General features: G+C 36.4%; 1 protein-coding gene across 10 annotated transcripts; it reads right to left on the bottom strand.

Annotated features, from left to right (window-relative positions):
- Nucleotides 1-15,697: 15,697 nt before the first annotated feature.
- SH3PXD2A (SH3 and PX domains 2A) lies at nucleotides 15,698-240,142 on the bottom strand. 10 transcript variants are annotated; one of them, XM_026663907.2, is made up of 15 exons: nucleotides 239,251-239,624; nucleotides 211,391-211,471; nucleotides 179,055-179,130; nucleotides 153,858-153,934; nucleotides 149,822-149,913; nucleotides 111,823-111,851; nucleotides 97,844-97,888; nucleotides 82,305-82,436; nucleotides 42,073-42,186; nucleotides 39,649-39,732; nucleotides 30,128-30,245; nucleotides 24,573-24,907; nucleotides 21,358-21,407; nucleotides 20,260-20,379; nucleotides 15,698-20,125 (listed from the first exon to the last, which is right to left on the bottom strand). In XM_026663907.2, exons 1-15 carry the CDS (start codon nucleotides 239,320-239,322, stop codon nucleotides 18,233-18,235), a joined length of 3,318 nt encoding a protein of 1,105 aa, XP_026519692.2. In that variant the 5' UTR covers nucleotides 239,323-239,624; the 3' UTR covers nucleotides 15,698-18,232. The 10 variants fall into 10 exon arrangements, with proteins under 10 accessions (XP_026519692.2, XP_026519765.2, XP_087820731.1 ...); XM_026663980.2 differs by lacking the exon at nucleotides 97,844-97,888 and having other exon boundaries at nucleotides 239,251-240,142; XM_087964605.1 differs by lacking the exons at nucleotides 179,055-179,130; nucleotides 211,391-211,471; nucleotides 239,251-239,624 and adding an exon at nucleotides 171,152-171,231.
- Between the last annotated feature and the right edge of the window lie 1,858 nt (nucleotides 240,143-242,000).

The following is a 242,000-nucleotide window of genomic DNA, read 5'->3' as shown; positions in this document are numbered from 1 at the left end:
CCCACTCCATTTTATATGACAAATTGGACTTCAGGATTCAAGAAGCTGCATTCGCTGCACATTTGATATCTCAATAATTAGAGATACTGCCATTTGGTTGCTTTTCATCTACTATGATTGTGGAGGACTACCCAAATCCTCAATTAATTTTGTCTATCTTTGGGCTTCTTCAAATTACAATAGCCATGTGGTGTTTAACAGAAATTCTTCTAGTCCTATACCCCACTGTATGAAATTAATGCAAGTGCTGGACAGTTGTTACAAAAATCACCTTGAATGGTTACAAGCATCCAATTACTTAATATTGTAGTCTGGGAACCAGTAAGGATCTTGTAAATATCAATACCAATTAGAGCTAGATAATTGGTACTCTACAGATGTTTTAGATTTTGATTTTCATCAATTCTATCAAGAATGGCCCAAAACAAGCAGCTGTAGCAACTGCAGCCCCAAATATCTGGAGGAGATCAGCTTGCATCTTTGGCCATCCTTATAAAGGGAACTAATGTACAACCAAATAAGTTTCATGCTACAGTTCAAATACTGTGTAGATTGAAAACTGGTTCAATGATGTGAGAAATATGTGCCACCCCAGATATTACCAAACCACAATTACTAGCAGCCTTTGGCCAGCATGACTTATGGCATTGGGTGATGGAAGTTCTTAGTAGCTTGTTCAGGGTTCTAGGTTCTTCTCTCCTATGTTGCCATGCAAAAAACTTGTTGCTAGACTAGTTGCAATTCTAAAATGGAATAATTAGTTGTAAAGTGTTTGCTTGTTCTAGGAAATTCTGAAAGGATTGTGTGCCAGTTTTTTTTAAAATAATCTCAGAAAGCACTAATGTCAAGTGGACATTAAATTTATATCATTCATCTCAGGAACTCCACCTTGCTGTGATATTACAAAGTCATTTGAACCAGGAGTTTTTGTTCCAGTGATCTGAGTAATACAGCTGACAATATTGCTTTCAATGAAAAGGTCTAAATAAAGAATTCTAAGTTTAGATTGGAATCCACTTGAATTTGGCAGTGTTTCTGCTGAAAGCAGTGAGACTTAGTTCTACATTAATATTTTTAGGACTAGATTATATGTTTCCTGCAAAATTTATAAAGAAATCAATCATTTGAGTTGATAATTAGGTAATGAAATTTTTTTAAAAGACATAATCCATTTTCTGAGCTAGAGTTAAAAATGGCATAAGATTTCATGCAGAGCAAATTTGATCTACTGAAATTTCTTTAAAGGAACATGCCACATTACCACTCACAATATTTTCAGTTATGTTAATGGAGAAAGCAGATCTTCAGACTTTTGTCTGAAAAAGGCAGCAAAAAGGAATTTCTGGGCATCAATATTTATAGATTTTTGGATATAATTGTGGATTTGAGAGATGAGGCAACAAAGCAGCAAAGGCCAATCCAAGTAACATTTGGAGATTATACATAATGTCCATTTCATAGGTAAAACTCTTTTTTTGCCACAAAGATGTTTAGGCTAGCATGTTAACAACTTGTAACATTATTTACTTTTCTCTTTTTTATGGAATGCTGTTTTGATAGCGTATGTTTGGAGAAACTTAACAATAGGCTTTGTGCTTAGCAATTACTTAATATATTATGTATAGAGTAGCTGGTACTGTGCATGGGAAAATATTGGCTTCATTAAAAATGCTAGGAATTTACTAATTAGGACTGTACAGCATTTTTGATTCAAAGGAGGAAAGGATACTTAGAAGCACATTTAGGAAGTCAAATATCATGTGTGACCAAATCTTTAAAATAGCTGCCTCTTTAAGTAGAGCATGATCCCAGAAAAAGACATAGCTACTTTAATGATACTACTCTAAGGAGTGTTCTGCAATTGGTATGTGAGTGTCCCATGTGGCCAAACACCTTTTGAATCCAAAGTGCTGCAAGTCATGTCTTTTACACATTCCCCATACTTTACACACAGTTTTGGCTATTAAACATGTTGCAGACAAAAGCTAGGGAAAATGTGCAAGAAAGGTATTATCATCTGCTGGATTTCACATTTGCAGTCCAATTTATTTTGTTCTCCATTTGTTTGAATTACATTGATTTCTTTCTCCATCGAGTCTAATAGAATATTGAAGTAGTATTCTGACTCTTATAATGGTCATGGATATCAATTAAGTTATGAATATATGAGAGAGACCTCCCAGAATTAGGTCAAAATAATGGTCTTTGCTTTACATACTACAGTAATTTTTTTAAAAATGCACAAGCGCAGCCTGAATGACATCAAAATTAAAAATGCATCTTTGCACACTAACAATTTCTCTGCATTCTTTCTCATCATTTTATTTGATATTTCTATAAATTATGCACTACGTCATTCCTCCAACCCTTTTCTAAGTGCAAAAGTAATGCTTATCAAACTAAGCAGTTCAAAAAAGTTTAATATTTTTTTTTTGTTGGTGCACTTTCATTCATTCAAATTCCTATTTCTTCATATCACGGACATGAATGAATGGGGCATGTAGATAAGGTGGGTTGTTTTACATCTCTAAACGCCAAACAGCTAAATACATATTTTTTTCTGTAGCACAGAGTAACTTTAACCCTTAATTCAAAATTGTGCATGTGTAAGTAAAGTCTCTTTTGAGTTCATGTTGTCCCCTAGTGTCTTCATCGATCTTGCATACAGATTATTTTAGTTACAGTGTGGAAGTGGTTTTCTACTGCTGTCTTTCCAGATTTTTTAAAAAATAGTCTAGTTTACATCCTAATGCTATCTATTAACTTAGTATGCAAGTTTCTGAGCCCAGAAAAGATTGGTCAGATGCTGCCATCAGTAAGAATAACATACTTTTCAAACTGTTTGGTTACAAACAGTAACCAAAAATCAGAAATAATTAATCATGAAAAGTTTTTGCCTTATAATAAAATGTGTTAGTCTTAACAGATGTATCAAACTCTTTAATGATTTTTGCCCACTATTGCTTGTCTCTTTTTTAGAAAGTGGGATGTTAGTAACATAGGACTATCCAAATAATTTGACACCAAAGGAAAGAAAACTTGATTTAATTAATTTTGTTCTCTCAGTTCCCAAGACCTGCACTTGTCTACTAAGCTGCTTTTTCTCCACCTTCCCTTCAACAGCAGCATCATTTTTGCACATGGAAACCAAAATACATATTTTCATGGGAGAAAACTAGCTCAGGATGGTAACTTGGAAGTGAACAGAAAGAAGTACTAGAATTAAGGGACTCTTCTATCACTATTATAAGGGTAGAAGTTTATATACTGATGACCAAAGTTGGAACAGGCTAAGAAGAGCCAAAAAGGAAGATGAAGCAAAGGCTTTTCGTGCAGGAGGAGCATTACTCGAGAATAGCAGTAAGCTCGGAGTTTGATTTCTTTTTCTCTGTGTCCCCATGTAAAATCTAAAATAATTCCTTTGATTCAATGTCATTTGCAAGAACATTTCAACTTTTAAATGCTTTATTTATTTGTATGTATGCGTTTTCAAGACAGATATAGAAATCTGTTCTATTCAGTGTGACAACTGCATAGCTGTAAATAAAGTTGATTTAGATAATCTGTGGAATTGCAGATGTGGGCTGCTTGTGGTGTACAAGGTAAGTAAGTGTGATGGGATGAGTCTATGAGCACAGAGAGCTCCATGTAATCAGTTATCTGGTCATAGGTACAGGTATTTGCATGCATGGGTGTCACATCACACAATTTCAAGGAGCTGAAAATTATCCCTACTGTCTAGTCACTTCCTGATTCCATGCACCTGTATTTGCATTTTTTTCCTGAAAGGCCCATGAAGTATTGAACTAAAAACTGGTTGCTATGTCTATTGGGCACACACTTTCAGAAAAATAAGGCACACAGAGTAAATTGTGAAATGCTGGTGGAGTCTATGCTGCTTGGAGCCCTTGAATTGCCATTCATTGGATAAGGATTTTCAGGTGACAGTACAATATAGAGGCTTTTTTTAAAATGGGAATTTATTTTCAATTAATTTACTTCCAAGGCATAAAGAGCCTTATTTTTATTGTAAGTATTACATTTTTGGAGGTTTTGCTTCTTAACAAGATAATGCTTCTAGTAGAACAACATATATGTGGCGGCATTTTGATTATTTTCTACATATCTAAATTTCATCGACTAACACTTTTATCATCACTCTGACAAATCAGTGCAGGTATTTTAACCTGCACTGAGTTGTCTGATGTTCGGATTGTACTGATTTGCAGGTATGGTTTGGTAGAAATTGATATGATATTGATAAATAGTATCTATACATGAGGAAGTCTGTGTATAGATGTCTAGGGTAAAGTTTCCTTTTTATTTGTTTTATAAATGTATTTCCTTTCAGAACTAATCCTAGCTAAGTTGCTTTGAGGATCTGAACATCCTCTGGTTTGTGGCCTTCTGGAGCAAAACTAAGATATCCCACTGATATTCCCTTCCTCTATTATATAATGTAAGACAGCATGTTTTGAGCTCCTAGATGGTTTTCCAGCCATGCATGAACAAGATTAGCATTTCTTTTAACAAAGTTGCTGCAACATGCAGTTAGACATCATGCTGTTAAGAATTTCTCAGTATTGCTCTTCTCTAATACCTCATATCCAAGACCCTGTTGACTAATCTGATTGTGCACTTTACTTGAGATTACAATCAGTTGTGAGTTTTTGATATCCTCCCCATGCTTATCTGGTTTCTTTAAAATTCCTGCCACATATTTTTGCTTCATGCATAAAACATACAGAACAGACAAGAAATAACAATGCAAACATTAATGTTGAATCACTACCATCTAGTGGTTACTTTAATTATTGGCACGTGATATTCAGAATTACTGATAAAAATGTTTGAAAATGAAGGGACAAACTATTACATGTAGAATATGTGGCATTTATCTTGATTTTTTTCTCAAAGAAAAACATATGGAAGGAAATGATAAACTCTGTTGGTTCGTTTCTCCTAAAGGGATTCCCACTAAAACTGATATTGTCCCTTCTCTTTCCATAATATGCTAGTTTACTTCAAACATATCCAGTATTACAATTTTGGAGTAGTAGCTTGCACATTTTTAAAAATTATTACTATTACATTTTTATACCACAAATCATCAGAACTGCATGGCAGATTGCAATTAAACCAATTTAACCTAATTGAAAAAAATAGCTTTTGGGTGAAATCTGATGCATGATATGCAGTAGGTAATTTACTCTTAAATAATTGGGAATTACATTTGTGCTATTAACATTTTCATGTGTTAACTATCACTTACTGAACAAAGAAAATCTTTGTTGTTGCATATTTGTAACACATGAATAGGCTAGGTGAGAACTACAGAACGTTTCCATGAATAAAAACTTTTAGACAAATAGTTGATCTTCAAGATGCTACAACACTCTGAATTGAATCAGGCATTTAAATTAGTCATGTGTACATTATTTTTAGTGGATTTACCTAAGCATGACTAAACCTGGATGTACGATTTTATTTATTTGTTAAATTGTTTTTGTTTTGATAAAGATGTACTTTCGTGGACTAAGATTGCAGTATGCATCATCTGAAGTGAAGATTGCATCCAAAAAACCCTATGCCATAAAAAATCTATATGAATATTTAAGATGCCAGGAGAAAGCTGGTTTCCCACCATATGTGATCAGAAGTGAACTGACTTTTCTCAGACTTCACCAATGACTGACAATGCTAAAACTTTATTTTGGAAAATGTTTTGGGTTGTTGACAATGTATATGCAAAGAACACATCTGCTTTCATTGGTATACATAAATACCTTTTTGGTGGGATCTTAGACAATCCTTTTTAGTGAAAATACTTTACTCTCCATATGTCAGTATATAAATAATTGGCAGCACCAGAGGTGGTATTCATCAGGTTCTGACCAGTTCTGGAGAACCGGTAGTGGAAATTTTAAGTAGTATGGAGAACCGGCAAATACCACCTCTGACTGGAGATTTTACAGTATTCTTCCTCTGCTAAGCCCACCAAGCCACGCCCACAGAAGCAGTAGTATAAAAATGTTTTGAATCCCACCACTGGGCAGCACCATACAATGCATGCTTCAAAAATTAATTGGAAGCCATGTAAGCATATTCATTCATTGAATTCTATGGTATTCATTAAAGCAGTCTTATTTTTTTTTAAATAAAAATGCCAATAATGTATTTATTAAAAGCAATACAACTTTTACAGAAGTACTACTGATTTATATTTCTTTTAAACTGAAAAAATGTAGGGCTGCTTTAAACAATAATTCTCAGAATTTTGAAATGTGTACAGCCAATGAGCCACACTATAACACAAAACTTTGTGTAAGGAGTGAACCCTAAGTCTTATATTTTACTGTTCTACAATACCAAGTTTGTTCAAATAGATCAGGAATTAATTTGAGCCTGTGGATATTCTTGTTTCTAGTCGACCTCAATAGCATCCTGGGAGAGGCAGGTATAGCTAGAGATTAGCCATTAATCCTAACCCTAACCTGTGAAATGTAGGGAATAAATGTTTCACCCAGAGTGCCACAATCCTGTATTAAATTTCATGGGATTTAATATAATTACTTGAATTTTTCAGAACCGACATTGATCCCTAAACTTTAGAATGTACCCTTAGATACATCACACCTTGCAGATACAGGTGGTCATACTTTTATTTCTGCCTTTGGTGAGGGATAAGTTAAACCTTCAGAAACATACAAATTACACCTGCAAAGAAAAATAAGTTTCCCCAAATCTTCAGATGTGCTAGAAAAAATACCATGTTCATCAGTTAGATGAATCGTTAAAAGCGAAAAGGTAGCTTCCTATTTTCCTACCATTGCCTCATGTACAATGCCACTAAGAAAATAAAGAATTCTGAATTATTTTTAAAAATGTTGCTTTTGAAGATTTCTAAAAATCCTTTCCATGCACACTGCCTTCTTCAAGATTCCCCATGTCATGGTAATCCCACACAAAAGTTGTACCTGCTATGAATGACTTATGTAATATAGGGGAAATATTTTCAAGTCAAGCTTGATTCTTGGTGGCTTCATGAACTCAATAATGTGTTTTTTGGGAACAGATGAAAAATGACTCTTCTAGGAGGATTTTTAAAAATGTTTTATTCCCTCAAGTAACGCCTTTAAATACTCCCTGGTATTTGAATCTCAAATGCAAGTTTTCACTAGTACTAACCTTGTTTAGCTTCTGAGCCCAAAAGTTAGCTAGGTGTCATTTGAAGCATTTTAAAAAAGTTTTGTGAATTAACAATTTTAGGTGATGTTGATAATTCATTAAGAAATCACTTGATGTTAAAGTGAAGATATTAAGAAATTTTTGTAACAAGTTTATAGTTTTTTAATGCTAGAAGAAATGAGTTGACTAATAACCGGAACAGAGTTGAAAGAATAAAAACTTTAACCCTTCTGACACAGGAAACAATGTAAATAATTGGAAATAATAAAAATACAGTTTGCAATCATTTGAAGGATATGCTTTATTCCTCCCTTTTTTTTTAGAAAAAAAAAGTATGGCCAGTTAAAACACACAGTAATGTTTAAATTGCAAATAACTTTTATGGGTTTCAAAGAATCTTTTTCCAAGGGTAAAATCTTTTTTAGTTGAACAGGACATTATGTCTTTTATTTTAAAAACAAACAAATATACACACAGGTAAAAGTCAACAACAAAAAACATAAATATCAAAATTAAAGTTCATATTAGCACCACCTTTGGTCCAAGCAATGAGTAAACTGGGAGATCACTGTGAGGTATAGTTAGTTATCAAGTTTTGCCTTGTGAGACATTTAATATTGTACTGTGGTTTTATATTGCAAGAACCTGGGAATAAAACAAGAGAGGCTGCAGACTAGATTCTCTTGGCAGTGCCTTTAAATGATTAAATGTATGAATGTAAAAGCTGCAGTGTAATCACTGCATATGATCTGAGGGCTGGATAGTAAACTATGCTGGCTGCAGTTCAGTTTATCTTTAGCTGCATATGACCTGGTTAAGACATAGCAAGGGATCTTGAAAGCACATCTCTAACTTTACCTATTTCTCAAGTACCTCTAAGGGCTTTCCTGGATTCTTGTCCAGCTGGCACCTTACTTTTTTTTAAAAAAAAGTTGCATGTATGTAGTGTTTTTATTGTACAGAAGCTTGCATAACACAAATTTTATCCAGCTCAGATACCCTGATGGGCACAAGACTACATTTCATGCTTTGCAACATCATTTCCACAATTACTCTACCATGACATTCCTGCAAATTCCAATGGAACACCCTGAAAAGATGAAACATAAATCATTAAAAGAAAGTTGGGCCAAACATGTTCCCAAATGCCTAGTTTTCAATGACTAAAACTGACAAATCAACCCAATTGCCAAACAATATTAATGCCAGGTGTCTACTAGAAAAAAAATCTTTACATATTTCAATAATAATCAAGTATCTAGATGCCAATGAATATTGCAGCACAAAACTGTAAAAAGATGCAATGTTTTTGGTTGAAACTGCACTCCTATCCAAATTCCATCTTTGGAAATTAAAGACTGACACTGCTCTTAGAAAGGAGCATTTGACCTTTAGGTATGATTAATCTATATTCAAACTGACTAATACAATTTAGTCTTACACCTTTAATTCCAATTAGCAGTCTAAATATAGACATTATCTTTTGCTTCCAGTTTGTTTTATATAGGTTAGTATAATAAATTTATGGTTGACCAACATCTTTGTACAGAATTAATGACTAGTTTGCACTCATATAAATTGTTCCCCCAAATGGCTCTTACCAATGTGACCAACAGTTTTGCAGAAAAAAGTATAATATGTAAGGATCTAATATTCTTCATCTTAACAATCTATTTTCTTCCACTTTTGAAAACAGTGAATACCTTTGGGCTCTTTTTTTCTTGTTCACCAAGTGCACTCCAATTAGATTCCATTCTGTTTCCTTCCTTAATGCAAACAACTCAAAACACCTCAGCCTTCACTACAAACCAATATCTATTCTAACCTCAAGAAATGATCTTTCTTAGGAAATTAAACAAACAACATTAAACACATCCTCCACCATCCATCTCGATCACACAGCTCAAGGACCAGCCATACATCCTTCATCATCTCCTTGTCAACGTACTCTTCTCAAACTTCTATTAATTACATTCTCTTTATTCTAGGTAACAACAATCACAATAAGCCCATTAGAAATATAGCACAGGTCTGTATTAATTCATTGGAAGTCATATGCTGAACCATATGACAAGACAAATTCCAATGATTTACTTCATGCTAAAAAACAGCTTCAGTTCATTTTAGTATTTTATATTAAAGATAATAAAATTTGTTTTCTTCAAGCTTTTAGATCCTTACATATCTTACTATTCTCTTAATTTTAGAACTTTTTAAACAAGTAAGATGGTAATTGTTTTGCACGTTTTGACTTTATACAATTGAATATATAACTGCAGTTTTGCAAAGCAAGTTTTAAAATGCTACGAAATGTGAGGGCAACAGCTGGCTTTATCTTTCATGTTTAATTATTCACTTCTTTTGAACAATGCAATGTCCCTTAGTCTAAACACTAAGGTTATATGATCTTGCCATTTTCAAATCATTTCATTTTTTCCTCCAAACGTAAAAGACATTATTTCTTCCAATTATAGGCATTCATTAACTAATGTATCACGCCACAATATAGAAATATCACATTTGACAATACAGTTAGTCCTCAATTTACAACTATTCATTTATTGATCAAAGTTACAATGGCACTGAAAAGTGACATGAGCTTTTTCACTTAGGACTGTTGCAGCATCCCTTTAGTCATGTGATTAAAATTTATATGATTGGCATCTGGCAGGTCTTCATGACATCTGCAGTATGCCAGGGTCACGTGTTCACCTTTTGACAAGCAAAGATAACAGGGAAGCCAGAGGGACTTAATTACCGTTACTAACTTAACAACTGCAGTGTTTCACTTAACAACTGTGGCAAGAAAGGTTGTAAATAGGGTCAAAACTCACTTAACAAATGTCTCATGTAACAATGGACATTTTGGGTGCAATTGTAGTCATGTTGAGGAGTACCTGTATGGGGAAAAATAGCCTAACATACAGAAGTATCACACAAATACAGACGTAAGGAACTCTTGAAATCAAACATTTGGAGGCGGAGAAAATGATGTATATATGTATATTAACTCATTTTTGGATCTGTTTTTTTTCTTTATTCCAATCAGTCTTTCTTCAGTCACAATCCAGTTATTTCTGACCATTAAAGAAAACTACATCTATCCTCCAATTTGGTGTCATAATAAACAGGTGTCTCAACACAGGGCAGTAGTGGCTGTTGTGTTGGATGTGGAACATGTAGAAAAACACCTTCAACAGTGTGAAACTTTCTGTTCATTTTTTTCCTGACACAGTGCACTCTACAAACAACTTAAAACACTTCACGGGGCTAGCCAATCTAACAAATTTAAAGGCACAGATGTATTTCCTCTGTCCCTGCTAGGCCTAAATGATTTTATAACCTTGAAAACAGGGCTTTAAGTCAAATCTTTCTGCCCGCAAAGCGAGGATCTGATTTCAGTGAAACACTGAACTGACATTTTACTTAACACAATTTATACAAGCCCCTCGCAAAAACTGAGGGTTCTCTTATCTGGTGTCCTAAAAACCAAGTGGAGACTGAGGAATATCAATTAAAGGAACTGGACTAATTCATGGACTTCCAAGGATACTTGAAAAAGTCACTTGATTCCTAAGCCCTTGATTTAGCATTTACAATTAACTAAATAGATGAATGACATACCAGCAGTAATCTTACAAGTCTAGAAGGCAATTTTGGAACCTGATAAGTTTTTCATGTACTTTCCACTAATCTGTACACATTTATGAAAAACATAAAGACTATTTCTCCATAATCCTCCTGAAAAAAATATTTACAAAACTTATGCTCCACCAATTTGTACCTGTTAAAGATTTAAGATTATGTAAAGTACCCCTGATTTAGCCATAAAATATATGGCTGGTTTTTCTGATTTTGACAATTTAGTATCAAACTATGGTTGATATTAAAGGTATTGTTAAAGTCACAAATTTTCTTTGCATGTGCAGACTCTGTATTTTATCAGACTACAAAATACGACTCTTAACAAGAATATTCTAAAAGCAAACCTGACTGGAGTCTGTTGCACTCAAGTAATCAATGAGAATATAAAAACAAGAAAATAAGTGATGTTCCTTTTAGCAAGACACTGATAGCATGAAGAAAGGCATCCTTGCTATCACTTCCCTAATTTAGAAAAGCAATTCTAGAGAGGTTATTTTGTTAAGCTATGTATTCCCATGTTAAACTAAGATGTCCAGTACTGGCTAAATTGTAAGACTATTTTCTGCTTATTCATATTCCATTAAAAAGCTTGTGTTGTTTATAGACATGTATTTAAGAAAAGCATGTTTTATTAAAAACTTCAATAAAATTATTTATATATTAAAAAGTGATTTTTAAATGGGAAAAGGACATTCTTTGGAGAGAAAAAAATCACTGAGTAGTGAAATTCAGACTTGAGTTTGATTTTCTAATTTCAAGAAGTATAGATATGTCCCAGTTTCTGAAAACTACCGCTTCTAGAAAGGTTGACTTATAGTCCAGGTTCTGTATGCATATTTGACATTTCACTCAGTTCAGTGTGATGTATTAGGTAAATGGCTAAGATAATTTCCATGAAGTCAAGTAAGTGTCAAGCATCTGAACATAAGCATTTTACTTTACAATAAAGTCATAAATACTTTTCTCCAGACACTTTATTTATATGCTACTTTAGTGATGATGAGTTAATAAAGTTCTGAATCTTTTCTTTTAAGAAAGGAGAGATCAAACCGCAACTTCACAGAAGTTTCCGTTGTTAAACAGTCTAATTCTGGAACAGACTGAGTATTAAGATACCATTCAATACAGACTATTTCAAGCATTTACTTCTTGTGTTTCATGCAGACTTAAAGAGTAAGTGCCCTTTGTCAACATGCTTTCAGTGTGACAACTTCTGTTCCAGCCTCCAGGATCTATTTCATGCTTCTATAGCAGGGGTCTTCAAACTTGATAGCTTTAAGACTTGTGGACTTCAACTCCCAGAATTCCTCCAGTCATGTTAGCTCAGGGATTCTGAGAGTTGAAGTCCACAAGTCTTAAACTTGCCAAGTTTGAAGACCCTTGTTCTATAGCATGATAAATTCAGTCTATCTATATGTATAAATAAATACATATCTATTCAGTCTGACATCAATGCAAATCAAGATAAAAATTTGGAACTTCTGCTTAAGTTAAAGAGTGCACATGGCTACAAAAAAATATGGAACATGAACATTGCAAAGAAAGGGGACAGCTGAGTAGCCAGTGAACCATCAAGATGTCATACTATTTGAATGTGATAAACTTCTACTGCCAATTTCAAAGTTACACAGCCGTTTCCACCCCAAAACTTTTCTTCCTCCACTTCCTGCTTACTTCTGCTGTGATTCAACTTTCCTCAATCCTCATGTTTTTCCCCCCCCTTAAGAGTGCATGATAAAAAATGACAGAAGTTTAAAATCACACTGTGCATCCACTTCAAATCCTGGATGAGGGACCTGTTTTTGCCCTTCAATATTGCACTGATCCTCTATTTGGATACTATACTGAGAATGCAAATATTGGATAAAATATAACAATAATTAAGAAATATATAATGAACAAATTACTCAAGATGATCTAAACTTAAATATTACTATAGCTATAGTAATGCTAATAAATGCTAATAATGAAATAATTCTTTACCAGTTTCCCTTCCATTTTTTGATAAATGACAAAAAGCAGTAACAATTTTGTTTATAATTGGAGAGAAGCAATAAGCATAACTTTAAATTAAAATAAGCTATTCTAATATTCAAAAGTAGTTCTGAAAAGCACAATTCTATAATGCCATCGTCAAAATGTTCAGTGTTGCTTCTGAAAGGAAGACTTTGGAACCAGTTCATTGGAACAAATGTAGTTGCTACTGCAGTATAAATGCATGTGTAGTTGTTCATTTGTTTCAGCTTCTATCAATGGGACACAAATCTGTTAAAAAAATTAAAGAACCTATTTTTTCAGAAAGGTAGATTTCAGTAGGGGCCTAAATAACTAAAGCACCATTGTTCAAATATGGCAACTTTAAGAAGTGTGAATTTCAATTCCCAGAATTCCCCAATCAGTGCTGACTAGGGAATTTTGGGAGTTGAAATCCACGCAAATGTTAAAGTTGTCAATTTTCTAAAACACTGCTCTAGAAAGTCAAAGAATTGTGAAACTAATTCAGTGAACCCAAGGAATATTTAGACTGATTTTTCTCAGTCTAAACCTCTGTTCCCTTGCTGAATAAATGGATTCAGAAAAATAGAACCATTTCAAATTTGTAAAAAAACCTGTGGTTTATTACCACATCATTACAAGTCTAATTTATATTACTTGGGTATTAAAATATATGTACTTAAAAAGGAATAAGCTTTAAACTTAACTTACTAAAATGTAGAAATTAAGAAAAAAAAGCAAGAGTATTTTTTTCAGGCATTATATAAATCCGCAATAACAAATTCAGAAGTGCTCATTATTATTAAAGTTGCAGTATACAGCAGAAAAAAAGTTTTGTTTGGGTTTTGTCAAAATATCAACCTGCATTTTTAATTGTTCTTGTTGAAAACCAAGGCAATTTAAAGAACCCGGAAATGATCAGAATCCACTCTTCTCTAACTATAGCTAACTTTGGCTTAATATTCAATTAGAACCCAGAATATTTAAAAATTGAGATCTAGATCATTTTGAAAGTACTATATAGTTTTTTTTTTTTTAAATCAGGCTTATGATCAAAATAATTTTAGAATTGGCAGATATTTTGATGGGGAAAGCTACAGCCTCATGACCAGGATTTCAATGTATTTCTTTGTGCATTGGCTTAGCGCTGACATTTGAATTATCCAATCCCTAAAAATATACCTAATATTTACAAGGGCAAGTTATAGATTACATGTGAGAAACAGTGAAACTGACTAAATTAAGAAGGTGCTTGAAAGTGCCCTTTATTTATCCTTCTCCCTGTATTTGAACCTAGATATTACTTCCATATACTATAAAATCAGCTACGATTTCCCTTACATAAAGCTTCTAGAAATGTGACACATACATATATTTAAAATAACAAATGATAAATTGGTTTAGCCCAGAAAACTACCTATCCAACTATATTTATGTAATTTTTTATATTATTGGGGCAGTTTTATAGGACAAATCAAGGCTCACATTTATAATGCATAAAATGCAAATTGATAAGCAAATTGATTTATTGTCTGATAACTGTTCTAATCATAAAGAAACCAGTCCTTACATGTGCCAATTCAATACTGCTGATGTATAAAAAAATGCAGCTATGAAAGAGAACAGTATGGAAAGCTATTCTCCTTACTAAAAATATGGGCAATTCATATTTACATGAATTTTCTCTTAAGAATTTGCAGAACTTAATTTTTTCTTTAAAATTTCATTTTAGTCTCAAAATGAACTCAGTGACTTTCCTGGTCCGAAAAACAGCACTAAGCACTAAGAAATGTAATTAATAGAAAATTAATAAAATTTATTTTTAAAAAACCCTGTAGATGCAACAACAGGACTGGCTGAAGGCTGGGTAGTACTAAAGAGATAAATCACTAATGCCTTTTAGGAAATCTGTAAAAAATATTTTCAAAATCTCTTGATCCTTTTTGTATCAATTCTGTACACATAACTCCCCAGTGCTGAGATAATCAAAAACCAATTTGGAATATTACAAACCAATTTGCTTCTGTACAGCAAGGAATACTGATCCCTTCTTGGGCAAAAATTTGACTCTGGCTACCTGAATCTCCTGTATTTGAAAAGTCTTGATGGCTCAGTGCAGGATTTTTGGGAGCTGCACTTTTAGCTTTCCCAAGAGATGATGGCATCTTTGGAGCAAAACTGTATAGTACAAATTTTAAATAATCATAAATTATTTTAATAAATAGATGTTCTTAAAATGACAATTTATACTGCATCTTTAAATAATGCACTTGATTTTCCTGCATTTTGGTTGAAAATGGTTAAAGTGCATTAATTCAAAAATAATGAACCACTTCATCATCATTATTGTTTTTTTAAAAACATAAACATTAATATGTGTTGCTAAATCACTAATATTAGTACTGCAATCTAGCAGATTACTTGATGATTTTGCTCTATTTAATACTGTCCAGCAGAAGAAAATAATACTATTTTAAAAACAAGCAGCTTTGGAAGTCTCTTAAATTGCTGCTCACTTTATAACAAAACATAAATTTGAGGAAACACGTGAGATGTAAAACCTCATAGAAAGGAGCTTTGGGCAAAACTACACCATTTTCAAATGCACTGTGGTGTAGAAACCTGTTTTCTCCTAATGAATTTATTATTATTGATCTTACAGAGACCTGTTAGGTTTCCTCTTCATCTCCAGGCCTCTTCTTCCATGCTATTTCATTGTAGAAGCATGGAGAGTAGCAGTGATGATGCACTGTTAAAGATCAACTTGAAAGGCATCAATCACACAAGGCGTGGAAATCAATCCCTCAAGTTATTTTTATAATGTAATGTAATGTAACACACCACAAAAAAAGAAAAGAGGCAAGAATCAAGTGATAATTATGTAATTTTCAGAAAGCTAAAACATCTCAAAATATACTTAATTTTTAATTGTTCAGAAAAAGATGAGTTGGACCTTATTAAAAATCTTCCAATTCTTTCATCTTCTAGTGATAGAATGTAAGACCGTGGCTGGAGAATTATTTAACATTTTCTCCCTAAAAACCCCGTCTTTTCTTCATTTTCCATATAAAATATTGGGCTTCAAAATGGTGATAAATCTGTTGTCTGATTTCCATATTGTTTAAATAAAGGCCTTCTGGTGTGTTGTTGCTGTTGTTTACCAATTACAAAGTTCACTGAAAGGCTATAAATGAAAATGCATCAAAATATAAACACACTTTGTACCCAAAGCCTTTGCACAAACCCCAGTGGTTTTAATGTTTATGCTTTCCCACCAAATCTCATTTTTTTAAAAAAGCATCTGAAATCATAAATAAAAAGGCAAAAGAGGATACATGAGTACAGAATTCCTGCTTTTTAACATTCCCAGTCTAATGGTGCTCTGTTCAATCACCCTTTGACAATATCTATAGGTACAAAACTAATCTCCAACTGAGAAGAACAAAATAATTTGTATTGTTGTTCTTTAAAAAAGACTTGTTCAGAAGTCTGGTGTTTACTAATAAAAATCTCTCTTTTATTCTCATATATAAACTAAAGCGAAGTATGCAGTTGGTAACATCCATGGCTTTTGCTCATTTCCATTCTGACTTTGATAACATAGATGCTTCTCTGCCAGGTAAGGATCGGCATTGGCTGGACATGAAACGAAGAGAAACTTGATGAACCATCAACATTCAGATGTGCACACAAAGCACCTCTTTTGATACTCTTTTTATTGCAACATGAAACTAATTCTGGGTGGCCTACGTTCTTCTCAGTGAAGTACTCAAGGAAGAAAATAAATAATTTTTCACAAACATACAGCCTGCTGGATTGGGAAACTGCCTCCTTACATGAAGTGATTTTCATGTTCTTGCCTGTTCATACCCATTGGTGATATAAATGTTGAAAACATGCCAAACCCTTCCCTTCATAACAAAAGAAGCCAGACAATGGCCCGTGGTGTGGAAGCAAATTTTGTTTGTTGTTTTCAGTGTGGCATGCATAGTCAGCTCAACTCAGCTCTGCCCTTTTTATTTTTCTCTTTATGATGGTAATGCTAATTGCCATGATCTGTTCAGGAAAGTTCTATTGATTTGAACTGTCCTCTTTCACATAATGGACATGGTGAAGAGTCACACACAGACCCCGCAGAATTGGTTCTGACCATAGCACAGTGAGAGGAGAAGCATCACCTGCAGGGTTTCTCTGATGGATCCTCCTCCCTCTCCTCCCTCCAGGACTACAAAAGCAAGGAGTCCTGCAGGGCTTGAGATAAAGAGCAGCACAGCAAGACCAATGTCCTGGTGAAAGCAGGGTATGTGCAACCCAATGCAACTCTGTCACAGCTGAAAGGTCGAGCCTGAGAAGATGAGAAGAAGCAGATGTTTGAGAAAGGCGTTCCCCTCCCTTAGAAAGCTAGTCTAGCCAAGCCAAGCCATAACAGGCCATAACCCAACAAAAAGAGAAGCAGGTTGTATTACAGGTCTTCCTCTTTTCATCTTTGGATTTAGATGAAACTTGATTAATTCTTAGTTGATATCTGAAACTCTGAATAACTGAGTTGTCTGGCAAGTACTCTCAAAATAATTTTAGTACATAGTATTCAGAAGGCCACAAAAGGAAAATATTAAAGTTGAAACTAATGTGCAGAAAAGATTGTGTGCAACTCATAGTTTTAGCGTGTTTACAAACATTAGGGAACCACATAAAACTGGATTACACTTCAAAGTCCACTTATAACTTTTTAAAAAATACCCCTCCCCATTTCTGACCCAGCTGACAAGTAAGGGATATGAGAAAAGAAAAAACTAAGGTACTGGAGGAAGCAGAACAATAAGTGATTCAAATTCAGTACCAGAAATGGAAGAAAAAAAAACCGTTTCAGATCTTCAATCTAGAGACCAGAATGCAATAGTTGAGTGATGGTTTCTTGAAAATTTTCTCCACTTGCTCTTTTCCCCACACATCTTGGGTGAAGTGGGGATCAACCAAATACCATTTATGGCCACATCACATGGGAGAAAGCAGAGTTTTTTATAAAACACGTTTGGATTTGGCATCAAACTCCCAATCAATCCCAAATAAACCCATAATTCCAAACCAGAATGTGAAAGGCACACATTTGTTTCTGAGTATTAAAATCAGGAGAGAGGATAATGTACCCTGATGCACATCTTTGTGGGGAGGAAAAAGAAAATAAAAGGGCATTAATTCCAGCTGTATTTTCTTGATACTTGCAGAATGAGAGTATTCCTTCAAAACTTCCTAAAAGATGGCCGACTTTCTGGGCCACAAGCAAAACTGAATTGTCCTGTGTATGTACAATAGTGTAAAGGAAATAGATCTTTCTATCTTTTTCCTTCTTCCAAATGTACACCATAGGGTAGTATAAATTAGTGAATTTAAATACATGGCAAGACTATTTCTTTTTTTCCAAATAATTTGAGGGCACCCAGCCTTTAAATGGTTTCCCACTGTCCATGATCTGGCAGTACCACCAGCCATTTGGGTTTTTTTCCAATACCTCCATGCAGACACCTTCTTGAAACCCAGCAGTTTCTTCATCTCCCTCATAATCTGCAATGGAGATATAAATATCCTTAAGGTTATTATGAATGAACTGGGATTTTTCAATGGGCTTGGGCCTGACAGTGGACACTGGAATTCCATTGCGATCAGTTGGTATGTAGGAGGCATTATCTGACCCTTCAGAACCCAATCGACCATCATGTTTTACTTTAGACTCATTCATTTGGGATTGGGTAGCACTGAAAGATGAATTACGACGTACGGCCCTCAAATGATCTGTGGCAGAAAGAGACTCATTCCTACGAAGGGAACAAGGCAGATTATTATCCTTGGGTGGTGGAGAAACAAACACTGACTGTGGTCTCACTGCTAGCTGTCTAACTCCATTTCGCAATTTAACAGGTCCGGATGTTTTGGAGAAGCCACCAGGTGGCTTATTAGGAATAGGAGGTGTTCTTTTGTTCTGGTTGATAGTATTCAGTGCCTGGACCTTCTTCTCTATTTTCTCCAAGCTATTGGATTTGCTTTCATTTCTTCTGTTTCTTGCCTGTGAAATGTTGGATGTGGGATCTCCTCCACTGGAGGTGTTTTCTTGTTGCTGGTTATCAAAAGGTATCAGATAATGAGAAGGAGCCCACCCTTCTATTTCTCCGTATTTCAAATACCACCATCCACTTGACTGCTTTTCCAATACTTCCACTTCTATTCCAGCAGGGAAACTGATTTCAGAATCTTGAACTTTTTGATACGAATCAGTGGTTATATACAGACATTTTGAGGGATTGCTTTCATTCTCTGTTTTGGCTAGCTGGCTGGCGTAAAATAAGGTATGGGAAGGAGATGTAATGAATTCTGCAGAATTTCTTCTGAAAGACTCTTCAGAGTTTCCAGACATTGTCTGAGGTGGACTTTCAGACTCCTCACTTCTTGAACCTTTAAGTCCACCTCTGAGTTGCCTAGTTGGTCTCAGATGATTACGTAAAGTACTGATGTTCATAATTTCTTGACTCTGCGAATCTGCTTTGTTCAGAAATGGTTTTGGCCTCACCATTGGTTTTGCTCTGCTAGACATGAGCTCTCCAGTATCCCTTTTTGTGCTTGATTTGGGTATACTACTTAGGCCAGCATCTGAGGCTGATCTTGGCTTTGTCTCCTCATTGTGACTGTAATGAGACTTCCCAAAGTTTGTTTGAATACTTTTAGGTTTCAGAAGGGAGGATTTAGGAGAAAGTGAACGTGGAGAATTTCTTTGGATCAAAGATAGTGAGGAAGTTCTAGAATCAGAATCTCCACTAGATTCCTTGCTTGACAGTGCATCTTCTATGTAAGATCTAAAGCCTTCATTTTCATAGATTGTTTCCTCTTCATGAGTCACATCATCAGAAGACTCTCCAACTTGAAATTTTGCTCTTTGGAGAGATGATCCAGGGGAAGGTTTTGGAAGGGGGAAAGAGCTTCTCTCTGAGTTACCATCTTCTCCTTGGCTCAGTTCAGATTCTGAGTCATGACCAAAGGCAGGCACATCATACTCTGGTTCCTCATATCTCTGCTTGTATGGGGAATCTTGGCCATCTCCTGTAGCTGTGGTACTAGCAGCTGTTACTTCTTCAGAATCTTTTACTTTATTAGGAGGAGCAGGGGGAGGAACTTTGGGCCTGGTCAGAGTACTTGTTCGCCTATTTAAATTAGGTTTCTTCCTTTTATCAATATATGATGCTGGAGCCCAGCCTTCTTTTTCTCCAATCTGGACATACCACCAGCCCCCAGAATTCTTGTCAATAACCTAGAGAAGGATTAAATCATAAATTAATTATGGATGCAAAACACTAATACATTTTTTAATCCAAGCTTCTCTTTGATTTTTGCTCACTATATGACAACTATCCATCATTGACTCATTTCCTATTTTAATCTTACCTCTGCTTTTTGTCCTCCATGAAAGCTTATTCCATCAGCTATACAAGACTGGAATTCTGCAATAGTATAATATTCAACTTCCACTGATGGTGGCTCAGGAGGCTTAGGTAGTTGAAAGCCCTGTGGCAATAAATAGTGACATAGAGATTAATTAAACATGTCAAAGAACAAGGGAAGAGGACATCTAAAATCAAATTATTAGAAATCTAATAATGGATATAAATTGTGGCTGCTGAAACTCCCTAAGCAAGAAAATCAAAGTGATATCAGTAGTGGCATATCCAATCAAAACCAGAATTGGACCACTCACTGTGGCCAACTCACCCCGGCTGACTCACCCTGGCTGCTCTCTGCAGCCAACTCACTGTGGGACAACTTGCCATGGGACAATTCAATGTGGGATAACTCAAAGGACAAGTAGAATTGCAGCTCACCCCAGCCTTTGGAACCTCTAACCTGAGAAGGTTCAAACCTAAAGCTAGACAAGGCACACTGCAAATTAACTTGTCCCACTCTTGAGTTATTCTGTTGAATCGTCTCGTGGCAAGATGTCCCGTGGCAAGTTGGCCGGGGTGTCCTAGACCCATCTAAAAGTCCTATTGGTCAAAATACCAATATTGGTAGTTGTATAGAAAACACTGAAAAACACTGTATTGAGAAAGGCTATCTTAAATTCTCTTAACTCTGATATGTACTAAATTGCCATACTTTGAATAAAGAACACACAGTATAATCTCCACAAAATTTATGGCTATGAAGCTGGAGCTTCACTTTAGCACTTTGGCTGAAAGATTCAAAATAAGGTTGACTAATACTCTAATAATACTCTTATGTTCTCGTACACCTCATATAAAAACATTAGCAATACCTTAGTGATAAAACTTTATAGAGAACTACCTAACTACCATTATGAATGAATTCAGTCATCCAGATCATAATACTTTCTCTTACAATTTAAAAAAACCTTAACCTAGTGTTTCCCTAATTGCTCAGTGGAGAAACCAAGGGCTGGTTTCCTGTACTTAAGCTCTAAATATTAGGCAACATGTAATACTAAATATTTAGTGATTTAAATATAAAAACAAAATCACTACTCACCAAACTAGATTCTCTTCTTGGAGGAGGTTTCATACGCAGATTTGGAGAACCTTCACAAAAAAGGAATATTTCCAAATTATTGTCAGTAAAATTGTAAGTAAGAGTAAAAAGTGATTTACTAAGATGTTTATTAACTCTAAGTTCAGAGGGGTTTTTTTCCAATCAAAAATATTCTAATAGCCACAGTATTTAAAAAACCTGAGCAGATGAAAAGAATCTGCTCTACAGGACATTCCAGAACAGACCAGAATAATATATTTCTTGTACTGTTTTACTTGGACTTCTAGACCTGAAAAAACAGCTTTTTCAACAATTCTAATATTCTTACATGTTCCAGTAGTTACAGGCAATCCTCATATTTAAGCTTGAATCAGCATGTCAGTATTACTATTTCAAACTTGTAAAGCAAATATGGTTTCACCATTTTAAGTTATCAAACTAATTCTTATATTTTGCATCAAGGAAAATTTCAAAAAATAAATCTGTATGCAACATATTACTTTAATTTAAGAGGCTTATTATAAGAGAGGAATAATCATGATCAGGTTCTCTAACAAGAAGGGAATTACTACCAGATACACTACCAGACGGAAATAACCTTTCCATATGCTACTGGGGATGACAAAGATGGGTACAAAAATGTATAAAAATGTAGGTAGTCTTCAATTTACGACCACAATTGAACCAAAATTGCAGTTGCTAAGCAATGCCATTAAGAGAGTTATCATGTAACCAGGCTAAATTTTATGATCATTTTTACCATTGCTGTGGAAAAATTGCATGGCTTAACACAACTATTAAGTGAATCTGGCTTTCCTAATTGCTTATTGGAAGCTAGTAGAGAAGACTGCCAGTCATAATCACATGTCTGCAAGACACTGCAACCATCAAAATTGCAAGCTGGTTGCCAAATGCCTATATTGTGATCATCTGACCATGGGGCAGTTTTAACTTTGAGGATGGGTCAAACCCACTTTTCCTGAGACAGTCATATCTTTGAACTATCATTAAATGATCGTAATTCTGTACCTCAGGATTCAGATCTGTGGACAAATGTACAGTCTGTTCCAAAAAGACAAAACACTATATCCAAAATCAAATGAATAATGCCTTGTATCTATCTGGACTGAAGTTTGATTTAGTAGTCTCCATTCCATACATATAAAAAGGAAAATGTTTATTAATATAGTGATTACACCATACTTTATAGTTGTTCATGATCTTATGAGCTCCATGCAGCTGTAGAATAATGTCTCAAAATTTAACTTGTGTATCGAATACTGTAAAGTAATGGGTCACTAGTCTCCAAATATCATTTCCAGAATATGGTTATCAAAACAGAAGCAGAATGACTCAAATGCAGTGATTGCAGCTAACCTACCAGAAGTACACAAGCCCAGAAATATGATTGCCAAAATCTGATAATAGTTTTTAATAAATTAAAATGCTGGTATACTACTTCTCCTTGGACAAGCAATTGAAAACCATAAACTAGACTGAAATGGCTACAATAATTTCAATTATTTACTTACTAATTACATTTATATAGCCACCTAGGTCACCCAAGGCAACTCTGGGCAGCACACAACAATAGATAAAAATAATATTAAAATAGCAAATATAAATATAAAATACCATAATAATAATAAATATCCTAAAAATGAAAAAAATATACAGTCCTTTCAGCATACAAATAATCCCAAGACTACTAATATGGATTTCAGCTCTGTTTCAAGTTGTTTCCAATACTGTAGGTTTTGGGGGGATTAGGATTGGGTGGAGATAAAATCATATGGATTGTTTCTGATTTCAGTGTGTGTGTGTACGTGTGCATGCCCCCACATATGTGCAGATTATTCCTCACTGTGGAAAGATGTGCAAAAATCAATAGTCCTGGCAGATGAAAAAGTTGCAGCTTTTTTACTATAGACTTACAGATTACTCTGTTTAGACAACTTTTATATGGAATGGTGCTACCTATTACGTCCATTGTGTCCATTTATTCAAGGATTAGATTCATGGATTGACTATATGGTAAATCTATGTGCTTTGTGCTTATATATACACCTTACATAGAAACAGGCTAGGAAACTGGATATTAAGAAGCAGTATACTGGCTGATCAGAAGGGGCTATTATGAGCCTTTTCAAGAAACAATAATTACTCTTATATACTCAAACCCTTCAGTCTATCGTAGATCTTGGAGGTATTAGATGTAGGATGAATACTGAGGTAGACTGTAGGATGGCAACCTACAGTCCACAGTCTAGGCAGTTTCTTAGCAATAAATCACTTTAGCCTGAAATAACTAATATTTGTGTGTATGTGTATTTGTGTATGTGGTTTTTTTTCATTTGTGCATGGGTGGGTGTATGTGTAGAAGAAAGAGAGCAAAAGCATGCTAGAGAGAGCGAGAGAGCGAGAGAGAGAGCAAGAGAGAGAAAGAGAGAGAGAGAGAGAGAGAGCAAAAGCATGAGTAACTAGCAATTTTAAAGCTACTCTCAAATTCAAGTGTACACAGTTCTAGGGACAAAAAAAAAACGGGCAAAGACTAATGGCTGTTTAAGCATAGAATGAACAACTAATGGCTATTTAATTCATGTAACAGCGTAGGAAAAACAGTTTAGGAAGGTAATCAGTAGTTCTATCACACACTATTGCCAGTCACAGCGTGTAGCTTATTACTGTCTTATCTGAATGTTAAGAACTCTAGAATTTGGATTGTAGCTACAGAATGTTCCAAGGAATGATAAAAGAGAACATTATTGAAGAGCTATAGGATTAAAGCTACAATCTTGCATTAATTTAGCACAGAATTAAACAGGCCTTCTTCTGAGTAATTGCACATTCATATGCAGAACAATATGCATATCTCAGCTTCATATAAACTTGGGATGCAGATTCCCATATAAGGTATATGTAATCTTACACATGCCAAAAAATAATTGCATGCAAAGGACCAGTATTGCCCAAACTAACTCATTTTTGTGTAAATGTTTATAAGATTTTAAACTCATGAAGAAATGAAAAGAACTAAATTAAATTTGAAAAAAATTAACAGCTGAGAAATATCGAAATGGACAGATGTGTTCAGGAAGCAGCAAAATGTTTAAATCGTAAGCCCTCTAACTTCTCAATTTACAGTCCCATTTCATCTGTGTTTCTAAGTCAAGAGCTTTGGGAGCGGGAAAGTTAGAAGATCATTGTGGTCTTACTTATCTGAGCTCTTTGTGGGGCAATCCGTGCTATGGCAGGAGATCCCTGCACCTGCTTTGAAATCTGCTTGTCTTGGGTCATCATGAAATTGCCATTGGAGTCATTGCATAAGATGGGCAAGCTTATTTCTTTCTTGGCAACATGTGATTCCGTCGTTTCAATTTCTGACTGAGTTTCCTTGTCACTGGAAGATTTCTTGTTCAGCAAATTGCTGATCTCCATGATGTTTCCTATAATTTCCACTGGTCCTGTAAGATTCTTTTTCCGAGAGGGAAGCTCATCTTTTGCTTTCTTCAGATATGATGCTGGGGCCCAGCCTTCTTTGTCTAAATATCTGAAAATACCAAAAATGATTGCAGTTTAGCTACTTACACCATTATTACATGATGTGGTGCAGAAACTAAATTAGCATTAATTCATATAGCTATGCACTATAAAGCAGCCTGCTGCTCCTTCCATGTCAGCTCAGGAAATGGCTCTGCAAGTACTCTTCTGGTGGTCCTGTAGGCAACAGAATTCTTGTTAGGATCAAAGCACTCTAGCTGTGACAAAATCAAAGAGGAAGATCCAACCTAGAAACCCCAAACTTCAAGGTGCCATATCTTCCTTGTCTGCACAATTTAAAAACCTCCTGTAATCTGCAACTCTTACACTGCAAAAACATATGGACGACACAACTCGACCAGGGCAAAGCAATAGACGCAATCTACATAGACTTCTGTAAAGCCTTTGATTCAGTGGTACACGACAAACTACTCCTAAAAATAAAATCCTATGGTATCTCTGGACAACTGCATAACTGGATAGAAGCATTCCTGGCAAATAGACAACAAATGGTCAAAATTGGGAGCGTCCTATCAAATTCTGTACCTGTCAATAGTGGTGTTCCCCAAGGCAGTGTTCTAGGACCAACTCTCTTCATACTCTACATAAATGACCTCTGTGATCATATTAAGAGCAATTGCGTTCTTTTCGCTGATGATGTAAAGTTGTTCAATACCACAGACAATACTGCTACCCTACAAAAAGATCTTGACTATGTATCAGAATGGTCAAACAAATGGCAACTTCAAATCTCAACAAATAAATGCTCTGTCTTACATATTGGCAAAAAAAATCAGAAAATAAAATACAAGCTGAATAGTCAAGATCTTGTTGATGACCCAAGCTCTGTAAAGGACCTTGGAATACTCACCTCTAATGATCTAAGTGCTAGAGCACACTGCAACTACATAGCCAAAAAGGCATTAAGAGTTGTTAACCTAATCCTACGTAGCTTTTTCTCTGGTAATATCACACTACTAACCAGAGCATACAAAACATTTGCTAGACCAATACTCGAATACAGTTCATCAGTCTGGAACCCACATTACGTATCTGATATTAGCACAATTGAGAAAGTCCAGAAATATTTCACAAGAAGAGTTCTCCACTCCTCTACTCGTTGTAGAATACCTTATGCCACCAGACTTGAAATTCTAGAACTAGAAAACCTTGAATTATGCCATCTTCGGTCTGATTTAAGCATGGTATATAAAATCATACATTGCAATGTCCTACCTGTCAATGAATACTTCAGCTTCAACCATAACAACACAAGAGCACACAATAGATACAAACTCAAAGTTAACCGCACCAAACTTGATTGCAGGAAATACGACTTCAGCATTAGAGTGGTCAATGTCTGGAATACTCTACCCAACTCTGTAGTTTCTTCCCCAAACCCCAAAAACTTTAACCTTAGACTATCTACTATTGACCTCACCCCTTTCCTAAGAGGTCTGTAGGGGGCTTGCATAAGCGCACCAACGTGCCTACCGTCCCTGTCCTATTGTTTCTCTTATTCTTCTTTTATTTTTCTTATATGTACCCATTTCATGTATTCACAACTATGTATACACTTATACTTATTATCTTGTAAACAATTGGCAAATCAAATAAATAAAAATAAATAAATACATGATGGATGGTAGAGCAATGTCATGCAGTTACTCCCCCAAAGCAGCTTTCTTGATATCTTTCCAATAAATGGCATTGAACACAATCCACCTCCTTTATTAAACATGTGATCTTATTGGACAAATCAGTCATTAGTTTTCATAGCTCTCTTTTTATGGAAAACTTGTGGTATATGTTAATGCAACAATTATTAGCCAATTTTCTGAAAAAGTATAGAAAAGAAGAAAATGAGAGAAAAGAGGATTTTCTTGTTCTGAAAGTAGAATACCATCAAGACTGTAATAAGGTAGAGCAGCAAAAGGGGGATAATTAGGTTTCTATCCAAAAATCCACTGATGTTTTAATGCTCTTTGAAGGTAAAACTCAATATTTGAACTATAATACTAAAGGAAAAGGCGAATGGTCAAAATCGCCTCTGTTTGAGCATTTTCTTTCCCTTTTAAAACATCTGCTTTCCAGCTCCAGAACACTGGAATTATTTCAGAGGGAAGGAAACCAGGAAGGGAGTGGAAGGGGGAGAAAAATGAAAATCAGCATTTTGTATTTATATTTAAGGAGGAGAAGGTTAAGAGTTTAAGGTGGAACTTGCTACACCATTATTTATACTGGTTCCTCCTGTGACACCTAACTCACCATTATAAAAAACTTTCTTACAAGTACTGTTTATAGCAATTACCTACGTAGTTGGCACAAATTCTCCTACGGATCATCAGTTTTCAAAACTACTTACGATGCCACAATGTATGTCCTTTTCTGTGTTGTTTTTATCCCTAGCAACATTTCATGTAATCTTTTATGAATCTTTGTAATTATGTTTAATGGATGAAGGAAAGCACAGCAGATGATTGGAAGGAATACAGAGCCACAAGAAAAGAGAACTAAGAATGCAAGAATTTCAGTATTTCTGACTCTACCTGATGTAAGAAATGTATAATGGATATAATGAAATATTCATATCCTTTGTATTTACATTTGGGTATATCTGACATTTGTTGTTTTGGTACTACTTTTAGAAGGCATCACATTTATAATCTAAATAGAAAACTGCTATCCTTGATTAACCTACAAAAAAATTCTAATTAATACAATTATGACACTAGAGGAAGAAGAGAATAGGAATAATTTAAAGAATCAGTTCTCATTACTGAGCACTAACAAAATGTGAAGCAAAGCACATTCCTCTCAGCTGTTCACCAAGTTTATTATATTTGGGTAGCAATGAAGTCTGAGCTGCTGGTCATATCCATTGCCCTGGGGCAAGCCTCTTTAATTGGCTAACATTATGCAAAGGAAAGAGGTTGGATTAAGAAGACCCTATGGAAATCTAACTTCTACATAAATTAATTCTAGATAGGCTTTTTCTATCCTATTATTACAGTCCAAGACACAAAGTATACATCTTCAAGTCTCGAATAATATGAGCAGTTTCAACAAACCTTTCAAGTTTTGACAGCCAGGACCAATAACAGGTTAACTTAAATCTCAGAAATTGTGTGTGAATAAAAAAATATTTTTGTTATACTATTAAAGTAACTGAAGTGGACTTTAAGCCATAGCAGAGGCAACAAACTTTGGCAGGGTGTTATTTAGGGAATGGCTTATTTAGACTTTCTCCACCTTCCACCCTCAATTTAGTGATTATATAAACGTAACAATCTCTGTTGGAAAAAAGTCTGAATGTAAAATTACCAACATGATACCATTTCATTTCATCATGGGAGTTTTTAATAAAATAGAATAGCAGCAAAAATATTGGTGTTCTCTTTTTCTTTATCTTCTTTGTAAGAACAATATCCTCCTTTAATAACAGTTTCCCGTAAAGGCAACCTCTGCCCTCCACCCCTCAACCACCATACACACACACAAACACAAACACACCAATACACACAGACACACACACACACAGAGGTACCTTGATACTTGATTGCTTTAAAAGTTGTAAAATTTCTTTACTAAAAAAGATGGACAGGGCAAGCTAGAAATTTAATTCATTTTGTACATACAGGATATAGCATTGCAGCTATATTAGTAGCTAAGAGAGCAGGATACAAAATGACATTCTCAAGGTTGGTATAATAAAAAGACAAACATGGCTTATTTTTAGACTGCAATGTGAGCAGAGTGGATGATAATTCTGATTATAATATAGAAGTTCCTATAGTGTAGTCATCTTAAGTGAAAATGCTGAGTACTTTGAAGCTCTGTTAGGTTTAAGATAAAATAAAATTTGCTAGTTCAAAATCAATCTTTAAAAACAAAAAGGGAATTCAAAAGTAAAATCAGGGAGAGTTGGTGACATTGTTTTTCCTCCTGCAAATGCTCCTGCACCCTTGGCTTTGGATTAAAGTCCAGAGAATGATTTAAAGAGAGAAGAATGCAGAGCTGACACAAGGCCAACCATTCTCTGCTCACAGTGTTAAGAGTCTACTCCCACTCTATCAGCTTTCCTTTATTATTGATGGAAAAGTTAGTACTGAAGATGTTAGTGTCACTATGTTTATAGAATATATAGATCTCAGTATGTTTCCATTATTCAAACCATAGGTGTTGTAAGATAGTCAAACTACAAAAGCAAATGACAAACTATGAAACGTATCTATTTTATATACAAAGTAAAATGAACAGAAAATAATCCACAGAACCCGGGGTGGTGGTGAAATGGGTCACCCTGAAGAAAGTTCTGTAATAAAGGCAACCCTTTATTACAGGTCTACTTAAAGTCAGGTATTCAGGCTTCTTAATCAAGTACATTCTTTTTTCCATTTGAATTATAGTGATTTTACTTAATAGTTGAACTGCAAGGCTGCAATCTTTATCATTCTTTGGGAAAAGACCCAGCTAAATTCTGTAGGATACTTCTAAGAAAGGAAAGAAGCAAAAGTATTAGGATCAGTTTGAAACCTGGCTGTTATGGTTAACAATTTTATATTTTTGAGTGTTTTTGATCTTTATTGCATTACCCAGAAAAAGTGTATTGTGCTGAGCACAGCAAACGCCTACGTGGCATTTAATGTATCTAGAACTATGTCATTAAAAATAAGCCCTGGGTTTCTGCATGGAACTAATCATTTAAAGCTACCAGAAGGGAAGTGTTTGAATTACAGCCAAGATTACCTCTTCTTTGCAAAAATTCAACACATATGCTAGCAGATCATGCTGCTCTTTAAAAATCTTCTGTTATAGCTGAATGAAAATTACATACATGTATACACACAAACACAGAGTGCTAAAAGCTTCCCATAGTTTAAAATATTATATTACAAACCTATGGAACACTGCTTTAATTGAAAAAACTAGGAAAGTCCATAGAAATTTTTTTTTTGGAAAACCCACTTAACCACCCATCCTTCTTAAATGCAAGAACAGCTATACTTGGTTTTAATTTGTAAGACAGAAGTCTTCTATTCTCTCCCTAGTGGAAGAAATCTACAAACTGTAAATCTTATTTTACATACATTATCCAATCAGTTTAACTGGCTTTCATAACATTATTAGCATTTCTATATATTTGAAACATTTTTGGATCCTATCTTTGATAGAAATATATAGGATTTTGTTGGAAGCAAAAGGCTTGCACATGCCAAAATGATATTACCTTATGTACCACCATCCTTCCAGGTTCTTTTGAATGACGTCCACAATGACTCCCTTGTCGAAACTAATTTCATCCTTCCCCTGGCTGGTATATGACTGAATTGTGACATATTTCTCTTCTAGCAAAGAGAGAGAAGACAACATCAGTTAAGATCAAACAGCTGTTTTCTCTTCTCTCATTGTGATTTCAAATTATTTTGCAGGCAATTAAAATCCTTGAGCATTGCAGAGGTGGAGTCTTGCTTGTGAGATCACACACCTATTAATTATCATACTGTAAGCATGCCTGTGTCAGCACCATCACCACCGCCCAGCTCTTTTCATGCCAACAAATGAGACAGGGTGTCTAGAGAAGGGGCTCCCCTGCATTATACATATGGTATTAACAAAAATCAAACAAGCTGCCAAAGAAGCAAAGCAGTACTGAAGGAACCTTCTCCAGCTGGCTCCATTTAGCACACACATGATTATAGTAACCCTGCATTACTGGAATCTGTACAGTGAAGCTGGAGCATGACCAAAACTTCTTCAACCCAGAGGAACAGACGGAACTATCCTTTTCACACTCCGACAAACAATATCACGTTTCAGTACAAAGCAGCCACAGTTGGCTTTCGTTGATTAGATCATATTCTGCTTTCCAGGTCATCTCTACTCATAAAAGAAGAGCAAGTGTATCTTTTTAGCCTTTTTAAAAAATAAAAATTGCTAATTCATTGTTAACCGCCTGGATTACTCACTGCAGATAAACACTTGCACCATCAGGAAAACTCATCCCACACTTTAACCGGGTTCACAGGAACACTAATCCTTTTAAGCCAGCACTGGTTATATAGAGGGAAGGATTTTACATCGATAATAAGTTGTGGGCCTGAATTTGAACCTTCCATACAGAAGGCATGTACATTGTCTACCTCTGAGGTATAGTCCTGTTAACCTAGGAATCAACATTGTCTGGTATTTCTTACAGGCCCTGATTTTTAATAAAGTAAGACATGATCCTGTGAATCCAGAAACACTCCTTCTGATATTGTTTCTGGATTATCAGGACAATTTCTGTCCATACTTTAATACTTAAAGTGCAAGATCCTTATTTATTATTTGATACCCTGTTTTCTTCCCAAGGAACTTGAGAATAGCTACATAATATATTTTCCCAATTCTATTGTTCTTATAAGAATTGAGAGAAGAAGAATAAGCCAAGGCTATAGATAACCTGACTGTCTTTACAAATAAGATTTGAAGCAGAACTCTTTCACCTTAACTGGAGATGCACTTAGTTGGTCTGGCAGAAGTGGTTGTCCTTCCCTATTCCATAAACAGCTTTCAAGAGATGCTGCACAAATAGTGGAAAAGAGTAAAGGTGGTATTTAGCAGGTTCTGACCAGTTCTGGAGAACTGGTAGAGGAAATTTTGAGTAGTTTGGAGAACCAGCAAATACCACCTCTGACTGGAGATTTTACAGTATTCTTCCCATGCCATGCACACCAAGCCATGCCCACAGAACTGGTAGTAAAAAAAATGTGAATCCCACCACTGGAAGGGACTCTACTGTATATGATTATTTTTCTCCTAAGACCTCAAAGAGACACATTTGGAGGTCTCCTTTCTTGACAACAATTCTATAAGGAAAGTTGGCTAATCAGCCCAAAGTCGCCTAGCATGTTTTATGACTAAGTAAGGACTTGAACATAGGCATCCTTAGAAATAACTATATCTTGCATTTAAGACTATGTTAGAAGGGAGACCAAGTGACTCAAATCTCTTATCAGAAGAAGCCTAAATTGTGAAAATTGTATACTGGTTTGCTGTTGCCTATTTCTAGAACATGTGTCCTAAAAGAAGTTATAGAAACAAAATATCCCCACATTAATGTAAGTAATGCATCTGGATATGGTTGAACTTTGTCAATAAGGAAAAGTGTAATTGCAGTAGACAAAAGATTTCTTATGTAAAATATTTTTAAAGAAATGAGGGATATTGTTCCAGAGGAAAATAAAGAATTTTAATAGTAGATAGTATGATCTCAACTGGATTATTTGGAACTGCAGACATTTGCACACAACAAATTAAATAGGAGAATCACCCCAAGGGAAAGGGGTTTGCTATTAGAGCCAATAAAGGCGGATAAAAGCGATCTCATAAAAAAAGATCATAAATGGAAGGGATGGGGAAGATTATGAATATCTGGAGTAGATTAGTCTCAGTTGTCTTAAGATTGAAGGATGGTGTGTAGGACATAATTAGATATAGTGTAGTTTGCCAGGAGTCATGAGATTCCGGCCAATTCACATAACTTAAGGGTTTATTGTGGATGCTTAATCCACCAATACTGCTATAAGGATTTCTCATTTTCAGCCATGGAAGTGAAACTGGTTTAACTTCTTTTGTAACTTGCACATCAGCAAATCTGGACTATAGTCAGTAGAATTGGTTGAGCCTAGGTGCTTGGCATAGTTTGAAGAGTCTTGATATTCTTATTGACCAGCTGTGAGGTGTTACATACTGCTAATAAGAGGACAGGAGATAACAGCAATGCAGGCAGATTACTCTTGCTTTACAGACAGTTTTAACATGCTGTTTTCAGCATAGCTTGTGAATCAGCTATTTTCTGTTGCTGGTTAAAAACAAGGAAAACTTGAAAGCCTATGTGAACAGAATCAGTGTTAATTCTTTTCTTTCTGACAATGCTGGCAATGCATTTTAATGAACGGACAACCACGACCCATTAGAATGGCCACTTTTGATTTTATATTACAACGAAGGAACTATAGTTACAAGTCAAGGGTAGGATTCTCCTGGCTCCGAACTGGTTTACTCCAATGAGCATGTGAGTCCACCCACCTGCCCCTATTCTTTCCTGTGCTTACGTCGTTTTGTTAGAGCACAGCTGATTCGCGCAGCAGAACAGTTTGACACGCCTCAGCTGTTATCTTCAGCCGCAGTTGAAGGTAAGTATTAGCGTTTTTAAATGTGGTACATGTGCGCAGAGCATGCATTTGGCGCTCACTTGCTCACTCGCTCACTGAACCGGTTGTTACACTGTTTGAATCACACCCCTGTTACAAGTAGCAAAATAGATAGCATAGCTCTGCCTTTTCAAAATATGTACTGTAAACCTCTCATAAACCTTATAAACCTCTGGCTTTATAAAATTTAGTAAACACATAGGTCTTTCCCATATTTTATTTATTGAATTTAGAAATTACCCATCTCCCTCGCAGAGATGGTATACAAATAAACATAAAATCTATATGTAAATATTATGATAAAATAGTTAAAAACAACAAAACATAAAATAAAAAGGCAAAGCAGGGTTACAGGGCACTATCATCTCTAGATATATTTGGTATGATGATTGACCATACTAACTGGAGATGAAGAAGTGTTATATTCTAATATAATTCATAAGATTCCACTATAAGGGAAACCTGATAGATATTTCAAATGCAGCCAAGTGTTATAAAGATCATTCCTGTACTAGATCATTCCTCATGACACTAGTGCCCATAGTGGAGTAGTATCAATCTGATTTTCAGAAGCAAATGAGTTTATGCAACAAATATAATGATCATATAACTTATATATGTTCCATCCTCTTCAAATGAACTACTGGCATCAGGGCATTAATACTTCATACAGAGTAAACTGTTTTTCATTATACATCTTTTGGTGGAAAAAGGAAAGAAAAATTAATTCAAAACCACTCTTCATGCACAGCCGATTTTGAAAAGTGTGATATAAAACATAAGCACTGTTGATGAATAATGAGGTGTCAGCTTATCTGTCAAGTGCTCATTTAAATAAAAATAAATATAGTTTCCAACAAAGGATTCAGCAGCATTTTAGAGGAGCTACTACAGCTGTTTTAAAGTTCAGAGTAAACCAGTTAAATATTACAATGTTTTATGTGACTTGTGTATAATAACATTTTGCCTGCTTTCTAAGCCTCAGTACTTAAGCATAAGGAATTGTCTGATTTTGTAGAGGATATAGGGGTATATACATCATCTGTCTACTCTATGTTGACAGGGAAAGATTTGAAGAAACGCTTCTATGCTATTCAGCTAAATGGGATACAGTCAGGGATGGGATCCGAGTGGTATAACTACCGGTTCTGTCGCTCTGCGTCGCATGCACAAGTCGCGCGAGTCGTGCGAGTGCAATTTACGATCTGCTGAGCTGCCCAGACAGCTGAGCAGCACTGCGTGCAAGTGCGCAGCAGTTGGAAAAGCCCTTGTTTCCTGCTTTTTCAACTGCAACTGTGTCACGCAAAGCAGCTGCAGTTGAAAAAAGCAGGAAATAAGGGTCAGGTAAGAGCCTGGGCGGGTGGGCCAAAACAGCAGCAGATATAGAACCGGTTCTGTGTCTGCTGCTCTTCAGAACTACCAGTTCTAGAGAGGTGGACAGAACCGGTAGAACCCCACCCTTGGATACAGTGCTATATTAAGTATTCTACCAAACTTCTATTTTTGTAATGCACTATCACACTGAGAAGAGCTGAATGATCTGTGGTCTCTAGACTCAACCTGTGTATCTCCAGATTCTCATATTGTCTGATTATTAGCCTTGGAGATATGGACTTGGAATGTAAGATTTTGAGGGTTAATAAATTTCCCAACTTCTCTTGTCTTGTGCCTAATGGTGCATGTCAAAACTGCAATATTAAAAAAGAGGGAGATACCAGGACCAAAGAGAATAATTTTATATAATTCTTAGCAGACATATTGGAGTGGCCATTTACACCCTTAAATCCAATGTTCTGCTCATAGCAAGACTCCCAAATCAAAGCTTTCCAGCTGTATTGTCTCCACTTAAGCATGTCAGCTGAAGGAGAGACCATTGTCTCTCACTGTGGTTAGTTCCATTGTTCATCTACTGTTAAATGTTTGTTCCCTCTAAAAAACATAATCTACCTTTCTGCAACTTAAATCCATATTTATATGTATTGAACATTTGGACTAGAAAGCAAAAAGGTTCTGATTCTATGTGACATCCTTTCTGCATCTGAATAGTCCTTCCATATTCTTCAATTATCCTCCAGCTGAAATGTATCTTGCACTTTCAATGTCTCTTCCCAAGGCATGGTTTCTAGACATCCAACAGGGCTCTTTTCTGGATCTGTTCCAATTTCTCTACATCTGGTGGATAAAGTCTCTCTGGTTTGCTCTGAGCTGGACTCTATCTAGTCAATTCTATGCAGATGATTCCTACAGAGATGACTGAAATGAATTTTGGGATGAGTTCAAGCCTTTCAGTCCCAAGGAAGTATATAGTTTTTGGAGTTGTAAGTACAATCACTTGGATATTAGATATATTTTTATCAATCAAAAACTAGTATATATACACAGTAAGTTTTATGATAGATACACCCACAGTTGAAATAAATCATATTGCTACAAAAAGCTGACTAAGAGCAAACCTTGTTTTAGAAGAAGATTCAGAGAGTTCAAATAAGGTTTGGGCTTGAAATCAAATATGCAACTGCTAAACAGCTGAAATTTGCCCATCACCAAGTCTGGTTTCTAAAGATTCATTTTCTCTGGAAAAAAGCCATTCAAAATTGAATATGAATTCTGAAACATTTTCTTTGTTTATTTAAGAAAAGGAAAAGCAAGGCAGAAAAAGACTAAAGGATAAGAGGATGAAATGCTTATAAACTGGTGTAAAATATTAAATTTCTATAGATATTAGAGCTTCATTTATGCTATGGTTATGGTGGCTATGGTGTTTTATTTTTAAGCATTCTAATCTGGAACAGGAAGCTATCATTAAAGTTTCTATTTGCAAAATGATTTTGCAGCAAAATTCTATAACATTTCCCAAATTACATCTATTTGATTTCTTGCTGTGATGGAAAAGAAAAGCCCACAAACACACATATGAGATTTAGGCATTGAATTTTGACTATTGGTCTCCTTGTAAAACCTCAAAGCAAGTTGGGATAATCCTACCTCAAGGCTAATCATGAAAAATTATAATATCAAATATATGGAAGTTTGCATTATGGGAAAAAGCAACAAAATATCATTCAGAAGAATGACTGGTTTATTATTCAAAAGAACTAACCAAAGAAGTTTAAGCAATTCTGAATATGACAATGCTTAATTTAATATGTTTACTTTTTTTCCAAATAAAACTAAAGCCAACAATATGGTCTTCATTGTTCTTAGTTATGTGATCTATTTCTGAGAGATTGTGTGTATGTATATAAAATGCTTTTATGAATAATTAATCATATCTTATTTTAAGACAATTTATATTTAAAGGAACGGTGCTTTTAGCTTCTCCCAGGTAGTACTTTTTTCACTTATTTTCAGACATAACTAATTCCTTTTTTGTGTCTAACTTGCCTACTAATGTTTCAGACTATATTAACTATGTACTGTACAGACAGGGAGCTTGCTAAGATCCTCATTAGCTTCTGTGAATTCTCGAACTCTTCTGAATTCTTTGAAATATAAGATTTGCTAAAAACATAAAGATCCAAATAAATTGCTGAAAATCTAAGAAATGTTACTTTCTTTCTTCAAACAAACGTTGGATAAGGTTCCTCACTTCTCTCACTCACTTTTTAAGGTAAGTGAACATCATGTTGATACGCATATTACACTTCTATAATACAGTATTTAGCCTCTTTTAGATTTTCTGAATTTTTGCATATCTTTGCCACTAATGCTAGGTCCCCTTATCACAGTCAAGTTCTTACCAGGCTTCTCATAGGAGCCTGTCATACCCTGCTCACAATAACATTTTGAACTTCTGTGCTTAATTATAGATGCTAAACAGTGTAGAAAAGGTTACAAAACAATTTCTAACACTTTGGGGTTTTTTCACCCATTCACAAATCCTGAAATGGAGAAGGGGTATGACAATAGCGAGTGTCCTTCAAAATGACCATCATATCAAATTTGCTCAAATAGCACAGCATGACATCTCAAAGACAAGACAAGAATATAACTTGCCTTGGCCTCCCATCAGAAAAACACTGGCTCAGAATAGAAAAATAGTGAAGTGGAAGCAGAAGCTCATTAAGAAAACCTGATGCTCGCTTCAAATTTGCCCACAAGTAATTTTCTTCCTATACCACAAACAAACTAACCAATAAATAAATCTACCCTACAGATTGGATATAAGTGTTCAGCAAATCTAGCCATTTCATCTACTCTGATACTTCCTGTTTAAAAAAAGTAATGCTGGATATTGAAGAGCTGAAGCAAGGAAAAGTATCCACTTGTTTAATTTGTGATGCTGTATCAGTAATGGAACATCACTATAGGATCTGAGAATGTGTGGAAAGGTTGGAAGAAAAGGCATGCAGTTTAGAGAAGATCATCTAATTAAGGTTCCTAAGCAAAATGCAATAGTTCAAGTTCTGTTTTTCAAACCACAAAATAGTTCTCCTTAAACACATTTTCCTCTCGGTCAGCAGACTTTTCACTCTAATCATTCTTCTTTCTTTAAATCAGCTCATTTAGGCCAAGTTTCTGTATCTAAGAATTGTTCTTCAATAATGACGTTTTAGAACATTTATGGCCATAACAGATATTCCTCTAATGCAGGGGTGTCAAACTCGTGTCATCACAAACTCGTGTCATCACAGCGTCATCAGGTGATGTATCATGACTTTTCCCCCTTTGCTAAACCAGGCGTGGGTGTGGCCAATGCATGACCCATCTGGCCCATGGGCCATGAGTTTGACAACCCTGGTCAAATGGCATCTTTGTGGGGATGTGTCCTTTTAACAAACACATGTCTTCAAATGGCATTCAATCAGGCTTCAAATACATGCAGTAACTATCATGTCTCTTTCTTAAATGACTGTGGCACAACCAGGGACAACAAATTTAATGATTGTAAAACTTTAGGGATTTTTTTTAACATAAGTCATAATCTTTTCTCAAAAAAAAAGCAAAAGCATTATATGCGAGAAGTTTATTACTGTATTGTTCTAACCATTGCTGATAAATTATAAAAATATAAATTTCATACAATATGTTTACATGTAATGCTAAACATAGAAAGCTGATTTGATTTGTACTGATTCAAGTTATTTAGAAACATTTTGGAATCTAAGATTATTTGATGCAAAAGAGTTTAATCACATAGCATGCAAAAGCTGATTCCAAAGTTTATGTTCAAGACTTTATAGGTTATTTAAGAGACAATCTAAATATCTTTTTAAAATGTTTTTGACATTCTCTTATTCAATCTTTTTCAGGCACTTAAATCTGCCTACTGTCTTACAGGCAAATACAACTTAACTAAATACCAGCACTTCAGAAATTCACATTCAACAATATTTTTAATTTATTAAGTAAATTTTATATATTTATTAAACCAATTTAAATATCAGACAATGTGGAACTATTAGGGGAAATATTCAATAATGTTTGGGAACTCATGAGAGGAAAAAAAATAGCTTTTCTCTACCAGAAAAAGGAGAATTAATAAAAAATAAATCAGTTCTTGATGAACCTAGGGCATTGTTGAGATATAATGCTAAATTGTCACAGACTTTGTTTTTACAGTGTGACACATAGTTTGTTATATACTGTGACTTTTTTCTGTTTTGTGATAGGTTCACATGTTACAATAAGCCATTCTGTGGAGTATATGTGAACTACATTTTGTAGTTCACATATACTCACTTTACAATGTTGCTTTCCCTCTCTTCTCTGGAATTTTTTTAAAAAAGTTAATATAAACTATTAACTGAGGATTTGGAAACATTTTCTTTTTAATCCAAATGCCAAATGTGGTAGTTAACTCATTTTTAAAAACAATTTCAAAGTGAATTCTAGCTTTGTACAAATTTCAGTTCCAAATGGGGAAGAAGAAACTGACTTCCCCAATCAAATTTGTTTCCGTAATTTATCAGACAGGACTTTTCCTTATGAGTAACAGCAATGCTTCTAGGAACAAAACCTGAATTGGAAGAAGGAACTCTTGATGTCTTAGAATATCCCTAGGGAAGCAAGGAAGGTCAAGGAGGCTACAGATCACAGGAAAGATGATTCCTGTTCAGTAAAAGCCTGATCATTCAAACACACCTACATTTTATAATTGTAAAATTGCCTCATACCTCTTGAGAACGTTTCCAAAATGTACATTTAGAAGAAGTCTTAGTGTACTTTTTAACCAAATTTTTAAAAAGTAGAAAAAAGGTAAGTATATCTTTCTGCATGAAGCTAGAATAAACATGCCTTTGAATAAATACAGAAAAAGATTCTCAATGATCCCAGGTTTCACTACCGACTAGACTACCAGAAACAACTGTTTGTAAAACACAAGTGTCTCTAATATCTTTAATCGACTCCTATGTTGAAACGTTATCAGCAGATAACATTACAATACCCTCTATCTTCTCTGCAAACAGACTTCTTTCTGCTGCAGGAAAACAAGGCCCTATCAAAGCTTATGCAGCTGCCAGCCATTCTTAGCAGCATCAGGTAGCAAGAGAAGAAGCAGCAACCAAGCATGTGCATCTTTCAAGGGACCACATCCCAGAAAAATGTTCACCTCGACTCTGCTGCCTGTTGACCATCCCTCCCAGTGTCCATCGCCGGTCCAAGCGTCTCAGGTGAGCCTTGCGTCTCTTAGAAACTATTTTGGAAAAATGGATGAAAACATAAAACAAGGAAAGGAATATAAAATGTGATGGATGGAGAACACAAACTGAACAAAAAACAATGATCATTGCATAGCTTCACCTTGCATTAACAAGAATGTGATGTGATAAATAATGTAATGAGATTACTTTACAACATGTCATTAAGCAAGGACCTCACATGACCATAGCGTTTGACTTCCTGCTGGCTTCCTCATTGACTTTGTTTGTGGGAAGCCCAGAAGAGAATGTCACAAACTGCAATAATGTGACCCTGGAATGTTGCAACAGCTATCTTGTTGTAACTACCATTGTTAGTAGCTGAATGAAAGATTGCTGAATGAATGGTCATTACATGAGGACCTCCTGTAATTCTAAGAGGCTGAACATTTTTGGGTCTCTTGGAAGGAAATCAGCTTTTAAAACAATGAATATCCAAACCGGTTCTTTATTTAGGTTTGAAACGTTTTGAAAAATATTTTTTTAAACCTAGTAAATTGGAAGTTAGGTCCTGGAAACAGGTGACATCATGGGGGTGTGAGCAGGATGAGGAAGGAACACCCCTGATCTATTCCCAAGACAGATAACTAAATTATGTTAGGTAATTATGAAAGAATAGTGTAAATAATCTGAAGAAGACCTGAACCAAGCCAAAGTTTGGAAGAGTTAGCATACACAATTTCTATCTTGAGACCAACTTTCTGATTCTTTAAAAATGACATTTAGAGAGATCCAAGGCAATTATATGTGCTATCAGATATGACAATCTCATCTGTTCAATATGCAGAGACTCACTTGTGTATAAAAAGAAAGAATTCTTTGTGACAGTGTAATTGTTAAAATAGCTGAACACAGAGGACATTTCATTGTTGCTTTTTTTCCAGGAAGCAACATGTTTCTTGCATTTATAACTGAATATTTTGAACTTCAATGTACAAAGAGAAAGAAATAAATCTACCAGTTTTAGTCTTGAGTAAAAAAAATTAAAGAATTCCTGTGAGGAAAAATATGTAACCTGCATTAACAGCTCCAGCTAAATTTGATGTTTATTACTTTATTTTTAATTATTTTTTTTATCCAATTATGTTCCCCCTCCTATTTTCCCCACAACAGCAACCCTGTGAGGTGGGCTGAGTTGAGAGAGATTGATAGGCCCAAAGTCACCCAGATGGCTTCCATGGCAAGGTAGGACTTGAACTCACTGTCTCCCACTTTATAGCCTGGTGCCTTAACACTGGACCAAACTGGCTCTTTGTAGATTACCCATCTACAACTGATTCCTGAATTTCCTAGTCTACTAATCAAACATCATTTTGCCATACTATTGTCTACCATCCAGCATCCTCTAATACCACTGTGTCGGCTGAATCTTTCTACTTGCATAGATTTTTTCTTCAACTGGCCAAAGACCATTGTGCTCTGCTCTCCAAAAGACAAATGCTGATGAATTACAGAAAACTTGCTTTCTGCTCTCCACAACATTTTCACTTCCATTTAAACATAGCTGGCTTGAAATTGGAGTATGAAGTATGGACTATTAGCTACCTATACTCCATTATTTTGCTGTAGCAATATATTTTGGTTTTTTATCTCTAGGCATAGTTAAGTGGAATATAATCAGACTGTCACTGTACTGGGATCATTAATAAAACTTAATGACAAGTGTCCTCTGTACACAGTTATTCAGGATTTAAATGATGAACAACTTATATAGGAATGCAATAATGAGAAGAATATACGCTAAAATGGAGCAAATACATGGGAATAAGTGGATTCAGTTAGCACCATCCAAAGGAGGTTAGCTAAAAGCACTTTTGGGAGAATGGGTATTTGCCAGATCAGACAAAAATGCATGTGATATAGAACAAAAGTACAATAACCTTTACATGGCAATATCTGCATATGATTAAGCATCTATTTCATTTTTAAAATATTTTAAAATTGAGAATTTTAAAGACATTACACATAGACTCCCCCAACTACAAGAAATTAAAGAGAAAATTGGAATAAGAAGTTACTGTATCCTCTCTTGCCAATTAATAGGCATATATTACCAATATACATCACTGTTATAATTATTCCAGCTAACTGCTAGAAGTTTTGCATTATTATCATACAGAATATTTATGTTGAATACTTTTATTACACTTTCTAATTTTTCTGTATAATTGAAAAAAAGAATATTTCTTATATTCCTTATGGGTTCCATTCTTATAATCAAGAAGCTCTGGATCACAGGAATAATTTTTTTTTACACTTCCTTGGTTCTCCATTTTTTTCATCTGCACTATATTTGAATATAGAAAAGTACCTGTAAATGCATCAGGTTTTCTTACCTTCTCCTCTTTTGGACATGTTAATTTCAGAATCATCTCTAATTCCGCTTTGGGATTCCAAATAAGTTGCAGGGACCCAGCCTTGCTCTTCTGAAGTACTTACAAACCACCAACCTGTAAGGATACAGCAAAATTGTTGTTATAGACAAGCAAGTGCTTAGAAACCGTCATGGGCTAAAACTAATAATAGAGGAAAATATAGAAGCCAAATAGCTGTCATAGAGCCTGCTGCAAACTATTTTTGTGTATTCACTTTTAAGGATTTACAGAGAGATTTTTTTTTAAAAAGGTGGGTGGTGTTTGTTCCTCTCCAGAAGTATTGCTGGAAGCCTTCCTGAGATTCCTTGCTGGCATCACTTGAGACTTTCAAGAAGAGATTGGACTGCCATTTGTCAGAAATGGTGTAGGGTCTCCCACTTGGACTAGATGACCTACAAGGTCCAACTCTGATTATCTGTTATCTGTTATCATATGAAGGGTTGGAGAAATTGTGTTTGAGACAAACTGTTAATCTGGAATTCAAATATTTAATAGACATATGAGGAGGAGAAGGGAATCTGGAAAGTGACAGCTTGCCTTTAGCTATGTGACAAATTTATAATTGAATATTTTCTATAGCTCACATGCTGCAGCTGAGAAGGAGAGAGAATACGTTGCCAGGAATGAATATAGCAGAATCCATACACATTTTTCCATATTAAGCTGCTATATGCATGTTGAGAAATCAGTTTAGCCCAAATTAATTGTATCTGTGAATGTTTAAATACTGTTGAAGTGCTTGAAAGTTCAAATACATAGGTTCAAGTACATAAGGAAGGCTGAGCACCAAGGAATTGAGGCCTTTGAACTATGGTGCTGGAGAAGACCCCTGTGAGTCCCTTGGACTGTAAGGTGATCAAACCGGTCAGTCCTAGAGGAGATCAACCCTGCCTGCTCTTTAGAAGGCCAGATCCTGAAAATGAAACTCAAATACTTTGGCCACCTAATGAGAAGGAAGGACTCACTGGAGAAGAGCCTAATGCTGGGAAAGATTGAAGGCAAAAGAAGAACGGGACAGTATAGAATGAGGTGGCTGGATGGAGTCACTGAAGTAGTAGTCAGTGTGAGCTTAAATGGACTCCAGGGGATGGTTGAAGACAGGAAGGCCTGGAGGAATGTTGTCCATGGGGTCGTGATGGGTCAGACAGGACTTTGCGACTAACAACAACACATAAATAAAATGGAGATGAAGGTACTCTATACTATTTACTAAGTGTTATTTTGATATTCTGTATTTCATGGAATTCAGAACTACCAGGAGACTGTGAATTCTAGTCCCATCTTAGGCACAAAATCAGCTGGGTGACTTTGGGCTTGTCACAATCTCTCAACCTTAGGAAAAAGGCAATGACATTTCCGAAAATCTTGCAAAGAAAACTGCAGGGACTAGTCCAGTCAGTCGCTAGGAGTCAAGACTGATTCAAGACATATATGCACACACACACACACACACACACACACACGAGAGGTGGTATTCAGCAGGTTCTGACCAGTTCTGGAGAACCAGTAGCGGAAATTTTGAGTGGTTTGGAGAACCGGCAAATACCACCTCTGACTGAAAATTTTACAGTATCCTTCCCCTGCCACGCCCATCAACCCACGCCCACAGAACCAGTAGTAAAAAAAATTGAATCCCATCACTGACACACACATAAAACAAATTTTGTGGAATTAGATATTTTTCCATTCCTAAAAGTAGATGCTTATTCTCTAAAATGAACTAATATTTATCTAGGAAACTGATTTCCACTTTAGCTGACTAAAATCGATTCAAATGCAATTTATTCTTACACTCCAGTGTTAAAAGCAGTTTTTAACTTTTGGCAGATTCTTTCTGCTTCATTCACCATTAAATATAAAGAAAAGTGGTATTGAGAAGTAAAATATATCATTTCATTACTTTGTTTTATATATATATTGATCAGTAATTTGTGAACTGGGAATTGGACAGTATTTGCTGTTACAGTTATTCAGTTGAGAGATGAGGAATAATATGGACCTTCTCTTTTAAAATTCCCTCCTTTCACAAACACATCTCCCAATGGTAGCTCTTTATGATTATGGGCCAAGACCATCCAATTTCAAATTAAGTCTTAGAAATGAATGCAAAGATCTATTATTTATTATCTGATTTATCTTCCACCTTTTCGTCTAGGAATAGAAACAATTTGCCCATAAATGAAGAGAAGCAGTTGGGACATAGTTGGAAAACAAGGCCTGGATAATTGTGAGAAATACTTCATGTATCTTCTTTCATTGTATGTAGTGGTCCCTATAATAAATACATGGTGTGAGGAGGAGAAAAAGTTGGTTCTGCAGATAAACAGCAATGCTTATTCAAAAACATTTGGATATAGTCAGAAGCAAACAATTATTTAACTTAATAATTTCGCCTGTAGATTCACTACCTGACTGATTTTGGCACTACTGTGCTTTAGCATTCCTTCACTATGAAACTCAGAGAATAGTTTCCAGCTGGTACAAATAAAATGCAGAGCATAAGAATGCATGCCTTTAAATTTATAATAATTTGCTACATCTGTCTGATTATCAGCATTTTTAATCCATTTTTTCTGCTTGCAACACATTTGAGTTTGGACTGTTTTGGCTCTACACTGTATTCTATGCCCCACTGCTACACTGAGTGACTCCACCTTCACTCCTACTTATCAGCTCTATTCCTCCCCCCCCCCCCAGTTAGACAGATCCTACGGTTTTCCATTTTATTTCTAAGGCTTTCCATTTCTTTCCTCTCCCTAGAGATCAGCAGAATAAACTTTTTGTTAAGACAAAGAAAACTATTTGTATAAGGTGCCATCAATAAATGTCGGAGTAACATCAAGACTCTCTGACATTGCAGGTAAGGAAGTCATTGTTGAAATCGCAGGAGTAACAAAAAAACAGACTGTGGTCTCTTAAATCTAAGAGAGGCCTTGCACTCTGAGATTGTCTACCTCTAACCATTTTGAAAAGAACTGGATATATGAGATCTATCTTGGAGTTTAGCCAGAATGATTTCTGAAACTATTTCTAATATCCCTGTTATAAAAACACTGAAATAATGCATGTAGATATCTTTGTGTCCCCCTGCCTCTTCATTATTTTTCCATTGTTGCCATACTTTTTAAAATCATAAGCATAGTTATATTGGTTTTTATTTGTATTAGTCAAATGTACATCACTTTTTATCCTGCTACCCGTTATCATCTGCAGGCTAATTTTTCAAGTTCTTAAGTCCTCAAATTTGCAATTGTGAGAATATATGTGCCTCAATATTCAGCACTACGGGTTTCCAAATCACCTATAATATATGACATTATTATTAAATTCAATTTCACACTTCTCAATTGTTCAAAAAGAATAAAAACAAACACTACATATTATACCATAACCACTTCCCCAAGAAGCAAAGTTTTCCAAAACTTAATCTGTTTTTCTCAGTTGTAGAATTTAAATTTAATTAAATTGTTACACAATAGGGAAGAGATTCTGTCAATATGATATTCACCCATGGTAGCTGTCTATACAAAATAACACTAAGAAGGTAATTGACATAGCTACTTCATTTCAAAACAGTTTCACATAGTTTGCTGCTCAAAATGAGGATTTTTTTAGTGATACAAAAGGACAAGAGGTACAGTGAGTTGAACATACATTTGTAATTATAACACAGAAATAAATAGACCAGAAGCTGATGTACATCTGATCCTAATTAGATGGAAATGGTCCTATGAATTATTCTTCATAAGCAAATGTTGGATGAGTGAAGTCTGTGCTATAGTTAGCAACTGAAAACCCATAAACTTCAAGTCTTTAATTTTATTCCACATTTTGTTTTTTTATATATTTCTCAAATGCACTAAACGAAAAAAGCTAAAAGCCAGTTTCAACTCATATCAAAACCATACTGATTTTCAGAAAAGCAGAGCACTCTTGGGAGACAAAATATTTCTGACCTATAGGAAAAATCCTTTCCTTTCCACCCTATTGTAAGACTACTTTGGAAGTCCAGAGGAAAGGAAAGAGAAAAGAATTAGTAATCTTCATGATTTAGAACTCAGTAACAAAGTCAGTCTCTAACGATATGCAATTACACTGGGATTACATTCACATATAGCAGCAAGTTCTGTGCAATCTTGCTTTACTCCAACAGCTTTTTCTGTTGTGATGATACCCTTTGAATTTCTGCTTCTTGATATGACAACTGGACTGTGGGTCTTGGACTCATTCAGCCACACAACTGCAGATACAAACTTGCTAACAGACATATCAGTATTACTAAAATTTTCCTCATCCAAATTAGAATGATGTCAAGAAATAATCATGAGGCTGATTAAAAGAAAGCATAATTGGGATTTGGAATAAACCTTAGGATGAATTATCTTAGAACTTCATCAAGTGGTTGGCCATAGAAATCAAGGCAGAAAGATCTAATTTACATTAGTACAAGGAGAACATCTAGACACGCTTTTTAAAAGCAGCACATAATTAAAAGGATTAATGCTAAAGTGGGGAACTTGATAGGTCTATGTCCAAACAGAATATTATTAGCATTTACAACTTCAGGAAGTATATTGAAGTCAGATTTCTTATCAAATAAACTCAAAAGAATTACTTTTAAAAATAGTCAATTAAATATTCACATACTACAAAATACAAGATGCTTTTTTAAAAAATACAGAACTAATGTCTGGGATATGTTGAGAAGCACTTGTGTGTGTGCAACCGATTAAAGACAAAATCAATTGAAGCTAAACTCAAAACCAAATGCTGAACAGAGGGACAAATAATCTGAAATTTATGGTGATAATTTTATAAACCACTCAACATAAGTAAATTGATGGGAACCAAATTAATCCTATACATTTAACAGAGCACAAAAATCCAGCCTAAATGGATACATACTGCAAGCATCTGCCTTGCAGGTTGACTTCCAATTGCCCCAATAAATACACAAGTAGCCATCACATTTTCTTTGTTCAGGCTAAACAAAAGGCACTGTTATTGAAGCTCTGAAATGCTATTCATCATTTTTAACACTTTGAAATGAACTGCTTGCAACTGAAAACTTTTGAGACCAGAATTAGCTTTCTTGATAATGCTGAAATCTAACTCCAGCAGTACTAATATCTATATCACCTCAAAACCTTCTACAAGTTATACGTGCATCTCTGTTCTGAAGCTTTTTCCTCTTTCATAGTTATGTGAGATCTGTGGCCTTGCAGCCCTTACTAAAAGCCATAGTTCTTCCCACCAATGGCATGATGGCTAAGGCTGCTATGAATTGTAGTTCCGCAAGACTTTAATACTTTTATTTTTCCTATCCCCGAACTACTGAAGAACAATTAGGGGCATACATAAAAAGAAGTGTTGTTTAAATTACAGCTTCCCATACGCATGTTCTTATGTACCACAAATTCTTATTGCCTATGCCCTGATTGGAACCATATGCCACAATTAGCTACATACCACACAGTAGTTATGCTTGGACCATTTTGCTTGCCTACAACATTGCATCTCCCTCAGAGAAAAAGTTCTCAATAAATAAACATCAGGTCAACTGCCTGGTCCTTCCATCTTTCCCAAATTGTGTAGCCATTTAAGCAAAATTCTCTAGCTATGAAGCAAGGATTTAATTTGTCAGAAACCAAAATATTTTGTAGGCTAACTGTTCTTTTTCTCTCATTCTTTCTCCACCCTTTACATCTCCATGCAGGACCTGAGGGGAAAAAAAACCTCAGCTGCAGGGGATTATATAAACTTTTTTCTGCATAGATGAAATTAATTATGGAGCTCATTCCTGCTTCTCTGCTGATAAACAGCCACTGAAGATAAATATCATCAATAAGGTTAAGTACATATCTCTGCCATCGGTTCTATTTTCTTCTTTTAATTACAGAATTAGAAATTATAATTTAAAATTATAATGCAGGTCCGCATTCCAAATCCACACACATTCAAAATCAAATGGCTTCACAAATTGCTTAGCTAGTCTAGCAGCCTTCTACAGCTATTCAGCCAGATTGTCACTAGATTATACAAGAGTTTGGTGGGGAAAACATTCTTCTTAAAGAACAATGATAGACAATCAGTTCTTAAAAATACATCCATCTGTTGAGCCTTGTCCAAGAGAAAGTTCTTCTACTCCAAGTTCACCCTTCTTTCCCTTTTCCTTTCTGATGCAAGGGACACATTTTTCATTTTGGATGCATTCAGGAAACACACAAAATTTCAAACGACAGTAATTTCACATAATGGATCTATTTACATTTCAGAGTAATTCTTTTTGTCCGTCATTCAAAGAAAGTTTAATACTTGTCCAAAATTTAAGGGCTGACTAGAGAACATGTTATCTTTTTTAGAGGAAGGTTTAAACTGTTTCTTACATTTTGGGCAATAGATCAATAATCAAATCTAGCATAACAATTGGTCTTTTGGGGGATTTATGCCAGCCATTCTGTTATGTGTGCTTTAGGTCAAATACCTGTTACAAATGTTTCCATACTTCTATCAGTAATTGCTAAAACTTACTATAATAGTAATTGCTCTATTCCCTATACCGTGTTTCTCATAAAATAAGGCCGGGTCTTATTTTTTTTGAGCTCCCAAAAATGGCTCGGCCATCTTTTTTTGGGGTGACTTAATTATCTCCCTTGCATCCTTGCCTAGAGCGCCCCGCGGGCAGCCATACCTCGCCACCAGCCACTCCTAACGGGCAATCATGGCGGAGCACGGAGAGCCCCTTACTCCTGCCAAGCACCTTTGCTGCAGACCCGAGACCTTTGGCGCCCGCCGCTGCTGCTTCTTCCACCACCGTTGCTTTCCCTTCTACCCATGCTGCCGCGTTTGGAGCTGCCACTGCATTTGGAGTGCATTTGAAGCGGTGGTGGCAGTGCTCCAAATGCGGCGGCAGCCCCAAACGTGGAAGCGGCAGCTCCAAACGCAGCGGCAGCATGGGTAGAAGGGAAAGCAACAGCGGCGGAGGAAGCAGCGGCGGCAAGCACTGAAGGTCTCAGGTCTGCAGCAAAGGTGCTTGGCGGGAGTAGGGAGCTCTCCGTGCTGCGCCCTGATCACCCATTAGGAGCAGCTGGTGGCGAGGCATGGCTGCCCGCGGTGCACTCCTAACAGTAAGTCCCTCCCACCCTTCCCCCACATTTTGCATGTTTTAAAATAGGCCTAAATTTGGGGGGAGGGGCTTAATTTAATTTTATGCCTAGAAAACATGCTGGGTCTTCCTATTGGGGGGGTGTATCGTTGGAGAAACATGGTAGTTTAGAAAGAGAATAAGAGGAATGAAATAGAACAATATTGTAAGAATTTGGTATAGACTATTATTTCTAAATATTACTAGATATGTGTTTATTAACATATTTGCTCTCCTCTGCTTTTAACTTTTATATTTCAAAACAACACTGCACAAATAGTGTTTAGCTATCTGAACTTTTTCGAAGTATCTACTTGCATTTTATTGTAACACACATGGTGGATGATTCAGAAACTGCACCCTTGAAAAAATAACATTACACTGCACCTGAATGTTAAGTTCACATCAGATTTAACCCATTTTAAGCTATTAGTTCTCTTGCATGAGGAAAACATGCATGCTATGAAAACAAAGTTATTAATGTAAGATAATCATTTATTTCTAGCTAAGTAATTTTGGCAAATGGTCAGAACAGCTGCAAAGTGTATCACATTGCTGCTTTCTTTTTCTGAATAAAGTTTAATTCTCTGTAGCTATCAAATCAACACACTTAAGACAGCAAAACTTTATACTGTACTTATATAGCTGAGAGATAGAAAAAAGGATCAGTTGCTATTGTAACTATTAAATCCCACCTTTCTTCTAAAAGTAAAGGCCATGTACACTGTACAGCTAATTTCTTCCCAAAACAATAGTCCTGTTGCACAGCATCAGCTAAGAAAATACAAACTTTCATGGCTGAGAGAAACTGGCTCTTTCCAGTCCTTTTCTAACATCTTAACAGTGGTGGAATTCAAAATGTTTTTACTACCAGTTCTGTGGCGTGGCTTGGTGGGTGTGGCTAGGTGAGCATGGCCACGTGACTGGGTGGATGTGGCTTTTTTTGGAGCCACTCCCCACCCATTTTTGGGCCTTCTGGGCCTCAGAGGAGCCTCTGGGGGGTTTTTGCTCCCAGAAGGCTCCTCTGGGGCTCGGGAAGGAAAAAAAAAAAACAGAGCATGGGAGGGGCACACAGCACAGATAACAGATAATCAGAGTTGGAAGGGACCTTGTAGGTCATCTAGTCCAACCCCCTGCCCAAGCGGGAGACCCTACACCATTTCTGACAACTGGCAGCCCAATCTCTTCTTGAAAGTCTCAACTGATGGCGCTCCCACAACTTCCGAGGGCAAGCTGTTCCATTGGTTTATTGTTCTCACTGTCAGAAAGTTTCTCCTTATTTCCAGATTAAATCTCTCCTTGTTCAGTTCCCATCCATTTTGGGATCTTCCTGGCCTCAGAAGAGCCTCTAAGGGGAATATTTTTGCTCCCAGAAGGCTCCTCTGGGGCTAAGGAAAGCAAAAAATGGAGAGGGGGGGCTGAGCCCCCCTCCATTTTTGCCTTCCTGGAACTCAGCAAGGGGAATCCCGGCACAGCTGATTGTATAACAGCTGATTGTCAGGAGGAAAAAAAGAAATACCTTAAGGGGCAAGCGTTAGGCCGGGTGAACGACCATTGGACGGGTGAGGCAAAGGAGCCAGCGGCAACCAGGCGACTGCGTTGCGGCATAGCCAGCCAGAACTAACTACCGGTTCGTCGACCCACGCCAAACCCTTGCTACCGGTTTGCCATATCCGGTGCGAACCGGCTGAATACCACCATTGATCCTGTAGCATAATATCTCACTGTTCTATTGACAATATTGAAAACAATAGGCAATATAACATAAAATGCAACTACTGAATAAAAACCTAACATTAATTCTAAATGGAATAAAATATAGGAAAGGAACACTTAGCAACCACAATATAATTCTAAACAGTAATAAAATATGTGGCATGGTATAACAGAAAAATAAACATAGTCTAGATATCTATAAGGTAGCAAAATAGGAGCTTTTTTCTGAACAATGTCACATGAGCATTTAAATGGATTTCATTTGGGAGGATGTCCAGAATTACAAAATGGCTTGCAACGGAATTAAGAGCAATCCTCCAATATGGATATTTAATCTCAAGACCACTATATATAAGCAGCCTTCCAGGTTTCAGGCTATTGTGACACATATATACAACAACCATCACTCTACCTTGTCATTTTGACAACTATGTTTCCCAGTTCTGGCAAATGTCTCTCTTTTCCTCTGAGTGGTTTGGCACAAATTGAAGCACTTTGAATCAGAAAATATGAAGGCAATGAAGACATCATTGAACTAGTATCACACATTACCAACTTGAAAATGTTTGCCTCTATGTTTTAAACCAGGGACATCAAACTCACGTTGTCATGGCGTTATCACGTGACATATCGGGAATTTTTCCCCCTTCGCTAAACCAGGCATGGGCAAGGCCAACACGGGAAGCACCTGGGACAACCATGACCAACAGCTCTTCAACTGTTCTTTGGGAACTTTCTGTTCTCTTGAAGGAAAGAACTACATGTCTTAAACAGGACATAAGTCTTGTGAATGTAAGTATCTCATTGCCAGCCTTTGAGGCAAATCAGACAACAAACCAGAGTTATAAATGCTAATACAACTTTTATTTATTTATTTGATTTGATTTGATTTGATTTGTCAATCGCTTACAAGATAATAGGTATAAGTATAAACATAGTTATGAATACATGAAATGGATACATATAAGAAAAATAAAAAGAAACAATAGGACAGGGAGAGTAGGCACATTGGTGCGCTTATGCACTCTCCCTACAGACCTCTCAGGAAAGGGGTGAGGTCAATCGTAAACAGTCTAAGGTTAAAGTTTTTGGGGTTTGGGGAAGAAACCACAGGGTCCGGTAGAGTATTCCAGACATTGACCACTCTGTTGCTGAAGTCGTATTTCCTGCAATCAAGTTTGGTACGGTTAACCTTGAGTTTGTAGCTGTTGTGTGCTCTTGTATTGTTATGGTTGAAGTATTCATTGACAGTTAGGACATTGCAATGTATGATTTTATATACTATACTTAGATCGGATTGAAGGCGGCATAGTTCTAGGTTTTCTAGGTCTAGAATTTCAAGTCTGGTGGCATAAGGTATTCTGCAACGAGTGGAGAACTCTTTTTGTGAAATATTTCTGAATTTTCTCAACTGTGTTAATATCAGATACATAATGTGGGTTCCAGACTGATGAGCTATATTCAAGTATTGGTCTAGCAAAGGTTTTGTGTGCTCTAGTTAGTAGTGTGATATTACCAGAGAAAAAGCTACGTAGGATTAGGTTAACAACTCTTAATGACTTTTTGACTATGAAGTTACAGTGCGCTCTAGCACTTAGATCATTAGAGGTGAGTACTCCAAGGTCCTTGACAGAGTTTGGATCATCAACAAGGTCTTGACTATTCAGCTTGTATTTTTTTTCTGATTTTTTTTGCCAATATGTAAGACAGAGCATTTATTTGTCGATATTTGAAATTGCCACTTGTTTGACCATTCTGATACATAGTTGAGGTCTTTTTGAAGGGTAGCAGTATTGTCTGTGATATTGAATAGCTTTACATCATCAGCGAAGAGAACGCAGTTGCTCTTAATATGATCACAGAGGTAATTTATGTAGATTATGAAGAGAATTGGTCCTAGAACACTGCTTTGGGGGACATCACTGTTGACAGGTACAGAATTTGATAGGACACTCCCAATTTTGACCATTTGTTGTCTGTTTGACAGGAATGCTTCTATCCAGTTATGCAGGTGTCCAGAGATACCATAAGATTTTAGTTTTAGTAGTAGTTTGTCATGTACCACTGAATCAAATGCTTTACAGAAGTCTATGTAGATTGCATCTATTGCTTTGCCCTGATCAAGTTGTGTAGTTGTAATAGTATAGTAACAGTATATTGTAATAATATAGTAACAGAATCTTACAGGACTGAATGCATCTCCCCGTCCCTTTATCCTAATAAGAACTAGAGACTGTCATGTCTAAAATTCTTTCTCAAATTATATTGCTGCCTCAAGTTCAGGTTTTATTTACCTGACTATTGCCTTAGTGGTGATTCTTCCTCCTATTTCTTAAGATTATTCCTACTATCTATTATTCACTTGACATAAAAGAGGTATGCTAGTTGATCAGCAAAATAAAATAAATATGTAACAAATTTCCTGCCAATTGCTTTGGTCTTTGATATTGAATAAATGAGGATAATGTGTACCCTTTTTCCAAAGCATCCTGGGGAAAGCTCTATTATTGACATAACTATCATACTAACTTGGTAGGATAAGTCATTGATGGTGATAGTGGTAGTTGTGAATAATAGATATAACAGAAACTGTGTCGGGGTTCCGACCGATGCCCTAATTAAATCATGTGGATAACTTACTTACTCATGGAACTTGGACAACTCATACTTTTAGTAGATTTATCTTTGTGTGAGGCAGAAAAAATAGCATTACTTGATATTTTTTAAAAGTATTTTCTACCTTGCACAGACATTCACAAAGCATTCTAATCTTAACAGATCACAAAAAGAAATGCCAATTTGTCAGACAGGATCATCACTCCAATCTCAAAAGGCAGGAAATTAAAGATACCATCATATAGTAAAAGGAATAAAAGGAAGTCAGAAGTGGAAAGGGAGCTATGTACTGGCTTTAGTCATGAAGCAAATATCTTCAGTCCTGACAAATCATGGACCATTCATTAGTCAAGCATGCTTTTGTGGGTGAGCAAAATGCCTTTAGGCTTCTTCCATGTACAATTGCATGAGACCAGACTTATTTGCAAGAAATGGCTTCCTTAAATAGGCAGTTCAAAGCTATTTTCCCTCCAATGACATTTTCATTTATGCTTTCTGTTCTTCCTGGAGATTTTTCCATGCAACCAAATTCAAATGGGAGTGAATTTTTCAGTTGGTGTTATATTTATTTTTGCTGCATCCAAAATGAGGAGGTTATAAAAAAACAAATCTATTTGAATTATTCACAAATCAGGCAAGGATACCAAAGATTAGCTTTTTGATTACATTTTAGTTGTTTCATAACATATTTACATGTTTAAATAAAAAATAAAAGATGTTTCTATCTTTAGCCTTATGAAGTAGGAATGAAAGCATGCAGAAAATTTTACAATCATAGAGCAGAAGCAGTTTATTTTGCTCAGATGGCAGTTTCTGTTCCTTACTTCTGCAATTCTAAAACTGTCATTCTCATAAAACTATTTCTTAATTTGGACATAGTACCAATCTGCTATCTAACAGTCCACTTAATAGAGGCATATCTATAACAACACAAATATTATTCTATTTCAAAGGCAACCACATTATTAGGGGGTTCCACTATTTAACATGACCAAGGAACATTGAGAGACCAGGCATGTTCAACAATCTGTCCTGGGTCTTTTTGTCCATATTTATTACCATTCCAAAATTGCTTTAAATTCAGATGTTTATCTGTCTACTCACTTCACTATGTAAACAGTTTCGCAAAAAGTTCAGATTCAGCCAGGGAGTGTTCATGTACTTGAATGTACTTTGCAGCCAACACCTACCAGAAAAAAATGTAACAATAGCTCCATGTGCCATCTCACCAACACTGTAGCAGAAAATTCCCTTGTTTCTGCTGATCAAAACTACAGGCAAAACTTCATATTCTTGGGATTAATTTTGAGAGAACTAGTGAACTGATACATGAAAGATAAAACTATCCCTCCCCCCCAAATGTTATTAGTAGTGCCTGCTTAACCAGTGAGCAAAATGTGCTAGATTTGGTTCACAAAGTTATTAAGTTGTTGGTTGATATCCTACTTTTGTTTCTAAAGGCTTTAATCTTAGTAATTTAGGATTAATTTAGTACCTTCATATCTTAATAACCTAAGATAAAAATTCTAAAAAGATGGCAAGTTATGTCACTTGGAGATTTTTGTCGATACAGTAAAAATGAATGAAAATCAAACTTAATTATAAAATCTGCAAAAACATAGTAAGCAATTAATACTTTACAGCCCCAAAGAATCCAAATGTACAGTTCAAACAGTTCACATATATTTAATACTAGATCCATATGACAACCCAATAAGTAGTGCCACATGTTTTCTACAAGAAAAACTCCATTATGAGCCAGTTTGCTAATTTCTTTAGCAATCATACTAAAACACAATTTACTCTATGGGCAGGTTATCAGGAAACCTGCAGAGTCCCATCAGCATTATTTTACACAGTTGCATCCAACCCCTTCTCTCAACACTGAAATAGCAGAAAGAAGAGCAGAATACAGCCTACCAAACTGCCGACACCACTTCTTGAAGCAGCCAGGAGCTCCTTGAACATCCCCCATTCACACACCTCTGCCTCACCTCTATTCTTGGCCAGCAAGCTCAGAGAAGAAGATGGAAGCAGTATCTTACAAAGCTAAACCTGCTCTCTCCCTCCCTCCCTTTTGCTTTCAATTTTTCTTTCAGGATTGGCTCCTTAAGTTTATTCAAACAACTTCTCTGGTTTTGAAGCCACGCCTCAAGTAACGGAAACAACAGTCAACCATTTGGAAATGTTTCTTATAAATGAGAAACCCGCAGAGAAGTCAGCACATCTTGCAAACTGCCAATTAACCAAGAAAGCTGCATTGCACAGAGAAATAAACTGGACGATCAGAGATAGCCACTCCCAAAAGCAAGACAGTAATCTGAATCCACATTTGCTTCCAAGAATGTCCTATTTTTCTAGCCTGATGATTATAGCTGGTAAAACACACAACTAAAACACACCATTATAGAGCATCTACAAATATATAGAGGATAAGGATACAAAAATGCTTGAATAAGAATGCAAATCTTATTTAAAAAAATAGTTTTATGTTATGCAAATCTCTTTTCAAACAACTAAAAATTCTGATCCTGAGCTAGTTGTTCATATATGCAGCACTGGTAATACAACATAGGATTCTCTTTTTGGAAATGTTTTTATATCCTAGACTACAACTACATTCCCTTATTTTCATAATTCTACTACAGATTCATGGTTTTACCTTTTCAGATATTTACTGTCCTTTTAATGCTATCTTACATGAACTGAAAGTAGCTAGATCTTGGATATAGTAACAGTGATTAATCCTACCCTTTTATTTATCCATCCATCTCTGCAACATCTATCAGTATTATCAAAGCTCACTTTCTCCAACCTGACAACCTTTCAGATGCCTTGAAACTAGAGAATTCAGTTCTACCAGAGAAGCAGAAGCAGCTGCCAGGATGGTGAACTCAGAAAAAAAAAAAGGGCTCCAAACATTTACAGGACAAGTCACAAGAAGCACTGGAAAGGGGGAGAGCTCATATGTTACACCAGTTACACTCTTGAAATGAGTTGGGATCAGAGGTGATATTCAGCAAGTTCTAACCAGTTCTGGAGCGGAAATTTTGAGTAGTTCAGAGAACTGGCAAATATCACCTCTGACTTGCCCCGCCCCCATCTATTCTCTGCCTCCAAAGTCCCAGCTGATCAGCTGGATCTTCTTTTGTTGCCCTGCACAGGAGAATGGAGCTGGAAATCAGGTTAGTGGGGTGGGGAGGGAATGGGATTTTGCAGTAACCTTCCCCTGTTTAACACTGTTTAAGTTCTCAGGGAAAATCAAGCCCTTTAAATAGGAATCGTGCAATTAATTAGAAAGTCCAAAACTGAGTTTGCCTACATTCCAGAGATATGGGTGCCAGGAACTGATAGGAACTGAATTAGAATAGAACAGAATAGAATAGAATAATACAACAGAACAGAATAAAGCTTTATTGTCACTTTAAATGTACATTAACCAGCAGACATTAAAATGAACTTTAGTTGCATTCAGCTCTCAAAAGATAACCATCATGCATCTACACACATATATGACACATACATATTGAATGCATACATATACATGGAGAGAAAAACAAAGAATCCTGCAAATTTACAAGATGGAAAGCATAAGGAACAAAACTGTTAGATTTAAATTAGACTCTTAAGCCTCTATTTTGCAGCCCTCAGAACTCCACTGACATATTCTTGCTGAAACTATGCCAGTTTATAGTAAGGAATGAAATAAGTGCTCAAAGAAGTAAAAATAGCTGTGTACATTTATTATCATGCTGATACAACAAGGAATTATACACTCAAGAATGAGTAGCAGATAAATGAATGTAAATGAACACAAATGTAAATGACACTAAGTGTATAAGAAATAGGGGATGCAGAAAAAATGAGTTAGGGTTGAGTCACAAAACAAATACATGAAGAATGTCTGAACTTGTTGAGGAGGGAAACATGCAGAAAGTTGGAGTTGGGTAGAAATAATGACAACCCCAGAAAGACAAAGGCGAAGCATTGTTTGTAAGGATTGAATTGTATGTAAGGTATTGTGAATGGTGTTCAATTTAAATTAGATATAGTTTAATTTTGCTGTACTTTGTATCCCTTCATTTTATCTCTTTAATGTATTTTGCTTATGAGTGTTTATTGTTTTCTACACTTTGGATAAAGTTGTTTACTCCTAAAAGGAATAATAAGATGCATGCATGTATGGTTCAGTTCCATATGGTCGGGACTTTAAAGTGGAGCCAGGAAAAAAGAAAAAAGTTTTATACAAGTTGTTTAAATCTGACTTAGGGGCACATAGTGTCTATGTGGCAATTCATAGTAAATAGAAAATAAGTGATCTTATGCTTCTCCAGAACATTCAAAACACAAGACAAGATAATTGTTGGTCTATGGTCTGAAGTACGGATGAATCAACAATGGGGTATTTGATCCAATTTTAATTTTTGGTTCTTGCTGCCAGATTTGCCTGCATTTTCTCCTCAAGTACACCTCTGTCTGCCAGTGCTTATTTGTTCCCCAACTCAGCTTTCAAATAGTCTGAGACCAAGCCAATAAAGTGTAATTGTTTTTGCAGATTATGTGTTTTGAAGTTAACTCTGCAGATACTGAAATAAGAAAAGTAGAAAGGGGCTCTTTTTCCTGGGAAGATAGCTGCAAAATACAATTCAACATTTTAAGGGATGGATCTTAAAGGATCCATCTTAAAGGATGAATTAATACAATCAACTGGTAAATTGGTTGTCAGTCAAAAAGACCAATGAATGGAGGATGGACAAGAAGTCCTTTCCCCAACCATAAGCAGAAATAACTCCATTGATTTTTTTTTTTTTAAAAAAGAACTAGTTTTAGGCAGATCATATTTATATGTTTGAGATCATCTCATTTTCTTCTCCTTCAACAAGGTCATTGTACTGAAATTTGATTTGTGAAAATAATCTCATGCAAAATCCCTAGCATCCATCTTTTCATATGCACTTTTATCTTACATATGCAGAATGAATCACATTTATAAGTTATTTTCTAATTGCTTAATTAACATAAAGTACTCTAGTAGAAATATGATTTTTCTAGCATGCTGACATATGCATAGCTGACATCTTGTCTTAAGCAAGACTTCTTCTCTATGTGTGTCCTGGGGGATGAGATAAACTACACCAGATATTACTAATATTTTTGCAAGAATAGTTCTGCCTTGGACTTCTCCAAAGCGGGAAGCTACTGCAATATGGCCCTGCTCTCAAAAGCAACTCTTCCCAAAACTGGATGACAAAACAAGGGTATGGCTTGAATTAGAATCATAGTGAATTGTCTGGTTACCACAACTGAACAGCAAGCTATTGAAAAATTAATATTATAGTTTTAAGCTATGTTTCTTGGTGATTTTTTTCTGCCAAGTTTTTAAAAATTCCCTTTCTTCTATTTTCAATATTATTGTGACCTGATCCTGATTGCTCAGTGTTATAGGTCCTTCCATTAAAGGTCCTTCTTCCATTATATTAAGACCAACAAGATAATAGAAAAATGAAGTGCTGTCTTGGCTGAAGAAAAACAAATTAAATGAACCTAAAGCCATGTAAAGTGATGCCTGCACAGCAAACTAAGAACATTCAGCTCTTTGTACAAGAATTTGAAATTAGCAAAAGAAGAATAATTAAAGCTACAAGCTCACATATCAAAAATTCAAAATGCAGAGGGAGAGATTTGAAGTGGCCTCTATTCTCCAGAAAATAACATTAGAGGTTCTTCCAGTGTTTATGCTCATTCCATGTACAGTAGAAGAACATACATTTCCACTGTATAGGCTTATAGCAAATGTACACAATCTCTGATGTCTATGTAAAGGCCATAAATCATACACCATTCAATTTGGAAGAAAATATGTCTAGAAGAAATGGCTTATGAAAAAATACTACAGGGTATAATGAATCACTCTTTAGTAATTTAATTACAGAACTCACCAGTCTGTAATAGTGACCCTTTTGAAACACAGACAAAAAGAATTGATGTCACAGTCTGAACTATTGTGCTGGGCTCTGATTTAGTCTACCATGAAGATTCATTCTGGTCATAATAGCAAGTTGAGAATCCCACAGATAATGTGAAGTGGATGTTTAATACTGCATTTTTCAAACTGAACAAAAGAGATAGAATGTACTGTAACTTTAAGGAAAAATGAAATCAGTTGGACTTCTTTTCTAATCTTGGATGTCTTTCCCTTTAATATTATTTTGTCACAATAGTTTCCTGCTGCCAAGACACACTCCAGTTTTAAGCAGGAGTAACTCTATCCAAGCCAAAACAAATGCAGAGCTCAGATGATACTTATTCCAAAAGATTAGGTTGATTTAAAAAAAAAAAAAAACACGTAGTGCTCTTGGGAAAACACACTTTTCCTCTCTGTTTATCAATATTTGCTGATCTACCCAAACTATCTCCTAAATCAGGGAGTATTTTATTTTACTTAGGAGATTTATTTACTAAATTTAAATGTTGCCCACTTCCCCAATAGTATGACTGTGGGAGATGAGTCATCATGAACCAAATCAGGGGTCTTCAAACTTGACAGCTGTAAGACTTGTGGACTTCAACTCCCAGAATTCGTCCTCCAGTCATGTTAGCTCAGGAATTCTGGGAGTTGAAGTCCACAAATCTTAAGCTTGCCAAGTTTGAACACCCTTGAACCAAATACTGGCAAGAATGCAGAGAAGATAAGCTGAGACAAAGAAAGGAAAGTTACTCTTAGGCTTTGTTGTCTACACTCCAGAAAGATACATGTGTGCAAAAAGAAGGAACACTGAACCACTTAATTATGGAACTGTTAAAAACATGCTAAGTCAGTCAGAATCTCCTGATGGTGGAGATGTTTAATTTGTCTGAGAAATAACCATCTTATTTCCCTGCTAAACATAGAGAAAAATAAAATAAAATGTTTTTGGTACCTGACTTATACTATCAAGTCAAGGTTTTTTCCCATTCTGCAGTTCATTCCAATCTGCATGTATTCCAAAATCTTTTGGTTAGAAGGCAGCATAGAGTTCATTTTGAGTGAACTTATTGCCATTATTTGTATATTCATTTGCACTTCTTGACTGGATTCCCAGGCTGAATTAAAACATGGTTATAAACTACAATGAATTGGCTTTACAAAGAACATTATGTGAAAAACAGAGACATCACATTATAACTTAGTCTGATATGTCTAATGGGTTATGCCTGAGGTAACCTGAAGGCTTCTTATCAAGTCTATTTCTTTCCAAAAATAGTATACCTTTTCAATAAAGTTTTCTTTAAAGTCAACAAATATATCAGCTAAGAGAACCACCCCTTTCAAAATAGATTTGCAAAAGTGCAAGTGCCAGCCATCTCTTTGAAGGATTTCTCAAATAGTTGTATTTAAAAAATTGATTATTTTGCAGCAATGTACTTATTTGTATTTAAGGAACAAAATAGATGCTGTAAGTTTCTCAGAGCACTCTTTTCATCCATTAAAAGGCCTCAACCTCCCTCCCAAAATTTTTGGAATATGCCATTCACAATATACCCATTCCTTCATCCTGATTGGTTTATTAGCTGATGGAATGTTAAGCCACTGCAATTAGCCATTCTAGGATATGATGGTATTCATATTTTTCCAGTACATAAGATTCATATTTTTGCTACCATGGGCCAGCACTGCTCACTGTATGCAGTCCCATAAATGAAAAGATAAAAGATTCCTCAGCAAACCCATCCTGTTGGAGTCAGTCAATTCAGAATTCTACTTAGGATTTTAGTTAATACACTTTTTTCTAGCTTCATTTTCTTTCCTCAGGTGATAGTTCCTGTAACCAATATGCAAGAGAAAGCCTCAAACTAAATGTATACTAGAGAATTTAATTTCTTTTAAGCTTTTACAAGTCATCCATCATTATGTTTTTCCCTCCTCTGATGATTCTCAGGCTTATAGCAAGACTGGATATTGCTCCAGTCTTGAAATACAAGAAAATGAAAGGAGGGAAGGCAGGAATGTAGTGGTAGCATAAACATGTATAATACTACCCTAATCCTCACAGTGCTAGCCTATTCTTGAAAATTAGCTGATGTTCTCTAAAAATAAAGATACTGGATAACATATGGAGGAAACTTTCAACTTTTTACAGAACTCTCAACTTGGCATATTGATGTATTCAGAATGAGGTACAGAAAAGAATCAGACTTCTGCTCAAACAAGATAGACAATGTTGGTCGCATGAGGGTTCACCAGTTTGAGAAAGAAGGCTAAAATGAGCAACAACAATACTATCAGTTCAGTGATAATATGTGCAACTATCTTTACTGAAGAGGTAGACGTCTTTCCAAACTGTAAAACTACTTGGCAAAAGAGAGAAAGTCAGACTACACAAATGAATGAGCAATCCCCTTTCCAGAAGTCTTGGTCCTCTTTCTAGGAGCCTTTCTCATGAGGCAATTCTGTTTTCTAGAACTCCTTAATTTCCTTCTATTGTGAAACCACATTCCTTCCATAGTCTAAGGACTGCAACATCGAAAGGCAGTTTAGCAGCCCATGAAAATCAAAGCTATACAGCTAAATGTGTAAGGATTTCCAGTTTCCCCATTTTCTAATTCAGATCTCACAGCAAAAAATTCATACAGAAATATAAGAAAATGCCCCCTAGTGGAAGTATTTTAGAAATATAATCTAAGTAGATAACATTTCGCATCTTTTTTTAAAAAAGGAATTATGTATGGAAAAAGACTATTATGTTATTGTTACCATAACAATTTATTACCTAAAAACTAAGGTAGGAAGAGGCATAAAACATTTCTAGCATTTGCAGTGTTTTCATATGCTTATTAATCAGCCAGTTCCATGATGTGTTTGTATTTTTATCCATTAAAAAATAGTATTAAAACCCATGATTTTTCATAAATACTTCTAGACATACTTTTATTTCAAAACATGCATTTCAAAATGTAGGCTCAAAGTTAATTTTTGGGTGCAACTTGTTTAATTTTCTTAAAATAAGAGTTATATTTCAAGATTCAGAGAAATGCAAAAGGTAACAGTATGCATATTCATGCCACACATTGGCAAATGAAGTTAATTTGCTTTAAAATGAAAAAAATGGAGACAGATCTTTGAACATAATTACCTGCAACATAGCTTTTTATCTGTGAGTGACTTCAGAAAATCTTCTTATTTAGAATTAAAATTTAAAAGCCTTTTGAAATCTGTTAACTGGTGCACATCTTTAAACCACATCCATGGTCATCAATTTAAATTCAACCAATAGTTCTCTCAAATACATGACATTTGAAAAGCCTTAGTAATATTAAAAGTATCCATACCTTCTTATTTCTGAGTCAGTGAAAGACAATGCTTCTAATACTTCATTCATGAACAAAGTTCTGCCACCAATAATTTCCTAAGGAGATCCAGTTAATCCCAAAGGAATTGCTCTGAGTAAGTATGGAAATGATGATTTTAAGTTTCATGGCAAGTTCTTCCAGCATATGTAGGTTGCGAATTACAAAGACTGTTATCATGTCAAATGTAATTCTCCTGATAGGGCTTCCCTGCAATTGCTTTTCAATTTTTTTAAAATGATTGGATATGTTAATTGGAACAGAATATGTGGTATGAGAAAGATAGTAATTTCTCTGCTGGCACAGTGCCAATACAAAACTATGAAAAGATGCTCTAATATGCAGGATTTTAGCTAAGATAGATTAAAAATAGTGATGGAAAACTTACTTAATGATCTTCTATGAGTCTGAATATTCATGACCAGATGGATTACATCTATCTAAGACATTAAATAATTTTTGCTGATATTCTAGCAGAATTTATATCCATTATCTCCTAGAAAGTATTTAAAAGAAGACATGACAGAGAAAAAAGATAAAATTGCTAATTGCAACCAACCAGCAGCAAAAAAATGAATATGTTTTGTCAATTATCCACAGGCCTCCTAGGCACTGAAAATTGGTTAAGTACCGGATGATCAGAGGAAGTGAATATTGTGCCATGATTCAGACTGGGAAAGAGGAACCAGGGAACTAAAGACAAGTCAGTCTGACATTGTCCCTGGAAAAACACTCAAGCAGCTCCTACAATGACAGATGCATGTAAGCACCATGAAAATAATAATCCCTAGAAGTCACCATAGATTTCTCAGGTGCAACACTTCTCAATCTATTATTTCTTTCTTTCTTTTCTTTTTGAACAGATAATAATATCTCATTAGAATGTGAGAAAAATATAGACATAATTATATACACTTTCAGCAAAGAATCACCATGAGACATGACATTCTGACAGCAAGCTAGTTAAGTCTGACATATTTATCAGGTGGCTGTGCAGCTGCTTGAAAACTACTCCAAAGTGTAATTCTCACCTAACTGGAGTGAGATAAGACATAAGAACTAAGCTTTGATTACAGGCCTGGTTATGGTCAATATTTTTATTAAATAAGATAAAGAAGTTGAAGGAATACTTATCACAGCTAAAGACACACAACTGGTTGTGATAAATATACTTTAGAACAGGATCCCTAAACTCTTTAGTTCAGTGACCCCTTCATGAAGCTTAAAATTATTCATCAACCCACAGACATTTATAATATAAATACTATTTCATAAATACTAATTTAACTAATACTATAATAATAATAATTTAAAACAAACTGTCCCATTGTTCCTTGGACGTCGATACTGACCATTTTGGAGAACCTTACTTTAGAAGATAGAAACAACATTCAGAATCACTACCATAGATTACAGAAACTAAGTCATCAATCCTGAAGCTGGTCTGGTCGAAGCCATCTTGGAGCTTCAGTGTTGCTACACTGGAGCAAGGAATAGGAAGAGGGGATTAGAGATAGCTGGGGTTGTATAGTCAAAATAAAATTCTTTCTCTTGGGAACCAAGGATGTTGTCACACCTGGTCCAGAGAAAGGAGGAGTGATGTCACTAGACTGATTGTTTTGGGTCGAGAGAAAAACTTGTACTTTTAATTAGGTGGGAAACTGCGGGACTTTTCAGAATCGTTTTTCACCACATATGTGCCAATATAATATTTCCAATAAAGTTATTCTTTGAGGAATCTACTTGCTTGAAATGGATTTATTACTTGGAACCCTGACATAAGTAATACAATAATATATATTATACATAAATTAAAAGTAATTCAAAAGAAATGAAATACATAGTATAGTATGGAATATTGGTTTAATAGGAACTTGGAATTGTAATTGAACACAATCTGAATACAAATCAACAACATTCTACAGGTGCTAAAAAACAAATGTACCTTTTTTGGATGAATCAACATAATTTCCAAATTATATACTGGGAGATTTCAACTACATATTGCATTGGTCAAACCCGCTACAGTTCTGGACACCACATTCTAAAAGAAATTCTAAAAAACTGAAGTAGTTGAAGAAGCTGTGAGTTTTAATCTCACTTTAGGCATGAAGACAGCTGGGTGACTTTAGGCCAGTCATTTTCTCTCAGCTGTAGGAAAAAGTCAATGACAAACCACTTCTGAAACCTTTCCAAGAAAACTGCATGGATTAGCTCAGGGAGTTCCCAGGAGTCAACAATGACTAGAAAGCACAGCACACATACATAAACATACAAAGTTATATAGGAAGACAGATTGCAGCTGAATGTAAAAAAAAAAGTATTTAGGTAAAAGCAAAGCAACAATTAAATCTATTACCAAGATGGAAATGAATTTCTGGATTCATCACTGGATCTATCAAAGCTATAGGAGCAATAATTTCTGAACTGACATAAAACCTTATCATTTTAGTTCCTGTTCTGGTACTGCCTCAAACCAATGTCTTGAATCATATGGTAAAAATAAAAACAAATAAACCAACTTCTAAAAAGGTTCTCTTCTGTTTGGATTCACTCCTAGGAATAGGTTAAAAACAGGCATCTTATTGTTTGGATTAAAAGCTGAATACCACCTTATGTACACTTTACTTCCCTTAATTTATGATTTAATTCACTTGAAGAGGTCACCTCTTTGAAAAACTGTCATTGATCAATTTATTTACCTTGTACAGCATGAGAGATACTTCAGCGAATAAATTAAAGACAGTTGCTAAATTTATGAGACAGCTAATAAATACTGTACCACTTTCCCAATAGTTATTAGTATGTAACATGCAACAACATTGTAGTATTCTGTCAATTATACAAACAGGCTCGTTTCACTACTAAAAGATGGACAAGTAAGATTATCATCAAATGGAACAGTTCTAATGCTATAGGCACAATGAATTTCCTAGATTGGTTCTGGAGATATCATAGCCCATCCTTGATACCATAGACCAGGGGTCTTCAAACTTCACAGCTTTAAGACTTGCAGACTTCAACTCCCAGAATTCATCCCCCAGTCATGTTAGCTCAGGAATTCTGGGAGTTGAAGTCCACATGTCTTAAACTTGCCAAGTTTGTAGACCCTTGCAACAGACCCTTCTGATCTTAATGCTGAAGAGTGACTTTTTTGTTTTTGAAAGACTATTTACTCCATTTCCCCATTTTCAGGGGTTTATATAGCATGAAAAAAATTAGGACTATGCAATTATTTGAAAGAGCATGTGAAGACAACTGAAAGAAGCTTTTGAAGCAGTGCCATGAGGCTTAGCAAATGACATGATTGGATCTAACAGTTGAAATAGAGGTGTTTTGAATAGGTTTCTCTTTGTTGTCAAACACTAATTCTTCAATGGCCAATTGTCTCATATATAATGTCTCATATATAAATTTGTCTCAATTTGTCTCATATATAATGGCATAATTCAGGACTTGATTATTCAATAATGGCAGGAATAGGAAATATTCCCTACTGAATATTCCCACTCAATATTTTTCAGCTGACTAGATCCTTCAAATTCTTTTCTGTCAGATTGGGTGGGATGGGTCAATGTAATTGGGATGAGATGGTTCCTCAACTAACCTCTTGCTTTGCTTCTGGTGCATACGTGAAACAATACACCCAAAATGCAAAATATGCACACATTTTACGCAGTCTTTTAAAAACCAAGCTATCTGAAATAAAATTGCAATAGAATTAACCTGGGTTTACAAGTGATAAATTCATACAACCCTATTTGTCTATTCTCTTCCAGACCAATGAATAATTTTTACTACTGCAGCTGACTTTAATCTCCTGGCTTCAATCAAACTTGGTTTGCTAGTCAGAAACTAATCTGTACAGCTCTTTGTTTTCACACACTTATCAAGACTACAGTTAGACCAAAAGGCCTTGTTCAACCAAGCTCCTGAACTGTACTCAGGTAAGAACCACATCCAACACTTTTTTTCTGAAGAAGCACAGGCTTGGAATGGCCACTCCATAAAAGTCAATTTGACTTCATATCATTCATGTTGAGAAATGCAAAAATCCAATTTCTAATCTACGAAGTTACTTATTTCTAGCATGAGCCAAGATTAAAAACATAGAATTCAGTAACTGAGACATTCGAAAAGTTTGTTACGATAGAACAGATTTATCCACTTTGGAAACTGGGGGAGAGGTGGTTTCTGAAGACATTGCAGCTTTAGCCATGTGTAGGAAATCTTTGCTGGAGAAGTTATGTCTGAAAAGGAGGCAGTCAAGGCACTGGGCTCAAAAGGAAAAAAAAAGTTGGTGCAGGGAACCAGAAGAGAAAGTAAGTGGGCGAATGAACGCTTGCTGAGGCTTCCCAGTGCTATGCAGTTCTAAGGCTGATTTTCTCCCTCGCAAGGCCAGATACAGGGAAGTCAAAAGGACAGAGATGCAGGTGCGGGAATAGTAAGGTGTAAGAAATTGAAGTGCCCCTGAGGTCTTAAGAGTGGGCATGCTGCCAAGTGCCTGAATTTTAATCACAGGATTGCAGAGGTGCAACAAAGATCATAATTTTGGACACACGTTGTAAGTCTATTGCTGAATGGTTGAACAGTCATAAGTTACCATAAGTTACAGGGTTACCTGTAGTCACTAAACAAAGACTACCTATTTATAGCATAACTGAGATATCAGAAGCATATTATTTTTGAGATGAAAATGAAGCCTCAAATGTGTACTATTCTAGGGTTCACTATCAGTTGCAAAAGAGCTTCTCCTTCTAATTCATGAAGGGGGAAAAGCTCTAAGGAGTTCAATGGTGATGGATAGGTGTTTCATGTGATGAAAGCCCCTTCTGTCAATTTTCATGCAGAGGGGAATGTGTACAGATTTGGCCTTAAATTCTTCACTACAGAGATGAGCTCGGGGCCCAACAGTTCAAAGCAACTAGAAAAAGGTTTTTAAAAGTTATAAAGGAGCAATATAGTTTGATTAATATGCCAGAAATGATAGAACCAAAAATATAAATCTATGGAATGATTGGAATAAGAACCAAATTGTTATTCCAGTTTTGGGGCTGTGAATATTGCTCTCTTTTCCTCACTAATCCCTTATAAAGCCAAAACACTTTTCTGACTTTTAATTGATATCTTCCCAAACAAAGGCAAACTTGGCTTTCAGTTGGAAAAGAGGTTATAGGTTCACTAAATAATTTCACATGTATTTGTGCTTTTTTAAAGATTAGTTTGATATTTAAAAATAATCTAAGATCCTAGCCACTTTGAACATATTATATCAATTTATACAGCATTAAACCACTCATCCACCATATCCTCCTGTATTGAACAGGATAAATCCCACCCCAAAAGAGCAAAGAAAAACATAAACCTGACCTGTTAATTTAAATGGGCAGGCATATCATAGTACACAAAGATCAAATTTTGAGACCACACACACAAACACACTCCCTTTAGAAGGTAAGACGATTCAGAACTGTGTTTCTGAAGTCTGTGCAGACTTCTACCCCATTTATTAAATGACTTGAAGATACATCCTAAACAAAGCAAATCTTTTCCTGTTCTGTTTGTCATATATCCTATGTACCAGCTTTAGTTTTGGGAAACTACTTCCTCCATTGTGTCTCCACTGCAAATTCTGCCCAAGGGAATGGAACAAGGGGGACAAGAGAGAAAGATAGAATGAATAATTCTGGTTGCAATCATAACCACTCTTAAAATGATTGCAACTTCTATGCATATTAAAGCTTTACTGAAACTTCTTATTTGCTGTGCAGCTCAGGGGATAATAAAATCAACTTTCCATGCTTTATTATTCTTGTCCTCATCTGACATAAAAATCATCATCAGTTTTTTGTTTGATATTTTCAGAGCAATTTGTCAAAAAGAAATTATGCTGAAAAGTCATTAATCATTTCCTGTGATTAAACAGAAGGATTGAAAATGAATTGATATATGTTTAACCCACACCAAAAACTTTTAGATAATTTTTAAAGTGTTCTTTGGAAAAAACATAAACATGCATGCACACAAAGTTTTATGATGTAACAAGAGCTTGTTGAAACAATAGCTTTTTTTGTAGCGGTACACCCTAGAAATCAAAACCATAAGGTAATTACCAAAGGGAATGGGAATCCTTTGTAATATCCCTCAGATCTTTCCGGTTATTGCTCTCTCAACAAGACTGCTGAGCTAGTGACCTATTTGGCAGATATAGAAACCCAAGCATTATAACATTGGAGTACTCTAATATAGAAAGCAGATTTTTCCTGGGGAGGTTTCAAGGTCCCTAAGCTGGCAATAGCTCTATAAACAGAGGGGAAAATGTGTAAAGGGGCCTGATGGGGAGGAGGGGAAAAGGTCCAGCATATAATTTTTTCCCTTTTGAATTGCCAACCTGAGTAGTTAGGGAATTTTACTTCTCCGTGGGAAGTAGGAAGAATGAGCCAAAAAGCTTGACAATTGGAAAGGGCCAGGAATGAAAATGAAGTCAGAAATTAAAACCAAGTAATGAAGTTTCCAGTTAGCCCTTTCCAACCCAAATCTGGAAGGTAAAGAGGAAAAATGATAATGAGCTGCCACATTATATAGAAAAGGTTTCAAGTTCTACACAAAACTGATCTTGAATTGCATCTGTCTTTCTTTAAATGAGAGTCAAACCTTTGTTTGTTTTGGAGATAGACAAAGATATGGAGATAGATAAAATTTTCTGTTTATGGAAATGAATTTAAGAAGATGTGAATCATAGTTATGTAGAATTGATCCAGGAATCTTTCTTAGCCCTACTTAGAAATGCTAGAATTGAATAGAAATTTTTGCATGTACAGCATATGCCAATATTTTTGTTAGATTGTAGGCAGTTCAAAAATCCAATTACATTTTGCTTTCAGAGTGCACAACACTGCTAATTTGCCAATCCTAATAATGATTGTATGGACAAAGTGCTGCTCCCAGCCCTCAATTTCATAATAGCTTACCATGTTTTATTTTAATTCATTCCAATTCATTCTCAATGCTACATGAAGAGGCTGGATTAATACTCCATTATTTAAAACTGATAATTTTAATGAATATATTGTATAATGCTTACATGTATATAATGTCTTGTATTTTTTTTCCAGGAAGAAAACTACAATTTTTCATAACTAGAAATTCATATGAAGACAAGGAGTAATGTGTTTTGTTTATCATACTAAACTGAAAGGGTCAGGTAGTCTTTGACTTAAAACAGTTCATTTAGTGACCATTTGAAGTTACAGTGGTGTTGAAAAAAATGACTTATGACCATTTTTCATACTTATGACTGTTGCATCATTCTAATGGTCACATGAACAAAATTTGGACACTTGGCAACTGATTCATATTTGTGATGGATGCAGTGTCCTGGGGTCATGTGATTTGCAACCTTACAACAAGCAAAGTCAATGGGGAAGCCAGATTCATTTAACAACCATGTTATTAGCTTATAATAGCAGTGATTTACTTAACAACTGTGGCAAAAAGGTCATAAAATGGGGAAAAGGTCACTTAACAACTACCTCACTTAGCAACAGAAATGTTGGGCTCAGTTGTTGTCCTAAATTGAGGACTACCTGTAATTTACTTATAGCTTATAGCTTTGTCCATTCTTCATCCATTCAATAAAACTGTTAAAATAACATGGCTGTTCACCCAACTCCTACTCTCTATGGGACTATAGTACGTGGTAAAAGCACTGTGGTTTATAAAGACAAACTTGCTAGTAAATATTTCAGAAAGTTTGCCTTTGTGCCATTAGTACTTTGGGCATGTTTCATCCCACAAGTGATACCAGAAGTTGAATTTTAGGAGCAAACTTTTGGCAGGTCAACTTGCCAAAATAATATCAGTTCCACATAATGTCAGTTCGTAAGGTAACATACATAACACCAGATCATGTTTATTAAAAAATATGTTAATGCTCCATAGCTGAGGTATAATTCTAACATATACCCATAAGCTAAGTGGGTTTTTTTCCTCCGTTTTTTATGTTTGTTTCCCTTTCCACTACATTTTATATTAATATAGAAGATCCTTATGAAGCACTAAAAAAAGAAATTAAATAGTCAGAACATTTCATCTTGTGCAAAAACAGAAAAAAACAAAGATTCCTAAAACAGCTTTTCTTTGATAAGACTAACTACTGTAAATAATTAAATTACCTTCCTCATCAAGCTAAATCACATTTACTTTATGATCATGATTGCAAAGATAGAAAGCAGGAGATTTAATATGTTATTTGCAAAAAGGACAATTTCAAATGCCTAAGCTGATATATATTAATTTTATGAGACATTTAGTCACAGTCTAAAGCTGTTATCCAAATGCATCAGTATATAAATAGCATAAAACAAAATTCCAGTATATCTTTTCATGAATATCCTTAAAGAGACAAGATCACCAATTGTATTGAACTGATACAAACAAAAATCAAGAGGGCAGAATAAATACCCGGCATTGCAAAATAGAGTCATTATTAGCAATTAATTGGCAGGGCAAAATACCTGCCTGTTTATGTTCAGAAAGATTGATCAAATCCGTTCTGTCCATGTTTGAAATAAGATTTTCTCTTGAACCAGTTCTAGATAAAAAGAATTGATGAAATATAGTGTTATGTTAATATATCTAATGCATTTCTCTATATAAAAAAAGTTTTAACCTCCTTGCACTTAAAAAATCATTTTTGGTCATAGGAATTCCCTTCCCGCTGACAGTTATATAATGCTTTTTAAGTACTGTACTTTAGTACGTTAAATACTGACAAAAATAAATTCTCTACTACTTAGCTGGCATTGAGATAAGGAAGGACTCTGGTCTAGAACCATGGGCCTCAATAACTTATATGTTTTCATCTTATTGAATCTCTGTCATGTGCATTATTTCAACATCCTTCCATGTTCTTCTGAATTCCACTAAGAATCAGAAACATCACAAGATTGCAGTATGAGACATTTAAATATGGCCTATCTTGCTTAAATTTTGACTTTACAATGTGATAACACAGGATTATGGTCCAGGTAGGATACACAGAGTAGAATTTCAAGATTCTGAGATTTATCTTTGTTTAGAGGGGGTTAGCAAAACCAGAAGTGCTACTGTACAGAGAGCAATAAAGTATTAACAAGTATTTTAACTCCACAGAACCATGAAGACATAAAGCTTCATGTATATGCACACTCCTTAGAATGGATGCAATGATAATGATTGTTGAATTCTACCACATATACCCCCCAATAAAAGAGAATATGAATATAGAACACTCCTCCCCATAGGAAGATTACATGAAAGAAATCTTATATGCAGCCTTGTCTAATGCTGTAGCTTATCTATCAGCTAGAGTTTCTACCAATTGTAGAAATCCTGCTGTAATTTCTTCATATATATATATATATGAACGGTGCCCATAGACATGTGTATACCCACAAAGACAACAGGCCAGAGGCCACAGTTCAAAATAAGGGTAAAGCTAGAACAAAAGGAATGGAAATGTTTAGCCTCTCCCCTCCCTTATGTTTACAGAAAGGATGGATTCAGAAAAGATTTTGTGCTGGGCTGCAAGCCCAAGAATTCATTGGATGTGTTCAAGCAGAGGCCAAAGAGCCATCTGTCTCAGATGCTTGAATTTGGATTCTTTCACTGAACAGGGGTTTGGACCAAGGGTGGGATTCTACCAGTTCACACCTATTTGCTAGAACTGGTTGTTAACATTCTAAGCAGTTCGGAGAACTGGTTGTTAGAAGAAATTACTGGCTTAATCCTGTAAGGAAGGCAGGAAGGAAACATTCTGGTGTTGCTTACAGAAACTGCCTCTCCATTAACCCTTATTACATTCTTGGCAGGACTAGACTTCCTGTCTCAGGAACTTCTCTGGAGTTTTTTCCCCCCTCCTTTGCTGGTACTTTGCTTGTGTGGAGTGACCATTCAAAGTTAAAATGGCACTGAAAAAAGTGACTTATGACCATTTTTCACACTTACGACTGTTGCAGCATCCCCACAGTCATGAGAGGTAAGGTGAGGAGATGCGTGCTTCAATGTGAGTGATATTGAGTTGGCCACACCCAGCCAATAACATTACCACCAAGCCATGTCCACCCAGTCACATGAACACCAAGCCACGCCCACCACCTAAGCCACGCCCACAGAACCAGTTGTCAAAAATTTTGAATCCCACCCCTGGTTTGGACTCAATGGTCCCTTCCAATTCTATAATTCTAGTCTGCGTTATATGGTAAATATGGTGAGAATTTCTCTTTACTACATTTTAAATAATGTATAGATCATTTTACATTCAATGAAATCACAATTAATACTGTCAGGCAGCAGGCTGGTTTTCATGTATCCCTCATTCTTCTCTTGTTATAAAGGAGTAATGTCTATAATGCAGCACCTCTCCATATATGAGTCCTCAGGGACTGAGAACTCAGATTTTCCAAAGCCCTTATTTGTATAGAGTACCTTCACAGATAAGAGGTTCTCCTGAGGAATACTTAAGTTCTATATCTGATGGAAAATGAGATGACAGTAGGACTAGCATGTTTAAGACTTAGGAGAAAACTTATATGCCATTTAGATAAATATGGCATATTGTTTAAAATAATATCACAAAATAAGTTAATTCCAAGGGATCAAATATTCAACAATATTCCACCAGTAGTAATACCTAGCATTGGCTGTAGGAATTAGCAAGCCAACAAGGAAGGAAATCTATGCAAAATTAGTACAGTTTTATTTTAGTGCAGTGATATGGCACAGAAATATCAACAGATTGGTATTAAAATATTATTTTTTGTACCGTAATCATTTATTTGTTTAGGGTAGACAATGTAAGACATTAAACATGATATAGCAAGTATGGCAATCTTTTCTAGTGTAGGAAGCAAACTGATGGTTGCAGAACCCTTGAACATAGGTTGGGAAGATCAGAACATTTCTATTCCTGTTAATTCCTCATGCAATGGGTGATAAATTTCAATATTTCTTTTCCTTCAGAGACCACAAGACTTTTATGCTGCTTTTTAGCTATAATAAATTATTATTTTTCTATACTCCAACTAAGCACTGAGGGAAGTACAGATGTTTTTTAGAACTTGTTTAGAACTCAATGGCACTGGATAATCCACTCAAGATTTGAAAGTGAAAAGACAAGTCAGATAGATGTTGAAAAAATTATTCCTTCCTAGTCCCTGTGCCTATCTGTGTGTCTGTGTGTATCTATGTGTGTCTATTTGCATCTCTCTCTCTCTCTCCCTATCTCTCTCTCTCCCGCCCACCTCTCTCTCTCTCTCTCCCCCTCTGTGTGTGTGTGTGTGTGTGAGAGAGAGAGAGAGAGAGAGAGAGAGAGAGATTCTCAATGTTAAAATGTCTCTTTCACACACACACACATACAGAGTATTTCAAGTGGTTATTTATAACATATAAGCACCTAAAATAAATTGTATGACTTATGAATTAGTTTACACAACTAATTTCCTCTTAAAGAACAATCCTTTAGGACCATACTGTAATTTATAACCAATATATGATCTGCTATCTTTATACAATCATATTAAATCATTAATCTTATATTCAAGCTCTCACACCCATTTTGACTAATTTTACCATTAAAGAATTGATAAAACATTAACAGAGTACATGCTTAGAGATTTACATTCTTCTATGCAGTATATTTTGTTGGTCAAAGATGGGTGAAAAAAAAATAAAACTACTGATATGAAATAAAAATAATATCCTTGAGGTTAAGCTCATCTTCTAATACCTTTGGGCATGTCAGACAGTTTTCTTGGCAACAGCACAGACTACTTTGCCAGTGAAACCACTGATATTATTGCTAGCCTTTAAGATTTTTTTCTGTCATAAAATAGTCAGATAGTCACTTTTTAATAGCTTATCAAGTTGCATGGCTGCACAAAGTACAAGGAATGAATAAGTGATGCATGACAGCTCATGATGCTCTTAAGTTACAATATACAGTCTGTTTTCAATTAAATATCCCCTTTTCTACTTCTTAACACAGAAGAATACCTACAGAAAAATTGTTTACTGAAATATTTGGTAATGCATCAGTCACTGTAATGTGGTTTAAGACATAACTGGAATCATCTTTATGGTATCATGACATCCATCTCTCTCCCTCTCAATATGACAAAGAATACCATGGACAGAAATAAAGAGTTAATTTGTATTGTCTATTCTTAATGTGCATGTAAAGAGTCTTTAAAAAGCAAGTCCTTTGAAACAATATCAGCAGGGGTGGGATTCTACTGGTTCAGCCCAGTTCGGGCGAACCTGTAGCTCCAAGGATCATCTGGGAGAAAACCAGTTCGTCTTGCTCTGACAATCAGCTGTTGGGACCACCTCCTGCCTGGGCTCTAGGCTGTGCTTTATATCCTGTTTTTCAAGCTCAGCTGATTGGCACAGAGGATTACCACATGTCAGCTGTTTAACACACAGGGATTGCTGGAGAAGGTCAGTAGCAAATGCTCTGTGCGTGCACGAAGCGCGTGCAAACCAAACCGGTTACACCGGTTGAATCACATCCCTGAATATAAGACATCTTTACACATTGATCTATTGGAACCTTCCCCATCTAATTTCAGCAGGAAAGAAGTGAGATGATATTTAGCAAATGGTTCCAAATGAAATGTATCCTATTGGAATCCTTGCTGCCAGAAAAAAAAGCAATCAAAAGAGAAAACACTGAGGTGGCCTAAATCTTTCCAAAAGTTAAGTCTGAAATATCAACATTCTAACTAAATAGATTCCAACTAACTTGAACAATGAGGTAGAAAAATCACCAATGATTGTATATTGAAAGTTAGAGATTTCAGCTAGGCCAAGAGTTTATTACATAGATATATCAATCACAATTTTACAAATATAACATAAGAAAAGCTTAGGCATATTAGTACTTCAGTTTAAAGGTTTTGTAATCACTGTATATTCACAAAAGATGTTAGATATGCATAAGACAAATTATATACAATAAAACTGATACAATTCTGATTTGAGGAGTCAGCAGTATTTATCATCAACTAATTTACAGGAATGAGATGCTCCCGGCAGAATAAATGAGATATTAAAGAATAGTTATGGAGACCCATGACAAGAGGATCATTGGAAAGGAAGTCTATTTTTACAATAGTAAATATTGGTAAAAGGAGACAGCTCATATTAAATAAGCATAGGTCAATTTAACAAGGTGCTATAACCCTAAGAAACAGTGACACAAATAGAGACAGAGTTCTATTTGGTCTTGGCATGTCTACTTGTTAAACATATGTAGCCTGAATAAATAAATAAATACAATATCAGTAGATCTAACAATAAACATGCAAATATATATTAATTTAATTAATATTTCAGTAGGAGCCAGTTTGATGTAGTGGTTAAGGCATCAGGCTAGAAAATAGAAGACAAAAAGTTCCAGTACTACTTTAGGAACAAAGCCAACTGGGTGATCTTGAGCCAGTCACTCTCTTTCTGCCCCAAGAAGCAAGCAATGGGCAAGCCACTTCTGAGATCTGGCCAAGAAAGCTACACAGACATGTGCAGGCGGTCACTAGGAGCCAACAATGACTCAAAGGCATACACACAAAGAATGACTAGGCATAATGTAAAAAATTATCATAAACCATTCTGAAATTGGGGTGGGGTGGAGGTGAGGGAGGAATGAAAAAATTGAAATCTACAGTCCTCTTATCATCTCTACCCTCCCCTCTCCTTTCATGCAAAAACCTCTCAAAGGCTGATTAACCTACCTTGGATTTAATAAATTTATTTGCTCTTTTTACAGTACATTTTAAGGAAAACAATGACTTGGCTACTGAAAAAAACTACCAATCCAAATGCGCTTTAATCCCATCAAGAGAAAATCTCAGTTGGAGATTTTCTTTTTCTTTTTTAATTTAAACATTTATTTATTTATTAAACATTTATTTGACATACATTTAAAACAGACAAATCAATGTATGTATGTATGTATGTATGTATGTATGTATGTATGTATGTATGTATGTATGGTATTCAGCTTTGTTCGGGTATTTTCCCACGTCATTATAGTTGTGCTTTTAAAGTTGTAGCAACGTTTTGGCAGAATCTCATCTGCCATCATCAGGCTTCTGTATTGTGTTCGTCAAACATACATACGTATATATATGTATACACATATATACATTTTACAGTGTATATTGAGCAATGGTTAATTTTTTTTTTCTTTATCTTTATCGTGATAAAGATCTGCCTTGTTACAATAACTCCTTCATTCTTTTAATGTTTTAATTTCTCTATATAGTTTATAATTAAATGCACGTCTTCTGTCATTTCCATAACTTATCCAAATATCAAATATTACCTTTTCTTTAACCAATCATACCAAATGTTCCATATTTCATAATAGTCACTATCTTGTTTATTTTTTAACAATTTGGTTAGGCTATCCATCTCAGCACATTCATGTATTTTTTAAATTACCATATCCTCTAGAGGAATGAAAGACAATTTCCAGTTTTGTGCATAGGTTATTCTGGCCACAGTTATGATGTGCATAATTAAATATTGATATTTTTTCTCCATGTTTAAATCTATCATACTTAGCAGAAAGTTTTTGGGTTCAAGTTTTAAATTTTGTTTTGTTATATTTAAAATCCAATTTCTAATATTTCTCCAAAACTTCTGAGCACATGGGCAAGTCCACCACATGTGAAAATATGTTCCTTGTGCGTAGTTACATTTCCAACAGTTGGGTGGTAGGTTGGGGAACATCTTAGCCAGTCTTGCGGGAGGTAGGTGCCAGCGATGAACCATTTTATATAGGTTTTCTTTATACGAGACTGACATGGTTAATTTGTAATTTGTTTGCCAGATGTGTTCCCACTTATCTAATTCAATACTATGACCTACGTTTTTAGCCCAAATTATCATAGATTCTGTGACTGTTTCTTCTTTTAATTTGTAATCCAAAAGATATTTATATGTTTTACTAATTGTTTTCTTTTCCTCTCCTAGCCATATTTTATCTAATTCTTGTGGAATCATATTAATGCCAAATTGTTCTCTATCTTTTTTATAATGGGTTTGTATTTGTGCAAAGGGCCACCATGCTATCTCCTTTCCTTGAATTTATATTTGGATCCTATTTTTAAGCTCTCCAGTATCATATAGTAAATTTTTATACCTGACAATATTTTCATAATCCAATAGATGTGGATATGTGACTGCTTCCAATGTAGATAGCCACAATGGAACCTTTGGGTAGTGTTTTTTTTAATGTTTCCCCAGATATTGAACAACACATTTCTTACATGGTGCCTTTGGAAATATGAATGTTGTTTAGATTTTCCATCCCACATGAAGGCCTGCCAGCCAAGTTGGAGATCAAAACCTTCTAATACTAATAACCTTCTATTTTCTAATTTAACCCAATCCTTAAGCCAGTTTACTATGGCAGCATCATAATATAATTCAAAATCTGGAAGGCCAAATCCTCCTTTTTTCTTGGCATCCTGTAATAGTTTATATTTCACTCTGGTTTTTTTCCTGTGCCATATAAATTTAGATGTACATTTGTTTAATTCTACAAAAAAGTTCTTTTCCAACTTGACTGGCACTGCCTGAAACAGGAACAACAGTTTTGGCAAAATATTCATTTTTACTGTCGAAATACGTCCCAATAATGATAACTGCAGTTTGGCCCAATTATCTAAATCTTTAACTATTTGCGTTATTAACTTTTCATAGTTATCTTTTTTAATCGATGAACATCTAGCAGTCAACCAGATCCCTAAGAAATGAGCCCTATACTACTAAGAGAAATAGAAGAATATGGAAAGGTGGCAGGGTTAAAAATTAACAAAGAAAAAACAAAAGTGTTAACAAAAAACTGTACAAAGGAGCAGAAGGAAGAACTAGCAAATAAATTAGGTATGCAGCTGGTAAATAAAGTAAAATACTCAGTTGGAGATTTTCTGAAGAAACCATTCAGAGCCCACCCACCAAGATTATGTTAGCATTTCTATTACAAATTATTTCATAACTTGATAATTTTGGTGTAGATCCATGTAGATTTGGCAAAGTCACTGATTTCTCTCCATCTTTTTCTTTAAAAGTTTCAATTGTATATAATAAAAAGGCTGCAAAGTAGAGAAAACTGTTCTAAAAACATTTAAGAATTAAAAAGGAGCTTTTCAAATGATATTCAATATGCAAAGCTCTCCACTCATTTGTCTCTGCAACTATCCTCCAGATGTAATTTTTGAGAAACCATATTGCCTTGAATAGAGAGGAGACAACAGTTCAGTAAACTGACACTTCCCTTGTCTTAACAGCAGACTCTCTTTTTCCCAATTGCAACCAGGATTGTTTTTCAGCTTTTTCTCTAAGCAAAGGAAATAGAAACAACTTCAGTTTAATCTCAAGGATGGAATGAAATGAAAAATAGGAGCAGAAACAGACTAGCCCAGACAGAGAACAGAGTTCAATCTTTCATGTAATTGGAAAGAAGTCTTATTTCAAAAACTAAAGCAAATCTCATCCTCAAGATATTTCTCATCTTGCCTCCTTAATTAATCCCTAACCTCTTACATCTTTTATTTTGTAAATCTGAGGGCAAGACCCTATTGTTTAGGGATGGGGATGTAGACACAATAGGAGTTTCTTTGATTTTAGAGTGAAGTACAAAAGTTTTGAATTAAAAAGTATACATAAGACTGCAAAGCAGAATCACACTATATGTCAGATGTGGCTATACATCTCTTAGATGTATATTATCAACTCTAAAGAAGCAACAACAAAAACAACAATGAATAACTTCAAACTTATTTTGTCTTTTAAGCAAAAGTACAGAACTAGTATGTACTCTTCGCAAAAAATGTTTCACAAAAGATACAGCAAACTATAAAAGATGCAACAGAAGTACTTAAATAACTGTTCGATGATGTTTAATTTCTTTTAGTCTGAGGCAAGATCATATGAGAATCCTGTAAATGCAGAAAAAAATCTACACCCATTTTTTATCTCCCATAAGGAACTTACAAGTAATCATATATGTTTCAGCAACAGTAGTAGTACATCTATTGATTTATGGGAAATCACATAGGAAATTACACTTTCAAAAGCCAGGCATGTGTATATACCACTAGAATTTAGGTAGCAAATTTCCAAGAAACAAACAATAAAAAATGGTATGTAAGCCTTTGTTTGGTTTAATACAGTATACCAAAAATGTTCAATTATTGCTCTCAAACCAAAGGAAAACAAAATTCCAACTCTATACTCTTCAATGACATTATTTCATGTTCCAAATTATTTTTAAAAGTGTGATTCTGAACTGCTAAGGTTCAAAACTCAGTTTGTGTTATTTGGAATTCTGGACCTCCCAATTCTTGTTATGTCTGAAGGTAAATAATCAATACAGGAAGGCAGAAGAGAAAAAGACAAGGAAGTTTCTGAAAATGCCCAGTTGGCTGCCAGATGTCCACTCTAATGGAATGCCTGTTGTTTTCCTGGCTATATTCATCTGCTCTTCATCATGAGTCCTTCCATGAATATCACATTATTCTCCTTCAATTTACTGTCCCACCCACTCAGCTGGCTCCCTGTCCTTCAATTGGTACCTAAATTATATGCATGTAAAGAATTTCTATGTTTTCTCTTGCTTCTCTTTTTATATTTTTGTTTTTGTTTTATTATGACCAACCTTATCTCACTTTCACTTAAGCCTTTTTGACATGCTTTTCTCAGTGAATGGACTAGTGTTGATTTATCAATCTTAAATTCTTCTGTATCTTCCCACTACCTTTGAGCCACAAATCATAAATCTATTAGTTAAGAACTTATAAACTCCCTAATCCTTGTGATTCACAAGTAGTAATTGGAGCCATGTTTTTTTTTCTGAAAATAGTTCCCCAAAATAATTAATTTAAATAATGATTTATTTCTATTCCAAAGCATTCCATATTCTTGACAAGAATTCCAGCTGAGAAATATTCTATGGGAATCTATCATTCCATGATATACTCCTGAACAAGGGGCACCTCAGAAGCCATAGTCCTATTTCTTTTCTTACCCCTGAAAGCTACATATTCAGCTGACAGTCTCATTTAGCCTTTTCACAGTAATCCGATGAAAAAAAAAGTATAAGGCTATCCAATGTGTCTGCATTTACATCATATCATCCAATGAAAAGTATAGAAATAAGGGGTTCGTGAACTTTTTGTCCATAATAAAGGATTCTCAAAGGATGATATAGAATATTTGGATCAGTGAAAATGCAATTTACCAGACATTCTATAACCACCTCAGTTTTTGTACTACTTCCATAAATAATAGAATTATTGGCATTCATGAACTGTTTATTTAAGTCTTTTGAGTATGTAGTTTTCTCAAGTGGCTAAGATTACAATATGTTTCTTTATATGAAACTTAAGCTGAACCCACAAAATATAGGACAGCACCTTCAATCAAACTATGGTATAAATATATTCCAATTTAGAAAGATAATTGTAGAAGATTCTAAATTGTCTCATAAAATGATCCAATCCCTTGGGGTTGCAAAAGCCACAGGGAAAACTAAACACATGCCTACCCCAAAATCTATATATATGTGTCTTATCTATTTTGAACTTTGATCAGATAGTATTATTCATCACAGAGTAGAAGGATGTGCTCTAAGGATGTGACCTGTCTCTTGTTAAAATGATTCAATTTGAATTGTATTTAACATTAAAGATCAGTCTTCCCCAACCTGATGCTCTCCAGATGTTTGACCTGCAACTCCTATCACTGCTAAACAATATATCAAGTTGCTTTTTCAATTCATTCCAACATAAATAATTATTTAATGAAGATAAATTGCTCTTTGCTAATTAGTATACAGATTGTATTACTTTACTATGAATTATATTAAAAACATCACAATACACAGCTCTTAAAAAGTATTTTAGATCTTTCATGTCACATAATCTATAACACTCCACCTTCCCCTCCTGCTCTGTGATTGACAAAGGTGGAGTTACCATGCAAAATTTTCATCCCTAGAGTGAATTGTTTTAAAGTAGCTCATACAATATATTTTTGAAAACAGTGGGAAGAAATGGAAATGGTGACATTTTCTCCAGTAGAGCAACTATATAATACTAATAAATACTAATGGATTCTCTTCTTCCCCACATCCCTAAAGTTTTCCATAAAAGTACATCAAGTAATTAATGAAAAGCTGAGGAGAGGTTCTTAGAATAGAAAATCTGGCCCTAGCCCAAATCAAATGGTGCAGAAGAGAGAAATCTACATACAATGCAGAAAAATTCACAAGACTGATGAGACAATGGATAAGAGAGACGGTTCAGAAAGAGAAATAGGTATTTTTCAAAAAATAACATCTTACCACTTTCATTCTTCTCTATTACATCCACCACTTCGCCGGCCTGCAGGCTGATCTCCGAGTTCTCCTGTTTCTCATAGTTAGATACCACCACATATTGCTCCAGGATCATAGGTTCAGAGCTAGCGTCAGCACCTGGAGAAGGGAAAAAGCAAGCTGTGAGCCAGCTTCCAGCCATGACTCCTTGAGAGTCACCTCTGTCCATCTGACTCAGGATAGGCTGACTTGTCACCAAGGCCAAGCCAATCAGAACAGAACTTTGGCTCACAGCGTATCCCCAAATGGCTGGCCATAAAGGAGTAGTTTCCTCTGGCCCACAGCTCAATAGAACAGAGGAACATTGGAGAGTGACTGAGGGAGGCACTAAAAACAAAGCAAAGCAAAACAAAAACCCACGCTCAAGTGTTTAACACAACAGCATAATGCAGACATTAAAATGCAGGACGGAGTTTGAAAATAAACCTCTTTCCAACATGGTTCCACACCATACTCATTCCCATTCAGAGAGAAAAATCCATCCCAATCACAGCCAACATAAAAGGACAGAAAAAAAGGAAAGCCAGGGCTGCTCCGATAAAATGGGGTAAAAAAACAGAACAGTCTAGTCCGCAATTTCTTCCCCTTATAGATTGAGCTCCCGCTTGCTTTTTACAGAGGCTTGAGACAGGCAAAAGAGGGTTGTGGACGCCAATCATATTTGCCTCTCACTGCAGCCCTTAAATAGAAAACACATGAGCAATGTTGGAAAAGGGAGGAGGGAATGGAGGAAGGGAAGAGGGGAGGGTGCAATGGTCTGTTTACTTGAAACAGAAGAGTTATAGCACAGAATCCTGCTTACACAGCCCCTCTCCTGCTCCACTGTTCACCTTCTTCTAAACACAAGTCAAAATAAGTGTCCCTTTAAAGTAAACTGCACAGAAAATCTCTTGCTACAACTCTAGCATTGCAAAGTGCTGGCAAAACCTGCTCCCTTATTTTTCCACCACCTCCTCCCTACGTCTCCTTCTCTTTAATTCATTATTTTATTATGCATCATTTTTGCTACATTTTCCACAAGTTGATTATATGAAACAGAAATAATAAACATATTCTGCTACTATGGACAGTTTTTTTATAAAAAAAAATTGCTTTCCACAGCAAGTTGCAGCAGAAACATGCATGCCCTTTGCTCATCAGTCACTCAGAACATAAACAAGGGCTTAGCCCGCCCACTTATGAACACCCACAGGAAAATCGACTCTTATACACTGCCCTTTGGCGCCTGCAAGGAAGAAATATGTGCTACAAAAGCATTTTTTTTTAAACCAGTAACTTTTTTCCCCCCTTTTGAACTCTTACCCCACTTCACAGCATACGGCATACTTAGGAATAAGCATACTTAGGAACAAAAGACTGAAAAACCCAAAAGAAGCCAAGAATTTATTTTTAAAAAAAAACTTGAAATACTTAAAAGTTTGAGAGATGTTGACTAACATATTATATGAATCTAATTGTGCATATCACCCTACTCACCCACCCAGTCCTACAGCACAATGGCATCCTTTTGTCCTTGTGTATTCTTGCCTACATATTCAAAGCCATGCTTCTGTATTTCATTCCCCCCCCCCCCACTTTCAAGCGTGGTACAGATGACCATATTTATATTACAGGTAGCCCTCAAATTACAACAGTTTATTTAGTGACTGTTCAAAATATTACAACAGCACTAAAAAAAAGTGAGTTGTGACTGTTTTTCACACTTACGATTGTTGCAGCATCCCCATGGTTACATGATCAAAATTCAGAGGATTGGCAACTGGTTCATATTTATGACCTTTGCTGTGTCCCAGAGTCACGTGATCTTCTTTTCTGACCTTCCGACAAGTGAAGTCAATGGGGAAGCCAGGTTCACTTAACAACCCTGTTATTAATTTAACATCTGCAATGATTTCATTTAACAACTGTAGTGAGAAAGGTTGTAAAATGGGGCAAACCTCACTTAACAAAGATCTCACTTAGCAGCATAAATTTTGGGCTTAATTGTGGTCATATGTTGGGGACCACCTGCATTTATCTAAGGTAGCATTCCAACATGCAAGCAGATCCTGTTTTATAATCAATATTCCTGCATTTAGAGCTTGGTGTTGTTGTTGTTTTTTAATTTTTATTTAAAGTATCACAGTAAAAGTGAAATCAGTGCTTTAATTATCTTATAAAACCTGTATTTTGAATGCTTCAGAGTTCTTTCAATGCCGAAACACAGAGAGTATAAAGTATGTGATATGGACTTTTCAAGTATTTATGGGTAGGGAATTATCCTACCCATAATTTTATCCCATCCATGAGATACTAACTAGAAATCTATCATCATTCCCATGAAGCACTCTATCCCTGATTACAAAGGGATATTAAAAGGCTCTTAAGGAAAAATAATCTGTCATTTGATGCCCTAGCTAGCAGATGCATTTTCTTCTAATTAAAAAATCCCTTGGGTGGAATTGTAGTGAAAAAAGAAACATATGCACAAAGCCAGACAGCCACTTAGGAAGAATCTATTATAGGACATACATTAGAAAAACCTTGACACTCAGTGTTTATTACTGTACTGCAAACAGCTCTAATATAAAACCATTCAAGCAAACTATAACTGTACTGTACTGGCCAGTAATGCTTCCCTTTCACAACTTTCACAGCCCAAGATAGCCACAAACATGCAACATACAAACACAGATTCTCCATAACACCCAAATGTCAACTCTCTTCTATACCTTCTGTGCCTAATAATGTCATCAACAACCTCAGGGATATTTCAACATCATTCTATGTAAATGGGTTTACCTGTTATTAGGATGTCTCTTATCAACGTTAGCTCATGAACAACCATTTTAAAAAAATGGCTGGCTTCACATATTGTTTTAATCACATTGCTTAAACATGATACATTGAATTGATATAACATGATAAACACAATAAACCTGAGGCAATGCTTGGATTCAAATAATACTCTAAATCAAAGCACACCCTTATAATGGCATAGTATACATATACTGTATTGAGAGCCACATTAAGGCATCAGTCTAAAACTAGGAAATTATGAATTCTAATCCTGTTCTTAGGCACAAGACAGCTGGGCGACTTTGAGCCAGTCACTTTTCTTGGGCCTAGGAAGCAGGTAATGGCAAATCACTTCCCCAAAAAACATTACCAAGGGAATTGCAGGAACTAGTCCAAGTAATTGCCAAGAGCTAGGTTAAAGACTCAAGTATGCTATAGTCATAATAGATACTTTATATAATTTTTGAAAACTCCAATAATACTTTTTAAACAATTGTGAGAATATCTAAGAAATTATATGGAGGGTTTTTTTTGACTGCATTACATATTCTGTTAAAAAAACAGTATGGATTAGAACATGCACACAAAGGGAAGCGGAACTATATGATCAATCCCAAAAATATGAATATTGCAAATGTACAACATAGTCAAGGAATCAACATGAGAAGTAGAAATAGCTTTGACAGAACCTGTGACTAGGAACAAAGTAGAGTAATCTATATATTATGACCATATGTTCCAAATATAACTAAATACATACTTAAATTATCTATACTAAATACTCATCTTTCTTAGGCAGGAAGATGAAAGACACAGGTTTATGTTAAAAAAAATGCAAATGTAAGAGAAATACTGGATTATTTTACTGTACTATTTTTTTTTCAAGGGTAAGAATAATTTATCTTCAAAATAGAAGGTATTCAGAAGTATTTGGAATAATGGCGACATTAAATTGCAATTTAATTATTACAAAATAAAAGGCTTCCTACCATCATTAATTACACCAATGAAATTAAAAAATCCCTTTCAGTAATCTTAAAGAGGAGAATAGCTATCTTTTCAGCCAGTGTTCCCTAAGTCATATTACATTCACTCTTTTAAGAGATTATATTTATGAAATGGAAAGGTTTTTAAAACATAAGTTGTTCCACACACTCATTCAAACATCATAAACACTCATCTATTTGTGTTCTTTCTTACACTTAGGAACAGATCATCAGGAAACATTGTGACTCCAAAATTCTCCCATTACATTAATGGTGAAAGGAGGGAGGTTATTTATTTAAAAAAATTTTTGCCCTACTCATTAGCCCAAAAACACTTCCAGAGTAGCCTACAAAAATAAGTTGTTTTCTGCTCTCAGAACTGTAATATTAAAGAAGGGCAATAATGATAGTGGTAACTTTGGAAGCAGTAGCTATATTAATGGAAAAACTAAAAGATTGTGTGCTGTTATCTGGTTTTAAAATTAATAATAAAAAAGTGAAGATGTTAACAATATGAAAATGAGAATTTATATAAAAATGGTTTTAAGATTGTGAAAAAAGTGAAATATGTATGTATTACCATGAGTCTTTAATTGTACATTGTATGATAATAATTATGTTAAGACATGAAATGAAACCAGGAAGGCATGTTAATATGGGAGAAATTACAACAGACGTTGTTGGGGAGAATTTCTGTGAAAAAGTCACTTTTGATGTTTTTAAATGATATCTATTATGACAACTGGGGTATCTTTTAAGCAATGGCAGAAAGTTATATCCAATATACAGTATATGGCAAGGAGGGAAAATCCAAGAGTTACATATAAAATACTTAAGTTGCAAAGGAACGGAAATTGGCAACACTTGATTTGAAACAGCATTTTGCAACCTGCTACTCAGTCTAAATAAAAGAGTGGGTTTTGCTGAAAAATAAGAGAATTTTAGAATTAGAATAAGATCCATTTTAGATTCAGATGGCATGGTTTTCTATGTTACAAGCAAAGTTAAGTAAGGTGCATGAAGATTTTCAGAATCATAATATTAGAAATGCTATATCGAGACTATGGAATAAAGGTATAAGATATAAAGCCAGATTTACCTGAAAATACCTTTATGTTTCTTGGGGCAAGAAATATTTTAGAGGAAGGAAACAGTAAGTAAAGAAAAATGGTTAACTTTTCAAAAGTTGTTAGAACGGAAAAATGGGGAATATAAGATGAAATCAAAAAAGAATTGCTTGCAGTGGGATTTATTGTAATATACAATACAAATAAAAATAAAATTCAGGACAGGAGAAAGAAGTATAAGGTAGAAAGAAAAATAAAAAAGCAGTAACTTCTATTTTCAATGCAATAAAATATAAGATACAGTTACAATCTCAACTGTTTGCTTTACATTTCTGATATATACAAACCATTTCTATAACAACAAAGTTAATCTAATATCAAACCTAAGATCAAATATTCATTTGTGTGTGTGTGTGTTTCAAGCATAAAGTCCAAAAGCAGTTTCCAAGAAGAAACAAAATGGAAAAGTTAGAGTTCTTCTCTCTAATTAAAACATATAGCGTTGCCATTTCCATAACTTTTTCCATCAATTTTTCCAAATTCTGAAATCTATTAATGTGGTCTGGGGGATTTACTTTCCAATGGTTTGGGCATAGTTAAGACAAAAAAAAAAGATACTGTAAATAATAGGATATTTGGAATTGAAAAGCAGAAGACAGAATGTGACTACATACAAACATGTAATTGCTAAAATGTATAAACTTTTATTGAAATTTGAAATGGAAGAACAAATGAAAGAATGTAATAAAATGGGATTAGACACAATATACTGACAAAACAGTGTGAAAATGTGTGGTTGAAAGGACTGAAATTTACTTTAGAACTTAAAAGAGAATCCAGTGTTTATGATGTTTGGATGATTTGTACAAAGTGATGTACCACTGGTTTAGGATTTCAGAGAAATTGTGTAGAATGAATAAAGTACTTCAAATTTATGCTGGAAACGTGCATAACATAAATGGTTCATTTTATCATGCCTAATATACTTGTAAAAAGCCAGAAATTTCTGAGTTCAAATACATATAACGATACATAGAATTTTATAGATCAACATTTAACTGAAATCAGAAATTTTCTTGTTGGGATTAATGGACAGTCAATTAGAAAAAAGCCATAGATGATAATTGTTGATGTAATTCCCCATTAGGAAAATGAGTGCACACAGGGAGACATAGTGAGAGTGATGTTGAATAACACACAACCAGCACACAGATACACTGAATAGTAAAATGTAGGTTTTACTTCCAGTAAATACATAACTTCCATTCGGATTCTGCTTGGTACATTCTTAAAATACACACTATATTCTTTTTAAAAAAAGATTATAAATATACATAGTTAAAACAACACATTCCATTCCAATTCAATTCTATCATTAATGTTAATATTCATTAAAATCTTAACTTCTTTAACATTACTTTTCATTACTTTAACATTACTTTACTTGGACATCTTTACAAACCTCTCTCTATTTCTAGTAATGCACTGCGATGCTCCACTATCAACAACCAACAAATCATGGTTTACAGTTGAATTGCTGGACATAGCTAAATTAACATTCCTCTTAGCCTTCTGGTGATTACCAGTATTCTGTCGTTTTCCCCTTGTACAGAATCTAGCTATATGTCCCCTAGCCCCACAAGAAAAACATTTCCTAACAGTATAGGCAGTTGAACACAAATCTTCTTCTTGTGGTTGTTTCTTTCTCAGTTGGTCTATATCCAGCCGTCTTCTTGCCTCTTCTAACAACCTTCCGGTTATGTCAGTCAATGTCAGTTTATCTCTGGTCAGGACTTCTAGTGAAGATACGTAATCATCATAACTCTCATCCAATGAGGAAAGAATGATGTAAACTTGAGGCACCACTGAAAATATGAGTTCTTTTCATGTAGCTCTTGAAAAATTCTTTTCATGAAGTTCAAATAAGCTAACATACCTCCCACCTTTCAGAAGACGTGCTCTAAACAGTTTACATGTAAGATGTACGTGTCCACCTACACTGTCATGAACATAAATCCTCTTCAAATTCTCCCAACACCTAGCAGCGGACTCTTCTCCATGAATTTGGACTAGCTGCTGGTCACTCAGTGATAGTCCAATTATACAAAGAGCTTGTTCATTATTTTGTTTAAAGTCAGCTAACTTCTTGTCCTCATCATCTGGATCCCAAGCATTTACATCCGGTGGATTCTAAACTGCAGCCCATAACCCTTCCTTACACAGAAGTAGACTGCACTGCATAGACCAGGAAACATAGTTTGTTCCATCCAACCGGGTTATTAGTGATAGACTTGTTGACGGGTCTTGTGCCATCTTTACCAGGATAGTAACCCACAATTAAACAGTAAACAGCTTTCTGTATACGGTACTGTGTATTCACACTAACTCTCAGTTATCTGAGCCTGGTATGGCCTGGGCCCATAACCAGTGTTGGGGTAATTCCCCGTTAGGAGAATGAGTGCACACAGGGAGACATAGTGAGAGTGATGTTGAATAACACACAACCAGCACACAGATACAGTAACTGAATAGTAAAATGTAGGTTTTTACTTCCAATAAACGTTTAAGCATAGTCCAAAAGAAGCCAAGTCATTGACAGTTAAAGCAGTCAGTTTTCAGTCCAGGGATAATCCAAATAACAAAGTCCAGTATCATAAACAGTTCAGTAACAGACTTACAGCAATCCAAGAAGAATGCCGATCAGCAACAGTCAATAAGGAAAAATGCAGGAACCAAAAACAGGGAACATCAGAACATCTAGCAACAACAGAACATAACAATCCAGGTTTCTGGCTCCGTCTTATGGCTGTTTGAGGAACCACACCCAATTACAATTTTAACATTCCCTTAAAGAGACAGTATTAAATGTCTATCCTGGTTTATATATTTCAAACCCAACTGTTAGGTGACTATCAATTCCTAACAATAATTCTCATAAATATTTACTGTTGCAACACTATTATATGTGCAAAAATGGAAATACTTTGAAATATCCACAATGGAGGAATGGTTGGTGAATATGAATTAGCAGCGATGGCAAAATTAACTTGATTAAAAACCAACAATTACATTTATCAGTGCCTGGAAACTCCTCATGGACTTTTGGCTGAAAGTAGAGAAACTTGTGATTTATGAGCCTGAAGATTGGAAAGGGTAGTTTGTGAAAGAAGGAATTTATGATTTAACTTTAGAAAAGATAAACTATAAATGCATTTATAACCATTGTCAAAAAGATTGGACATCATTTCTATATAATCATTTTCCTTTCTTTTTTATGTTTCACTATTCTTTCTGATTTTCTTTCTAATATTCGCCTCACTTTTATTTTGTTAAAATTTCTTTTTATTGGATATTATTGCATAGTTGTCCAAATGACAAAGAATATGCATGCTCATTCTGAATCCAATCATTCTTTGCTTATAGTGCATCTTTTCTCACCTTACTTCTCACCTGCCCCTCCTACTTTTATTTTCTATTCATTTTGCTTTATTTTTAACTTATTAAGAGTTGGCTTGCTGTAGTCTCTGAATCCTGAATTGCAGCCAGCTTTAACTGTAACTGTTTAACTGTATGAAAAAAAGCCAAGCACACTACCATCTTTTTCTGGTTTCAAAGGTTTCACATTTTTTGACAGAATTGCATTTACAGCAGGCATAGGATCTAGCCCTTCTGCATATTGATATCCACCAATCTTATTTCTGTTTTCCATGGCCTCGTTTATGAGCAGAACTCTAAGCTGCAATAAATGCTTCAATGGAGACTTCAATTTGGTAACAGCAATGCCTCAAATCCATGGTTAAATATTAATAGCTATCTATTATGGCTGTTTCGAGCATCAGAAAGAATTGCACATAAAGTATATCAGCCCAAATGAAGAACCTTGCTTGAAAGCAACTACATACTTTGTAAGTCTTATGCAGCTGCCTTTGATTGTCTGTTCATGTGCATGCACATACATGCTTCCTACTGGGATTACCAGCAAAGCAAAGAAACTGTTCCTGCATTTACATATAGAGACTTTCTAAAGCACCCTTCAAGTGTCCTAAAGACATGGCTGTTTTAATGCTTCAAAGACAGCTTTCTCATTTGCACTTCCACATGAACAAAGTACCTCTTTTGCATTTTTTGCACAGCTCTGGTTTTGCAGATATTCTGTGGTCATACAACATCTGATCTGCCTTCTGTACATATCTTCAAATAAAATCTAGTCATGGCCACAATTTGCTAGAACACCAGCTACTACCAGACTGATTTTTTACAGTACGTTTGCTAATCTTAAAAAATAATCCAGCCAAGACAAAGTTGAGACAAAGGAAAGGGTGAAGTCAGACTTCTTTCCCCAACCACCTCAATTTTGTGGAAAATTGGCTCAAGCTCTACAGAATCTAATCAACTGCATTGCAAGTTTTTTTTAAAGCAACAGCATTCCACATACAGATTTGTGAAACCATTTGGAAGTTATCCAAGAAACTGCCAGCAAAGTTCTCCAGCAATCGAAAAGCACCTAAGTACTTTGCCATTTGATCCATTTCAACTGGCTATAACAATTGTAGATTCTTTAGCTTCTTTAGAGCTTGATCTTTTGAAAGAAGGAAAGTCAAAAGACATTTCTATAAAGTATCAGTTTGGCTTACAGAAGTTAAAAAGAATAAAACAATTAGACCAGGTGTTCCCTCTTCAGTTCAATCCAGAGCAAAATTATGCAGTTTGGCAGCTACACACCTCCTCAATCATTTTTACAGAGTCCACAAATATTGGTCCATTTGAAGCATGTTTAATCCTAGGTTTAGTTATTTATTCTTCTTTACAACTGCTTCACTATTTAGCAAACTGCAGACAAAGAGAGATATAACACAAAAGTACAGAGGATATATACAAAGGAACAGTATTTGCTAATCAATATTTCCACACACCCCCATACATTAGTATTACAGAAAAAAACAGGAATAGAGCCAGAATTCCAGTTTAAAAGCCAAAAATCGCCTATCATAAGCTGCACCTCACTTCCACCCATGCTTATAGTAACTAGACTGAGTCAGGAATTAAAATGGGACAAAGGGAGTCAAAGGGAAAGACAGACTGGTTATGCAGGTTGCAGGTGAAACAGATTATGAGTACCTTTTCAGTTAACAATTGCAATATAAAACCCATTGTTATTTTTAAAAAGATTATATCAGATGGTTCCGATTTTTGCTACCATAGACAAATAGAGTCTTCCTCTTGCAAAGTTTAGCTTAATGTAAGGCAACCAAATAGCCAAGCTCCTTTTTGAAAGCAGCTGAAAGTGAGCTTTCTGAAGGGCATCTGGCCCATCACATTTTAGTATCTTGGGGTTGGGGGTGGTTTATGGATTCCTGATTGCTGGTGTTTCTTATGTTTTACAAGTGTATATTGTATGTTCTAATTTTACCCTAAACTTGAATAATTTATTACTTCATATCTGTGAACTGTTGAAAGTCCTTTGAGATTATGTAATAAATAATAAAATCAGCTAGCACTGATGATGTTACCTAGTTTGTAATGAAATATCTGCAAGAAAACAACAAAGCTCAGGGAACATCAAGGAGTCCAAAATAAAATAAATAAGGAATAATTTTGAATAATGCAGAAGAAAGTAAGAAGTTCTTCAATGCATACATAATACAAGTCTTAACTACCCAAGTAATGTATATCTACATACATTATTTGTATACAGTATTACAAAAATATAAATCTGCCATATTTTAGAATGCAATCTGGTGGTTGTGGGGAGGAATCAAGATTATACTATTTGGACAATAAAGAAATAGTCAATGTCTCTATGTTAAATAAACACACTCAATTTTGTATGGACCAATTTAGGTCTTATTGTTCACCAAATTAATTCAATGTGTGCTATAAACCTACATATCAGAAAGTGGGGAGAATGTAAGATGAAAAAAATGGCATAAAGAACCAATTATGATCTATCAACATTAAAAACAGAAGAAGAATAAAGCTGATGTATTTTTCCTGGAAAATAATTTCTCCCATATTTCAAAAATGTACTATAAAAGAGTTTTTGTGGAGAAATATTTCAGTGGATTTTGCTGAAGATTCAACTGCTTAAAGTTGTCCCAAACATCTGGCCAGCTAAAATTGAACAGGACCAAAAAATAATTTTAGTTAAACTTCTGCACATTTGAGAAGAAGAATATCAGTACCTTAATCTGTGAATTTCTGACTTAAGTTGTATAGATGTCTCCCCATCAATCCATAGAGAAAAGGTGGGTTACAAATTATGTGTGTTTTTAAAAGTGGAAACAAAGTGTAAGAATAAAGGGATAATCTTCCCAATACCGGGAAGTAAGAAATAGAATCCTTTCAAGGTCTGTTTTGGAATTGGTGTTTTTTGACTCATTTATAAATTGCATTGATTTAAGGATCAGCAGTGAGTTAGCCAAGTTTATAAAGGGCAGAATGCTAAAAATCAAAAATGATTGTGAAGAGTTCCAGAAGCATCTGCTTTGGTTAGGTGAATGGTTATTTAAAACAGGTGCAGAGTGCAGAGGACAGTTCTTGGCACCCCTAAAATGGCCATATTACACCATTGATCCACAAGCTGCACTGGCTGGTGGTTGGCTTCTGGTTGCAATTCAATGTATTGGTTATTACCTTTAAAGCCTTGCATTGCATAGGTTGCCGGAATCCTGACAGTTACTTGAGGAACTGTGTCATACTGCTTTCCCCACCTGTGCCGGCAGAGGAGACATGCTGCGGCTCCCATCAGTCAAGGAATTCCAGCTGGCAGGATTCAGGAGAAGGGCCAGACAACTTGGGCCCCAATGGGGAACCATCACATTGGAGGTGGTTGATGAATTAAGAGGCAATCCCTGCCCCCATGTATACTCTTCCCCCCATCTTTTAACTATAATTCTATTCTTGATTGTAATTTATAAATATTTATATTTTATAATTTTAATGCTTTTAATGCTATAAGCTACTCATAGTCACTTTGAAATAAGACACATGGCAAATAAATTTAGTAAGTAAATAAAAAGGCAAATACAGATTTATTTAAATAAATGTGAAATGATGCACATTGAAGTAAACCACTCAACTTAATTTATATACTGATTATATTTGGCTCTCTACAACTAATAAGTAAAATGTTCCTTGGATCATATAGATAAGGCAATGAAGTTGTCTTTCTTATTAAAACTTTTAAACAAGAAGATAAAAACTTACTGCTCTTCAATAAAAACAACAGACAAATGGCCAGATGTTTGAGACAACTAAGCAGTTGGATCTTCAGTAAAACAATTATTTTTAAAGAATAGTCAGGATTGCATGGAACAGTTTTATGATGCAAAGATCAACCCCTGGCCTAGTCAGTGTCAAATATACTCCCAATAGTTACAGAAGTGGTTACAAAAGTTGGTTGTTGGTTGGGGAAGGAGTAAGTACAGAAGAATCAGAAGGAGAATTAAGTAGAAAGTGAATCTAGGAAGGACAGACAGAACCTGCAAGGCCATAAAAAAGTCTGCTTATTAGCAGATTTATAAGTGAAATTGTCTGGTTTGATAATGTAAGCATTTTTATTTACAGCCATCCAGATTTGTGTACAAATAAACAACTACAGAAATGGAAATAAACAAATATGTCTTTTTATAATAAATGTCTCCTCAATTATGTACATTGCTGAAGACTAATGTATATCATATGTATGTGAAAGGAAGACTACCTTACTTTTAGAAGCCCCTGAAAAAGTAAGATAAAAAATATGTGGAAGGCTAAACTTCTCTATCTTATCAATCTAGTGTTGCCTATTCTAGTCAGAGATTTCCTCCAGCAGCTTTTGAGGAGAAGTGTCTTTGTATATGCATGTGGGTGCACATAGGTGGATGTGCCAGAAACAACACACCAAAAACAATAGGACCAAGGCAAAATATTACTAGTACTAGTAGAATTAAAAACTAGTGATTTACTTTTAACTCTATATCAACCTCTATATAACCTATATCAACCATTCTCTGTCTCAACCACACGTAAAGCACTTTCAGAATGAGATATATTCCCCTCCCTTTTACACCTCAAAACAGCAAAACATGAGGGGAATAAAGAAGAATAGTGGTAGGGTGAGGGTAAGGTAGCTGCAATGAGAAGGGAAAGGAAGTGTATAGCAGGGCAACATGTAACTCAATAGTGGTAGAAAGTAAAGAAAAACAAACCCTTTTTCTTCTTTTCATATAATGGGACAAATGTAGCAAGTAGATGTTCCAGGAACATTTTAATCTTCAAAGACATCAACATATTTCAGCAGAGAGATTGTCATTTGTATCTCCAATCATTTGTATATTTTCCACAACATGAAAATCTTTTCATTCTCTGTTCAATTGAATATTTAGGAGAAATGAGAGGTGGGGTCAAGGGAGAGGGAGACAAGTGTTGAGCAACAATCAGAGAGAAACCACACAGGATGTAAGAAGAATAATTGGGAAATAATAGATGGAAGCTAAGCTATTAACTAGTCTGTTCATTAATTTAAGGAGGAAAAGTCCAGTGAGGGGAGGAAAAACTCTTTATATGCAAGAAGTTTCTGTATACAAGTAGTTTCTGTGTTTCGCAAGCCCCAATTTATATAAACTCAAATTTACATTTGCATAGGGTGCAAAAATGTGACTGCCATTTGCAGATGGACATGATTTGATATATGGAAGAATGTGTATGAATTCCTGCAACAGAATTCTTGTTACCTGGGACTGCCTGTATTTGATACTAAGAAACACTGGATAGGGTTGGGAAAATAAGCAAGTCCTAGCACAGCCTAAACTGAAATATTAAGCAATAACAATTTTACAAGAAGAAAATGAATCATTTGATAATATTATAAATAACATTGGAGTCAACATAGCAGATCACTTTGTTCCAGACTAAAGAACATTATTAGAATTTGTTCAACATATTCCAGTTACTACATCTTGATTCAGAGAAGTAGTCTTCCAAATTACAAACTACTAATTCCAAATTATTTATTTCATTTCCCTCCCCTCTAATTTTCAGCTGTGTATTTTGCAAAATTATACAACTTTATTTTATTTGTGTGATCTAGAGATACAAGTGGCATTCAGCCATGCAAGGCTGAGCAATAAGAGTTCTGTAGTTGCTTTAGAATTGGTGGAACAATTTGCCTGGAATAATCTCTAGAGATAGGCTCAATAATTAGCACTAGTATTACTAAACTTTGCACAGACAGTGGAAGAGTTCTTGTCCTTTTATGATTGTAAAACAGGGGTCCCCAAACTTGACCACTTTAAGACTTGTGGACTTCAATTCCCAGAATTCTCCAACCAGCCGTAGCTGGCTGGAGAATTCTGGGAGTTGAAGTCCTCAAGTCTTAAAGTCACTAGGTTTGGAGACCTCTGTTGTAAAGGAAAGGAACTAAGCACTAGCTGGAAAATCAAGCTCTTTCTCTTGCCAGTGCAAATTGTTCTCTTCCCCAATTCTCCTATACTTCTAAAACTGTAGTGACTTGTCCAGGAAATTGCCAGGAGTCAACAATGACTTGAAGGTGTGTATGTGCACAAACAGGGCCTTAATTTCCCTTACAACGAAGAATTCCAGCATTTGTCTCCTCCTCTCCATGTTTCTGCTGTTTTCATTTTGTCTACTAAGTCTTCCCTATTAGTTACAATCAAGTCAAGGATAGCTGATTCTGTGTGCCTTCTTTACTATCTGAAGAAAATTTTCAAGTCAAGTCATGTGATTTCTTAAAAGTACCATGCTTGGCAGAATTGCCTCCTAACATATATTGGAATAATTCATAGCTCCAATTACAACCATTTTATATATTTTTAAAAGATCTGCTATTTTCTTTTCTTTTTTTAATTAGCTACATGTTCCTTTGGCTATGTGATTGGCAGTGGACAGTTTCCAGCAAATGTTTCACAAGAATGTGTATTTAAAAACAACGCAGTACAGCTATTGGTTTTCACAGTCACCTTTATATAAAAGAGAGGTTAATATGATAATAATTTTCCCTGTCTATAACAAAGATTAAACAGGAAAAACAAATATCTGTTTCTTCTGCTGTATGTTTAGTGAATTTAAGAAATCCCCACTTTTAGTTTTAAAGGCAGACTACAAGTAACCCTCGACTTACAACACAATTGAGCCCAAAATATCTGTTGCTAAGCAAGACAGTTGTTCAGTGAGTTTTGCCCCATTTTACAACTCTTCTTGCCATAGTTGTAAAATGACTTGCAGTTGTTAAGTAAGTAACACGGGTGTTAAGTGAATTTGGTTCCCCATTGACTGTGCTTGTCAGAAGGGTTCAAAAAAGTAATCATATAACCCAGGGACAATGCAACTATCATAAATACATGCGACTTGCGAAGCATCCAAATTTTGATCATGTGACCATAGGGTACTACAGTGGTTGTATGTGTGAAAATGGTCATGAGTCACTTTTTTTCAGTGTTGTAACTTCAAATGGTCACTATAAGAATGGTTGTAAGTCAAGGACTATCTGTAGTATTTTCCTTATTATGATTGTAACTACTGTTAGGCAAACACAGGTAATGATAATTATTAAATGTAATACCTACATATAATCTTGCTAGAATGTACCTACAACCATCACTTAATTTTCTTTTGCATCTTTGTAACATTCCCAGAAAGAGCAAACACAATTTTACACACAGAAATAATGCAATACCTGCTATAGCCTTCTTTGGAGAATCAGATAGGCTTGACATCCAAACTTCAGAGCCAAGAAAAGAAGCAGCAGAGAAACAAGAAAAGCAAAAGAGGGATTAGAGATAGAGAGAAGCAGTTTTGTAACCATGCAAATAAAGAATAGTTTCAATTCTACATTCATTTGAATACATACAGAGAAATTGTCTGCATTAAACTCCCAGGAGGCAAACAATAAAATATGTTGCTAAAGGAGATCATCAGCTGATACAAAGGTGTTCTCATGGTAGTTTTGCAAACAACAGATGTGTTTATTTTGTATAAGCCTTAGATATTTCTCTTAGTCAGAAGGTTTGCCTTACAACGATGAAATCATTCACATTTGTGGCAATACCTTGAAACCGTTCAGACTGCCATTTTTATAAAGTAAAGCCTGGGTGTTTTACCACAAGGCCAGACATTTATTCTGTTTTACAACAAGAACAGACACTAATCCATGAGTTTAGTGAATCATTTCAACCCACTTCATCATAAACTAATGCTAGAGCTGTCAATTTATACAGCAGTTCTGAAAGAATTGAGTGATTTTATTTTGAGATAATTGGAAATATCAAGATTTTATTTCTATTTATTTAACAAAGAATCACCTGACAATGAGATAGGTGGCATAGGCTCTCAGAACCACAAAGTCTAAAAAATTTTTTTTTGCAACTTTACTAACAAAACTTGATAGATATGACTTTCCACTTCAATTTATTGATGAAATCTAGCTATCATACAGTAGATAAAATGCTGAAAAATCTATATAGCTGTAAGTACACAATTTATAATCTACATATGGTCCATAAGGACATCTTGATGTGGCTCTTAAAGGACCCCATCAAATCTCTGCCTAGTCTCCATGCCAGCTTTTTGGGTGGTGGAACAGCAGTACAAATAGAAAAGTAATAATGCAACTTTTAACTATTATATTAGCATGTATGGTTTGAAAATTGAGCTGTGAAGAAATCACATATAACTTCTACAGACATTTCCAGAGTCTTCAAAGCATAAATCACTTGTAGTAACATGATTCAAATTAATGCCACACAGGGCCTTTCTGGCAAGCGCGAAGCAGGACTCAAGTAGGAACCATGAACTCCATTATAAGGATTCCCTTTCAGTGCTTCATTTCTGGTGGAACAGAAATATCACAATCCTGTTTTTCAGAATTTCCATCTTCCAAGCAACCAGAAACCTTATTAAAAGGACTGAACATTTCCCCAAGTACATGTTTTTTTTAAAAAAAACTTTGAACTTCTTTGGTTAAGAATTATAGAACTGAAACATTCTGTCTAGAGTAGTCATGGCAACACTATGACACATGTGTCAAATGTCACATGCCACATTTTTGATGACACAGCAGTGTTTATAAATGTCCGACAATTATTCTCAAAATAATGTTCCATTCTTGTGTGTGGTGGGGTTTTTTTTTTTTTTTTTTTTTTTGAGGCTGTGGTGACCACCCAAAAATGGGATATACTCTCACGCAGCCTCTGGACCATCTGCAAACCACATGAGAGTACCAGGCTTTCTGGAGGCCTCCTGAGCCTCCAAAAATTACATGAGAATGGGAAGGGCCTTCATGAGCTTTTCAAAGGCTGCAGAAGTTGAGGAAAGGCATTCTCTGAAGCAACTTCAAGAACAAAGGCCTCACCAGACCTAGAGTAGTCCCAGTAGGTCACCAGGGCCAGCCAATAGGTAAGCCACTGTCTGAAGATAAGAGGCAGGTGGCAGGTCCTTCAGAGCACTGGGCTGTGAGGCCAAGACTCATACCTTGGGGAATAGTGTGAGGTGGCCTTTTTGAGTGGCAGAAGTGGTGCTAGGGCTGCAGTGTGGCCTAGATGCAAGGTTGTTGTTGTTTGGCTTTTGTGGGGGGGGGGCGGGGGGGCGGGGAGCATGGTAGCATTTTCTGAATACAGTCCCTAATACAGAAGAATGTATCTTTTTTCAGTCCAAGAACCATACTTGGTCTTTGATTGCAGATCAGAGGCTACATTTCCAAAATTGTAAAAGACCAGAATAAGATTAAATCTAATTAAATTTATAATTTATTTACGCTAAAATACAATTACATACAATTATACGATATACTTTCTATGTGTTAGATCATTTCCCCCTTCTGTCTCCTTAAAAATTAGACAGAAATTTTTGGAAGTTTCTGAAAACCACACTTAAATCTTGAGTGCTGCATGTAATCTTATGTTCATCGGTTGCGAACATTTTTGTTATAAGGTGTTCTTGGTTTAATTTGCACTCCTCAAATAAAGTATAACCTAAAGGAACCTAATCAGGTGCTTTATCATTCAATATGTTCTCTTTGATCTTGTCCTGAGTAGGAGTTAGTATTGCTTCTACAACCATGTCTTAACAGCCATTTCAGAAATTATCTATCATCCATCCATCCTTCCATCCATCTCCTTCATAGACGGGTTATTATAAGGTGAAATACTGCACTTTTTCTTGGAAATTACTGGCTTGCTCACAAAATTGAGTATTTAGTTAAAAGACAAATTTTTGAACAGACATCTATTCCACTGGAAAGCTTTGACCATACTCTTAGATATACAAAGGTAGACTTGGAAGGAATTCATGAAGAGCAGTTAAAACACTAAACCCAACAGCACATTCTGTGTTGTGCTTTTGGGATTTGTCTGGATAAAGAGAAACTGGGGTGACAATATAATGAAATAAAGCCACAAAATAATTGCAAGGGGGGGGGATTCAGTACTCTCCACCTACCCCTAACAGAGTTTGTATTACCTCTGCCAAAACAATAATGAAAAAACCAAAAAACTGGCACTGATGAAAAATATCTGAAATAAGAAAATGCCTAAGGCTTTGGCTATATTGGAACCATATGCTCTTGCAGTGGCACAACATGTAGTTTTTAAAATAGTATGCAACTGACCTACTTCAGAAAGAGAATTTAGAGAAGAAGAAAAGGAAACTTTTAACCTTGAACTGCATTTTGCAAGAACAGCTGAAGTGTAAACAAGTTTTTCACACAATTGCCATTTAATCAGATTGCCCTGAATGCTAACTAGTTGTAAATTTTTAAATGAAGCATCTTTCTCCTTTTGCACATGCTCCATCAATAGTAACTGAAGCAAAACAATACAAACAGCTCCCAACACAAGAAATTAGGAACTGAGAAGTGAGTATCTGGCAGAATACATTGTAGATTTCCAGTGAAAATATACATTTGCCTCTGGTAAATTTAGCAGCCCATCTCCCCACCCCAAACTCATCTGATAGCACTACCAGAAACAAGAGTTAAAAAAAATAAGAGTGCTTCTGAAGAGGGAAGACAGCTAGTATATTTCAGCTTGAAGCATCTGTTTAACATTACTTCAAAGGATTTCGTTTTTTAAAAATAGCATGACAATCATACATATTCTAATTGTTCTGAACCCCTAAAACAGAGATGGGCGTCCTGCAGGTAGCACTCTGCTTATTTCATTGGAACAGAAAGAACCCAGGAGGAGAAGTGGAAGAATAGTTTCAGAACTTGCTAAAAGTAATTTGTTATTTTCTTAGCAGCCTGCTGGGCAGAAAAGGAAGAGAATACAGAGAGCTACAAGGAAGGAAAGGAGGAGAAAGAATGATGAAATATGATCTGCAGTGATACAAATTCTGTGATCCATGGCTTTGCAACACAATTGCGGAAAAAAACTGAGTTTCTGCTGTAATATCATGAGATGTTGAATCACTTTCATGTCATTTATTTTTTTATTTTACCTTTATTATAGTTTATAATAACTCAAAGTAGTGAACATACTTAGTACTTCTTTTTTCTCTTATTTTCCCAACAATCTTGTGAGATAACTTGGGCAGAGTGATTGATCCAAAATCCCGCAACCAGCTTTCATGCCTAAAGTAGGATAAGAATTCACAGCTTCTTGATTTCTAGACCAGTACCTTGACCACTAGACCAAACTGGTTTAGTTTTGCAGTTTATACTGCAAACAGTTTATACAGTGTCATTTAATAATGGATGGTCATGAAAAGAATGAGATGCAAATGAAGCCACCATTCAACAATTAGCCCAAAAGGGACTTGACTCCTTTATTTAAGGTTCTAATCTGGATTTAAACACACACACACAGAGAGAGAGAGAGAGAGAGAGAGTTTGAAAATATTTGCATTTTGTATTTATGGTACTTCTGAATGGTACTTCAGAACTGAACAGATGAACTGCAAAATGGGGAGAGGGAAACAAGAAAAAATATCTCAGGAATGTCTAATTTTTCTTTTTCCAGAAGTACCATCTTTCCAGACTGTAATTTAAGAGAAGGATTGCACACACTTCGCATAAATAAGGTATATTCTGCATTATTAAAATTGCTTTCCAGGCATATCATTCCTTCCTGGTAAACAGAGCCTCCTAGGAAATTAAGGTTGAAAATTACCACAGATATGTTTTTTGTAAAACATAATATATTTGCCCTTAATCCTCCAGAGGAGGGGAAGGCGACCCACCTGATCTTATTTAAGACACCAGGCATCTATAGGATTATTTTGTTTTGTCTGGGGGAGGCTAGTCTAGATCTGGGGGAGGCTGGTTTAGGGAGCCAAGACAGACTACAACCCCCAGCCCACCTACCCCCTCTTCATATGGCTGCTATATTAAGACAACACACATTCAAATTTCAAGGAGCTGTAACACCAGTATTTTAAAGGTCTAAGTGCTACAGCTGTATGCTGCAGAGTCTGGATAACTTCATTGCCATCAATAACATTTACAACTATGCAGGCTAGAAGGAAAATGCAGGAACTTTGGCAAGAATTAAATGCCTGCTAAGGGGGAGGGGGTGGAGGCAGGAGAGACCTTGGCTTATAACCAGACAGTATCACTTAGCTGATTGGAGTCTTTGCAAATGTACCTTACTAATATATAGATTGCTAAGATACCACATTCTTGGCTGGGCCAACAAAATCCAGCTTCTTAGGCTGTTATTTAATAAAGTATGCATGTGCTTATTTCTGTTCTGGCAGCTGCACTGGTCAATCTGATCATGTGCAGCATTTTGCTTCCCAAATTTCCACTAGCTGAAGGACAGTTTCCCCCTAATTTAAACTAGTCCAATTCCCTTTTAGAGTGTAGTTAAGAAGCGTCTGTTCTCACAGAGGGGCCATCCTTGTATTTCTACAAAAATAATCTTCCAAGTACATCTTGTCTGAGAAGTAAGCTGGTATAAGAACATCTGACAAATCCCATCATTCCAGTTTACCAATTGGAAGTGACATTTATAAAGGCCCCTGAAAAATCTCTCTTTAAAACAAAAACACCCTAAGAGTTGGCCATGACTTCTGGAATAGTAATTTGTCTCCTTAGGATCTCAAAGTCTTTTCTTTTTTTGAGGAAATGAAAGATTATCAATGCATTTGATTTATTAAAATGTTAATCAAGCACAGGACGGAACCAATGAATATTGCGAACTGAGTCAATTCACCTACTGAAGTTATTCTTCTACATATTCACTCCACAGCCAATTAGGACTGGTGAGGGATCCAAACAAAGGTTTTGCAATGTCGTTCTTCTTAAGAAATTGGACCCTAACACTTTAATTGAGACCACATTTCAAAGAGGAGAGTTTATAAAATTTTTAGTGAGGACAGATGAAATACAGTTTTGCAAGCACCCTCCCCTTTGTTCCAATTGTATATCCTACCTTTTTAAAGGCCTACAAGAAAATGGCATCAATCATTATTCAGAAAGTCTCCTGGGGAGTCCATATTTAGGCAACATTAATATTTATTATTGCATTTCAGAGTTAACACGCTCCTCCTTGGAATAAGATGAAGCATCCTGTCTTGAAGCTATTATTAAACTGCCTGCAAACTATGGAGCATTTGTCTAAACTTAACTAGTGAAGTTGGAAGCTCCTTGGCAAAGAAAAACTTTAGCAGGATTTGAACAGTTCACAACAGTACTGTGAAGAGTTAGTTGGCATTAGCAGAATTGCCAGTAAGGTATGAACCTTGGAAAAATCATATCATGCACTGACAGTTCATAAAAATAAATTAAGATTTTCAAATGATGCAAGCCAGATTTAAGAAAAATCACACAGAAAGGAAAATATTTCAGAAGAGAAGACTGCCAAAAAGAATTTCAGCTGTCAAATCTTTGCAGAAAGCACATACCTTCTTCCAATCCACCCCAATCCTGCCTTCCAGCATGCTGCACTGCAGTCATTTCAAATGAAGCTGAGATTTCTCAGAGAAGTGCACAAAGCAAAAAGATTACTTTTGTTTAATTTCTTATAATTTGTTCTGGTGTTTTACTCTACTGTTGACTGCAGTGGTTTCAATTTACATGGCTGCTCTTCACTTTATCTAGAAACAAAAAAACCCACTATATTCTAGGAACCAACAACTGAAGCAGCCACACAATGCAAGGTATGAGTACAGGTTCAAAGTATTAGTCCTAAATGAGTCCCTCTGATCAATCATATCACCCAGGAGGCTCCTAACCTATATAGTACAGATAGTCCTTGACTTATGACCGGTCGATCATTCAAAGTTACAATGGACTTTCCCAGGGCTACTAATGACCTGGATTCAAAGTTCTGAGGGTTGCTCCCCACCTCCCCGCCATGTTATTATATTTTAGGCACTCCCAACTATCCCATATATGGTCATTTTCAGTATACCATGATCATGTGACTATTTATATTTTTGTCTGAAACCAACATTTACTTCTGGTTTCCAGCAAAAAATGCCCAATGCAGACCAAGAGTTCACTTAACAACTGTCATGTTCACTTAATGTCTGTTGCATAAAAACATAATAAAATTGGTCATGGTCATGTGGAGACCTGCTTAATAACCAGCATGATTTATGATGCAAATTCTGGGTTCAATTATGGTTGCAAGTCAAGGACTACCTGTAGGGTTGTCAGTGCCTCAAAAATGGTTCAGAAGAAATGCTTCAGAACTTTCAGCAGCTAATTCACTTCTCCGGCTTTCATTAAAACAATCCAATTTTTTTCCAGGCTTTCATATTGGCCTGAAAAAAAACATATGCCTACTTTATGAATTGAATTATATTTTATGAATTAATTCCTTGAAGCAGCAGCAATATTTTTCAGGACCTTTGGTAGCCTGAAATGTGACAGGCTGCTTTAATATTTCACAGAGGTGCTACATTCAGAAGTCTAAAGAATTTCTTCTGAACATTTGAAGTATTATAGTTAGACAGCATTTTTCCAATTTACAGACCAGTTTAGAGTTCATAAACAGTCATTCCCACTTGTGAACAGAAGCTTTCTGAAAAATTCTTAACCTATAAAAGTAACCCACTCCATCCCTCCCTCCGTCCCTCCCTCCCTCCATGTATATAAAATACATATTTGATATGTATCCTCCTCCTGATCCAGTTTAAGCTTTTGCTTTCTTGAAGGAACTATATGTGAAGGATGTTTTCAGTTGGATCCTTTTTTCACATACCATCCCCTTACTGTTCAAAACAAACACAGGGGTACCAGTTTATGTATATGTAAATGAGGAAGAGAAATTCCAGCTGTTTTACTGCCTACACCAGGGGTGTCAAACTGGTGGCACTTGGGCCAGATGTGTCATGTGCAGGCCATGTATACCCCAGCTCCATGAAGGAAAAAAATGTTGCAAAACATCACGTGATGCCAACACGACACCGTAGGTTTGACACTTGTGGCCTAGACCAGTGGTCGCCAACCGGTGGGCTGCGGTCCACAAGTGGGCTGTGAAAAATTTTTGGTGGGCCGCAGAGAAATGCACCCCCCCAAAGTAATTAATCCAGGTGGGAACACAAAGCTGCGCCACCCAAATGGCCTGCCCCCCGCTGTCCCCCACCCTTTGGCCGAGCACAAACCTGCAAAAAGCAGCACAGCCCTCACTGGCCAGGACGAGGTAACAGTGCTGTTGCAGCAAGAGGGGGCTGGCGGCACAGGCGGGCTGAAGTGGCAATGGCGACACAGGCGGGCTGAAGTGGCTGGAAGGTGTAGAAGCGCCGCGCTATTTGCATTTGCGCGGCACTCCCACACCCTCCAGCTCGCCTCTCCTGGCCTGGGCTCTTCCTCAATGGCCACGGGCTATAGGGATGGCCCAGAACAGGAAAAGTACTGGCTGGTGGTGATGGGAGGGGGCGGAGTAAGCAAGTCTGTGCTCACTATCCAGTTCAGAGGTCCGGAATGGGGTGGCGGGGATGTCAATTTTCTCATCCCTGTCGGCGGTCTGCTCTGCTGCCCATCCCACGGCCCCAGCCATCGCTGTCAGGGAAAGCACAGGAAAAGCAAGCAGAAACTTAGCTCTCACTGGGGTGAAAGAGCTGAGGTCAAGGAAGGCACAGACAAGAGAAGACGGAAGCTGCCGTCTTTGAAAAGTGCCACTTTCTGTTGCCTATGCCTTCCGATCTCCGCTCTTTCGCCCCAGCGAGAGCTATGTTTCTGATCTCTTTCTTTTCCTGGGAGGGAAGGCAGCAGAGATGTCAGGGCTGCTCTCCCCCCTCAGCAAGCCAGGCCTGTAGAAACGTGAAGAATTGCGTGGCGAGCCCCGGAGAAATGCGTGTTGGAAATGACAACACATGTTTTCAGCACTCACTCCTCTGTCTCAAAGTAGGATTGAGTGGGGGGAAGGGAGCAGAGGGAAGGGTAGGAGGGAAGGAGAAACCTGGCTGGCTTTCCTTTGGCATGGGGTTGGGGGGGGAGGCCCAGACCAAAAAAGCACCAAGGAAGACGGGCTCCTAATAACCAAACAGGCAAGAGCTCCAGCTTTTCTGGGCTCAACACCTCCCCTTCAGCCTCCACATAGGGAGGGACCCTTCTCTGCTTGGAAGCAGCGGGAGCTTAGCCTCAGGGAGTCCTTGTCTTATGTGGAGGCCAAAGGGGAGGGGTGCTAACTGGTTATTAGAAGCCCATCTTCCTCGGTGCTTCCAGCCTGGTTCTCCTTCCCTCCCCCAACTCCAGGCAGCCACATCTGGCTTGGGAGAGGTATGAGATGACAGGAGACCAGATTGGGGAGGGGCTCTGCTTTTCTTCCGTTTGAGGGGGAGCTGGTTCCTCCTCGTCTTCCCAGCCTCCAGGCACCATGTGGCTTCTTTTGACTCCCAAAAGTATTAAATCCTCTTCCCCCCCCCAAAGGATGAGAGAGGCCCCTCCTTTCCCTTTGCTCTGTCCCACAGTTATGATTAAGCATTTATGATTTTGTTATAATTAAATAAGCATTTTTATATATTATATATATATATATATATATATATATATATATATATATATATATATATATATATATATATATATATATATATATATATATATATATATGTTTTCTGAGGTTCTCGGGTATTTGTATGTGGATCTTTGGTTATTCGGGTTTTCTCCCGCGTAAGATTGGAAGTATCTAGGCAACGTTTCGATGAAGTCTCATTCATCATCTTCAGGCTTCTGTCTTCAGCTCTGTGCTTCTCAGAGTGTGTGTGTGTGTGTGTGTGTGTGTATATATATATGCTCAATACAGAAGCCTGATGATGGCAGATGAGATTCTGCTGAAACGTTGCTACAACTTTAAAAGCACCACTACTATGATGTGGGAAAATACCGAACAAAGCTGAAGGCCATACATGTAAGTACCCGTGAAAACTTAAGAAAATATATATATATATATATATATATATATATATATATATATATATATATATATATATATATATATATATATTTTTAAATATTAAAATTATATTTAATATAAAAGTAACATTTTTATATTAAATATATTATCCTTTTTTAAAAAATTTAGTGGTCCTTGGGATTTAAAAATATGAGTTTGATGGTCCCTGAGGTCCAAAATGTTGGCGACCCTGACCTAGACCATAGCAGAAGCAGGTAACTTTTTGTTGGCAAGGACCACATTTAACCTTTTTTTTTTGTTCAAATTTTTGTACATATGTGTGCAAATAGGGTTTCAAATGACATGGTGGCAGCCATATGTGGATCAAACTACTAATATTATTTTCCTGTTATGTATGTGTATCCATCCATTTCCTTCAATAGAGGAAAGGAAAGATGAAAGATACAAAAACAGTATTAAAAAAGCATTGCTCAATAGCAGAATAAATTTTTAAAAGATGAAATGAATCTCAAGGAGGCAGATACATTAAAAGGTGTTTCCTCAAGACTCAGGTATACTGAGATTAGATTTTATAGATTAGACTCCATGAAATTCCTAGTCTCCTGCAGATGATATGCCACTACAAAGAAAAAAGCCTATGAAACTTTTACAATACAGATAAGAAAAATAAAGAATTTGGCAATTTTGAGCATATTCTCTTCTCAATGTGAATTTCAATGTAGCTATACACTGAAAGATATATATTCTGTTGTACATAAAAACATCTCCTTTCATCACTACCGTGTTTCTCATATAATAAGGCCGGGTCTTATTTTTTTTTGAGCCCCGAAAAAATGGCTAGGCTGTCTTTTCGGGGGTGACTTAATTCCCCCCCTTGCATCTTTGGGCGGGTGGGCAGCGATGGCTTGGATGTTGACCTCGGCGTTGGTGGGGCACTTCATATTGGGTCAACGCAGGCAGCACAATATCCAGGTGTGCAACAAAAGTACTTCCTAACGGCAAGCCCCCCCACCATTCCCCCCCATTTCGCATGTTTTAATATAGGCCTTAATTTGGGGGGAGGGGCTTAATTTCATTTCATGCCTATAAAACATGCTGGGACTTCCTATTGGGGGAGGCCATATTGTTGGAGAAACAGGGTATAATCCAAAAATTACATGGCTGCTTCGAGTTTGTTGGGAAAAATGAATTCACAACCTTTGCTACTATCACACCATTACATAATACCATAACGTCTAGTAGGGTGAGGGAAGCAGAGATGATGCATTAATATAACATCATGTGAAAATATTACTTAAAACTCTATTAATCAAGTTCCTACTGCTGCATCATCCATGAAAACTCCCAATAGCTTTACCTATCCTGGTGATCTCCAACTGAGTCCTATTGGCGAGAACCATTGAAAATGGCGAAAAGAAAAAGATAATGCATAATGTGTGATCTCAGATGTTTTACAAGAAGTAGGTCTGCATTAGAACCTCTGAATTGTTTCACTTAGGGTTTCTTTAGCAAAGAAGGAACATAGAAAAGGATCATTAGCTAGTTTGAGACATCAGTCTATAATTCTAAGGTTTTTGTTTAAATCTTAAATTGAATTTGGACAAGATAGATAATTTATAGTTAACTTTCATTTTTTTTTGTTTCTGGAAAGATAAAAGACTAAGCTACCAAAAGTAGGTTGCTGTGGCTTTCAAATGTCATCAGTATTTCTAAAAGTATTTCAGATTTTTCCATCTTCTAATGATATCTTTGGCTCTGTTAGACCACCATTTGTTTTTTTCTAAAATAAAACTCAATGTCTTTTTTAAAGTGTTGGCTAGCCCTACATTGCAAATTGTAGGAAAACCAACCACACCAACCATTGTTGGCTACGGTCTGTTGTGCCACCTGTTTATTTTTGCCACCAATATACAAGTTACTGTCCCATTGTTACTGCCAGATTGTAATATATCACATGACACCACATAACACATTTTATGGCTTAACCATAGCTTATTGGATAAATTACAATTTGTTATGCATATATACCATACTAAACCATAAAATCCAATCTACAAGCCCTCACAATCATATAACTCATTAAGCTTTAAAAGCATGGTATGATCCCTCATGGAAAAAAGAACTTAGATGGATTTTGTTTTTATAGAAAGGTAGGTAATTCTCATTATGTGATCATTTTATACTACACTGAATTTTAAGTATGGCACAGAAAGTTTTGAGATTAAATAAAGAAGCAACTCAGGTCTGTATTTGCTATGAAGAGGTTCTTCTCACTGTGTCCTGAATAAATCACCTTGTGACATGCATTTCAGGGTTAAGTACTGTTTTTGGTTCTTGCATAAGCATCTACATGACTGCTTCAAGATTTCTAGGAAAAGAAAAAATCCCATTTCAACAGTTAGGTTTATACCATGTGGTAAACTACAAATAGTGTGATTTGAGTCACATTTGAACTTAGCTTCTATGATTCATGCTTGATATAGGCTAATCAAACTCAGAGAACTAGATTAATTGAACCACAATTGAATTAATCCTGAAAGCTATAAGAACACATCAGATAAAGTGATTTACTGCCCTTTCATATTCAAATGATATACTTAATTGGATCAGAAGGATGCATGTTTTGCTCTTGAGATGTAAATCTAATCAAGTTGGTTAAAAAAGTACACTCCCTGGAGTCTTAGAGACTAAGACAATGCTTCCTCAATCATATGATACAAACTATTTCTCAGGATTACATTATCTGCCTCTTTCTGAGACAAAGTGATAAGAGTGGCTCCCAAATGGGCCTTCTGTAAATATTTCTCCACTATGCCCATTTCTTTCTCTATGGCATAGGAGGGACAATTAAAAAAATAAGCTCCAACATTATTTATCAGCTTATGATTATATTGCTGATTTATTTATTTACTCCACTTTGGGGAAAGCCAATTTCATAGCTTCCTTGAGGTTGAGAGAACTCGGAAAACAATAATTTCCCACTGACAAAGCCATCCATAGTTATGTCTTGTTGATCACTGCACAAGGAAAAGTCAAATGAATTCTGGGGAATGGGTAACTGGGTTGTCTCAACATAGTAAGTGCAGGTAACCATAAGTATGAGTTATATGAGGTGTATGTAAATTATAACAAGCCATGGCCCCAAAATATAAGCAAGCATTTATATCTAAGCTCCAGTTTGGATTTCTCTCTACTTATGAGTGCACTCAATATAAGTCAAAATCAAATCAAATTATTATTCTGATACATGTGTGAATGCAGTCTATGGGAGAAATCTATTAGTACACATTTCTCTATGGTTGAATTTCTAAATTAAGCTACATCTGCAATTTGCTGTCTGCCATGCAGCTATTTAAAAAGAAAATTCCAAAGCAGAATTTACTTCACACATAATCTTGGCAGAGGCATCAGGAATAACTATATTTGCAAATGGACTGTACATATTATTCAGAAAGAAATCCCAATAATTCAGTATGGCCTCCTCAGAAACAAGTGTTGGATGGTGACTCCCTAGATTCCCTATAAGGATGTAACAGCAATACTCAACTGCTTAGCTATGTCTTCTCATCCTTTTTACAACTGCATAGCTATTTCTCCCAATCGTATTGGTTCTCTAAAGTATGTAAAGACACATATGAAGCATTCTTGGCTTCTCCACGGATCCCTTAAACAAATCAAGTTCAATCTTTAAATTGGAGTAGGATGATTACTCTAAACATATTTCAAGTGTCACAATAGAATAACTAATAATTATTATGGTTATCATTATAAGAAGACAAACATTTAGGGGGTGTGGTGGTTCTGGTTTGTTTGCCAAAAATTATTTAGCTGCATATTATTAATTAACCTCTGCAGTGCTTTAGTACCTACTTCAAAACTCATTGTCTCAGGATATTTTGGCTCAGTTCTGTTCAGAAAAGAAGAATACCTGATAGTAGCACATGAACTTGTTTCATTCAGTTAATAAATCCACAGCAAACTATTTCAATTTGTAGGGTTGGGCCAGGATATATGAGCTTTGGGAGAGAAGATTAGATTATCTTGCTTTCAAACAAGATTCTAGTGTAAGCAAATTTACAACATGCAAAGTCAAATATCAAACAATTCTTTGATGAATTAGCTGAAGTATAATATGCTTTATACAATAGAATATCAGTTCAATAAGTTGGAAATAGGGAGATTTATATATGGAACAGGAAACATCTATTTAACTACAAATTTTAGTAACTCCTTTCCCCAATGCAGCAAGTCCATTTCAAACAGCATTTTTTTTTTAAAAAAAATAGCTTGATTATATCCCACTTCCCATTCAAAAACAAGTAATTTATCTGTAAAATAAAATAGGCTCTCCTACCTGATTTCCTTTTTGAGGATCCATAATCCCTGAAAAAAAGGCAACAACAGATAGACATGGTTAGATTCTGGAGCATAGGGAGGAAAAAGGTGAGATCCCAGGCTCCTATCGGCTTATTCAGAGATACATTGTGGTATCCTGTTTTAAATTGGAGCTGGGGACCATAAGGCATTGACACACTTAAACAGCCGCGATATAGTTTCCTAGATCAGCAGCAGCAGCTGCTGGCGCTCTTGCAGCAATTGAGTATAAGAAAGCCCATGTGATCTATCAGAGAGACCAGACCATCCAGGCAAAGGAAGGGGGAGAGAGAGGATATAAATTCTTTCTTCTCTTTAAACCAAGCTGTTCTAAAATTCTGGTAGAGCTGTTGCTGATTCTTAACTCCTTATTGTTCTCCTCCGACTCAGAGACACAAGCCTGCTGGCTATTCTCTGTGAAGTTCCTACATTTTGCTTTAGGCAGAATTTTGTGATGCTCAGGGTCCTTTGGTTTCAAAAGCTGTTTGCCATCTGCATTGCTGGCAGCTCCTTCTAGTTATCTCACCTAACACTTGCCTGTATAAAGAGAAAAAAATCTCTCTGGCTTCTTTCACATTAGAACAAATACTGGGGATGATTTTCTTTCCTCACTGGCAAAATGAACGCTAGAGCAAGCCAGTTGTTTTGACAAGGCGCCTTTTAGGAAAGAAATCACGCTTATCAGGATATCACATGGTGCAGAACAGCATGGCTAGTCCTTAAGAAGAATCTCTTGTATTTCTAGTAGAGCAAATTACTTTTTTAAATAGCACAATCCCATGTCTGATTCTTTCAGTAAAAGTTGCTAGTTTTTGTGTAACAGTGACAAGAGATTCAGGGGTACCATTTTTAAATTTTTAAGTTTTTTTTAAAATTAATGCATATCTTTATCAGGGGCTTCTACAAAGTCCTTTTCCACAAGATATAAATATGGTCTTTAAAAATGTTTGCTAGTATTTCTTTTTTGTCCCTGCCAGTTATTGGCTTTTCAGATGGATCTAGGTATATTTTTCAACACTGAATTAAATATGTGTAAATGACTCACAGCCTCTGAAAACAATGTGAACTTGATATGAATGTTAATGTTAGTAATAATATTTGAAAATTAATTACTCCATTCCAGTAAGTGTGATGGTTTTATTCACCATATTACAAAAAGTAATGTGAAATGAGAAAAAATGTGAGGCATAGTTAAATTAAAGCCATCCAAATATAATCCTGTATTAATATATTCAGTTTAAAGTTCCATTGGGTTTAAGTAGGCTTACGCATAAGCAATACGATCTGAAACAGAGTAACCTCCATTCTTAAATGCAATGCTATACATTCTGAGATATTGATTGTCATTTATATATATTGACATTTAATTTTAGGTAAAGCAAAGGAGTTGTGGGGAAGCAGTGGTTGGAATGCAGTATTGTAGGCTGCTTCTCTGCTCACAGCCTAGAGTTTGATCCTAACCAGCTCAAGATTGACTCGCTTTCCATCCTTCTGAGGTCAGTAAAATGCGGACCCAGATTGTTGGGGGGAAATATGATGACATTTTAAATCGCTTACAGAGTGCTGTAAAGCACTATGGAGTGGTATATAAGTGCTATTGCTATTTATATATTTATATATTTTATTGGAGGAAATCAGAATGATTTTTCTCTTTGCCTATATACTACTAAAATTCTTTTTCTTGTAATATTTAACTTGCGAAACTAAAAATTGTTGGACAACAATATTTGTTCCAAGGTACCTCAAATGAGCTAACTTACAGAATGCATCCAAAATATGAGTCTGAAATTTCACAAATTTGTGGTTGCTGCAATGCTGCCACCAGTTCAGTAGACTGAATCTGTCCTAGCTTTCCAGAGGCCAGATACACTGGCCCCTACTATGGCCGCTATATATCAGGTAGACCTGTCCTGACTCTTTTGGTCTCATCACTGGCTGCCAGAGAATGGTTAGTTGTGGTCAAGCTGGCAGGAAGTTGGAAGTTGCTCCCATTCCCATTGCTTTTTTGCCCATTCTGTTTATGTTTATGTAAGGAAATATCTCTGAAATATGTTATGGATTGTCTAGTTTTTACTAACATTCAGATTCATTAAGACTACAATTGTAGAAGTCCATATGATCTATAATATCTCTACAAGCTGGAAAGGAGAATCAATGTATAACACAAACTTTAGCTGTTTCTATTCAAAGCTCATGACTTATCTGTATGAAACAGCTGTAGAAGATGATTATGAAGATTATTCAAAGAAAGGTATAGGTGAGCAATGTTAAATGTAATGGCTTATAGATTATTTCTATTTATGATTTTTTTATTCTATTTATTTATGTTTATGGTTAATTGACTCCCAGATGTAAAATGATATATAAGCAATTCATAAATGGAGGAGATAACATTTAACATGTAGTGTCTGAGGTGACTTGTATGTGAACCGTGTATTTTCATTGCACTGGAGCCTTAATGAGATATTATTCAGGCAGGCCAGGAGGGTACCATGCTTTAGGGTTATATACATATCCTTTTCCTAATGAAGAGTTTTCGTTCTGCACTTTCTGAAATAAACAGAGAAGACCTCAAAAAATGCTGTCTGCCTCATGTGTTCCTTTTGCTCCAGGCAAGGAATTTGGAGCTCTTGGGCTTAATATACCATACAATGGGAACCATTCTGAATCTAAGGAAAAACTCAACCCAGATTGTGAAGGGACATATTGAAGAGGGTCCACAATGCAGCAATTTAGATCAGGAAATGAATAGAATATTTCTTCCTTCAATTTCATTGGTTTGCCTTGGAAAACAAAGGAATAGATCAGAAGAATACACTGCAGCAGGCTCTAGTCTGCACAGTCAGCTGTATTCATCTACTCTGGTATATAACCTTGTTTCTACAAATATATATATAAACAAGAGCCAAATAACCTTTTGCTTAAAACTCCCAACCAAAATGCCTAACATCAGTGGCCTAATAAATAGTCTGGATGTTGCAGTGCATGAACTTCAGCCATATGTTATGTGGTACCTTACTGTTCATAAACAGGCATTTGTTTCCATGTGCACTAGAAGAAAGATGGCCTAATGGGAAAGTGCATCTTCTGAATGCAAAAGATTTAATCCCTAGTGTTTACACATAGAGATAATAGCAATCTTAAGTCTATGCACGTATGTATGTCTCCCACTATGCTGCCCCAGGACTCTTACTCAAAACAGAGAAATAGAACTTAGTAGTTAGGAGCAATATACAAGGGATAAACAAATAAATAAAACAACAGTACTTGCCAAACAACTGGGTTTTCACTGTCTACAAATAAATTCAACAGGTTGTAATTGGATTTAGATCTGTGTAAGTATAATAGAGTCTGGTCTTATGAATATTTACTTAGAAATAAGCTCTACTCTGTTCAGAACTAATTTGTATCAGATGGTAGCATATCCTCTGAATCTAATTTTTGTTCCATGTGAAAAGTTTTCAGTCATTGTTTAATTATGAAAAGTGTTAAATAGGTGAAACAATTAAAATACACAAAAGGAAAGAAACATAGTCCTCAACTTACAGCCATTTGTTTAGTGCCCAGGTGAAGTTACAACAGCATTGAAAAAAGTGAATACAACCAGTCCTCAAGCCTACAACCATTTCACATTCCTATGGTCACATGATCAAAATTTAGATGCTTGGCACAAGCTTGTATTTAGGGTGGTTGCAGTGCCCTGGGTCACGTAACTGCTATTTGCATCCTTTACAGTCATCTTCTGGCAAGCAAAGACAATGGGAGAAGCAGGATCCGTTCAGCTCACTACCCGGTTCACTTAACTGCAGTGATTTGCTTAACAAGTATGGCAAAAAGGGCCATAAAATTGGGCCCAACTCACTTAATCAGGATTTAATCACTTAAAAGGATGCTGGCACACAGAAGATACTTCAATGAAAGCTGACTGGGGAATTCTGAGAGTTGAAGTCCACAAATCTTAAAGTTGCCAAGGTTGGAAATCCCTGCTGTAAAATATATCTGAGGCTACACATTTATGCTGATTTCTTTTTCATCTTTGAAACTGTATTACTTTTCTACTTGGGGGCTTTACTGGGTTTTTTACATTAGACTATTGCATATGATACACACACTTCTCACACACACACACACACACACACACACACACACACACACACAACGGCTCCATGTCTCTTGGAGAAAGCAAGGACTAGGAAGAAGCAAAACAGAAGGCTTTGGGAGACCATGATGATCAATTAAAAGCATATGACTTCCTCCTGAAAAGGTCATCCAACATTGGGATATGCAACATTGATGTTTACTGCCAGCTTTTTCTTGGAAAGATGAAGCAACAAAATGCAGCAGAAGAAAAAGACAATCTTACTTAAGAATTCATCTGGTTTAGTTTTGCTTTGTTTATCCTCTTGGTTTGTACTTTTTACATGCAAATGATTTTTTTATTAATCTCATGAAAGACAGATCCTAAAGAAAAATCTATTTTGTAAAGACATTTTTGTAATTATGGCTTTCGTAAGAGTGTGCATACATGTGCTTACTCTGATGCCTCCTATGGCTTTTCTTGAAGATAGCTTTCATTGAATGTAAATAATCACCCCCCAAAAAGACAAAAGCATAATCCTGAGGACACTGTTTTCTTGATTTTTATTGTTTGAAATATAATTGTGAACAATATAATATTTATGTATAATAAAAAAGGTTTGCTAAGTTTAAATGAATGTTTCTAATATAAATGGGTTTTCATAGCTGTTAGAAATATATACTGACAAATTTAAACTTCTGAGAAAGTGATTCCTGAAATAGTTGCTAGCTCCTGACTCATTAAATAAATACATGTGGTTAATTTCAGCCTGGATTAACTGTTATGGAAAATAAACTTATGCTTACTTCCCCAATAGAAGAAGGGCACCATGGAGTTATTTTTTTCACCTAGCTATCATGCTCTTAACTAATTCACTGCCACAGTTGACTTTATTTGAATTTATCTGCCATGTTTGACTTTAATCTGGTTTGTTAAAAAGTGTTTTCTTTGGCATTGTGAATGATTAAAGCTTAAAAAATTGGTTTGAAAGGGTCGTTATGATAGGCATCACATTTATTTCCCTTCTCATGGCAGAGAGCTTTGCTTCCATTGAGGGGCTTGTACTTAGGGCAGGGATGTCAAACTCGCAGCCTGCGGATCGGATGCGTCATGTGCTGGTCATGCCCACCCTAAGTTTAGCAAAGGGGAAAAAGTCGCGATACGTCATGTGACAACAACATGACGTCAAGAGCTTGACATCCCCAACATAGGGTATCATTTAGCCCTAATCCAGCTCTGGGTAATTGGCATATAACACTAAAATCTATTGATTTATGTGTTCACCCCAAAACCTTTAATAAAAACCAAACAAGTCATTTATTCCTAGTTGTGCCATATGAACTAAAGTTTAAAGTACTTTCATTACTTTTCAAAATGTTTTTGTGATTCAAAGTATGTAGTTTTACACCACCCACAGAAATACTGTTTCTAACAACATCTGACTAGTATTATAAGTATTCAATTAGACAATATTAAAAAATGTTTCTCTTGTTCATCATTTGAAAGTAGTTTTTAATTTATCAGGCTTCCTGGTTCTGCAAGACAAAGAGCCCATTTTTAACTGAAATGACACCATGTTTTGTTTCTAACACACACACACACACGCACACACACATGCACACAGAATATATGAGAAACAGAATTACTGCCACTATCGGATACCTCATTGGATGTTGGTAAACAATCAGCAAGGTTTGCAGTCTTCATTATTCTTCTCACATATCTATATACTGTGGGTATTTGCTTTTCTATGCATCAAAAATACAGTTAGGCTAACTCTTTCATCACAGGACACATGACAAAGGGCTGGAGCTTATACTATAGCACAGCTTTCATCTTTTGCCCCATGACACATACAGATCCACCTCTGATCAAGATTTTTGTGCTCTTATCATTTTTGTAAAAACCAACAAAACCTGTTGATATAATTTACATAATTAAAAATGTTGATTAAGAATAATAAAAATAAAATCCCAAAAGATTGGACATTACTATAACATACATTTTTGCACCGCAGGTTTTGTGTCCATTTACTGCAATATTCTTTCTCAATCTGCTTTCTTCAATTCAATCACCAATAAAAACTTAGCAAAAGAATTGTTGTTCTTGGGTTCTTTTAGACCAAAGACACAAACAGTCTGTAGGCTTCAGGTTAATGAAAAAACATGTTTCAAGAAAATAATATAAACAATAATATATTTCTAGATATAAAGCAACCAGAATTTCTCCATATGTGTTCTCAATTGGAACTATGATTAATATCAATTATGTTTTGGAAAACAAGACTGAAGTCATCCTCTGAATGACAATACACACTTTAAAACTGAAGCAGATTCTTGCAATTGCCTCACAGCTACAGAACAGAGAAGGAAGAAGTGCAGAAGTTTAAAATTCACCATTACTTATTCTTATAGTATAAGACCTGGTATCCTTTCTTTTTTCTTTTTACTTCTGTTTAGGGCTACATTCCCTTAGATGGACTGATTTGCTCTTAAATTCTTCTGGTTCTTCCATTCTTCTGATTCCCATGCATCAAAGGGCAAGTAGACATCTCTGCCTAGAGACCCAAACTCTTGCAGAAGATAAAGTTGGCGTACTGAAACAATGTCCTACTCTTTTCTGTGGCAATCCAGAGTTATTGTCTAAGTTAAGAGTCACTTTCATGCATCCATAACAGCACTGGGAGTAAAGAAACATTTGTTAGCACTGGTTCCTTTGCTTATTTCTCCTCATCACTTATTGTAAAAGGTCTGTGCTATTAGCTCTAGATAAAATATTAGAAAATATTCTTCAGTCTTAGAATGCTTTGGTTAAATCATACCAACAAAAATTGCATCCATGAATGTTTCAGATGTTTTTATGTGGCTCGTGGCTCATCATAAATCACCATAATATAAGAGTACACACACTAGATCATCAATTGAGAGAATAATACACCCCACACAAAATGAATAGACCTACATACTGCTAAAAATCCCACCTAGAGACAAACAATAAGGCAGATAATTATAATAAAAATGATCAACATAAGACTTTGCAAAAAAAAAAAAAAAAAGAACAGCCCCATGAAAAATGAAAAACCCCCACAAAGATGGACTTATTAAGTTAGGACTAATTGACAGATGGAAAAAAATGAGAAATGAAATTACCTCTTCAGTTAAGTTCTAACAAAATTTAAGACTAACAAATAACAAGAACAATATATGGGATGTAGGATTTATCTAGAACAATAAAGATCTCTTGGAATTATTTTAAAAAATCCAGAAGTTAAACAAAGTACAAACAACTGGTGTTTTGAAACAAACTAATTAAGTTATATGATAATACATATCCTTCCTCAGCTCTGTAACTGCAGAAGTTCCAGTAACATTTTTTGCAATTAGAAGTCATTCAGCTTCTCTCCTTTTATTGCCCATTTCCCAGAAAATGAAAACAGTGGCTTTACCAGACACAGTGGTTGGCTCAAACACTGTACTAGTCTATGGTTTACTTAATTGCAATATTTTAAGTAAGCCCCAATGAATGAATTTGTGTATTATTACTGTAAATAATCCATCATCCCTATTTTACATATCTGGACTGTAAAAAAGCTAGACTATCATTAGAGGCACATCAAACTAAACCCCCTTCTTACATCTATTGGTTACCTGCATTTCTGCAGATCAAAAAAAGGCAGACTTAAGAGCAGACATTGATCAAAAGTAAACAAACTTCCAGATAGTATTGGATTCCATCTGTATCCTCAGTGTCATCAATAATCAAGAATGACAGAAATAGTAACTCAAGATCATATCTTATTACAGATACTGTGTATATCCCTTTTCAAGATCAATCCATCTACTAAATGGACCAGGATTGCAATTTCCAGAATTCCCAACTACAATGCCAACCCATTCAGAAGATGCCAAGTGGAGAAAGACTTTATAGGCTCTATATTGATAAAAAAAAAATGGCTCTTAGGAGCAACTAAAATATGTAAAGAATACCAATTAAATTTCTGGAGTTTTTGTTTTTAATATCCCTGAGCAAGGGCCAATATCCCCCCATGTAAATGTTTGAGACATATAAATTACCACCATCCCAAGCTGGATCTTGGCTTCCCTTGTGTATTTTAGTTCAGCATTTCAGGCTCCAAGCTGTCTTCTGGATAGTGATTTAGAATGGAAAAGCTTTTATCTAATTGTAAGGCAGGATTTTTGCCAGACACCACTAATGGATGAGACACACAGCAAAGCCGGCTGCCTGGTCATTGCTCTATTTTCTCCCGTTTTGTAAAATGGAGGAGTAAGACTATTCTCTGCACAGCTTTGCTGACTGTGCTTTTCACCACATGGTAAATGACCCTCACGTAATGATCTTAGTGGTTTGGGATTTGACATAATTATGTATGATAAGAAGCACATACTTGCACATAAATTGTTACTGAGTGTGCATCAGGTTCTTTTTCTGTAGCAGACTCTGAGGTGAAACAAATAGATTAGAGTCCAGCTGCTCTAATTGCATCTAAACAATAAAACAAAGATTGTCCACTGAATAGGTAAGGATTAAGCCTCATCTTTGTTCAATGTGCCTTGAGGACAATTCAGGGTTTTTCACACTTACAGTTTATTAAAGCAGTTCTTGTTTAGATCAGCTCTTGTAGTATAAATGTCAAAGGCAATCTGTGTAACAATGAAATCTCCAGATAGACACAAAGATACCAGGCGAGAGAGAGTTCTTTTTTCCTTCTTATTCACAACATAATCATGCAACATTTGCAAGGCTCATTAAATGCTATTTATTCTGAGTGTGGAAAGTTTAGGATTTGATTTTGAAAGGGTATTTTGAAGTGCACTGGAAGATGAATGCAGCATAAGTCAGAGGCTTACTTAAACCAGACATGCTAAGGATTATGCAACTGTTTAGAAAAACAAGTATTTGTGCTCCCTGCATATTTTTAAACAACTTTTTGCAGTCAAATTGAAAGAATTGCATGGTCTTCCTTTCCACATTTTACAGGACTGTTTATTCTCAGAACTGAAAAATGTGCAATTCCTACAACAAATGGCCATATCAGACCAAGGATCCAGCCCTTTTAAAGTGAGGGAGGCATAAAGACAATTTTCCTAACTGCAAATAATCTTTTTTTCAACAGTGCAGACAGAATAGATCACTTAATCAACCAGGAAGTGGGCTTTTTCTGAATCATTTCTTATTTCACAGACAGGCTTAACAGACCGTAACTCTCTGAAGTTTTAGTTCTTGAAGAAGTAAAAAATAATAATTATGATTGCCCATGTGACTGCAATGGAGGATGAAACAAAAAAGATGCAGCTGAGAGAAATGCCAATTTTTGTGACGTTTCTTGAGGACCTTGTTTTGAAAGTGGGAAGAGAAAGATACTCCATCGGGAAAGTAGTTCTGCAACATGCTTGTCTGGGGGAGTTAGTTTACTTCCACTTAATTAGGGCTGCTTTTGGATAAAACTAAATCTTCTGCATTGGTTGTTTTAGTTAATTAAGTACCACACTGTTAGGGATATACACCCTAGCAGAACCTGCACGGCAGTCAGGCAGGCAGGCAAATATGTGAGATAAACGTTGTTGTAGTTTACACTCAGTAAAACAGATACACAGTGCTAGTTAAATAGTTTATTCCAGTAAGATTTATAGCATAGTCAAACAGTCCATATATCATACACTAGTTCAGTCCGTCCGGGGATTAATCAGTTGCAAAGTCCAGTGTTGAAAAATAGGTCAGTAAACTTACAATATCAGTCCATTAATATATCTCTTCGCAGTAGAGATATGAAGAATTCAAACCTCCTTTCTTCAGCAACAGCAGAGAACACACAGTTAACAATCCATCATCGTCAGCAAGCAATCCAGTAAGCCAGCAGTCAATCAGGTTCTCTTGCTCCCTCTTATGGCGATTTACAGCCGCACCCAAAATTACATGCTTTGCAGTTAAAGTGACACACACTTAAACTCACTATCATAGTTTATATATATTATTTTACCCAAACTACGTTAGGTAACCTATGTTATTCCTAACATTCTCCCCTTTTGGGTAATATAATAATATATATATCTATTTACAACTTCAAACCATAGTTGTCACAACTTTCCTTATGTTTGACTGAACCTTGGGCTTTTGTAAACTGATCAGCAAAATTTTCTTCAGTCATGCAATATTCCAATCTTATTAAACCATTTTTTACAGATTGTCTTACATTCAGATATCTAAGATCTGTATGCTTAGATCTCGTTTTCACAGCAATATTTGTAGCCAACCGTATGGCTGCTTGATTGTCCTCATAAACTACAATGGAATCATTAACAGTTATTCCCATATCTAATAACAACTGTTTATATAGAATTAAATCAGTACATAATAAAGATAGACATGAAAATTCTGCTGCCATTGTGGACATACTTATGTGTTGCTGTCTAATTGACCTCCAACCAATCAGTGCTTTTCCTAACAGTATAGCCGTACCTGAAGTTGATTTCCTAGTGTTTATGTCTGTTGCAAAACTTGCATCAGCATATGCACTTAAAATCAGATCATCTTTTGGCTCCAAATACAATGCATAGTGCATTGTCCTTTTAAGATACCTTAATATACGTTTTGCTGCTTGCCAGTGTTGTTCAGTGGGTTCAGCGTTGAATCTTGCCAATTGATTAACGCCATAGGCAATATCTGGCTTTGACCAATTACTAATGTACAATAAACTACCAATTAGTGATTGATAAATAGTCTTATCGAATTTTGGACTTTGAGCATCAGTGTGGCCAAATTCCTGACTCATTGGAGTTTTTGCCGGTTTACAAAGTTCCATCTTGTATGTTTTTAGTAATTGATAAATCTTATCCTCTTGAGATATCTTATAGCCACCTTTGGTTTTATTTATTGTCAATCCTAGATACTGTTTTATCTCTCCTAATTGCTTTAATTTTATCCTGTTACCTAATAATGATATTATTTCAGTAGCTTCATTATTAGTTTTTGTAATTAAGGCAATATCATCTGTAAACAACAATAATAATGACACTATTCCATTACTCTCTCTCTTAAATACACATGGATCAGCTAAACCTGCTTTAAACCCTATATTGTTTAACTCCTTAACAATATATTGGTTCCATTCGTAACCAGATTGTTTTAATCCATAGAGACTCTTTTTAAGCTTCCAACAGTCATTATTTTTTTATCATCATTAATTCCTATAGGTTTCTTTAAATATATAGTGTGCTGCAATGGTGCATGCAGATAGGCAGTTTCTACATCTAAGTGATTTATAATATAATTCTTCTTAGCTGCCCACACTAAAGCTGCTCTCAAGGTTATTGCTTTTAGACTCGGTGCAAATACTTCATCATAATCACATGCAGTTTGATTAAATCCTTGAGCTACCAACCTAGCCTTATGGGTAACAGTCCCATTTTTACCTGTTTTTAATTTAAATATCCATTTACAACCAATGGACTTTTCACCTGGAGGTAATTTAACATTTTCATAAACATCCATTTGTTTTAATGAATTTAATTCTTTCTCCATTGCTCTTTGCCAATTTTCCTGTTCCTTTACTGGATACATTTTAAGTTCTTCAACAGTAGTTGGAACTTTACTAACTTGGCAAACTACACTTGCTTGGTACCTGTCAGGTGGTCTGGTTTCACGTGTTGACCGTCTAGGTATTACAGGGCTTACAGGTGGACTTTCATGTACTACCTGTTCCTGATTATCTAATTCTTCCTGTTCTGGTATTTCTTCCTGTTCTGGTCCTATGTGCTCTTCCTGTACTTCCTCTTTAATTGTACTCTTCTTATTACTGATATGTGATTTTGGTCTTTTGTAGGTTTCTATGATTACTTCCTTACTTGAATCTTGTTCCAGTTTTTCCCATCCTACATGTTCTAGGAATTGTGCACTAGCACTACAGTAAACTCTAGGTGTACCTTTTCCCCAGAATCTGTATGATTTGTGATTAGATTCATAACCTACAAAGAATAACTTTTTAGCCCTATGCTGAACCTTGTGTCTCAGTTGTGTAGGAATATGCACCCATGCTGGTGCTCCAAATGTGTGCATGTAGCTTAGGTCAGGTTTTCTACCATGCCACCGTGTGAATGGTAATTTACCTGTTGTTGAGTTAACAACATTATTCAATATATGATTACCACACATTATTGCTTCTCCCCACAAAGTTTCAGGTAATTCTGAATCCGACAACATAGTACGAGCCATTGCCTATATTGTTTGGCCTCGTCTTTCTATAAAGGAATTATGTTGTGGCCTATATGGTGCAGACTTTTTATGTTCAACACCTGCCATCTTCAGTCTATTTTGGAATTTATTGTTTATAAATTCCGGACCATTATCAGTTACAAGAGTTACTAGTTTCCTTTTAGTTTTTCTTTCTGCAAATTTCAACCAATTAAAGAAATTCTGATATGTTTCCATTTTACTTTTCATTAAATAACAGAAACCATATCTGGAATAATGATCCATTATGCTTAGTATATAACGAGCACGTCCCAGGACCTATAATATCAGCAAATACGGCCTCTAGAGGTTCCTTTGTCTTAAATCCATTTATTCTATTTGCTGGTATTACCTTGCTTTTTTCTTGACTGCATGCATTGCAGTGCAAATACTTACTGCAAGGCTTCAGTTTTATACCTTCAGACAGTTCAACCGTTTGCTTGAGCATTTTAAAATTTATATGCCCTAAACGTCTGTGTAACAAATGTATGCATTCATCATGAGGTTTAACGTTATTATATACTGTGTTAACTATCTCTGATGAATTATCATTTAACACATACAATTCACCTTTTAAAGTTGCAGTCACTTTTTTACCTTCTTTTTCTATTATGCAGTTTTCTCCCCTAAAGGTAACTACATAACCTAGTTTAACCAAAACTCTAACTGAAAGCAAATTAAACTTAAGTTGTGGTACATATAACATTCTTACATTTTCTTTTATGCAAGAACAATGTGCAATACCTTCACCTTTTGCTTTCATTTTCCAGCCATTAGCTAACGATATATGCTGTGAACTCATGGACATCTTAACAAATCTTTTCTTATCTTTCGTTATGCAGTGCGATGCTCCAATATCTACAACCCATAAATTATTATTCACAGTTTCGTTGCTATACATGGCTAACTCTAAGCATTTTTATCCTTTTGATGCCTTTTAGCATTCTGGCTGGCATTGTTGCGTTTTACTTTTTTGCAGAATCTAGCCAAATATCCTTTTCCTCCACATTTAAAACATTTTCTAATTGTATAGGCTGTCGTAGATTATCTTCTTGTGGTTCCCTTCTGAGTTGATCCCTTTCAAGCCTTCTCCTGGCTTCTTCAATTAATCTGCCAGTAATGTCAGTTAATGTGAGGTTATCTTTTGGCAGTACTTCCAGTGAAGTTACGTAGTCATCATAGCTCTCATCTAACGAAGACAAAATTACATAAACCTGATGTAGTTCTGTGAAGATAAGTTCTTTTTCATGCAGTTCTTTAAAAATTCTCTTCATTGTGTTTATATGAGTCAACATGTCTCCATTCTTTTGAAGATGTGTTCTGAACAGTTTCTGTGTAAGATTTATATGTGCTCCTACACTGTCTTGAACATAAATCTTCTTTAAATTCTCCCAACATTTCGCAGCTGTTTCTTCTCCACGAATATGGGCAAGCTGCTGGTCAGAGAGTGTCAGTCCTATTATACAGAGAGCTTGCTCATTCTTCAATTTATATTCTTGTATTTTCTGGGCATCATCCTCATCCTCCGGATCCCATGGATCTACCTCTGGTGGGTTTTGAATTATACTCCACAAACCTTCTCTGTGTAGAAGTAGGCTGCATTTCATAGACCATGAAACATAGTTTGTTCCATCCAGTTTGGATATTAGAGACAAACTTTGTAAATTGACTTGTGCCATCTTTTTCTGGATATTAAACTATAATTAATAAAACACAGCTGTCTGTTTACAGTATTGTGTAACTACACAAACTCTCACTTTATATAAGCCTGTTATATCCTGGTTAGTCTGACTGTGCAGCTGGGCCCATAACCAGTGTTAGGGATATACACCCTAGCAGAACATGCACGGCAGTCAGGCAGGCAGGCAAATATGTGAGATAAACGTTGTTGTAGTTTACACTCAGTAAAACAGATACACAGTGCTAGTTAAATAGTTTATTCCAGTAAGATTTATAGCATAGTCAAACAGTCCATATATCATACACTAGTTCAGTCCGTCCGGGGATTAATCAGTTGCAAAGTCCAGTGTTGAAAAATAGGTCAGTAAACTTACAATATCAGTCCAGTAATATATCTCTTCGCAGTAGAGATATGAAGAATTCAAACTTCTTTTCTTCAGCAACAGCAGAGAACACGCAGTTAACAATCCATCATCGTCAGCAAGCAATCCAGTAAGCCAGCAGTCAATCAGGTTCTCTTGCTCCCTCTTATGGCGATTTACAGCCGCACCCAAAATTACATGCTTTGCAGTTAAAGTGACACACACTTAAACTCACTATCATAGTTTATATATATTATTTTACCCAAACTACGTTAGGTAACCTATGTTATTCCTAACACACACAATAATTCCTTCTATCCTAATTCCATGTGTTTTGCAAACAGGGCCGATGAATGGCTAACACTGGTTTTAAGCCTAAGACTAAGGCTCCATGGCCTTAATCCAAGTCAGGAGTTAAATTATTGATGGTTCTTGCACTGTTACCATTCCGTGTATGCCTGTCATGCTCCTGGTGGAGACTGACTCTGAGGAAGAGGAGGAACAGCCAACAGGGAGTGTGAGTGTGGCTCCAGAGGTGGTGGAGGAGGCTGGGGAAGGGCAGAGGCCGGCTGAGCAATCAGAAGAGGATCCAGGCCCATCCCCTATCCATACTAGGGCACGCAGAGAGGAGAGGATCAGGGAAAAGCGAGGTCTACTCAGGAGGAGATTACCATGATCCTCTTCGTGGCTTGCAGCTAGGAGCTATGTATATAAGTTTGTAACTACGTAGTCAGAATTGCTGGAGTCAAAGTTTAGTGTTTCCTTTGAAAGAGATTTATCTTTGTTGGCGTTCTTCCCATGGACTCTCCCCGTTATCTTCCTGGAATGTATGATTAATTATCCTGGCTTGCTTCGGAACTCTCATCAATGAGGTTTGTTTTGGTTTCCTTTTGCCTCATTATTTACTTTTGTGACTTTAAACTGTGCCTAATAAAACAGTGAAGTTAAGTTGAAGGCATTACCAGACTTTAATGTATGTTTTGGGTTTTGAGAGAGACTACGGGTCATCACAATGCCCAAGAATACAGGCAGAGTCAGTTTGGTCTAAGCATGGCTAGGGCACCATGCTAAAAAGCAGGAAATTGTGAGTTCTAATCTCACCTTAGCTATGAAAGTCAGGTGGGTGACACTGAGCCAGTCACTCTCTCTCAGCCCAACTCACCTCACAGAGTTGTTGTTAGGGGGAAAACAGAAAGAGGAAACGTGTTGGGATATGTTTTCAGCCTTGAGTTATTTGTAGAAGCAATAAAGGTAGGATATAAAGAAATTAAATTAGATAAATTAATTAAATAAATAGCATCAAGACTAAACTTCAGGGGCTGCATCCAATCCAGTAGTGATTTTTTTGAGTATTGCTATCAGGAAGGATACCTATCAGTGGTAGGATTCAAATTTTTTTACTACTGGTTCTGTGGGCATGGCTTGGTGGGCATGGCAGGGGAAGGATACTGTAAAATCTCCAGTCAGAGGCAGTATTTTCCAGTTCTCCGAACTACTCAAAATTTCTACTACTGGTTCTCCAGAACTGGTCAGAATCTGCTGAATACCACTTCTGATACCTATACTTTATCAATGGAGCTCTTTTATTATCTTCTAAACAAAATAGTCCCTTAGCCTGACACAATTTATATCTAAGGCAGCTCCTGAGTTTGAGCAAACTATCTTATACATCTACTCATTGTGTTGTCTAATGTCTGATTCTGTTGCTCTTTGTTGTTGTATGGCATAACATTTCCCCACCAGCCACATCTGTCTTACTACCTATGCAAGCTTGTCGAGGAGGTTAACTGAGAAGTAACAGATTGAATCTGCTGTGCTTTGTTATCCTCGGCCTGTAAAACTAATTTAATGCCATATTCTATGGCTACAGGGGTTGATTAGTATAAGAATATGTATCGGGATGGACTCATATTGGAAATAGCTGCATTTGGTTCTCATATACCAAAATATAAATGGAGAACTCAAAACTCAAACGTGCCAATAGTGTGGTGTGATTTTATACAATGGGTCCATGTTGATTCTATGCTTGCATGCTGTCTGGTCTTCAAGAATTCAAAAACTGGTAAATGCCTGTTAGAATATAGACTAGCTGGAGGCTTGTGTTATAGGAGAAATATTGTTTTTCATATGGCTCTTCTCTTGTGTTTCTTATTCTTCCCTGAGATGGAATGAACTGAAATGTTTTAGTGGCATATTTTCCAGACTCCATTCAAGGAAGTAACAATAGCTTGCTTTGTGAATAACTGGAGGCTGGGAGATAATATATTGCAAAGGGCAGCAGTAAATAAGACAAAAATCTCTTTTTATGATAAAAACTGAAGGTGCAGGATGTAAAGGAAATCAAAAGTTTTGTTCACAGCTTACTTTTTCACATGTATCTACTGAGATAACCCGAGGCAAGAAAATATCTCTAAAATTTGAACAATGAGGTAAAATTTATGTGCTGTGTGAACAAAAGATGACAGGAAGATGCAGGATGATTTTGTTTAAAAGTGTGTGTGATATTAGATTCTTGAGACAATAGAATAAATTACTCAAACCTGTAGAAATTGCAGGTATCCAAGCAGAGGGTAGAGATTTCGTTCCTCAACAAGGTTTGGAACTAAACTAGAATATTTACAAATCATTTAGTTTAGTTCCAAACCTTGTTGAAGAACGAAATCAAGTTTCATATCTAAAAAAAACCCTTCAATTGCCCTTTCAGAGACAGCTGCATGAAATACATATCTTGAATAAATTTGATTCTTTCTCCTAGTCATAATTATTCAAATTTAACAAAACTGTAAATTAAACTATTCTGTCTAATATTAATGAAAAAGTATGCACTGCATCTTCTATTCTGCAAAGTTCATTTAACCAGGATATCATATCCAATTATTGATGGTTTCAAATTCTAGACTGCTCCAAGATGATCTGGCATATTTAAGCATAAGGAAGTTACCACTTGAGATTAAGTATGTGCTGTAAAAGGTGGAAGTATATAATTCCAAAACCAAAGTGTTAAAAGTGTTCACATAAGGCTACTCAAGACAGATATGAAATGTTCTGGAAATCAGAAAAGCTTTGATCTTTGCTAGTTCACAAGACAAACCATAAAAGGAAATTGATGAACACTGTAATTCTGAATTGCCACAAGTCTCAGATTGTCAGACCAAAAATTATTCCCACAAAAGATGAACTGCAGCCAGCGTCAATGAGTCAACTGCTAAGGCATTTGCCGTCTAAGGTAATCACCAAGTACTCTGATGCCCTCTGCTGGAACGCCTTGAGCCATGATGGTCAACAACTAGTTTATATCTTTCATGCTTGGGCCTGATATTATGTTGCTGAAAGAATCCTTTGTGGCTTCAGTAAGGGACATAAGAAATATATAATGTATCAGCAAGAATAATGGCATTTTCAATGAGCTGCTTGTACATCAATGAATGGGGGATGCTTCCACAATAAATTCTGGGCTTTTACCCTCTTCTCCTTCCCACTTAGTAGGGCAGGCCACAGCAGTTGTGAATATGCCAATGCAAAAACAGACTTGAATTTTAAATTTGCAAATGAACAGGGAAACAGAAATATCCCTTTAAAAGCCTTGATTTAACAAAAACAAAACAAAAACACTAGTCTTTGTTTTGGGTAAATTCAGTCAAGTCAGGTGGGAAAAAAATGCAGAATAGGTTTTAGTCAAGAGAGAACAAACCCTACCTTGTATTCCCCACCCAAACAACTCCCTTCCTTTCTTTTTTTTCATCAACACAGAGTGTATGCCTCAATTAGACAACATCATCTTTGATCATCTGATTGCCCGCTTTTGGAACACTAAAATATTATTTTCTGAGATGAGAAATTTAATTCCACAATGCCCTGTTTGAGATGAGCAATATAATTCCACAATACCCTGTTTGAGATGCAGTGACTAGATTTGTCTAGAGAATCCAAAAATGTGCAAATGCTTATAATCAATATAATCTTAAACATCATCTGATTTATAGAACCCACAGCAGTCCATGCATAAATGCATGGGATAGCTTGGAAATTATTTCTATAAAAATAAAATTCATTATTCATTAAATATTCCTTATTCATTAAATATTCCTTATGTTTGTGGGTGGGCACTTTCCCGATAGTGGAACGACTATCACAAACCACCTTCTACCACCCAGCTCTTAGCTAACATTTCATTCAGTTCTGCTGGGAAACAAACAGACCTGGAATGCAGTTTTGTTGGCATACGATTCTCCTAGGATTTACTTTCAAGCAATACTACAAGCATTCAGTTCACAGGTCTCACTAGAATTTTGCTTTCAAAAAAATTGCTCTGTGATGCTGATATTGTACTATGGTAAACAAAAGGCTGTTTCAAAATAAGCTTTTTCTGCAGTCTATTGGGAGCAGTATTATGCAAACCAGACAAATATGCATGTGGACCAATCAATAAATACATGAGGATATTGTGTCCAGAGAAGGAAGAAACATATATGTTTCTCTGGCCATGAAGCAAGCAAGGAAGAAAAGCTATTTTTTAAATACTATAAAATCTTTACCTTGTGACTGACCAGTTTCAAAAAAAGAAAGAGTAAATAATGACTTGCTGGTATTCTCTGCATCTAATGGCTACCTTGGACTGAGTAATGACTAACAGATGGTGCTCTCGTGTTCCAAATTAATAAGCGTAGAAAGAGCACAATGTTGAAATTATTGGGGATCTGCAGATGATGAAGATAATAGAGGAATTGTGGGCGCATTGAAAATAATTTGCAAATGGAAAGTCTCATAGTATAACTTTAGGATGACAGACTCAGTCAACTCTCATTTTGAGCATAGTAGTTTGTAATTTTTGGGATTAGAGCAACAGTATTTAGAAACTGCATGGGATTACATAGAAAAATCAAAAATTAATTAAGTGTCATCAATGATTGTTAATACTAAGTGACTATATACACATGTTCAAATTTTGCTTGGGGGAAAAGCTGGGTAATGTCAAGATATAAAGAGGTCAGATAAAATGGCTCAAATGTTATCCCGCTGGGCTAAGGAAAAAAATAGGTAAATGAGCAGAAGAAACATAAAACTGCAGCAACCTATCTGTCTGTCTGTCTGTCTGTCTGTCTGTCTGTCTGTCTGTCTATCTATCTATCTATCTATCCATCCATCCATCCATCCATCCATCCATCCATCCATCCATCTCAGTTACCTATAATAAAGTAACTGGTAAAAAGCAACAAAACTAAAATTGTTATTAACAAATATTGAAAACATTTTAAAAATTATAAAACAGTTAAATAGGAATAATAAATGGAGGTATGTTAATAGTAATAGAGCCATCACATTAGTTCACCTATCTCCTGAGATCCCCACATCTGTTGGCATAAACATGGCTTGAGAGAGCTTTGGAATCTAAGAATGATGAGGCAATCCTCTCCAGAAGTGCAAGTGGGAAGGAAATTCCGCAGGATGGGGGCCACAGCAGAAAAGGCCTGCCACTTAGGATCTACTAAATGTCAGTCCCTAGACAACGGAACTCATAACATGCCTATTCTGTGAGATCTGGTGGGACAGGGAGATTAAATTGGGGAAAGGCTATCCCATAAATAACCCAATCCCACGCCATGTAGGGCTTTAAAGGTCCATACCAGCATCTTCAATCATACCTGGTGTATATAATATATCCAAATTAATTTTAGTAGTTCTCCTCAGTTGCAATAGAGTAGGGGTGTCAAACTTAAGTCCCGAGGGCCACATCCAGCCTGAGGGGTGCTTAGATCTGGCCCACGTGTTTGCCCTGGAAACAGCAAAGGAACACCCACAGTGCCTCTGCCAGTGAAAACAGAGATCATGAGGGTTGCGCGTGGCCCCCTTGAGCTCCCTTTTCACTGGCAGAGGGTTGTAGGAGGTCCGCCCAGCCAAAAATGGAGTTTATGAAGGCTGTGCATGGCCCCCGAGCTCCCTTTTCGCTGGCGGGGGACTGTAGGAGGCCCTCTCAGTCAAAAACAAAGCTCACGAGGGCTGTGGGTAGCCCCCCTGAGATCAGTTTTCACTAGCAGAGAGTTGCAGGAGGCCATTGCAGCCAAAAATGCAGTTCAGGAGCTCATTTTCTCTGGCAGAGTGCTCTGGCCATCACAGGCGCCCCTGACACAAATGACACCATAGTGGCCACGCCCACCCAGTCCCCAAGGTCAAACACAACTCTGATGCGGCCCTCAATGAAACCAAGTTTGACACCCCTACAATAGAGGAATCGAAGCTCAAGAACAGAAGCAATTTGATGGGCCCAGATGATATAGGGTCATTTGGTTTATACAGTATACATATTTTTAATTTTTTTACTCAGTTTATCATTATCCAGTTCCACAAAATAAAAATGTGGAATTCCTATTCTCTAGTTAATGAAGGAAGACAAGTTTAATTTACTAGAGACATAGAAAGATGTGATTCTATCTACCTGAGGTAGAAAATACAAGCTGCCCAATCAAATCTGGTTCTTAAATCCCTTTTTCTGCATTTCTACTTATTTCAAGATATAAATATTTCTCTATCAGCAGATTTTGATTTTTTAAAATTATGGCTAAAAATGAGTTGACAACAAGAACTTGTGCCTATTAATGTGTTACTGAGGCATAACTTCCAGTCTGTCTTACCATTGCTGCCTTTACTTCCTAATGAAATTAAGAATTGTAGTTTAGCAATTTCTGAATTATAACTCCCAAATATCAGTTATCTATCTCTACCCATCTTATTCTTGCATTTTGTCTGTCAGCCTGAAATTCCTTTAAATGAGCAAACAAATAAGAAGGAATTCACATGGTGAACAGAAGGAGAGTCACAAAGAAGGTGAAACAATGTATTTGTTATATACATTTTTCTCTAATGATTGAACAAAGTTCTTTTCAGAACAATTGCTAATTTTGTGGGTAAAAACAAGGAGTTAAGAGTATGTGATACATCATTTTACCACACGATGGAGGTAGAGACCCAAAAGAATCTTAGATATTTGAAGGAAGTCTAAACCATTCAGGGAGATTCATATTGCCCTGTATTGCAGGGGTGGGATTCTACCAGTTCGCACCTATTCGCTAAAACTGGTTGTTAACATTCTAAGCAGTTCGGAGAACTGGTTGTTAGAAGAAATTACTGGCCTAATCCTGTGTGGAAGGCAAGAAGGAAACATTCTGGTGTTGCTTACAGAAACTGCCTCTCCGTTAACCCTTATTCTTGGCAGGACTAGACTTCCTGTCTCAGGAACGTCTCTGGAGTTTTTCCCCCCTCCTTTGCTGGTACTTTGCTTGTGGGGAGGGACCATTCAAACTTACAATGGCACTGAAAAAAGTGACTTATGACCATTTTTCACACTTACAACTGTTGCAGCATCCCCACAGTCATGAGAGGCCAGGCGAGGAGATGCGTGCCTCAATGTGAGTGATATTGAGTTGGCCACACCCAGCCAATATGACCATCAAGCCACGTTCACCCAGTCACTTGACCACAAAGCCACGCCCACCAACTAAGCCATGCCCACAGAACCGGTTGTTAAAAAAATTTAATCCCACCCTGCCTGTATCCATTCATGTACTTCCTGTTCAATTTGTGTTAATTTCATGAAATGAGAACGGCAAAATATAACAGGCTAAATGAACACTGTATCTGACATGTATTTGAATATAATATCAGACCAACAGACCAAACACTGTATTTATTGGCAATAAGAGGAGATTAAAAGTAGAACAATGGTTAATTAAATGCAACTGTCATCAGAAATTCTGCTGTTTTTCATTTGTTTCTCTTTAATTTTGCAGTGACCCCTTATAATAGAAGAGATAATTATAACTGCTTTTATTTCCATCTTTCCTTGCTTTTCCTTTCATCTGCTAAAATCCTGGATCTACTTTTACCCTCAAATTTCTTTATAGTCTAAAATGTTATTCCCACAGCAAATGTGTGAATGGTGGGCCTTTTACTTGTTAATAAACAGACTCTCATTTTCTCTTATTCCCTACGAATATATTTCTCAAAAGTCCATAATTCATTATCATCGATGTATGGTTCCAGCTGCCTGATTTACTACCAATTTTACAACCAAAATTCATTCCAATGATCCTAATCTTGTTTTAAGTCAAAGTGTATTATAATGTATTAATCATAATTACTTGTAGGCACTGTAGTTTTGAGAGATATGACACATCAGGTATCAATTTACTTTGGTAGTTAGTTAGGATTGTGTTATGGCATGAATAATTCAGGGAAAAAACGAGTTCAGAACAGGTGGTTGGTTAGAATTACATCTGACAAATATAAGAATCTGTCAGCTCAGCATCAGAACCTGTTTGAATGCCAGTATCCTGTAACATCTGAAATAATATAGAACAAAGGTGAACTTCTGGACATTGTGGAATTCAGTTCTCACACAACTGGGTAACTAAATGATACTTATTATACTGCCAATGAATTCTTTTCCATTAGGAAACAGAATGTTTTCTCTTCTTTCTCCAGATTATTGACACTAGGTTCTGAAAAATGGGAATCAACAATCATCTGTTCTTACAGAAGAAATTATAGATATTTTCATTGCACAAAATATACACCGATTAACACTAATAGTGCCTTTTGTTTTAATCATGAAATATTATGAAGGTGATACAAAATAATTTTCTGGTTTATTTGTATCACTAGGTTATAAAATGTCAGTATCCATAGTAACAAGCAATACAAAGCTATACAACAAGAAAATGAAAAAAAAATTGATTGCAGGTAATGTTTGTTTAGTAACTGTCTCATTTAGCAATTCACAGTTATGACAATGATAAAAAAACACTATAAAACCAATCCTTGCATTGAACGACTTTATCAGGTCTGTAAAACAAAAAAAAGTTGAAGTAAAATCATAAGCACAGTTGCAATTTCACCTAGCAACTGCCTTGCTTAATGACCAAAATACCACCCCAAATGAGGTTGCTAAATGAGAACTACTTGTAATAAAGAAATAATTACGATAAAAATAGCATTTTTCCAATGTTTTCTGGAAATAAAGGTTTTATATGCTTCTTGGAAAGAACCACTCCATTACAGGTATGTGGCTCATTCAAGATCTGATTGAACTGGAAAATTAATATCTGTAAATTCAAATGCATTTGGAGACACTTAGTTTGATTCAACAATTCAAACTGTCTTAACAATTCAGTTTGAAAAAAAACGATTAAATGATTTGATTGAATCATCTTCAAACTGAATCCTTGCACACCTCTTTTTAAGATAATTCAAAAACAGAAAGGTAGACAATGCTTTTTGTAGTGTCTTTGAATACCATGATAGGAATGGTCATACAATAAATAAATAAAAACTATAAAACAAGAGAAATATGGTTAATAAACAAGTGATTTTTCCCCCTGAAGACTACTGATCCACCACTTATCACTTTCATTAATCTTCACCAAATTTTTTGATCTTCAGAGTAGATAGATGGATATAACTTGTATTATATTTCAGGAGGTAATTAACATTGTCACAACATTTTTCCTATCATATTTCTAATACTATTTTCTGCATTCATAAGCCATCTCAATAAGAGGAATATCCAGACCAGTTCTTGCTATTTTAGATGCAATTAGTCTTGTCAATTGTTACAAGAAAATAATCATAATTGCTTATCAAGAACAATTCAACATTATAACACCCATGTTACCAGTCTGAGCTTGACTGTCTCTTGCACAATTTCTGCAGGAATTTCTCCTATGTATAATTTCTGAAGGACTTTCCACTGTGCATCACCAGTTCACATGAACGAGTTGCTAGGCAAAAGGAAGTAGCATGTCATCACAGGCTTACAAGCAGAGTGGTTGCACTTTGAATGTTTCATTAATGACTCAATGACACTTGAGAACTGAACTTGAAACAATGGGGAGACAACGAAGTTTGCCACATTACAAGGTTTTCCAATTTGCTAATCATATACTTAACATACTTGAAAAAGAAACCATAATTTCTCCATAATGCATTTTTTTAATAATTCCATTTAATGATGGAGAAGGTTGGGGGGGGGGATATGGGGTTTAATATAATGAAACAAACAAACTTAAAAATAGCTCTCAAAGCGGGGGGGGTTTTTTTTTTTTTTTTTTTATTATTATCTTTTTTTTGTGTGGAATTATTTTTTTTGGGGGGTGACAGACTTCATTTCAGTTTCACAGCGTGCCACGACGGAATGTTGGGGGATTTATTTGGGGGGGGGGTTGGTTTGGAGGTTTTAACACCTTTCTCCAGTTCTGATTCTATGATTTTCAATTCTATAATTCTTTCAAATAGTTGAAATGAAGGAAATATATATTTCTAGAATTCTCTTCCATGCCAACATTCATGCATACATGCATACATATTTGTCTATGTATATTTGTGAGATCTGTCTGGTGATAAGCAAAACATTCCTTCTAATAAGTTGTAAAGGAAGGTCATTTTTTTTAAAAATAGCAGTTTTATAGCAAAATCTTTCTGTTTCTTCATTTTACCAGATCAGCACTGATAAAATGTTATTCCCAGGCTTTTAGAGATTATTACATAGTTCAGTTGCTGGGCTTCTTTTACTTGCAACATTCTTACAATGTTATAAATAACATTTTATTTAAAACTCTGCAAGTATCATGCTTGGAAAATAATAATAAAAAATGTTTGGCTTAGAGGGCTGCGTGACAGCCCAGAACCCTGCATAGATGGCATTGTGCAAGATATTATGTCAGCAACTCTTAAGGGTACTGCATGGCAATATGCCAAATGGGAGTGGTGTGCCAAGGTATTTGCGTTCAATGTTTTTTCCTAATTGGGTTGAATAACCCAGGAAGAGATTGGTGATGGATATACCATATAGGGCTTTTTTTCCAAAAGAAAAACAAGCACAAACACTGTGTAAGCTCACCCATCTCAGAATCAAGAGGCAAAATGCAAATAGGAATCTTGATGGTACATTTTGGAAATCTGCATTGCATTAAAACAGGCTGGTAGAAGACCTTTTGAAATGGATGGGTGTACTACAAGCAGTAAGAGGAAACTGGCATCCGGAATTGCTCATAAGACGTTCCCTTTGTAAATGACAAGAATGTACTCAGAAACAACTTAGTCATGTCATTTTTGCCAGAAAAATATGGAAGTCGTAGAAGTCATAAAAGAAGCCACGAGAAAGAATAAGCAAACCACAGGTTTTTTTACTTTTTCTCTTGAGGTATAATTAACAACCAAAAGGTCACAACTTGGCAAGAAGATTAAATGTAGGCAAGAGAGATCTGAAATTTCAATGGCAGGATGACAAAGTTTACAAAATAGTTACCATCAAATGAATCATATTCAATCACTCCTCTCTTTACTGAAAGGACGTACAAAGGAGTTTCTGTTTTTCAGACTTAATATATGGGTATTAAATGAATGATCACATGATCCAAATGTTATTTTCTTTGTTGCTTGTAAGTTTGGCTTTGTTAAACTTGTTGCAACAAAAACTACGCTGACAGGCTCTCTTTCCTTCATATGACTGTATGCTTTTGCTATACAATCAGCAACATTTTCCATTTAAATTTCATTTTGCTCAACAAACTCATATTTCATTTAATTTGAAAAAATCTAATTTTCATGATTATATATAAAACCTTGAAACGTCAGCCTTTCTAAGTGTCCTCCATATGTTAGAATACAATTTCATTGCTGGGAAAAATGGGAATTCAACACATCTAGAGTGTAGAAAGAGGGCTTGTGGTTGCTGGTCATATAAGAAACCAAACAAATCTAAATTAGCATTATTTACAGAATTTCTTTTCCTGAGCTTAACACACCATCCTTTCTTATTACTCTCCCTCAAATCTTATCAAAATTAGCTAATCTTAAAAGATATTAATCCTAGAAAGAAGCCAAATTACCCTCTCCCAAAAGACAAAGGTAAATTGGGATAATAAGGATTATCTGTAGGGTTAAAAATAGCCCCTGCCGTAAAGGTCTTCTCGTCAGCCAGGCTCATAATGGTAGTCATTCTATAAATGACAAACCACTCCACTTACAAATGCACACAGCAATTCTTATTTTTTTTCTGAAATATTAGTAAAATCTATATATCAAGTATCAGGCATGAATCCCAACATTAACAATAAAACAAAATATTTTTTTCATATTAAACACAAGAATGAAGATTAAAAACAAACTAAAGCTGCATTGCCCTTATTAAATGGTGGAATGAGTAACTACAGCATCACTCAACATGATTTTCAAAAATTTATACATCACCTTTATTATTTGAAAAGACATTTAACAAAATAATAGGTTATACAAGCAGAGACTAAAATTACTTATTTACGTACTGTTATTTATTCACTGAAATTTGTTTGTTTAGGTTAGACCCTAACATGCCCTGGAGAATCTTCCCAATATTTTGCAAACATTCCTGGTGACTTAAATCCTAAAGTCTACACCACAAGCTCTCATTCTATTATGAGACACCAAATTGTATTGACTTGGTTTTTCCTCATGACATGAGAAAGAAGTGATTTCTTGTAAACTGTTACCTCAGCTTCCTGATTCTTTTCCTTGAAAAGAAAAACATTTAATGATTCACAATACTGATTTTGCCATTACAGGGATTTGAATCAGATGATATATCTTGCATTTCCCCCTTAGGAAGGTATACTATCACAAGGTTACATATGTCTTCAGGTACATGGCATACATGAGTTCATGTTATTTAGAACTGAAATTATAACCACACTTGGATTTTTAATGTAGGAAAATTTACCCTGGTAGCTAAGCAACTAATTTTTTTTTCACTTTCTTGTGAGTCTATGATGTAATATCCTTAATATGTTTCTAGGTAAGCAGAACTCATATTTAATGAAAATGTATTACTAATTCAGTGGAAATGGCACCAAAGAACTATGCCTACTTTTGAGGCTTGGCTTAGGATACTACCTGGATATCAAGCTACTTTCTGTTCCTTATTTAAATATGCTTGGATTGATATTTTAAATGTATATTGTTGTTGAGAATGATTTAAAAATTCTGAAATAAACTATTCTGTAGGTCAATTATACTTAATGTGTTAGATAAGAGGAAAAAATAAGGATAGAGTATATCAAAAATATGTGGCAACTAAGTCTACTTATTCTTCAAAAGGAGAAATGAACAGTTTTATATTACTTTTCAAAATACTTTGTATGATATGTAAATGTAAAACATATTTATAACTCATTTGGTCATAAAATAATTTTACCAGCCTCTCCCAAATATACTACTGTATTTACTACAACCCATTGATAAAATGTGTTGAGCACTGTTCTCAAAAGAAACAGTTGTTGTCTTTGCTAAATGAGTAACTGCCAAATTAGAAGAGTGTCAAACTTTTGGCAATATCTAAATGAGTTACAGGAAAACTTAAAATTAACTATATACTTCAGTTTTTGCTATTTAGGAAATAAGACTTAATTCCCATGCAAATGTCTCTGTGAATAAGTGATAACTGCTTAGTGGCACCTCTGAGTACATATATATGGAACTGTGTTAATGAGTTCTATTAAGCACCACTATTTCTTTAAAGAAGTATAGTCTAGGATTCCTTGTCAGTTCTTTGATTCAATCATAAGCTTTATCTAAGTAGCAGAAATTGAACATTCAGTACAAATTTACTATTTAGAAATATAACAATTAAAGTTTCAAGATCATATCAAAAGATTTTATATTAAGGACAAAAGAGAACCCCGCACATATCTTACTTTGTTTCATTATTACATAAGATTGTCTGTCTGTCTGTCTGTCTGTCTGTCTGTCTGTCTGTCTGTCTGTCTGTCTGTCTGTCTATCTATCTATCTATCTATCTATCTATCTATCTATCTATCTATCTATCTATCTAATCTATATCAACATATGTCAGTGGATTTACTTACATGAGAATTAAGGCATGTAGTTCTCCTTAAAAGAATAGACAGAAAATACTCAGCTGTTTAACTTATCTATACAAAGCGTCTTTGTATTTGTTTAAAGTTGGAATTGGGGCGTGCATCTCAGCACACAGAAAACAATGCATTTTTACATGCCATGTCTCTTACTCCCACTGGTACTTGGAATGAGAGACAAGACTGGAATAAAATATCATCTGCAACCAGTGACAACAGCTGAAAAAAAAGTAGGAGCTTTGATCTATCAGGAATCATGAAGGGTATCTATAGAAGGGTATCTCAGATAGTAAACACAATAAAATTGACATATCAGAAAATTTAAAATGACGGTAAGGAATATAAAATTATTTGATGCAAAATGAAAAACTGCTAGCTGCAAATAGGGGTTACTCTAAATCTCTATCTTCTTTGTGCCAAACCACTACATTCAGGGAGTTACATTTTTTACATGAATGGCATTGAAGGATATAATACTCCCCACTAGATGTCAGAAGTGGTACAGTCCAAAATTAACACTTAATCCTTTAGAAGCAGTAGTATCAACATTACAGTAATAAAAACTGCAGAGTTTGCTTTTTAGTCTGATTATGTATGGAATAGATGTTAAGACTCATCCATGTTCTTTTTTTTAACAACTTTTGTGATCAGATACAGTCAGGTGTCTTTCTCTTATGTCACTATTAATTGCCTATGTGTGCTCACTCAAATGTGGCTACAACACTGTCATTAACAACTTCAAGTAATGCCAATGTAGAATCAGATTTTAAAATGGAAGGGAGGGGGGAGCAGGAATGATATTATACTGTATATTTTGCTTTGAAGGACAACTCCCATCCGATATCAAAAATAGGTTCTACCAATCTAAAAAAAAAAACCAAGTAAGTTTTGGTTTGGGCACGATAGAAGAGTTGTCCACATACTATTTAAAGAATGTCTTGTAAACTTTTTTGGGCTGATAGAGATACTGTGCTTTTCTTTCTGAAGTCACATATTATGCTGGCCATGCGTAGAAATTTGAATTTTTTTATATAAAGGCATGGCATACCACTAGTCAGAAAGGCTAGATACAAACATAATGGAAGCTTATAACTTAAAAATAAATGATTTAGTGCTACTCCAAGTTATTGTATCATCTGACACAATGTCTTAATACTTCTTTCTCTCTTGGACAGATTTGTTTTTAAATTTATTCTAACAATAACTTTTGCATTTATTTATTCTTCCATCTTTATGACAAGGCTAATGCTGTAGAAACTTGCTGGAAAAATAAAAAATAATGCTTGTATCTACATAATTTTATATATGAACAACACCTCATTTCTACTATATCATAATATTAACAGATTTCAAATTGGAATTTATCCCCAAGGAATCTTGTCTATCAAGATTAAATTGGAATTGTCTCCAATTTGTTCTTCTCCGTTCTACTTTCCCCTGTTGCTGAAAAAATGTTAATGGTCCATTTGCTCTCTATATTGGATCTATCATGTTCTAAAGGATCAAAGGAAAGACTATTGGACTCACTTTGTCCATCTCTCCCCTTCCCTTCCTCTTCTATAGAAGTGAAATTTGATACAGAATATGTTTTCTGAACACTGTAAATAATTTTTGTTCCCTACAAGTAGATATTTTACTTTTAAAAAATTCTAGTGTCATGTATAGAAGAAATTGTTTTGTTTCTTCCTTTACTTGATTCAACCTATATAGAAAAATCATATTCTAAATTTGCTATATTTGTCTTTCTTGCTAGGCCTTTTGGCCAGGAGATGCCAAACCATTTTTTGAACAAATCTAGCAGTGTTTGCAGTGTTTTTTGAACAAATCTAGCAGTGTTTGCAGAATGAGCTGGTAGTTGTTCATTTACAGGAAGAAATTCATAAATTACTATCTTAGATAAACTAGGAATTGGTGGTAGATAAGAAAAAAACCATGGGCAAAGAGGAATCTTTTCCTCAATAGCTTTAACATTTATGAAGGACACATATGAATTAGACAAAAATTAAGCTTTTTAGGCTTTATCTGTACATAAGTATGTACATTCAATGTTATTTTCTGCTGTATAAAACTGCTAAGGAAGAAAAGGAGAGATAATAAAAATTGTAACTATATTATTAATATATTATTTCATATTTTCATCATTAATATTATAAGACAACAGTCAGTTAGCCTTCGGTTATGACCACATATGGGACCAGAGTTTACATTATAAGCTGTTGCAATCATAAGTCAAGTTTATCATGACTTTGTAACAGTTTTTATAGCAGTTGTTAAGTCAATCGTGTAATTATTAATCAAATCAAGTTTCCCCAATGGGCTTTTTTGCTGTAAATCAGCAAAAAATGTCATAAACCATGATTGTGTGACCATGAGATGCTGCTACCTGTTAGAAATGCAAGCCAGTTGCCAAATTCCCGAATTACGATCATATGATGGTAGAGGTGGTCTGATAGTCATAAGTGTAAGTACAAGTCATAAGTCACTTTTTCCCCAAGATTGAGTGTTGTAACTTTCGACCATCATAAAATGAATGGTTATAAGTCAAGTACTACCTATAGTAGTATATAATAGAGACAGCAAATTGGTCTAGTGGTTAAGGCACCAGGCTAGATGAAAGTCAGCTGGGTGACCTTGGGCAGTCACTCTCTGTCAGCCCAACTCACTTTACAGGGTTGTTGTTGTAAAGGAGGAAGATGTGTTGGATATGTTCGCTACCTTGAGCTATTGTAACAATAATAAAGACACGATATAAATACATAAAATATAGTTCATGCACTTTCTTTCAAATTGCATTCATATCGGGCGTGCTATTATTTTTCTGTGTTGCCTAGAAACAAAGCACATCTTGTTTTCTGACAAATTAAGAAGTAACTCTCTGGGAGAATCTATCAAAGGAAACATAATGCTTTAGAGTAAAATGGGATTAATTTCCTTTGAAACTTTCAACTGAAAGGCCCAGCTCTTGACTCAATATATTTGCAAAGTCTCACCTTTTCTTTCCATCATCGTCATCAATAGGTTTGCAATCAGACTGAAATTTTGAAAAGGACCCAGGCATCTCATGTAAATTGGGCCTGCAAAAGGTGTTAATTTTCATACATCAGGCTAAGGCCACAGTTCTCAAACCTCTCTTTCCTTGTTGCTATTCAGAAATGGGCTGGAAGCCAACTCTGGGCTGCTAAAATTGTTTTCTTATTTAAAGTGTTCATTTGTATTAATAACCCTTTAATGTCTAAATGCAAGCTCTGTTGGAGTTGTACTTCCATGTCATGTCATTGGGAGTTGTTTTGGATTTAATTCCTATGCCCACAAATCCATATGGACATCATTAAACACATATACTACAGCATTAAACCTCTGCCCCACAAAGACCTTTACAAAAATAGTAATTCCCAACCCCCTTTCGAGGTCATGGGAAAATGAAAAAGGCAAGGAAGAGAAGTTTAACTGTATATCGCCTTAATTCACAGAAGCAAGTCTAATACGCTTTCACTTTTCAACTTCAATACATTTTGAGTTATAACATGCCAAATTTGAAAATGCATCTAAACCAAATCATATCACCTTTCCCATATTGCCAAAAATAGAAGAAGAGTGACTTGCATTTGAGCTAATTTAATGTATCGGAATGCAGATTATTGGAATCATACCACTAATATGTTTTATGTGACAGCTCAATAATAAATTTATTATACGTAATATTTTCTTTGTGTGTTGGAACATGAGTTGATCAATCTTTGGGGTGCTGAGGGCAAGCTACTAGGGGCAGGAGAGACATAATAGTTGGTAGTCCTTGGTAACAACAGTAATTGGGACCAGGATTTGTAGCATGAAGTGATGCTTTCATAAAGTCTGATGTCACATGATCATGTCACTTAGCAATAGCAGTTCTAGCAGTCCACAGTTACCATCATTAAGGAAAGACTGTGTGCGTGTCACTAAGTGAGGACCTCACATGATAGCAATTTCTGACTTTTTGGCAGCTTCCCCATTGATTTAGCTTGTGTGGGAAAAGCTGGCAGGGAAGATTGCAAATTATGATCATGTAACTGCAGGATTCTGCAATAGTCAAAAATCATCAGCACCTGCATCATAACCATATGCCTGTAGGGACAGTGGACCAGCTGGGACTTTGAGAACTGGTTGTAACTACTACTTGTTCAGTGCCATTGTAAGTTTATTTACAGTTATTAAATGAATAGTTGTTAAATGGAGACCACTGAACTGCTAGTGTTTACTTTGTGTGTGGAGAGATAGATAGATAGATGGAGATTCAAAAGTAAAGTCTACAAGCATTTTTTGAAAAATAGCTGGGGGCAGGACAGAAAAATATTTTCCCATAGAACATAGTTCATATATATCCAAATTTAGCTTGAATGTCTCATGAATAAGAGAACACAGCGTTTGTTCTAACATGAGATTAGCATGCATTGGATATTCCTTCTGTTTTTATTTACTTTCCCATATAAGATGACTTTTGCAAGTGGATGTTGTAATTTGAAGATAACCAAATGATTACTGTCCTGAAATTAGAAGAAACGTATTGAAATAGACTAGGTTTATCCCATAAGATTAGAGCAATATTAAAAAAAAAAATTCTTTTTCCTAACCCCGAAACACCAAAGCACAATCTTACAGAAAAGTGTTTATATTTTGCAAGAATCCTAGCCTACTATCCAATCACTCATTGATATTTTGATCTGGAAGAGGCAAGCACTTCCCCCATTAAACTGTCCTCCTAAAGAGTGAAAATAATCTTTTAATCTCTGTTTCCCACTGAGCTACTTTTTTCCACTGCTGGCTCTCACTCCATGTGGATTCAAACTTTTTGTTTTGGTTGTTGCATCTCAGAACAGGGCCCACTGGAATTTGGAGGGTAATAAATTCAAATACATAAGAATAAATAAGTAAACCTTTGTGACACCACAATTTTATTTATTCATATTACATATTTCTAAACTGCCCATCTCCCTCAAAGATAGTGCAATTTTTGTATATTGTATATATAAACAAATATATTAAACTTTGTATTTAAAGTTACGTTTTAATACAAAACCCCCAATTTTAAAAAGGCACAAAATTCAGTCCACGTTCCTCTCATGATGTCTCTTTGTAGCTTATTATGGCCAAAACTGTATCTGTAAAAAAGTTGTTTGCCTTAATCTAACTCCTCTATTAATTTAAGGCTCAGGGTTTTGCAAAGGTACTGATACTTCCTAAAATGGCAACAACACACTTATTTCCCCTGTTTTTTTCCATGATGTTTTTAACATCCTAGTCTAGACTACAACCCTGCATATCTCAGAGATCACCATCAAAGTACTAACCAGCCAAGACTTGGCGTTTTAGATTAGAAAGATCTTATAACTTCGGTATATCTCCCTTTCTCAGTAAATTATTCTAACATTAAGAAAAAAACCCTCTCCATTACCGATTTAAAAGATCAGTAAGAAAAATTATAAGATAACAAGAATACCAAGGAAGAGATCATTTCCTTGGACTTCATTTCAGAATCTACTTTTCAGTTTTCACGACTCTTCTGAAAACAAATTGCAAGTACTTCATTATCATCACAGCCTGAAAACAGGGACTCCGTTTATTCTTTAGAAAGGTTTAAGAACAACTTTGTTTTTATGCTTCTGGTTGTGTATAAAGAAGGCTTCAGGAGTGGAATTCAGCTGTGCTATAATACTCTCTCCACTCAGCAGTCCAGAATAACAGATTGATGGCAAGCCTTGCACACATTTAAAAGGGTGCATATGCATGTGTTTATAGTCAACGTTCATACTCAAGTGTTGACTTAAACTTCAGTCACTTAAAACACAATATTTACTTTATTAACCAACATTTTATTATGCTAGAAGTAGTTGGGGGGAAAATTGGAGAATGTTTGCCATGCATTTCCTCTATGCATACACAATGTTTCAAATCTGCATTAATATATATATAGTACACAATACAAGAATTTAGTGTACTGTTAAGGGCATTATTGTAAAAGACAAATCATGTACAGTTGAAGTTGTAAAATTGTAATGTTTTCCACAAGTACAGCAAGAAAAATGTACAACTCTCCATCTCTTCCTTACATCTTTTAACTGAATAAATGGGTGGAAGAGGAAAGTAAAGGCAATACCATTTTCCAGAAAACTCAGTACCATCATTTGCTGAATACTGAAAACTTTTATCCCAGAACTATAATTGCCATCAATTATTGGAAAGAAAGAACAGCTTGTCAGCTCTCATGGTTGCAATTTATAGATGCCAGAGAAAGACACAATAGGAAAAAAAATGCTTTAAACAAAAGTAGGAATCCTGAAGTAGTTATTTGACAATGGAACAAGAACAAATAAATGCAAGAATTCTGTATAGCCTACCAACTATTTTGAATAGATGTAGTGTAGCCTAAGTCAAATTTCTACAAGATATTAACTTCCAATTAACATATTTTATAGAATTAATACAATGACACAGGCTCACACTACCTGACCCAAAAACTAGTCAATCACTTTTTAGTTATGTACTAACATATACAGTATTTGATAAGCACATCAAATGAGAAGTCACACACAATGAAAGGAGTCTCTTTTCCTAACAATTTTGTTAACACAACAGTGCTGTCTCTTGCAAAGATGGGTTTTAAGATCTTTTAAACTACTTTCCAATATATTGTTCTTTCCTCCATTTGTTATTTGTTTTGGATTCTAACTTTAAGCCTATAATTTACTTTCAAAGATCAGAAAACTAGTAAGTAGTTTCCACTGGAAGGTTGATGATTTTTCAGACTGTAATTAAAAGCAAATGCGATTGGTCATATATAATATCCTGTGGTTTGCCACATTGCTTTGAAGCTGACCTTACAGGAAGGTTGTTGAAGCCTTTAAGGGTGTGATACATATTGTACCTCGGCTTCATTAGTGTAGGGTTAGAACTTCAATGTCATTATATAATTACAACTGAAAATAAATCAGAAGAGCTTGAACCTTGGCACTCTGACTTCAGAGTAGTATCTATGGAACAAATGTAGTTTAGTTGGAAATGCAATCTTGAAATGTTATCTATATTGAAATAGACCACATGAGTTCATCACAGATTCCACATAACCTCTTATTGAGCACTTCTAAAGATTTCCAAATATTTTACATGAAACAATAGCTACCCTTCCCATGCTCACCCTATTCTTTGGTAACTTGAATGCCTCACTGATCCATCTACCTCTTGACCTTCCTCCTCCTTCTTAACTTCTATTGGGCTTGACTGCTTCCCTCACTGTCATGGCCATTCTTTCAATCACCAGCTGTCTAAGAACAGTTCCTTCTCTTATATGATCACACTTCTAATGCAATTCCTCTGGTAGCTGATCCTTTGTTCTTAAAGGAAGGTCTCAGGTTATCTCTGAAATTTCAATTAAATTAGAAGCCTTGATAATTCAATAAGCTGCCTGTCGTTTTGAGTCAAAACATGAGGTTATTTGATCTGCTGTTGTGTATTTCTGAAGACAGAGGGCATCAAAGCCATCAGTGCAGACAGCTGAAAGACAGATGGTATAGCAGTGATTTTATCAAGCATTCAGTGCAGACCAAAAAGTAGCTATCCACCATTTGTTTATATAGTTGAGCTTCTATAGTCCTCTTTAAAAGAGCCTTCACCAATCAATAGACTTCAAGATGTGGTGAGATCATAGACCCCAAACTATCAAGCCAGCATAGCCAATAACCATACTGTCTGGGGATTTCTGACTGATTTACACAGAACCAAACTATTATTTGAAACAGAATAGAAGGTGTTTTTTTTTTCCCCATAAATCCAGAAATTCCTCCATTACAGATGGAAGCTGGTAGGTGACATTGGGCTAGTGTCAGTTGAAAGCAAGTTGAAAAACATCCATGAGCCAATCATGTTAGATCAGCAAAAGAGATTATAATCATAACCTTCAGAGAAGAAGCCTTTCTCTTGGAAAAGTCTAATAGAAACCTTGGTTAATTAATTGTATGAGTTTAAATAATTCATCTATTAACCCAACAGTTTTGCTTACGTATGATTAATACAAACTTTTATTCAAATTACCACATAATTTCAGGTTAATTACCAGTTGCTTAGCAACCCCTCAAAGTTACGATGGACTTCCCCAGAGCTAGTGATGGCACATTTTTGATGTTCCAATGGCCACATCCCCTTCCCTATGGGATTGTATTTTAGATGCTTGGAAAATATTAGAAATAATTATGCCCAAGCAACCAGGGTTAAAGAGTTTGTTCACTGCAATTTGAACAAAAAAGCTATCATAAATATTACTGTATTTTGCTATATTTATTCATTAATTTATTAATTCTGCACAGTGAATTAAAAAAGAAAATATGCATTTTCTATTTTAAGGAGGATATAATGTTCAAGAATTGAGAACATTTTATCTGAGTTGTCTCAATCTTATTAGCCTTCCATTGTTTCTTTGAGTGTTGGGGCATGGATGCTAGACTAGCTTGTCCCACAAGATGGAACATATATTGGTATGTCCCAACTGGTCATTAGTTGTACAGGTAGTGCTCTATTTATAACCACAGTTGAGCCCAACATTTCCATTACTAAGCAAGGCAGTTGTTATATGAATTGCACCGCCATTTTATGATCTTCTTTCCACAGCTATGAAGCAAATCACTGCAGTTGCCAAGTGAATCATGCAGTCGTTAAGCAAATCTGCTTCCCCCATTAAGTTTGGTTGTCAGAAGCAAGCTGGGAAGGTTACAAATGGTGATCACATGGCACCAGGGCAGTGCAACTGTCAGAAATACATGCTAGTTGCCAAGTGCCCAAATTTTAATCATGTGACCTTGGGGATTCCGCATTGGTTATTAAGTGTAAAAATCATCACAAGTCATTTTTTTCAGTGGTGTTGTAACTTCAAACGGACATTAAACAAATGGTTGCAAGTCAAGGACTACCTGTATTGCAACTCTTTTTTTTGTTCTATGCATCATAAATAAATAAATACAATCTTGACATTCACTACTTTACATGATTATTAGGCAAGTACCAAGCCAAGGATCCCCCAGAAATGGTTGGAATGGGGTTCACTACATTGAGAAGTTACAAAATTGAAGATGTTTAGGAAATTTCTGTGCATTATGTATTTTCTGCAAACTAGATAATATGTTATTTTTTTGTAAAATCTTTCAGAATTCCCAGCAAGAGCAGTTTTTAAATTGCTGACAGCCTGAAGTATGTACATCTAACTACTATATGCAATATAGGGATCAGAACCTCTGCTCTGTCTCTACTGTCCTTGTGACTCTTTTTGCTTTCTGTTTCCAAAATAATAGTTTTTCGGAAATTACTTGTGACATGGATCATAATCAAAGTCTTTCATACCATCTTTGAGCACTAATCCATCCAGGAAAATAGATGGTAATTAAAAGCTTATTGTTAACTGGCAAGATTTCCCTCAGGATATAATAAATGATTCTGCAAATCACTAAAGCGAAAAAAGTTACTTTGGCCTGTGATGAATCAGAGGGCACATTTCTTGGAGTTTTCTTCTTGCACAGTGAACACACATCTTATTCCTCATTTATTTTTGTCAAATTACAAACCCATGTCCCTGTGATGTGAAGAGATAAATTAAAATTAGGTGCTCTACCATCTTTTGAATGTGATAAAATGTGTTCATCTTTAGCTTCCTTCCTTCTTTACATAGAACAGACATCAACAGATGCTTACTCTTTAGGAGGATTTAAGTCTTCTGGTCGGCTCTCAAAAAACCGGAAGACTTCATCACACTGTGAGATGTGAGGTGGAAGCTTTACCAGCGCCTGTTAAAAAAAGAGAGAAATTGAACATATAAGCAGCCTAAGAATAAAAAGATGAGAAACACTGGGAATACTTTAACTGACACCTGTGGGTAAACTGAACAGAACTTCCCCAAAGCTTTAATAAACACATTTTAATAATTTAATAATTAGTATTGATTTGATTTTTAAAATTAGCTATATTAATTTTATAATTCTTTTACATTTTGCATATTTTAAAATGGTTGAGCTGTTTTATTTAAACAAACAGAAATATCAGAAAGTATTTTTAAATTTTGAGCTTATTAACATAGTTACCAAGCTAATTTAGTACTGTCACTGCTGCTCATAATAAACTTTCTGATACTTTCAGAAGCATCATTTAATGGTGGGCACTTCAGTTCTATTATCCTAATCAGAAAAAACATTGGCAGGAGATTTTGGGAATCACAGAGTTGCTCCATTTGTGGTGCTTTTAAAAAGGCTAATCAATGACATATCAATGACATATCAATATCACAATTGAATGATTCAAACAAGCAAAAGGTTTTTTATATTTAAACAAACAATGAAAATAGTAATCTTATTTGCTTCCTAATTCAAATACTGTCTCCTAGAAATGTAAGAATTAAATTTTGTTTACACGTGTGCGTGCTTGTGAATCAGTGTTGACTCCTGGCAACTACTTGAAAAAAATCCCTATAGGTTTTTTTTAGCAAGATTTCAGAACTGGTTTTCGATTGAAAGGACTGAGAAACTGTGATTTTCCCAAGGTCACCAAGCTGGCTTTATGCAGAAAATGAGACTAGAACTTTATTTGAACTTTATTTGTATTCTACTCATTCTTGAAAGGTGCAGAGAAGTTGCTCACAGCATATTTTGACTACTTCAGCACAACATAAAGTAGCTTGACAAAGTGGGAAATGTTCTACAAAGCCAAGTATGTAAGGCAGAAGAAATACATACAATTATAGCCTATTCCCAATTTTTCATGCAAGAATCTGAAAATGGGTCATCAAAATAAAACATCTTCTTCAACCATTAAATAGAGCTAATTCAAGAAGAAAATATACCATAATATTTCCTAGAGCCTTTTTTGATGGTATCCAACGAATTTCCTCTACAAATGAAACATCTTATATTCTTATATTAATAGGTAATCTAATATGCTATCCCAAGCCGTTAATGGACTTTGCTACAAAGAAAGGTGTTAATGCAAATTGCAACCAAAATGTAATTTTTTTATTTCATGCACAGAAGAGGAAATGAACACACGATACTCATGTTTCAATGAAAAGGTCAATGAAATGCCAAAGAGTAGCTGAAAGAAAAGGGCAGCCTTGTCCCTTTGCCATTTTATAAAAGGTTAGATGATCCCTCTAGAACTTAAGTAGACAGAAGGGAATATGGAGGCCTCTAAACCTTTTGAAAAATTAATCAAAATCGCAGAAATTCAAGGAGTAAACATTTCCATTGATCTATGGTAATTAAACAGACTAATGGAAATATAAAAATAGGCTGCAGGATCACTTGTGACTCAACGATTGCAGATTGCCACAGTTGAGTTAGATACTACATATTCTAAATAAAGCTAATATTGGTAATAACTTTAAAGAAAGACTACAGGTCCTGTTATGTAAATGTCAACTTTGAAGTCAGAAAGAAATGGAAGATTATCCCACCTTGATTCTGTTTTGACTGAAAAGTTGGCAAAGGGAAATTCTGATTGATTTAAAAGTTTCTGCTTTCTTCCAGGATGGTTTTTTTAAACTTTCTAATCCAGCCAATAACCCTGGAATTTCAAACTATTCCCCCTTTCAAATACCTCTGTGTACCAATACCCACATTAGTTTCCAAGATCGGCCAAGGTTGGCTAGATACTACCAACTGCCAAGAATTCCTTTTAATTTGCTCAAGAAAGAAAAAAACAGAAAGGAATCTTGTCAATTAAATATTCAAAAGACAAATAATGTGTTGTAAAGACATTGATCCACTGGTAGTGTGATATAGTTGTGGGTATTGTTCTAAGTTTGTATGGAAGTCAGTTGTATTCATGATTCATAGTCCATTCATTTCCAAAGACAAATTTAACTCATATATTTGCCAAATATACATGATATATAAAATGATTTATAAAAAATAAAAACATAATTATTTGAATGATAATGCTGTGATGTTAAATGCAGGATGTTAAAGTTTCATCAGTATGTTTTAGTTAGACTGAAATCTAACTGGACAAAAATTCTGGAGCATCTAGAAATTGTTGTGATCCTTATTAGTCAGCCCAGCCCAGCCCAGCCCAGCCCATAATTATTCCCAAATATGCAATTGAAGTGAATGAATAAAGAGACTGTAAAAGGGTAAAACACCAGCTAGCCTTTACGATTGTTCCTTATGTCATAACTTAATGTAGTAAATTACATAAATTTGGTAAGAAAATACCAAATGCTTATTTAACTAGTATTACCAGATAAGTTTCCTTTTTGAACTTTAATATATATAGCTGTATTGCCAAGTATACATAAAAATATTTATTTGGATATATGCATTCTTTCATATTCATGCTATTTATTCAACTTGCCACATAAGGAGTATCACCAACTTCAATCTGAGAAACTTTGCACCCTCAGATGAGTAACCAGAAGTCAAGAATAGCTTCTGGACAAGCCACAAAATGCACTTAACAAGTAATACATCACAAATAGTTTGTTTTCTCATATGATAAAAGTATGTATTACATATGGTCACTTTTACAAGTACTTTCAGATTTAACAGTTACATTCAGAAATGCAACTTCTTGTATTCCATAATTATTTTGAAGAGTGTATTTTTCAGAATTTTAGTTGAGAGTTTATTCTAAGATGCTATTTTGGTTTAAATGATGACATTGATAATAATTTTGAGAAAGAGCTTCATAAACAAACCAGTGATATAAAACATATCTACTCCCATTATCTGATTCCAAAAACCACTTATGGAAGATAGCTGTGAAATAAAATAATTTTTCAGGCAAGCATATACAAGGGACCTAGTATAAGCCTCTGAGACCTTTGCTGGAAGCATAGATGGTTGACTCACTTCTGTGAGATTCTCTAGCTTTGATGACACTAGAAAGTTAAAGGACCTCAGAGAAATCTCTCTCATAAACCTATATGTGATATTTTAACAAAATAGTGCTTGATCTTAGTTTATTATTTGTTTCATTGGTCTCCATTTTTTAAATTAATTCTCAAAATCTTTATGTCACTACAGTATGGGACATCATGACTGCTAGGGCACAGAATGTTCCCAAGGTCTTGGGAAGGCACTTAAGACTTTATTTATTTATTTATTTTGACAGGTCATTTGAAGGATTCTGGTGGAAGGTAGGTAGATAAGATATTGTTTCATTTTTTGTTACTTTATTTGGTTTTGTTTTGACTATATGTCATCCTGAGATTTAGAGAATAAGCAATATATTAAAATGTGTATAAATAAATATTTTCTGTGTTCTGCACAGAGGTGGATTTATAAGCTGTACAGATGCAGATAGATAACTCAGCAAGACGTCCATAACAAAGTACATTTATTGGTTCATCGGGTATCTTCATAACTCACATTTGTGATGAAGTTCTTCTTTAATGACCAATCCTTTGTATATCTGCCTTGTAGTAAAAGATGGTTATCTCCTAACCCATCTCGTAGCAATAGAAAGCATCTTCCATATGTTAGGGAGTTCAGGCAAAAGTGAGGGAAACTTCCCCCAACCACTCAAGGGACAATTTAGTGACCAATCAGGATTACAGATGTGGTCATGGGATATGGACTACATTTCCCAGGATACCTTAACTACATTTACCATGATGCATTCCCTTAAGGGGACAGCTTCTAATTCCTAAGTAACTATCCAATTCCCATAGACTGGCTGGGACAGCACAAAATAAATGCTATGCATTTTTCACTGCGTTTTAAGAGGAATTGTCACTTACCCTGCAGTATTCATCAATTGGCTTTAATCTCTTCACAGCTACATCTCGAATGTGACTTCTTCGGAACAGGATTTTCCCTGGTGACAAAGAAGATACAAAGATTAAATATGTACCTTGCCAAAAATTGTTTATATCACAATTATTTTGATTCACATATAGATAGAAATAGTCGATGTATTCTATTTTTCATCTACGTAGCCATAAATGGGTTTTGCTAAATTTACTTATTCTGAAATTTTTAGAAAAGGAAAAGTGCACAATTATTCATGTTTATTTCTGTAGTTGTTTTAAGAAATATGGTGTTCAAACATAACTTTCACTTACTTGTATTATTTACACACATTTTGAACTAAAAATTGCAATGCAATATCCAGAAAATGAATCAAAAGGATAATTAGTACTAATTGATCAATACACAAAAGTTTTGAGTACTTTAAGTAATATTTTGTATAAAAGTACATGGAAATAAACAAACAAACAAACAAACAAAAAATTCTCCCTAATTCATTTACCAGTTCATTATTTCCTTCCACTATACTCCATTTTGTATCTTCTAACAAAAGCTATGTTTCTTTTCACAAAAATATCATACATACATACTCCAGAAATGGACAGCAATCTATAAAAGCTTGTTTAAAAAGCAGACAAACACATTTCTCTGACATCCTTTAAATAAGGTATCCAAGTTACCTTTAGCTTGCCATGTTTTTCAAATCAACACAAATCCATTGCAAATTGATGGACATTTCTTTTAAATTCACTGAGAATATTAGCCTAAGGGGGTTAAATCTGTTAAATCGGTATTGACAGATGCATATTTCTTTCCATTGTAATTCAGTAATACTCCAAATTCAGCTATATTCTGAATTCAGCCATATGCTGAAGAAGACAAAGATACAATATTAAAGAAGCTAAATTATTAATGGTAACTAATAAACGTATAACTACAATCTATCTAAGGCATTGCTGATTGAGAAGATAGTTAGAGCTAAGATAGAGCTATGGACATAATCTAATGGTGTCATTTTTATTGTCCTCCACTTGTCAGTTATGATTTGTTATCCTATTTGTATTAAACTGTTGCTCAGAGTTCAGAATTCTGTACATAAAGTTGTCAATCTGATAACCACCATCACTATTTGAAAAATTCTCCATTTGGCTGCTGCAATTTGTAGTTAGTTCAGTCCTCCTCTTTAGAGGAGAAAGTAGAAATGTTAAAGTACACATTGTGGATGTAGAAAAGTAGGTTAATAAGATCTTATGTAGGGTTTACCCCAGTCAGACAAAAAGAGAAGAATAAGAAAGAAGGGATAAAGGACTAAAATATGTGGGTTAGCAATAACAGTAGGAAAGATAAACAATTAAGTTCTGGACTTAGTATTTTGAATTATACATCACTCATGCATACAACAATTCTGCAAACCTTATTAAGCTTTAAATATAATGTATACAACCAATATGATTCATTCAAACAACATCTTAGTTTATGTGCATAAATGATTGGATTTGCATTTGATTCTTTCAAGAATAGCAAGACCAAAGCTACTGTTTACAGATTTCTAGAAAACCAGGAAAATAATATATTTATACATGTTACCAAAAATAATTACAATGAAGTATATTGGTCTAGCTAGAAAAGAAAAAGAGTTCATCTGGCAGATCTCAAATTGGCTTTCCTTTAAGCCTTCATTAGAGCCATATGATCTACTTCAGCATTAAAAAGTAAAGATTTTGTTTCTAGCTTTAGAATAGCAAGTACGAAATGATGAATACATGGAACCATAAAAGGTCTTCCCCTTTTAAAGAAAAACCTTTCTCCCTTATCTGTAGTTATTCTTACTATGTTCTGAAGAAATATAAATATATAATTGTTACTGCAGGAGGACAAGCTTCTCACCAGATTCTTTGCAAGAATCTAAAAGACAATGAACAGGCAATTCGCTGTCACATATAATAAAATTTGCAAAGCATCAATGTTAGCTGATTGTTCGAAGCAAGGTGGCATTGCACAGAAAGTGTACTTGTAACTAAACGGAAAGTTCATCCCTCTCAATAATCAACAGAGTGCAATAATATATAATTAGTGCCCATTCTGATTTCCTAAGTTTCTTAGAAGTTCCCATCACTTTATTGCAACATCACTCTGATCTCTCTCTGAAGCCAAATAAAGCAGAAACTTGACAGATAAAAAGTCAACATATAATATTAGTGAATAGTGGCAGAATCATATCTTTAAGTCAAGAAATCCCTGCTGTCATATATTTGGCAAGGCCTTATCTGACAGTTAGTTTGAAATGTTAAAATCATACATTGACTGACTGACGAAGCAGATTACTGAGCATTTACAGACGAAAATACCAGACAGCAATCAAATGTCATCCAGAATTTAAAACATACTACTGGTAGAAGAAATATATTTTAAGCTCTACAATTACACTTATATTCTGTATTTTACTCAGCTGTAAACTGCCACCTAACTTAAAAGTCATCAGGGCATCAAAGAATATTCTTATTTAGTGATAATGTGATTCTTACAATATGTCATCCATAAAAAACATTGCAAGATCTTAAATGTGAGCAATGACTCCAAAAGGCTTACAGATCTGCTCAATCTTTTTACTTCAGTCTTGATCCACCATAGAGAGCACAATTAAATAGAAGGACATATGTTTTGAACTGTGCATTTCATGAGGAAAATGAGAAAATGCTGTTCCATCCTTTAAATTCATGCTGGCCTCTCAGTAGCATTCTCGTGTAATCCAGCAAGCCTGCTCTTATTGTTTTAATGAAGAAGGTCTCAAATTCAATTCTGTCCACAACAAAGCCCTGTTTGAGTCTGTGCAGAACTGAAAAAAGTTAAAATAGGCATTGCAGATGGACTAAGCAGACTTACAACAGTTCATTTAGTGATCGTTCAAAGTTACAATGGCAGTGAAAAAGTGACTTATGACTATTTTTCATACTTACTGTATGATTGTGGCAGCATCCCCAAGCATCCACAGTTAAGTTACAATTCAGATGCTTGACATCTGAGTCACATTTATGATGGGTTGCAGTGTCCTGGAGTCAAGTGATACCCTTTTGTGACTTTCTCACCAGCCAAGACAATAGGGAAACCAGATTCACTTAATAACCGTGTTACTAATTTAAGAATTGCAGTGATTCACTTAACAAATGTGTTGAGGAAAGTCATAAAATGAGGCAAAGTCACCTAACAAATTTCTCACTTAGCAACATAAATTTTGGACTCAACTGTGGTCATAAGTTGAGGACTACCTGTAGTTGGAAAAGGTGCTTTTGATTTTTTGCCATCATAGATGAACACATCTTACTGGGTCTTCAAGAATAACTAAAGACTCTTTTGATATAAGGCAAAATAAGTATAACTTGGATGTCAGATTTGTATTCATTGACACTTTAGCTTACAATAGTTATAACCTGCAGTTAAAACCTGTTATAACTGCAAAGGTTCATATCAGAAGAAACATGATCATGCCGCAATGAACAATCACATTGTCCAACCAAAGCAAAAGCATTTAGACCAGGGATGTCAAACTCAAGGCCTGTGTGCTTAAATCTGGCTTGGAAATAGCAAAAGACTGGCCCATGGTGCCTCTGGCAGGCAAATTGGGGTGCAGGGGGCCACGTGTGCCCCCCATACCCTGTTTTTTGCCTGGATGGTCTCCTGGATTACTTTGCTGGCTAAAACGGTGCTGCAGGAGGCCATCCAGGCCAAAAATGGCGGGGGCTGTGTGCGCCCTCCTGCACCCCATTTTGGTCGGCAGGGTGTTTCAGGAAGCATCTGTCCCGTCTCCCCGTCCCAGCCAGTCCAGAGAGAAGTACAATGCTGATCCAGCCCTTAAAGAAATCCAGTTTGACACCCTTGATTTAGACATTGACTCAGGGATTGCTTTTCCGCCTACCACTTCACTGCCTCTTATACAGAAATCTGTCCTACCAAAAATGTATTCCTTGTCATCTTTGCTCTCAGTTTTGTGATTTAAAAAAAACAAAACTTTACAAGAAGGTAAAGCATTAGGTAAAATGAATACTGATAAACCTAGGAGGAAAAGATGTAAATTGACAAATGTGGTTTTGGATCTTGGGTAATTGCATATGAATCTACAATTGTGAAAGGAGCCAAACTGATTAGGCTGCTTCAAAAACACCGGCCCAAACAAGCTGAGCCTTCTTTCTAAGCACAGCAAAAAGAAGCAACAACTCCTGAAATACTGCTTGCCTTTGTTCCTAGGTGCTGCTGTGCTATGCAGAGCTGGCTATCATTTATAACATTCTGACACCAGGAATCTTACTTGCCCCTCAAAGGGTGGTAGACTTATGGCTCCAATTCCCACCTGATGCTGGATAGATGCCATCATCTTTTACAAGCACATGGCCTAAAGACACTGAAAGATCCTTGAGCTCCTACACCATACTTGCACCTGAATGTCACTATACAGACTGGAACTACTTTCTGAAATCTTCATCTTCTAAATAGGTAGAGACTTGTCCTAAGAAGCAGGATTTGACCCCATGCAACACGAGACAAATATTTCAAATAAATCCATAATTTTAGCATAGTGCTAATTAGTGCGTACGTTCAAAACTGATCGTTTTCTCTCTAGCATCAAGCTCAATCAAAGATGGTGATTCATTTTTTTAGCTTTAATTTTTGAGTGGATGAAAGGGAATGGTGCAGACAGGAAATGGCAGGCCCCATAGAATCCCTGTGTTTTTTATTTTACTTCTCAGGAGAACTTTATAGCTGGAACTTTTAGTGATGCTCAGTATCTTGTTTCCAACATTTTAGGTCAATCTGTTCAATTCACATAAAGTAGACAAGCAAATGTCATTGTATGAGAACTATTCTCAAACTAATATCCCTGTCTTTTTTAAACTTTAGAATAATTAATCCTATTTGCTTCATGCCATTTTACCTTGTGCTGCTATTTTTACCTACATATAATATATTTTGCACATCATCCAAAGGTTTTATGAGCTTGGAATTGAGTACTGGCTGTACTGAAATACTTCTGTTAATTCCTAAGCAAGGTATAATTCGCATAGAAAAGATTTGATACAGAGTTCGGGGTAGCAAAATAATAAAAATCCTTCAAGAAAATCCCTGGAAATCCACATCTAGTTACATTAAGAGTGGAAATATACCGGGCAAGAGTTCTACTTTATGCCAACATAATTTATATTGAGTAAAATCATCTAACAAGACTTCATCAAATCAAAAACAACAGATTCCAACAATCTGTTGATCCCAACAAAAAGCACTAATCTTTATCAAAATCAAAATCTCTGCTATTACACTATTGACTCCAATAGTATGTTTTAAGGTCTAGGCAGGTAAAAGTATTTAAGTAATATTGGCTAATTTTGAAAAGTTAAGCAGAGTCAGACCAAATTTGTATTTGAGGACTGTTTTAGGCAAGAAAAACATGAACGAAGACAATCAATAGACCCAACTTGCTCCAGCAAATTAATAGATAACAATGGAACAATGGAACTGCCAACTATTATTCTTATTTGTAATATTGTGGAAGTGAGTTACCTTACTATTACTGTCTTTTCATCCCTAAACAAATGAGTACTATGTATGTACCATTGGCAAGTGCATGTGTCTGTGTTTTCAGAGCTACTGTATATCTATCTCTAAATACATCATTTCTGAATTTCTTTTTTCAGAATAAAGCCTAGTGAAGGATTGTAAAGAACTTTGATATGACTGCTGAGTCCACACACCAACCAGATATTTTAGAAACCACAACCTGAGTTTTGGATCAGGGAAACTTGTCTTACTTATTAGCTTACAAATTTCATATCTTGAGAACTAAAATAATATGTAGAATTCCATATACATTATAGATATGAAAGTGTTTGCACACTAAAAATTAATAGAAAATATATTTTTTTAAAAAAGAAGGCATTAATGGACAACGATGCTCTATTTTCCATTCAGAATAGCTATGATTTCACAAGATTGCTACCCAAAAATACAACAAGCTCAATACCTCGGACAAAACAAGCTCACATTTGTGTCAGTCATACAGAACAAAATAAAAGAAGAAAAGCTGTTAATAAAATTATCTTCCTGCTGCTATTTCAGGAGGCACAGATGGGCTGTAATGGGATATCTTCTACTATGATATACATGTACATGTGTCCCAGACACTTTTCAAAAAGGAATAGTGATCGCATCCTGCCCATTTAGACAAAATCCCCATATAGCTTTACTGAGAAACAGTTTTGTACATTTGACAAGCATCCACCTTATCACCTTTATTTTCCATGTGAGAACAACTTTAACACTCTTACATGAAGCAATAATTACTTTTTTCTTCCATCTTGCTATTTTATTTTATCACTTAGGCTAAATCACGTAGAAATACTTAAAATTAAGATCCAAAGGACTCGATGAGATTTAGTCCGTGTAAACTTTCATCAGAACAATCTGGTGGTCCCAGTTCTTTGCTATTCAAACAATAAATGTTGCAAATTTAGAGGCAAAACTTCAAAATGTCTTTGAAGTTGTTTAACTGTTTAATTGTAACATAGTAATGATACTTAAGGATGGGCGTGATGGCTCAGTAGTTAAAGAGGCTGAGCTTGTCAGTGGGAAATCTGAAGTCCAGGTTGAAGACCTAAGTGTTGCACTATGTTACTATTACTTGCCCTAGCTCCTGTCCACCAACTAGCATTTGAAAGCATGCAAATGCAAGTAGATAACTAGGTACTACTTCATTGGAAAGGTAACAGTGCTCCCTATGGCTTGGCATATAGTCATGCTGGACACATGACACGGAAGACTTTTCCGACAATCTGGCTCCCTTGGCTAAAAACAAATATGAACACCATCCCCTATAGTCAGATATGATTGGACAGGGGATATCTTTACTTTACATTTAATGACACTTATGGAGGAATCAACAACCGGGAGTGGGGGGGAACACAAGATTTGGGAGTGTGTTGAGAGTGTGGCACATAAATGAGGCTGAATCATTAGAGTTATTTTTTTTCCAGGCAAGCATTTGGTTCTTTTTCAAATGTTCTGCCAAATATGTTTTCGTAAATTACTTTCCTGTCCCAGATTTAGATTTCTTTTATCTGACCGTTGTCTTGGTTGCAACATTTACTTCTGTTCCTCAGGGTTATTTGTTCTACCTATTACATGTGCCTCTTCTGTCTGGGAACATAACATTTAAATTAACAAGGTAATTGGAGAAAACACAGGTGGTCCTTGACTTAGGACTCCAATGAGGACCGTAACTTCCATCGCTGAACGGGGCATGTATTAAGTGATTTACACCCAATTTTTAATGACTTTTGCGGTGGTCATTAAGTGAATCACTGTGATGAATCACAAGATTGTTAAGCAAATCTGACATCTCCATGGCTTTTGTTTGTCGGAAGCCAGCTAGGAATGTTTCAAATGATGATCACATGACCCTGGGACATTGCAACTGACATTGACACTGCATTTATATGCATCCCTATCCAAACATCCAAATTTTGATTATGTGGCTCTCAGGACATTACAATGATTGCAAATGAGAGGACCAGTTGCAAACCACCCTTTTTAGTGTCTTTGTAACTTCAAACCATCCTAAATAAATGGTTGCAAGTCAAGGATTACCATCACTGTACCATCACTGAAACTTGGAGGGATGACCCATATGAATGGAATATAATGATGGGAGGACACAACATATTTGGACAACAGTTCATCAGAAAAGGAGAGGTTATCACTTTAGACATTAAAAAGACATAGGTTTGCAGAGACATTCACCAATTGGAACCTGCAAATCCTTTTGAGAGCATCTGAGTAAAAATAAAAGGATACACAAACAAAAGTGATATCATTAGAGCTTATTATAGATTGCCTGGCAAATGATGAAGCCTTTCTGTGGCAGATGACCAAACCTCTAAAGAGGCACATGAGTGACAAAGGAAGAATTCAATTACCCCAACATCTGCTAGGTCTCAAACTCTGCCAAGTGTCAAAAGCCCAACAAATTCCTGTTTTCTCTTGCTGACAATTTCATTTGTCAGGGGATGGAAAAAGGAGCAAGATCATCTGCTATCTTCAACATAATCCTAATCAACAGAGAGAAACTGTTTGAAGAAGTGAAGGTGACTGGAACTTCAGGAGAAATTGACCATATTATGTTAAGAATTTATTACAACAAGGTCAAGATACCAGATTTCAGAACAGCTGACTTTGATGAACTCAAACAAAAACCAAATTGAATTCAATGGCTTGAAATCCTGAAGATGAAATGGCTCTGGAAAGGATGGAAATAAAATACTGAAAGTGCATTCACAAACAATTCCCGTTCCAAGAAAAATAGAAAAATAGGAGATACCTAAAAGAGCAGCTTAGATGTGTACGGAGCTCTTTGCAATGCTGAAAAAAATGGAACATATATAGGAAGTGAAAGGAGTAGAGCATTACCAGAAAAGGGTATAAGGTAGTCACGATAAAACTACTAAAAACGTAATCAGAAAGGTTAAAATGGAGAATGAGGTAAAGGTTGTGATTTTTTTTAAAAAGAGGTGAACTGACAATGGATGATGGCAAGAAAGCAGAATGTCTTAACCTGTATTTTGTATTTTCCTGAAGGAAAATGAAGTCTCAGCTGGCTTTTGTACTGTCAGTAATGGAAGAAAGAAGCTGCACCCCAGGCTACAACAGAATAGCAAATTTAAATGAATTCGAGTCTCCATTACCCTTCAGTCCCAGGGTACTGAAAGAAATAGCAAGGTTACTGCAAAACTGCTAACATAATCTTTAATCCTGGAGATTTGGCAAGGTTCCAAAAGACCAGAAAACATACACTCTTATCTTTTTAAAAAAATGAAGGCAGAAGACCTAGAAAATTACAAAATGATCACTCTGCCATTTATGCTGGCATAGTTCTTGAAAATATGATTAAAGAGTATATTTGTGAGCACATGGACAGGAAAGCAATAATTAAAAACAGCCAGCATGAGTTTGTTACAAACAGGGCCTGCCAGACTACATTGGTTTCCTTTTTTTGAAAATGTTACTGGTTTAACAAATGAGGAAATATCATGGAAACAGAATACCTTGACTCCAGCAAAGCAATCAGAATTTAACTTTCTCATGACGACTTCACTAATAGCACAGTAAAATATAGGGTGGATGATTTAACTGTTCTATAGATTCATAACTGGATGAATGACCATACCCAGAGAATATTCATAAATAGTTCACATCAGTTTAGAAAGTAATGTCAAGCAGGCAGTCACATGGTTCTGACCTGGGCCCTGAACAGTTCAATATATTTCATTAGTGACCTAGCTAAAAAGACTGAGGAGACAATTATCAGATTTGCACATAATACAAAACAAAGGAATGCCTAACATTTTAGAAGAGAAATAAATTCTAGAGACAGCTTTTTGAATTCAATAGGGAGAAATATAAAATCCTCTTATCTGGGAAGAAAAAAAAATGAAAGGGATAAGTATATGATGGGGTAAACTGGTAGTTTTCTTGGTAGTACCATATATTAAAAGAATATGTGCATTTTAGAAAATTACAATAAACATGAGCCAAAAATATGATGCAGATGCTAAAAAGGAAAGTGCTATTTTGAGATACATTTACAGAAGCATAGGTTTCAGATCACAAAACTGTCTCACTCTACCCTGTCTTTCAAGCTTGTATGTCCATCTATATTGGGGGACTAAATGATGGAAATCTTTAGATATCTAAAGGTTGTCATAATTATGCCCTTGCCTCTTGTCCCAGAAGGCATGACCAGAATCAATACACCAAAATTATAAGAAGTTGATTGCAGTCTTTCTTAGCAGGAATTTCTTCAAAGTAAGAGCTGTCAACCAGAAAAATAGCCTTCCTGGAGAAGTAGTGTATTCTTCAGTGGAAGACTTTGCTGCCAAATCTCAGTGGCACAATCCTAGAACCCTCCCCAAATGGTTTAGCAAAATAGTTAACAGAAGAGGCAACCGTCTTTCCCGACCCAGCTGCTCCAAAAGATTATAAATCTTGGTAGCTACAGAAATCTTTTACTTAGGCTGAATTGTCACTATTTATATATTAAAAGTTATTTTTTAAAAGCTTATCCACATATTATATACTATCCACAATGCCATACTATTTAAGATAGTATGCGTAATAGTCAAGTTTAAATTAAAACTAATCTTCTGTCCCTTCCTTTTGCAATCAGTAGCCTGGTCTGATGAGCAATGAGCTATAATAGAGGAATCCAGGGTCTTTCATAATCAAAACCCTGAATCATTCTTTCTTGTGGACTGTTTGACTTATTTTATACAAGAGCAACATCTCAACCAAGCCATCTAGGCAGGATCTAAGAAATGTGGAAGAATTTGACAGTTGGTAACTAGGTTCAAGAATTTCTGTGAGATCATGCTTTGTTGAACAAGCTATATATATGTTATGGTTCGTATGTAAGATTAAGCCATAAAATTGTTCACAAGTTATAATGATTAAGCCAAATCATATCAGACTTTTCTTTTATAACAATCAACTGTATATTCATCCAAGAAGAAAACTGGAAATTGGGTGAGGTATCTCTCTGAATCATAATAGGCTGCTTATGCTTAATGTTGCACCACTCAGCTATTTTGAAAGGAGACTATAGACAAGAAAGCCTTTTGAAGAAGGTTATTTTCTTGGGTCAGCAGGACTTTTTCTACCGCCTGAAACAAAAACAAATAATTAAAATGTCTGGTCTCCCCAATGAGATACCAATATATAGAGGATGTAAAATAGAAGCACGAATAATGTTATACGTACTGTAACTTTAAGGCAGGTTTCTCAGATATTTGGGGAATTTTCAGCCAAAAACTTGGGAATTCTGAATGATTCAGTTTCAACATATTAAAAAGGCATTAGCTTGAAGAAGTCTTTTTAAATTAACAGTGCTCCATTTCTGTAGGCTTGCAATCTATGAATAAAAAGTTCTGTGATATATATCAGAGGTCTCCAACCTTGGCAACTTTAAGACTTGTGTACTTCAGCTCCCAGAATTCCTCAGCCAGCTTTGCTGAATTCTGGGGGTTGAAGTCCACAAGTCTTGAAGTTGCTACGGTTGGAGACCCCTGATATATATGAAAATCAGTAACTTTCATCTTGACTGGACTCCTTCCCCACCTTTTTTTTTTTTGACCCATGTGAACCTTTGTTATGATAAGACAGCTTGTTTGATGACACTCAGCTCTACTGACCTAGTGCCCACCTGGAGCCAAATGTCTAAGAAACTAAAATATCTAGAATTATATATGCACTAGTTTGTTATAGAATTGGGAGGCGTATGTAAAGCTGTTATATACCAAATGGCCATTGCAATAGCTGAAGGTGGGTTTCACAGTATAATGTTACTCCTACCTCATCGTTTTGAGAAAAAAGTCTAAAATATACATTGGTTTAATTCTGAAAGTAGCACAACATCATGAAACATGCAAAAAAAATGAATAAAAACCTCAGCAGATTACAAATAAAAGAATAAGATTTGGAGAGAAAAGCCTTGGTAATACATCAAAAGTCTAGCACTCGTATTTCAATTTTCCTAAATTAAGAACTACTATCTATGTAGGTCTATATGTATCTATGGAGATTCTCACTCAGATTCTCAGATATTACTTATGTAGTGATATAATTATACTATTATTTCTATTGTTATTACTACTACCATTTTTTAATTGTTTCATATATGTTTGTTTAATAGTTTTGATATGTATACCAAGGAAAGTTCAGTTGTAAAAAAGTAAATTTTGCAGCAAGCATCTTGCTTTAATTTATTCTTTTTCTAACAAGTCTAAGATCCAGATCTAGTTTCCTTGGCAGTCACGCTTCCAAAAAGTTCCACTGCACCAAAACCATGTGATCCTAAGGAACAGCAGAGAGTTGGAAGCACTCTGAGGCACGGATAAAATAACTTTTATTGCTGCAGACTCTTACAGCATTTTTCAGGACACAGTTCACAGAAGTGCTGCTTATCATGACTAAGATCTTGGAAAGTACATTAAAGGGAAAGCATATGTATCTTTATTCATGAATGAATCCCATTAATAGAGTGCATGTATCGCAATCTGAGTATTCACTCAAATTTCAAATCTCCACATTTGGAGTACACAGAATACTGAGAGTAAGGCCTTTCTCTCTTTAAAACATTCTACTAGGAAGAAAGCTTCATGTGACTGACAGTAGCTAAATCCTGGAAAACTGGAGAAGATGACACTATTGAAAAGTAAATATTTATGTAGCCAAGACTTTCTTTTTCTTAAAATGTTCTTCACTTAAGTATATGCACTGAAATAAGAGAACTGACTAAGTTGTTAAATTTCTGGGTTCTGGTTAAAAAAAAAAATCCCACAAATTTCTGCAACCCTGAATATCTGTCTCCACTGAACAAAAACACCACCATGCAAGTAAGTACCAATATATTGCTGCATGCTGTTAAAAATGTGTATTGCTTGAGCAAATCCCCAAATGTTGTTGTTAGAGAAGGGAAATCCCTTAATTAGCTTCCACTCAATTGTAGAGTGTCCTTGGTAAAAACATTTGTCTTTTACTTATCTTGATGGTGTTTCTACCGTTTCTTAAAACCTTTAAAATGGGCTTAATACTTAAAAATTACTAAGCAGTTAGTAGGGTTCTATCACCCTTAGAACAGACTCTTAAAAGTCTGCTTATAAAAATTGTCAATATTCAAACATCTTGGGGAGTCTCACATATTCTTTCACTACGCTATATCTATATGTGCTATTCCCATTAGAAGTTACTTTTTCAAAGGTTTTGTCTACATGGAGTAAGAATTCTTGTGTGGTTTTGTTATCATTAAAAATAATTAGACAACTCATGGTGTAATATAGATACATTTACAAATATATCCCCTGAACTACAATTTTCAAGAAACAATTTAATCATGATTACATGTGAAGATTTGACTTTTTTAGAATAATATTTTTAACAAAAGGGCCAGTTCATTGAGAGGTTGCCTAAAGAAAGTAAGACTCCTTTACAATTCATGTAGCTTTTAAAGATTATTATTTTGTATATATTTAAAGAGTCTACATCTGTGAAAGTTTCACTCTTCCATGATCCCATAATCCTCCCCTGCTAGTTTATAAACATAAAGATTTCTATTAACCTAGTACATTTAAAGAAACCATATAAGGATCCGAACTGGAGGATAAATGGATACAAAAAATTGTTGATTGCAAGACAGAGGGAACTAGCATTATAGTTAACATTGTGGAAAAATTCCCCTTGATTTTAGCCAATGACTCAACAGCTAAGTTGCTTCATTGTCTACTCTACATGAATTACTTCTTCAGTTTTATAATAGCCCTCTTTGAAAAAAGTTCTGGAAAGTTGGAGGATGACCACATTATTTAATTTTATATGTACAAACCTATAGAGACCTCCACAAATGTAGCTTTATCTTCTTTTATTGTCAACTTCCTGTGTTACCATTTGCTAAAAATAACCTAATGAAAAATGGAATCAGTGATCAGATAATAATTTTAATATAGTGATTTTTTTTCTTTATATGCTGATCTCTACCTGTGATCACTTAAAGTTTTATATCTATTTTTAAAGAACAAAGCCACAAATCACTAAAAGATATACATCAGGTGGAGATCCAATTGTATACTAACGGAAGAGAACAAGGACTAACTTAAGCTATTAACAATAAATAACACAGCTCTAAATCATTTAACTATTCAAAGGCAAACTCCAAAGCCTTACATTTGTCCCAAGCACTTTAGGGCAGTTGATGCTGAAATAGCAAATTATGTTTCCAGATTACTCATTCACTAATTTCCTATTGTAATAAGTGACTTTCTAAAGATCCTTCAGTATAAAAAACAATTCTGGTCAGAATTAAGGTAGTAAAAATAGCCTTCTTGCCCTTATCAGCAGATTGCCTTTATGAAGTATAAAATATTAATCTAATTACTAATTCTCTTGTTATAATAATTTCATTATGTCATGAAGCCATTGAGAAATTCAGTATCATGCATTTCATCTGTTCCATTATATCATTTAATGGAATTGTTTAACCATCATTTATATAATAAGACTGTGGTTTTTTGCACCTTTCCCAGAATTTGGAATGAAACAATTCTGTCCAATTATAGTTCATACTTTTTAAAAACTTTATGTGTTAAAAAGACATACCTGTCAATGATAAAAGTCATTAGAAAAAGAAATATACAAATATAATAGAAAGAATTGTAACAAACCAGTTTATGAACATGGCTTCCTATTCTAGATTAACAACCTTCATTAACATAATAAGAGCTGGCAGTTTAGCTGTACCTGACATGTCATATGACGCCTTCCCTCATTTTTCTACATGCTGAAAGAAAGAGCAATGCTGTTGGCAGCAAAACAAATCTTCCCACAATCTCAGTAGTTAAATTTAGCTCTTTTGAAGAATCCATCTTATCTTCATTAGATTACATTGCCTGTGACAAGAGCTTGCAATATTAACACCTAGAAAGCCTTAGCACTTAAAATGAGAACAAATACTTCTGTCTCTTCTGTTATTCAGGTTGGAAGAAACTGAGCAGTTTGGATTTCTTTCATTCCATACCTTTGCCTAAACTAAAGGTGGGGAACTATGGCCCATTTATGACTTGTGGACTTATATTCTTGAACATGACTGCATGGCTGCAATACTGGGATTTGAAGTCCCCAAGTCATAAAAGGGCCATAGTTCCCCACCCCTGATTGAAACTATCTCTTTCCTGAATCATGAGCCTCAAGACTACATAATACAATAGAATCACAAACATCTTTTTTCCTGTGACATTTCAACAATAAACTAGTCTTCTAACTGTACAAAAGCCAAGTTCTAAAAATATCTTTGGACAGAGAAAGTTCTACCCAGCTATTCCTATCTCATTTTACATTCAGACATTTTGATATCACAAAAGTGTAGCCCTTTTCTTCTAATATAGTATGCATTTTCTATATCCTTTGAGCTGACAGAAAATCTGTTCCTACTGCATTATATAGAATATATTTTACCTTTTCTGTAAGGATTTTTAAAAACATGGACAAAAGACAGCTTTATCACAGCAGCTAAAATGGAACAGCTGATCTTTAAAACAAAACAGTTTCCTTATAAACTAAGGCACCACATTATAGTGATGAGACACTATTGGAACATCCAAAGGACCAGTTGGATGCAGGGGCAGATAATTGTGGATAAAATCTATCTATTGACATCAACACATAATCAATATTTAAACAACATTTTTTGTTGCAGAAGAATAATGAATTTTCTATACTGGAATTTCAAAATACTTTATTCAGGAGACAAACTGACAGAAATCTTGTGAAATTCTCTGAACAGAGCTATAAAATTAAAGATATTTTTTGCTAGCAGCTTTCTGGAAAGCCTTTCATGTAAGGTCTAAAATTAGATCCCTGAAGATGCTTTTCCTCCCAATCAATTTTGATTACTACCTCTGGTGCTTTACAAAGTGAGTCACTTCCCACTTGTCCTTGAAGAAGACCAAATACCCTCCCCAACTCCAAATGACACAATTTTGGCACAAATGGACCTCATTAGCAATAAGAAAGTGTTGCACAGAACATCTGAAAGGAATATGGCATATCTATGCATGTACAATATGTGGAACTACTTTTGGTTTTGGTATGCGCCAAAAATGCAGCAATCAAAATATTGGTGGGTCCTGAACAAGCACAAAGTATTCCAATGCTGAAGCAATCCTACTTCATATTAGCATATAATTAGCATAAATAATTAGCATATAATTGGCAGATAGTTCTGCTTAAGCTGGAGTTACTTAGCAAGTGGCCTCTTCCTTTGTATGATTACTAAAAATGTTTAGCATATGAACACTAAGACACCTTTTGCTCTAGCACAACTTTCATATTGCTATTTGCTCATTATTAAAAGAGGGTCTTTTCCATGACATTATTTCTACAGATTTTTGCAAGATGCCAATTGCAGTGTATTTTAAACATTTGATATGCATTAGGTCTAGGGGAATATTTAACCTTCCAAATCAGTCCAGACCTATTCAGTCAAAACCACTCAACAAATCATACTGGCAAATATCTTCAAATTGGAAGATATTTGGATCTAATTCAAGACTCCTCTTATTTCAAACAGGAACATTTTTATATAAATGTTGAATATTAATTTGATCACAACACACTTTGTCTTTTTTCATTTTATATATTTAAATCCTGAGATATTAACCTTATAAGATTTATAAGTTTAACATTTTTCTTCTTGTATTCCATTTTGAAATTCTCTTGATAAGGGAAGCATTATAATAGCCCATAGTTAAAAACAGAATATTTCAATAAATAATCCATGAAATATAAAATACATGTTGGAACTATGTATTAATAACTGAACCAAAACTGTCTAAAGTTAGTATATGATTTTAATCTTAATAATAAACAGAACAGCAAAGCTTGGCGCTATCTTCGGCACCATCCTATTTTAGGACTGCCAGATTGTAAAATTTGCCAATATAACATTAAGAGCAGAAATATCTATATTCCTCTCATAGCCTGTCAGTGTGTAATGAAGATTAACACCTTGAACTCAGGATAGCTGACATGTATAAACTTGTATAGGCTTGTATTCTGAAAGATTATTGGGTTAATGTAGAAAGAAGGCTGGAAGCAGAGAAACTGGTTGATCCCCTACCTACATAATTTCCAACCCTTCTTTTACAGACTATGGTAGCTACCTGAGGGGACAAAATTGAAAGTGCAAGTCATGGACAGAGCAGTACTCTACCAATCCAATGAGACAAACTTTGTACCTATGAATGCACAATAAATGGTTTTCCACTATGTCCGGAAACGCAGAAATTATATTTAGTACTTTAGAGGTTGACCTGAAATGGTCTGTTTTAGAAATGTTGAATCTTTTATAAAGTTTGAAATAACTGAAAACTTTGTTTCCTTAAAAGATTAATTATGCAGTGGAGGAAAAGAAATGCTCTGGCTATGCTGCAGTACTTATCAAAAGAATTTAATAACTCCCCATTCGGTTCTATCAGCAAGGGATGAGCTGATATGAAACCTGCAAAACAGCACAATCCAATCTCAGGAGAAAAGGTAGCATTCAAATAACTATTTACACCATCTAGATAATATTGCCAAGCAGACAAACACTTGAAAAGCTCCTTGGGTAACTAAAGACTGCCCATGTGTCTTGCCTGAGTCGTTCTATTCTCCCCATTTTTTCAAAAAAAAAAAAGTATATATAATGCATATCCACCTGAGATGCAGTTCATTGGCTGGAAGTTTGTTTTTCCTGTGAATGAGAGACGAAGCAAAATCCAGGCACGTCTTGAAGAAGGAAAAAAGATTCTTTGCAGTTATTCAGGTTCTTGCAGACTTGTTTAAACTAGGGCAGTTCCCAGCGTCATAGCAGTCCTCGCCTATTGCTGTTGCCAGTTGCAGGAATTTGGGTGGAGCACAGACAAACTGAGGCAAACATATAGGTATGGGGGGAAATGTTTCTGAGTAATTAATGTTTCCATGAAATCTGGAGATCATCCAGAATTATGATTTAACCACTGCCAACGTAAGGCATTTCATTTCATTTGGAAAATCTGATGGTATAGTGCAAGGAAATATCGAATACAGGTTATTGGGTTTATCATAGCTCTGTCCTGTTTACTCCTGATCAGATTCCTCTCTGCTTATTCTTACTATACTCACAATGTAATTTAGGAAAATTTAAAGGTTGTTTCATCTTCCCTCTCAAATTCTCACCTTTCAAATATATTTCCATTATTCTCCTAAATTCTAGAAATATTCTCACTCAATTCACAGTGATATGGTTCACTTGACTTTTCTTTATTTACATGTTTACTAATAGCTAAAAATTAGAATAGTACAATTATTTACACCTGGGGTGTCAAACTCACGTTGTCACGGCGGTGCCACGTGACATATCACGACTTTCCCCCTCTTTGCAAAACCAGGCATGTGTGGTCAGCACATGACACATCTGGCCCGCAGGCCACGAGTTTGACAGCCCCGATATACACTGACCATATACTAGTTAGTGAGAGCCACATGAGATAAAAGAGGGTAATATCTTACATTAAGACCTGGGATTTCTTTGAGCTTAGGGAACCTTAGGAAGGCAACAGAATGCTCCATAGCATGAGCTATGGAATATACCCATGCCTGTCCTGGCTCCTTCAGGTAACTGGGCAGGAGATTTATATGGCTATATACAGAAGGGAGTTCATGCCTCTCTGAGGGAAAGTGTGATATCACTTGTTTAGAAAGAGGAAGTTGTATATTTTTCTTGAAAAATCCATCTCTCTGTACAAATCCAATACCTTAGACTATGGTATCTTTCTAGACCATCTACAGGGGTGGGATTGTACCAGTTCACGCCTATTCGTTAGAACCGGTTGTTAACATTCTAAGTAGTTTGGAGAACTGGTTGTTAGAAGAAATTATTGGCCTAATCCTGTAAGGAAGGCAGGAAGGAAACATTCTGGTGTTGCTTACAGAAACTGCCTTTCCCATTAACCCTTATTACATTCTTGGCAGGACTAGACTTCCTGTCTCAGGAACTTCTCTGGAGATTTTTTCCCCCTCCTTTGCTGGTTCTTTGCTTGTGTGGAGTGACCATTCAAAGTTACAATGGCACTGACAAAAGTGACTTCTGACCATTTTTCACACTTACGACTGTTGCAGCATACCCACAATCATGAGAGGCCAGGCGAGGAAATGCATACCTCGATGTGAATGATATTGAGTTGGCCACCCCCAGCCAATAACATGACCACCAAGCCTGTCCACCCAGTCACATGACCACCAAGCCATGCCCACCACCTGAGCCACGCCCACAGAACTGGTTGTTAAAAATTTGAATCCCACTCCTGACCATCTACAATGGTTGAAGGTGGAAAGCAAAAGATGAATGGATGATTCCAGCTGCTATGCCTCAGGAGGAATCATTGAGTCTATGATTGTTCCAATGTAGAATGCAGGAGGGTTCAGTCATATTCTCCTTGTGTCCACAGGTGGCACAGTGGTTATTCAATACTTCAGGCTTACTCACTGCTCACCCCGGGAGATTGATTCTGAGCGGCTCAAGGTTGACTCAACCTTCCATCCTTCCTAGGTCAGTAAAATTAGAAGTAAAAGTTGGTGGAGGCAATATGCTGACTCTGTAAAACCGTTTAGAGAGAACTATAAAGCACTGTGAAGTGGTATATAAGTCTAAGTGCTATTGCTATACTTGGTGATCCATTGGCTTGAGGTGAGGTCTAATCAGTATGCTGATGCTACTGAATTATACAACACTACACCAGGTCTAACTGAAGATGTTATAAAAGTTGTGAAACAGTGGCTACCATAAATGGGATGGGAAAAAGAAGTTCAGATTGAATAGTGAAAAGATATGGTACTGGTCATCAGTAAACAATTTGGTCTTCTAGAAAATTCAGTTCTAATCGCTTCTTAAGAAAGAACTGTAATCTGCATGAGACTATCCTGGTTTCATGTTTCCTGATTGAACTACAAGTGGAGGCTCTGGCCAGAGAGTTTTTGTCCAGCTTAGTCTGACATACCAGTTAAGGTCCAACCTGAGCCTGGAAGCTCTGATGAAGGTAACTCAACCCAGCATAGCCACACAACTGGACTATTACCATATAATCTATATGAGAGTTCCTCAAGACGACACAGCAAAAGCTAAAACTAATTTAAATGCAACATATACGCATTGGGAGATCCAACATTTGCAGAGTTATTCCTACCCTGAAGTCACTGCGCTGATTGGGATTGGGTTTCTCAGCCCTAATTCAGAGTGCCAGTTATTAATTACAAAACCTTTTATATTGTGGCACCAGAATATATCATAAGTCTCTCTTACTAACATGACTGTGCCTGTGCTGCTTGAACCTACATAGAGTCTTCTTAAGATTCCTTCCCCTCAAGGAGACCTCTCAGTCATGGTCCCCAAATAAAGTAACAAGCTCCTGTGCAGGTACATTTTGTATGGATCCAAAAGCCATTTTGTTACAACAGACTTGGCCTTTTAAGACTGTAGGTGACTATGTTACACAAATTATGTAGCATATTAATGCTTTTTATACTTCCCAGAGTTGTTAGATTGCGGTGGCATATAACTGCTTATAACAAATAAATAAATAAGTAACCAGTCAATGTTAATATAACTTTCTCCATGCATAGGTATCAAATTTTTAATTTTTTTAAACTTCATGTTTAAATTGCAATTGATTTAAAATTCAATGGCTTTAAAATTCCATGGAAACATTGAGTGTTCAGAAACAATACCCTGAAATTTTCCGCTCATTTTTTTATAGGCTACTGTGTTGAACACTTCTAGCATTCAGCACCATAATTATAAGTCCTATCGCTGAAGAAGGAAAAGAACCAAGTCATAGTACAGTTTTGCCTACTGGAAAATTTCCATGGGACCTTTGTGACAAAAAAAAAGCTAATGACTATTACGGAAATGAAAATGGAGATTAAAGAAACTGAAGAAAAAGAGAAGGAAACAATGAAAATATTTAATTTGGTACATAGAGCCATGAGCTGTGGTAGACAGCTTTATAAATAGAATATACAGAAGTATTTATTCCTAAATCATCAGGTAGCTGTTTTATTGGAGATCCAGAATTATTACAGAAATAATATTTAGCCATTGATTTTAACCAAGAACAGTGACTGCACAAATCATAACACTATGTGTTGTAATCTATCATAACATAATTGTTTGTGGAAGACTTATAACTATAGAGGACTGGCTGTCTACCTTCTGGCTTATTGTATGGGAGCTATTACTAGTCCAATAATATTTTAAATATTTCAAGCAATTCATCACTCTCACTTTGTGGTAATTTGATCTCATATAAAGTTGGGTGCATCTATGACAATCAATTGTATATGTAACTTAGCACTGGGATGAAGCTGAATTTCTCAAGCAACTTCTGCAGACTAGAAACTGAACTTTAAAAAATAAAAAATTATTGTTTATTTATTTATACAATTTACACAATAAGTCAGAATGCTTCAGTATTCTATATTAGCAAACTTGAGTAAATTTATCATTTCCATTTAACTCCTATTAGTTCCAGTATTAAGGCAAACTAGAAAGGCTATCTTCCAGGATTTTTTTGGTTATATATTCATAACTGGATTACAGGATGGTTCCTCTTGTAAACATTCAGAGTTATAAGTCAAAAGATAAAAGATGGGTTGTTTATAATAACACTGCTGTATTTGTAATGACAAACAAACCACAGACAGAAAGTTTGTTTAGCAACTTCCACCCAAAGGATAAGTCAAGAATGAACAATGTTGGCATCCCCTGACCTACTTGTTTGATCACAATGCCTGTCAACTGTTTGTTGCAGGAAATGCTGGTGTGTATATGCATACAGCAATTCTATTTGCCATAAAGAAGGCACAGAAAATGGCTAAGTATACCTGTGTGCCCTCTAGGCCCAGGCATAACCTGATTTTCTATAGAGATTTTGAACTATAAGCTACAGCCCACAAAATAAGATTTTTCTTAGACTGAGTTGCTTACCAAAGGTCAACAGACTAGAAAGGAAAAGGAGAGGATATTGTAGATTTATAGAATGTGTGCATAGTGGGGAAGGTCAAAAGACTTTTGTGGACTTTCAGTCTTCCTTTCCACTAAACAACAACCAGTTTGTACAAAGAACATGTGTGTTATCAATAGGTTATCCAGTGGGCTTTGAATTGTATTCATCTTCTTTAAACTATCCATTTGGTTTGGGGATTGGTGTTTGTTTTAAAATCCAGACTGCTTGAGGAAGCTGACTTGTATTGAGAGACTTGTGATCCATCTATTCCAATGTTGTTAAAACAGGATATATTCATAATCTCAGCACCAATTGTCTAATTTTGTAAAATACAAAGAATCATAAACAAACTGCACTAGGTTTGGAAACTTAGCTAGCCACAAACTAATCACATTTCATTCAATCTGTTGTATATACCCAGCCACTAAATAGAAGCAACCCTCCAAGTTTCTAATTGGAACCTTTCCTAGTTTTCCATGGAGATGCTGAAAGTTGAAATTGGAACCTCTGACGTGCAAAGCAGATGTTCAACACTGAGATAACAACCTGTGAAGGGCAGAAGTGCTTGCCAAGTAAACAGCTTCAGATAAGAAGAAATGGGTAACTCAGCTGAAGCCAGTCAAGATGATAAGAGTAAACATATTGTCAAAATAAGCATTAATTAATGGTTATTGAAGATATACTAGAATGCAGCAGTAATAATTGGTAGAAGATATGTAGATGTAAACCTATTGGGGAACTAGAAGTGGTAAGAATGGGAATTCCAGAAGAGCAACATGTGTTTTTCAACATTTGCCCAGGAAAGTTGCTGCCTCTGTTTTTTTTTTAAAAAAGGGTAATTGTACCCATTAATATTAGGATTGACTTAGGACTTTACTTCTTATGCAGCATAAATACTGGATTGCACTTAAGCTCTTTGTCTAGTTATTCCTGCTTTTCCTGAAGACAAAGTAGTTTGAGACAAGCTTTCATGAGCCTTTGTGTTTCTACATGCTTTTTTCATTCTTTCTCCAACCCCTCTGGTATAACTTGTTCTTACCTTTGAGTTAAAATAAAAAGTTAATCTTTTAATGAGTTTCAAATCCACATGCATTCATGACAGTGAGTCAAAATAAGTCATACTGCATCCATCATAAGTTGCCATATGGTCTCAATTGTTATGTGTACCAGTAGTTAATGATGAATTCTTGGAATTAATAAAACTCTGGGGACAATCATGTAGACACAGATGAAGCCACTCTTAATGAAGCAACCTGCATTAACATATTCTTCTTTACTCAGTAAATTAAGAAATAAATAAAGGAAATTAATATTATTGTTGCTGTTGGCTTGAACCACTGAAACTCTCAAGTACACATCAGCTTCCTTTGTGCAAAGGATATATGCATGTTAAATCACAGCAATACAGAAATAATAAAATGATGAGGGAGGGCCAAAAAAACCTACACTCTTATCAGTTGCATCCTTTAGTTTTAATGCTTCAGTAGTCACTTCCAAATTGGAAAATTTTTATACCTGCAAACTACTTATTCAATCTTGTTTGCCAGCACAATTTTCTATGAATCATTTCAGAGTCTTATCCTCAGAAGTACTAAATGGGAGGCATAATGGGATGCCATTCATTAAGTGATATTGTGCTCCATCACATACATTTATCCAGTGTCATTTATATGCTGATTTACATGCAGACATACCTTTAATCCCTCTAACAAAAAACAAGTCTGTTTTTTGAGAGACAGCTGGTTAATTTCTCATTTACTAATTGAACCCCACCAGTATCAACAGAGTTGCTAAGTTTCTATCTACAGCAATTTTGATAAAAAGACATAAAATTGAGTGCTGACAATTAAGTTTTCTTCCTTCTTATATTTTATATACCTTTACTTTATTTAATTTCAACTTTATTTAATTTTTTATATTGTTCCATTGTTTCTTGTCCAAATTTTCATTTTTCCCATTTTTTAAAATCTTCGCTTTGGGATTTTATATAACCAATGCACTGCTTTGTTCCATCTAGTCATTATTTCTGTATTTTCATCCTGCTGACCACTGATCATAAATAAATTTGATTTGATTTAGTTTTAATGTGTGTAGGGGATTTAGCCACTGGGAGACATTTCCAATTACTTTGATATCTGCTTAGAATCAGTTGAACTCTTGCATGGATTCTATCCCACAATGGCAATGGTAATTCCAGAAAACCTGCCAATATGAATTCACATTATTGACCCAGATGCTTTCCAGGTCATTCTCTTTCCAGTTCAGTATTATTTTAGACAAGACTGTCCAGTTAAAGTGCAATTTCAATCATTATCAGTTGCCATACAGCCTCCCAGTGATGTAAATTGGGAGACCTGCAGCATCTAGAAAGCAAAAGTTGGTAGCTACCTCCTTTATTCTATAATTATATATCTATAAACTATAATTATAATGTGTCTTGTTATTTCTCTCTGACATGACATGTTTTTGGAATTGGCATGATTGTTCCAAACTTGTAGAATTACTAGACTGATACCCATGCTTTGCTATGAAACTATGTGGTCGGGCGTAGTTTATGGGGAGGAAAATAAAGGGAAATCTGCCTCTGTCTACCAGCATCGATCGGTATTCATCTGGCTAGTATCCTGTCAGTGTGTGAGAGAGTTGAGGGCTGTTTGGAAAGTGAAACAGTATTTGCTCTTTGAGCAAGAAGGAGAAAGCAAGGAGCCTGGGCAAGGCTTAGCTCAACTGTTCTGTACTAAAGCTGCTTGGTGCTGTGAAATTAAAACTGAAACTCCTCTCCTCTGCTTGTGTTTTGCATTTGGAAAAGGTTTCTTTTCAGGTGGGGAGGGGCAATAGAGCTCCTTAGCATCAGAGCATGTTAATAATAATATATGAAATAATAATGCTCTAATGGTCATTTTGAAAAATCCTTTCTCAGTGAGCACCTTAGAAGCCAAGAGGAACATACGTGCCATATTTCAAGTTTGTAGGCTTTATGGTTCGGGAGATTTTGTGATGATGCATGATTGGTATTTCACTTTTAGAGAGATAGATAGATAGATAGATGGATGGATGGATAGATAGATAGATAGATAGATAGATAGATAGATAGATAGATAGATAGATAGATAGATAGATAGATAGATAGATAGATAGATAGATAGACTATTTTAAATACAGAGTATAGATTTAAATACTTTTCCATTTTAAAATATTACTTTGAATATCTTGAACAGTGCATGTGAGGTATACTTTTTTGCTGTAGAGATGTTTCACTGAACTAATCACCATAATCTCAAAATGTTTGTCCTAACTACTAACTACATAAAATCCTGTAAATAGTTTTCTTTTTGCCCACTAAATCAGCCCCAAGCCAAGCTTAAAAAATCACTCTCCCAACTGAACAAAAGATATTGTAGATCTAGTTTTATATTCTTCTCTATATTCCAATTTATACAGCAACTTAGGAATTGGCATTGTATCAAACAAACTGCCTAAAATTTAACCTCTACCTGAAGCAGAATTTTCCATTTTTTTTTCTGGAGATTTTAATGCTATCTGTCTATCAGAATACTTAAATAATAACTAAGATGTTACCTGGAAGAAATGGGATGATTCTCTGTTTGGGATCTTTTTGGCCTCCTTCCACAGGAAATTTATCCAAAAGTTGCATCTGCAAAAGAAATATTTACTATGAACTATAATTTACCATACATTTTTCACAAACCCAGCTTCAGCATTGCCTCTTTCTTGATTATAACACATTTAGAGAATCAGCTAAAAACAAGAACATTTTTTTTAATGTAACTCATGAAGAGAATCCATGTTACCAGAATCAAGGTGAATTACATCAGAGTTGGCATAGAATTAAAGTCTGGCATTCCAAGATTCCTATATTGGACATTTTCTACTTTGTAGAATAACAATCCAGCTTGGTTCATCCACAATTTAAGACAGACCACCTACCTAGTAAAAATTAAGGCCTCAGAATCACCAGAGAATTTCAATGAAGCATTAAATACAGTTGTTGGCAGACTCCCTTGTCCCGCACACAAGACAGTGCTTCTCCATGTATCTTGAGAGACATATATGAAGCAGAAAAGTTTCTTAGGGATCTGGAAATACTGACTCAATGGAATTGCTGAACTTTGTTGGAACAAAATGTGTTCTTACAAAGTTGAAGGTTGTATCACCCGTTCTGAAAGACTCTCCCTTTCCTGCTGACCACACACTTTCTGCATGCTTAACTCAGTGTGTGGTCATAGTAAATGACATACAACACATTCAATATATATAGAACGTTTGGCCAACTTTTAGTCACAGGATAGATAAATGTTTAATCTATATATGTAATATAAGTTCAGCACACACCCCAAAATAAGCAAAAAGAAAAAGAAAATCCTCTCAAATGAAATTTTCAGTGACTTGCTTTTTTACTGAAGCATCATAATAAACTTAATACTGAAACAACGAAATTGCTAGAAATGTAGTGCAGAATTCCTTGACCTTTTTGGCTTTGTGGACCAGCTGGGGGAGGGGGAGGGGATGATTCTGTGTGTGCACAGCTGCATTTGTATGAGTGGCTCCACTCGCACCAGTATGTGTGCACATGCTCACCCACTGCATGTGTGAGTGGGGATGTGCATGCATACATACCATGCACACCACTTTCGTGGCATGGTTCCAAAAGACTCAAGGCCTGATGGGGGAAGTGGCCCCGGGAGCTGTGGCTGTGGCCTCAGGGGCTGTGAACCCCTGATCTAGTGCATAGATGTATGATCACATTGATGTACATAAGAATAGATTTTAAACTGTGGATATATAAGAAATCCCAGGTGGTAAAATCTGGAAATTGAAATGGGCTTAGATGCTATGGCCATATCCATATGAGGATTCTGAAGCAGTTTTTCTGAATTCTTCTTCATTCCCGAAATGCAGAAGTATTTATTATCATTTCAGCTATGGTGTACTTGAGTTACAAGGTTTTAGTGAGATGTGGAAAGGTGGGAGTGAGCTGTAAAACTCAACAACAAAATTAATCTGCATTACAGCCTCTACATGTAGAGTGAGGAAAGACTAATCCCTTGACCTAATGTGTTCATTTTCAAAACGGTTAGCCTATGCCCATACACCAATCAAAGCATGAAGGAGGAAGACACGATTAGAGGGGCTGTACTATGTATCAGTACCTTACAAGCTCCGTGGCGCAGTGGTTAGAGTGCTGTATTGCAGGCCACTTCTGCTAATTATTGGCTGCCTGCAATTTGGCAGTTCAAATCCCACCAGGCTCAAGTTTGATTCAGCCTTCTGAGGTGGGTAAAATGAGGACGCAGGATTGTTGCTGACTCTGTAAAACCACTTAGAGAGGGCTGTAAAGCACTATAAAGAGGTATAAGTCTTAAGTGCTATTGCTCCATCTTATGCCCTGGTAGCCAAAGTATTATTGATTGCATAACAATAATGTAACCATTGGTCCAGGTTCATACAAAATGCCAGAAATGATAATGCTAGGTAGCCCATAGCAAGATTTGATTACAAACATTTCAATTTATAGCATAGTTGAATGATATATTAAACTAAACTCACACTGAGTGTAGAAAACATGTTTAACCTCTATGGTAACACAATATATTGAATCATAAATTAAATGTGCTAGATTCACATAACATGCTAAACCACAAAAAACTAATTAAGGTTAAAAGTAACTGAGCTTAGCAAATTGTGTGAACACAGCTGATAGTTCTTTCTGATCTAGTTAGAATCACTATATGAATCTAGCCATTTAGCCCATGGCATAGTATATCAATTGAATTAAATTATAGCCTCTCCCAGCAATCCAACTAATGCCTGATAATCTGACTTGAAAGCATTTCTTAACCAAAACTGCAAATTTTCCACATATATGTACTAATCGAAGTGACTTCACATACATTCCAGTAATAAAAAGATTTATCCTCTCACTCTTGTTTGTATAATCTAGTTGGCTAGGAAAAGTTAGTTTAGCTCCAAAGAAATACAGAGATATTTGAGCTAAAACTAACTCCCTTAATTTCGGTAGCAACCGGTCTTAACTCTTCACATAACATTTAGTCTTCCTTCTTGACCTACACATATTATGTATACAACCAATAACTGAAAGTTTGGTTCTGACAAAACTAAAAATAGTCAGTACCTTGGAGAGCTCAGTGCAGGAAGCCACAAGCTTAGATCTTTCATTAGTAGAATTGTTGTCTAGGCCTTGTCTTGGACAATTGTGGGCTTAAGAAGGCTTAGCTCCACCATGCTTATTGCTGTCTTTAGACTTAAGTCCCTTCTGAAATCTCAATTTCCTGCAAGACTGAGAAATTACAGAAGCTGTAGAGATAATCTTCTGAGGATAAGTTATCACTTAATTGGAGGGTGTCTTTATTTTTAAACCCTAGGCCAGAAAGGCTAAAAAGGGAAGGGTCATAGCTTTCTTTGTGCTAATGTAACTTGAAATTAATCATTGCTGAACTCCTGACCACAGGGATATAACATAATGTTTCTTTTCTTTCAATGGATGGAAAATCTTCATGGTTCTGTATTTTTATGCTTTGGTTCCTATAGACCAGAGGTCTCCAGACTTGGCAACTTTAAGACTTGTGGACTTCAACTCCAATAATTTTCCAGCCAGCATAGCCAGAAGTCCACAAGTCTTAAAGTTGCCAAGTTTGGAGACCCCTGCTATAGACAGAAAAGACTGTCTCAGATCAATCAGTCCTAACATTACTTTAATTCAAAAGAGAATGAAAGTATACCTTCAGCCCTGTGTTTTGCTGTCACTGCATTTTCAGCCAGGAAGATTGATTGGCAAGAACTGACACAGACACATTTCTAGCATGATTCTTAGAAGTACGCTTGTTTGGCTGACACAAGCTTTTTCTACCATATCAAAGTGGTTATATGGCATTTAAATAAGCTCTGTTTATCCATAGCATAAATAACCGAGACAGAAAACTAAAGCTGTAGAATCCAGAAATCTTCCATTAGCACAATAAATATGACTAATGTGGAAGATTGACTCTAGAACCAGTACTTATTTATGTGTATTGACAGTACTGTTGTAGCTTGTACACCACAAACTGTGTAGGTGTATGGCATCACCAAACAATCAGCCAGAACTACTAACCATCTATAATCACTTAAAGGATACAGCAATCTTGCAAGTTCATACAGATACCAGCAAAGTTTTATGTTTGATATTCAAATAATTTTTGTTATGGCAAATACATAACTGATATACAGTAGATCCACAGTAGCTATGTCCAATCCGCCAATCTAGTCTATGCACTTAGTGGATGATTCAGTGTATCATGCAAATCCAGAAATCTGGATACAGTACATATCCAGAGTACACATGTGACACATGCAAATGAAGCCTAATTTTCCTCTGAAGGGAAAAAGGGAAGAAGAACTATAACTCTTTTTCTGAAACAATAATTTCAGATCCCCCAAAGGGCCTTCTGTAATACTTGAGTCTTAATTTATTCAGATGTTAATCTCCCTGACTTTAAGGGAATTTAAGTAAACTATGCACAAGACTGCAGTTTTAAACCAAGACAGAAAAGGAAGAGAAGGAAATTGGAAACAGGATGTCTGCCTTTTCCAAAAACAAAATCAGTTAGGAAAGCATGACACTGAAGGTGGGTATATTGCTACAGAAAAATTTAATGAATTGGATTGAAACCTCAAATATTTTCAGCCTATCTTACTTTATTAGATGTGGAAGGACAAATTATAATTAGGTAACAAGATAAACACAGTTGATAAAACACACCAATTTATTTTCAGCCAAATGCAGGAAACAGTTGTTAAATCCTCTCTCATCATCCTAAAAGCAGGACTACTATTCTGATAGCAATGAATAAACTATTTGCTCTTTAAACTTTTTTTTAACCTTACAAGATGATTAGCTGTTTTCCCCACTAATAGGCCAACTCCATAAGCCCACCCATCTTCAACAGAATTTAAAATCAAATAATCATCTTCAGCTATCAAATTAGCCTACATTTAGGTAATCTACAAACAAATAATCTATAAAATAACAAATAAACAAAACTACAATCAACCAGACATCTGGTTCAGTATTCCTCAAATCTCCTGCAACTGTGGATCATTAAACTTTGAAAAATGCAGATAGTAGCTCCCTCTACACTTTCATCTTTAAAAGCAAAGAAGTTCACATTAAAAAAAATCTTATTGCATTTCTGCTTATTTTTCCATCCAGTCCATTTCTAAATGCCTTGTTAGGTTTTTATTTTCCACTGAATTATTTTCCATATACTCCACATCAGCAGCAATCTTTAGCACAAATCTGCAGGTCAAGAATTGATTTCTAATAGAAATACCTGAGTATTAAAGACTTAGGAATAAATAAGAATTCAGTGAACTTCATATTGTACTTACTGATACTTTTGGGATTGCTTATGTGAAATCCATTTAGAATAGCACATGCAGCTTTAGTTGATAACTGCACCCAATGGCTTTTCATTATTGTATTACCATTTTCTGAGCATACTGTATATTCATGTTGCTACTATGTTATTACATATATACTCAGTAAGCCAGTTTTCAACCATTAATCTAACTTTGCAAACTGAGTGACTGCCCTGGTCTACAAGGAGGCAGAACTGAGGTCATGAACAGACGTTTACCATGCGACTGGAATGTGCTGAGTAATACACAGGCTGACATGGCAAACAGGCTGATGGACATGACAAGGTTGTAACAAAGCGTCTAATGGACTATTAACAAGCTGCAGACCCTTTCTTAGAATCAGTAATCTAGTGAAAGACAGTCTTCCAATTAACCTAGCCCAGGGGTCTGAAACCTTAAACAGTCAAAGAGCCATTTGGAGCTGTTTCCCACAGAAAAGAAATCACTGGGAACCAATAATTTAACAACCGGTGTGACTGGGTAGGCATGGCCAACTCAATGTCACTCACTCCCACCCAGTCATCTCCTGCTCTGGAATATGGAACAAGTCTCTACACCCCGCCATCACCCTTACCTTCTTAGGCCAGGTGAGGAGTGATGGGGAGAGGAGGGTGGGGTGGGGCCAGCCAGTGGTGGGATCAGCCGACAGGGAGCCACAGCAGAGGACTGAAAGAGCCGTATGTGACTCCAGAGCTGCAGGTTGCAGACCCTGACCTAGCCTATCAAACTTTCCAAAGCAGTTTGGAGATTTTGTTGACTGACTGATTCATGTGGAAGAGATTTGGATCATGCGGCCTTTCAGATGACGCTAAACCTCAATTCTCTATTTCCCACCCAAGATTGCCCAAAGTGAAACATACTGAAAGCTTATCATTAAATCCCTATTTCAATATGGTGACCATAATCAGACCTTTTGTAATATCTCTCTTCTTTTAAAAGATCATTGAGCTTTATAGGAAGCAACAAGTCCTGTATGACTAAGAAAAAACACATGGAACCATATACTAACCACAGAATTTTCACAGCACGCTGTCATTAACCAAGCAATTATATTTTATCTTAACTTGTTGCCAATCTTCACACTTGTGCTTGGCATAAATCACTGATCTGATACTTATTCCTTAGTTCAACTTTTTAGATTAACTTGGCGGTGAATTCATATATTACAATCAACAGTGAAGTTTCACACACAACAATTAACTGTCTATTGTAATTCAATGGGTCAAAGATTACATATATCCTCAATAATTGAAACTCTAGGGTTCTTCACCCTTCTAATTAAATAATGCTTGCAGGTTGCTTAGTAGACTTTGATAATTGCTGTGTATTTACAGAATAAACCTGAAACAGCTGGTCCCCTGCCTTGCTAGTGTCATCCCTTTCACAAGTTGTATACACTCAGCCAACAGGTTAAACTAAAAGTGAATGGCTTCCTTGAGCATAAGCCTCACTGAGAGTTACTAAAATCTCAACAATTCAACCAGCTGATTTTTTTAAAAAAAGTATAAATAAACCTTTTATTATATCGGTGAAATTTTGGAGCTATTAAATACTGTATTATCAAACCATTAAAATAGTATTGTAAACGCAAACATTCATGAAAACATTGTGTATATGAAAAAGAAAGACAATGCAAGTTTTCTGGTAGGTATTGAAATACAGGGCTGTTTATTCTATACTTTAATCTTTCTCTGATGATATATAAGAATAATATAATATATAAGATAAGATAATAAGATAATATAATATATAAGATAAGATAATAAGATAATAATAATATATAAGATAATATATAAGATAAGAAGCAGAGGGAATCTTTAAAAAGTCTCCTTGGACTGGAGCCCTGGAAATTCGCACTGATGCAGAAAGCCAAATATGGCAGGAAAAGGAAATGGTTTGTTAGACTTTGATTGGAGGCCACATAAACTTTCTCCAGGATGATCTGTGGCCAAAATGATCCTTCAGATCTTCCAATTATGCACTCACTGACTCTGTAATTGCTGCTGACATACTCTTCTTCTTTTTCTTTCTATCTTTCCCAACATTATATACTTGCTCAGAGAGCTAGACATTTGCAGAATGTGTCCAAAGTATGGTAACTCAAACCTGGTCATTTGTGCCTTGTGCAAAGAGAACAATAATTCCCCATCTTTATTTGGAATTCAAAAATGACTCCAGAAAACTATGTTTATCCTTGGTTATTAATACCTTTGGAAGCTACTAAAGAGCCACCAGAATGAAATGCTGACTTTCCATTCCATATAGAGGCAGATTATTAGGTCAGTTTTGGGCGCACATACACTGATGTTCTCATGTTATCTCATAGGAAGCCTCCTATTAAGAAAAATAATTTGATCCCTCACAGAGACTGCTCAATCATTTCATGTGGGTAGTTTTCATTATATGGGGAACCAGTTGTGGGCAATGACTCATCACCACAAAGAACAAGCTTCACAATAGGCAAGTACTGTTAAGAAAGGCTAATAGAAACCAACTTTATTTGCATAGCAATCTCCTGTAACAGAATGTCATAATACTTCTCTATCATTTATCTAAACATGCTTTTATACAATTAATCTGTTTTTAAATGGTCACAATAAATCATAAACTGACCACATGAGCTGAGTACATAAATACACAAAACTAAAATGTGATTGAATAACTTGCACTTGAGTGTGTCGTGCAAATATCTGTCAAGCAATGCAATTTAAGTAGCTTTCACAGATTTGTGAAATGGTATGAAGCAGCCCTGAGACAGATGGATCATTTAATGTCCTCCTTCCTCATACACTTTTTCATTTATGATTGGGTACTTGGTGCTAACTATATTTTACAGCAACATTAAAATTCTGCTCAAGACAGATTATAATAGCCAAAAATACTTCAATGAAGTCTGGCCACATTTGAAAAAAAATATATCTGATTCATACACTGTGCTAAAGATAGTATTTTCTATTGTGCCTAGTATGCCAAGTAAATCCAGCAATTATTGTGTGGCACCCCACCCCCATGTTACTACAAATTATGATTTGACTTAATAAGTTATGTGAAAATAATTTTGGCTTATTCAACAAATCACAACTAACAATGGCTTAGAACAATGCATCACCCAGATTTGTAATTTGCTAATTTAAATGCTATAACAGTTGCCCAGTTAGTTGTTAAATCTATGTTTAATAGATTATTTACTGTTTTTTTTTTAAATCTTCTAATGGTAGCTAAAGCTGTTCCATGGGATACTGAGATCAGTTTCCATCTCTGTCTTTCCAGCTACCTGTTACCATTTGAATTCTTTTGTACTGAGAAACAAAACACTGTTCTATCAGGTTAAACAGATTTTTTCAGTCACATTTGGCTAACAGAACAACAAAATGCAACTGTCCATCCATCACATGATGCCCATGCTTCTCCTAAGAATTTTTTATTGATTGTTCCAGTAAAGTACAACTCAGTTCCTGCAATCGTACTGGCCAAACACTGTAAAAGTACCTGAGATATCAGCCAAAAAAATAACAAAACTGTAAAATTACAGATAACAGTACTGTAGTTTTGCCAAGTCCTCTGGGCACCTGTGGATTGTGGGAATATGATTCTTGTGGCTTAACACAATCTATGACCTGAGAGAGATTTTATGGCAGATCAGGAAAATAATATTTATTTTATTTTATTAAAAGAAAGGAATCTCAAAGAAGAGTACAAGAAAAGCAGATTTTGAAGATCCAACTTAGTACCCTAAAGAAAACTGTGTAGCTTCCTTCACAAACATTGCACAACAAATGGAAACTCAATCTAGGAATCATATTTGATATATTTAACATCTCTATCCTCCAAGCCTTCATTTGTGCTAATTAAAGAAAACAACAGCTGCTCCGAAGAGTAAAACTAGCTTGGCAGTCCTGGATCAAATGGAATGATTAACAGCTCGAGTTTCTTTTTGGAATATTGTGGCTTCTAAGAGACCTGGTTCAAGCAAACAAGGCAGTTGTGACATTGTGGGAGGAGAAAAGGTTTCAGCAGCAGCTTTGTCAGAAAAAGGAATTTCCAGAGATTTGTAAAGATCTTTTATTCACCTTCATCTCTTCCATGGAATGTTGCTCATTTTATTCATACTGTACTGTACATTTCTCATAGGGAGATCTAATTTGGTGGTTTTCAGCATGAATACATGATCCAGACATGCAACAATATAGAATGTGAAAGCAGAGGTATTTATAGGTATACCATGTTACACTTTTGCTCCATGGGCTATGCTGATTCAGCTTCTGATTGACACCTATAAAACCTTTCATAGGCAGGGCCATGGAGTGGCCTCTTGCCTATAGTTGTGGGGTTGCCTCTCTCCAATAGTTTCTACCTGCTCCTCTAGGTCCAATAAAAGGACTGTACTCTGGTACCATCAGGCCATGTGATCTAACCGTGGTGGTGCAGTGGTTAGAATGCAGTATTGCAGGCTACTTCAGCTCACTGCCAGGAGTTCGATCCTCACCTGTCAAGGTTGATTCAGCCATCTGTCCTTCAGAAGTTGGTAAAATGAGGACCCAGATTGTTGGGGACAATATGCTGACTCTGTAAACTGCTTAGAGAATGCTGTAAAGTGCTATGAAATGGTATATAAGTCTAAGTGCTATTGATCTAGAAGGGCCTAACAAGTGGGCATTTTCTAATGAAGTGACTGTCTTCTGAAATACAATAGTCTCTCATATCTGCTGGCATTTTTGAAAGCCTTAAAAACATACTTTTTTCTGAGTCGTGTGGTGCTATTTCATGTTTGTTGTCCTCATGTGTCACTATATATATATGTTTACTGTTATTGTTTGTTTGCACTGGATGTTAACTTTGTTAATCCAAAATTGCAGCTGCAGTTCTCAAAGTTAGAACCAACTGAAACAAGTTTGACTTTCAAAATACATAACTATAGGACTATGAATGTTTCAGTATTGTTAAAAAGTGAAGAAAAACAGACTCAGGCTACTGAGTCTATTTGTCATATAGTGGTATATATTGAAAGAGCCATGAGATGGATAGAAATGTGCAACTTAAGTTGGGAACAAATTCATCCCATGCTCCTTTATTTGACATTTATAGCTTGTTCAGGCTACATAAATCAAATCATTTTATATTCTTCAATGTATATTAAAATGATCACCTGTTTTATCCTAGACACAGCTTTGATTTTACACTTTCTGTAGAATACATTTGAAACTAGTTGGAGGTTCAGTGGCTTGGATCCACTGTAAAAAATTGTGTAAACTATAGCTGATGTTTTAGCATATTGAATTAAACCAACCAAGTGTGGTCGGTTCCATTACTCATGGCTAAAATAACAATTTATCAGTCATAATTTGACTGATAAATATTATATTATTCCAAGATTCCAATTAGCCTTTTCTTTCTGATCTTTTTTCATAGCAAAGCTAGCATCAAAAATTAGGGTGATTTCTTCCTCTGTATATCCTTCTAAGGAATCTTACTTCACTCTTTTCTTGTTGAGTTTCACATTCTGCTCTGTTCTTTAATCAGCGCTACATCAAGAAAGAGTGGATCTTGAAGTGCCATACGTCAAAGAAACTCTTAATTAGAGTTGAAGGAGATACTAAGTGAAAAAGCCTAGATCACTGATCAGTTCCCTAATGGGAAACCTATGAGATCATTGCACCCTTCCTGTGTTTCCTTACAGCTTCTTCACACCTACTTGGTTATTCAAATACACCAAAGAAATAGCAGTTATAGCAGTTTACCCAAAATGTATGTCTTAAGTGAGTTTTCAGCCTGACATTTTGGTTTGACCCACAAATAAAGGTCAATGTTAACAAATATGGCCCAGAATTATTAAATGAAGATATTCTGTATCGTATGAAAGGCTTGTAAATTAATTAGAACTAAAATTTAAATTACAAAGCATGACCTGTTATAAAGCTGTTTCTTCTGAAATGCAGGAATCTGGTATTTGACAGTTCCTTGACCAGGGAGCTTACAAACTAATTGTACACAGAGCAATGGAATAGGAGGAGGAAAATGCAGAGTGTTGAGAAATAGTGAATTATTTTTTGCCCCACAATGAACATGGGGCAAATAAATTATGATGGGGTTGATAAATTATTGCTCTGTCTTTTGGATCATGGCTCATATAAACTCCGGTGTTGGAGGAGTAATAGCAGTTTTGACCAAAAACAAGATTGTCAGACTGTCCTTCCTTGACAAGCTGCATGGAAAAGATCGCATTTGAAGAATAATTTGTATTAGCCGAGGAAGTTAGGTGAAATGTTATTCCTAAATAATTAGAAACACTTTAAATACCGTAAATATATCACTGTATGATTAAATACATCACTGGACGCTTTTAAGAAGAGACTGGTCACCCACTTGTCTGGAATAGATTTGGTATAGGTTGAACTAGAAGACTCCAAGGTTCTTCCAATATGTTATTCTGTTAATTTCAAGGGAAATTTTGGTACAACACTGATTGACTCATATGGGTCTACCACTTCTGACTTGCTCCTGAATATATACATGTATTGAAAAATATTTCCTTTATTATTTCCATTTGGTGGCATTCTCCAAAAATGGTGGCATTCTCCATTGCTGAAATTCTCCCTCTGTTTCAGAATGGGTTCACACACATTCATATGGTAACCACAGTCAATAATCCAAAACTGGATTAGCAAACACTGTAAAGTTATGTAGCTGATTCTGAACTTGGTTTCTTATGCAGACTTAAAATAGATTACAGCTGTCCATCTGAACATTGCTGCTGTCACCACCAGATACACATTTCAAGAAAAGCACCGAATGCATATCCTAACCCAGGAGTAGGGAAACTTGGCTCTTCTATTATTTATGGACTCCCAGAATTCCTGAGTGAACCATAAAAGGTTCCCCATCCCTGGCCTACTGGTTTTTCAGTTGTGGGGGGAAATCAATTTTTGACTTGAATGGGACTCTAAAATATATAAATGTAGGACATATTCTTTATATGTCCTACATTTGTATATTAAACAGTCCCATTCAAGTCAAAAATTGATTTCCCCCACAACTGAAAAACCAGTAGGCCAGGGATGGGGAACCTTTTATGGCTCACTCAGGAATTCTGGGAGTTGAAGTCCATAAGTGATAAAAGAGCCAAGTTTCCCTAACCCTGTCCTAACCTATTAAAAGAGTAAAAACTTCATTAGGATCTAGAATCCTCTTTTGTTTTGTTTTTGCTACTATAAGTACAATGTACAATACAAGCTGCACAATGTTGCTCCAAACAGCTAAATGGATAGTATATAAATATAATAAATGAAATAAAAAATAAAGTTTGTTTTGATTTCTAGCAAGGTAAATATTTCCTTTCTGTGGTTCATAAAACAAACACTGAAGAACATCTAGACCACAAAGCTTCACAGTCCAAATACCCCAGAAATTTTGACTGGGAACCATTTATCTTGAGATGTTAAATTAAACAGTAGTTCAGACTTCCACTCTGGAAGAAAGAGCATAAACTCTCTCCTCTATCTCAGACAGAACAAATTTGGGTCCCAGGCTCACCTTTGCTCTTCGGAACAGTCTCTTTCCCTTTATCATTCTTGTAATAAGATTTATAAGCCGCTTTCAATAGTTAAAATTGCATGGAAAATGCTTCTTTTAGCTTTGCTCCTTTTTCTCACTCTTGCAAGAGTACACACATACACACACACAAACACATGCACACAGAAACTCAACCAAAATTTTCTTCTTGTTTACCTTCAAATACTTTTTATTACATCACAACTGAAAGAAACCCAAAGGCAGTAACTCTACAGGTAACACTGGTTTGCCTAACACACCCCTAACAACAAAGAAAACAGGAGTTGGGTGTAAGTTCCATTTAAAAAAACCTGTAACTGCTAGAAGGTGGGAGGAGAATCCAAAACATAACAACTCACAGCCTCAAACTTTTGGAAAGCTTCATGTACACAGTGTAGGAATAAAGTCTGAATTGGGTAGCTTTCTAACATTGGGAAACAAATGTACTAACCCTATTAACGTGGAATAGGTATTTGATACAAATGCTAAACTGTGAATATTTTGTAGGTTGGTGCCCTCCAAATGTAACAAACTACATCTTTTATGTGGATAATAAGAACTGAAGGTCTAGATCAGTGTTTCTCAAGCTGATCTGAACAGCAGATCAATAATTTATAATAATTCATTTTTAATGAAACAGAATTTTTCCAGTCCTGCAAAAACAGTTTAAGCAGGGATCATGGGACAAAAAGACAGACACAAACAGGATTTGAGTTCCAAAACTCTGGTCAACCACTAGATGGAGTAGCAATTTTGGGCATTTTTGCAATCCTGCTATGCTAGTCCTAGCAACAGAAAAAGATGGTGGATCTGTCATATTACTTTCAAGATTATTAAAATATTTTATTTCTGAATCACAGAAAGGCTTTTGCTGGTCACTATATCTCTGATTATTTTCCTTTTTTTCTTTACCAAAGCCATGATTACTTTTAGTAGTTTGTTTTGTTTTAAGCAACTGACAAAATGGAATTGAGAGTGAGGGTTTTAATATCTCCTTTGGGCTTTGTACTTGGACTTCCTGTTCCTGTGCAAGAACATTGGCTGTTGTCAGACTCCTATGGGGCCATGTAGGGGTTATGTAAGGGTCATAGCTGGCTCTATAGGCAAAGAACAAATCCTAGGTGTTTGTCTGAGCTAAGTTTGATTGAAGTTTGGGGTGATGCAATGAAGGGGCTTGTGTTCTGAAAGGGTGTTGGGCAATTCCTATTGTGACAATGGCTTTTTCCTGTGTTGGATCTTGAGTGATGGTTGCTTCTAATCCTACCATTCTGCCTTTGTTTCAAAATATCCTGTCTTGAATGGATTACCAAATCTGCATTTCTAAAAGCTTTCCTCAAGCTAACCCCTGCTGGGGCTATTAAGGAAAGTGGGAGTTGCTTTCTGCCTCTTAAAATACCCATGTTTTTCCAGTTCTGATTTAGGGAAATATAATATTCTGCCTTTTAAATATTTCCCTAAATATTTCATTCTTCTAGGAGAGTAGTGGGTGCTAACATTCTACAGTATCTTTTGTTTCTCTGTAGGAGGTGAGAAGAGAAGTTCAATTAAAATGGAATGTTAAATTAACTTTAACAATGACAATATTGCTGGGTTTTAAAAACTGGGCAGGTTAGACTTCATTTGAAGTTATAAACAGCAGTTTTCAATTCTTCTCCTAGGTGTGGCCAGATATTTGCTTCCTGATCCACCTACTTCATTTTTAAAGTATCAATTAATAAGAAGTATTGGTGACTCCATTTTTACTGAGACCAGAAATCCTGAGAAGAAAAGGGTTACTATAATTATCTTTCTGTTTGACCCTGAAGATATTGTTGTCTTATCAGCCCTAGAGGGAAGCTTCCATTAGCATTAATAGAACTTCCTTCAGGGATCAATAATTGAAGAGGGGAGCACTTTCATCAGGACTGCCAACAGATAATGTGGTTAGGATATATACTCTCTCTTCTGTTAAATGAAAAAAGAGTTTTAGCTCTATGACTGTATGTGGAACATAAATGCAGTGGCATATGCAGCAGGTAACCTCAAAACTTTAATTTCAAAATATACAGCATAATTTCAACTCACAAAAACATTCAGGCACTCCATTCCTATTTACAAACACCAGTAAATAATAGAGAACTAAATACCTCCTGGAAGAAATACAGCTTCCATCCACTTTCTACAGCAAAGCAATACTTGAATAGGGGCAGGATTGTAGGCAAAAAATTCATGGAGGTGCAAAAGAAATGGTAATTTGCAGGTTCCCTGGTTACTTTTCCAGTCTTTGAGGGGCAATTTCCAAATAGCATTTATATTAAAAAATATAAATACTTCATAATCTTGTGCTTGATATTTCTGAAGGCAAAGAGCTTCTTTCCGCATAAGCCAAAGAATGTGAGCACAAGAGGTACTTCTCATCTTGTTCTCTGCACCCTTTTACAAAAGTGAATGGCTGCATTCACTGCACAAAAATTGAATTGTGTTTTTGGGCCGTGGGCGTCGACTCCATGCTATTTTCTGGCAGCATAAATAACAGATCACAAAGAAGTTAGCAGAGCAAAAAGGTGCATGATTTAGATTTGGAGGAGGTGTTTTCACTTTTGCTACTTCATGAAGGAGTTAATACATCATCATAATTCTTTGGTTGGCACCATCATTCTGCAGTTGCTAACTGCATGAATTAATTTCCCATCTGATGTCATTAGCCTCTGGGCCTCTTTCAAAATACTTAAGAGTATGTTCACTGATTAGATTTTGAAAGAGAGTGCATGAAAGTCTACAAGTACAAATGTAACAAGAGAATTGGGGATTCATGTGATACTTCTGGAAAGAAACAGCTTATTAATAGGATTGATAAAAATCTATGTCCAGCAGATGGATCTCTTTGGGAAAGGCACCACATCACATAGCCTTGGGCATTTCTCCAAAAAGTAAAATGGTCTCAAAATTCAATTTATATTCCACTTGGTACTATGCCAATTGGCTCACTGGCTTTGTCCCATCTGCTACAAAGGAGTGTATATGTATGTAATGTATATGTATGTCTTGTACTATGCATAATAACAACTTTTGAAAACATATATGCAGATATATTTAGTATTTCAAAATCCTTGCAAACTCTTGCTTTCTCTGATAAGAATTGGTTGCACCTTACCACAAGAATTCAGAAGATATCTGTATAATATTGAAGACTTTTTACAGAATCATCATGTCTGGAAATTCTCAGTTTACCTCAGGGCTAAAAATACTGTTTCATTAATAAATGAACACTTGTGAAAGAAGCCTCAGATGGCAATATCCTGATCTGATCTAAAGATGAAACATGAGCCAGGAGCCATTTCCCCAGTGACCTTCACATATTTTTTTTCTTTGAAGTGAATCTCAGACTGGAAAATTAATCTCCAAACTAGCTTTTCTCACTAACTTTTATTTGAATTTGATATATTTGATTTAACATGTTACAGAAGACTCAAACATGTCTCATAAAATTGCTTAACCCTCCATCTACAAGTGGAAAGAGTGGTGGGGACAAGGTGAACAAATGAAAAATGTGCATTCTTATATAGTTATAAAGCGCATGTTTTACATGTGTCAGATATTGAGATGCACATAGGGGATTTGCACTATCTACATACTACACACAGGAATGCACACATATTCTATTCTGTCTACCTATGGAGATTCTCAATCATCCGGATCATGGTTATTCCAAGATGCTTTTCCAAAAGGATAACGGGATTTTCTTGCTATTTTTTCCTTGAAAAGATTTTGCTTGTCATACAAGACACTTTTTAGTTCTGAAGCTTCTTTATTTCTTCAGAATTAGTATATATAATGTTGTCTACATCTGTATTCACATAGTATTCTAAACCACAAGCAACTATTTACAAACCACAGCATCTGAGTTTAAATATAGTTCTAAACCATATTATGGGTTATTTGATTTTGAAACAATGTCCAAATTCAGGGCAACTCTAAGTTATGGAATGAATGCAGCCCAGTTTGTACATATGCTTGCATTAAAAAAAAACACTATTTTTTTCCATGTACTTGAACAGTAGAAGTAAACTGAATCTCTGTCAGCTCATTTTCAGAGTCAATCAAAAACCTTCATGGAGCTGCCTTTATGCAGTAGAAGCCTCAAGCATATCCCGTGCTTGAATGATTCATGGATCTCCAAGCTTTCTCCTATTTCTTTCTGCCAAAGACCTATGTTAAATAGGCATTGGCTTACCTGAACACAGTTTCTCAGCATGCCTTGGGATAATCCACGCATATGGGTTGAATCTGCCTTTCTGCCAGAGACTGAGTCATCAATCTTTGCCATGTCTCTTCCTGTCGGGGCAGGAAGTCCCCTAGTCCCAGTCACAACGAAGGCACAGCCATTTGATGATCTTCCTGTGGCATTGGCTTTGCCTCCCACCTGTACACTGGGCCAGATGGTTGCCAGGGTGGGAGTGGATTATCCCAAGGCATGCTGAGAAACTGCGTTCAGGTAAGCCAATGCATATTCTTCAGCATGCCTTTGGGATAATCCACACATATGGGACATACCAAAGCTGGCAGTCCCTATGGGCAGGAAGAAGTCTAGTTCTGTGTACTCCCGTCTGTATGCCCTTGCTGTAGCACTCTTTTGCCCCAAGGCCACCTTTGCTGAGGCGAATGTGTCCAGTCTGTAGTGCTTTATGAATGGAGATGGGGAGGACCATGTAGCCGCCCTGCAGATGTCCTCAAGTGAGGCTTGCATCGCCCAAGCAGCTATGGTAGCTGCACTTCTGGTTGAGTAAGCTGTTACCCATCTGGGTGTTGGAAGAGCCTGGGTCTCATAGGCCTTGGCTATACGAGCCCTGACCCAACGGCCTATAGTTGAAAAAGAGACTTTAGTGGCCATTGAAGATGGCTGAAATGAGATGAACAGGGCTTCAGTTTTACTATACGTTGATGTACGTTTGATGTACCTGCGAAGAGCCCTCTGAACGTGCAATTTGTGCCACCTGTGCTCTCTGTCATGTGAAGGGGTAGGGCAAAAGTTGGGAAGAACTATTCCTGAGCCCTGTGGAAACGAGAGTTTACCTTTGGGATGAAGGAGGGGTCAAGGAGCAGGGCAACCCTGTTGTCGTGGAAGATGCAGAGGTCTTACCTGGTGGAAAGAGCTGCCAATTCTGATATGCGCCTGGCTGATGTAATGGCCACTAAGAAGGTGACTTTGAGTGTTAGAAAGTGTAGGCTTACTGATTGAAGAGGTTCAAACGGTTCCTGAGTAAGGGCTTGTAGCACTGTAGACAGGTTCCAAGAAGGGTATCTGTGGACTGTTGGCAGTCTAAGATTGACAGCTCCTTTGAGGAAGGAATGGACGACCGGATGATATGCTAAGGAATTCCTCTTCCCATAATGCAACATGGTGGACAGGGCTGCTACCTGCCTGCATAGCGTACTAGGAGAGAACCCTTTGTCAAGTCCTGTTTGTAGAAAGTCCAGGATCTGTGGCACTGAGGCCACAGTTTTTTAAGGGTTTTTTTGTGTGTGTCAATTGCTTACAAGATAATAGGTATAAGTAAAAACATAGTTATGAATACATGGATACATATAAGAAAAATAAAAAGATATAAAAGAAACAATAGGACAGGGATGGTAGGCACATTGGTGCACTTATGCACGCCCCCTACAGACTTCTTAGGAAAGGGGTGAGGTCAATAGTAGACAGCCTAAGGTTAAAGTTGGATCCGTGCCCTTCTTGGTGCACCACTGATGGAACGCTTTCCATGTGGCGTTGTATATTCTGTTCATGGAAGGCTTCCTGGAGGCTTGGATTGTTTTGATGACATTTCTAGAAAAGTTATCCCTCCTCAGGATCCTCCTCTCAAGTGCCAGGCAGTCAATTGGAGCCACTGAGGCTCTGGGTGTTCCAAGACCCTCTGGCTGAGAGATATCCTGTCCTGAGAAATCCTCCATGGGCGGGATACTGACAGGTTCACTAGAGCCGCATACCATGACCATCTGGTCCAGTGGGGAGCAAAGAGGATGATTTCTGCCTGTTCTAGAAGTACTTTCCTTATCACCCCTGGCATGAGGGGAAGAGGAGAGAAGGTGTAAAGGAGACCCTTGGGCCAGTGGCTGCGAAGGGTGTTTACCCCTTCTGTGCCTGCTATGGGAATCTTGAGTAGAATCAGGAAGTTGGATGTTCACTGGAGTGGCAAAGAGGTCGAGGATTGGCCTCCCGAATCTCTGAGCTATGTCCTGGAACAGATCTGGATGGAGACGCCACTCGGAGTTGTCCACCTTGGTCCTGCTTAGGTAATCTGCCTGGACATTTGCTATCCCCGATATGTGCTCTGCCTTGAGTGACAATAGGTAAGCCTTCACCCAGATTCCCAGTTGCTGTGTTTCACACATGAGGGATCTGGAATGGGTCACTCCCTGGTGATTGACATGTGCTTTGGCCACCACATTGTCCATTAGGATCAGCATGTGTTGGCTAGTCACTATGCTTTGGAAGTGTTTGAGAGCTAAGCGAATGGGTCTCAGTTCTAATGAGTTTATGTTGTGTTGACCTGCGCAAGCTAGGACTGTCAATGCCCCCCCCATCCCAACAGACTCGCATCTGAAGTGACTGTGATGCGATTGGGTTCTTTACATAGGGACCCCTTGGTGATCGCTGGGGATATCCACCACCTGAGGGAACTGATAACATCCGACCAAAGTCAGACACTGACATTGGATGTGCTGGTGCCTGCTCTCTGAAATTGTAGGAGGAACCATTGGAGAGGCCTGGTCTGCAATCAGACCAAGGTACTATGGCTATGCACGAGATAAATTTTCCCAGAAGCTGGGAAAGCACAGCCAGGGGAGCCGCTCGCTTCGCTGTGACCTGGGTGATCAAGGACCTGATGTTGTCCTGACATTCCTGGGACAAATATACCTCGCATAGATTTGTGTCTATCACTGCGCCCAGATGAAGGAGGCGGGTGGAGGGTGTTAGCTGGCTTTTTTGGAAATTGATTGAAAATCTGTGGTCCTGTAGGACCTGGATTGTGTAAATCAGGTCTGATTTGGCTTGTAGGCTGGAACTGGACTGCATAAGGATGTCACCCACATAGCACTGAACTCGCACCAGGATTGTTCTGAGTGTGCAGCCAGTGCTGCCAGCACTTTTGTGAAGATCCTGGGGGCTGATGACAGTCTGAATGGCAGGGCCTTGTACTGATAATGGTCCCCTGTGTAATACAACCTGAGAAATCTCCGATGGGAGGGATAGATGGGAATGTGGAGGTAAGCCTCCATCAGATCAATGGACATTAAGAGATCACACACACCCCGCCCCCGATGCCTTCCAAGATTCACTGCAGAGATTGCACCTTGAATCTCTTGTATTCTAAATGAGCATTGAGATCCAGGATCCCTCTCCACCCCCTACCCCCCCAAGGACTTGGGAACTACAAATAGAATGGACTAAAACCCATGCTCCCTCTGGTCCCCTGATACCAGCTCGATGGCCTGGATGTCCAGCAAATGCTGGACCACCATGTCCATGAGCTTTCTCCTTAAGTGGTTCTTGGAGGTTGGGCAATAGGTAAAGGTCCTTGGAGGAGTGGACAGAAAATCTAGGGTGAGAGCGAATCGCACTGTTTCCAGGATCCAGGAATTGGAAGTGATGGTCTCCCATCGGTCTGCAAATAGGGCCAGTCAGCCGCCGATGGGGGAAAGGGTCCAGTAGTCATTTGATTGATGGTAGGGACAACCTCCTGTGCCACAAAAGGGCCATTTAGATTGAAACTGTTGTTTGTTTCTATTTTGAAATCCTGATCTGTCTGTGGGTCGATCTGATCTGGGTTGGCAAGACCTTTGGAACTGCGAGAATTCCTGGCCTGAGTCTGAAGAACGAAATGGCTGTCTACGGGTGTAGGGAGAAGCTCTCCTATCAGCCCTCCTGGTAAGCGAGGAGAACACCTTTGTCTTGTCCTTATTCTCAACTACAAAGGGATTTAAGGAAGAACCCATATATGGAGCAGAGGCCACTTTCCATTTGGTTCTAGCATCTGCTTGCCACTGTCATAGCCACAGCAGGTGCCGAGAAGTGATGTTGGAGGCCAGGGCCCTGGAGGAGACTCGGGCTGCATGCAGGGAGGAGTCGGCCACTAATTCGACAGCTACCACCAATTTGTTGACACCCTGATGCATTCCAATTTCCTCAGGGAGAATCCTAGTCTGTAATTGGTGGAGCCAGAGAAGGGATATCCTAGTGAAAAAGGAGGTAGCCATAGCTGCTTTAACTGCCCAGGCATTGGCCTGGTGTGTCCTGCAGAAATTTTGTTCTGCCTTTTTGTCCTCTATCTTAAGGGCCTCTGCTATGTCACCAGACATTGCAGAGGGAGAGACCAAGGATGCCTAAGGTTCATCCAGAGGGGGAAGTTGTAGTGACTCGGAGAAGAGAGGGCCCATATTGAAAAAAATTGTTATCATTACCCCCCAGAATGGGGAAGGATCCTGGCTGCACCCATCGCCTCTGAACTATGTCTAAAAATAACTTGGGACAAGGAATCTCCTGTTGGAGAATTGTAGGTTCTGAAAAAAAAAACCTGCTGTTAGGTTCCTGAGTGTCTGATGAAGCAGTTGCGATAGTGGGCAGAGGATAAATTTGGGCAGTGGTCCTAGCCTTGTGGAGGAGGGATTTAAACAGCCCTGGCCTAAACATACCCGTAAACAGGGGTGGATCAGGTGATAGGTCCTCATCTTCTGAGAACCCCTGTTCTCCCTGAACCTCCTTCTCCGTCCCAGATGCCCTACTTCTGATAGAGAAGGCTGGAGAAGGAACCTAGAGCCTAGAGGAACCCATGGAGGCCTGGCATTGCACTGGCTGCAATGGCTGAGGATCAGATCTAGGGGAAGAAGAATGGCTCCACCCCCTCAGGAAGGAAGCTACCCCATGAGAAATGGCCTGAACAAAAAGGGCCTTAAGATCCTCTGATAATTCTGGGGCCACTCTATCTGCTGAGCACCTCCCTGCTGCAGTTGGAGTAAATGTAGCCTCAGGTGATCCAGTCCTGTCTCTGATCTGCAATTCTGCAGGAGGAGGAAGCATGCAATCAAAAGGAAATCTCTGAGTTTGGATTTCCTCAGCAGGAGGGATAAATTCTTGCTCCCTATCTACCTCAGGTGATCAAGCTCCAGAAGCTGCAGGCAAGTCCTGTGCTAATGGCTGCTGAGGGAAGGGACTAATAGGCCTTGACTGGGGGAAGGGGGAATATCTCTCCTGGTCAGCTTGCTTCTGAGCTCTGAACAACTGCTTTTCCAATGCTCTTTGCCTTCTCTTTCTCCTGCTCTTGTGGGTTTTCTGAAATAAAGAGCCTTTGCCTTTATTTTGTTAGCAGCCTCCCTACTTGCAGATCTGTCTTTCCTGGGACTCTGCTTGGATCGTTTAGCACTTGTGGGTTCCATGCTGCCTTGGTCAGCCATGCTGCTATTGCCCAGATTGTTGGGAGGAGAGCTCTCTCAATCCTCCAATCCTGCTGCTCCAAAGGGAATTCAAGGCCTGGAAGCCTTCCCTGGGGTGTGGCTGTGGCAGATCTACCTGTCTCCTGGAACTGCACAACTCGCCACGTGGCCAAAATGGCTTCTGCCATCCCAAAAATCAGCTGGAGATCATAAAAGCGAAAGCGGCTGCTCTGGAGCTACCCAGTTAAGCCTGGGAGTGAAACAACATGCTGGGGCAATCACAGCTTCAGCACCCTCCCCCTGAAGGTGGGGGGCTGATTTGGGGCTTCCCCTTGACTGCCTAGGTTGTTAGGCCTTCAATTGGTAATTCAGGGGGCCATGAAAAAATGGAGCAGGCAGGATTTCCAATTGCTGAATGTTTATGATATTCTGGATATTTTAGGAGCTTTTTGCAAACCTTTGAGAGAATCCACACTTTAAACTGCTGCTTTCTGCTGAAATTGTTGGGACCAACCTTTGCCACGTCTCTATAGGGTCTGAGTCGTGACTGGGGCCAGGGGGCTTCCTGCCCCGACAGTAAGAGGTGTGGCAAAGATTGATGACTCAGTCTCTGGGCATAAAGGCAGATTCAAACCATATCTGGATTATCCCAAAGGCATGCTGAAGAACTAAAGCTGTCTTATCTCACAAAATGAACAGTATTATCTAATCACAGGATGCACTACAACCTTCTCTGCACGTCTAAGAGAAGTTACTTTTTGTGTGCTGCTGGTTCCTTTCTCACTTGTAATCTGAATAATAGTTTTTATTTCAGGACTCTATATAATTCCCCACAATTTAGGGACCAGAAGTAACAAAAGCCCTCATAATCTATGTACTAAATACTGTGTCAATTACTAATGATAGCACCAGCTTTGGAAATTGGCCACTTTCCAGAAGCCTTCCTGAACTGCAAGGTGCTTTTTGTTCCCTAGAATCCCCAAAATTGGGTATTTGGGGGCCAGCTCTTCTACAAAAGGAGTGGCCTCGCGGAGAGGGCTTGTATTCTCCAGACAATGGGTTATCCAAGCTGACACTGGAGCATCTAAATCGAAAACATTCAAACACACCTTCTGCAATATAACAGAAATGTAATACCTGAATTTGGAATTTGATTTTGTATTTCAAAAAACAAACAAAACAAGATCTGTACGCCACACATGAGGCTTTGGTTGTTGGACATCTCAAAGCTGATGGCATCAGACTTCTACTGCAGCAAGGCACTGCTGTCAACAGATATCACCTGTCCTACTATGCTTGTTCTGCTGGCCTTCTGAATACTTCAGCGATTCTTGGTTTGCTACAGCAGGAAAGATGCAATATGGCTTTCCATCATCAGCACCTGGTCAACCAATAGCAATAACACTTAAGACTTATATACTACTTCACAGTGCTATTACAGCCCTCTCTAAGCAGTTTACAGAGTCAGCATATTGCCCCAACAATCTGGGTCCTCATTTTACCAACCTCAGCAGAATGGAAGGTTGAGTCAATATTAAGCCTTGTGAGATTTGAACTGCCAAATTGCAGGCAGCCGGCAGTCAGCAGAAGTAGTCTGCAGTACTGCATTCTAACCACCTCTAACCACCTGTGCCACCTCGGCTCTTATCCGGAGGAAAGACTCTTCAGAATTCAAGTATTATTTCGTGGTCACAGCAGGTCAGAATCACGTAGTAATAATCAGCTAGAGAAATGCATTTGTTTGATGATGGCAACAAGCAATTGTCTTGTCCGTGAATGGGAAATACAATCCATCATCTTGCTTGATATACTGCCTTAGGATTTCAACCTCATGGGAAGCCAGGCTGTCTCTTTGCTCAGTGCACATAAATCTGACCTGAAGATATTTCAGTTCCTTTTTTCTAGAAGGTGTGCTTTGCAAGACTATGGTAGCTCCATGATTTTCTTTCTCTTTAGCCAGACTGCAATAGGTTTCCATTCTAAAGAAATGTACCTAAGTCCAAGCAGTCCATCATTCAAGAGAAGAGCAAGATAAACCTCAGCATTTTGTGAGAGAAAATCTAAAATCACCTGGGACTAGGCCAAAATGTGCTTTTTGTATGATTTGCAAACTTAAGCTTAAAAACTTGCAAAAACCAGTACTCATGATGTTACCTAATTTGGGTAATGAAACATCTGCAAGAAAGCAGCCAAGCTTAGAGAGCACCAAGGATCTCTCATTTCAAATTTAAGTTCATAATCTCCTAATACAGTTGGAGTAAACCAGATTGGCATTCTATGTATGTTCAGTTTCGAGCAGTACTTGCAGGATCATAGTTGCTGGGGTGTCAAACTCACGGTGTCATGTTACAGTCACGTGACATATCATGTTTTTCCCCTTCTCAGAGCTGGGGTAAGCATTGCCTACATATGATGCATCTGGCCCATGGGCTGCCAGTTTGACACCCTTGACTTAGGCCAACTGAAAACATTTTCTTTCCTTACTGCAAACCTGTCCAAAATACTTATCCAGTTACTATTCTGCATTCAAAAGAAGCTCTTCCTAAAATCAAGCAAGGCTTGAACTTGTGACATCCGTGAAAAATAACATTTCCTACCTAAATAATGCTATAATACAGAGTCAAGCAATCTGTTCATTTCCAGATTTTTGGGACTACAACCCATGATCTCTTGGCACAGGGAACACTGGTTGCAGATGTACTGAGAGGAATGAATGCCCAAACAACTAGAAGGTCCTGGGCTGCAATGGAGCATTTGAATTATCTCATGCTCATTACTATCATTATATTTGGCTCCATGCTGTGGCTGAAAACAACTGTAGAAGTTGAAATTGAAGGGAGGCTTGAACTAAGGAATCCTGTTCATCTGCTTAACTGCTTCATCACTGACCATCCTGCCAAGATGGCTATTCTTAGAAGGAGGTACATAAACAGAACAAAGAATTGTTTGGTGAGTTGGAAGAACTTGAGAGATATTCTTTCACATGGCAAGAAATCATTGCCTTCCCCCAATGAGGGCTGGTTCTCACATGGCAGGCAATTTCCTCCTAAAGACCACATCCCTGGTTGTTTTACAAAGCTTCTCCCAAAACAAAAACTGAAAGCTAAGCATATATTACAAGGGGGATGCTGGACTATAGTAGAAATTAGGAATGAGAACCATTTATCCTAAATAACAAGGATGGTAATAATATGTTCGGTGAATGGGACACTAATCTAGAGTACTGTCACAGTATTGAGGATGGGGGGACAGCTTAGAAAATCAACCATCAAATAGTTGACAAGCTATTCTTCCACTCAGACATCCATTTGCCCATTCTTTCTCTCTAATTTTTTTTAAATTCCTCACTTTCAGCTAATGAATATAGGGCCAGGGTGGGTAGTACTCTTCTTCCCACATCTGCAATAAAGTAGGGATAAAGTAGCAACTAATGACAGCTAGTACTATCCTCCCAATTAAAAAAAAAGTGGAGATAATCAGCAGAGCATCAGCAACCCAGCATATATCCCTAACTCTATCATAAACATCCTGTTTCTGATGGTCAATGTAGAGTATGCCATGCTAATGCCATACTCCAGATTCTTCGTTATCCACAATTGGTACAGTATAGCAGCATATCTGGCAACCATTTTTAGCTCTGTGTTAAAATATTACTGGGTTTCTTTGCCTGAATGTTGTTTTTGTGTATTGTAATAACATATTTTATGCTACTTTCATCTGAATTCATTATTTGAATTTACCATCTATGCTGCTTTGAGATCATACCCTTTTTTAGATGAGGGTAAGATATAAGTTTATATTCCATATCATGTTTATATAGTTCAAGGCTTCGAGCATATTATGCAACCAAACACGATCAGTTTCAAAAGTTAAAATATAGTGGAAGCATGCCTCATAAATATGATCTTGCCCAGGGTGAGTCCTGAGAGAATACATTTGTGCAAAAATTAGATTTACAAAAGTAACAAGCTGATCATCTTTCATCAGAATGATACTCTTTTCAATAAAGTTGTGTTCCACTATATAGTTTTGCTAGGGGAATGCTATTTTAGGGATATGTAGATTATGGGCTATTATTTTAAACTATACTTCAATTAGAGGGTGGAATTTAAAAAGAAGAAAGAGCAAGAGAAGAAGGCATTACATAACAAAGTTTAGCAAACACTGACGTTGTGGTGGTGTCTCAACCTGACTTGTTTAGAAAGAACAGCATTTCAGCTAGCAATTACAGATTTTATGGCAATTTATCTTTTTCTTTAGTAGGAGCTTAAGTGCTCTGTAGCACAGTGTTATATTAATAATCAAGGCTATTTTAGGATTAACAGGCAATTTTTCATATTCATTTTCCAAAAGACCTACAGCATTTCAATGTTCTGTTTTTCCTAGTATTATAGGCAACTCAGTGCAAGACAGCTATTTTGCATCTTTTTGGATATTTCATAGAAATCAAAAGGTCATTCATTGCTAACTGAAACATAAAAACTGAGCATGCAAAATACACTTGTCCACATCCAGGTGTCCATATAACATATTTTGATATGTTACAATGTCAGCACAGCATAGTATGTAGCATGGCCAGGTTTAAATTTCCTGTCTATTTGAAATTCTTGGAACTGCAGGTTAGATAAGAGGCCCTTGATTTTGTGGGTACGCAACCCTTGCCTAATAGCCATTATAATGTTTAGACATGCTGTTCCAGAATAAATCCATGATCTGCTATTATCAAAAAGTTCTATAGAAAATAAAACATTTAACATGGCCAGGAACTAATAATATTTATTTTTCCCATTCTAAGAGTATAAATAAAGATAATGAATGTCCAAGATACAGCAAAAAAAATTATCATGGAATGTACCAAAGTTATTGGCCTCATTCATTCATTGCCCCAGGCTATACTAAGGTTTATGTCATTTTGGTTTAGCATGTCATACAATTTATGGTCTAATGTTATAAACCAGCTACTGTGGATTATTCAAAAAATCAAGATAACAATAAACAATGGCTTAGCATGCAATGATAGCCTTGGTCCTTTATAGAAATGAATACCAGTGATGGCATTCATAACACCAATGCTGGCTAGGAATTGTTAAAGATATATATTGTATATCTATATGTATATCAGATACTATAATATAAACTAATAGCTCAGTCTAATTCATTCTTAAAATTTTGAAACCAGCAATGAAGCATGTGAGATTTTAAGAAAAATATTCATTATATTTTATCTGATCCTTTTTCCAAAGAGCCACAGACAGCATATTTATTTATGTTATGCTTAAAAATTAGAGTATTTTGTCACAGAGCCTGAGTTCGCTCAGTTCCACAGTTAAGTGGCTATTGCTGGTTCAAAGGTCCCTATCTTTGGGTCGCAATGGGCATAATTAATTTTGAAACCATTCTGTGGGCTACCACGCATATTGTAGCCAATCATAAAACAGTTCACAAATCCAAACAGTTGACATATTCTCTGCCATGCCTTCTTGCTCATGCTACACAGCAAAACATATCATTTTTTTCATCTAAGGATGCCTTTGAAGATCATGTGGATCTGATAAACATGTTTTAAATTGAAGCATGTTAATTTTTTTAAAAAAAGATAAAAAGCTGGAATGTGGACTTCTACCAACAGCAAGTTCGTGTGGATCATAACTGTTCAGATTGGAACTCACAATAAATTTATAACAGCAGATTATGTTTGTTCAAGTGAAATGTATCTGCATTCATTTTTCAATAGGTGGAGAGTCACTCCATTAGTTTGTTTCACTTTACTCCCAAAGGAAATAAGTCAATGTCATTTAATTGGCTAATTAAGGTCAGGAAAACCATATGCCAAGTCACTGAAGCAAAAGCAGCAACTAAGCTGATTTCCAACATTTTCTTCCTTAATTGCTATTTGATCCTTTCCTACTGGCTCCCCCATACCATCCCTTCAGGCTATCTGAAATTGACCAGAAAGTGGACTCAGTACTCATGGAATAGGACAGAGCCAATCCAGAATAGGAAACAATAATCCAGATGGCTGCCATAAAAGAGATATGTGAGAACCTGCATCTTCAATGATGGCACAAGCATCAAAAATATTCAGTACTGCTTGAAGATGAAAAATGATCATTGAGCCAAATCTAACAAAAAACTACTTCCTACACTGCTCTGATTTATGCTAAATTCTTAAAGCTAATGCTAATGAACTTACTGACACCTGATTTCCTTCAAGTGATCTTCCTTAATTGTTTGTGGCAGGATTGTGGAAAGCTGATCCAGTAGATTACTGTTCTATATCAAAGGAGTTATTTTTATGCTACAGTTAATTTTGACTTAATCATATTCTAAATTCTCTACTTAGTGCCCTGATTCACAAGTTAGTATTAAGCCATATTCATCTGATTCATATAACACAATTGGTAGAGTTCACACAGAATAACTGAGACATATGGTTTACAAAATATCATGGATGGGCTCATGAAAATATAATATAAGCTATGGATTGTGTTTTACATGGTTTAAACTTATTTTTTAATATGGTTATTTAAGTGCAATGTGCAGTTTTGGAAACCATGACCTAGCACAGTGTGTTTTATGTGTGGAGAATGGTAGAGTTCACACAATACTCAGAGTAAAAAGCAAAATGCAGTGACGCCAGCATTCGAATGGGTCATTCATTGGTGGACCTTTGAATCTATCACAATCAAAGTTACTAGAAAACATAAAACTATAGAGGTGAGCAAGGGGAAAATTATGGAACATGTATCACAGTGTCAATAGGCAAACCTTAAACCTATAAGCTTGCATCTGCCTAATGATCCTTATTGGGGGCTAGGGGGTTACTGTTACTTTATTAATATATAGCCAGAGGCTCAAAAGGAATGGGAATTTTATTATGACCACTCACCACTTTTTCATCATTGTGACAAGCTGAAGGCACCCAGTTAGTAAATAACATTATTTATGAACTAGCAGATTCTAAATGAAAGCTGGCAAAGCTTTTAGGGCAAGGACTGAAAGACATTTTTATGGATGTCTATTAGAGCAGGAAGGGTTAAATCACCCCATAATTGGGAAAGCCGTTTTGAGGAAATCTCTTTAACAGCACTGCAATATGCTTTAACTACACTACAATATGCCCTTTTTAGCTTTATAATACAGTTTTTATATATTTCCCAACTCAGAATGACAGGAAACCCTTCTATTAATTTTCAGCAGTTACCGTGAAGAGCTCTAAGAGCTATAAAAATGAAACTTCTGTTACATAAGACAGAAATAAATTTGACCTAAGAATATTAATGTCATAGAGTGATTGGATCCAAAGATAGTTGTCCACTCATGGAAAGAGCTCTTGTAAGAGTCAAAGGCTCCTTTCATGAGTGAAGGACTCTTCTGGACTTAATTTTCAATCTACAATAATGCAATATTTAAAAACATGGAATATATTTACATATATTTGTAACATTGATCTGCAAAAGTAGTCATAAAAACAAATTAATCAAGTTAAGTAATCAAAAAAGATACAGAAAACACAATACAAGTGAATTAGGAAGATTCTAGTTTTACAAACTGGAAATAAACAAAGAGCATTACATCATAGGAATGTTAAGACAGGAAATGATGGAACAGATAGGAAGGGAATAAATTAACATGGACTAGGAATGAGATAGACAGTGCACTTTTCCTTCATGGTATGATAATATAGAGCTGAATCAGCCCTTCTTCATGACATGTCATTGCACAGTTACTAGGAAGATAGATATAAGTGATGAATGCTCCTTAGAGAAAGTTATTAAGTGTGTCTTAAAATCAAAGAACTCCCTGTGGAATAAGTCTTTGAAAGTTAAACACAGATAGCAATATACCTATATACCACTTCACAGTGCTTTACAGCTCTCTCTAAGAGGTTTACGGAGTCACGATATTTTCCCCAACAATCTGGGTCCTCATTTTATTATCTTGGAAGGGTAGAAAGGCTGAGTCAACCTTGAACTGGTGAGACTCGAACTGGCAAAATGCTGGCAGTTGGCAGTCAACAGAAGTAGCTTGCAATACTGCATTCTAACCACTGTGCAGTGGTGGTTTCTCTTCCAATATGTTTAATGCTATTCCTTTCTTTGATTTTAATGCTATTCCGCAATCTTTACAAAATAAGATCACATAGTGTGCCTTGCCCTTTACAGGAAATCCATAGATCAAAGCAACCAGTTACTACTGTACTGAATTTTTAGGGACACCTTAACCTGCTGAATTCTTGTATAATTTTTTTCATGTGCTGTTGGAAGCCACTTTGGAACAAAAAAATAAAATGTTTTCAATAAACACATGCAAATGAGCCTACACCCAACATGAATACTGCTTATTAAACCACTCAGCTTGTTGTGGGTTGGTGTCCTTCAGTCCAATGTACAAAACGATGACATTTACAATATGTAATAACAAAAGGATTAAAATAAAAAGTTATTGAGGATGGTGAGAACATTCTTGATATGTTTTCAAGAAGGAATGGGAGAAAGATACATATTATTCAGTAAATGTTTTCCACTGTTGCTAAGTTGCCCCTCCCTTTCTGCTTATCAATGGGACCTTTCAAGGCTCCTTCTCCCAATTGGAGACATCATTTCCTGCACAACACACTAACCCTATTGATAAGTTTAGTCGATGGGAACTTTTCAAACCTAACAGGAAAGTCTAGGAGACTTGAAGGAACACAGACAAGACTGGGGGTGGGGACAACTGCTGTTTTATAAAAAGAAAGTACTTGAAAGTGAAGGGCATAATTATTTTTTAAAAAGTGTTATCAGATGAAGATGAACCGAGCCTTCTTCGTATCTACTTCAACTTAGGAATGCTAACAGAAGGAAATATAATGGAAGACTTGCCTTCTCAAGCTTAATAGAAATCTTAATAAGGCTTCATGAGTTGGGATCATAAAACTGAAAAAAATGATATACATTTGTGAAAAATGCCAAATGTCTCTATGTAAAAGTAAAAAAGAATTATTAGAGTTGTTCAGCTCTTTGGACAGCTGTTTCCAAATGAACTTTCTAAAGGGACTGTGAAAGAAGATGCCCCAATACTTTATTTTAATCCTTTTGTTATTACATATTGTGGGGCTGAGTCCATATTAATTCCTTTTTTCAAGCTCAATATGATGAATGCAACCAATATTCTGCTGATATGTCTTTGGTACTTCCATCCAATTACAGAAGCAATTGCAAACTGCAGTGGTCTAAATTCCAAGCAAGCAACATGCCTTTGCCATGTTTATCTGATAGAGATCAAAGTTTCCTCAAATCTGTAATCTAACCAACTACTGCATGTATTACCAGTGCTCCATTGATTCTTTCTCATGAGTCACATCTTAGTTATTTCCTGTTTCCACAGAAATAAATAGCTACAGTGACTCAATTAAAATGTATCACTAGTGGTTTCACTAATAGTAATCAACTTTTTAATTTAACTTCTGGATATTCATGGTGGATGTTAAGATAACCTTATATCTGCTCAGAGGGATTTTCCATGTCAGTCATTCTACCTCTCCCCTTCATGAGGAAATAAACTCTGCAAAGCTGGACATGGCATGGCATGGCATTCCTAGATAAAATGGCTCTTGAGAGAAAACACTTTTCCAATAGCCATTTTAAGGTATAATTGCACACATGAATAGAAGAAACTAGTACAAAATTAGTAAGACAGAACAAGACGATACATTCAAGCGTGCCTGTAGAATACACAGTGAAAAAGACAGGCAAAGTTTTTAATTCAGGTGTTGACACTGAAACCAGGGAGCAGAATTTTCATCTGTGTCCCCAGCCAGTTTTTTCTCATTCCATCCCTATTAGCCCCCATTATTTTCTGTCCAATTACTCTATAGATGAGAGTATGAGAGAGACCAAAAATATTGAAATAACCAATGTTACTGCCTTAAATGATCTGATCACTACAAACATGGCATTATATTCTGGGAGAAGGTTGTGAAGCTTAGGCTACTGTTCCCACTGACCATCTGCTCTCATCCCCCTCCCAATCAACGACTTAGTATTAGTAAAATTTAGATAAATATACCCAATGCTGCTCTAAAGCTGATGAATTCTGATTATATTGGATTCAGAAATGGCTTCTCACTGAACATGAATACATACAGGTCAAAAAAAGGAAGACCTCAAGGAAGTCAGTGGGAGAGACAGAAGATAACCAATACATAATATCAGCAGAATCACAAACAAAAGGAAGTTAAATTTAAGAGGGAAAGTGTTAGGGTCTCATGAGACATATTCTTTCCACAATGAAGGAAGAGGATGCACAGTTTCCCACAAGGAACACTATAGAACAATGTAGTTATGCAAGCCTTTTCTCCATGAGAACCAAAGCAACTTCTCTCAAACAGTATTTTCAAGTATTCTGGGAGCAATTTCAGTAACAATGCAAAATCTGCAGTGATCTGTGATAGTATTAGATTCAAATCATTATTAACAGCTCTGAAAGAGGCTATGCCAATTCTCCACAAAGAAAAAGCAAAATGTATTCATTACCTGCAAGTCAAAGAATTTGCTATACCTCCGGAAGATTGTCTGGCAAGTTGCGTCTGACCATGTCACTTTGATTATATATACCTAGAATTACAGAACAAACAAAAAGAAAGATATAATACATTTATTGTATCATAATTATTTTTATTTCTATGTGGCCCTTGTATCATAACATAAACATGATACTATAGTTCAGTAAGCAAGATCAAAACTGCAGTACTATGAGCTTCTCTAATTCCAATCAAATGACTGTTTTATTCCCATACTTTGTAATTCAAAATCCTGAAATAATTTAATTATCCAGTATCATTTCATCTGATCTGCAAAATGGGGAGCATGTTTCCTGTTAAATGTACTTTGAGGCCAGAGATCTCTTCTGAAATAAATTGTGTTTAGCATTACACATAGCACACCTTCCAAAACTACTGAAATTAAAAATTGGTGATATTTTAAGTGAATGATATACATTAATAGCATAAAATGGTTAGCAAAAATTTTGGTTACAAAATTGTCTGAATTGTCTTTTAGTTGAATGGTTGTACTCATTTTTTCTATGGTTTTTGATGGATGGAACTCATGACATCTTTGGCAGTTTTAATTCTTTGATGTAGGAGCAGAAGATCATGGCTATTTCATTTTTTGGTCTTCAATGTGATCTGGGATTTGATCCTCTGTTTAGCTGATCTTATATTAAAATCAAAAAATTCCATGAAGCTTCTTATTCTTCTTCCATATTTTATTTCAGGTGGCACCAGAAATAGGCAGCTATCTAAAAACAATTTTTAAATAGTCATGGACAGGAAATCTAACTATGGATTTTGATAATACTGTGGCTAATCAAGGCATCAATGCTGCAGGCCATAGGTTTATACCAGTGGTTCCCAAACTCTTTCAGTCCACTACCCCCTTGGTGCTACAAACTCATCTTTGATGCCCCCCACCCAGGGGTGGGATTCAAATTTCTGTGGGTGTGGCCTAATTTGAGGGTGTGGCTTGCTGATCATGTGACTGGGTGGGCATGGCTTGTTGGTCATGTGACTGAGTGGGCATGGCTAGGTGATTGGCAAACCAAATACAAGTGGTCCTCACGTAATGGCTGGTTGTTTAGCAAGTCTTCTAATTTATGACTGGCTTCCCCAGAGCTACTTGACCTGTTTTTGGAGTTTTGACAGCCATGCACGCACATACACACACTCTCCCTTCTGCTGGAGCAGGTCATTGGACTAGAATCGGCAAAGCATCTCTGATTAGATTCTAGTAGTGAATAAAATCTAATCAGAGATGCTTTGCCGATTCTTGTTGATTTGATTTATTTGTATCTCTTTATTTTATGTTGCTGAATTGTATTGACATGTGTGTCCCTTTTTGTGCACAACCCAGAAACTTTTGTGATTCTTTGCAGCAAAAATTATCGACCTCTGGCTTTGCTCTACTTTTCAAACATGCCGCCACTGCCGCGTTCTAGGTGCCGGCCCCGTAGGTCCACCCCATTGAGCCCACTGCACTGGAGGGACTTGCCGAAGCAAGTCAAGTCAATGGGGTGAGCCTGAGAGAGGGAAAGAGAGAGAGAGAAGAGAGAGAAAGACAGAAGGAAGAAAAGAAAGAGAAAAGGGAAAGAAAGAAAAAGGGACAAAGAAAGAGGGGGGGACGAAAGGAGGGGACAGAAAGAAAAAGAAATAAAGGAGGGAGGGATGGAGGGAGGAAGGAAGGAGAAAGATAATGAAATATCTATTCTAGTCCCATCACCTGCTCCAGCAGGGTTAGAAGGGAGTGTGTGTGTGTGTGTGTGTTCTCCTTGTAATTTACCAGTACATTTTGGTTTTGCCTTCTTCAGAATAGGCACTGTAATACATTGGGGAAAAGTAATTTTTAGGGTGGAGATCTGGTCCAATGGATCCTGTTTAAAGCCTCAACAAAATGTGAGAGCTTCCTGATAGTCTTGACCGTGTTTCATCCACAAAACCTTTAATAGAAGCCAAAGATGTTTCAACGTGCTGGCAAAGATGTTTCAATGTGGAAAAGGGCCTCAGTCTAAACTAGGCCTCATTTCAATCTGATGCATCAGCTCTCTCTCTCTCTTTCTCTCTCTCTCTCCTTCCCTCCTTCCCAGACTGGCTTTGCTCTACTGTCCCGATGTGCCTGCTTCGAACATGGATGGATGGATGGATGGATGGATGGATGGATGGATAGAGAGAGAGAAACAAAGAGAGACAGGTAGGTAGGTAGGTAGGTAGATTGGTAGGTAGGTAGGCAGGCAGGCAGGCAGCCAGAACTTTTGGATGAATGTATGGATAGGTAGGTAGATAGATTGGTAGATAAGTAGGTAGGTAGATAGATAGATCTATATTGGTAGATAGGTAGGTAGCGTAAAGATGGGCGGGCAGGTAGATAGATAGGCAGGAAGGCAGGCAGACAGGCAGAGATAGATAGATAGATAGATAGGCAAGCAGGGATTGAATGATGGATAGATAGATAGATAGATAGATAGATAGATAGATAGATAGATAGATAGATAGATAGATAGATAGATAGATAGGTAGGCAGAAAGACAGGCAGGCAGGTAGGTAGGTAGGCAGGAAGGCAGACCTTTTGTATGTATGTATGTACGGATGGACAGACAGACAGACAGACAGAAAGAATGTGACAGTAGCAGCACTTTGGGAAAGTAGAGCAAAGCCAGAGTGGGAATTGAAGTCCACACAAGTTGCCAAGGTTGAGAAACACGGGCTGAATATATCAACCCAGCCATTCTGGTTAGGGTTTAGCATGCTGTTTGATTCCGGCTTAGTCAATAAACCATGGCTACGATCTTCCTGCTCCTTAATGCAGCTGCCCCTTTGCCCCTTCTCCAGCCCCCTGACCCAGTTCTTTCTTTGGCATCCAATTTTGCAATGCCAACCTCCCTGGGACAGCCAACTTGACCCTCTTTGCTTCGACCCAAGTTCCATCAGGCCAAGCAAGGGGAGGTGCTCAAAGACTCCCAACTTCGGGGAAGTGCTCCACCCATCTTTACGCTCCGCCCGAGAGGAGGAAGGTGTGCAGAAGCAGGTGGAGGGAACGGCGGAGGTGGAGGGAATGATCGCTTGGAAACTAAGCAAGCAAGCAAACGCAGGGCTCGTTCTGAAGAACCGGGCTGCAGAGGGAGGCTAGGTTCTAGGTCCGCCCGGCCACATAGAGCCAAACCAAACTGAGCCATGTGCCTTGAAGCTGCACCCACACGCATCCTGCATGCAAGCCTGGCTGGCTGGAGAGGCGGAGGCCGGGCGGGTGCTGTGCGCTCCCTTGTTCTCCTCCGGGGAAGGGGGCCCTAATGCTGGACCACCCACCCCTTCCACTGCATGCCTTGGGAGGGTTTTGCTTTTGGGCCTTCTGGCGCGCCTCCGCCACATCCACCGGAGATGGCAGCCTGCAAGCTAAGGTGCCCCCTTTCCGCCACCTGCCACCTCTCCCCCCCAGGCTTGGCAAGGCTTGTTGTGTGCAGGTTCCGCATTCGAGGCACCGGCTACAGAGCGATGAAACAGTAAATGGGCTGCGTGGCCAGCAGTCAGTAAGCCTGCAGGGCTGGCGTCTCAAACACCCCCCTGCCACCTCTTAGTGCCCCCTTGCTGGCCCCCTTGCCTCTTAGCACCCCCCTAAGGCATCCCACCGCCTCCCAGGGGGCGGTACCGCCCACTTTGGGAACCACTAGTTTATACCATAGCAGCACAGCTAAATCTCTGGCTTTTGTAATGCCAAAATTTATTTTTGTTATTGCATTATCCATCATTCCAGAGGAAGTCTGAAACTGTTTTTGACAAGTACCTATTTAGCCTCAATACCAGTTTTTCTTGCCATTGTTGTTGCTGCTCTAAAGTTCAGAAGCCATCATTTCATAGTTGAATCTGAACATGATTTAGCATGAATTGATGGAACCATGAAATGACTTTGAAGATTGGGCAAAGTAACACAGTCAAGGGAATGATCAGAAAAAGGTAACTTAGCCCATAGCAGCAATATGGGAGGGGCAAGAGCGTTAGAAGAGACCTTCTCTAGTTCCTTGGGCTGCAAGTTAATGAATGAGGGGGGGTCTATTATTTGGTTGGGTAGTTGGTGGTAGTTTGTTAGTTCAGATTGCAAGTTCAAGATTGCAAGTTCAAGTCCAGTTTCAACTTATTTGCTCAATTTGTATGTAAGACCCATGCTTACACATAGTAATCTAGTTTATTTCTTACTAAATGTCGGAATACTTCCCACAACCTCCATATATAACAGTTCAATAGTGATTTTTGTTTTTGTTGTTTTTGATTAAAAAGGCTTTTGAACAATATTTTGAATTATACGTGTTATACAGCTAGTCAACGAGAAGCAGTGGAATTCATAATCAGCATGTTAACTGCTAAATTAGAAGTAGCTTTCAAACCATAAGTGATATAGCAAGCCCAGTAAAACATCTGATTAACAGATGATGATAAATTTCTTTTTCTTTCTATAAAAGGCACACAAGTAAATAAATTGTGCTGTAACAGGTCACAAACATCCACTTAACGAGCTGCTAAGTAAGAGTTCATCATCAAAATAATTATTTTCTCTGGAAAACATCCAGCTATCCTTGACACTAATCCAGAGAGTCACATGACATCATGTCCTGGTGTCAATCCTTGCTCTTCTAAAGAGGATATGTGCATCAGAAGGGAAGCACTGCATTAGCAAAGGTCATAAGTTCCTCTGTTGGAAGATCAAATGCCACTTCCTCCATCAGCAGACCCTCAAATAATCAAAACTAGCAAACTGAAATCATTAGCTCACCCTATTTAGAAACCTTGTCCTTTCTTATTGTAAGACAGCCTTTCATACTACACATTGTGAGCCTTGAGTTAGATACCTATTCTGAGATTGTTCTATGACTAAGTTGCTTTTTAATCTATTGTTAATACTTCTCCAAATGATCTTGCAGGAGGGCCTTTTGTGGATTGGAACCTCAAATTCCTATACAAGAGAAACATTCAGGTAAAGTAAAGGTGTCAGGACAATAGTCATCAGCATTTAACTAGATCCCTCTTTACTTCCTACATTTATTTATAGAGGATAGTTACTATAAAGATATTTTTTAGCTTTCTTCTGACAGATTTGCTCACCTGTGATCTTACCCTTTGGAGGCAATGGTTTTCAAATCATGCACCAATGAACTTTAGTAATGTCTTTCACTTACACATCCTACATAATTATGTGCCTATTTTAATTATTTATGGCCATCTAGTGTACATTACACTACCCTGTTTCTCCAACAATACGGCCTCCCCCAATAGGAAGTCCCAGCATGTTTTATAGGCATGAAATGAAATTAAGCCCCTCCCCCCAAATTAAGGTCTATATTAAAACATGCGAAATGGAGGGGAACGGTGGGGGGGCTTGCCATTAGGAAGTATTTTTGTTGCACACCCGGATATGGTGCTGCCTGCGTTGACCCCGATACGAAGTGCCCCACCAACGCCGAGGTCAACATCCAAGCCGTCGCTGCCCGCCCGCCCAAAGATGCAAGGGGGTGGAATTAAGTCACCCCCAAAAAGACAGCCTAGCCATTTTTTCGGGGCTCAAAAAAAAATAAGACCTGGCCTTATTATATGAGAAACACGGTATATGAACAGCCAATAAATATTTTCATGGTATGACTTGCTCTTACTTGATAGTATATGTCAAAATATGTTTAAGATTACCTTGCTTTCCTAAATCAGCCTTCCACAATCTGGATGCCCTACAGATGTATGGTCTTTAATTTTCAGAATTTTCAGCAATAGCCCAAAAGTGCTTAAGACAGAGAAGAAGCTCTAGACCAGGAGTGTCAAACTCACATCATCATGGTGTCATCATGTGACGTATCATGACTTCCCCTCCCCTTCGCTAAACTGTGCATGGGTGTAGCCAGCACATGACGCATTCGGCCTGCAGGCTGTGAGTTTGGCAGCCCTGCTCTAGACTGTCCTTTCATAATAACTTTGGTTTCTTTTCTGGGCCTGTCTTAAAACTCTGGGAAGCCTTATGGTAAAATCTTGTGCAATTTATATGACTATGAACATCTTCCAGCACTGACTCTTAACCTTGCAACTGAAGTCCAAATACAGTGCCTTGCAAGGGGACCCAGGGCCTGGGAAAGACAAAAGCATATAGTCCCAAAGCTCTTTGGCCACTGTTGAACAATACTGAGTCTCTAGGGATTTCCTTGTGCTAGGCAAGTGGAAATTCTTCAAAGGGTATCTTACTGAAAAGGAGCGTCCCCTGCCCTTTCTGAGAAAAAATAAAGTTCATGTAATTTCCAGGACCCCTTGAGGCAGAAACCTCAAAACTACTACTTGTCTTTAACTCTGGACTGTTTACTAAGGGGAAATATAACTAGTATGCATCCAATTGTTCTTGCCTTCAGTGTTAATTATTTCAGTCTTTCTTGGCCATAAAAGACAGAAGCAGCAAATCACTAGGCAAGCCTTTGATCAACCCGCCCCCCCCAAACTGTAATAAACCTAGTTTACAAACTAGTGTTAAACACATAGAACAGCTCCTCACTGGCAGATAGAGATAGAGTTGAAGAATAATAATGCACATATATTTCAAACTTCTATAACTGTCTGACTCCTTTCCAGAAATTCTTGATATAAACAAATATAAGTTATGAGTGAAATTTCAGCACAAATGTTTCCAAGTATTACATTTTCTATAGGATTTTACAAAGCACGTTTTGAATAATCTGTCTGTAAAAACATTAATATCCTTCTTTGCTTTTTTTTCTCTGACCAGAAAAGGAATGAGAAGAGTAAATAGATTAATTGCTTTTGTATATAATTAGCATGGCATTAACCGCTAGAGGATAAAATGAAACTAAGGATTTGTTACGTTGGCAGCAAGTTGAAGCACTGGGAAACATGTTAACCCTTTGTGGGGTCTTTCTGCATGCGAGGCAAGTCATCATAAAGGGAGAAGTATAAGGTCTCAAATGATTCAGCAAATGACACATTCTATTGAAAAAAACCTATTCCCCCAAATAGAATTATGACTTAAGTATAGACTGGGAACACATCATTGGAATACAATATCATGCAAATTTACAATTAAGGAACCATTCTGATATTGCTTTAAAAAGAGACTTGATTACTGACACACAGAACCTTTTCCAAATCCTCCATCTAGTTAGTGATAGATTACAACTCACATACCCCCAATTTATTGGCTATAAATAATGGACATGACATCTAAGCTATAGATTATGATAGCTGAAAACCAAACATGCGAAAGGCAACAGTTTGAGGAAGGATGATGCATTAACAGAGAACTGCATTTCCTCCTGCCTTTCCCCTCATCTTTGATGAATTACTGCTGACGGTCTGAAAATGTTCCTGTCAAAGAAACTGACATTGTTGTAACTGACTACTTCTGCCATGTACACATTAGTTTGCTATGCTACAAAAATAAAATAAATAAATATTGAATATTTGGCTCAGAAAATGTAGTTTAATATGATTCAGTCCATAACTGTATTCAGTCTCATCAGCTTGAAGATGTGTGGACTTCCCTGGCTGGTGGACTGTGGGAGTTAACCTCCACATATCTTCAAACTGTGGAGGTTGAGAAACACTGAACTAAGAGATAAAAATAAAAGTCTTTAGAGCTGTCCACATAACGACTCACAGAAGCTGATTTGTGTAGATCTGTTGGTATCCAGTTCAGTCATGTTCATAACAAACTTCTCTTTTCAAACAAGAATATGTGGTGAATCATTTCCACCCCTCTGTGATCTGAGTGGTGAGGCAATCCATATGAATGAATGGTCCTCATAAGATGAATTGCCACATTGACCACTTCAAACTACCACATGTCAACAGTATGAGAACTGACTTGAGCAAACATTAGCTTGTCTTTCTGATTACTCAAGCCAAAGGATCTTTCCCCCCACAATAGTTCAACTAAATTACTATCATGCTAATAGCAAACAAAGAGACACACAGTATGAACTCTGGAATAAACTCTTATTTTCATTAAGTGACAGAGATATTATGTAGTTGGTAGAAAACCTTTTTATAGGGACTGCAGCATTTGTCACCTAGAAAAGTCCATTTCATAAACTTGTTATATAGGTAGTCCTTAACTTAAAACCACAATTGAGACCAAAATTGTTGTTGCTAAGTGAGACATTTGTTAAGTGAGTTTTGCCCCATTTTATGACTTTCCTTGCCACAGTTATTAAGTGAATCACTGCAGTTGTTAAGTTAGTGACATGGTGTTAAGTGAATCTGCCTTCCCCATTGGCTTTGCTTGTCAGAAGTTCGCAAAAGGAGTTCACGTGATCCCGGGACATGGTCAGTAGTCAAGTATCTGAATTTTTATCACGTGACAATGGAGATGCTACAACAGTCATAAGTGGGAAAAAGTCATAACTCACTTTTTTTTAGTGATGTAACTTAAATGAACAGTTGTAAGTCGAGGACAACTGTAATTGTTTCTGGCCTTTCTGAGGTAAAAAATAGAGGAATACTATACCATCAATTTTAGAATAGGCTTAATTTCAAAACAAAGATCTCAACTGAATAAAAATAAACCAAAGAAAAGTAGAAAACTATAGTCCTTCCATACCCCCAGTCTGCATAATCATTATCTTCACTATAATCCTAGTCACAAACAGGCTGCCCTTCTCAGGCAAGTAGAAATATGCAACCTGGACCCCCCTTAAAGCTTCAGATGCAGCTTCCACAACCTTTGTGTATATCTGAACTGTTATTTTCAGCGTGGCAGAAGATGGACATTATTAAATAAATAAGTGCTAGCTTTGTTCTGTTTTTACCACTTCTTTACCCTGTCTCCATTCTTTTGTAACAAGAGGCCAGATTCATCAAAATTGAAGTCATGTCCTTGGCCTAAAAATACTTGCATCCTTGAGGCAGAGCAAGAGCTAAGATTTCTCTTCCTTAAGTCAAATTATCCCCATTGATGCTGTTCTGTAATGCAATAGGTCACTGGGGGTTCGTTTTATGCATTCAGACATGCCAGAGAGTTAATCCATGGGGATAATTTTCAGAGTATTTTTTAACAAAGTTAAAAGACTGCAGTTGCTTCTAAAGCAGTAGAGTGAGATTGCAAGGACATTTCTACATAATAATTTATAACTACAGAATTCATTTATACTGTGGACTTGCTAAAGTCCATTTAGGACCATTTTTTTTAAAATGCTGTAAATCTGTATTCATTGGCTATCGTTAAGCCAAAGAAACTATAAATCAGAATTCCTCTTAGTGAAGCTGTTGTTGCATTTTCTTCAAGTACAGTATTTTAAATTTGTTCAGATGAAGTGAGTTATGAAACAGGAAAAAATGTTCATTTTTCACTGTATTATGAACAAACTTCCTTCTGTATAGTCATTATAGACAGAAACTTTCTTAATTGAAGCTGAAGTTCATGAAAAAAAACTACAGACTGTATCTGACTGCAATAGTGAAATCCAATTGACCATTTACACTTCTAAAACACTTCAGTTAAGTATGCTTTTAAAAACCTAACACTCTACAACTGACTATATCACAGGTTTTAAGGTCAATGAAATCAAAACTTTAAGCTGATTCAGACTTCCCTAGATGTCTACCTTCTGGATGCAGTAAACATTAACTCATAATTCCCAGCCACCATAGCTTATTACCTATGAATTCTAACCTGCCCCACCCTCATTTTAAGGAACTTCTCAAAATTCAGCTGCTCACAATTAAGGTGAAATCACTGGTGTTTCATCTTCAAGGACAGGTATGAGCAAAACAGTAACACTGTTTTCTCTTTTACCATCTCCTTAATAAGGCAATAATACTTCAGGCCAGCAGGGTTTTTCCAGATTTTATTTCTAAAATCCACAAGAAATTATTTAATTTTTTTTACAACATATAAGTCTCTGCATGCATTTTCTCCAAGTTGTATAGCTATTAACATAAATTGCTTAAGCATCATTTTTATGCAAATCACATTGTTTTCATTCTTTGATGTACAACTTTCCCTGATAATTCTTTAAAAGCCAAATTCCTAAGCATTCACCACTATTTGATAGTGAAGAATAAATGTATATAATATTGCACTACACATGTGCTTCAGTATCACATTTCATGAACAAACCAAAAGCAGAAACAGAAAGGATGCACTTATTGCTTTTACTATCACAAATCAATCTAACTTATGTTATTGCCTAACTGTGAAAATGCCAGGAAACTGTCCAAATAAAGCAACCAAAGAAGATACTAGCAGGGTGACTCCATGATTTGAAGTACAACTCATTTGGAGAGCACTAAGTTAGGGAAGGCTGCCTATTAAGCAATCTCAACATGCTTCTAAGATGTCTTTAATCACTATGGCTAATGGATTTGAGAGGACTCTAATTGAAGCATCCCAATTCAGAATATACTTTAATTACGATTGCCAAACAGGCTTTAAATGAATTTGTGAAATGTCTTGTAGTAACCTAATGGAAGGTAGAAATTACAATGCAAATAATTTGCTCAAGTACTACTTCCAGTATAAGATTTCAACATGTAGAGTTTATAATTCATTAGAATTCTGCTATAAAAAGGCAGTTGACCTATATAGCATGCAGATAAATTAGCTTATTCATTCCAGATCTTTATTACTATAACCTTCCCTCTTGCTGTTCTTCCTCTTCCATTCATGATCTTTCTGGCAAGCTCATTGGTGATAAAAAATTGTGGATGTCTGAACTAATAATGCAATCCTATGTATGCTTACTTGGGGATATATTGCAACATATCCAGCATCACTTATTTTCATGTAAAGGTGTAGGACTTAGACTGAAAATTTTAGTGTGGTGTCTCATCCACATTTACCCGTCACAACTGAATCTGGTAGAGAATACTCAATGGGTGCTTTGAGCAGCCTGCTTCCCTATTTGAAACAGTTTTGTAAGCATATAGTATACCTGTGCAGGCCTTGTAGCACTGATTACATTAGTTGTTTTCTAAGTTCCTGATCTATACAAACCATGTGTGCCTAGATATGGACTTATCAATTACCTATCTACATAGCAGACATTTTAGCTAAGTTTTCCAATAAAATAGGGTAATCAAGTTTGGATTAATATTAAATAATTAAAATAATTGAATGCTAAGTTTACATACAATATATGACAATATCTCTTGCAGATGTATCAGTGTATTCTGAGAATCTCAGAATCCAATGCCAATTTATTTGGTGAAAGCATCATATTTTCCAACAGCATCATCTCAATTATTCATTTTGGATTTCTTACTTGCAGGGAACAGTTTAAGAAGTCAACTTGTTTGGTGAAATAGTCCTGTGTATTGAGATATATCTCAGATAATTATTATTTATTATATAATTAGTTCATGTAAGACTACTTTCTTCTTTAGATTGGTGAGCTCTGTTGGGTATCTAAATGGAGTGACTTCCTGCTACTTCTGTTACTCTTGGGAAAATTCAATAACATGTTCAATCATAGAATTCTTCTAAAACACTTACAAGGCCCAGAGCTGTGGGCATTTTTTGCACTCCTTCCTGAGCAGGCAAGTGAGTGTAGGGGAGAGGCAATTCTGATAGATTCTCCTTTGTAGAGTGCCAGAGATTTACTTCTTTCCCCCACTACATCCCATTTCATCTACATGAAGCTCTGGGATAGGGCTGTCAAACTCCCAGTCCATGGCCTGGATGTGTCACCTGCTGACCACATCCATACCCAGTTTAGGCAAAGGGGGATAAAGTCCTGATACATCACGTGATGCTGCCATGATGATGTGAGTTTGACACCCCGGCTCTGGGAGAAGCATCCATTGGTTTAAAGAAGAAAGAGAGGGAGGGAGGTCTACAATGGGCAGAAGAAGGGATTCTTTCAGAGAATCCTGTCAGCCCCTATAACTTTTTTTTAGTGAGAAACCCATAATGACCTTCTAAGGAACCCATACTTCTCCGCAAAGTAGTATGCAATTGTCACTAAACATGAAACATGAGTTTTGCTTGGTGAGGTATTTTGCCAGCACTTTAATAGTACAATTATTTTCCTTCCCATAAGCTGTAAAAACACCAGAGATTTGTAAAAAAACAACAACCACACACGCACACACTCAAAACAAAACCCAAGCCTCCACTCTGCAAGCACAGATACCAATGCACCAACTTCTAAAATCCCTGAATCAAATGCATTTAGCACTTCATAGAATGAATTTTTTTTCTTAGCTGAAACAAGCAATTCCAAAATTCAGCACCTAAATTTATTGACTCATATCAAAACAAGGAAATCCCTAGTGTGACTACTTGGAAGAACTCCTTAGGGTTCAACATTTGGAAGGCATGTTTACTCCAGAAAAAAAATCTTTGTCATGTTCCATGAACATTCTTGTTTACTCTTCTGACTAAACATGTAGAGCAATGATGTAAACATTGAATCCCAGGCTGAAAGTCTTGTGTATGGACAGCTACCAAGGACTTTCAAAAAAACTTGTTACCAAGTTGTATTTTGTTACAACACAGGGAAAGTATTAAACATAGAACCTGAGCATAATCATATTACCTATATCTACATAGTGCTATAATTCTTGTGTCTGATTGTTTGCAATTTTCAATTGGGCAAAACTGTGCATTATAGGACAACTATTTTTATATTTAAAAAAACAATTTATATATAAAAAAATTGGTAAAAAACAATTATTACCAACCTGCCTTCCACTGAGGACCTGTATATTGCATGAGTCAAAAAGACGGCTGTGAAAATCTTTATAGACCCCTCACATCCTGGACATAAACTGTTTCAACTCCTACCCTCAAAACGATGCTATAGAGAACAACTAGACACAACCAGACACACACCAGAACAACTAGACACAAAGACAGTTTTTCCCCGAACGCCATCACTCTGCTAAACAAATAATTCCCTCAACACTGACCAATTATTTACAAAGTCTGTGTTACTATTACTATTATTCTTCTCATCACTCCTTATCACCCATCCCCCCACACTTGTGACTGTATGACTGTGTTCTGACCCAACCCTGTTACCACAAGAAAATCTCAAACAAATGCAGCAACTCAAACCTTCTCAGCTTTAATCTACAAACAACTTCTTTGTAGATAAAAGATGGCTTGCAGACAATTAGTCCAACCAGAAAAGCCTTGACAGAATTCTTCAGATAAGCCAGAGTCTCCAAACACAATGCTGAGTCCTTAGAATGTTTTTGCTTTTTAAACCAGGCTTATATTCCCTGGAAGGAGGGGCCCTTACGTTGCATCCTTACTTCTGAGTCGCCTGTGCTGCTCCAGCTGTTCTCTTCTACGAATCATCCTGCGCGCACGCGCACTTGGCACAGGCTCCTCGGGAACCTCCTTATCACTGCTTCCAGCTCCCACAATCCCTGAAGGTAGCAGTCCACTCCCTGATGGTCCTGGCCCCTCATCAGAGTCATCGCTCTCCTCAGCCATCTTCACTGCTGCCGGCAAACCACAACAGACTGTTAACTTTGTTGCTTGTATCCTTATGATTTATATTGACTATTTCCTAGTATGATTTGATTGTTTATTGTACCCTACCAAGACAAATTCCTTGTGTGTCCAATCACACTTGGACAATAGATAATTCTATTCCATTCCATTCCACTCCATTCTATCAACAAGATTTAAAAGGGCTCAGTTACAGAATGCACCCAAAATACAACATACCTGTGAGACTGAAGTTTGGCAAAATTGTGCCCACTTCAGTGCTGCTGTGTTGCCACACCTGCATGATTGACATTCCCAGTGTTCTCTGCAACCTTTCTTCAAGAAAACCAGCAAGAAGTTGGAAGTCACTCCTCCTGCTGCTGCCATTTTGCCAACCAGTGGTCATTCTGTTCAACTATTTAGTAAGGAAACATTTCTGAAACAATGACTCAATGAGTCATGAGTTGTCTAGTTAAAATTAAATTAGACTTAAATCAGTTTTTTCTGGATCTACTTGATATTTTCTAGAGTATGGTCCCTAAATGTCAGTCAAGACCTAAAGATGCCCTTGACCTTTACAAGATTGTATATCCCTAATATCTTTTTGTATTTCTGTTTATTGACTTATATGGCCTACCTTACAAAAACATAAGGAAAGAAGTTATCTACAGGCAACACAATCATTAAAGGAGTTGCGGGTTTACAAACAGCATTCCCACTGTTGATATCATCTGAAAATACAACTGGAACAAAAATATATATGTTCCACTAAAGCTCTATCAAAACAAAATTGTTTTTTTTATTTCCCCTGTACTTGCTTTTACTTTTCCCACCAAGAGGAAACATGGGCGAAGAGAGTTGTGATGTTTTATCAGTATTGTTTGAGTTTGGCTTACAAAATCTAAACACTTCAAATGGAATATTTTTTTAAAAAAAAAATATTAAAAATAATTCCTGCTTAATAGGAAATAGTATTTTATTAAGGGGTAAATCAAGTTCACAGATGAAAAAGGTAATGGTGTCAGGAACTCTTGGAAACATAAAATTATTTGATTTAAAGTTTGGCTAAAAATAAGATAGTATTTTCCTAAAACCAGAATATAGCTGGCATATAACATATAAATGCAATCTTATATAGAATACCTCTTCTCCCATTTATCTAAATTCCTGAAGATTTTCTTCGAACAAATAGCATTTCTGTCCTTTCTTTTATCATTTTTTTTACATTTGTTTTCTTATCTTATTGTAACATTTAAAGTTACAAAGTACCATTCTTTTATCCTTTTAAGATTACTTAGGGATAAGGGAGCCTTGTAACTAAGTGACAATAACAAAGAGTAGCAGAGAATAAATATTTTTTAATATATTTCTCCAGGTCATTACAAATTGTTCATGCACATGCATTATGCTTTTAAAACAACCTTAGTCTTAGGGGTTTATCTTAAAAACGTAACATATGTTACGACTTTAAAATATAAAAAATATATTACTCTCAGTCAACTTGCTCACTGCAGTATATCTGTATTGAACCATACAGGGATGGGATGCTACCGGTTCGGCCGGTTCTATAAGAACCTGTAGCTGCAAAGAGCAGCTGACACCAAACCGGTTCGTTGTTTGGCTCACCCGCCTGTCTGGGCCCTAGGCTGTCCTTTATGCCCCGCTTTTCCCTCCTCGGCTGCTTTGTGCAGCACAGCTGAGGTTGAAAAAGCAGGAAACAAGAGGATTTTCGAACGCTGCACACCCGAGCGCAGCGCTTGTCAGCTGTCCAGGTGGCACAGCTGATTATTTCTTGCAAACACTACACACATGAATGTCCACAGTTTGGAGAACCGGCAAATTGCTCCACTAGCTGGCCCGCTCCTCCCCGTCCACTCACTCCTTACCTGCCATGCAAGCCTTCCAACATGCCTGGTTTGGTAAGTTACTATTTTTCCTTTTTTTCTCCGACAATCAGCTGTTCTGCTCTGCCGGGAGATTTAGATTAGCTAGAAAGCAGGAAATCCTTGGATTTATTGCTTTCTAACTAATCTAAAAGCAGAGCCGAACCTTCCTTAGGACTGAAGTTTTTCAGTGCAGACTCAGGTAGCCAATTGCAGAAAGATAGATCTCTAAGTGAATCTGTGATTCTGTGAGCAATTCAATCTGCCTGCCTGCTTTGCCTGTTTTTGGGTAAAAGTTGCTCTTTTTAAATAAAACATTCAATATTTACATACATGGTATGTTGTCAGTTAAGTTTGTGAGTTTGCTTGATAGCAAATTTTATGTGACAGACTCAGGTAGCCGATTGCAGATAGAGAGATCTCTAAGTGATTCTGTGAGCAAATCAATCTGCCTGCCTGTTTTGCCTGCTTTTAGGTAAAAGTTGTTCTTTTTTATAAAAAAAATCAATATTTACGTAAATATTTATAATATTTACATACAAGCCATGCTCACCCAGTCACATGACCACCAAGCCATGCCCAGTCAGCAAACCACATCCACCCAGTCACATGACCACCAAGCCACACCCACAAATTAGGCCACACCCACAGAACTGGTTGTTAAGAATTCCACCCCTGGAACCATACAATCTTGCACCTTAAATTACTTGTACAAATTCAATTTAAAGAAAAACCCTGCTTAGTCACTGGTTTATAAAAAATAAATGCATATCTTAGTGATAGCAAAAGACTTCTTCAATCTATTTTATTTATCTATTCAGCAATTTATCTCTTGTCACTAGAAGTATTATTTTGTAATAGGAACTTAACATTCAGAATATTTTCCAGAAGGCAGAGGCTTTGGCCACAGATAAATTTAGCTTTAGCTAATAGGACTTCTGAAATGACAATAGAACTTGAGTTTATGCCTAGAAATCAAGACAAATTTACCAGATAAGACTTACTATTATAAGGTAGATTGAAGCAGTTATCAACAGTGACAATTCCACCTAACTCTCTTAGTGTTTATGCACTTTTAAAGCAGTTCTAACCTGCACAGGTTTCATTTTGATTCCACTTTATAATCCTTCACAAACCAGTTTGAATCTATCTTTGACTTCTTCACTTTTCTGAGCTTCAAAATGCAAAAGCAGGCCATCAGCCAATTAGTTCCCTTTCGAGCTGTTCAAAAATGAATCCAAAACAATTCTAGCCTATAAACTACTACAGTTCCTGCAGTAACAAAAAAACAAACAGTAGCCCACATGCAAATGAAAATAGCCAACAATCCAGCATTCTATATGGAAGTTACCCTACTGTGAAGACATCAATTTAAATACAAGACTCTACTAATTGTGGTATTGGAGGGTGGAATTCTTGTAGTCAGGTGATTTTCACAATCTCTCTAAGCATGGGGGTGATTGCAGTGTCCACGTGTAATCCATGTGGAGGGAAGTGTTGAGTAAGAACTTAATTCAGGAAAGAATGGGGAACTAGGGCAAGGTAAGTTTTCCCTTGCTCATCTTTCCTTAAGCTTGTAGAATCTAGCAAATTGGGTTACTTTTAATAGTGTAAGTAAAGCAGAGATTAGTAACCTTCTTTGTAGGAACTAGAGACCAGGCAGGCACCATGATTTCCAGATGATCTGGAAAGGTGACTGGTGAAACCATCACCAAACTGCTTGTCTGTGGAGGCTGTGAGCAAGCAAGAATATATAACTTTTTGGTTGGATGATTTTGAGTTATTCAACTTACAACAGTTCATTTAGTGACCATTCAAAGTTACATAAGCACTGAAAAAAGTGAAGTGTGACCATTTTTCATAGTTACGGCTGTTGCTCCATCTCCTTGGTCAAATCTGTCAAAATTCAGATGCTTGGCAACTGACTTATATTTAGGATGGATGCAATGTCCCAGGATCATGTGACCATCTTTTTCAACCTTCTGACATGCAAAGTAATAGGGAAGCCAGATTCACTTAACAACTATGTCACTTATCAACAGAAGTTTTGGTCATAGGTTGAGGACTACCTGTATCCATCTTTATCTGAGAATATATCTCATTCAGTTCAGTTGGATCATGTATTGGTCAGGTGTCATAGGATTGTGTATCTATCAATAGACAATAAAATGGTTCTATTGGATTTTCCAAAATGTTATTGTCTGAATACAAAAATGAAGGAATACTGGTACCACCCCATTACCTCCATCCAGCAAGAAAATCATATATAGTACTGAATGTAGAATATAAGGAAAGAGCCTGTTCTTTCTTCCTGATACAATGATAGTAAAAACAGTAGCTGGTTCTGAATTCTGCCTGGGAGCGTTACCTAATGCTTCATATCTTCTGTTACACTATTAAGTAGATATAATGGTTATCCATTAACCTAACCTTTTGGTTTTTCTAAAACTTGATGCTCTACCATGCTACTCTCTACCAATCGTCTGATGTGAATTTAAATTATAAAGTAATAAGCATTTCTTTGCAGAATACAGAAAGCATATGATTGTTTACTTTTTGCAAGATAAGAACATTTTGGAATCAAAGTAATATAATAGAACATTTTAGCTGCCTACTGCCAGATGTAAACATTAAAATGAAACAAAATTATAATGTGCCAAGTTATTTTTTCTTGAAAGTTTCCTTCTAGAGTGATTGAAGAAATATTATGATGAAATTAAGATGCTCCTTGGCAGTGAAGAACATTTAATTATCTTGATCACAAACTCAAGCTTTGTTTTGTCATTAATACGTAGATATAATTTCCCTATTTGCTACCTTGTTTTCTTCTGTTTTTATTCTTGCGCTACAAAACTGAAATTATCTGTATGTGGGTTGGCTATTTTAAACAGAAATTTTTCTAAATATGCCACTTTTAGAGAAAAACTTCTAATAAAAATTAAACACTAATAGCAACTTTATTATCATACTTCTTAGATTAAATCACAAGCACTTATAATGCACATTTATAACAAGATCATTCTAAAAGAACTGTGTACACATATCCACACGTATGCTGAATTCTGCGCAAGGTGTCATAGGATGATATTTCATTTTCAGCTTAATGATTTTAGAACTTTCCCAGGAAGCTTTGTTGGGCCTTTCCAGTTGTATAAATATAGAAAACAGTAATTTGGGAGCAGTGTTTAGCAAAAGATGCCTGGGAACACAAACTGATGATCTCACACGAGTGGACTTCCAGCGACAAGAGTAAAAACATGTTGGTCTTTAAGCCAAGCTGTTAGTAAATATAATACATGATACTTTGACAAGCTAGGATATTTCAACAATTATCAGAAGTGTCTCTGTGAAAAAAAAATCATCCACAATTTTTGCAAGCAAGCCAAGAGATTACGCATTATTATTGCTGACCAGTTCTAGTCAGAGACTTTCCAGGAGTTTGAAGTCATCAGCAAGCCTACAAAGACATCAACTGCAATTCTTTCCCATGTCAGTTCTTCACTTGGTACTGGCATGATCTTTGAAGAGTTATGCTTACTGCGTAAAGAGATCTCATCACATGTGAACTTCTTGGAGTCTGCAAAACTTCTATGAAGCTGCATATAGATGTCAAATGCACATGTAGACCAATTGTATCTAGAACTTCACAATGTGGTTTCAACTAAACACATTTCCAGAGAGGACAATAGTAAGTGGGGAAGTTATAGAAGTGTTTCATTCTGTTTGCCATTTTATTGCATAGTAGGTTTTAATGTGCCATGTTATTTTATATTAATTATTTTTGGGGGAGTTACTGTGCTTTGTATATTATGATATATAAATAAATATAGGTATACAATGGGCTATAAATGGATCCTCCCTAATCTAGACATTCTGTCATATTGTGTAATGCCACTTTTTTCTTTCTTTCAGTCATGTCCCATTCTTGGAGAATGCCTGGATAAATCCCTGTAGTTTTATTGGCAAGGTTTCTCAGAAGTGGCTTGCCATTGCCTCCTTTGGGCTGAGAAAACTTTCCTATAACAAACTGGCTCTTGTCACCTACTGCTTTGCTAAAACTGAGCTCTTTGGAACCTAAGATCTGGGATGAAAAAGTGACAAGAGATAAAGTGCTGAATAGATAAATAAAATAGATTGAAGAAGAAGCCTTTTGCTACCACTAAGATATGCATTCATTTTTTTTTCTTTAAATGGAATTTGTACAAGTAATTTAAGGGGCAGGATTGCATGGTTCAATACAGATATACTGCAGTGACCAAGTTGACTGTTCTAGAGTAAGAGAGTTAAGTGGGACTGTCACCATCTGTCGATAACTGCCTCAATCTACCTTATAATAGTAAGGCTTACCTGGTAAATTTGTCTTGATTTCTAGGCATAAACTCAAGTTCTATTGTCATTTCAGAAGTCCTATTAGCTAAAGCTCAATTTATCTGTGGCTAAGGCCACAGCCTTCTGGAAAATATTCTGAATGTTAAGTTCCTATTACAAAATAATACTTCTAGTCATACAACAGCACATATGACCATTCAGAACCTTAGTGAACAGGCACTGTATCTCAAGTTTCTTTTCCACAAATATATTTGGCCTATAAAAAGAAGCACATGGCACAAAAAAAGACCATGCTGCTATTCTTGCCTTTTTACAAACCCTTAAGGAAAAAAAACAAAGCTGAGAATACTCATATTATATATTCTACATAATATGTAGACTATTATGTTTATCAGATTTAGCTTGATTAGTTTCTGTACTCAATACCAAGTGCCTTTCTCATGAGGCTGTAGAAGAGGGGGCAAAAACCAAAATGATTACAGAGACACAATATCTAGAGAGAAAGATCATAGTCTGGGGCCCCTCTATGACTTTATCTTTGTTGTGAATAGAACAAGAATTAATTAACATGACTGACTGATTTTATTCAGTACCAAATAAACTCAGAGCTGTTTAGGGCTCCAAGTGAGTTTGTCAGGGCCAACTAGATGGATCACCAAATTAGGGTGCTTGCCTGATCCACTTCAGCATCTCAAGTAAACAGGATAACTAAATTAGGATGTCTGACAAACTTTGCAGCTCAATTGGTTCCTAGTTTGAAAGAGATGCTGCAACCAATTTAATTGATGAGGCTGAAATCCTGTTAAGTTCTAAAGAGCAGAAACATGTGCAAAGGCAAACTCCAAGCTGTACAAAGCTTGTTAAAAGTAGAAGTTATTGTGGTCTTTGTTGTCTACAGCTGAACACAGACAGAACTCCAGAATCATTGGATTATAAAGTGCCTACTCCAGTCTTTTATTTGCTTATATTGAGTCCTTATGTCTGTGGTATTAACTTCTAGATTCTTCAGCTATAGGTAAAGCATTATTGAAAGGAGAGCTTGGCCATTTAAATTTGCTCTTATACCTGGATTAAACCATGTATTAATTGTATTTTAACAACAGAATAAGTCTGATCCAGAAAGGCAGAACATATATTGAAAAAGAAAATTACCTAATCCTGAATCTGTTGCTTGTGTGATCAGTGGGTAGCATTTGTTTGTTTGTCCATATTGTTTTCCATTCTTTGAATGGTCAAGGACCATTATTTGTTTTAGTAATTTAAAAAAAATATAATAATTAATAATTTAAAAAATACTAGGAAAGCACCTCACAACACCCTGTTTGCCTGTGCTTCTTACATTGCTTTCTGTATTTTTCTCTCATAGTATGAGTTTGGAATTTTTGTCAATTATTTTTCAATCAGTCGTGTGTGTGTGTGTGTGTGTGTGTGTCAATAGATATAGATGTTTGTTTATAAAATGTATTGGCCGCCCATCTTACCACAGGGTAACTCTGGGTGGCTTACAATCATAAAAAGTAGTGAGGAATCTAAATATGTAAATTACTTATTCATATCTTTTCTGTAGATTTCTATTTTCATCAATACTCAATGGTTCTTGATCTATAACAACTACAACTTTGTCATAGTTTCTATAATGATTACATACTCCTCACATGGCAACAGTAATTTTTCTTGTTTCCACTTTTCTCTATATCTGCAATTACAGGTAGGCTTCAACAGTAAAAGAACAGGCGGAAGATGCTAAGTCTGATCGATATGTTTCACACAGAAACAATCCACAGGAGAATAAAGAAAAGCCCTATGTCTATTTGCAGGAACAATAGTTGCTAACAAATGACAGTGTCAGATAAAACAAAGCCACAGACTATAAGCCAATCTCCTCTATTTACAAAGACAAATTACCTTTGGTACCTGAGGGTGAAACCAAGTCGGTAGCTCAGCTCAGACACATCAAAGCACTTGATGACCTTTATATTAGCACAATATTGCAAACTGCTTTCCAGAACACAATCCTGTTTTCCTAAGTATGAGCAGTTTCCTTTCTCATGGACACATGGTTGTGAAGAGGAAGCAACAAAAACATGGCTATTCACCAAAAACCAACCTATATGCTGTCTAAGAGCAGCTGTTTCCACCAAAGACAACTGATACAGTTAAGTACCAAGGATCATTATTGAACTGTATTTCACAAATATCTATAGAAAATGTAATTAAAAGTAGCATAGAAGAATCCTAGATTCCAGGCATTTGTTACACAATGTTCCTCTGTTAGTTCTATTAGAAAGTTAGTCTGAAAGAGAAAAGGAAATATTACTTTCAGAAAACAAAGAGCAGCATACAAAACTGAGTAACTTAGTAAATAAATAAATACTTTAAGACATGCCAGATTTTTTTAAAGTCCTTTGCTAATGCAATCAATGGTCCTAAATTTAACAAGCTCTCCATATGAAACTGAAGGCATACAGACTAGAATTTTTGCAGAAAATGAAGTACTCACATGCATTATTATGTGTTAGGAAAGTAAATAAACCAAGAATTATTTAACAGAAAGATGGAAAAATGGAATATCATGGCCTAAGAATATATTTAACATATAGAAATAATCAAGTACTAATAAATCCCTTTATTCCACATTTCTAAATGTGGAATGTGTTCTAAATTTCCACATTTCTTACATCCTTATGCTGGATCCATATAAACATGCCATCTGAGTAAGTATTTCAGCTTAAGATCCACCTTGTTCTTTAGTGAACAACCTTTTTTCCTATAGCCTCCATCTTTCATTTCTTCTTTCAATTTGGCTTCATATTCTTAAAATATGTTTATTCCCAGCCCAATAAAATGCTTGAATAAACAAAAATATCCACAGAAACACACACATTTTGAAAGCCTATGAAGATCCCATGGACACAGCAGCTGCTCACATTTCAGCCACTATCAAAGATGTGCTTTTTATTTTGTGCCGTCGATGATTAAAATTGAACATATTTTACCATTTGGAAAATATTCCTTCCATTTGTAGAAGTGGTGGCGACTCTGGTAAGGCTAATTTTTGTCAGTTTTTGTACTACCAGTTGTGTTGTTCTGGAATGAACTGACTCCTCTGGAGCAGATTTAACTAGTTATGGTAATTATAGGTATTACAAGATAGGCTGTGTGGTGCTTCTAATTTATGTTCTAGGATAGGGGTGTCAAACTCACGGCCTAGGGGTCGGATCTAACCCACAGGCTGCTTAGACCTGGTCCGCGGGGCCACCCAGGAAACTGTGAAGGACTAGCTGGTGGTGCCTCTGCCAGCAAAAATGGAGCTTGGGAGGACCATGTGCAGTGGTTCTTTTCGCTGGTAGAGGGCTGCAGGAGGCTGTCACAGTGGAAAATGGAGCCCGGGGGATGTGTGGGGTCCCCCAAGCTCTGTTTTTGCTAGCAGAGTGCAAGCAAAACAAACTACTAGTGAAAGTGGATCCTCCAAGCCCCATCCAGGCCACCACAGGGGCCCTGACATGAGTGATGTCGAGCTGGCCATACCCACCACGGCCACGCCTACTCCTCACTAAATCAAACACAACCCTGATGTGGCCATTAATGAAATCGAGGTTGACACCCTGTTGTAGGAAACCATGCAGCTGCTTCTTGAAGATGCTACATTCCCCACCCCACAGCACCTTTTATGAATTGAATCTAAAGTACTTCACTGCCCTACTATAAGTTTTCCTTGTGTGAGAGCACTCGGTAAATGGAACTCTTTTTACATACATCTTTGGATGAAATCTGATTAAGTATTCTCCTTGCATAAGGGAAAAAAAACATGTCCCAACAAAATCTCAAAGATTTGAGCAAAGAATTCAGGCAAGTAAAGGAGAGGCACAAGATAAATATCTACAAATGAAATTACACATATGTAGACTTTCTTAAATTTGATGACATCTAAATTTCCTGGTACATGATAAGATTTTAGGTGGATCTTCGTAATTCACATTCACAAATATTTAAGCATGTTGTTCCCTGTATGTTCCCTAATATCTATGATAAAGTAGGAGATAAGAACGAGCAATTATATACTTAAAGTGACCTTTGTGCATCATTCACCTTGAATAGGGATGCCATAGAAGAGCTAAGGGGTTTCTCCCCACCCCCCAAAGCTAACAAAAATAACAAAAACCTTTCCACACTGGAACAGAGATACTCAAAAAGACCAAACAAAGCACATGAAAAAGCCTGAAGCAACCATTATAACAGCAGCTGGATTCACTAAACCGGCACTAATGTAGAAAAATGAAGAAAAGGCATACTTCCATGTACATTTGGTCCATATATGAATTTTGAACATTTTGTTTAATATATGTATATATTTTAAGAGCATCTGTAATGAATACAGTCTGCCAAAATCAATCTGATATATCAAGCAATATGGTAGACATTTGAGAAATCAAAGAACATTCTCTGGGCATTTTGAATGGAAAGAATAGAAACTGAACCTCGAATTAAATTATAGCACCATTAATCATTTTATGTTGAACTATATCTCAACTCAACAAGTTCTAAGATTTCTACTGTTTGACTGCATTTCTATAATCAGAAGTCTAATTATATACATATCCATAAAATCAAGATAATATTGTTACCAAGAATGGATTTTTTCAACTTTCTACATGAGAAAACATACAAAGATTGTTACAGGTTTGCATTCAATCAGCCTTTGAAACTAACAGCATTAAATGGCAAAATCTAGCAAAGGGATTGTCATGAAATTAAAAGAAAGCATATCTATTTAATTCACTTGTGTCTTAATGACAGAGATGCTTGTTTACTTTACAAAGGTAAAATACTGGCTAAGGACACAAGGATCTCAACTTTCAAAACACAATACTTTTTTAAAAATGCTAAATGTACAAAGCAAAATTAAGTTACTCAGCCATAACACCTGCAACAGAAATGGCCACTGAAATATTTAATACTTAATGCCATTACTTAAGACTAATTCTCACTGCAACTTTAGACCTTTCCAGATGTGCTTCAATTTGAAAAGTATTGTGGTCACCATCAATTAAGTATAAAGAACCATATATTGTCTATGATTCAGAATAAATCTAGTTTGCAGAGGAATAATTTGTTGCAGAAAAACTAACAAAAGGCCTTGAGCACCTTAAATTTCAGCCCATTATTTCAGCAGTGTATCTGAAATATTGATTTCCAAACCAGGCTAAGGCTGGTATCCAACACCACAGTCTGTGGATTTTTTTTTTCAAATTGGCATGTGCCATCATCCTATGTTTTCCATTCTGAAATTTCATTAGGATTTATCTGGCTAAAACCTAGGGTAGGTTGGATGTGCTGGCTCTGCCATTTGTGGGATCATTTTATAAACATCCCTCTATAGCAGTTATGGCTAACCTTTTCAGCACTGAGTGCCCAAAGCATGTGCATGTGCGCATCCCCAAAATACAATAAGCATGTGTCCCCTGCGGATGCGCCCTGGCCCCCATGCATGCATGGCAGAGACCCAAAGACCCGCTGGCTGGCAGGAGGCATGCATGTGCATACGCGGCTGAGCTGGGGCGACAGCTCGCATGGTCACAGAGAAGGCTCTATGTGCCACCTCTGGCAGGCGTGCCATAGGTTCGCCATCATGGAGCTATGGGGATAGCCCCATGCAGTCCCTGAGCCACATTCTCTTCTCTTGATCTTTTTACAGGGCATCTTGGATCATCCATCCATCCTCTATTAAAGGTATAACCTGTAAAAAAAACAATGCTTATTTGTTGTTTCTTTACCTGACAAGGACTCCAACATGTTTTTCTAGGTTGCCCAATTCTGTGCCTCTATTTGTTCTCTATGCTCCACTTACACTAAAGATTATTGCTAATCTTGGTGATCACCATGGTCACTATATTTGTATTATATCAACATTATGGCCGTCTTGTTTTTCTTATTTTTTACTTTCTTTTAACTTATATCTATAATTTAAGTTTGTTTCTATGTACCGGTAGTGTTTTCTGGCTAAAGGTCATAGTACGTGTTTGTCGTTGTTATGCATTATGACATAAGCTTTACTATCATCTTCATCAGCTGTGTGAAACACTGTGATCTGCAAGTCAGTGTAGGAACACTGAAAATTAGCAAGGAATTGGAAAGACAGATAAGTGGGAAGGAAATACTCAAAGTGGAGTCAGTGATGGTTATACAATGGCAAATGATAAAACAGCCATTGATGATGGCTAAATTAATGAATAACAGAACTTGCTTTTTTATCTAATAAAATTTGCAATGCTAATCTGAATATCCTTCTTATACAATTTTATGCATGTTATTCCAAACGTAACTGAAGCTCATAAAATGCTAATGTTACCCCTTAATTGGCCTGATTTTTTCCACCCCAGCCAATATATTAAGCCCACAATATTTAAAATGCTTTGATCAGCATCATCTACAACCACACAAATCCCAGAATTTTGGAAGTTACAATTCCAGTGCTATCTTAGACAAAACCCAACTATAAAAGAACGAAGATATTTGAAATATTTAACCTGCAGAACACAACAGCCTTGTGATCTCTATCATTCATTTCTGTGGATGACTTGCATTTTGCTTTGTATATACAGATTATGTGATTATTTCTATTACTGGGAATAATAGAAATAATCACATGTTCTGCATAAGCTTTTTGGAAGTATGGCTTTTTGATGCCCATTATACACGTCTAATTTAAATGGAAATGAAAAATATAAACATATGATCAGTTAGCTATTTATTACCTATGACTCCCCAATAAAACATCTATACATTGGGTAGCATGTTATTGAATTACAGGATTTGAGGGGGAGAGTAAGAGAAGGGAGAACTGTTTTCATGCACAGCTTATGAATTTGCAGGAAGGGTCTGGCTTGTTCACCATGTAAATCACTGAATGACTCTTCATTTAATCCAGAATCTTTTTTTTTTATGGTCTTACATTTCAACAGTGTCCTTAACTTCAGCAGTTGAAAACCCATGAGAACAGTCACGCTTTGCAATATAAGTGAGTTTCATCCTAGGAGCACCATGCACATGTCCTGGCTTGCACTCAAGCTAGCTCAGCTAAAGTGAATATAACTGTCATGCATCATCATTGCTTAGACCCCAATAGAAAGACCAGCGATGTGATTTACTAATTGCAGGCTGACAGAAAAACTAGGATACTCACTTTGGAAAATTACAGAAATTATACTTCTTAATTTATGTCAGGCAACATGCTTTTTTGATGGCTGCTTTGTGAGGCTGAAGTAAGTGTCCAAGCAAACGTACATTGAATTCCAGAAGAATAAAGTTACAAAAAAGGTTTCACAAATAGAGAACAAAGAGAACCTAAGAGCATTGTACTAAATGCACAATAAGGTTACAGCTATGAAGTTGGGTGAGATAATTTGGTATAAAAAGTGCCAGATGAGCTTCATGTGATGCCATAGGAACAGCAATTAATGGTCCTCCCACAGAGCTACACTCTTATGATTGATGGTGGCCCCAGCAATAATAAAAGTCATGGATGCAAAAAAAAAACACATTTCGACAATTCCTACTGGTGGTGATTCTCAACCGTGGCAACTTTAAAATGTGTGGACTTCAACACCAAGAACACCCCAGCCAGCTTACTGCCTGGGGAATTCGGGGAATCAATGCCCACACATCTTGAAGTTGCCAAGGTTGAGCAATGTGTCCTACACCAACCAGTCATGCCCGGTCCTACTGTAGGAAAGGATTTCCTACAGCTTCCAATTCCCATTTTAAATGAGGCCACAAGGGGTCTCATTTTACACTTATACCCATTTGGCATGCTTTTTGGATCCAATTGGAGAAGCTTTACCCCCACCTGTTCCATAGGTTTCTGATGTCCAGTTCTCAGGTTCTCTCACCACATGAAACATTCTAGAAATGTGCTAGACTAGACAGATGATTGCACTGTTAGTGACAACTGCCCCTCCCCCAAAAGTCCTTTTGCTGTCCTCTTTTGCTGCCCTACCAAAGGTACTGCTAAGACAAGTTTGCAAAGGGGAAGGAACACATACCAAGTGAACCCTCTCCCACCTGCCTTCCTTCTCAAATTCTATCTGGCTCACTGTAGTAATAAACCCAATAGCCAAATCAGTAAAAGGGATTTTTCTCCTTGTCGGGACCAGCAGCGCTTTGTACTAATAGGCACCAAGGCCTCACTGCAAGCATTATTCACCCTGTACTCACATAGTGCTTGGAAGGATTTCGCCTTTTTTCCACGTCCACCACATTAGCATCCAGTACAGTGTAGGACAGCATCTTCGTCCCCAGGAAACGCAAACACAGTCCAGATGTATCCTTGTATTCTGATGACTGCGCTTATTCTTTGGCTCCTCAGCAATCGAGGAGGATTTCCGAGGAAAACAGAGCCTCCTCTGCCCTCAGTCTAGCTTTCTTCCCCTTGCCTGTACAAAACGGACAGACGAAACACCTCCGACCGAGCTTTTCCCGAATACTTATTTTTCCCCTTTTTAAAAAAAGAAATCACGCGGGAAACGACCAAAACACGGCCGTACTCCAGCGCGTCCCGCAGGCGCAGACACACTTCAAACTCTTCTCCCTCCTATGCAGGGAAATCTGAATTGTCTTCAGTTACTTCCAATATTTCATCCTGGCGGAAAAAAACTCTTCTCGTTCGGACCGCATTGGAGCGGACGGGCAGCGGGGAGGAGCTCAGCTCTGGGAAAGGATCAAGTTCTGCACACCCTTTACACAGATCTCGCGTACTGTGTGTGTGTGTGTGTGTGTGTATTGTGTGTGTGCGTGTGCGTGTCCGCTCCTCTTATTCTCCCCCTCTGCCTGCCTTCCTACCTATCTCTTTCCCCTCCCCTTGCTCCCTCCCGCCCTACACCGGAGTGAGTCGCCGCCGTGCAGTTATCCTCGGCCCCAGCCCCTTGTCTGACAGCGGCTGATCTTTGACAACGCTTCCCGCTGCTGCGCCGATTGCTCCTGCAGCGGCCTGGGGGGTGGGGGTCGGAAAGGGAGGAAACGTGCAGGCCGGCAGAAGATACGGCGGGGCTGGTTTGGATGGGGAGACGGGCGAGTGCGCTGCTCCCTTCCCCAGCTCTCCTCCGGATTCCCGCTGCTGTCGTCTTCGCAGCGAGGCGAGGGGTTGTGGGGAAGGGCTGGCTGAGCAGGAGGGCCGGCTGTTTGCCGACAGGAAAGGAGGAGGAGGAGGAGGAGGCAGGAGAGCGGAACGGGGGAGGGGGCGATCACCTCTCCACGCCCCAAACCAGAGGGAAGCTGAGACGGGCGGCGGCCACTTAAGAGCGGCTGGTCGGCCGGCAAAGATTTGGCATGGGCAGGGGGAAAGAGGAAAGAAGCTGGCGTTTCAGGCGCTCGCTTCTTCTTCTCGCACCCACCACCCCCGGTCCCTCCCTCAAGCTGCCTGGCGACAAGAGAAAAAGTGAGGCGGCAGCTGTGTGGCAGAAAAAGAGAGCGAGCCGGAATCGCTTTATGCAATTTAAAAGAAACCCACCTCATGAGAATGATGTTGCCGGTAGTTACAGGTATTTTTGATGACAGAGGCTGCTGCTCATGCAGTGCAGACCAGGGATCATTTGGAGTGCAGACCAGGTCTTCCACTCCAAATGATCCCGTGAAGCAGAAACCAGAGTTGGTTGCTGAGATGGGTGGTTATAGAAATCAAATCAAATAAATAAAGGTCCGAATACATACCCAGAAGATTTACCCACCACGTGAGAGAATTCAAGAGCCACAAGCTAGTGGGTGCCAAAAAAGTTGGATATCTTCCAATGATCATAAGCTATTTATTTGGGTGAGATGAGAAATCTAGCCCTGCAGATATTATTGAATTAAAATATCCAACATCCCATAAACTAGCTGGGGCTGGAGGGAGTTGAAGTTCAGCAATTTCTGGTGGAATTTTTTTTACACAGGGCTTTCCAGCCCTGTGCAAACCTACTTGGTGGGCTGCAGCATAGGCCAAAGTTACTTGTAAGAGATTCTGTAAAATCAGCAATGAAAAGGCTTAGTTCAACTGGCAGCCTTTTTATCAGTTTGCATCAGAAAATGTTACATCCAGAATATTAAAAGATAGATCATGCCTTGCTAAACTGCTGTTCAGCATACCCACATTCATAACTCAGAAATATTAGTACTCTACTTAAACATATATACATACATACACACAAGTGTGTATATTATATAGATTGATTGATTCTTATAACAATTGGAACTGGAATTTCAATCACTAAATGATGCAGTTATTAAGTCATCACATGACCAAACCCAATTTTATGGTCATGTTTATTGCAGTTGTTAAGTGAATCTGGTTTCCCCATTGACTTTGCTTGTCAGAAGATTGCAAAAGGGAATCACTTGACCCTGGGACACCGCAACGGTCATAAATATGAATCAGTTGCCAAGCATCTGAATTTTGATCATGAAGGTGCTGCAATTGTCATACGTGTGGAAAAACTGTCATAAGTCATTTTTTCAGTGTCGTTAGAACTTCAAATGGTCACTAAATGAATGCTGTAAGTTGAGGACTATCTATATATCATCTGCATAGTTTTTCCCCTGGGGGGGGATAAGCTATTGTATGATCTACCTCAAAGAAAGTCCTCTGGGCTTCAAGATACATTTGCTATGATGCTATAGAAATCTGGTCCTTCTTAGAGGAAAAAATCAATAAAGAAAACTATATAAAGAAATAAAATTTAATAGCCACTGTTGTGCAGAAATAGTTTTAAATATTTAGGTGCCAATGCTGTCTTAGGGCATTTTTTCCTCCACTGAATTAAAATGCTATTCACCCATCCTAAGATGGCATTAAGTGGTGCTGACAATATTTGCCATTTTTATCCTCCTAACCCTAACGTATCCTCATGTTTCTGGGTCATTGTCCTGATCTATGCATATGACACTCATTACAGGCAAGATTATTGTTTTTCTCCTCTGGCTTCATTGCTAAC

Source organism: Notechis scutatus, chromosome 4 (genome assembly GCF_049901735.1).
Source record: "Notechis scutatus isolate UNSWTSFEM ecotype Mainland chromosome 4, rNotScu1.2, whole genome shotgun sequence".
NCBI classification, from domain to species: domain Eukaryota; kingdom Metazoa; phylum Chordata; class Lepidosauria; order Squamata; family Elapidae; genus Notechis; species Notechis scutatus.
This window is presented reverse-complemented; position numbering and strand designations above follow the sequence as displayed.

Bases quoted from the DNA above. Each gene is read 5' to 3' on its own strand.
- SH3PXD2A (XM_026663907.2), bottom strand. From the start codon at position 239,322: ATGCTGTCCTACACTGTACTGGATGCTAATGTGGTGGACGTGGAAAAA. The intron at 42,187-82,304 runs GTAAGATGTTAT...GTATCCTTACAG, and splicing joins AATAGAGAAGAATGAAAGTG to GTTGGTGGTTTGTAAGTACT. The intron at 24,908-30,127 runs GTAATATCATTT...TGGTATTTTCAG, and splicing joins GAAGGATGGTGGTACATAAG to ATATTTAGACAAAGAAGGCT.